Source organism: Ambystoma mexicanum, chromosome 6q, assembly GCF_040938575.1.
Source record: "Ambystoma mexicanum isolate Mex_15411 chromosome 6q, UKY_AmexF1_1, whole genome shotgun sequence".
Classification (NCBI taxonomy): domain Eukaryota; kingdom Metazoa; phylum Chordata; class Amphibia; order Caudata; family Ambystomatidae; genus Ambystoma; species Ambystoma mexicanum.
In genome coordinates this window covers 296,330,996-296,619,353 of record NC_090937.1, presented here as the reverse complement: position 1 = coordinate 296,619,353, position 288,358 = coordinate 296,330,996, and the positions used below count along the sequence as shown (strand labels likewise).

The following is a 288,358-nucleotide window of genomic DNA, read 5'->3' as shown; positions in this document are numbered from 1 at the left end:
GGACTCATCAACAAACGCAATGGGATGTGACGTCGCCAGAAATTAGCATATCAAGGTGAAATACCTTTCATTAAATTGGCTTTCCATAACACCCAAATTGCACAGGACGAATGGCATGTGCCTTTTATAAAAATCAACACACACACAAAACCAAGACAGGATATTTTCTATTAATACTGTTTTTGAAAATGTTAAAAGGCGTGCATGTTTTAAACTCCAAGAACCAATACAAATGTTTTCCCTGGGACTTGCAGTACCGAAACGGGATATTTCACCTTGAGTTTGTTATTTTTCATCAGGTTATATAGTGCAGTGGTGAAGTGTCTTTCTTGCAAACCTCACGACTGCGGATTGATCCCTGAGGTTGTGTTAAATTCATAAATTCAAAGAGGACATCCAATGTTTCTCTTTTAGCTGGGGGGGACTGAGTCCACTCTCTGAATAAAGTGGGTGGACTCCGTCCCCCTGCATGTACCCTCGACTTGAGACCTGCTCGCAGGGTCTAACCTCTCTCCCTGGCTGTTCAACCAATACCTGGCACTCCTTGCTGAAAGCTTTGCCGCTCTCTTCCCCAGCTTTCAGTGCTATGCAGATAACACTCAGCTAATTTTCAGGCTACTTCCGGCCACCTCTTCTCCGTCTCTGATATCTGACTGTCTATCTGCTATCCAGGAGTGGTGTGCCACCAATTACCTTTGCCTTAATGCCAGTAAGACTGAGATTCTCCTCATCGGCACACCCACTCCCTCCTTTCCTGTAGCCCTCTGGCTGGCCTTTCTTGGCCCTCTTCCTGCCCCCACCTGCAAGGCTAAAAACCTCGGGGTCCTCTTCGACTCCACACTCTCTTTTTCTCTCCACATCTCTGACGTCTCTAAGAAGTCACACTACTGGGGCCTCAATACCTTCAACTCTCTCTTCCTAAATATCTTCTATTTCGAGCTCTTCGCTCATCCGCCTCCCTCTGGAACAGCCTCCCTGCCTCCCTGAAACTTGAGGAGAACATCTTCGGTTCCAGAAGCACCTTAAAACCTTCCTCTTTGCTTCTGTTTTCTCTCCCCTCTCCTCTGCTGAAGTCCTGGCTGATACTGAGACTGCACTGGTTACCTGGCCACCCATCTGATCTCGGGCCCAAGTCCTGCCATTTGCACGCTTGCACTGCCTTCCTGGAAAACCCTGCACCTGGGGACCGTTTTCTGTATCCCTACAGTCCCCCACCAGCACTTATGTCTGCACTCACCCTGCACTTGCCACCAGCTAGCCGTTCTTCTATTTATCTTGTTATTGTATTATCCCATGAACTACACTTTACCCTCTCCCTCGCCCCCACACTTTTCTCTTTCCCCTTCCCCTGCACTTGCACGATCTGAATGACACCTGGCCTAGTAAGATCGCTGTCTGTCTTCCCTCTGTTCTCCCTCCCTTGCCTCGACGCGCCTTGAAACACTTGTCTATAGGCGCATTATAAATACCATATCATATATCATATCATATCATATATCAATCCAAACAATCTACGGAAGATTTGCCAGTGCACGAATCACAGCTAAATGATGAACAATCACCATTTACCCGGAAGTCACTGAAGAAATTGATGATGGACTTAAACATGAAAATAAAACTTGCACTTGTGCAAATTACAAGCCTCTGCTCCTTTATGTAAATGTGACGCTGGTTCTGGCAAAACATTCTTAATTAAAACTATCAGGAAATATCTAGAAGAAGTAACAAACAACCTTTCAGCTGTTGTAACATCCCCCACAGGTCTCGTTTCTTACAACATAGGAGGTGTAACTTTACATCGACTGCTTCTCCTCCAAGTAGAACACCAAAGCAAATTAGATTATTAAAAATTGTCACCAGAAGCAGCTACGACTTAAGTACGCAGAATTCTACGAAAAATTAAAGTCCTCCTAGTAGATTAAGTAATCATGGTTTCCAACCTCATGCTAGCTTTAATGAAGCTAAGAATGCAGGAAGTTCTGAAAATGTATTATGAGGAACTGTTTGGAGGAAAATATTTTATTGTTTTTGGAGACCTCCTACAGTTAACACCATTGAAAGCGAACCCATATTCCAAACATTAGGACACAAACAATGCCGTAATACACTCAGCAGCATTGGCAATGTCAATTTGTGGCCTTATTTTCACTACAGAGAACTGACACAAAATATGCGACAGTCTGCAGATCTAACATTTGCTCACATTTTAAAAAGCATTTGAACTGGTCAGCTCATTGAAGATGCAAAGTCCACTCTAGAAACTAGACTAATGCATGAGCTTTATGGAGAAAACACTGATGTCATGGAACAATTAACTCAACAAAATCTAAAATGCATGTGCTTAATGCCAAACCTGGCAAGCTGTGCCAATTCAATGAAACAATGTTGAAAAATGAAATGCAACCCATAGTACATATCAGCTCCACAGACAAACTAGAAATGCACGGTATGACAACAAGCAACAGCATGACTAAATAGGCTAGAAAAGACAATCTCCAACACAGGTGGATTAAAAAAGATGCAAGACTACGCAGGCGTTAACCCACACAGATCCAACGAAGGCTGATACAACAAGCGATCTGTCGCTGCCAGCAAAGCACAAACCGAGCTGAGCAGCAAAGGAATGCCGTAGAAAAATCTAGGAAACGTTGAACAGTGAGACAAGGGAGTAGGGAACAGCTCAAGTTTGTGTACAGAGATTCAACTTGTGTCTTAGACACGCCCCCTTTTGCCTACAGCCCCATACAAGCACCTTACAAGTGTCGCTAAGTGTGCTGTATGGCGTTGGCACCTCGCTCTGAACACAGTCTTTTTTTGCCTCTTTCACTCTGCCTAGCTGTGGACCCTGTATGCGTAAGAGGAAGCACCTACTTTAAATAACAGGCAAGACGCTGCTACTTCGATCTGTGGACTGCCTTTACCAGAGTAAAATTCTTGCAATTTATTTTCGAATCGTGCTTGAGAAGTGTTTGTGGGCGCGTTCCAGTGTCGGCTGGGCTTGCACAACTCACGTAGTGAGTTTGGGCTGGGTTTAGTGCTTGTTCCCTCCCCGCTTTGAGCTCCCGCCCCCTATTCTAACATACTCATGCTGCACGGAATTCTCCTTTCCTAATACGTTTCTTTTTTACAGTTCCAGATTCAACTTGTGTCTTAGACATTCCCCCTTTTGCCTCCAGCCCCCACAAGCACCTTAAAGCAGACACGCACGCGCATACTCCGTGCGCATCCATGGGCTGGCTGGTGGTATTGTAATCTTTCTTCCATATTATTTTTGGCATACTACTGCACTTAGATTTTATAGTAATATGACTAAATTTAACACAATCTGACTTAGCATAACATTATAGTCGAAGTGTTACTTAGTTACGATGGCCAACCATCTGCATAGTGGCTGCTTTAATGAAACAATGTTGTCTACCATTACCGCCAACAATATTGACTCGCCGATATGTGCTGGGAATTTATCCTACACAGATAGCGACATGACAATGTTATGATCCCGCTGGACGGTGTACCCTTGCACACGCAATTCGGAGACCCAAGTACAACTAATGGTCTCAAAGCGGTTGTTACTGTTAAATCTCATTGTTCTTTAAATCATGTCGCTTTAATACACAATTCTTACACTTCCGAACAGGTTACTCATGTTCAATCTACTTCTGATCGGACGTTATTCTCCCGAAGCCGATCAGCTGTCGGCAGAGCATTTAAAGAGTTGGATTGCAACGCAGTCACCTACAGCTAGTGCCGGTAATAATCACTCCGTTTTAGTTGGCCCTGAGGCAATTGCACCTCTTGAGAAACAAGTACGCCTTTCTATTGGCTTGCTTACGCCTTTAGTTCCACATGAGGAACGATTGGTCCCGTCTGCATTAAAAAACAGGAGAGGGGCAAAAGGACCTCTAAAGTTTACACTGAAACCTGATCCCTCCCCTATCAGCCAACAACCTTATAGCTGTAACAAGGGTAACAGAGACTACTTCTGCTTCTCACCTGAACAGTTCACTCATTTAGAAAAATTTGCTTTCAAATCCCCGCGCCCGCATTGTAACCTTTCACATAACTCTAGTGATGACAGACCCTCCACTTTCACAGTGATAATGCATATTCTAGATTTTTTAGAGAAGGCACATGATCTTACCCATCTTGAACTACGAGACATTAAGTCTACTCTGAAACGTGTTACATCACAAATGGACAGACTTGAAGGTTACTTGTTCGCATAGGACATCCACAAGGCGGCATGTTTACCTTCCAGCAACACCTATGACACTAAGTGTGAAAAATACTCAATATTCTCCCATTGAGGATAATCTGTTCCCTCCTGCTGAATATGAGAGTACTGCGAAAATTACCGCAGTTAATCAGAATGGAGCGCCTTCCAGGGACGTCATTTCACCAAAATGCCAGGGATAGAGGAAGAGACATCACACGACCCTTGACCTCCGATGACATCACAGGAACAGATGTCATTTGACCCCACCACGAAGTGACATCGCGGGAAGCGATGGAACAGGACCTTTCACTCCTTGACAAAACAGGAAGTGCATCACATAGCATTGTCCTAAGTACACTACGAAAGATATGGTTACGATATCACAGTAATGTGATGTACATTTCATACAAGAATGGATCACCATATGTAACATTAATGTTATTGTGTAGAGGCCCATATTACCAAAATACTGTGAGTGCAAGCAGACGTCCAAGGTCAAACTAGGATGTATTATTATATAGCACTCACCTTAAGATAGAACACATATAAATACAATATCAACCAACCTGTGTCATTTATCAACCTCAGAAGGATGAAAGTCTGAGTTGGTCTTGCCAGGATTTGAACCTGTGACCTGCAGATCCCACACACATGTTCAACCCCACTAAGCTATCTTACCAGTAAATGTTTTCAAATTCAGAAAGCATATTACACTCTGTAGTGGATACCATTAAACTGGTTGCTGAGATTAGGCTTAGCCTGCTAAGCCATTACAGAAGGGGAACGACCATATGCAAATCAGGCTTGGTCCTATCCAAAAAGGGACAGTCCAGCCTAACTACTAGGTCACAGCCCTTCTGTACGAGACCACAAGCATTCTCAGACATGTTCGGCCTTGTTGGGCCTCATCAGTGAGGAGTAGCTTGGTTCTCCAAGTTCAGCAGGTGCGGGACCCACGTCTGGGCATACCCGTCCCACTCACGGTGACTACGGTAAACACAAGAGGTGATAGCTGGAATGTTTAGAATTAATATTAACCTCTGGCATTGGTCCATTTAATATTTGTTCAGTAACACTGGCCAAAACTCCTCGATGCACAGTGAAGTAGCTCATCAAAGTGGCCTACTTGGACCAAAAAAACATGCCCACAATAGCTTTCTGGGCATTGCCCAGTAGGACAGTCTGAGTTTGCAGCAGAGGCCAGATTTAAAAAAATGCACGGGAGCATCCCGCCTATACCCGCAATAAAGTGTGCCCATCGCACAAGCACACCTTCCTTGCATGCACTGGCAAGATTAATCCTACTGGTACACTGACTTGGGCCCAAACTCCCTATACCCATTATTCAAGCATAAAGACAGGGGTAAGAATTTCAAGTGCAAAACTACTAGCCAGCCATCAAAGGTCACTCGCCACCTCAATTCCACACATGCACATGGCACAGTTGCCAAGAGTCAATTATCAGTAGCCAATAATGAATGCAGAGTGCACATTTTGCAACCTGATAAAGAGAAACATTCAATTTGTTGTGTGCACTAAATGAGTTAGTCAATATTGTTCTGTTTTTATCATGACAATAAAAATATAATTCAATTTCTTTTTCTAGGAGGATAGGGCAATGGAACAATTCACATTTTGGAGTTGACCAATTAACAACTCCAATACAATTGTATAAAAGAGTCACAGTACATTCCTAATTTTTCTAAAAGACCAAGAAAGTCCTATTATGGCTGTTAAGCAAAACCAGGAAACGTGAGGAAGTAATTTGCCCAGGATCACACAAATTGCCCAAATGAGCAAGCTGGGTTTTCAGCCCTGGTTTCTTGGCTCCATCTGTTGCATCTCAAACACTGGACCATATCGTGTAACGCAATATTTAGTTTTACACCAAAAGGCAATGCTTTCTGCACAGCCTAAACCAGTATAGTCTCTGTTAAATAAATCTGACTTGCACCTGCACAGGGCTCCATTGCAGTCTAGCTAGGTTTGTGCTTTATAAATTCAATACATATGTTAAAACAGCCTGGCAAGTAAGTAATATTCACTCTTAAATGGAACAAGATCTCACAATAGTTTTAATATCTGCAAATAAATGTGAAGCAACCCAGAAAACTGCACCTGCTCGAGTTAAAAATGAGCCATACTGTGCAGAAAGTTGCAACTTGTATTACAATACGAAGGACAGGAAAACGATGGATATGTCAAAGTGGCCTCCATTGTATTGCAATATACATATTCAATAGTATTTTCACAAGTTGACAAACACGGTCAGAGAATTCTTTCAAAGCAAGAGGCCACCACAATGAACATGTTTGCAAAGAACTTCTTTCCCGTTACCTGCTGCCGCCCTAATTAATTCATAGAAAACATCCACAGTACCTTAGTTCACAGGCCAATCCTCTACATGCTGTGGCCGTAAAGACAGAGCAATATGCTGACTTACAGACAGCATAATGAAACAGCAACTGCAAACTCGCTTCCCAGGACCATATTTCCATCTGTGACATCAATTCAAATGTTTCTGTGTAGGCCTAAGAGAAACTTGAGCACGCACGCCACGTTATAGTAAGTCCCTTTCTCTGTGGCTGGCTGCGGAGCTCGACGGAGGAGTTGGGGCGTCCGTAAAAGAAATTACACAGAGGTCGCAAGCTAATCACAGAGGTCGCAGGCACGGACACAGAGGTCACGGTTGCGACCTCTGGCGACCCCCAAATGACATCCCTGTTGAACACTAACACATTTTTGAACGAGGTCTCCAAAGCTGCTGAAAAGACTGTTGCTGAACATAATACAGTTCTTTTGGTGCAGCTATTTAACACCAATGAATTAATAGAGGAGCTCAGTAAAGCTGTGCAGACAGTAAACATTTTTACACCTACTGTGAACATTGAAGTTAGCCCTAACGTTCCTTTAATGAGGTCAGAATTGCCCGACAGCCCAACTCCGCTGGTTGATGCTATGCAGGTACTTGCAAGTGACCAAACTAATCAAGTCCCACTACAATATAAAGACACTTTTATGTCACGCTGCACCAAAAACAATTTCCAGTGTGTGCTGAAAAGAGCTGGGGAAAAAACAAGAAAAGGAGCTCCTCTGAATCTAAACGCGCTATTCCATTGGGCATAGCCAAGCGACCTAAGGAAATACTCCCTCCTTTTAAATCTAATGAAGCCGTTGGTGATTGCTGCACAAAAAATCTCATCAACGATGAAGCGCCGATTGATGTGTAGCCCAGCTTTCTGAAGAAAGTCAAGCAGCTCTTCTTCCCAAGATTAACTCTGCTGACTCTATCGACAAAGCTGTAAAACTTGATTATCCAATAGTTTCAGAACAACTAGATGCTAAATGCCCTAAATTGTCCCAACCAATTCAGGCTGTTTGCATGGATTCTAATATTTCCCATGTTGGCGCACAAACAAACTTAAAAAATGATTCTCACAGTGAAGGGAGGAAATGCATATCCACACAACTCAATATGACACCTGAACAATCTGTAAGCAGCAACACGGCACTGATACCCAAGGTGCCCTCCATTACTGCAACCGTAAACCGCAGATCCTGTGCTGTTGTCAGTGTACCAGGACTTTGCCCTTCAAATCACGTTTTACCTCCTGAAAAACAAAATGTTATCATCAAAAATTGAGCTAATAAGCATCGTTATCTTTCAGCCGATGCACCACCGATATTGCATAACCCTCTCTTCAAAAACAAACTACCTACAGAAACTGGTGGTTTAAGCAACAACCAAAAAAAGTCAATGGCCTGCCTCCAGCGCAGCCAAATTCTCGGCACATTGCACAATGCTCTTGATACTGGATTGATTACTCACAAGGTTATCCTTAAAGAAGCCTCCTTGACTAATTGTTTACCAATGATAACAGCTCAAGCGTCCATAGCTACTGATAGAACACCGACAGGATCTATCCTGAAAGGTGACTGAGCAATTAAACGTAGCAGCTACATTGGGGAACTGTGATCCCTCCCCATCAACAGATAATCAGTTTCTAAACCCAAATCACCTTGACCAAAAAATCCCAAACCCAAATAATACTGGAGCTAACTTAACTTTGCCCGGTTTTAACACCATAGGGTTGGTGGGCAATGTGGAGAAATTGGGTACCAAGAGGATAAACCAAGCCTTCTTCATTAACCTACTGTCAAATATTCCACAATTACGCAGTTTGACTCATAATGACTTAGAGAGATTTGCCTTAGACAGGGTGAATAACTATAGGATGATCTGTCCCCAGCGAACATTCTCAAACTTATCTGGGCTTATAGAAACAAGTTCCAGGACTTGGGTTTTGAGTTATACACCTTTGGAGATGAAAAAATTCACAGGAATTTGTACAATATTCGCTACCTGCGGTTACTAATATGTCCAACCAAATTCCAGATTCATCATCTAATGATCAGCTAGCATGCATTTCCAATCTGTTGGCACTAACTGGAAAAAATAAAGAAACATTGTGGGTTGAGCCACTCTTAAAAACTATTCTCAATAACACCAAATCTTCTGAAATGCATTAGCAATCCTCGCAATCGGCACTGAAACTCACCACTTGGAATTCTTGTGGCTTCAATAATCTCCAAGGGTGGCTATCTCTATCTCTCCCCGCTGATCTTCCTCACATATTGTTTATTCAAGAGACCATGCAGATCAATGAACTCTTACTTGATGGTTATTGTATGCATTCTGCTTTGGCTACTAGAGGAAATACAGGTCGTCCTTCTAGAGGGCTAGCTATTGCTATCAACACCAACATATCCCTCCAATCCATAATGATATGGAAATCACCCAATATTCTTGTTATCTCGCTTGTCATGCCCAAATCAATATACAAAACTTTATTACTGGTAAATTTATACTGGAATCCGTTAAAACCTACACTTGAACAAATGTTTGATGAAATTGACCAATGTTTTGAATTCATTCATACTGAGATGGATGACTTTGCAGTGATTGGAGGGGGTGACTTTAATTTGCTATGTTCTACAGCACTGATGAACCCCGCTAACATCTTATCACGTCCTGGCCCCTGTGCTTTCAAACATGGTAAGCGATGGATGATTGGGCTCTAATATTTCTTGAGTGCAATACTTTAGGCCAGCAGTACTCATGGAAAAGAGGTGATCAGGAATCTCTGATCGACTACTTCTTTCTCTCACGGGAACTAATATCTCTGGTCCATAGTGTTGACTTCCAACCAAAGCACCTTAGTGACCATACACCTCTGATGCTTAGCATTGACATTGGTTATTATCCTTTTAAATAAAGTTTCCATTTCAAAACTACCTGAAATTGACCGACCTAAAACTTCCTTGAGGTGGAACCCAGGTTTATGGGAGGTACTGGCGTCTCGTGTCTCAGTGGCATTGAACCAAAATGCATGGATCCGTGATACCACTCCTGCTTCCATAATACAATTCGAAGCACATGTATCGCAGATTGTTAAGGATGTGATTGCTGAAATTAGTGCAAAATATACAGTATATAACAAGAACTGCTTCCATCCGTTTGATCCAGAATGCAAATACCTGAAATGAGAAATATTGTAACCTAAGACATTTAAAAAATAAGCAACTTCCTAACGAAGCTTACCTAAAACAATGTAAATTGTTACTTCAAAGGTATAAAAATAGAACTAGGATGTTACTATCAACCAGATTAAATAACTTGAATTGCTCGCTGATAAAATCTATCTGTACCTATGATTCAAAAGCGATTTGGAAAATAATAAAACGGACTAGGATGCCGGAACCTATCGCTTCCAATATATTTGACAACAAAACATGGACTCAATATATATCTGCCAAATATACTATTCCAGATAACTTTAGGAATTGTAAATTCCAATTACTTTTCACTGCCATAAGGAGTGCCCTTAAGTGGTCTAAAGAGGATTTAGAATGGGCGATTAAAAAATTAAAATGTTCTCGATCAGCCGGACCTGACGCGATCCCGCCATGCATTTTCAAAACAGATCCGACCTTATGGGCTACTATCTTAAAAGCCAAATGTGATCTTATAACTACATCTGGCAACATTCCTCTTTCCTGGACAGCTTCAATTACTATCCCTATTTTTAAAAAGGGTGACCCGAAAAATCCGGCAAATTATCGTCCGATCTCTCTAATTGACACTGAGGCAAAAGTTTTTGCTATTCTCATTCTGTGTGACTTAGAAAAGCACATTGCAGAGTACTCACTATATTCTAAATTTCAAACTGGCTTTTGTAGGCAAATAAGTACTGCTTTGAATGCCACTGTGATGTCACATATGATTGCTGAATCTAAATATAAGGACTCATGTACTATATATATGGCTTTCATAGACATCTCATCGGCTTTCGACAATGTTATCAGGAATCTGCTCTGGCAAAAGCTATATGAAATGGGTATACCTGGACCATTAATCTATTGGATCATTCGTCTCCATACGGACACTTCTTACAGGATCAGGGTTAACAGTGAGGATGATACCACAGCAAATATAAACACCAAAATGAGTCTTAAACAAGGCTGTAATTTGGCTGCATGTCTCTTTAACCTTCATATGAGAGACTTGGACAGGACATGGCTTAACTCAAATCTTTTTGCTATAAAGTTAGGTCCTTTGCGAGTACAATGGTTGGCCTTCGCCGATACTCCAACATAAACTCCATCTCTTTGAACAATTTGCCAAGCAACATAATTTGACTCCAAATGCCACTAAAACTTGCATAATGGTTTTTAACAACGAACGGAAATTTAAACCTTATAAAGTCATTCCTTCTTTGAAGATTGTGCTGCCAATGTCAATTATTGCATGATCGAAGGTTAAACCTTGTGTCTTGTGAGAGCATAGGCAACAGAGAGAGAGAATTGTTCTCTGTGTGCATTGCATGCATGTCTTTAAAAAGAAGAAAACATGCTGTTGTGCTGGGGATATGTTTAGTTTCTGCAAGTTTTTCAAAGCGGATGTTGACAACTAGATACTGTTTTTATGTGCATATGTTTGGAAGCTAATAACCATACGAATTGCTCCATTGACTAAACGTTGTTCTACATCAAGGTGACATTTTAGTATTACTCTGCAGTCATACATAGAGTTTGCATCTTTGTTTTTATTATTTGTTTTTGGTTCGTTAAATAAACCTTTACAAATATCAAGGAATTCATTAGCATATGTACATAAAATTTTAACGCGAAATAAAAACAAATCCTTATAAAAGTAAAAATCAATCTACATAGTGTCAACAATTTTAAAATCACATTTTCCAAGTGTGTAACAAACAGAAATTCCACTATCAGAAAGTGGGAACTTCAAAGTGCAACACAAAGAGAGTAACAGTTCATTCTCAATGTATGTGAGCAATCTCACCAATGCAAAAATAAGTGGCCAATGGTACCCCGACATCATTCTGTCCCATATGAAAATAAGACATTCCTCATAATTGATAGTGACAAATTTCATTAGTAAATCCGTGCAGATTCTTTTAAAGTGGGGACATTCCAGAACAAGATGTTTCAGAGTTTCTTTCTTCTCAGTGCAAGGTGAGAATCGACAATTTGATACTTCGTTAGTTTTGTCGGCATTGGCAGCACAATCTTCAAAGAAGGAATGACTTACATAGCACTTTCACTTCTGTGTACACTCAATGGTCCATTCTTAATCAACGTTGATGCCACCAAAGTCAATGCTGACATTCCTTGAATCCAAGAATACAACAGGCTGCGGCATCTGGATATGTACCCTGTACCTAAAAAAGAATACCTTTAAAAAGATAACTAGAAAAAACAGAAGCCATAGCAGACCCCCTGCAATTCCACCCAAAAAGCAAAGAACAACTGCTGGCCCATCAGAGAATGCAGAGGCACATTTTTTAAATTCACAACATAATGAGTAAGGTGCTATGCAAATGTGGCAATCAATCTTCTCTTCCAATAGCCATCATTGTTGAGAAAATGTCCTTAAACGGACCAGACCAATTGTGTTTGCAAATGTTCATTCTTCACAAAAATGCCACAAATAATCCTGACAGCACCTACAGTGTTTCAGGTATAAGGCATGAATTGGATCACTGGATTGATTAAATTCACCATATACACACAGGAAGATAGACACAAATTCCTAATGTACTTACTACAAATACTAGAAACAAAGAACATCCCTTTAAATTAAACCTTCCAGATTTCATGCATGTGGAAAGATACATGCACTCTTTGTAACCATTTTTACCAAGAGCCCATCCATAATGAACGATTTGTGTTTGTATCCATGCCAAATTTTGAATCCATTCCATTTCAACAGATTCTGCAAAATGCAAGTCATGGCATATTATGCTCTTTTTGCAATTCAGACAATCGATCCAGCATGCAAATAGATTCACGTGGCCAATATGTGATACTAATGCTTTTAAGGTACAATGCAGGTGGTAGCAACAATGACTGTAAGTTCACGAGCTTTACACATGGCGAAGTATCTCTTGGCAATAAAAACTTCATAACAATAGGCATAATATACCACACTGGTGCAACAACCACTTCAAGCAACTGTACTGGATATCGAAAAAAGGAAATGGTTGGTTTGAATGTAACAACACTTACACTACACAAACAATAAATCACCACCAAATCTAATCAATGCCTATTTAATAGTCCTTAACCCCAAATTCAGTCATTAAAGTACACTGACAAATCTTAACGATTGCAATCGACAGTTAGAATATGCATACCCTTAATGACAATACACTTAAAACATGCCATCACACTTATAATTACATAATACATCCATAGTAGTACAAATGTATTTTGAAAATTCAATACTGTTAGAATACGCCAATGGGTAGCTAACTACTTTAAAAATACACATGGATTGTGTAACAGGTAAACTTTAAAACCATTTTAATGCCAGAAACTGTAACTGTATACAATGTTTTTTTTTCAATCTACCATGGATTTGTTTTCCAATGACCCCAAGATAACTACATGTTATTACAACTGCATAGCACACACAAATGTTGTATCAAACATAGTACATACAATGTAATACTTATGAGAGTAAACATTGGAAATATATGTGTACAACTGTAACTAATTACATTTTTCAAGGTATGTTCTATAACAAAGTATACTTCGTTTTATCTACAAAGAAACAGCCACAGGTTGCAGCCTTCTTACCATATTCAACTAAGTGTCCATGGCCAGTATTAATTACTGTGGGCATATTACTGTACTAAATATATGATTGGAAACTTGTTACCCCTCCCTTTACATTACACACAGTTTGTAGTTGCACTGCTTTATGCTTCACTTGCTTTCAGCATTTAGCCAAACAGAGGATTTTCTTATTCAAAATACAGATTTATTAATTTTGTACTAAATGTTTTTTTAAATGTATAATAACTTCCATGGTTTAAAACCTTTATGCAAGATAAACATGTGTAATACCAAATCATTTGAACAAGCCCCGACACTCTAAAAAATATTTGGGTCTAGGGGTTAGTAAGATGTGACTTTATCAATTGTGACACACCATATTTACAATACAATTTTGACATATTACATGGAAGTCACAACAGAGGACAACATGAGATGGCAAGTCTAGTTTATGCTCCCACCTTTGAGCACAAAACACAATTTTAGCCTATTCAAGATGTTACCTTAGGTTTTTTTACGACAGACCTAAAGTTATTATGGTACTGAGGCAGCAACATTTATGTGTCTTTTGTGGAAAGGAAATCGGCTAGCCACTCCAGCCATGTTCTTGTTGGCACGTTTTTCAGCCCCTATGCCGTGATATGCTTTTCCAAATGTTCTTTGTCAGTTGTTTAATGAGCCTTCATCAGGACGGGACTCTTATTTTATGTTCTAGTCAATCGGATATACTGCCAATTTTTTCAGAGCAGACACTCTTATTCTTTGCATGTGTAATGCAGGGCAGTATTTCAGGTGATTTTCTTCTATTTGAAGTACGACCAATGACTTTGTACCGCTTTCCTTGCGGAAGGAGGAAGCTTCAACGGGCTCTTATGCCCTTGATATGACTGTTTTTTTCTTTAGAATCTTTTCTTTTTTACTTTTTGTTATCTCTCATTTCTCGGTGTTCCATTACCCAAACTGCAAGCATCGATAGTATATGACCCGAAAGCTTGCCCTGCATCACACATGCTTAGACAGGCAGTCTAGCAGTTTTGGGTGAATTTTGCCCTCACTTGATTTTTTATCCTCATCATTGCTTTCCTTGATTGCTGAGAAATGCATTTCCAGTCTCATGACCTAAAGGCCCAGCATGGATCCAAACCTGAAGGAGCTTCATGAACTTCGAAGTTCCGGAGAGGGCCAGAAGTGGCTGAAAATGCCAGTGCACTCAGGTCTGTTGTGTGTGGTGGACAGTAATGGACTTATTGCCTGCTACAAGGGCTTTAAGTGGACCGGGATGAACATTCTGCTCAAGAGGGGGCCCTGCTAAGGCTCCCTATGGTTCCCTGGTAACATTCTGCTCAAGAGGGGGCCTTGCTAGGGCTCCCTATGGTTCCCTGGTAACCCCAACCCACTATAACCCAAGGCATTTTTCTTAAAGCCTGAAGCTCTCGTGTATAAGCGAGAGATGCAGGCTTTAGCACAAAGCATAGACTTTTCTGCCCGGCCTAGAGATCCAAGCTACTCCTCACTGATGATGCCCAACAAAGCTGAAACACGTCTGGGGATGCTTGTGGTTTCGTGCAGAAGGGATGTGACCTAGCAGTTCGGGCTGGACTGCCCCTTTTGGGGTAGGACCAAGCCTGATTTGCATATGGTTTTTCCTCTTCTGTAATGACTTGGCAGGCTGTAAAACAATGGTCTGGAGGGTTGCCCAGAGCTTTGCCCGTGGTTATGATTAATTAAAACCTTCCAGCCATCACCTTTCTGTTTTGCCAAAGTCACCACGAGTGGGACGGGTATGCCCAGACAAGGATCCCGAGTCTGCCGGGCCAAGCTACTCCTCACTGATGACTCCCAACAAGGCTGAAACATGTCTGGGGATGTTTGTGGTCTCGTGCAGAAGGGATGTGACCTCGCAGTTCGGGCTGGACTGCCCCTTTTGGGGTAGGACCAAGCCTGATTTGCATATGGTTTTTCCCCTTCTGTAATGGCTTGGCAGGCTGAAAAACGATGGTCTGGAGGGTTGCCCAGAGCTATGCCCGTGGTTATGATTAATTCAAAACCTTCCAGCCATCACCTCTTTGTTTTGCTCCATGTGCTGGACATGCATTCTCATTTGGTGGTTTGCTGGGGAGGGGTGAGCTAAAGCCAAACTCTCAATATTTTGAATGTGCAATGAGATGTCTCTGGTCTCCCCTGTATTTTGCAGTATAAAACAATTTAGCTGGAACAAGAGTTTACAAAGTAGCTATTGGAAAATTATGTTTTCTGTAGGGGCTTATTGATTTGCTCTTGACATGTGGGAGTAATCTGAATGTTTTTGCAATCCCACCAATTTCCAATCCAAGTAATATAATTAAGTGGATTACTGTAACTGCTGCAGAGATCCCAGGAAGTACCAAACCCTGAGTAAAATAGCTCAGGATGTAGTGTGCCTGCAGCAAAGAACTGTAGCCAGCCTGCAAGCCATAGTCATAAAGCATGTCACATGGGTCAGTGTGAAGTGTGCCTGTGACAAAGATGTGCTTGTAAGATTTATTTTTAGTTTATTGAGCATTTGCTAGGCGCTTTTACAACTGAATTGTATTTCAAAGTGCCTTGTGGCATTTGGACGTGCAATTGCAGTGAGGAGAAGTGCAGGAGATAGGGAGGGGGTGGCAGGAATGAGAAAGTGCTGGTGGAGGGCCTAGGTGGGAAGTGCTAAGGGGAGCCAGGGAGGAGAATCTGAGGTTAAGTGCTATTGCGGGTGGCTCCCAAGGGTGGGATACAGAGCCACCAAGCAGGGGCCCAAAGGGCAGTTCCGTTGAGGAGTGGGGGGTGCGTGTGACAGGGAAGAAGGGCCTGGGATCCTGTGGGATTCATGGGGATCTGGCCATCAGTCACAGCAGCAGTGGGATAATTAGCAGGGAAGGCAAAGAGGATGAGAACAGCAGACTTTTGAGCAGTTTCCAGAACTTGAGGAGGTCCGGCTCAAGTCTGAGAGGGTCATGGAGGCTGTTCCAAAGGGAGGCGCCAGTCGAGGAGAGAGACCTTCCCCCCCACTCTCTGCTTGGAGAAGCATTCGACACTCAAAGAGTTGGAGTTAGAGGAGCGTAGGCCTCTAGCAGGGGAGTATTTAGGGAGGGAAGGTTGGAGATAGCGTGGTCACATGCTCCAGAAAGCCTTGTGGATAATGCAGAGGGTCTTGAATTTGATCCTTGCAGCCACTGGGAGCCAGTGGAGAGCTTTTAGGGCTGGAGAGATGTGGGCCCTGGGATTGAGGCCAAGGATAAGTCATGCAGCCCTATTCTGGAGTTTTTAATGTACCCAGAGCTCAGTTGTGGCAAACATTGCTGAAGAGGGGGGTGCCTGCCCACTTGGTCTTGATAGTTTCCCAATTGTATTCATAAATACTGCAGTGGTGACATGGGGTTTGGTAGGGGAAACCACCCAGCACTTCGAGGTGGACAGGGGCGTGTGGCAAGGCTGTGTCCTTGACATGCTCCTGTTTTCCTTATACATTAATGACGTTATTTTGGAGTTGGTGGCAAGGTGTGCAGAGGGAAGGCTGGATCCCCTGTGGCTTGGTACTGACATATGCCCAGCATTATTTTTTGCTGTTGACGCAGAGCTAGTGGCTCTGATCCCTACGGGGATTGGGCTTTGCCTGGACTACTTTGCCACCAAATGCTCATAAATGGGTTTAATCCTTAATAGGAGCAAGACCAAGACAATGGAATTAAGAGCAAGGAGAGTGAAGTCGTGTGTATGTCCTTCGAAGATTAATGGAACCATCTTGGAACAAGTTGGCCATTATAATTACCTTGGTGTTCGGCTTTCATATATTGCGCTAGGAGCATCCCAGTTAGAAAAATCACAGCCTGTCATGGAAAGAAATAAAGGTGGACTTGAAATATATGTTGTGGCCCATGGAGAGAGGGCTGTATCGCCCGCTACCAATATCGACACTATTCAGACCACATTGACTGTGTTATATGGAGCTGAAGTATGGGGTCCCACTAACTGTTGGAATCTAGGTGTAGCTGAGACTACATTTCTAGAAATGCTCCTTAGATTACCAAGAAGTTCTCCTAGCGCCCCTTTATTGATGCAATGTGGCCTAGCACCTATTGCTTCTACATTAACTTGGAAACCAGTATTGTACTGGGTAAAACTTTGGGTGATCCCTGTGTTTGGGAAGTATTGGGATGCGTATGGTGATTTATTTAATCATCCCGGAGGCCGCTCTTTACATCGGGTGAATCAAGTTAGGGAAAAGTTAAACAATGTAGGTATGGGAGATATATGGCGTAACCCGCAGAATTTGACTAAAAATTCTAAAAATTAAGTAGGATTGGTTGCCAAACGTGATATCCAAGAACATTTTATAAGCTCCTGTTTGTCTTTGAAGATAGGGCCGGATTACCTGATTTTGCAAATCGACCAACGTGTCAAGAGTTCTCTCAACCTACCTACTCCAGCATATGCAAGATCCCTATTTCTGGAATGTAGGTCTAGTGTCCTTAAGGTTGTGTATTTTACCTCTGGCTGGAAAACTGTTCGCTCTGAAATGTGTCCTATGTGTGGTGTAGGTGTTGAGACAGTTACCCATTTTCCATTGTTCTGCACAAGTTCCATTGATTTGAGAAACTTGCAGTGAGAGGAGAGACTGGTCAGACCAAGAGAGGGGGGTGGTGACCGGAGTAGATATAAGGATGCCTGGCCTTGACATGGCAGCATAAAGGCCCTGATCCTTCCTGTCCAAGGAGCATTCCTGACTCGTTTAACAGGAGCCTGCTAAGTGGCTCTAAGGCTAGATTTAATAAGAACATTTTGAGTTCAACATTATTTTACAGTTCAGAAAAATAAATCACTGTTTTCAAAATGAATACACATAATTTGGCTTTTGGGGTATATCTTTGAATAGCAGTCAACATGGCACTCTCGCCAATGTAAGGCAATTAAAGGCTGGTTCGGGTTGTTCTTGGTCTGCCCTTTGCATGGCTTTCGAGAGAGAAAGTATTGTACAGGCAATTATTTCATGCGGAAAGAGGAGTGTTTGCTTAATGTCATCGCTCTTAGGAACAACCAGCTACCTATGCCATAATCTGGGCTGCACCGATACTGGTGCATATACATTTCCCTCTACACCCCTCCCCACCCCCCAACACCCTTTCCCCCAGCAAGGGGTTGGCTTATCTCAGACATTACCGCAGGCGCTCTTGTCAGCTACCCATTTCTAAATGTACCTGGATCTGGACTGTACTCTTTGGGGGGTTGGGAGACGAACCCTAACAATAATGATAACCATAAATCTCTTGGTAGCGCAGTTTTGAAGCACTCGCGCCTTTGCCTTTGAAGTGAAAAAGTGCATAACCCAATCTTTCTAGTAACAGTGCAAGACTGCAGCTTTGCAAATTGGGAGGTGGTGGGAGAATGTTATTGATAGCCTAAGAATAGACTCGAACGAGCCAAACCCTACTCTGGCTGGGCTTCAGTGCCTCTGTTAAGGGGAAACTCATGCTGAGTTAAGTTTCTTGCTATTGTTCCACTTTTGCCGGAGTCGGACGATTTGGCGCGGCCAGTTCGGCGCGGGGCGATTCGCTGCGACCGCTTCGGCGCAGGTGCCGGTTTGGCGCGGCACTGGCCGCACAGAAATGTCCTGCTCTGAAATGGGACCTCAGGGAGAGCGGCTATCAAGGGGCCGTGTGGGCAGGAACACGGGGGAAGGAGCTCGATGGAAGCGGCCGGGTACATAATCAGGAGCGACGGGGTATCGTGCAGCATACCAAAGCAGGGCGTATGAGCCCAGTGGGTGGCAAGGGGCAGAGTCGAAGGCAGAAGACCTAAGAAGGGGACGGGACCCGTGGGAGCAGAGATCAGAAGCAGACCCGCATCTCCAAGTGCGCACATGTGTGCACAGCGCTAGTGTGCAGGCAGCGTGGCTTGAAGACAGCCTTCAGTGCACACATGTGCGCGCTTCTGAGAGTTGACGGGAGAGGGGCCGCAGCAGGGCCTGTGTTGGGCCTAGAGACTAGCACATTGCAGTGGGAGCTATGGACTGGCCATGGCGAATCGGCCCGTGCTGAACCGGCGGCGCAGAAACGGGATTTACCGACTTTTGCGGAGCAGGACGATTTGGCGTGGCCAGTTCGGCGCGGGCCGATTCGCCGCAACCGCTTCGGCGCAGGAGCCGGTTCGGCGCGGCAGCCTTTGCGTTCACAGCAGCGTTAAGTAAAGCGACACTGCCCTCTAGTGAAAAATAAATGAACTGCATGTAGTATTCCACTTACCCAGAGTACTAGTAACGTTTTTATTTTATCAGGCATTGTATGTTGGTGCAAAAAACAAGAATTGGCAATGCCAACAGTTTGGGCTTTTGTGGGCATCTAATAGCAGTGCCTGCAAAATGCCTAACACTTTATACACATGGTCAATCAATGGGTGGGAAAATAACCGAATACCTTCAAGCTTTGTGTCATCTCCAACATACGGTAAGATATGAGATGATGTGGCATTCATCACGCACCGATACACAAATGTTTCGAGGCACACAATCTGAAGGAATGCAACAAAATGCACCAAAACGGAAGCACCCCCAAGTTCAAGTAATCCGTTCCGGGTTTTGGTTGGCTGCAAGATAAGCTAGCAACCAAGAGAGCATTTGCCACTACACCTGAAAGAAAAACATAGGTTTCAGCTCTGCGCTACTCAAAAGAAAAAAATATCCTGAAACGTAATTGTCCTAATTCTGGTCAGTCACAGAAGGATGAAATCCTGATTCCACCTCAATGGGATTCAAACATGTGACCTATAGATTGCATTATGTGCTCAGTCAGCAGCATTCACTCAACCCAGCCATCTATTCAAGCTAGCAAAGCTACAAAAGATTCCTTGCCTCTAACCTGCCTCTGTCCCTCACTTCCTCTGCCTGCACTCTAGCACTTCACCCATGATGGTCACATCCTAATCACAGCTGGTCTTACTGCCTACCTGTACTTAAAAATGTCCAATATTGGTTGTCCTTAATCTATGTATGTCCACTTGTCGGGGGTACAACCTTGGAGCAGCAGTGAGGGTGCAGAGATAGTGTGGAGAATTCCTGTCCTGGTGTTAAGTGGGTTGGACAGTAGCCTAAAATGCTGGCAAGCCTCCAGATTGGCAAGTGATGCCTGCTGTCTGGAACAAAAGCAACCCTGAGTGTTCTCTTGCCAAGAAGAAAACAAGATGCATGTAGCGCCTGCTTTAAGAGTGTCACTTCCGGGAAAGTGCTACACGAGAGACCACTGCTGCACAAGCAAGCCAATAAGAATACGATTTTGGGGGAGGAGGGCATTGGAGGAAGCGCAAGTCTCACTGCAGTTGGTTAGTACAGGTAACATATAGCCTAGCTTTATCACAGAATGGCCAGGTAACACCTTTGGTTGACCCAGAAGCCGAACCCACAAAACTTACTGCCATTCTTTTCTACTGTCCTGTGGAGGGTATTGGAGGAGAGCTCAAGTCTCCTGTGTCTTTATGTGAAGACACAACAAGAGTTAAACCTCCTGTCTCCATCAGGTTCTCAGAGTTACCTGGGAGAGGGAGGGGGGACACCTTGCTCAACGGGTGGCGATAGGAAGATGAAAATGTAAGCTCTATTATGTTTCAATCAAGGAGGTGGCTAATCAATGATACACCAAATCAAGCGTAACTTGCAAACATGTCCCGGAGGCTGCCCTGCCCTACCTGCAGTACTCACCAGCTACACCTTGCATCTCTGTTATGCAGTCTTTTCACTGCAGAACAGGTAAAAATCCTCCCTGCTTGCTTACTTAGAAAAGGGGAGCCACCCAGCAAGGTCAGAATTGGCCTAATCCAACAGAAATGCTTGCTTATCATTTCTCATGCAGGTGGAATGTTTGAATGACAGTTCCCAAACGTTCAAAAGACACTTCTACTGGCCGTTAATTAATTAATTCTGGACGCATTGACATTGTTTTTGCCATTTAAATGTTTTTTTCCAATCAGGCCCATAATGTTTACTAACCGATAGCATTACCACACAGTTTTTTGTTTGTGTGTCTTTATGACTTGACTGAAAAGCTGCATAATGCATAGAAGATCTCTTTAGGCTGACATTTTGCATTCATATACTTGGATTCTTCCATTCCAAATAGGGAAAACAAAGTTACTGTCATACTATTTTTGGTTCACATAAATATTTATATATTTGTCATTTCAGTTTCGAATGTGATTTGTGCACAAAGTCCTGTGAACACACAGGACAGTGCTCAGAATCTGTGAACACTGCCCTCTTTGTGTCGCAGGATTATGCTCACACTTTGGAATTCTAGCTCCCCGCTGCCGGCATGCGCCACGTTGCCGGCAGCGGGGAGCTTTAAAGCGGAAGTGTAAGTAAAATCCAGTGAAGCATAGCAGACATTGCGCACGTGAGCACTGTCCTCTGTGTGTTCGCAGGATTTTGCACGCACTTCTGATTTCTAGCTCCCCGCTCTCTGCAACGTGGTGCATGCCAGCAGTGGGGAGCTAAGAATCCTGAATGCAATCAAAATCCTGCAGACACACAGAGCACAGTGCTCATGTTGGAGAGGATGTTAGGAATAAATACCCTGAGATCCTCTCCGACGTGAGCACTGTGGGATTTCATGTCTTATTGCAAGTTTCTTATTTATAAACTTTACCGTTGCTTTAAAAGCAGCAGGGAAGGAAAACAACCGAAAGGGAATGCATCGAAGGACAAGAATAGAGGTGGGATGAGCTAGACAATTTATGTGTGAAGCAGAGCACAACCAGTTGGAGTGTGGGACCATGCGGGGCAGCATCTGAATGACCCTTCTCAACTAACAGAGGCAATTATTGAGCAAGTACGGCTTCCAGCACTACATGACATATATCACAACATTGCCGATTTTCTGTTGTAAGACATTGATAAATATTAAAACTGATTTAAAAAGAACGAGCAACAGCCCTAGCTATATTACAAAGAAAAAGGAAATGAAACGGAGAACAGACAGAAATTATTACTGCTGTCGAAAGTATTGTAAATTACCTTAACTATTTTAAAATGTATCATTTTATTTGGAAGATGATTGGTATATTTTCTGTTCAAAGACGGCCACTAATTTCAGCTTGTTTCCAGAGAGCTTTGTTAGAGACAGTCATTCAAGATAGCTGCCTCCATGGAAGAGCTCAAAGAGTTCTGAGATGGGCAGGAATGGGTGGGATTAGCCATAGTGTTTAGAATGGCTAGGGGCAGAGGTTGGGAGGGATTCAATAACCGAACAACTGTGTATACCTCCTCAAATGTCATCTCCATTGGAAAAGCATTACAGACCCTCATTCAAAGCCCTTATTTGAAGCTCTTATGTTAAAGCTCTTATTTTAATGAGAATAGTTTTGCTTAAAGGTAGCACTTTAGCGCCACCAAATAGCCCAACCCAAAAATGTAATGGGGGCATGTGTACGTGGAAACTTACAAACTTTTAAGCTGCATAACTAGATCACCTGGGCTCACAGCCAGGCTTCCCCACTTCACCAATCTCTACAAATTATGGGCAAATCAGTCTACTTAAATGGGGCTTATTGTACTTAGCTAAACAATAAAGGGGAACTCCCCAAGTGGCATTTGTAATACTTAAGTCAGTAAACCATTCGTCAATTGAGCAAAATTCCTGAGTTGTTATTTCACAAAAAAATATAAAATGTTTCTGTTTCATAATTCACAACGCATTAAAAACAAGCATTGGCAATGCCAACAGGATGAGCTTTCGGGGGAAGGGGGTTCCAATTTGGCTAGGCCCCATCCAGGGCAGGCTGAAAAATGAAAAAGATTGTGCGAAGGGTTGCCCTGAGCAATGCTAGAGGTTAGTATTATTCAATGAAAACCTTCCAGCCTGCCATCACCTTTCTGCTTTGTTAAGGAGCCGATTGGAATGAGTTGGTAAATATTTCTGTTTCAGGCACTTCTGTAGGCTTTGCCAATGCTTGTTTTTAACTAGTCTTCAGTGAAAGAGATGCATAGTGCTTATACATCGAGTTGCCGAAGGCATACCTGGTTAAGACATTTTTATTGCGCACATAGCGCATTTACAGCTCCAATTTAGTCAATTCCCAGCAGACTGCAGGCACTTCGAGCACACAGTTTGATGGTAAGGCTTCAAAAAGCTAGCTGTTGGCTGTTCAATAACCAATAAACTGGGATCTGAAATTAAATCCATCTGTTTTATGGACTCACAATAAGAATTCTTTGGGGATCTGCGCATTGAACTTACACTTCCATTACCTTTCTCATATTTACCTATACTGTTGTGTACTAGGGGACGCCAGTGGAAGTGTTTCATTGCTGCAGGCCAAACCACTTACCTATACCTGTGGTCTCGATTAGCACACGGTCTAAATCACGACTGTATTTGTGTTAATATTTGTTTTATGATGGTGCTGCTGACAACCACATTATCTCCAAATCAATAATGGCTGATTACTTACTTAATAGAGAACAAGATCGGGCTGCCCTTTTTGCACCTAGAGGTAGCACAGCAAATGCTTTTAAGAGTAAGCTGAGTTCAATAGAAACCCTTAGGCAAACATTTATTAAATTGGAACGTCTCTCAAAGAAAGAAATCAACAAGTATTGGGACCAAGCCTCCCTAACCAATTACTTGGAAAATGAGAAAACACCAAGAGGCTTACATATTCTCATATTTCCAAATTTTACTGATGAAGAAGATGCTGATTTAGCTAACAATTGGGAAGCCAATCTCACCCAAAGTTCTCAAACGATGATAGAATGACTTATTATGCATGCACAAAGGGAGCACACCAGAGTTCTATCAGCAATAGAAACGCTCAAAAAAGAAATTGCCGAATCCTGAAACTACCAAAACAAAAAATGTTGATATAATGAATGAAATTCTCAGAGTATCAGGACGAGATCAAACTTAGAACATTTCAAAAATATTTCAGAGATGACCAAGACTATAGACAAGACCGAGTGTACACTTTTCAAACCAAATATGACACTGTTCCATCAAGATCACGAGGGAGTACAGCCAATACCAGTCCCATGAGTTCAGATCCAGACTCAGATACTGATATTTCACCCTCCACTTCTGAAACTCCCAAATCAGATACTGTCACCACCAGTGGCAAAGGTTTTTTTAGAGCAAATCAGACGTTACAAAAAGGGCAGCCAGCCTACCAATTATACCAAACAAGTAAGATTTCGAAACCCTCCAGTGCAAAATATGCAAACACCTATTGCCATTCCAGGGGCAATAAAGGAGGCAAATGCAAACCAAGAATCCGGACGAACAGGAATACTAACAAGAGCAAACGCCAAGAAACAATTGAGCATGTGACTCAGACTAATTTAGTTGTTAACTTGTCCAACCATAACTTGACAGATGATCAGTGTCCTCAATAAGGGACTTTCATTTGCTCCATCTAAGCGCACTGATTATGTACAATTCCAAATTGATCATTTTAAGTTCACCAGGAAATTGAAATTAAAGACGTTTTTTGATATGCAGGTTAAAACATTTGTACCTAAGCCACAAGTACCTCCGCTCAGCCAACATACCATGATGGATATTGACCATATTGAAACATTGGTATCTCTTACCACAGATTCACCCCCTGTCAGAGAGCTACTTTTTTCAGACCTTCATGTCCAAGCCAGGCATTTAGACATTAAGGAGCTCAAACCCACATCTAAATTTACACCGACTTTTGGGAGTGACAACATTATTGACACTTTCCATAAGCCTTGACTATGGACTTACATACCCTTTTGGACAATCCACCAAATAGAGTATGGCACTGTAATTTAGACACACGTGAAATATTAGCCTTGAAACAACTAGAGGACGATTCCACCATTACCATCAAGGAAGCCGACAAAGGCAGTAACTGTTACGCTCACCTGGTTCCCACGGGGGCGACGACCGGAACTGGGCCGCTGTTATTTCCACCAGCGTGACGTGTAGCGCCGAGATGACTGACTGGCCTGGCCTGCTCAGCCTAGTTTGTCTGGCTCGCAAGAATATTCTTCTGCAAAGAAGAGAAATTAACCACCCGTGGAATTGAGTGTCAACCCACCTTCCCCACTCCCGTTGTCTTCCCACTGATCACTCTTGATGTCCCCTCCTTAGTCTCACCTGATGGTTTGGAAGGATGAGCTCTCCATCCTGCGTCGACCGCAGGGGCGCGTTGATGACCAGTTACTTCACTGGGGTAGAGGAATTGGTGAGTTCCAGTATTGACTCTAAAGTCCAATTGTTCATAAGAGTTCAAATGTCTGCTCTTCACTCTGTCCGATTCCTTGCAGGTTGCCGATTAATCCACTCGAGGATTTCCAAATGGCACCCGGTTAGATTCAGGTAAGTCTATTGTGTTTTTCCCCTTAGGGGCCGGGGTACGGCGATGAAGCAGAGTTGACTGTGCCGACCCGAGATGAGGTGAGACCCCCGTGGTAAATCAGGTAAGTTTTGTGGGGGGTAACTGGTATTGTCCTTGCTTTCTCCCCTTAGGGGCCGGGGTACGGCGATGAAGCAGAGTTGACTGCGCCGACCCGAAATGAGGTACCTCCCGTGGTAAATCAGGTAAGTCCTTGGGGGTAGATTGTATGGCCTTAGAGAGTCCCCTTGCTCACCTTGCTGTCTTTGTCTCCTTAGGTGTCGGAGGGCGGCCGCGAGATGGAGAGAGCGTGATGGAATGCTGAAGTACCGCCAAGCAGGTGAGTTCAGCGCGGCGCCGTAGGAATGCGAAGCGATGCTTCAAAGACTTCTGTCTTTCAGTTCCGTGGCGAAATGGATCAGGATTCAGGTAAGGATTAAAGTTAAAACTCCTGTTCTAACCTTTATCCTTTTGTCTTCTTGTTTCAGGAGTCCCAGGACTGAAGCGGGCGTGGCTGAAGACTGGAGCTGCTGAAAACACGGTGAGCGTTACGCTGCAGCAAGCAGAATAATGCGAAGCACGTGTGGCTGTCCGGGCGTGGTTTAAATAGCCTTGGAAGACGATCCAGGTAAGTATTCTTCCACAGCCCCACCCAAGTAACAAAATAGTCCCTTCAGTAAAATAGTCCCTCCTAAGCCTCATTTGGCTTGAGTCTTCATGCAGCATGGTCTGCCTCAGGTGAGTATGCAGCATGGTCTGCTCCAGGTGAGTTATCAATAATGAGCCTGGCGCTCATGGCGCCAAGACTGACTTTATCTTTATGAGCCTGGCGCCATAGGCGCCAGGACTGTACCCAAACAGCCCCTAACTGGGGCTTTTGGGCATGCTCCAAGTGGCATGATGCCTGCTTCCAGGGCTGCTGGGCCTGGTCTGGTCTTCCGGGGGCAGGCATCATGACAGTAACATTGTGATATTAAATACAGAGGACTATATTCAGATGGGATTGAAGCACTTACTGACACCAGGGTGTTATACTAAACTCAGTAAGAATCCCACCAAACAAATTGGTCAATCTCTGATTGACCAATGGTACACATCTGGATTTTTAACAGATGACGAGAAAATATTTCTCACCATTACTGACCCTACGATGCCTACTCTGTATTTTATGCCAAAAATTCATAAGCACTTTATTGATTTACCGGAAGTGAGGCCAATCATGAGCGGGATCGGATGGGTCACAGAAGCCATCTCTCAATACCTTGATGAGATTTTTCAGCCCTTCGTCATTGAAATGAGCACCTATATTAGAGATAGTACACAAGTATTACAATATCTACAAACTGTTGTATGGCAACCGTCTTTTCGCCTGACCACCCTTTATGTTACAGCTCTATATTCTAACATCAAACATGATTTAGCCATTCAGGCAATTGATTATGTTTTTCATAATACATCAGCATCTTCCCACTGTCACATAAAAATGGTAAAATCTTTTCTCAAATTTTAACTTTCGAATAATGTTTGTCTTTTCAATAATGTGTATTACTTGCAGTCAAAAGGTGTTGCCATGGGTGCTAAATTTGCACCATCTTTGGCAAATTTGTTCATGTCTCACTTTGAGGAAACCCATGTTCTGGATAAACTGGAATTTAGGAAGCAACTGGTATGTTGGAAAAGATACATAGACAATGGGCCTCATTACACGGATGGCGGAGAACCATGGCGCTATTAGCGCCATGGTTCATGCCGGTAAAATACCGGCACCGGCTTGGCGGAAAGAGGAATTACCGCCCCATTCCAAGGATGGCGGGGTTGTAATTCCCCATTCCACCATTGCCCTTCCCCATTCCCATTTTTGCCCCATAGGGCATAATGGGAATGGGGAAGGCGCTAATTACGGTACCGCAAATTGCGGTACCGTAATTAGCTCCCTGGGTCCCTTTGCGGGTTGGTTTTTAACGGCTGCAAAAAGCAGGCGTTAAATCCCCCAACCCGCAAAGGGACCTCGTAGTAAGGCGGTAAGGATTTACCGGTACCGGTATTTTACCGGTACCGGTAAATCCTTACCGCCATCCGTGTAATGAGGCCCAATGTTTTAATCATTTGGCAAGGCACTAATAGTACATTTGAAGACTTTGTTAAACATATCAATACTAATAACTTTGGAATTACTTTGTGTGGTTACTCAAGTCCAACCAAGATCACTTTTCTAGATTTAGATATCTTCATTGAGGATGGTATTCTACAAACCAGAACTTTTCGCAAGCCCACATCTGTTAATGCAATTCTACATGCGAAAAGCTGTCACCAAAGAGCTACTATACACAATATTCCCTGTGGTGAGTTTTACAGAGCAAGGAGAAACTGTTCAAAAGACAAAGATTTTCATACTGAATGTGCAAAGCTTACCACCCGTTTTAAGCAACGGGGTTATCCAGCCTCTTCACCATATAAAGCATCTCACAATTATCAACACACTAAACAGGCTGATTTGTTGAGTACCAAGCCTAAAATGAACACCAAACAAAGACCTGTCTCTCTAATTACGCAGTACACTAGTGATTCTTCAACTCTGTACAAACTAGCTTCTAAACATTGGCATTTGTTAAAGTTGGATTCAGACCTTGCACCATATGTTTCTGATAGACCTAATTTTATTCTTACTAAGGCAAACACTCTTCGCAACAGACTTAGTCCTTCTTTCCTTGATTTTCCCGGCACAGAAAGACAAGCAACATGGTTGACAAATACGAAAGGCTTTTTCAAATGTGGTAATTGCAACCAGTGTCAACATACTCATCCTAATTGTCAGACCTATGTAGATCAGAATGGGATACAAATTGAAATTAGAGATCTTATTAATTACAAAACAAAATTTGTGGTCTACGCAATTATATGTGTTTGTAAGAAACTATACATAGGAAGTACGATCAGACAGTTGAGGATTCGTACAAGGGAACATCTGTCTAGTCTTAATAAAACCGGCGCCAATTTACCACTAGCCTTGCATTGGCAAGCAGAACACCAACTAGCCAATAAATCAGACATACGTTTCTTGGGATTGGCCAGGGCATCCACCAACAAACGTGGTGGCAATCTCTGTATGAAACTCAGGAGATTGGAATGCAAACTTATCTGCCATTTTAGATGTACTACAGTTGGATTGAATTCTGACCATGAAATGCATGTCTTTCTATGATCAAGTATTAGAAGATACTGCCTATGATTAGCTTTGCCTTGCCAAATGACACTATGTGCTTTAATTTGTATTTATTATTGCTATGTTTGATTTGTATCATATCTGATGTGACACTATTGATGTAATATATATTTCTGGTTTGTTCATGTGCTGACAGGCTTTGAGCCCTTTATATTTTTAACAAAGGCTAAGTTTAGCTTTGTTGCAGTTCAACTGCCCATAGGTCATATCCTTAAAATAATTCGCTAATGGTTATTTTTTAGCCTTGTCCCTGAACAATATGCATGCCATGTCATTGCTTGATATTAGAACATAAGGACTAGGGAGTTATTCTTAGATAGACATGCCTCCCCAACGTCTACATGACTTGCTACATGATGTCTCACCAATAGCTATGACATAGAGAATCATCTCGTTTAACCCTAATGTGCTGTGGGAATCTGCACATCAAATCCGTAATGGCACAGCAAACTACAGTGCTCATGCAGCATGTACCTGATTGGTTATAACTTATTCTATATAGGTATACAAACCCTAATATATGTACTTATTAAGTGTCTATTGACACTCGTGCATTATTGCCAATACCCCTGCAGCGGCTTTTGAAAGAGTATCACTTCCTTGTTTACATTACATAATAATGGCCCATATTTTATGACGCGTACTGACGTCACTTACGTCCCGTGCGCGCGTGACGTCACCCGCAAAAGGTGCGTGTGACGTCACTCGCGCAGGCACATTGCGCCTTTTCTGGCGTTATACACAATATGTGCCTCCCGGCGCCAGTGTTAATTTGTTTGCTTACTACATGCATGGGGATTTGACCCCTTAACGGACACAAGCTATCCAGCTACAGGTATAGTGTATCCTCTGTATATTATGCTTTTTATAACACCTTAGGCTATGGAGCAGTATCTAATCCGTGCCATAACATTCTGCTTTCTAGACCGCCCATATCAACTTAAAGTTTAACACCCATTGGAGGGTAAGTCAGTTGAGTCTATTCTATACACTACTTTTGTGGACAAATGTTAGTAATAGCTATTACACTACTACTGTGTATGCTTTTCTAATAAATTCAACTAGCCATTTTCTTTGTAATTGAACATACCAGTAAGGGTTATTCCATTATAATTTCAGGACACTTTCAGATTGCTTCTTACAATTATCAGTACAATACTTACTTGGAATCACGGTATGTAGCAACTTCCCACAGCTCATTATTAACAACAGTGTTAAACTAATGATGCCTAAGCAGCTCGAATCAAATGCATAAAATCTTTTGTTTCATGTTTTGTTTTTTGTTGTTTTTCCCTTTTCCGTTATTGGCTACAACACTGTACTGAACATTGGTATGTTATTTTCTCCTTTTTTCTAATTTTTAATTTGTCTTTGTTTCCAATTGTGATTGGGGTGTATTACTCAACCTTTGAATATAATGTTGTATTTCAATACTTGATTACCTTATGGTTTGTCTAATGTACAGCCTTGAAAACGACCTGAAAGGTCGAAACACGTGTCGGCTGTTCAATAACCAATAAACTGGGATCTGTTTTATAGACTTGCAATAAGAATTTTATGGGGATCTGCACATTGAACTTACACTTCCATTACCTTTCTCAATCTGTAAGAATGCCACGTGTTATTACAGCGCTTAAAAGCAGGGGAAATCCAGCACGAGGTGCTACATAAAAATCTGATATTATTATTAATATTATGATTGCAACTTTTCGGTTACTGCTGTTTTGTTAAAAATATAATCCATCCCCAGGTGAAGGTCAACTTCAATTGAAACTAAGTTATCCAAACAGCAAAAAAGCAATGAGCTTCTTTTTTCTGGGCTCACTGGAGAGCAAAGTCAGGAACTTGTTCACTATTGGGTTGCGTGTGGGTCCCTGGCGAACTAATGTTAATGTTAAAGGATATTTGTATTGCACACTATCACCACCGGAGTGGTCCCCATGTGCTCTGGCAGATCTGAAACTGAAAAGGGGGTGGAGGGGCAAGTTAGTGGGAACCGGGATAAGTGCAAGAGAGCAGTGACCTGCTGTTGGCAGCTTCAGTTCAGTTAGCACCGTTCGCTGAGCTTGGGGGTGCTTTCCAGTCGGTAGCCGTCGTGTGCTGTTGTGCAAAGCTATGTGTGGTTTGTTTTGTTGTTGCGGTGTAGTGAAGTTTGTGCGGTTTGTTGTGCGTATAGGGTTGTGGTTATGTTTGATTAGAGTTTGAGAGGTGTATGCAGAGGGGTGAAATTGTTAGTGGGTTGGCTATTGGCTTCGCTACCCAGAAGTGATATGTGCTAAATGTCCACGTACTTTCTAAATCTGGTGAGCGAGTATCTCTCCATCTCTATCCAGATCCGGCGCTGGCCAACATTCACAATCCCATCCATCCACATGCGACGTACGTTAATATTCACAATCCTATATAGATGCAACTCAGGCTAATGTTCACAATTCTATCTAAATGTGGTGTTTGCTAACATATACAATTATAAGTGTGGCACTTGCTATGATTCACAATCTTATATAGATGCAATGTAGGCCAATGTTCACAATTCTATCCAAATTTGGTATTTGCCAACATTTACAATTCTAAGTGTGACACTTGCCATCATTCACAATCCTATCTAGATGCAACGCAGGCCAATGTTCACAATTCTATCCAAATATGGCAATTGCTAACATATACAATTCTAAGTGTTGCACTTGCTATGATTCACAATCTTATATATATATGCAATGCAGGCCAATGTTCACAATTCTATCCAAACTGGGTATTTGCCAACATTTACAATTCTAAGTGTGGCACTTGCTGTCATTCACAATCCTATCTAGATGCAACGCAGGCTAATGGTTTCAGAATATAATATAGTAGGTTTAGTTTTATAGTGGACACAGATGGTTTAATATACCTATACTTGAGAGTAAATGTATAATGTGCGATTACTAGTGTTGCATATTCCCTAATTAATGCAGGTGACATTCGCCTAGAAAGCTATGTTCTGAGGTAAGGTAATGTAGAATGGCAGGGCTTTCTGGAATAGAGTGATTGCTCTACTCCCCACCCATGCCACACTTACTTTTTTCGTTGCTGTGGTTGACGGCTGGTACTATCTTCACTGGCTTCCCCTGTTGACACCTGCAGACACACCTTGGAGCCGCCAATGTAGGAGCCGCCCTTTGTCTTGGGGCCCTTAGCCGCAGGGGCTGCCGGGCAGGCGGGCTTCCCAAAAGTGTCAGTTAGAAATTTCTCCTACGGGCAACGATGCCCTTGAAAGGCCTGTTTTATTCTTTAGAATCTCTTCTTTTTACTTCTTGTTTTTTCTTATTCTTTATGTGTGTGATGCAGGGCAGGCTGTCGGGTGATTTTCTTCTATTTGAAGTACTGTCAATGATTTTGTACTGCTTCACTTGCTAAAGAAGGAAACTTCTCCTACGGGCCCTGGTGCCCTTGATATGCCTGTTTCTTTCTATAGAATCTCTTCTTTTTTACTTCTTGTTATCTCTCATTTCTCTGTGTTCTGTTACCCGAACTTCAAGTGTTGATACTAAGTATATAATTTGATAGCCTGCCCTACATCACACATGCTTATACAGGCAGTCTAGCAGTCCTGGGACAATTTTGCCCTCATTTGATTTTTTTTACTTTTTTCGGCTTTCCTTGATTGCCGAGAAATACATCACCAGTCTTTTGACCCAAAGCCCCAGCAGTGATCCAGATCTGAAGGGGCTTCATGAATTTCAAAGTCCCAGGCAGGATCAGAATTGGCTGAAAATGCCAGTGCACTCAGGGCCGTTGTGTGCGGTGGACAGTAATTGAATGATTGACTGCTCTCAGGACTTTAAGTGGACTGTTCTGTTCAAGAGGGGGCCCTGCCAACGCCAGCTCACTATAAGCCAAGGCATTATTTTTTTAAAGCCTGAAGCTCTCGTGTATGTGCTAGAGATGTAGGCTTTAGAAAAAAGCATAGATTTGTCTTCCTTTCTGTCGACCCCCACCAAGCACCCCTTTAAATGGAGATGCAGGGATCATTACCTTGCACCCCAGAGCAAGGGTGATGATCAATACAAAGGGGTGCTTGGCAGGGGATTGGACCTGAAACTAAGCAGTCCAACACAATTGGAGAGCTGAGGGTTGCAGACCTCTGATTCAGAGCAAGAAACCAATTCAGTACAAACAGAAGATTTCTTATTTAACATGGAAAAATACAGTGTTGCGAAGGGCACTACAATTCCCAGGACACCATTGATTCCCATAATAGTAAGGGTTTGGAGTGGTCAAGCCACTGGTAATAGGTGACTTCATTGCAAAGCCTTGTTGGTCTTGCAGTCGGCAGTAGATCAAGGATGCTTGAGAAAATTAACCAGTTTTCTGAGCCTTCACATTGTCCTTCTGCAAAGTGGTCAGAGTATTTGGAACATGTGCTTCCACTGGAAACTATTTAAATTAAGTCTCCATTGAGGGTGTACCAATATTCGGCTTCAAGTAAGTATTTTTCTGAATTCTGGCTGAAAATTAGGTATTTGGCTTCAAAGTGGCTATTAGAAAGTATGTTTTCTTTAGAGGCTTATTGATTTGCTCTTGACATGTGTGAGTAATGTGAATGTGTTTGCAATCCCACCAATTTCCAATCCAAGTAATATAATTAAGTGGATTAATTTAACTTCTGCAGAGATCCCAGGAAGTACCAAACGCTGAGTAAAATAGCTCAGGAGGTAGTGTGCCTGCAGCAAAGAACTGTGTTCAGCCTGCACGCCATAGTCATAAAGCATGTCACATGGGTCAGTGTGATGTGTGCCTGGGACAAATATTTACTTGTAAGATTTATTTTTATTTATTTTATTGAGCATTTGTAAGACGCTTATACAACTCAATTGTGTTTCAAAGCGGCACAAGGCTAAATGGGAAGGGAACAGGGGAAAAATCAACAACGGCTAAAACAGTCAAATACAGTCATGGTCCTACTAGGCCTTGTGGCATTTGGACGTGCAAGTGCGGTGAGGAGAAGTGCAGGAGATAGGGAGGGGGGGCAGGAGTGGGAAAGTGCTGGTGGAGGTTCTGGGAGGAAGTGCTAAGGGCAGCCAGGTAGGAGAACCTGAGGTTAAGTGCTATTGCGGGTGGCTCCCAAGGGTGGGATACAGAGCCACCAAGCAGGGGCCCAAAGGGCAGTTCCATTGAGGAGTGGGGGGTGCGTGTGACAGGGAAGAAGGGCCTGGGATCCTGTGGGATTTATGAGGATCAGGCCATCAGTCACAACAGCAGTGGGGTAATTAGCAGGGAAGGGAAAGAGGATGAGAACAGCAGACATTTGAGCAGTTTCCGGAACTTCAGGAGGTCCGGCTCAAGTCTGAGAGGGTCAGGGAGGTTGTTTCAAAGGGAGGCACCAGTCAAGGAGAGAGACCTTCCCCCCCACTCTCTGCTTGGAGAAGCGTTTGACAGTCAAAGAGCTGGAGTTAGAGGAGCATAGGCTTCTAGCAGGGGAGTATTTAGGGAGGGCAGGTTGGAGATAGCGTGGTCACAGGCGCCAGAGGGCCTTGTGGATGATGCAGAGGGTCTTGATTTTGATCCTTGCAGCCACTGGGAGCCAGTGGAGAGATTTTAGGGCTGGAGAGATATGGTCCCTCGGCTTGAGGCCAAGGATAAGTCAAGCAGGCCTATTCTGGATTTTTATCGTGTAGCCAGAGCTCAGTTGTGGTGAACATTGCTGAAGAGGGGGGCGCCTGCCAACCTGGCCTTGATAGTTTCTCAATTGTGTTCTTTTATTCTAAAAATACTGCAGTTGTGAGATGGGGTTTGGTAGGAGAAACCACCCAGCAGTTTGAGGTGGACAGGAACGTGCAGCAAGGCTGTGTCCTTGCCCCGCTCCTGTTTTCCTTATACACTAATGAAGTTATTTTGGAGTTGGTGGCAAGGTGTCGGGAGGGAAGGCTCGATCCCCTGAGGCTTGGTACTGACATCTACCCGGCATTTTTGTGGCCCATGGAGAGAGGGCTGTATCACTCGCTACCAATATCTATACTATTCAGACCACATTGGCTGTATCATATGGAGCTGAAGTATGGGGTCGCACTAACTGTTAAAATCTAGGTATAGCTGAGACTACATTTTTAGAAATGCTTCTTAGATTACCTAGAAGCTTTCCTAGCACCCCTTTATTGATGCAATGTTGACTAGCAATAAGTGCTTCTACATTAACTTGGAAACCAGTATTGTACTGGGTAAAACGTTGGGTGATCCCTGTGTTTGGGAAGTATCGGGATGCGTATGGTCATTTATTTAATCATCCTGGAGGCCGCTCTTTACACTGGGTGAATCAAGTTAGGGAAAAGTTAAACAATGTGGGTCTGGGAGATATATGGCGTAAGCCGCAGAATTTGACTTTAAGTTCTAAAAATGAAGTAGGATTGGTTGCCAAACGCGATATCCAAGAACATTTTATAAGCTCCTGTTTGTCTTTACAGATAGGGCCGGATTACCTGATTTTGCAAATCGACCAACGTGTCAAGAGTTCTCTCAACCTACCTACTCCAGCATATGCAAGATCCCTATTTCTGGAATGTAGGTCTAGTGTCCTTAAGGTTGTGTCTTTTACCTCTGGCTGGAAAACTGTTCGCTCTGAAATGTGTCCTATGTGTGGTGTAGGTGTTGAGACAGTTACCCATTTTCTATTGTTCTGCACAAGTTCCATTGATTTGAGAAACGTGTACTTGCTCCCATTGTTTAAGAAAGCCTGTGTTTGCAATGTAGCAGAAGCTGTGATACTAAGTAGGTCCACGAGATCCACCAATGATATCTATTTTGTAGCAAAATGTATTCATCGTGCGTGGCTTCGAAGGAAACCTTTGTGCTGTAATTGAGCTTTTTTGTGGACCTTTTAGAATCTTTCTAACTTGTATACCACTTTTTATTCGTCCTGTGTACAACAGTGTTATTTTTATAATTGTATTGAATATTGATGTATAAGAATTGTGTGTGCCGACGGCATGAATGTCAAATAAAGCAATGTACAACAACCTATTCTGGATTAGCTGGAGGGGGAATAGGGGGGAAGGAGGGAGATTGAGAAGAAAGAGGCTGTTGCAGCGCAGTCCAGCTTGGAGAGGTCCAGAGCTCTATAAACATTGAGCATCTGGGTGATGGTGAGTAAAGGAAGAATGCCTCTGAGGAGGCGGCGCTGAAAGTGGGACTCCTTAGTAAGGTCCATAATGTGAGGTATGAAGGAGAGAGTGGAATCGAAGATGACCCTGAGGTTTTTGGCCTCACAGGATGGTGGGGGTAGAGAGCCCAAAGAAGGTGGCCAGAGGGTAGGAGGAAAAGAGGGCGCAGGTGGCCCAATCAGAAGGATCTCTGTCTAACTGGCATTAAGGCAGAGATCGCTAGCTGCACACCATGCCTGAATGGCAGACAGTCAGGGATCAGAGAGGAGGAAGAGGAGATAATAGTGGGAAGTTTGAAGGAAAGCTATGTGTCATCGGCATAACACTGGAAATGAGGAGAGAATGAGGAAATCATGTGGGCAAGAGGGGCAAGATAGATATTGAAGAGCCATGGTAATAGGGTAGAGCCCTGGGGGACGCCACAGGCAGAGAGTGGGGTGGTGGAGGAGAAAGGACACAATTGCAACTGGGAAGGGGTGGTTGTGAGAAAGGAGGTCTGCCAATACAGTTCCCGGTCAGTGATGCCAAGAGTATCACAGAGTCGTTTTATGAGGATGGAATGGTTGACTTTGCCAAAGGCAGAGGAGAGATCAAGGAGAATGAAAACAGCAGGAGAGTTAGAGTCGAGATTGGCAAGCATGGTTTCATGGGTGTTTAGGAGAGCAGTTTCTGTGCCCCTGGATGCCCAGAATCCAGATTGATGGTCACAAAGGCAACCAACTAGATCAGCATGGAGAGTCAATTGGGGGAGGACCAGCTTCTCCAAGAGTTTACCCAGGAAGGGGATGGTGGAAATAGGGCAATAGTTAGCCAGGCAGGAAGGGTCAGCAGAAGAGCTTTTTTAAGAGAGGGTGCACAAGGGGGTGCTTGAGGTATAGCAGGAAAGAGACAGTGTGTAACGCTCACCTGGCTCCCACGGAGGCGCTGGTCTGGTCTGGGTTGCTGTGGCCTCTTCAAGCGTGATGCGCAGAATTCGGACCACCGACTGAACAGGACGCCCAAATCTTGCTTGTCTGGCCCGTAGGAATATCCTTCTGCAGATGAGAAAGGGGATTAACTGTCTGCTGAATAGTGTGCTTGCTCCCCCCTTTCCCCCTTCGTTCTTCTCTGACTTCCTCCAAAACCCCCGGTTTAAGCTCACTTTATGGTTTGGAAGGATGAACTCTCCATCCTGCTTCTGGTGCAGGGGCGCGCGTTTGTCCAGTTACTTCACTGGTTTTCAGAATGGCGCTGGCAAATCCACTTGACTTTTCTGAGCGATACGCCGTAAGTATGAAGATGCAAAAGTTCAAGTGTGAGCCTCCTTTTATGTTGTTTTTTCTGTCCTTTATTTCAGGTGCAGAAACAAGGCGATGCGTTGAGGGGTTCAATTGCCGGTGGTAAAATCACGTGAGTTAGTGATGAGGGCGACCGCTCTAAATGTCTTTATAATTCTCCAATAATGTCTGTTGTCCTTTCCCCATAGGGGCCGGGGTGCGGTACCTGCCAGAGATGCGGCGCCGACCCGAGATGTGGAATGGTTCACCAAGAAAAGCCGGTAAGTAATATGGCTGAAAATTCAGCTTTCCTCTTGTGTTCACTTGCTCACCTTTTGTCTCTTCTTCTCTCCCCTAGGTGCAGAGATGTGGCGACCGGTGCTGAGAGCCGCGATGGAGCCGGGCGGCGTCTCGGGAACAGGTGAGTGAAGCGCGGCGCTGCAGCGAGCAACGCAGTGCTTTTAAATGGAAGTCCTCCTTCAGGAATGCTGGCGTGAAGATTCCGGATGCAGGTAAGAAGGTTGAATAAGTTCTTGGTTTTCACCTTTCTCTTCTCTTATTCCCTTACAGGTGTTCCAGGTTCGAGGCGGGCGTGGCTGGAGTCCAGGTGCAGGAGCAGACACGGTGAGCGTTCAGCTGCTGGGATGCAGAACAACGCGAAGCATGTGTGGCTGTCCGGGCGTGGCTTAAATAGCCTTGGAAGAAGTTCCAGGTGAGTATTCTTCCACAGCCCCACCCAAGTAACAAAATAGTTTCTTCAGAAAAATAGTCCCTCCTAAGCCTCCTTTGGCTTGGTTCTTCATGCAGCATGGTCTGCATCAGGTGAGTGTGCAGCATGGTCTGCTTCAGGTAAGTGCACCAAACACTTCCCCTTATGAACCTGGCGCCTATGGCACCAGGACTGATGTCCAACATGAGCCTGGCGCCAACGGCGCCAGGACAGAGTCCAAAGAGCCCCTATAAAGGGCCGATGGGCTTTTACCTGGGAGCGGGATGCCTGCTCCCGGAGGTGCTGGGCCTGGCCTGGTGCTCCGGGGGTAGGCATCATGACTGCACTCCCCCCCAAGGCCCCTCCCAAGGTCGTTTCCCCAGGAGGTTTCGGTTTGTTCGGGAAATTCCGATGGAACCTTTTTACTAGCCGAGGTGCATGTACATGGTCGCTGGGTTCCCAAGATCTTTCCTGAGGCCCGTACCCCTTCCAATCAATTAGATAGAAAAGTTTTGATTTTGAGATCTTAGAGTCCAAAATGTTCTTCACCTCGAATTCAGGCTCCCCATCTATCTGGATTGGTTCTGGTGGCTTTATTAATCTGGTTCCTGGTTGCACTGGTTTCAAAAGCGACACATGAAAAACGGGGTGAATCCGCATATTAGCTGGTAGATCTAGCTTGACTGCCACTGGGTTAATTATAGCTTTGACCGAGTAAGGGCCTAAATACCTTGGATTAAAAGTCTGAGGTCCCTTGAGCGATAAGTGTTTGGTAGCTAACCATACTTGATCCCCTATTTGGTATGGAGGCGCCTCCTTTCGATGCAGATCCGCATTCTTTTTGTATTTCCCTTTCGCATAATGTAAGTGTGCAGTACCATCCTTGAAGGCTTGAGTAATCGTAGAATGCAAATGGTCCACTGTGGGCATTTCGAGGCTCAAAGGTGAGTCCAAGTCTGAAGTGCGAGGGTGATGTCCATATAGGGTATAAAAGGGGCTCTGACCAGTTCCAGAGTGTATCGAGTTATTGTATGCATATTCAGCCACCCATAAAATATCCTTCCAATTACCCTCCGATTGGTGCAACATACATCGTAGATATTGTTCAAGGGTCTGGTTCGTTCTCTCCGTCTGACCATCGGTCTGTGGGTGGTGGCTGGTTGAGAGTCTTACGTCGATTTGTGCCAGTTGACAACACTTTTTCCAAAAATGAGAGATAAACTGGCTTCCCCGATCGGAGATTAGTATGGACGGGAATCCATGCAGACGGATGATATTTTCGAGGAATTCTTTGGCAAGAACAAAAGCTGAAGGTAATCCTTTCAACGGAATAAAATGGGCCATCTTGGAAAATAAATCCACCACAACCAGAATAGTTTTGTATCCATTACAAGAGGGCAGGTCCGTGATAAAATCTAGTGACAAGGTGTGCCAAGGTGCTGGTGGAATGTCTAAGGGTTGAAGAAGGCCGGCGGGTTTTGTTTTTTGACCTTTGTTTTGGGCGCAAACTCCACAGGACATCACGAAAGATTTAATATCCTTTCGCCAGGACGGCCACCAGAATTGTCGTTTAATCTTTTCCTCTGTTTTGGCAATGCCAGGATGTCCTTCCATCAGAGTATCGTGATGACGGGAAATAACCAGTTCTTGCAATTCCTTTTCTGGCAAAAATAAACGTCCTTGGAAGTAAGGTAAGCCATCGTTGATTGAAAAGGCAGACCCCCTTTTGATCCAATCCTGCAAGGCTGAAGAGTCTAGGAATAGTATTACGCGTGCTTCAATGTCTTCAAGGGTTTGTAAAGTGGTTATCCCCAAGATTCTTTGTTCGGGAATTATCGGCACAGGTTCTGAGTTTGTGTCCATTTTTCCCATTCCAATTCGAGATAGCGTGTCCGCTTTGCCATTCTTACAGCCGGGACGGTAAGTGATTACAAAATCGAACTCGGCAAAGAATAAAGCCCATCGGAGCTGTCGTGAAGACTGAGCCTTGGCAGTTTTTAAATATTGTAAATTTCGGTGATCAGTGATCATGGTGATGGTATGCCTGGCGCCAAGAAGATAATGCCGCCAGGCCTTAAAGGCGGACTTAATGGCTAATAATTCCTTATCGGTGATTGCATAATTTATCTCCGGCGGCGAGAACTTTCTGGACCAAAATGCTACGGGGTGCAGTTAGTTGGTTTCGGGGTCTCTCTGAGACAGGACAGCTCCCATGGCTAAGCTGGATGCGTCGGTTTCGACTATATATGGGAGATCAGGACGCGGGTGTTTCAAAATAGGTGCGGACGTAAATTTAGCTTTTAATTCCTGAAAGGCCTGTTCAGCTTCCTCGGTCCATTCAAAACGTTTATTCTTCCGCAAGAGTGCAGTGATGGGTTGCACCACCCGTGAAAATTACGGGATAAACCTGCGATAAAAATTGGCAAAACCAAGCATGCTTTGGACACCTTTCACCGAACTAGGTGATGGCCATTTGAGGATGGCATCCACTTTCCGTGAGTCCATTCGGACCCCTTTAGGTGTTAGGATGAATCCAAGAAACTCAACCTCGGTGGTATGGAAAACGCATTTTTCCAACTTTGCAAACAGTTTGTGCTGGCGCAATTTCTCAAGGACGGCCCTGACATGTTTTCTGTGATCTGATTCCGAAGAGGAGTACACCAGAATGTCATCGATATACACGACAACACAGACATCGAAGAGTTCCCGAAGGACATTGTTCATGAAGAATTGGAAGGCAGCAGGCGCGTTGCACAACCCGAAAGGCATCACCTGGTATTCGAATAGTCCATATTTTGTACGGAAGGCCGTTTTCCATTCGTCGCCTTCTTTTACTCGTACCAGATGATAAGTCCCCCGGAGATCTAACTTGGTGTATATGCAAGCGTCCTTCACCTGGTCAAGGAGTTCAGGGATCAACGGCAGAGGGTAACGATTTTTAACAGTTATCTGGTTCAATGCGCGGTAATCGATATAAGTTCTAAGGTCGCCTTCTTTTTTTGGCACGAAGAACAAAGCCGAGGATGCCGGAGACTTTGACGGGCGAATGAAACCATTGGCTAGGTATTGATCTAAATATTGTCTCAAATGCAGATTCTCCGGCTCAGTAAGGGCATAAATCCTGCTACAAGGGGGTTGTGCACCGGGCGCCAGATCGATTTGGCAGTTGTACGATCTGTGAGGAGGTAACGTGTTGGCCTGTTTCTTTTGGAAGACGTCCTGAAAGTCTTGGTATTCCGGAGGTAGTTGCATGGAGACAGAGGTTACTGATGCTAGACTGATCTTCAGATTTTCTGGGTAGCAGGTTCGTGCACACTCCGGAAAGGTTATTCTCTTCGCTCGCCAATCAATTCGAGGATTATGTGTCTCTAACCAAGGGATTCCGAGAATAACCTGAAACAGTGGAGCCTTGATTACATCAAACACAACTGCCTCCCGATGGCCGTCCGGACCTACAAGTGTCACCTCAGCTGTGGAATGTGTTACCGGTCCAGAGGCAATTTCGGTTCCATCAACTGTGGTGATGACATCTTTGCTGGTTTTAGGACGCAGGGGGAGATTAATCCTGGAGACCAATTCACGATCCACGTAGTTTCCTATAGCCCCACTATCGATGTATGCCTTTATTGCATGCAACCGCTTAGGCTGTTCCGGATCTACGAGGACCATTGGCACAGTGAAATGTGAGGTCTGAGAGTTCGTTTTCAAGCTCGGCAAGTGGACCCCTACGCTTGTCGGGTGGGGTCGTTTCCCGATACAGAGGTTTCATGGATTTTATCAGCGGCTCCTACCATCTTCCTGGGCGGCCTTGCCGGGCAATCTCGTAGAAAGTGTCCAGAGGATCCACAATAAAGACATAAGTGCATCTGCCGTCTTCTTTCACGTTCCTTTTGAGTTAAAGGTCCTTTAACTCCTCCGATTTGCATTGGCTCAGAGGCTTCAGCCCCCTTGAGATTAGCGTGGGTCTTGACTAACACCGGGGTCTCAAACTTGGACCGATCTGCTTTTCTGTTTTGCAGTCTGTGATCCAATTGGACCACTAAGTCTATTCTGAGCATTCTTGGGGCGGATTTACAACTTGGGCCAGGACATCTTTAAGTTCTCCGCGTAGACCTCGATAAAATAACGTGATTCTTTTATCCTCTGGCCACCCAGTTTCCACAATTAGTCTATTAAAGGTTGCAATGTAGGGAAGGAGGTCTTGATTGCTCTGTCGCAGAGATAGAAGTTCGTCATCTAGAGCCTGCCCCTGGGAGTGAAGAGCAAATAACCTTTCCATGCTTGCTTGAAATCGTTGAAAATCACGAAGAATCGGGTCATCTTGAGTTACCAGTGGAACTGACCAATCGGCAGCACTGCCGCTGAGATATGACAATACAACGGCTACCTTGGTCTGGTCATTAGGGAAGGCCCCAGGTCTGCACAGGAAATGCAAACGACACTGATTCATGAATACGGCGAATCGTTTGGGGTCCCCAGCAAAGCGTTCGGGTGGGGCCAGCGGCATGTTTCCAGGTAGATTAATCTGCACCGGGTTACTGGAAAGCACAGGAGCGGGGTTCCCTCCGGAACCGGGTAAAGGAGTTTGTCCAGCTTGACCTTGCAAAAGCTGTCTAGCCAGGTCATCAGCTCTTTCCTTTGTTACAATCACTTCCCTCCTGAGAGCATTAGTCTCTGGACGAGCGGTGTGTACTTCGGCCCGTAATTCCCCTTGTAGTTGGGCCAACTGGTCAGTCTCAGAAATTTCCATAGCGCCTGGGTGGGAATTTGTAGGAAGGCTACGCGTTCTATAACGCTCACCTGGCTCCCACGGAGGCGCTGGTCTGGTCTGGGTTGCTGTGGCCTCTTCAAGCGTGATGCGCATAATTCGGACCACCGACTGAACAGGACCCCCAAATCTTGCTTGTCTGGCCCGTAGGAATATCCTTCTGCAGATGAGAAAGGGGATTAACTGTCTGCTGAATAGTGTGCTTGCTCCCCCCTTTCCCCCTTCGTTCTTCTCTGACTTCCTCCAAAACCCCCGGTTTAAGCTCACCTTATGGTTTGGAAGGATGAACTCTCCATCCTGGTTCTGGTGCAGGGGCGCGCGTTCGTCCAGTTACTTCACTGGTTTTCAGAATGGCGCTGGCAAATCCACTTGACTTTTCTGAGCGATACGCCGTAAGTATGAAGATGCAAAAGTTCAAGTGTGAGCCTCCTTTTATGTTGTTTTTTCTGTCCTTTATTTCAGGTGCAGAAACAAGGCGATGCGTTGAGGGGTTCAATTGCCGGTGGTAAAATCAGGTGAGTTAGTGATGAGGGCGACCCCTCTAAATGTCTTTATAATTCTCCAATAATGTCTGTTGTCCTTTCCCCTTAGGGGCCGGGGTGCGGTACCTGCTAGAGATGCGGTGCCGACCTGAGATGTGGAATGGTTCACCAAGAAAAGCCGGTAAGTAATATGGCTGAAAATTCGGCTTTCCTCTTGTGTTCCCTTGCTCACCTTTTGTCTCTTCTTCTCTCCCCTAGGTGCAGAGATGTGGCGACCGGTGCTGAGAGCCGCGATAGAGCCGGGCGGCATCTCGGGAACAGGTGAGTGAAGCGCGGCACTGCAGCGAGCAACGCGGTGCTTTTAAATGGAAGTCCTCCTTCGGGAATGCTGGCGTGAAGATTCCGGATGCAGGTAAGAAGGTTGAATAAGTTCTTGGTTTTCACCTTTCTCTTCTCTTATTCCCTTACAGGTGTTCCAGGTTCGAGGCGGGCGTGGCTGGAGTCCAGGTGCAGGAGCAGAAATGGCGAGCGTTCAGCTGCTGGGATGCAGAACAACGCGAAGCACGTGTGGCTGTCCGGGCGTGGCTTAAATAGCCTTGGAAGAAGTTCCAGGTGAGTATTCTTCCACAGCGCCACCCAAGTAACAAAATAGTTCCTTCAGAAAAATAGTCCCTCCTAAGCCTCCTTTGGCTTGGTTCTTCATGCAGCATGGTCTGCATCAGGTGAGTGTGCAGCATGGTCTGCTTCAGGTAAGTGCACCAAACACTTCCCCTTATGAGCCGACTGATGTCCAACATGAGCCTGGCGCCAACGACGCCAGGACAGAGTCCAAAGAGCCCCTATAAAGGGCTGCTGGGCTTTTACCCGGGGGCGTGATGCCTGCTCCCGGGGGTGCTGGGCCTGGCCTGGTGCTCCGGGGGTAGGCATCATGACACAGTGGCGAAGGGGTGGTTACAGAAGTCAACAAGAGCCGGGGCGAGAGAGGAGATGCTGTCCTTAATATTTCTGGAGGAGTAGACAAACACCTGTTTGGAGGAGACCTGCATAAAGCGGACCACTTTAGAGACCTCATTCGGTGCTATGGGCCGGAGGAAGGAGAGTGAGGGGGTGGAAGGAGAGGAGCCAAGGTATGTGGGGGGACAGGTGTGGCAGTGGAGATGGGATTGGAAGAGAGTGAGGACACAATGTCCTGATGTTTTGATGTGAAATGGGAGGCCAAAGTGGTGCAGACAGCTTGGGGAGGGAGGCGAGAGGTGGAGACTGCTGCTGGATTGGCGAGTTCCTTGCAGATTTTGAAAAGTTTGGCCGTGTTGTTAGTGGCTCCGGAGATGCAGGCTTGGATGTGGGCCGCTTCTTGGAGCAGTTAGAGAAGCGATATTGCCTTTGGAGCAGGTCGGCATGCCAGATTGGCAGAGGGTATACCCAAGGTCTGCCACTTTCGTTCAGCAACTCTGCTCTTGCATTTCAGAGATGCTGGATCGGAGTCGTACCAGCTGTTCTTTTATCCAGGTTTTAGGCAGATCCGCATGACAGGGGCAAGGATGTCAAGCGGGTTAGTAAGGACAGTGTCAGTGGGAGAGTCAGAGGTGGGTGTGGGAATGGGGGATGAAGGTGAAAGCAGCGACTGACACTCGCCTCATAGGTCAGATGATGGCAAAGGAGGCTGGTAGTGCTGGGGTTGGCTCAGATGGAGGGCTAAGGTGTCCCAGGTGGGAGAAGAGGAGAGACTGGTCAGACCAAGAGAGGGGGATGATGACTGGATAAGAGATAAGGATTCCGGGCCTTGACATGGCAGCGTCAAGGCCCTAGATTTAATAAGAACGGTTTGCGTTCAACATTATTTTAGAGTTCAGAAAGTGTTTTCAAAAGGAATACACATCATTTGTCTTTTGGGGTGTATTTTTGAAAAGCAGTCAACATGGCACTCCTGCCAATGTAAGGCAATTAAAGGCTGGACGGGTTGTTCTTGGTCTGCCCTTTGCATGGCTTTCGAGAGAGAAAGTATTGTACAGGCAATTATTTCATGTGGAAAGAAGAGTGTTTGCTTAATGTCATCTCTCTTAGGAACAACCAGATACCTGTGCTATAATCTGGGCTGCACCACTAATGGTGCATATACATTTCCTTTACACCCCTCCCCACCCCCAATACCCCAGCAATGGGTGGGCTTTTCTCAGACATTAGCGCAGGCGCTCTTGTCAGCTACCCATTTCTAAATGTGCCGGGATCTGTACTCTTTGCGGGATTGGGAGACGAACCCTAACAATAATGATAATAAATCTTTTAGTAGCGCAGTTTTAAAACACTTGCGCCTTTGCCTTTGAAGTGAAAAGGTGCATAACCCAATCTTTCTAATAACAGTGCCTCTGTGAAGAGGAAATGCATACTGAGCCAAGTATCTTGTTATTGCTCAACTTTTGCGTTCACAGCAGCGTTAAGTAAAGCAACACTGCCACCCAGTGAACAATGAAAGAACTGCATGCACTATTCCACTTACCCAGAGTACTAGTTAAGTTTATATTTTATCAGGCATTGTATGTTGGTACAAAACAAACAAGCATTGGCAATGCCAACAGTTTAGGCTTTTGTGGGCATCTAATAGCAGTGCCTGCTAAATGCCTAATACTTTATACACATGGTCAATCAATGGGTGGGCAAATAACCAAACACCTACAAGCTTTGTGCCGTCTCCAACATACGGTACGCACACAATCTGAAGAGATGCAATAAAATGTACTATGACGGAAGCACCCGCAACTTCAAGTAATCAATTTTGGGCTCAGCTTGGCTGCAAGATAAGCTTGCAACCAAAAGAGCATTTGCCACTGCACCTTCAAGAAAGACATAGGTTTCAGCTCTGCGCTACTAAAAAGAAAAATAATATCCCGAAACGTGATTGTCCTAATTCTGGTCAATCACAGATGGATGAAATCCTGATTCCACCTCAATGGGATTCAAACATGTGACCTATAGATTGCATTATGTGCTCAGTCAGCAGCATTCCCTCAACCTAGCCATCTATTCTAGCTAGCAAAGTTAAAAAAAAATTCTCGCCTCTAACCTGCTTCTGTCCCTCACTTCCTCTGCCTGCACTCTAGCACTTCACCCATGATGGTCACATCCTAAGCGCAGCTGGCCTTACTGCCTACCTGCATTTGAAAATGTCTAATGTTGGTTGTCCTTAATCTATGTATGTCCACTTATCAGGGTGCAAACCTTAGAGCAGCAGTGAAGGTGCAGAGGTGGTGTGCGGCATTCCTGTCCTGGTGTTAAGTGGGTTGGACATTAGCCTAAAATGCTTCCAGATTGGCCAGTGAACAAAAGCAACCCTGAGATCCTGAGTGTTGTCTTGCCAAGGAGAAAACAAGATGCATGTAGCGCCTGCTTTAAGAGTGTCCCTTCCAAGAAAGCGCTACACCAGAGACCACTGATTTTGTATGGAGAGGAGGACTGAGGTACGAGCTTTGATGCTTTTGCATGCTGAGAGGTCCTTTCCTCTCTATTCAACTTTGGCAGAGCTGCAGACCCAGCCGTGGGATTGTGAGTCGGTGCTGTTACATCATAGTCTGCGAGGATACAGAGGGCTTTGCTGGAGGCTTTGCTGGAGGTCCAGCCCGTGCTGGAGGAGGCGCTTGAGACTAGTAAGTAGTGTTGACATTGCTCACCTACATTACATGAGCTTCGAGTTGTTCCTGCTATTTGTATAGTGGTGACCGCTGGGGTTCAACTTTACTTGGGAGAGCCTCAGAGAGCTTGGCTGAAGAGTTTATCGAAGAGTTTGTGCAAGTGACCTGCCGCTTGCCAACTGTTAATTGCTGTCTTCTTGCTCGTGGCTTTGTGCGGTTTTCTTTACTCCCAGTAAACAGCCATCACACTGGCGGGCGAATGCGCCGACCACAGAGGCAAATGGCGGACGCCGCCCCTTAGTGGGGGCTCCAACCCAGCCAACCCTTGAAGAAACAGTGAGGGCCAACTTGGGCTCAGAGTACGGGGGTGGTAGCACGTCACAAGGTAGCGACAAAGGGGGGGGGGGTGCGGGACCAAGAGAGTGACAGGCTATATAAAGCCTGGTCGCTCAAGGTTCAATCTCTCGGTTCCTGCCCCCTCCTCACTAGAGTGGAAATCGCTGAAGTTTTTGCAGAGGGAGTTCCAGCGTTTGTGTGGCAGTTCCTGTGTTCCAGAGAAGGGATTTTTGTTTCCAGTTGAGGAAGGAGAGTCTGTCGTGGTAGAGAGTTAGGAGAAAAGGTAACGCCGGACTAAGGGCAGCAGCACCAGTTGGCACAGCTTCGAGTGTCTGAGGGTCCTCCATTGGGAGGTCGGGTTTGGGGGATGCATTTGTGGTGTTGTGTGCTACTATTGTTTAATGTGGCTTCTCGTTTGGAGGTTTGTAAGGACCTACTAGGCCTGGTTAAAGAGGTTGCGTTATGCTTTGGCAGGCGGCCGCTGCAACACTCTTATTGCTGAAATGTTTGGATGGGCGCAGGGTTGGCCGCCGTGCAGCATGGGCTGTTGTACACTGGCCTCTGCACCGTACCATTTTGCCATTGACCCATACTTGCCTACATTTGAAAATCAAAATTCCTGAGATTTATGCCCCGCCCACAGACTCCGCCCATTTGCATATGGCTCCGCCCACACGCCCAACAGGTAAACACGGTTGTTGTAGGCTTCAGTTTGCTTACTATAGCATTGAAAATAATTAATTCAATGCTGTAGTAAGCAAAATGAAGGCAGTGCCACCGCCTTCATAATAGTGCTTTCAATCCATGTCATTGGATTGAAAGTACCATTTTTGCGGCGGCAGCTTCTGTTTGCTTACTATAGCACTGAAAATAATTCATTCAATGCTATAGTAAGCAAACTGAAGGCGCCGCCGAAATAATGCTGCTTTCAATCCATGTCACTGGATTGAAAGCAGCATTATTCCTGCTGCGGCGCCGCCTTCATTTTGCTTACTATAGCATTGAATGAATGATTTTGGTAAGCAAAATGAATGTGGCACCGCGCCGTAATAATACTGCTTTCAATCCAAGTATATGGATTGAAAGCACTATTACAGGGGTCGGGGGTCGCATTGAGCGCCGTTTCCGGTCCCGGCCACTTCTCCACCTGATTGGCTGCCGCCGGTAGCCAATCTAGTGGAGAATATGACGGGACCCGGAAAGAATCTCAAAATTCCTGAGATTCACGGGACTTTTCCGAAGACCCGGAGAAATGCTTAAAATTCCAGAGTCTCTGAAAAAATTCCGGAGGTTAGGCAGGTATGCATTGACCACGTGGTTTCAAAATGCCGATCGATAAACTGTTCCTTATACCCAGCGCCGCTTTAAACATTTTTTATCATGGGCATGAGTGATTACCACTTGGCACCAAGTATTGAGCCTCTGCATCCAATTGATGCAACACAGTTACATGAAGTGGCTTCGCTTGTTATTCTACGATGGCAGAGGTGGCTTTGTTTGTTAGGACAAGAATGAAGTTGGGGCTGGGGTGACTGACCGCCGTGCCGGGTGTTCGTTTCATGTTAGACCTTTTCAGTTTTATTTGATGCTCTGTATTGGTTGTTGTTTTGGACGTTAAGTTCCACGTTATACTAGCAACACTACAAGTCCCGGAATGCAGTTTAGTCCCGTCTTGGTTGTTTTAGATGTTTAGTCTCCCATTATACCTACAGGACAACAGGCCCCAGAATGCAGTTGAGTCAATTGCTGCAGGCATTTTACATAACGCACTTTCATGTATCTGCATAGCAATGGTCAATGTGCTCTCTGTTAGTTGTAATTTAGCAATGTTTATGTTTAACACTTATATAGCGCACCAGGTACCCGAGGGCTTAAGGGGGGTGGGTGGATTGGGTCATTGTAAGGGTGCGGGCGGGCGTGCGTTGGTTGTTGTTAGGTTGTTGTTGACCACCGTAATGTGCTCCATGCTAAAATTGTCAGAATGCATGCAATCCGTTGTAAGGCTGTTATTAGAAGGAAGTAAACAGCTTACCCACGGGGTCCGTTAAGGAGCAGTGGGTTGGGTTAATGTTGCAGCTGTTTTGCTTTGTAAGGGTGTAGCGGTGCGTTGTTGAGTTTTACGTAAGGGATACCTGCTGGTTAGGTGCGGCGATGTTACTGGTTGATGGTATCCCAGCTTGTGTGGGCTTTATGATGGAAGCTGCGTGTGTAGTTTCGTTGTTGCATGGAACTTTTACAGAGCTTGAGTCTGAGATTAACCCTGGTCCCAACATTTTCTGTTGCTGTTTCTTTATGGTTAACAAGGGTGGACTGGGAACTAAAAGAGGCCCAAGCCTTAGCGCCGACACTCTCAGTGGGGGTACGTCTGCATAAGCTGCTCACACACATACCCTGCTTACCCCTGTTCCTTACCCACTACCTTCCTCCCTTGGAGACCCCCCACACCCACCCTGCAGCCCAAATGAGCGGCATGACTAGTTGTAAAGACTGGAGGGAGGTGTCTGTACTTCTGCTCTCTATATGGTAGAGGAGAGGCACAGAGGACCCCAGCCAAGATTCTTCATTATTGGTATTGTGGTCGAGCAATCAAGGCCTATCTTCTCAGGAGGTGATGCAGGCTGGTTCTTAAGTACAGTGTAGTCCCCAAGCACCCGCAAAGGAATGTCCGCACACTGTATCGGTTAAAACACAGTCTTTATATAATTAATATTCAAGATTATGTACACTATCACAATAACTCACTTTGTGCTCAGAAAATCAACAATGGTAAATATATACAGTTCTACAGCGATACCACAAATATTATCAGATCTCATTAAAGTGCATCAGCTATACTGTCAAAATGTCACACAGATCAATAAAGAGGAAACCAGCAGTAGCGAGAGGAAAAAAAGCAAGACGGTTGAACAATTGGCAGAATACTGGTCGCTACTGTTAAACACAGCTCTGTGTGGGGATCCCCCCACCTGGGCAACCTGTAGAATAAAGATACAAGCCCAGTCCATATATTGTTCACAATAGACTTCCCAATAGTTCTGCAACCCCAAAGTACCTGGCGTTGTAGCATTCCTCGGCGGGGAATCGACGGCCCTTCTTGAGTGCCCTCCCTTTAAGGCAGGAGTCATGGGTCGTTGAACGTCCGACGGAGAACAGGATGAGCTACGACAGTGAAGTGGCAGCTTAATTGCTAGCGGTGCTCATTGACGGGGAGGCGTAAACGTCCTGCAAGGAAGAGGCGTGCGGGGCACCTCAGTGTCGATAGTTCTGGACCGCAAAGAGTTTGAAGAACTGTGGCCCAGCAAGGCCGTCGAGTCGTCGGCATCTCTGTGGTCTTTGGGTGGCGGGAAACCCACCGGCAGATGCTCCTCGGCACGTCGACGGTCAGGCCTTCTTCTGCAGGATACACCGGTGACAATGCGGATGAGAGCGTCCTTGGATCAAATGAACTTCTTAGGAAAACGGGAGCACGGCGGCTCCGGTCGGCGATGGCGCTCGTCGACAGTGGCGGACAACAGTCCGGGCACTTCTCCTTGGGATTCCGCAGCAGTCCCCGTCTCGGCAGCCTGTCGAAGGTCTGTCTACCAGGGAACTTTGTCAAAGATCAGCTGGTGCATGATGGTCCCTTGTAGCTCGGGAAGAGGGCGTCTTACCAGGTCTGCTCTGGGTCAGTCCTTGGAGACATAGCAGCTTTCAGATTGTGAAGGAGAGCAACAGCAGTTCTTCTCATCCAGCAGGGCTTCAAGGTTAAGCTTCAGTTACTCCAGTTACTCGTCGTAGTGGACTTCAGCTTCTGAACACTCCAGTTACTCTTCAGCTTCTGAACACGAATTCTAGCAGTGCGAGGCCCCCAGATATGCTAGTTGATCTCGCATTCATTCTACTGGGTCACACTCAGGCAACAAATCGGTCAGAAGGGCATTCATGCAGGCAGGCATCCAATCAGGTGCATAGTGCAATCAGGCAATTCACTCCTCTCCAGACACTCACAACAAGTTATGTGTATTGAGACAAGTACCCAGCCATTCAACACTCCACACTGCATTCATACCAGTTTCAGGCAGGGCTGTCTCAGTCATTGTCTCAAACACCAGATACTAGACACCCACAACACAGAATGCATATTTGTCACACACTCCATTCACCCAGGTCCCACCCACAGGGTGTACCAACAACATACAGTCACTGGGAAGGCTGCAGCCAGTCTGGCCTGGACTTCACAACAACACCATATATGGAACTTCCACCCAACAGCCGGTCAGGGGGAAGGGACAGAGTCAGGGCTTCCCAGGACTTTGGGAAAACAAGGTAACAGGCAATAGAAAGCAAGAGGCCACAGGGGCCATCTTGTTTCCTATCAGGAATCAACTGATTCCAATGGCAGGGCCTAGGTATCCCAAAATGGAGGATACTCAGAGCACCTGTCAAATTCAGTATGGAGCTGCCACCAGCCCATACCCTGCTGTGTGGGCCACACACAGGTGCCCAAAACATACACTAGGGGCACAGGGTTGTACCCCCATCCATTGGTGCCATAAGGGTATCCCATGGGTCTGTACACCAAACCAAAAGTGAGAGCTGCCCCGCCAGGAGTCCCATATGAATTCCTGCACGGAAAACACGACAGAACACACGATAAAATGCAGTAAATGACAAGGATACGGAGGCCCTGTCCCTCAGATGCATTTCCAGCATCACAGTCGCCCCCCCAGACTGAGGTTAGGGTGCCTAATCTCCCACGAGATAGACACCCTCATCCAGGCGGTCAACATACCTTCTGGAAAGGCCATCTGCGTTATTGTGACTCTTCCCTGGTCTATGCTCTATGGTGAAGTCTAGCCCTTGCAGGCTAATGGACCACCTGAGCAGTTTTGGGGTTTTACCCTTCATCTGCATAAGCCACTTCAGGGGCTTATGATCTGTTTGGACCTTGAAGGTAGACCCTGTAAGCTAGGGCCTAAAACGCCTGAGGCTCCAAACTGTGCTAAAACATTCCTTTTCAACAGTAGCCCACCTAAGCTCTCTACCCTTGAGTTGTCTACTGATGAATATGATAGGATGTTCCCTCTCTTTGTCATCTAACTGGGACAAGACAGATCCAATTCCGGTGTCGCAGGCATCCGTCTGAACGATAAAGGGTCAGCTGTAGTCAGGCGCACACAACACAGGTGCCCTACATAGACTTTCCTTCAAGCCATCAAAGGCCCTCTGACAGTCTTCAGTCCAATTAACCTTCCTAGGTTGTTTGGGTGAAGTCGGAGCTGTCAGGGGTGCAGCTATGGTTCCATAGTCTGCCATGAAATGCGATAGTACCCAGTGAGGCCCAAAAAGGCTCTCACCTGGGTTTGAGTAGTGGGAGTCTCCCAGTCATGTACATCCTGTACCTTACTGGGGAGAGGTTGGATTTGACCCCCTCCTACCTCATGACCAAGATATGTGACTTTCCCCTGAGCTATCTGGCACTTGGTCACCTTGATAGTGAGGTTAGCCCTTTTTGAGGCCTGCAACACCTTATCCCGGTGTGTCAAATGCTCTTCCCAGGTGGAACTGTAGACGGCAATGTCGTCTAGGTAGGCCACACAAAAGGCCTCCAGCCCACTGAGCGCATTATTGACCAATCTCTGGAAGGTGGCAGGGGCATTCTTCAACCCAAAAGGCATGACCCTAAACTGGTAGAGTCCCTCAGGTCTTGAGAACACCGTCTTTTCCTTGGCATGGTCCATCAGAGCTATTTGCCAATAGCCTGAGGTAAGGTCAAAGGTGCTCACGAATTTGGCAGCACCTATGGTGTCCACGAGCTCATCAGCCTGGGGCAATGGGTGCACGTCAGTTTTGATGACGGCATTGACTCCTCAGTACTCCACACAGAACCTCCAATCCTTGGCACCTGCCTGGGAACTTGCCTTGGTGACAAGGACCACAGGACTGGACCAGGGACTGGTTGAGAGTTCAATAACAGCCAGATCCAACATCTTGGTGACCTCAGCCTGGATGTGGTTCTTAACAGTATCTGACATACGGTAGCACCTGCTTTTGACAGGCACACTGTCACCAGTATCAATCTCGTGCCTACACCACGGTGTAAGGCCTGGAGTCAGTGAAAACAGAGAGGCATACTGCCGGAGTAAAGTCCCGCAGGCCATCTGCTGCTCTGTCGTCAGATCTGGAGAGAGATGTACTCCCTCCACTGAGCCATCCTGAGGGTTGCTATGCAGCAAATCAGGAAGGGGCTCACTCTCATCCTCTTCTTGCTCTGAAGCTAGCAAGAGACATGAGACTTCGGCTCCCCGGTGGAAAGGCTTGAGCCTGTTAACATGGAATACCTGAGGGGCTACCCCAGAGGCTCCCATGTCAACCAGATAATTGACCTCGCCCATCTTGGAGATTATCCTGAAGGGTCCAGTCCATTTATCTGCCAAAGCCTGAGGCTTTGTAGGCACTATCACGAGGACCTCCTGTCCCAGAGTCCAATCCACTTGCGATGCTTTAAGGTCATGCCAGTACTTGTTCAATTCCTGGCTGGCCTTGAGATTTGCTGTTGCCTGACCCATCATCTGTGTCATCCTCTGTCTGAGGCCTAACACATAGTTCCCCACTTGCTTGGCGGAACCTGGAGGGGTGGCCTCCAAACCCTCTCTGATCAAGGCAAACGGCCCCCTCAAGGGAGGTCCAAGGAGTAACTCAAAGGGGCTGAAACCAACGCCCTCTTGAGGTACCTCTCTGTAAGCAAACAGCAGGCATGGCAGGAGGAGATCCCATTCCCTCCTTAGGGGCTCTTCCAAAGCACCTAGCATGCCCTTGAGAGTTTTATTAAATCTCTCAACCAGACCATTGGTCTGGGGATGGTAAGATGTGGAGAACTTGTAGGTTACCCCGCACTCTTTCTACATGGTTTTCATATAACTAGACATGAAGTTGGATCCTCTGTCGGGGAAAACCTCCTTAGGGAATCCAACACGGGTGAAAATGCCCAGGAGAGCCCAGGCAACCACCTTGGCAGTTACAGTCCAAGGGGTATAGCCTCAGGGTACCTGGTGGCATGATCTACCAAGACCAGGATGAACCAATGTCCACCTGAAGGGTCAAGGGGACTGCCAATGTCGATGCCCACCCTCTCAAACGGTGTGCCAACCACTGGCAATGGCTGCAGTGGGGCAATGACACTGCCTCCAGTCTTGCCAGACAACTGACACGTTGGGCAGGTCCTGCAGTGGGACTCCACTTCTACTCCCATCCAAGGCCAGTAGAAATGGGCAGAGAGCCTCTGCTGAGTCTTCTTGGTACCAAGATGACCAGCTAAGGGCACCTCATGCGCCAACTGCAGCAGGAAGGGCCTGTAAACCTGGGGTACCACCAACCTGTTGAGGGCACCAGGTTCAGGCTTAGTGGGCTCACTAACGAGGAGCTCACCCTCCCAATAGATTCAGAATGTCCTAGGCACTTTTCCTTGTGCCTAGGACAGGGCCTGTTTCCTCAGTGGCACTCTCTCTGTCCCTTACAGAAGTCCGCCCGGGAGCGTCCCAATTCAGCTAACAAGCATTGAAGGTCGGGATGATCCTCCGGGTTGAGAGCCTCTCCCACAGGAGAGTCTTCTGGCTCTTCTCCCACAGGAGTTGAGACGGTGTTTACCACTGGATCCAGCCCGTCCGGAGCATGGATCCCAATGGGTGCTGTAGGAACAGCAGGAAGAGAAGGAGCCCCCTGCACATCGGTGGCCTTCTTGTTGTTCCTTCTTCTTGCCTTAGGCCTCGCCTTTGGCTCGGGTACCTGACTCACAGCCAGACCCTTCGTCACCTGTGACCTAGTGACTGCAGCAGCAGTCAGGGGAAGACCATCCAAGATCAACCCCAACTCTACTAGATCATTGCCTAACAGAATGTTAGCAGGGACATTGTCCTGAACCAGGACAGGAAGCTTTGCTGTCTTGTCTCCAATCATGAGTGTGACTAAGGCTACAGGCGATAATTTGGGAGGTCCACCAGCTAACCTGGTGGTTCTCAGAGTAGCACCTACATAGTCCTCTGGCTTGAGCAGGGTCCTGTCCACCACTGTCATGCTTGCCCCAGTGTCTCTCAAACCAGTAGAAGGCTGGCCATTTAAGAGGACACTCCTCAAAAACCTATGGGTGTTCTGTGGGATAGTCGCCAGTACTTCTGCGTACTGGTCCCAGGCCCCAAGGGACACTAAGGAAATCTCTACAGGAGCACCAAATGTGATTCCTGTGGAGGAGGGGAGGCCAGTGGCCTCCACCTCAGATGTGGGGAAAGGGTAGCTCAGGCTGACAGCCTGTACGCCCAGTGCCTTACCTTTACACTTGGAGTCACCCCTTCTGTGATCCAGAGCCCCACAATCCCAACAAGTGCCGGGAGTGCGGGGTACGGTACTGGAACCACTGGGAGCCTGCTTTGCAGCAGGTGGACCACTACTCTTATTCCCACCCACAGATGACTTATCCCTACTAGATTTTTGGGTCTTAGGAGAGGAAGGTTTTGGTTTACCCGACTGTGACTGCTTTTGGGACTCCTCAGCTTTCTGAGAGGTCCCCTTTTCTTTGTCCTTGTCTTTCCTACTGGAGTCCTTGGGGGACACCCGGTAGGAGACCCACTTGTCAGCCAACCCATTCAGCTTAAAGGGGTCCAAAATGTTCTGGTCAGCAACATACTGACGCAGCTCTGGTGAACAAGCTTAATGCTAAAAAAAACAAGAGGTGGGACAATTCAACAAACGTTTTCACTTTGTAACCATCAATCCACCCCATCATGTTCATGTGCGCAGCACTCACCCAGTCAATCCAAGACACATTCTCTCGTTTCTTAAATTCCCTGAACCGTTTAAGGTATTGGGTAGGCGTCCTGCCAAACATGGCAATTAAAGCAGACTTCATGCACTCATACTGACCCCTTTCTTCCACACTTAGCTTCAGAATACAGTCATATCCAGTTTGAGGCACTCTGCTTAACAAACACTTAGCCCAATCTCTCTTATCAACATCATGAATTGCACAAGCCATTTCAAACGCTTCAATCCATTGGAGGATATCAGAATCCTCTGCATACACACCAACCAAATCTTTCATAAACTTGGTTGCTGAGGACCTGACACTCTCAACTGGTTTAGCTGAAGTCTCCACTCGAGCTTTCTGTAACTGGATTCGCTGACATTCAGTGTCCTTGTCTTTGAGTTCAAGATCCCTATTTTTGAGTTCCACTTGCTGTGCCAACTCCTCTTTCTTAAGCTCAGCATCTATTTCCAACTTGCGATATTCAAAGGCCAATTTCATCCTTAATAACTCAAGCTCCAAGGAATTGCTGGGGTTTGGAACAGAGGCAGCAGGAATGGTGGCATTCCCAGAAACAGATTCTGCGACAAGCCCCGGGGTAGATTCCTCATCGGTTGCATCCCCCCCTTCAAGAGTTTCACAATCATCCTGGTAGTCCACCAGGGCAGCTATCAGCTCAGCCGTAGACTTATCCACAAAGTCTAACTCCCTGGCTTCACAAGCACTCTGGAGAGCCTCTAAGCTCATCCGAGTCAATTTACCATTCGCAATAGATTCCATTGCTTGTAAATGTAATGCAGTTATCTTGTACACAACTAAACCTCAAATTAATAAAGTACAGATATTTTGTAAGTGGCACGGTTATACACTGATTCTTAAAACCATAAGCATCCCACCGCTGCCACCAGTGTGAAGACTGGAGGGGGGTGTCTGTACTTCTGCTCTCTATATGGGAGAGGAGAGGCCCAGAGGACCCCAGCCAAGATTCTCTATTATTGGTATTGTGGTTGAGCAATCAAGGCCTAGCTTCTCAGGAGGTGATGCAGGCTGGTTCTTAAGTACAGTGTAGTCCCCAAGCACCCACAAAGGAATGTCTGCACACTGTATCGGTTAAAACAGTCTTTATATAATTAATATTCAAGGTCATGTACGCTATCACATTAACTCACTTTTGTGCTCAGAAAATCAACAATCGCACATATATACAGTTCTACAGTGATACCACAAATATTATCAGATCTCATTAAAGTGCATCAACTATACTGTCAAAATGTCACGCAGATCAATAAAGAGGAAAACAGCAGTAGAGAGAGGAAGGAAAGCAAGACAGTTGAACAATTGGCAGAATACTGGTCACTACCGTTAAACACAGCTCTGTGTGGGATCCCCTCACCTGGGCAACCTGTAGAATAAAGATACAAGCCCAGTGCATATATTGTTCACAATAGACTTCCCAATAGTTCTGCAACCCCAAAGTACCTGGCGTTGTAGCGTTCCTCGGCGGGGAATCGACGGCCCTTCTTGAGTGCCCTCCCTTTAAGGCAGGAGTCACGGGTCGTCGAACGTCCGACGGAGAACCGGGTGAGCTACGACAGTGAAGTGGCAGCTTCGTTCCTAGCGGTGCTCGTTGACGGGGAAGAGTAAACTTTTCTGCAAGGAAGAGGCATGCGGGGCACCTCGGTGTCGATAGTTCTGGACCGCAAAGAGTTTGAAGAACTGTGGCCCAGCAAGGGCATCGAGTCATCGGCGTCTCTGTGGTCATTGGGTGGCGGGAAACCCACTGGCGGATGCTCCTCGGCGCGTCGACGGTCAGGCCTTCTTCAGCAGGCTACATCTGCGATGATGCGGACGAGAGCGTCCTTGGATCAAATGAAGTTCTTAGGCAATCGGGAGCATGGCGGCTCCGGTCGGCGACGGCGGTCATCGACAGTGGCAGACAACAGTCCGGGCGCTTCTCCTTGGGATTCCGCAGCAGTCCCCGCCTCGGGTCGGCAGCCTGTCGAAGGTCTGTCTACCCGGGAGCTTTGTCAAAGATCAGCTGGTGCACGATGGTCCGTCGTAGCTCGGGAAGAGGGCACCTTATCAGGTCCTCTCTGGGTCAGTCCTTGGAGACACAGCAGCTTTCAGATTGTGAAGGAGAGCAACAGCAATTCTTCTTGTCGAGAAGGGCTTCAAGGTCATGCTTCAGTTACTCCAGTTAATCGTCGTAGTGGATTTCAGCTTCTGAACACTCCAGTTACTCTTCAGCTTCTGAACACAAATTCTAGCAGTGAGAGGCCCCCAGATATACTAGTTGATCTCCCAATCATTCTGGTGGGTCACACTCAGGCAACCAATCGGTCAGAAGGGCAGACATCCAATCAGGTGCATAGTGCATTCAGGCCTTTCACTCCTCTCCAGACACTCACAACAAGTTATGTGTATTGGGACAAGTACCCAGCCATTCAACACTCCACAATGCATTCATACAAGTTTCGGGCAGGGCTGTCTCGGTCATTGTCTCAAACACCAGATACTAGACACCCACAACACAGAATGCGTATTCGTCACACACTCCATTCACACAGGTCCCACCCACAGGGTGTACCCACAACATACCGTCACTGGGAAGGCTCCAGTCAGCCTGACCTGGACTTCACAACAACACCATATATGGCACTTCCACCCAAAAGCAAGTAAGGGGGAAGGGACAGAGTCAGGTCTTCCCAGGACTTTGGTAAAACAAGGTAACAGGCAATAGAAAGCAAGAGGCCACGGGGGCTATCTTGTTTCCTATCAGGAATCAACTGATTCCAATGGCAGGGCCTGGGTATCCCAAAATGGAGGATACTCAGAGCACCTGTCAATTTCAGCATGGAGCTGCCACCAGCCCATACCCTGCTCTGTGGGCCACACACAGGTGCCCAAAAACATACAGTAGGGTCACAGGGCTGTACCCCCACCCATGGTTGCCAAAAGGGTATCCCATGGGTTTGTACACCAAACCAAAAGTGAGAGCTGCACCGCCAGGAATCCCACATGAACTCCTGCGCGGAAAACACGACCGAACACACGATAAAAAGCATTAAAGGACAAGGATACGGAGGCCATGTCCCTCCAATGCATTTCCAGCATCACACCAGTTAACTGAGTTGAAGTGCAATTGCCACAGCAAACTTTATTAACATACAGAAAGTAAGGAGTTAATTTACAGGTGTTCCATTTCGCCGCTACCCTCAGGATTCTGCACTGAGCAATAGCATCCTCACCCCCCACCACTTCAGGTCCTTGCGGACCCGTCAAGGGCCATGTCACTCCTTATCCACCCCTCGCTACTCTTTGACCATTTTTATTTTCTTTTTTCATTTTTTCTTTTTTCCTTTTTCTTTTCATTCTCTTTTCCCATTTCTATTTAAGTGCATTTTCATTACCATTTCGTTGTCACTTGGTCTCTTTGTCTCCTTTCTTAGGATCCATCAACTTATCCTTATGCCCCATCCCGATTTCCTTTTCCCCTAAATTCCTTCTTCACCTCCTTCCCCTTGGTGGTCTCTTTTCCTTAACAATTTAGCTCCACCTACGTTCTTCCCTTACCCTGTCATGAATCCCCCCTTTCGTCGAAAAACCAGAGCTGCCCTAACTCCAATTGCCTTAGCTGTCCCACCCCCCTCAGGCCCCTCCTTCCCCTTTTCGCCCTCCTGTTCTCATGAGCCCCCCCCCATATAGCTACCTTCACCCCGGAGCCCAAAGACATTCCTTCCCCATCCTACTCCCCTTACCCATCGCTTAAAAGGTCATCCCCAGCTCTCCCCCCTGCTCCTCTTAGGCCTCTTCCCACCGCATGCCAAGGACCCCCCTCCCAGGTATTACCCTGTGTTTTCCCTAAGCTGTCAATTGAAAATGCCCCATTTTTCTTCCTACCGCCCCCTAGCCGATCCATCGTCCCAGGTTCCCCTGCCCCCCAACTTTTCCATCCTACTTGCCAGTGCCTGTTCACTCTAAATCCTTTCATTTCTTCCCCTCCCCTTTTTTCTTTTCCATCGATGCACTTCCCATTTTCCCCCTCCCATGTTTGGAGTTTGAAGGTCTTCCAAGCCCCCTAGCCCTCCGCATTATACATGGGCCTCCCCTGGGTCTAATACTCCTGGGCGCCGTTCATTCTAAGCTGATGGCTGTGCAATTCCCTTGTGGTATCCACCAAAACTTTCTACGGGAACACCATGTAACATCCGCTGGGCGTGTCGGAAAGATATCTATTAGCACGACCAGTGTCACCTCCATGACTCACTGTGGACAACTGGCAGCAGTGAGTCCTCCTCCAGCACCTGGTCGCCCGTGCTACACAAAAACCCCACTATACTGCAAACACTGTTCTTCTACCCCATTCCTTCCGTTCGCAACAGACAAGCTTGCCCTCTGGACTCCACCGGTGGCATGATGATTTGTGCTGGGGATCCCTGTACCCGACTGTCACCCTTGCGTGACAGCGTTCCTTGGAAACTCTGCTCCATTATGTCAGAGCTCTCTGACAGGAGGGCCAACTGTCAAGGCGGTGGCATGCTGGAGAGAGGTCTTCCCGTGACCGTGTGGTTCCTTTTGTAGGAGGCCCCCCCTCTGACGGGGGGTGCGTGTTGGGCCTTGCTCAACCATTGTGATCCCTTCCAGGAGGGCCCTCGCTTGTAAACAATGGCATATCTTCTTTTATTTTATTTTTTTAAACCTTTTTCCTTTTCCATTATTCCATCTACCATTATTTTCCCCTGCACTACGTCCCCCACCCCATCATCTGGGTGTTATTTCTGACCAAACTTATTCAGTGCCCCTGGACCCATTTCCCACCTGAGCCGGCATGCCCCTCATTCGGCCAGTAACTCTTTTTTTTTTGTTCCCCTGTTGCAACTTTGGTTCCCTACCTTCTCAACCTCTGACCTAACATGACCACTGCCACCCCGCAGGTGTCCTTTGCATACCCTGCGAGGTCCCTTTACAAAGCCTTTCCCTTAATTACTTTAATATTATATTGCACTTGCTCTCCACTTTACGTATCCCTTACCTTTTTTAACTGCTTCACCTTTACCTAATCTTGCTGGGAAGCCCTGCTTCATTCTATATCTCCCCCATTTGTTCCTCTTCCCCTCCACCACTGTCCTTTCCAGCCCAGTAACAATCTGCGCTGTTTCCTGCCCCTTCCTGGAACCCCCCCTTTCTCCCCTCCTTGTTAGGCCAGCCAGAGCACCCCTCCCCTGCAAGAGGGAGAGGGAGATCTGGCAGGCGCACCCTACCATAGCTCGCCCAGACCAATCCCGTTTTGTCGTTGCCTAATGTAGCAAACCTGCTTTCTGCCATATCTGTTTGTAAACCGCTGCAATACCAAAGCCTGATTTTGCCAAACAGCTCTACCCTTGCCAATACTTATTACATTTACCTACTAATGTTTACCCATTACTTTGAGTCTGGTTACACTTTGCTGTTGAAAGTACCTTACTGTTTACTTTGCGTTCCACCTCTCCTGCCTACCTTCCTAACCCATAGCCCATCCCACTTCCCTACTTCACTGTAACCTCCCTATATGGTAGTTGCTTTAGTGCGCTAATGTCGCGCTAGTTCCCAGAAGTTCTAAGCACAGACCCGCACATCGCGCCTGTGTTGCTCTGTGTCGTTTTGCTTCCAAGGCGGGCATGTTGCCCCTGAACTCAGTCCTAAAATGCTCTGTTATCTAATGCTAAGCATCCAGGAAACCTCCCTGGTGCCATTTGACACCTTTCCAACTCTCATAGAGGCATTTTGAAAGAGTACATTAGGAGCGTACCAGACTGCAGACTGTCCATCCAGGACTGATCACTTCATCTGAAAATAATTCCTGTGGTTGGTCTAGTATTGCAACATGGTATAGCAGTGAGGGAAAGTAAAGTGATGGGTGCCTTTAAACGTTAAGCTGGGATTAATACTCAGTTAATGCACATTACCATTATCAGATTGTGATTCTGGGCCCGGTTGGTTCGTCCATTATGTGGTATGGAGGAAAACGCTCACCGACCAGCAAATGAGATCAGAGTTGGTGGCACAGGGGGGCGAGGGGGAAGGGCCAGCTGACTCGGGCAATCAGAGGTTGCATGCACTATGGTTGCTGTAATACACTGTATGCGTGGGTTTTAGTTCAAACAGTTTTAAACCTGCAGGTTTACAAAAGCGAGACTTGATGTTTTCGTGTTTGCTGTGTCACAAAAGGAAGGGGCAAGGAGCGGTCTAAAGTAGAAAAGAAATGTTTATCCTTGGGCGCTTGCCTTGCCGCAGAGCTCCAGAAACCGGGTCATTTATAAGGGGTAAGGCTGAGTTTCCAGGAGGAGGGGTGCGGTCTGATGGGGCAAGCTGTGTGTTGGGTTTGCCAATTGGTATTTAGCTGTATTTAGGCATGCAGTGCAGTGCTGAGCTAAAAACTCAAACCTCTAAGTGTTCCCACCTTATCCATGATTGGACTGCATTGCCCATAATACTTCTCACTTCCTGTACTCCCTCTCCCCCCTGTTCTGCCCCTCAAAACACGTCTATTTGCAACCCACTCCCTCCAACGCATCCTTTAAACCTGCTAACCTTACCCCCGCCCCGACCTCAGACAAGTGCATTTTGTCAGCCCTGAGACCCAGGCCATTTTAAATCAAGTGTGCTCGTTCAAAAGAGAGAGAATCGTTTTATTAGTACAAAAGCAGGTGCCTCCCGGCCACTCACCCCATGTGGTTGAGCAGTGCTCCCACATGTGGCACCTTCATTCTTTACTGGCAATTTGGGGCACCATTTTCAATGTCATCGTTGAAGTTTCTGCAAAGGAAAAGGGGGGACGCCCAGGACCCTGACTGCCTATGCCCCCTCTCCCTCTGTACCCACTCAGATGTGTGCTTTAATTAACCCTTGACCCCCTGTCCCTGTGCCGTCTCTGTCTGGAACCCCCTCCTGCGGTCCAGTTTTGGTGCTGTAGACTGGGCGGACGGCCCCGGGCGCGTGTCCTCCCCCATTCGCCCTGGATTACTAGAGCCCCTTGCGAGTAGTGTATCTGCTGTCACCTGACCTGGGATCCTATGCATCCCCCACCTGTTTGTGTTCCCATTTCAAGCTGGGGTCACTCTACATTCTTCTCCGAAACCTTAGGTCGTTCAACAGCCAAACGGTGCCTCCCAGTGCTCCTCAACCACGCATTTTCTGTAGTGGTGTAGGACTGGCCCTTGCTCAGGCTCTTTCTGGACTATTATCTGCGCCATTATCCTGAATCCCGCCAGCCAGTTCCGCAGGTTCACCTCAGGTCTCACCCTCCTCCTTCCTATTTTCACGCCCCTGCCCCCACTGGCCTGCATAGTGTCATACCCTTTGGACTCATGCTCTAATAACTCACCCCCGAGCTACGACCTTTCGCTAGCGGTGTGCCAACCAATTTGTTCGGCCCTGCTTCCTAAGGCACCTCGTGGTTAGCGGCCGGGGGGGGACCTGATATGTTATACAGATCGCCTGGGGGCGATGTCGGTGCCTCATTGTCCTTTCCTTCCTCCACGGGGGCAGACGATGAGGCCAAGTCCGCCTCCAGTTGCTTCCTCGGCCTCCCTCCCTGGGGGCCACCGCTCAAATTTCCTTTACTTCAAGTGCCTATTGTCTCACCCACCCCTAATGACTGCGCATTGCTGGTGCAGGGGGAGGAGGAGATCAAAGCTTGTATTGTGATTGTCTTGACGGCTGGCTGCGGGTCCCCATCCTGAACATCGCCGCTTCCCATCATATAGTCCTGGCCAGCACTAAAAAGAACTGGCCCACGCCTCAGCATTCATTGTCTGTCCCTGAGGTGGCGAACCACCGATCTCCACCGCTGCTTGTCCTTCTTTTAACTGCGTGTCTGCCATCATCTCCAAGTCCGGGCTTCGTGGCAGGGGCATGGTGACCTGTAGGAAATACAACTGTGTTACCTATATGCCAGCCAAGCTATTAAACGACCCCCTAATGAGGTCTGCCTTCCCCCCACATCCCCCTCTAGCGTCCTTGTAGCCCCATTACCTTCTCTTCCTACTGCAAACGTTGGGTGTGTGCGGCTAACCCGACCTGGCAAAGTAAATGTGACGGCTCCTGTCCCTGCGTGGTACGTAATCTGTCCGGCGACCCTGAAGGATGAAAGAAAATGGTGAGCAAACGAAAGCCCTGGAGAAGTGCCCAAAATTCCCCTTGGCCCAATCCGTTTCTCCAAACTGGCTAAAGGTTAGCCCTTTGCATTCTGTGCCCCCAAGCAGGGCCGGCCTTAAGGGCAGCAGCGCCCTGGGTGAAATAGCGCCCCCCCTCGCCCACCGCGTGCCCCTGGTTAACAAGGGGTGAGGCGGAAGGGGGCGGGGCCAGGATGGACAACTTTTTTTTATTTTTTAACCTCCTCGCCTGGGCGAGGAGGTTAAATAGGGCGCGTTAGCACCTCATTGTCATTGAATGAGCCTGCCGCTGCGGGTGCATTCAATGACAATGAAGTGCCCGCCACCACACCAACTCGGGGGAGCCCTTGAAAGACTCCCCCCCCCCCCCCCCCGAGCTGGCGTGGTGGGGGGCTAATGGCGCCTTTTCTTATGAAAAGTGCCCGCAGCGGAGGGGCGCATTTAAATGCACCCACCGCCGCGGGCACATTTTACAGTAAAAGGCTGCCTCCCACCGCCTTCTCCCACAACTCCAGCTCGGGGATCCCTTGAAAGACTCCCCCGAGCTGGCGTGTCGGGGGCTAATGGCGCCGGGGGGGTGGGGGGGGGCGTGGAGCCCCGGGCGGTCGCCTGGCTCATCCCTGCTAAGGCCGGCTCTGCCCCCAAGCCACTGTCCCTAGACAGGCCCAACAGCGCTGCCCCCACCTGCATTCCTTAAAATCAATCTGGCTAGAGAATTACCATTCCAATTGCGCGCGCGCAGGCCACTGCGCGCCCTATCAGGCATGGCCCGACTTAACCCAAACCTGACCTGCTGTACTCATAACATGATCCCAAGCAAAAGGGATGGGCGTGTGTTGGGGAGAGGGACCCAAAATACATAGATGAGATCTGTATAACCCGTGGCAACTGTAAGCACACAGACGTATGCTGCCGACCCTTGACAGCCCCCGCCTGTAGCAGCAAGCCTGGATATGAAGTGCCATGATGTGTCCTTCCACTGCATAGCAACACGGGGACAACAAAGCATCCATGACAGTCACAATTGTTTCTTAAATGCATTAGCATGACACGGCCAATTACCGAGAGTCCTTCTCCAAGCCCCTCATGCCATGCGTTTCCATCCTGCCCGAAACATTCTCATTGGAGGAGTTGCAAGTGGGTGCGTCCAACGGTGCCAATTTCAGTTCCTTGCCCATCTGTGCATGCATCGCCGAAAAGTACCCTTCTTAACAGTACATTGCCTCAAAATTCATCTCCCCCGCCAGCTGTCCTGAAACGTGATGCCTGGAACGGGTATGCAATGAAACACGTGGAGCGGCCCCCTTCCCCAAAACACAAGATGCTTGGAAAACCACTACATTAATAGCGCCACTTGCCGTTGTCATCACAACCGGGGTGATCCATAGTGACCTTACATTAAATTGCAGAGCACTCACCTCGCAAAGCCCCTCACTCCCCATCAGAGGCGTTGCTGGGGGGGCTAAGGGGGCTGTAGCCCCTGGTCTTTTGATTGTAGCCCCGGATAGAATCTCAGGAGCTACAGCCAAAAGGCTAGCTAGCCCCCAGTCCCACAGTTCTGACATCAGCGTAGCCCCGGGTCTTTTCCAGACCTAGCAACACCCCTGCTCCCCATTAACCACATATTATGGCACCATGCCACCGCCAGTAACGGGAGTACGCTGTCGTGCTCAATGCCGCCAATTAAAACCCCTTCATAATTCGTCTTCTGAAATTTAGCAACAGTATGCCGCAATTTGTAGAGCCATGCACAGGATTACCTTGCGGATTCGGAGCCATATTTACACGCTGGTATTTAAATAACCGACAGGTAGGCTAGCGCTCAGATGCCTGAGGGTTTGTAGCGCTATATGAATCAAAATTATTATCCCCAGTTCTACGCAACACTGAAGGAAACATGACGCGCAGCAGCAATGGCGAATCAGCGATATTATCAAACGTAAGCAGGTTTTGAAATTCTCGCAAGAAACACCTCAAAGGAACCTCTGCAATAACTAAACAAGCCGCGCCGAGGCCTTGCTAAAACCTGTTGCGGGGGCCAGGGCATGGATAAACCAATCACGACAAAACACTCAAGCCAATGTGTACGCATCGCCAGGGACGTTGCTAGGGTGGGGCTAAGAGGGCTATAGCCCCTGATCGTTTGGTTGTAGCCCCGGATAGAATCTCAGGAGCTACAGCCAAAAGACTAGCTAGCCCCCAGTCCCAACAGTTCTGACATCAGCGTAGCCCCGGGTCTTTTCCAGACCTAGCAACTCCCCTGCGCATCGCTGTGTACCGCGGCTGCCATCTTCCATCGAGCCCATGTTTAATTTGTATTCCAGGGCACGGCCCTCGACTGTATCACCAACGGGCGGCTCTTCTAATATCTTGTGCTCTCTTAATGCGTGTCCATGGGGTGCGTGCAACCGAGTAACCAGACCCCCCCCGGACATTACCATCGGGACTCCTGTATTGCCCTCAACTTCCCTTGTCCCTTCGCACTGTGCCTACAGTAAACACAAACTTGCCCCAAGCGACCAAGATCACAGGTTCCGTCTTTATCTACTACATGCACATGTAATGCAGTCTCCACAACTTCGGGCGGTGGTCTGGTGGGCTTCTAGTCCATTTCCTCAATCCATCGGCGAGGTGTGTTCCAAGCCCTTTGCGGGCGTGCCTGATTCTGCCCTGGTGGTGGTCCGCCCTCAGCAACTTCTTTCTGTCACGTCTCCCAGTGTGCCCACTACTAGGCAACCCACTAGGCAACCCACGATCAGCCCGCATTTACTTGGCACATCTTTCGCTGCACATCGGGGCACAAGAACACAACCTTCTGCTCGACACTGGAGAAAGATGACTGGTTTTCCAGGTGTTTTCCGACCTTCATTGTCCTGGAAACTCTTGTATGCTTTGCAGCACCGCCGAGGAACACGGCGATTCACGCGTCACGTGAGGTGAACTGCTGCCAATCACGTTCATCCTCTGCCATCACGTGATTTTCCCACGCTGCCGCGTTTTTGCATCATGTGACTACAACTAACAGTCAAAAGCGCCGGAAACCACAGTGGCAGCGCTTCTCAGCTGCTTTTCGTAAGGACTGTTTGGCGTTATTGTTTTCATCAAGGATTCATCGGCTCTATGACCACGGACTGTTTTTTGGATACTCTACTTCTTCTTGGCTTCATCTGTTACCTTTGCCCAGGAACTCTTCTTGCTTGCTTCTAAAGATATTCGACCCTGCACCTCCTCCACGGATTGCTTAAACGGACTATCCCTTTGCTTGGACCTTGTGCTTTGAACTGGTTTTGACCCCATTACGTGTTTTTGGACTCCTCTTTGAACTCCTCTTGTGCCAACTTGCCCAGGTGTGGAACAAGAACATGTGGTCTAGGGCGGGAATGCCATGGTGGGCTGCAGTTGATGATATTAGCCGAACCTCAGGATACCTTGAGTACTCATCCATCACAGCCAGGACATATTTTCCTCCTTCGATTGGTCCAAAGAAGTCAGCCGCTACTGCCTCCCATATTCTCGGCGCGAGTTCTGACATGAGTAGTGGCTCTGGGTGACGATTAGGCATGATGAGACAGCACGGGGGCACGCTTTCAACGCTGCTTCTACTAAGGTGTCCATGTAAGGAAACCATACCTTTTGACGGAGCATGTGTTTGGTGGATACCATGCCCTTATGGGTCTCGTTCGCTAGTTCGATGACTTTGGCTCTCATGGCTTCAGGAATCACTAGCTTGCAGTCTTTTAGGAGTAGGTGATCTTCCGACACCGCAAGCTCGTCTTTCACTTGTAATAGTCTTTCTACATCCTCTCGCAACTTGCCTCCTGTGGCTCTCCCTCTTTCCTTTGCCCTTCGTCACAGTCCTGACAGCAGTCCTTCGCAGATGATGTGGCAGGCTAGGTCACTCTTGGTCTCTCTGGTGAGCGCCTCCGTGTTGATTCCTTCTGGTGTGGTCTGGTGGATGAGGTACCTTAGGTACCTGTCGGCCACTGACGGTTCTGGTACACTCTCCTCCCGTGGTCTCCTGGACAGGAAGTCTCACATTTCCCTGGCCTGTGGATGATATTGAAAACATAGTCCTGTAGTCGTAAACCCCATCGGGTGATTCGCGGGGGCATTTTGGCTTGGGGATTGCCAAACAGGAATAGTAGGGCCTGGTGGTCTGTGACAACCTGGAAAGGTTTTCCATATAGAAAAAGGTGGAAATGCTTGCACGCCCAGACAATGTTAAGCCCTTCCTTCTCTGCTTGAGAATATGCTTGTTCGGTGTGGACAGGCTGCGACTGGCGTAGGCCACTATGTGTTTTTGCAAGGGGGCCTTTGGGTCGAGTTGTGCCAGGATGGCTGCTAGACCCACAGGGCTGGTATCGACCGTTAGCTCGGTCTTCCTGCTGGGGTCATAGTACGACATGTTTTCTGCTTTTGCAACCCTCTCTCTTATCAGTTTGAATGCTTTCTGGCAGTCACTGGTCCACTCGAATTTCACATCCTGGTGCGTTAGTTGCCTTAGCGGTTCGCTGACAGACGCGAGGTCCCAGATGTATCAGTTACAATAACTGGCTAGACCCAGAAAATACCGAAGTTCTGACACATTGGTTGGGGCGGAGGTGTCATTCAGCGCCGCTACCTTGTCCGGGTCGGGAGTCATACCTGACTCTGAGAAGACATGTCCAAAGAATTTCAGAGTGTTTTTTCGGAATTCACACTTGTCCCTGTACAAGGTGAGATTGGCATTGTGCAGGGCTTTGCATACCTTCATTAGGGTCTCATCACGTTTGTTAACGTCGGTTCCGAATACCAATATGTCGTCCGAGTAGTTGAGGCAATTTGGGACGTGCTTAATAATGTTATGGACTTTGGCCTGGAACGTTTCCGCCGCCAAGGATACCCCAAAGCTCAGTCTTTTATATCTGAGAAGGCCGACGTGACTGACCAAGGTTGTTATGTTCCTGCTCTCGGGGTGTAGTACTAGCTGGTGGTATCCCTACTGCAGGTCAAGCTTGGAGAAGACCTTCGCCCCATTCAGTAGATGAATCATGTCCGTGATGCGTGGCGTGGGGTATCTCTCCCTTTTGATGGCTTGATTCGGGCGCTGCATGTCTACGCACAGTCTTATGGTCTCAGATCCCTTTTTGGGGACTGGGACGATCGGGGATACCCACGTGGTGGGTCCGCTGGCCCTTTCGATGATATCTTGTTCCAGTAGTTTCTGGAGCTCATCCTCAACTTTCTTTTGAATGTTGACCGGGATTCCACGGTATGGTTGGGCTACTGGGTGTATGGAATCATCCACGTGGAGCTTGATTTGCCTGTTTCGGAGTTTACCTATTCTTTTGAATATTTTGGGGTACAGGTTGTTTATCATTTCGACGGGGTCTATGTATTTGTGCACCATTATGTTGTAAAGAATGTGTATCAAGCCCATGTCGGCGGCCGCTTTAAAGCTTAGAACGCAGCCGCTGTCTGTCTCTGTGGCTAGGACATGTATCGGTATCTTCATTTCATGTCCTTTATAGCGGCAGAGCCCGCTGAATTGTCCCAGACATTTTAAGGGTGTTTTGGCTCCGTATGCATATATATCAACCGTTGCTGGATTTAGCTTGGGTTTCTGGGGAAGGTCGGTGTAGATTTTTTCACTTACCACGTTGACCGTGGCTCCTGTGTCTATGAGGAACTCCGTCGGTCTCTCTTGCAGTTTGATGATGAGTGTTGGACTGTGCACTGTCGCAGTGGGGTTGCCCAGAGCGGTTACGTACGCCTTTTTCTTTTGGTCACTCCCTGATGAGCTGGGGTCAGAGTCCATGGGAGACTGTTCCACTAGGTATCGCACGAGGCGTCTGGATCGGCGCTCAGGTCTTGCACGCATTACCAACCTTCTTCTTTCTCTCCTCCTCTGCCACTCCTCCCCTGAGTCTCCGTCTCGCTGGTCACCCGTGGGTTGATTCTGGGTGGTTGGAGTACTTGGGGCAGGGTTGCTATTTGATGATCCCCCATACCGGCCTCTCGAGCGAGAAGTGTTGTCTTTGGGGCGGTCTCTCCCTTGATCTCGGAACAGTCGGCATACCGCCTTAAAGTGTCCTTCCTCGCCACAGGAGGTGCACCGTTGTCTCACTGCAGGGCATGTCTCCTCGTGCGGGTATTCAAACCCACATTTGTAACAGAAGAGTTCTTCCGTTTTCTCCTCCAGTTGCAGTCTGTTTAGGTTTTCACCTGCGTTGGTGTTGCCGAAACTCTCTACTTGGGAGTCGATGGCCCTCTCAACTCTTGCCAACGCTAGGATTTCCTCCAGCGTGCATGATTTTTGAAGTAACTTCCTGCGCAATGCTTGGGATTCGCATCCTGAGATGATCTGTGACCTCAGGGCTTCGGTGTTTGAGTAGTTTGCAAAGTCACAGTGTTTTAGCTTGGTGCGTAATCGCATTACACATGCGCCCATGGTTTCCACTTTGGCCTGTTTGGTGCTGTGAAATAGGTGTCTTTCATAATCTACATTGGTATGTGGTGCAAAATATGCTGTCAGCGCATCTTTGAGGTCCTGGATCGAGTCTATGGAGTCCTGGGGCATTTTGTCGATTCTGTCATGCGTGGCTGATCCAACTGCCAATTTTAGAAGGCACACTTGCCTTGCGTCGGGAACCGACCCTGTGGCTCCCATGTACAGATCAAAGTCCCTGATCCACTTGGTCCACCTGGGACCCATGTTGCTCATGTCTGTTACATCAAATGCTCCCGGCATTTGGGCTGCCAGTGTGTCCGGTAGTTGGTATGGCACGTGATCCCGTGTTGGAGCCACTGGCGCTGGGGGGTGCATTCCCTTGAGCTTGTGCTCCTTGTCCATCATCTTGGCCCGACATTATGCTTGATAGTGGTCACTTACTACATGTTTGTGATGCTGGTTGCTCCTGTGGTTGGATGGCCGCCGCTGGGGCACAAGCACCATCCGTTGGGTATGATGAACACCTATGAGATGATCCTCGGTGCAGTCTCCTCCCCGCCCTCCAGGGAGTGGTTTCACCTCTTTGTTAGTGTTGGATGGCCACCAGATGTGGCACAAGGACCATCAACTTATCTGTGACCCCTTGTAGGGTTCCTTTGGCTCCTCGTGCTGTGGCCCTTTTGTCTAGGGCACCTGTTCCTGTCCATGTACCAGGCCTCCTTTGGCCTGCAGAGCGTGCGTGCTGTGCTGTTTCCCCTTCCTTTGCCGGCTTGCCAACACAAAGGTCTTTTCCCTCTGTGAAGCACGTGCCCCGTGTGGGCCACTCCCTCTTCCTCGTGGGTTCACACACGGGTATTCCCCATTCATGCAGAATACGCGTGAGCCGTGCGTAGACCGGCAGAACGCTGTGGGGAGACTTGCTCCAATCGTGGAGGGCACGTGCTGGTACGCCTACCTTCGCCGCCGCTGCCTCTTGGATTGTCACCACCGTGGCCCGGGCTGCGTATTGCAACGCGCCAGCCGGGCGGGCTTGCGCTCCCCAGCGCTCTGCGCCTCGATCACGGGGATGTTGTGGGCGGGCAGCAGGGCTCCCTTACGAGTGCTTCCCCGCCTGCGTCGCCATTGTTGTGGTTAGGCGCGGCATGAACAGCAGTGGCGCAGCAATTAAAAGGCGGACACGGAGCTCTGCATGAGCACGTCCTCTTTATTCCCCATACAATACAAACTCCCCGGTCCCGCCCCCCACGTCACTGCCCTTTCCTCCCTGGTTTCTCCCACCCCCCCATTGTCATGGAAACATCAACGTGACAGTTAACATTACACTCCTTGAGTTACTATGTCCCAGTAACAATCTTAGCTGATGCCCCGCTATGCAAGTTCACCCCACCCCCTTCAAACCTCGAGTTCGGCCCGCACATACTCAACTCAGCCGGTACCCACCCTGCACTTAACTTCTGGGACGCCGTCCATAAACCTGAAAAAAGGCACTGCTGCACTCCTGTTCTGCTACCCAGCTGCCGCCATAAACCGTCCCCCTATTTAATGACACATGCCTCTCACCTTGGCATTTTGGGAGTAGTCGTCCCCGGTCGCTGTATTTGGCTAAAACAAAAACCTCCGGACCAAACAGGCAATGGCCCCATAGGGACACCCCAATCACGACTGCAGTTACCACTCTCCAATGAACCTTTTAAAACGAACTTTGTCTGCTGCGTCAGGGTGGTATTGACCCTGATCCAAGTCCTCGTGTGGTGCGGCGGCCATCGCCTGCAAATTTACCGTTATCATCTCCCTTTTGTAATGTAATTCAAACCCAATGTTGTAACAGATTGCCTTTCCATTCAGGCCCGTTTTAATCTATTACTGGTGGTGCCTCCTTTTCAACTGCGCATTTTTGGCCTTGGTAAACAACTGCGTAAAAACTGCAAACGTAATGATTGCAATCATCACTTGACCACGTGTTGATCCATAGCACGCCTTGCAACAACAGTAGTGTGTGCACAGTGCAGTAACTTTGCTGAAAATGTTGGGGGGGGCAGGGGTGGGGTGGAGGGAGGGCAGATGGTGGCTCTAAGGGATACTTTTGGGCAAATTGTTCGAAAAATGTGGTCAAATGGTAGATTTGACTGAATTCGGTCACCACCATTAGTTCAAAGCCGAAGATTCCGAACAAGAAGAGCTGGGGTTGCGTGGGGTGTCCCCCGCTCCCCATGTTTGGTATTTTTGGCTTAAGTGTTTGCACGGGTGTCCCCTGCTTCCTCAGCATTGGTGGCAGGGGACCCAACAAAAAAAAAGAAAAAAGAGGGACCCTGCAGCGTCAGATCCGAACAACGTTAGATGGATGGATTTGACACTGCAGGGTACAGGAGAGGCAGTGGATGGAGAAAAGGTAAGTAGGGGTGTTTATGGGTGTCCTCGCAGTTTGGGGGGACATGGGTTAGGTTTTTTGCATTCACAGCGAAAATGATTACGGTCAATTCCGCAGTGATTTTGAACCTCGATCAAACAACCTAAATCCCTGAGGGATAACACTAGACTATTACACCACAAGAGTCCCATTTGGTTCCTTCTGTGCACCAGGAGCTAAAACTGCTTAACAAAAGTTCACCATGTTTGGAAGGCTTAGAGTACAAAAGTTTTGGGTCAAAGGTTTTTTCAGCTTGACTCTTTCCACTCTACTTAGGGAGGGCGCACCTTACGCCAACTTCATTTTGAAATTAGGATGGTGGTGCTTTAGTAGCATCTGAAAAGTGGCAAGACTAATTTTAGAGGCTCTGCAGAGCTGTGGCTTGCCACAGAGAATGCATCATTTGTTATTGTTACTGTGTCTTCATACCTGGGTACTTAATGTGTACTGTAAATTCTGGTCACATTGTCCAAATGTGACACACGCCCTCACTAGGGTCAGACCGTAGCCCAGCCCCCTAACAAACGTACACAAACACAATTAAAAATTATATTAAAAAAAAAAGTACCTCTGCTCTGCTTTCAAATGCCGCCCAGGCCACATCTCATGTTACACCGACCTAACCTCTTCGCACTCACGCACCTCCAGACAGAAACCAGCAAGCTGAATGAGCTTCCTAGTACCTGTCTGTGTGTCACACGAACACAAAGCTGGAAATCGATTCTTTGCGCCACGACCCCTGGAAGTGCTGTTGCTAGTGTGGTAGCAGAGGCGCCAGGCCCTGCAGCACCTAGTTCAGCACCCTGGCTGCTGACTTCGAGTCAGGCCAGTCAGGGTGAGGGACTGAGCCACGCAGGGCATCCCAGCCCTGAATGTGTTGCAGCGTGGCTGCCAGGCATGCCAACATTATGTAAGGAGACAGCGCAAGCCTTGCTGGTCACCCCAGCCTGGGTCGCGCTGTCCAATTACATAATTGATGATTGCAGCCCCCCCTCCCCTCGCTCCAAAAGATGGGGGGACAAAAAGGCTTGCCACAGAAGTTGGGGGGGACAAAACCCCCTGTCCCCCTATCATTACGCCCATGTGCGTGCATGGCCAAGTAGTGCTTAAGTTGGAAATATAATTGAAAGTAAAGATGATCATGAGCAGCCGACTCGGACGTGAATGGGTCTCTTTTCCAGGGATTTGCGAAGCCCCGCAGCTGCTGGATGTCTTACTCACATCTTCCCTATACATGAGCGACATTCAATTAATACGAACCCGCATTTCAATATGGTGTGTTCCCGCCTTCCAAGCCTGCCTTCGAATGTAAAACATTTTCTGCGCATTTACCGACGGTCCTACCTTACCTGCCCGCATGAGCCCTGCACCCTTAACTTAAACACGAACAGGTCCACTATACCACAATCCCTGCGCCCCATCAAAACCAATTCATTAATCACCTTCAACCCATACCTTCTCCTCTCCTTTTACGCAAAACGACCGTCCTTGCAACTGGAACTGAGAAACGTCTGACACAACATGACGCTGGAACCTCCACGAACCTCCTCGCCTGGACCCTGCAAACATGACCACCACTGGAACTTCCTCACCAAACACCAACAAAAACGGGTGCTGGGAAACAAGAGGCCAAACACACGTGCGGGAGCCCCTTTTATAGGGCTCCCAGGCTATTGATTGTGCCCCGTCGCACACTGGTGAGGTCATCAATCATTTGGGCGGTGCCATGCGTGACCGTGACCCACCCCTCACCCCCCACCCACCTCACCTGCCGTGCCCAATAAGAGCCAAGGGCACTAAGGGGGGCTCCCGCCAATGACCATTCTTCGAATGGCGCGGGAGCCCGGGGTCTCCTATGAGAACATAAAAAAAAGAAATGGGTTATCACACAAAAGAGGCATGTGATGCAGAGGCCCACCAGCTAATCTCCAGAGTTCTCTATAGGCCAGACCACCCCTGCTGGTTACTCGCTCTTGGATAATTGTTTACTGTAGTTCACTGCTGGTTTATTTTTGAGTCACAAGCGGGTAGATGGAGACTTCCTGGTGGCTGACACACTCATGATGCACGGTGGCATTGTTGCATTGTCTGATTATGATGGCTGCTTCGTTGGAAGTGTTTTTTTTTTATATTGCATTTTATTGAATTTAAACAACAACACAATCAACGAGAACCAAAAGAAAAACAAGATCAAAACATATGCATTTAAGGAACGAATCAGTAAGTGAAGGCATGGTAAGAGTCAATTGGTCTCCATTTGTCGCCCATTCCATCTACAATTTAGTCTTGTGTCTTATGAAGTTACTGAGATTCCCTCTCCACCCATTTGTCCCAGATCTTAGAAGCTTTGGTAGGGCAGCCTCTTGCTTTATAAACTCTCTGCTCTAACATTGCAAGTGTGTCCATATCGTCTGTCCATTGTTCCAATGTTGGGGACTCTGGGGCTCCCCATTTTTGTGAAATGTTCCGCTTCATCAGTCTGCGGCCGTGGATAGGAGCAGTCCTTCCCATTTATTAGTAGTGTTCTCGTCGGGAGAACCCAACAACAACAGCAGGTCCAGTGTTATATTGCGGCCTAGCGCCCTGGATAGTTCATTGCAACATTTCCCCAGAAAGTTTGGATCCGCGGACATTCCCAGAGGATGTGTATGAATGTACCAACCTCTCCCCCACATCGGAGGCAGTTCGGGTTTGGGGCTCGTTTCCAGCCGTGCATCATAGTTCTTGGGTAGTATATTCTGTGGAGGATTTTTAGTTGGACCAACCGGAGTCTGAAGGAGATAGCAATCTTTCTGGGATGCATTAGGATTTGGATCCAGGCTCCCACATCGTCCTCCCATTTGGATTTAAGACGAGGAAGTTCCGGAGTAGCAAAGGAGGACATGGCATTGTACAATATAGAAGTGACTCTAGAAGGGATATGTGTTAGAAGTATATTGCGTTCTATGGGTGTGTACTCTGGAATAGCGGGGTCCAACTTGATGTGTGTCCGTAGGGCGTGAGTCAATTGAGTATGGTGATAGCATTCGGTTGCTGGGAGCTGGAATTTCTACTGCAGTGCTGCAAAGGAGGCAATTTCCCCATCTATCAGGACATCCCCGATCTGTGTGATTCCAGCCTCCTCCCATTTGGGCCATGTACTGAGTTTCCCCAATTCGGCCAGGTTACTATTGTGCCACAGGGGTTGTGCCGTGGTGATCTTTTCTTTCTATCCCACATAGGCGGGGGCCCGTCTCCAGACCCTTGAGACATGCACTGCCATTGTTTGGGGTGGGGGTCTGTGGAGGGGCTGGTAGAGCAGGTGTAATGGGTCAGTGTCGTGGATGGCTGCAATTTCTGCCTTTATGTGCGGGAGGTCCCTGTCCCCGTGTAGTAGGTCGTTAACCACCACCAGCTGGGAGGCCCAGTAGTAAGCTCGGAGGCAGGGCACGCCGATACCCCCCTCCCAAACCGATCTCTGGAGTGTAGCCAGTGCAATACGAGGCTGTCCCTCTCCCCATATGAGTTCTCTAAGGAGGGAGTCAAGGCGGTCAAATTCAGCATCCTGAATCTCCAGTGGTGCGTTTTGTAGTACATAGAGGAATCTGGGCATGGTAATCATCTTAAAGAGGGCGGCTCTACCCATTAGTGTCAGGGGGAGAAGCCTCCAGTGGCGGACATTGTCTTTAAAACAGTCCATGATCGGCTGGAGGTTATGGGCTGCGTAGCGCGTCAGGTCCTCCGATATCCAAATCCCAAGATACCGGAAGCCGCTTGGTCCCACCTTGTATGGGCATTCCTGGGGGATGGCCTGTGTACCGCCCTTTACCGGGAAAAGGATAGATTTGTCCCAGTTGACTCTCAGCCCACTGAATTCACCGTATCGGATGAGCATTTGCGTTACTATGGGGCAGGTTCGTATCGGGTCACCCAAGTATACCAAGAGATCATCCGCATACAAAGACGCCCTGTCTTCGTGCCCCTCCGGCCACCTGAATCCCAACCAGTCCTTGCTCTGGCGGAGCCACAGGGGGAGTGTCTCTATCGTGAGGGCGAAGAGAAGGGGGGACAAGGGGCATCCCTGCCGTGTGCCCTTGCCCAGGGGGAAAAGCTCAGAGGGCCACCCATTCACCTTCACCTCTGCTTGTGGATCTGTGTAAAGAAGTTGTACCCATCCCAGGAAGTTGTCCCTGAATCCCATTCTTCGCATAGTTTCCCAGAGGCTGTCCCAACGAACCGAGTCAAACGCCTTCTCAAAATCTATGGCAAGTAGTGCAAGTGGTTTGTCTACGATGGGGGCCCTTTGCAGCAGTAGGTGGAGGCGCCGCAAATTCATACGTGTTGATTTATGTGGCATAAACCCTCATTGGTCCGGGTGGACCAGGGAGGTAATTACCGCTTGCAACCGGTTGGCCAGGATCTTGGCGAGGATTTTTGTTTCGCTATTGAGTAATGAGATAAGCCTATAGGAGGCACATTGCTCGAGTGGTTTACCTGGTTTGGGAATAACGACTATCGTGGCTTTGCGCAGGTCCGGAGGGAGAGCGCCCTGGTCGCGGGCCCCGAGGAACATTTTGTGAAGGTATGGTGCCAGTTTCTCCCCACCCAGTTTCTTCCAGGTCTCGACCGGGAACCCGTTGGGGCCCGGCGTTTTCCCCGACTGCAATTGAGCTACAGCCTCAGCAATCTCCGCTTTGGTGAGAGCCGAGTCCAGTTGTGCCCTCTGTTTTTCCGATAGGAATGGTAGGGTGATGTTGTCTAGTAGGGAGGGATCCAGAGGGGACACTGGGGTGGCATAGAGAGTAGCATAGAAGTCAGCGAAAGCCTGTGCTATATCCCTGTCTGAGTGGCATTTCCCATTCTGCGGGGTTATAATCTCTCTAACGTGGCGTTGACCCTCATCTCTTCTCTCGAGCCAGGCCAGCATTTTCCCAGCTTTGTCCCCGTGTTCATAGACCCTTGCCCTGGAGTCTTGATGGGCTTGCCTGGCGTCTAATTCGATATGTCGAAGGCGTTCTCTAGCACCCTTAAGGGATCTGAGAGTCTCCGGGCTTGGGTCACAAACATGTTTGGCTTCCCAATCGCCCACATCAGTTTCTGCCTCCAGCAACTTCCGAAGTCGCTCCCTCTTCTTATTCGCTACCCAGGAGATCGCCTCCCCCATCAGCACCATTTTGTATGCTTCCCATATCGTGACTGGGTCATCGACCGTAGAGGTATTAATTTCAAAATATTCATTAGTTATTTCCGTGAGGTGGTCGACAAGATCAGGGGAGCCCAGATAGTAGCTATTCAGTCTCCATGATCTGGGTGGGGTTTCACTTTGTATGCGCAGGACCGCCATGAGGGGTGAGTGGTCTGAGATGCCTCGGGAGAGTAGGTCTGCGGCGGTCGCCCTATGTATATCAGTGCCTGGGAGGAAGAGGTAGTTCAGTCTGGACATGGACCCGTGTGCTCCCGAGTGAAACGAGTAGGCCTCGTCTACAGGGTGGAGATGCCGCCACACATCCCGAAGGCCCAGGGCCGATGTAAATTTTGCTAGGAGTGTTCGGGTTGCGGTCCCTGATGTGAGTGCGATCCTTTACATTGCACATGACATCATTAAAATCGCCCCCCAAAATCCACGTATCAGGTTGGTGTTTTGCCATAAGGATGACCAACTCATCCAGGAGTTCCTCTCCCAGTCCTGGCGGGGAGTACACTGACGCAATGGCCAGTGTTTCTTGTCCCAGTGTTCCTATGACCACCACATAGCGACCTCGGGGGTTTTGTTCAACTGTTAGCAATGTGAATGGGATGCGTTTATGTATCAGGATCCCATTGTGTATCCCGCATGTAGGGCCAATCGGTAGTTGGTTCTGCGAAAGAAAGTGCAGCTGTTCAGCTTTCTGAAAGTGCAGAAAGAGTGTGTCTCATTTATCAGGGCGACGTCAGGAGAATGTCTGTTCAAGAATTGCAGAACAAGGCGTCGCTTAATTCCGCACCCCAACCCGTTCACGTTCTATGTAATTATTTTGAGAGATCTGGGGCGCTCAGAAGTTGGTGTGTGGGTCAGTGTAGTCGCCATTTATTGTGTACAGTACCATGTTTGCAGACATTATGGGTGGTTTCATGTAGTTGTTATGTGTCGGGTGTGTTGGGTGGTGTGATTCGTTAATTTCGTGAATGCGTAATAAACGTGTATTAATACTAAAACAAGAACAACATAAACTCGCCCATCCCCCCTCCCTATACTCCACCCCAACACGAAGTACCTGTCGCCCGAACATCGTTGACACTCGGAACTAGAGTGTCAGCTTAAACTTGGGGTCCTGGCTGGCAGGCGAGCAGAGGGGGTTCCCTTGGGTCCGCAGCTTCTACCGCCTTTGAACATTCCGTGGTTCTTAGGGTTCACGCATGACATTGGCCTCTCCTCGGCTCGGTATTCCGTCGCTTCTTAGTACTAGTTGGTTGTCCCCGCCTTAGTTGGCGGGGTTTGCCACCTGTTCCAGGATCGCTAGTTCCTGGGCATCCGGGAGCCCCCCCGGGAGGGGGGCGACCCGCCCCAGGCCGGGGTCTCCTCCCCGATCCGTCGGTCTTGCCGTCCAGTCCCCTTCAATGTGTGCTTCTGCCCATCTCCAGGCCTCCTTCGGATCCGTGAAATAAACTGTGGTTCCCTTGTGGTGGATCTTGAGTTGGACCGGAAACAGCAGTCCGTATCTTACTTTCATGTGGAATAGTTGCCTCTTCAGCAGTTCAAACGACTGTCTCACCCTCTGCACCTCCCGGGTGTAATCAGGGAAAAAGGCGATTCGGGAGCCGTTATGGGTGATTGTGCCCTTGGAGCGGGCCATTTGAAGGAGTGCAACTCTGTCCTGATCTCTGTCCCGATAGTTAAGGAATCTGGCTATGATCGTTCTGGGCGGTGCGCCTGGTATAGGCCTGCCCAATGGCATTCTGTGAGCTCTCTCCACCGAGAAGAACTTAGAGAAGGAGTGAGATGCATAGATGTCCACCAACCATTGTTCCAAGAAGAGCTCCATGCTGGGCCCTTCCTCCTCCTCCGGGAGGCCGAGGATGCGTATATTGTTGCGGCGCGATCTTCCTTCCCCCTCATCCACACGGGCCTCTAACATTTTCAGACGATTTAGTGTCTGTGAGAGTTGTTGATTGATGACTCTAATGTTATCTTCAGTTCCCGAGATGCGTTGTTCCGCCTCCCCCGTACGAGCGGAGAGTTTCTGCAAGTCATGGCGCAGAACGGAGACATCCGCCGCTATACTGTCAATTTTCATCTCCATCGAGGAGCGGGAGTTGGCAATGGCGGCCATCATGTCTCTCAGGGAGAGGGCGGTCTCATCCTCAGGGAGGGGGGGTGTCTGTGGCGTGTGGGTCTGCGAGGCCTGGGCTTGTGCCACCGCAAATTGGTCCATCTTGCTTTGCGTAGAGGCTTTTTTCAATTTGTCTTTGCCCATCCTTGGAGAGAGGTAGTTTTGCCGGTTTCGTGGTGGTATTTAGTCCCAGTGGCTGCGGGTTTTGCGGGATTGTGTGCACCCGGGAGGACCCGAGGCACGCTGTGGATCGGGTAGTTCAGCGTGTGCCACGGCAGTCCCGGTCAGATGAGTTCTCCATCCAAAGTCTCCCGCAGGTGTGGCTCGTAGAGGGGCTTCCACCTCGGGTTTACCGGTGTGTGGGTTCGGGCTGGTGCCTGGGGGCACTCACCAGGCTCGCTGGATGTCGCGGTAAGGGAGTCTTCCCGGCTCGGCAGTCGAGCCGCAGGGCCTCCGAGTGGCGGGGCCATGATCCCGCACGGGGTTGACTCCTCGTGGGCCAGCTCTCTACCCCGTCCCTGCTGTTACCACGGGGGCAGAGATGGTCTGGCGTTTTCCGTGAAGTCTGCTTGCAGTACCGTCGCTCCCCGCAGCCCGACAGGCCCCGAACTGCACTACGCGCTGGCGGCGGCCATCTTGGGAGCGCGGGTGCCCTCTCAGCTTCGCACTTCACTCGCCTCGGGTTCGCTCCTGGGGCTCCGGTTTTTCCTGAATTTTGCATCCGATGGTGCCCCAGTGCGTCAGCTATCGATGCAGGTATCATAAGTGTGTAGAACTCTCAGGAATCAGGCTATAAAGGACAGGATATTTGCAGCGGCCACGGAGCCGATCAAACTCACGTCTGCTCCATTGCGCTGCTAGCCACGCCCCCCCTCGTTGGAAGTGTTTAATCAGTGTGGATCGATGGTGAATGGACTTTCTTTGGTATTTTATCGCCGCTGGTTTGCGTGCACATAGTATACGCGAATCCACAAATTAACAATGGATCTTATTCCAATCTGCAGCATTTCAATTCATGTGGGGTATGCTATGGAAGTTGGTGCACTTTTGTTACCACTAATTGAGACTTTTGAAAAGAAAAGCAGCACAGGCTTAATTTGGTTTGATTTTAAGCATTCAATAAATATGTGAGGGATTGCCAATTGCCAATTGTCAGGGGAGAGGGGTGCTATGGCTGGCATGACTAAGGGGGGTAAGGAGCTGTTGGCCTCGGGAAGGGAGCTCAGGGGCAACATGCTCGATTTGGAAGCAAGACGACACGGAGCAACACAGGTTCGACCTCGGGTCTAAGAAACATCCTGGTACCAGCGCGCCATAAACAACCCATCTTTTCATATCTTAGCCAGGGTACCCCGCAAGGGGGTAATGGGTTGGGAAGGATAGAAGTTGAGAGAGTTAGGGAATAATAACGAAAGGAGGTCGCAAACAAGAGTTGGATGGAAACAAATGGGCAAAGAAACACTTGTGTTGGTAAAGGAAACAATTGAGTTTTGGGACTCAAGCACAGGGGTGGGATGTATGGACAGTATCGAACAGGGAGTACAGTGTCTCACACAAGTATGGTTTTTCATCGCTGTATCTTAGGAACTGAAAGGTGCCGATGTCACGCATGCCCCAAAAGTATGCAACATAAGGGCCACACGCAGTTCTGCCAGACATGCCCCATCACGCTTAGGTACTACCCCTAGTTTACACAACACGAGGTCCACACTCAGGAGTAAACGTCCCATTACCTCACAGGTACGGCATTTTCTGTACCCCAAGTGGTGTTTGCTATGGCACTTGGGTAGACATGGAGACCCTCCTATTTCACCAAGAAGACGTATCCTGCACTTACCGGCAGACAACATGGCCTTCCGATCTTCTGCCCCAGCCTGTCAGCAGTCACGTGACACGGCGTCACGTTTCACAATCCACCCATCGTCAGGCTCAATAGCCGTTCCTACTTCCGGGTCCCATGACATCCAACTCAGGATGCGGTGTGGGTCCTGAAGCCAACCAGGAAATACGGTAACTACACGTGATGCACGTGCATAGAGTCACGTGACGCGGGACCCATAGCGGGATGCTTAAAACAGCTGGGGTTCTGGTACTCTGTGCTTCTCAGCTGCTTCATTCAGCGTCTAGCATCCTGATTACCTCGGATCCTGTCTTTGTTATTCCAGACCTCAGATTTCGTTTCCCAGACTGCCTCTTGCCTCTTCCTATTCGGCTCAATGTTATCTTACTAGGCCTCCTGTTGACTACAGACTTCTTAACACGGACTGTTTGAATTACCCTTTTTGTTCAGTCGCTTGGTTTGGATCACGTTCTGCATCAGCCTCTGTATTCAAGTGCTCCAGGTATTCTTCACTCCGCTCTTGTTCAGTTGCTTCCAGCAGGTTCCACTAAATGGCCTCTTGATTTCGATTCTGCCAGTTGTTTTCTGAACCTTCTGAAGGAACAGGCTTTACGCCTGATACATCACCACACTTCAGTACTCCTCCTAGTTTACACAAACTGCATTATACCTTTCTGGTAGGTGTTCCTTTCTCTGTTTTGCTGACCCATTTTTTGTCTGTACTTACCTGGTCTTTCTCTGTATTTACCTAATGCAGCACCTTGTTTTACAGCAGCCATTTGGAGGACCTGGTGTTCCTGTTCCTGCCACCTGTTGCCCTAATCCTCGAACAGCAAGTATATTCATATCTTGCTGTTGGTTGCTTGGGGATGGAGTTATTCATACTCTTCGCAAGCCTCAAGTCTCGACAATCCTTGACAGCAGAGGCGTCCTTTTTTCCGCATTCGAACCTTCCAGCCAAGTGGACTGAACTGGCGAAGTTTGGGTCTGCTTGCGTTGGGGACCGGTGAGTACGACTTACCCCAACCGATGGCCCCTAGCGCAAGAGCCCATTTTTATGCATGAGTGGCCCCTGGGGGCCCACTCCTTTCCACAGGCCGCCTGCCATAGCTACCCTGATTGGTCTGGCTTGTCCAGAGGTTACCCTGTTCCAAGAAATTAGGCTGACCTTCTGAACCTCTGCCCCTCCAGGTCAGAGTTCAGAAATCCATCTTAACAAATTGGTGTACAGCGGTGGGATCGGACTGAAGGTATCAGTGTTGCATACCAGTGAAGGCATTTCAAGTTATTTCTACCAGGACCCATAGTGAATTGTTGTAGTATAACTGAAAAAGAACATAGTCCCAACTATCAATATGGAAACAAGTACCTTGTTAACTTTAAATGCTTCTAAATCTGAAACATTGAGAAAGATGTGTGCTGAGAGAGGTGTTTCTGTTCAAGGCACAAAAATGGAAATGATCCAAAGAAATATGGACTGGCAAGAAGCTCAGCTTAGTGCCATGGCTTCCGAGGACAGTGCAGAAGGAGGTGTGGCTGCTCCCACTACTGCACTGATTCATAGAGATTGTGAGGATTTGGAGGATGTAATGTCTAATGGTTCCTCTGCCAGGGCTGAAAGTGAGGCCATGCTTGAATTCAAGAAACAAGAACTACTGTTCAAGAAGAAGGAGCTTGAATTTAGCATGACCAAACTGAAGATAGAGCAGGCAGAGAAACAGAAAGACAGGGCTCACCAGTTGGAACTGGCCAAGATTCAGGTTGCCAATGGATCCAAGGGCCCTGGTCATGGGTCTGGGACCTCCTCTCATCCAAGGTTTCCTAAGGATGTGCTCAGTCTGTATGAGGAAAAGAATGACTTTATGGACTGGCTGAATACATTTGAGTATGCATGTGAAGTTCAACAAGTTGACAATGCTAATAAAATTGCCTGATTACTTAGCAGACGGCCCATTCTGTCTGCAGTGCCATTATGGAAATGTCAAAGGCTGAGAGAGCAGATTTTGCAATGTTGAAGCAAACTCTTATCTTAAAGTTTGGAAAGACTCCTGCCCAATACTCAGAGAGTACAAGAAAAAAGAAGGTGGTACTTGGGTATCTTATGTAACTGAATACTTAAAGAACTTGACTGGCTGGGTTGAAGGTTATAAGGTATCTACTTTTGAAGGTATGATATGTCTTTTCATGCCGGAACATATTTTTGCATCTTCTTCCCCCGAGCTTAAGCAGCATTTTGGCAGATTCAAAGGAGATAGATCCTAAGAAGCTTGCCATAGCAGCAGATTTGTGGGTGTCACATAGTGTCCCATAAGGACAAGACTCATCCTGGTAAGCAGGAGGAGGAGAAAACGTCCAAATATAAGGAGGGTGGGGACTCTGATAAAACGTCCTCCCATAATGGCCACAAAAGAAACAATAAGGGCAAGACATAAGAGAACTCACAGGGTAGTGGAGGTCAGCCTCCAAACCAGAACTCAGGTTATAGTAAGCCTCCCTATGTAAACAGACCCAGTGGATCTTGTTTTGCTTGTGGAGCAACTTACCACGTGAAGGGGGATCCCAGATGTAAGGTCAAAACCTTAGGGGTCCACTTTGCTAATCTGGCCTTCTCCAGGGGTATCCTTCTCCTTAGACTCTTTCCCCAGTGGGATAGAAGCTGAGGTAGTTTTAGTTTCCCTGGGTTCCTGGGAGCCTAAAGTCTCAGAGGCTTATGCTAGGATTCCAGACAATACCAGGCACTACTTTAAAGACAATGTGCTGATCAATGGAGTAGATACTCCACCTCTTAGGGATAGTGGGTGTAGTTGAACTGTAGTGGATTCTACCTTGGTAAACCCAGACGAAGTTGCCAGAGCTCTTCTTTTACCCACTAAATTGGCTGATGGCCCACCTCTCATGTTCCCAGTAATACCTGTAAATCTTACTATAAATGGTACAGCAATCAGAATTACAGTGAGCATACAGAGGAGTTTCCAGGAAAGGTCTTGCTGGGAAATGATCTCAGAGATTTAGGGCTTGTGGGAGATACAGCTGAAAGACCCCGCACAAGGTCTCAAACAAGGGCAGCACTGGCCAAGACCAATGCCACGCCCCAGCCAAAGACGAAACCCGAGGCTAAAGGAGTAAGAAAATCCAAAAGAGGGAAAGAAAACTTTTCCCCTAACTCAAGGTGGAGGTAGTTGGTCAATCACCAGGACTTGATGAGGAGGTGGTGATACCTGAAGTATTTGACCCAAATGACCATCCTGAACTAAAAGACTTATTAGTAGAAGGTGGTCCTGACAGGGAAGAATTTAGTAAGGGCCAACGTGAGTGCCCATCTCTAGAAGGCCTAAGGAGACAGGCCTGCTCCCAGCTTGAGGGTGAACCTCCTGGGAAGCACAGGATTTATTGGGAAGGTGGGCTCCTGTATAGTGAGCCTACAGAGTCTACAGAAGGAGACCATAGGAGGTTGGTGGTTGCCCTTGCTGTAAGACCCTTCCTCCTGCAGCTGGTGCATGCAGTGCCCCTTGCTGGTCACCTTGGAATCAAGAGAACCAAGCAAAGGTTATCCATGCACTTCTACTGGCCCAAGATGGGGGTGCAAGTAGAAAGTCACTGCAGGAGTTGTGCCTCCTGCCAGTTATCAGGTAAGAGTGGCTCAACAATCCAAGCTCCATTGCTACCACTCCCAGTTGTGGGGGTACCATTTGAGAGGGTAGGGATCGACATTGTTGGTCCCCTTTACCCCCAAACATCCTCAGGCAAAAGGTTTATCCTGGTGCTGGTCGACCATGCCACCAGGTATCCTGAGTTCATCCCATTGAAAACTGTGATTGCCAAGTCAGGCGCAAAAGCTTTGCTTGGCATATTTACTAGGGTTGGCTTCCCTAAAGAAGTTGTGTCTGACTGAGGCAGCAACTTTATGTCCAAGTATATGCAGGCCATGTGGAAGGAATGTGGTGTCAAATATAAGTTTTCATCCGCATAACACCCAGAGACCAATGGTCTGGTTGAAAGGCTTAACAGGACCTTGAAAAGCATGATTGGGGCTCTGGAAGAACCTCAAAGAAGAAAATGGGATATTCTGTTACCATGCTTACTGTTGCCTACAGAGAAGCACCACAAGAGGGTGTTGGCTTCAGCCGCTTTGAACTTCTGCTTGGTCACTGTAAAGACCGGAGGAGGGTGTCTGTACTTCTGCTCTCTATATGGTATAGGAGAGGCACAGAGGACCACATCCAAGATTCTCTATAAGGTAGCAATGGACGAGCAATCAAGGCCGAGCTTATCAGGAGGTGATGCAGGCTGGTTCTTAAGTACAGTGTAGTCCCCAAGCCCCCACAAAGGAATGTCCACACACTGTATTAGTTAAAGCACAGTCTTTATATAATTAATATTCAAGGTTAGGTACACTATCACAATGACTCATTTTGTACTCAGAAAATCTACAATGGAAAATATATACAGTTCTAAAGTGGTACCACAATTATTATCAGATCTGATTAAAGTGCATCAACTATACTCTGGTCATATGTCACACAGATCACTTAATAAAGGCAACCAACAATAGACATAGGAGGAAAGCAGTTGGTTAGAACAATTGGCAGAATACTGGCCCCTACCACTAGACACAGTTCTATGTGGAGATCCCCCTACCTGGGCAACCTGTAAAGTAAAGATATATAACAAGCCCAGTCCATATATTATTCTATGAGTCTTATTTCCTTCTATAATAGTTCTACTAACCCAATGTACCTGGAATAGCAGAGTTCGTCATTGGATCGTTGATGGATCCTTCTTGAGCGTCTCCCTTGAAGGCAGGAGCCACGGATCATCGAGATCCCACGAGGAAAAAAGGGTTGAACGACGACGGTGAGGTGGCAGCTTCGTTCCTAGTCGTGCTCGTCGACGATGGAGCATTGGTGTCCTGCAAGGAAGAGGCGTGTGGGGCACCTCAGTGAGGATAGTTCAGGACCGCAAAGAGATTGTGAAGAACTGTGGCCCAGCAAGGACGTCGAGTCGTCCGGCGTCTCTACGGTCATCAGGTGGTGGGAAACCGACCGCTGGATGCCCCTCGGCGCGTCGGCAGCCTCGACTTTCTCCGGCGGGACAAAGCGGTGCACGATGCAGGCAAGAGCGTCCTTGGATCAAATGTTACATAGGCAAAAAGAGCACGGCGGCTCCGGTCGGCGACGGCAGTCGTTGACGTTAATGGACAACAGTGTCTAGGTGCTCACCTTGTGATTCTGCGGCAGTCCCTGAGCCGGTCGGCAGCCTGTCGTAGGTCTGTCTACCAGGGAGCTTTGGCAAAGATCAACTGTGCACGATGGTCCATTGTAGCTCGGGAAGAGGGCGCCTTACCAGGTCCTCTCTGGGTCAGTCCTTGGAGATGCAGCAGCTTTCAGATCGACGAAGTAGAGCAGCAGCAAGACTTCTCTTCCAGCAGGACTTCAAGGTTAAGCTTCAGTTTCAACTCCAGTTTCTCTCCATCTTCCGAACACGAATTCTAGCAGTGAGAGGCCCCCAGATATACTAGTTGATCTCCCATTCATTCTACTGGGTCACACTCAGGCAACATTCATGCAGGCAGCCAGCCAATCAGGTGCATAGTCCATTCAGGCCATTCACTTCTCTCCAGACACTCACAACAAGTTATGTGTATTGGGACAAGTACCCAGCCATTCAACACTCCACACTGCATTCACACCAGTTTCGGGCAGGGCTGTCTCAGTCATTGTGTCAAACACCAGAAACTAGACATCCCCAGCAAGAAGTGAATATTCGTCACACACTCCATTCACCCAGGTCCCACCCACAGGGTGTACCCACAACATGCAGTCACTGGGAAAGCTCCGTCCAGTCTGGCCTGGACTTCACAACAACACCATATAAGGAACCGCCACCCAACAGCCAGCCAGGGGGAAGGGACAGTGTCAGGGCTTCCCAGGACTTTGGGAAAACAAGCTAACAGGCAATAGAAAGAAAGAGGCCACATGGGCCATCTTGTTTCCTATCAGGAATCAACTGATTCTAGTGCCAGGGCCTGGGTATCCCAAAATAGAGGATACTCAGAGCACCTGTCAAATTCAGCATGGAACTGCCACCAGCCCGTACCCTGCTCTGTGGGCCACACACAGGTGCCCAAAAACATACATTAGGGGCACCGGGGTGTACCCCCACCCATGGGTGCCATAATGGTATCCCACGGGTCTGTACACCAAACCAAAAGAGAGAGCTGCACCGCCAAGAGTCCCACATGAACTCCTGTGCAGAAAACATGACAGAACACAAGATACAAAGCAGTAAAGGACAAGGATAAGGAGGCCCTGTCCCTCCGATGCATTTCCAGCATCACAGTCACCCTGTAAGGGGACCCTTAGCCATAGTCAAGGAGGGATGGGAGATGCCCACTCCCCCCATTACTACCAACGTAGTGGACTATGTGCTAGGGCTCAGAAAAAGGATGGTACTCCTGATGGGTCTGGCTAGTGATAAATTGAAGACAGGACAAGCTCTGGTGAAACATTTGTATGACCACAAATCTTCCTTCATCAATTTCACACCTGGATCAGGAGATCACGAAGGCCTAGAGCTTTACGGGACAAGTGGTCAGGCCTTTACACAGTGGTGGAGTCACTGGGTGAAGTCAACTATTTACTGGTCCTTGGAAGGGCTGGTCAGGCTCCAAAAGTGTTCCATGTAAATAGGCTGCAGGCTTTCATCCCAACAGTTGAAATCGCTGCACTGCTACTGGCTTCAGATGTTGAGGAGGAGGAGTCAGAACCTCTTCCTGACCTGTTCCAAAGCAGTCCTTCAGACAGCTCCATTGAGGGTGTCCAAGTGGCCCTCACCTGACATCTGATCAACAGGCTGAGGTGAAAAGTTTGCTGAGCCAAATTTCCCCCTTGTTTTCACAGTCCCCTGGTTTGACACCTTGGTGCAAACATAACATTGACACAGGAGTCAGTGTACCTACCAAAAGTAGGGGATACAGAATGTCAGACAAAGTACAGTCTTACATTAAGACAGAGGTCAACAAAATGTTGAATCTTGGGGTGATTGAACACTCCAGTAGTCCTTGGTCCAGCCCTGTGGTTTTGGTTTCAAAGGCAGGTACTTCAGAATTGAGGTTATGTGTGGATTACAGGGCCCTGAAGGCTGTCACCAAGACAGATGCACACCCCTTGCCTAGAACAGATGAGCTGGTGGATACTTTGGGTGCCCCCAAGTACCTCACCACGTTTGACCTCACTGCAGGCTATTGGCAAATAGCCCTTGCAGAACATGCCAAGGAGAAGACAGCGTTCTCAACTCCAGAGGGTCTTTACAAGTTCAGGATAATGCCTTTTGAGTTGAAGAATGCCCCTGCCACTTTCCAGAGGCTTGTGAATCATGCATTGAATGGGTTGGATGAATTCTGTCTTGCATATCTGGATGATATAGAAGTTTTCAGTGCCACCTGGGAAGACCATGTGAAGCACCTTGGGATTGTGTTACAGGCTCTTCAGAAGGCCCACTTGACCATAAAGGCCAGTAAGTGCCAGATTGGACAAAGCTCAGTGGTCTACCTTGGACATGAAGTAGGTGGAGGGAGGATACAGCCTCTAACTATTAAAGTACAAGACTGGCTTACCCCCACTACACAGACCCAAGTGAGAGCCTTTTTGGGACTCACTGGGTACTACAGAAATTTCATGGCAGACTATGGTACCATAGCTGCCCCTCTGACAGCTCTCACTACTCCAAAGAAACCCAAGAAGCTAACTTGGTCTGAAGAGCGTGAGAAGGCCTTCAATGTCTTAAAAGACTCCTTGTGCCATGTCCCTGTTCTCAGGGCCCCTGATTACCAAAGACCTTTTATTGTGCAGACAGATGCCTTTGACACTGAGATAGGAGCTTTACTATCACAGGTAGATGAGAAGGGTAAGCAACACCCTATTGGATTCATTAGTCGCCAGCTTAAGGACAGAGAGCTCAGATGGTCCACAGTAGAGAACAAATGGTTCTCTGTTGTGTGGGCCCTAAGGAAGCTGAGGCCCTATCTCTATAGGACCCACTTCACTGTGCAAACTGATCATAAGCCCTTAAAGTGGCTAATTAACATGAAGGGAGAGAATCCAGAGTTGCTTAGGGGTGGTCCATAGGTCTGAAAGGCTTTGACTTCACTATTGAGCATAGGCCAGGTGTCCAACATAGCAATGCTGATGGGTTGCCCAGAATGTTTAACTGACCTGAACAAGAAACACATCCAGGGGTGGATTAGTTCCCCCTGTCCATAGTCTGGGAGTGGCAAAAGATTTCATAATTGTATGTCATTTTCCCTCCATGTGTCAACCCCCAAACTTTTTGCTGCTGTGTAAAACACCATTGACTGACTTTGACAGAGAAGCACAGCCTTCTGATGCACTCCTCTGTGCTTTCGCTCACTTTTTATGGGGAAACTGACATGCCCTTAAGACAGTCAGTACTGGGAGACTTTGTTTCCCTTAGTCCTTTCCTCATGTTGCAGCTTTTGTGCAACATGTAACAAGTGTGCAATGTATCTTACCATACAGCACACTTGGGTCTATAGTAATTTCCAAAGGCCCTAGATACTCTCGCTGGACTTTTTATGAACTGTGCTGATGTGTCATGGACAGGACTGGTGGCAGCTATCTTTTCGCATTCTTTGAAACCCATTCCTGCCATGTTAACTGTGTTAACCGTGTTCGGCACAAATAGGTGGCCTGGCTCCAAAATAGCCATGCCACAAGGTTCTTTGTCCTGTCCTTTGGCCATCTTGCCTCTTCACCTTCCCTAGGTCGAGCCGACCCGGGACAGTCCTTATTTGGTCATGCACTTTCCCGCGAATCCCAATGCTTTTGGGGGCTTCTGCATGCCTTGTGTGTGTGCCTTCAGGATGTGGACTGGAATGTCTGATTCCAATACACATCCTGGGTGCCAGCGAGTCTGGAGTGCCATGAATGCCTGTGACCACTGTGGTCCGTGATTGGTCCACTTATGGAGTGTGTGTTTGTGAGCATATTCCCCTGGGTCCTCTCCGTTTTGGCGCGAAGGAAACTTTGGATAATAGGAGGCTGAAAACACCACTACCATGTCGATCTCCTGAGTTCACACTGAACAAAGGATAGGATCCAAGTATCCTGCAACTACGAAGCTGAGTCGAGGAACCGCTGGTGACCCGCTGGTGACCCGCTGGAAGGTTTGGCACCCTGAGCCCGCTGTCGTCCCGTGGGACCCCTATGCATCTGGTCATCCTAGAAGGTCTGCAAAGATGCTTCAACCCATTGGAATAGTGGGACCAACTATTCTCGGCACCTTCATCAAGCCCTGCAAGTAAGCTTTCTCAGAAGTGTCCCTGGACCAACCAGTGGACTGACCTGCTTACCCAGTTGCTTTGCTCTGTCACCGCTGCCTTCGAAACTTGGTATACTGCTAGCTCTGTGTCCATGACACCCTCACACCGAATTTCGTACACTTGGCATTCCCAGGTCTGAAGTGAGACGAGTGCGCCAGGACCGGAGTAAACGCGGTTACTGTGTTGCCCTGCCGCGGCAACGATCTGTGCAAGTTCTCTGCATTTGTGACCCTCTTGCCCCTGAAGCCTGCTGCCGTGAAACTGGGACGATTCCTCCACCCGGAGCGGAGAAATCGCCACTGTCCCATTTGGGAGTCATTGCTGTATTTTAGGAACTGAAAGATGCAGAGACGTCCTTTTTGCCGCATTCGAACCTGCCAGCCAAGTGGACTGAACTGGTGAAGTCCGGGTCTGCTTGCGTCGGGGACCGGTGAGTGCTCCTTACCCCAACTGGTGGCCCCTACCACAAGAGCCCATTTTAACACACAAGTGGCCCCTGGGGGCCCCTCTCCTTTCCACAGCTATTGCGAAATAGCGACTCCATCCCGCACTCTCGAACTGCCTCTGCCTTCAAATGGAGGTCCTTCTTGAATAGTGGGAACCTGTTCTGCATCGCATCATCCCCTTCCTGAGCTGCTTGAGACCCTTGAAGAGACCCTATTCCGCACATTGGCACAAGTGCGTGCATGTACTATTGAGCATAAGGCTCCTCTCTTCGTAGGGCTTTTACTGCCTCTTATTTAGGTGAATTATTGATGTTGAACTGGGCCTAAAGATCAACTGCACTGCCTGTTTCCTTCCCATCTAGGTTGTCAACATATTTTGTGCATAACCCTTTAGACCCCATGGTCTTGCATATATATTGTATTGAGTGTGATGTATTGGTTTACTTAGTGTTACTGTGATTATTTTGCTATGTTCTATGTTACAAAGGCCTTGTAATAAATGTGCATATATTTTTGATATAACACCTGTCTGGAGTAATTTGTAAGTGTCCTTGCTCTGTGTGCTCATTGAGGTCCTTCAGTCACCCTCACCCCTCCTGAGACTTAGTCTTGACCGCCTGCCATAGCTACCCTAATTGGTCTGGCTTGTCCAGAGCTTACCCTGTTCCAAGAAATTAGGCTGGCCTTCTGAACCTCTGCCCCTCTAGGTCAGAGTTCAGAAATCCATTTGAACAGGGGTTTGGAGGGGGTTTGGGATGCATGGGATAACAGCAGTTGATCCTTTTGCTTTCCGCCAGGTCACCATGTTTCAACAAGAGAGGTCAGGAAGTCCAGGAAAGGAGATCGTGGAGGTCATGTTAGTAGAGGAAGGCCTAACGGAGGAGGAAATCTGGGGAATGTCTTTGACAGGCCGATTCATGGATGCCCAATCGTGGGTGGAATATGCAGCCCTAGCAAAAGTAATTGGCCGGGAAGCAGCGATGGCCAGAATGGCAGGCCCGTCAATAGGGAACAATGAGGATAGTACGAAACCCTCAATGTTGGGTCTTGTGGGGGACAGCGTTGTGAACGGTTCGAGGGAGCTTATATCTCCTTCACCCATCGTTAACAGGGACTCCCAGGTGTCAGCGGGGGTGCCGATCAAAACACTTGACGTGATTGACAAAAACGAGCGGTGGCTCCCGTCAAAAGAAAATGAAGAAAGACTTGGAGGAGGAATTGGCTGCAATAAAAGTGCACATGGGGGCGCCCGTGACAGTGTCTTCAGGGATGACAGCGGCGCAAACAACCCATGCCCCCCAAGCAATTCAAACTTCCAACTGGCCAGTGGTTAAAGACACAACTTTGAGCAGAGCGGGGGGGGGATGTCATTGTCAAAACCGCAAATGTGTATGGTGAGTTTGAACTAATGCAAAGAGTGGTAAAGATTATGTTGATACTGTAGGAGGAAAATGCAAAGCAAGGGTCTCAGGTGGCAAAGAAGGGAGGCATGGCAGCAGAAGGGGCAAGCAGGGTACGGTTGTATAAAGGGCTTAGGGAGAGGCAAAAGGAACAGGTTTGAGGGGTGGCAGTAGGAAACATGGGAAGGTGCCAGGGCAACTCAGTGCTGAACACAAGTATAGAAAAAAGGGCCAGCAAACTCCCAGCTATCACCGGGGATAATTATTTGAGCTGGCTTATCCCGGAGCATGTAAAGAACGAAATTTGGTTGAGAAAATTCATAGATATATTTTCATTACTTGAGCATGAAACAAAGGGCCAGGATACTGGCACATGGGGGCACATGGGGGGAGGGAGGCAGCGAAGGCCCAAAAGCGGGTGAGGCCCGAGGAAAATTTAGAGAACTGGCTGGCAGCCTTCAAGATAATAGCACTCATTATTTTACAAAAGGAACCTGACCAAGGGCGAGCACTGTTGAATTATCGCAGTTGTGTGATTGAGGAGCACCATGGGTTGTGGGGCACGGAGTGCTTACTGAGGGACCAGCATTTCCGCTTAAGGATGGAACATGATCCAGAGATTAAATGGGACCACAAACTAGTTGAGGAATGACTCGAGTCAACGAAAGGGGCCATCGAGAAACCGGACGGGAAAATCGGTCTAGTCGGAGGGCTCTCAAGTGTCTCATCTCAGTCGGGTGGTGGCGGTTTCGCTCAGTCAGGGGGAGGGCGGCTTCCCGCAAGACAATATCAGGATCAGAAACAAGGTAGTTGGGGAGAAGGCAGGGGGTCAGGAGCTAATTCGGGTGGTGGGGTGAGCAGCACCCAGCAAACAGGAGGAGTGATCAGTGGATCGATGGGGAATGCACTCGGCACCAGGCAACCACAGGGACCACCTCGAGGGGGCAGAGAGGGGCCTGGAAATTATTATAATGGGCGAACCCTGTTCACATGCAAATTTTATGAGGGCAAATGCAATTGGGAGCAAAATTGCAGATACCGGCACAATTGTGCCACGTGCGGGGCATTCGTCCACCCTGCAAGGAACTGCAGGGGCAGAGTGGGGGAGTAGGCAACGAGATGCAGAAATAGGGGAGCTTTTGGGTTGGGGTAATGGAAAATTGATACTGGGGTTGTATATGTTGTAAATGATTTATTTCATCAAGGTGACAGCATTTCTGGGGCAACTAGAAGAGATCCGCAAAGGGCTCACATGGCGGTCAAGGCGGCCGTGATAAGACAGAATGGTAATGATCCGACACCAGAAGGGGCGGCGAAGGTCGGGAGGGTCTAAGGGAACTCTGAAACAAGGGCCCCTCACCAATTAGGGTGGAAAAATTACTCCTGTGGCTATCTTGGTACCCCTTAGTTCAAGAGAGGGACCTTCTGGTGGGGGGTTTCATGATGGGTTTCCACATACCCTATATAGGTCCTCGGGGAGCAAGGACAGCAGAGAACATAGGGTCGGCTAAGGAGTGTCCCGAAGTAGTAAGCGAGAAAATCAACAAAGAGATCACCTTGAGGGTGGCAGGGGCTTATCAGACGTCACCATTGAGCGATTTAATAAAATCACCGTTGGGGGAAGTGCCCAGGAAGAAAAAGGGGAAATTTCACCTCATCCACAACCAGTCTCACCCCAAAGGGGAGTCAGTAAATGACTGACTGTTCAGTTTCATATGCATCATTTGATCAGGCAATCAGCCTGGCCAGGAAGGCCGGAAAGAGGGCATTATTGGCAAAAGTGGACGTCGAGGCGGCATTCAGGCTACTTCCTGTGCACCCGGGGAGTTACTACTTATTGAGTTTTCAGTTCAGGGGGGGAAATCTATGTCGACAAATGCATGCCAATGGGGTGCAGTATATCATGCGCATATTTTGAGGCGATTAGCTCCTTTTTAGAATGGGCCTTGAACAAGATGGAGAGTAGGGGGGGGGGGGACAAACTACTTGGACAACTTCTCATTTGTCGGGAAGCAAGGGATGGATGTGTGCAGCACCCTGCTTAACAAATTTAAAAGATTGACAGATGAACTGGGGGTGCCTCTGGCAGGGGAAAAAACTCAAGGTCCATGCACAAGGTTAACATACCTGGGCATTGAGATCGACACAATATTAGGAATCTGCCACCTTCCAAAGGAAAAGATTGTGGAATGCATTGCAGATATCAACAGAGTGCTGTTAGGCGGCAGAACAACTGTGAAAACTATTCAATCACTAGTGGGCAGGCTGGACTTTGCGGGTAAGGTCATCCCGGCAGGGAAGGTAATTTGTAAAACCCTTAGCAGTGGCAACCTGGTGAGCAACAAAAGGGTAGCACAAGATGCGGCTAAGCACAGGCATGAGGGAGGACCTGCGGGTATGGCTTGCATTTTTTAAGAACTTCAATGGGGTTTGCTTGTGGCAGAAGCCCTGGGTAGCGTGCTCACAACTACAGCTCTTTCCTGATACCGCAGGGTGGGGGGAGGGTTTGGTGCAATCCTGGGGAGGGAATGGTGCAGGGGAGACTGGCCAAATGCATGGATCAAAAAAGTGCTGAGCAAAAACATCAATGTCCTAGAGTTGTTCCCTGTAGTACTGGCTGTAAATGTATGGTCCAATGAATTGGCCAACAAGCGCCTGGTGGTATGGTCCAACAACATGGCGGCGGTACAAGTGGTCAACACCCATTCAGCCCGGTGCCCTGGGCCAAGACGGATCGCGACCAAAGGGCTTTACTGACAGAAGACGTGGTCATAAGGGGGGGAGTTTTGCATGTCAACATCAGGTTATCCAAAACGGATCAGTTGGCGAAAGGAAAGGCTGTGGTGTTGGAGAAATTGGGGCAGGATGCATTTTGCCCAGTAGTCGTCATGTCAACATTCTTGGGGGCAAAGGAGAGGGGTCAGCTTACCTGTTCACGCATTCGGACGGATCACCTCTTACGCAGTTCCAATTTCGGAGGGTTCTAACTGCAACACTAGAAAGACAGGTGTCGATCCAGCTTTGTATTCCCCACACTCATTTTGGATAGGGGCGGCCACAACAGCACACAGGGAAGGACTGGGGGATGACTTGATTAAAAGAATAGACAGATGGGATTCAGACAAATTTAAGCTTTACATCAGGTCGGATGATGGACCATCTGGGTCAAGGGTCTGAAGGGGCGTTGGGGGGGGAGATGGGACGGTGAGGCGGTGGGGTGGCCAATTAATGAGCAGTGCGAAGGGTAATTTGCATTCATCTCTTCACAGATGTTACCTCAGTATGGGTCGTTGGCCATTCGTTTGTGGCCAGAGCAGCAGAGAGAACGAGGAAGGCGAGTAGGGATGGCAACATGGGTTTTCAGCACACTCAAATTCATTGGATCGCAAAAGGAGGTTTACATTGGGACCAAGAATGGGGTGCATTGGAATGGGCTTCAGGGCAACAAAACCCACCTGACATCCTAGTGCTGCACATGGGGGGCAACAATTTGGTTGCGAGGGGGAGAAAGGACCTGACAGCCGCTATGCGAGCATCTTTACGCAGATGGGGAGGGAGTTTCAGGGCATAGAGGTAATTTGATCCGAAATGGAGAGGGGTCGACTTACCTGTTCACGCATTCGGACGGATCACCTCTTACGCAGTTCCAATTTCGGAGGGTTCTAACTGCAACACTAGAAAGACAGGTGTCGATCCAGCTTTGTATTCCCCACACTCATTTTGGATAGGGGCGGCCACAACAGCACACAGGGAAGGACTGGGGGATGACTTGATTAAATAAAATTGACCAAAATAATTACCAGATAAGAATGGCGCTGGGCATTGTGTCACAGGGCGATAGAAACCGCAAGAAGGAAGTTGAACTCCAGTATAGGGGCATATTTAAAAAGCAATACCAATAGGTTTGGAATCAGACCGGGTGTAAGAGCATTGAAGACGGGTAAAATAGCAAATAAACCACGGGGAATAGAATTAGAATGTGGAATAGTAGATAGAAGGGAAGTAGTAAACACTAAGCGCTAGAATTAGAATGGTAGACGGGTAGAACAAGGGAATAGGAATTAGAATGAAAGACGTTACGTGAAATGGGAACGGAAGTGAAGAGTAGAAGAGAATGTGTACTGTGATTAAAGCCACCGAAAAAAGTTGTTGTGTTTTATATTCGGTTGTAAAACACATTACGCGTGTAAATATATATATATGTTGGTTTTATTGGAGGAGCCCCCAGGAGGCCAACTTCCTTTACAGCAACATCTTCGTGTATGACCTCATCAACATTCTGGAGCCATACACGAAGATGTTGTCATAGTTAAATTTCACGTGCGTGTGACACAGAACCATGTACATGTGCTTATGACAATACGAACTGTACATTTAATTCTAACAATATCCTCACATCTCCCTTCCTAAATAAAATTCAATTTATAATAAATTTAAAATATAGAAAAATTCTAACGTAACATTTCTGCAATGCTTATATAGTATATAAATTGTTTAACTTTAAATTTTATCACAATAAAGGATACAGGGGATCTTCATGTTACAATGATGTGTAACATAATCCTGGAACCATGTCATCAGTACTCCAGTTTTTAATAGTACACATAGTCTTGTTTATAATTCCACACTCTTTTCCTGTGTCTTGATATTGGCTGATCATTGTACATTTTTTTTTCATGTGGATTTTCTTGTGTTTCTTTTCCCTGTGTTCTTTCTTTGCACATCATGCTTGACTCATCAAACTTATCTTTGATTGCCTTATCTTTAAATGTCTCTCCAAAAATGTCTCCTTCTCTTCCGTCTCTCATTACTTCCTCCTCCTTTGCCAAGACTATGTCATCACATGACCATTTTTTGCCATCCTCCAAAATCACCAATTTCTGTGAACATTCTATCACCCTTTGGGGGGAACGAAATCTTGACTCTCCTTTCATCATGCGTTTTGGTTCTCTCACTCTCACCCAATCACCTTTCACAAATCGACTCTCCCGAACATGTTTTTGCTTGTCATAATAACTTTTATACTCTTCTTGTTTTTTTTTCACCTTCTTGACAATCTCTTCCAGGTTTATCTCTTTGTTTCTTTTGTTCATCATCCAAGCAGGCCTAAGCCTATTTGCAGATATCCTTCCTCTCATCAATGTGAACGGAACTTCCTCAGTCACCGAATGTGGTGTAACTTTGTATGTGTTGAGAGCCTCCTTGAGTGTCTCTTTCCATGGTAGACCATTCACAACAGCCAACTGAATAATTCCCTTTATGAAACGATTCATCCTCTCCACTAAACCGTTCCCCATTGGATGGTACAAGGCTGTAGTGCTATGTTTAATGGCCCTATCCTTCAAAAACTTTTGAATTTCCAGGGACATGAATTGAGCTCCATTATCTGACACAAGCTCTTGCGGTTCTCCTTCTCTGTTAAAAATTTCCTCCAAAAACTTCACAACTTTGATAGCCGATACCGAGTCCTCAACAACACCACATTCCACCCATTTGGATGTGTAATCCACCAGTACTATTAAATAAATGTTTTGTGATCCCAATGTTTCATACGGTCTAGCTATATCAATGGCTAGTTTTGTCCATACTGTACTGGGAATATTTACTGGCTGTAACGGCTGTAACGGAGTGGCACGTGTCATTTTGCTCTTGTCACTTACTGCACATGCGGTACAATCTCTGACTAGAGTTTCCATTTCAACCCACATGTTAGGCCACCAATAGGCTTCCCTTACTCTTCTTTCTCAACATTCTACCCACGTGGCCTTCATGGGCAATGTCCATAATCCTTTTTCTCAAGTTTGCCGGAGGTATTATGCGTTCTCCTCGATAGACACATATCTTATCACTTGACAATTCATCTTTAAATCTTTCCCAGGACTTCAGATTGTCATCAGTACCTTTCCAATCATTTTCGATGGCTCTTCTTAACATTTCTTGTTCAGGGTCACATTCCCTGGCTTCAATCCATTCCTCTTTTGAGAAACTAGGATGTACTTGAGCTATGATGCAATCCATGTTTTGTTCTTCCGTTAAATCTCCTCTCTCCTCACAATCGGCCATGACACCCTCACATGGTAGGCGAGAAAAACAATCCGCTACCACATTGTTCCTTCCTGGAGTGTATTTTATGGTCACATTAAATTGCATGATAATCAGTGTCCATCTTCTTATGCGTGGAGACGTCATGTGAGGGTTTTTTGAGTTCAAAACATGAACAAGTGGTTTATGGTCTGTTCTAATGTCCACTGGAATGCCCCAAATGAGACTTTTGAAATGTTCTAATATCCACTTGACACCAAGGGCTTCCTTCTCTATTGTCGAATAGTTTCCCTCAGCACCCCGTAATGTTCTTGAGGCAAAAGCAATGGGAACAATTTCACCCCTTTGTACTTGTTCCAGAACACCTCCTAGTCCTATATTACTTGCATCAACTGATATTCTTGTCTTTGCACTCGAGTCAAACATCTTCAACGCTGGTGCCTTGTTGATTAAAATTTTGATTTGTTCAAATTCTCTCCTGCATTCTTCAGACCAATCGAATTTCATTCCTTTACACATTAAATTCCTCATTCTCTCAGTTCTATCCGAATAATGATCAATGAATTTGGAGTAGTATTCTGTCAACCCCATGAAACTCCGAAGTTGGTCTTTGTTTTTGGGCTCAGGAATTTTCAGAATGGTGTCCACCAACAATTCTTTTGGCTTTATTCCATCAGCGTTTATTCGATGACCCAACTATGTAACTTCTTCTTTCTTGATCTTGCATTTTTCAATTTTAAGTGTCATTCCTTTTTGTTGTAGAACTTGTAGTACACCTAACAACTTTGCATCATGTTCTTCTTCAGACATCCCTGACACCAAAATATCATCTTGGAAATAATGTACTCCTGGTAATCCTTCAAACAAATGATGCATCAACCTTTGGAACACAGCGGCTGCCGAAGCCAATCCAAAAGGCATTCTCTTGTATCTGAAAGCTCCCAACGGTGTTATAAAAGATGTCAAATGCCTAGATTCTTCTTCCAGCACAACTTGGTGGTATGCCGACGACAGATCTAACGTCGTAAAATACTTTGCTGGTTTCATAGTAGACAACATTTCCCCAATATTCGGCAAAGGATGCCGATCTATCCAAATATTGGCATTCAAGTCTCTTAAATCCACGCACATTCTGATGGATCCATCAGGTTTTTTTACAAGTACAATCGGTGATAACCACTCCGAACTTTCAATGGGTTCGATTATGTCTTGCATGCAGTCTTTCTAATTCAGTCTTCAATGCGTCTCTGGTGCCTATGGGTATGTTCCTCACTTTATGTACAACTAGCTTTGCATCCCTTCTGAGTATGATACGATGTTCGAACCCTTTAAGTAAACCAATTTTATCATTGAACACCCTAGGAAAAGACTTTGCCAAATTCTCTGCAGTGTCACAACTGTTCCCAGTGATACATAAAATGGGCACATCCTCACCTGGGTGAATTCTGATTTTCAATGATGCTTGCTCCCACCATCCTACTATTGAAAACCCATTCTCGGCCACATACAATCTGCAGTACGTCTTCCTTCCTTCAAAGTTTAGATGTACCCAAACAAAACCTATTATGTTGATAGGTGTCTTTCCATACCCTGTCGCTTTAACTTTTGTCATCTGTAACTCTTCCACATTTTGTTTTAATATATTTACGTACGTCTTTACATCAACCATAGTATATGGAGAACCAGTGTCAACCATGACTTGTACAGTTATACCATTTATTTCCATTGGAACCCAAGGTCCCACTCCATTTTCACCTGGTGTAATGGCAAGTATCTGTACCCCATCTTCAAATCGATCCGTGACTGTCAACAAGCTGCTTGGACCACCAATGCCTTTATGCTCGTCATTGTTGCACTCCTGGCCCTATTGTAACGACCAGTATTTCTCCCATACCGATTGTTAAATCTTCCTCTTCTGTTGCGACACATCTTCCCAAAATGACCTAAATGTCCACATCTGTAGCATTCTGCTGACACAGCTGGGCAGTCTCTTTCTGCATTTGCATGCTTATACCATCCACAATTTAGATATCTGCTATTCTGCCTGAACATGCCTCCTCTCTCCTGTCTGGATCCACCACTTGTGTCGGACTTAACTAACCTCTTAACCATGGCAATCAAATCCTCTTCCTGATTGCTATGTTGTCCATCTTCCATGTCATGAATAGATTTTATTTCAGCAATCTCCACTTTATTTTGGACCTCTTTCATGCATTTCTCGCTGTCATGATGACTACCTCCAAGGAGCCAGGTCCGACCCAGCAACCCCAGAGGCAGGCATCATTTCCCCCAGGGGAGTGCCAGCGGCCCAAGCTGGGGCCCTTAGGACGCAGTCCTGGCGCCTTAGGCGCCAGGCTCATGTTGGACCCCTGTCCTGGCGCCTTAGGCGCCAGGCTCATAAAGCTAGACATGTGTTCAAGTGTTTTAATGTGCAGTTACCTGATTCAGACCATGCTGCCACATCCAGGCCCTCTTGAGGCCTGAATGGAACTACTTGACCTGTGGGATTACTTTCCACCCGGGTGTGGTCGGGGAAGGATACATACCTGATTGGAGGAAGGATACACACTTGGAACTTCTTCCAAAGCTATTTAAACCACACCCGATCAGCAACTCACGCTTCGCGTTGTTCTGCTCCTCGCAGCTGGACGCTCACCGTGTCAGCTCCTGCATCTGGACCTCAGCCACGCCTGTCAGTATCCTGGGTCACCTGCAAAGGGAGACAAAAGACCTTACCTCCTAAATCAGCACCACAGAGGCATCACACCGACGATCCTGAAAAGGAAGACATCATTTTAAAAGCATTTCGCTACTATTGCTGCAGCGCTGCATTTCACTCACCTTTCCTGGACGCCACCATCTTCAGCAGCAATCATCCGGATCCACAGCCACTTCCCAGAACCTAGAGAGAAAGACAAGAACAAGGTGAGAGAAGGAAGGGAATAGGAAAAGCTCAGTTTCCTTCTAAGTCTTACCTGTTGGGTCATTCCCATTTCATTTCGGGTCTTGCCGCTTCCAGGCATCCGGACCCCGGCCCCTATGGGGAAAAAAAGACAAAGACATTGAATGAGCGAATGCAAAGACATTACCTGAGCGCGCATCCAGAACTTTCCTGTCATTTACTGGAACTGCACGTATCACTTCGGGTCGGCGCCATATCTCCGGCATTCCGAACCCCGGCCCCTAAGGGGAAAAAGACAATGAACATTATTATTAAGCTTGGACTTTTGAACTTGCAACAGAACTTTTACAGAGCCTTACCTGAATAGTCAAGCTTACCTGAACTCCCATAATCCTCAATCCAGTGAAGTAACTGGGTTTCAACACGCCCCTGCATCAGAAGCAGGATGGAGAGCTCATCCTTCCTGACCCTAAGGTGAGACTTCACGGGGAATCGTGGAAGCGTATCGTGGAGGGTTGGAAGAGAGTGGGAGGCTTGAGCATAATTCAGTCAGTAGGTAATACTCCCTTTTCACGCACAGGGGAATATTCCTGCGAGCCGGAGAAGCCGGAGTAGAGGGGCCCTTCCTGTCCATCTTCAGAGTCCTGCGCTTCACCATTGAAGAAGCATCAGCACTCAAAGCCAGACCTGCGCCTCCGTGGGAATCAGGTGAGCGTTACACTTGGCCAGTTCAATCGACCTGGCTATCTCAATTGTCTTCTCTGGTGTCGGATTCTTCGCTTGCCACAGACGTTGTTGAATGCGTGGGTCTGCTACATGTAGAACCATTTGATCTCTCAAATATTCATCTGCCACTCCTGTAAAAGCACAAGTAGCCATCAACCCTCTCAGTGCAGCCAAATATGAGTCTATACTTTCATCTTTACTTTGTTTCCTTGTGAAAAATCTGTATCTCTCTAATACAATGTTTGTTTTATTTCCAAAATGTTTATTCAGTTTGGCAAACGCCACGTCATATTTCCTAGTTGTACTCACGGATTCTCCCCAACTCTCCTCATCATGTTCCAAATCAGGTAATGTCCTGAAAATCCTGAGTGCCTCTGCTCCTATGCAATTTAGAAGTGTAGTTTCTTTTTGGTCATCATTGAACTTAGAGCCACCTATTGCCCTCAGATATACCTGAAAATTATCTTGCCATTGTTCCCAGGGACATGCTGCATTCCCTGGTAGTGGCAAAAATTTCACCGGAACAGTTATACTCTGCATGTTGTACTCAATCCAATTTTTCCTTATATATATATGAACAACTCCTGTGCGCTGCCTTATTTTTTTTTTTATATGACACATTTGTTGCTAAAATAATTTAACACACTCCACAGTCAATGCTCAATGCTCTCTGCATCCTCTTGAGAGCATGCAACTAATATACAGCAAATCAACATTAGATCCTTGCGTGCATGCGATTTCACTTAATCCGTGACGCTTTTACACATTGGCTTGTTTTCTTTCTTAGTAGTGACGTTATTACACGGCTTCCGTGTTATGAACGGCCGCGTAATGTTAATATTTCCAACGTTGCCCAGGAACACCCAAAATGCCGGCACGCACGGCACGCCCGTAGGTGCTTTCCTCTAATCACAATAGCAGTTGGCACTGCTCGCGAAACATTCGTAAGATGCTGCTTCCGTGAGTCATTATATCTAATTACTTCGTGATATAACGTTTCCCTTATGGTGCTCACCTCGATCCTTGTCGCCTACTTGCTGTCACCTCACAAAGCCAATTTCGATCCTTGTCGCCAGCACCCGCTTTCCTTTCACGATACAACTTGCGATGCTGGTGTGCGTTAGTTTTCTCACACCACCTCTGACTTTGCCCGGCGGCTCCCTCCTCTTAAGTAGATCCTCGTCGCCAATTGTTGTGTTTTATATTCGGTTGTAAAACACATTACGCGTGTAAATATATATATATATATGTTGGTTTTATTGGAGGAGCCCCCAGGAGGCCAACTTCCTTTACAGCAACATCTTCGTGCATGACCTCATCAACATTCTGGAGCCATACACGAAGATGTTGTCATAGTTACATTTCACGTGCGTGTGACACAGAACCATGTACATGTGCTTATGACAATACGAACTGTACATTTAATTCTAACAATATCCTCACAAAAGTGTCTGGGAATGTGTACTGTGAATAGAATAAAGGCACCGAAAAAGTGTCGGGAAAAAGTCTACTGTGAAAAGAAAACAAAGAAATGGCCATGGGTAGAGAGAGTAACGTGTAGGGAGGGACTGGCTCACACGGCAGGGTCCTCAGGACACTGATGATGGGGGGCAAGGGGTGTTCTTAAGAAGCCACACCCGGCATAGAATATCCTGGGGTATGGTGGAGAAAAGGATCACCTGTAAGATAACTCCTTGGCTTTATGCAATAAAGCTTGCTGTGGCATTGTGATTTCCACCTTGACAACTGGTCTTGCCTCTTTATTCCAGGGGAAACTCCTGGAGGTGTGGTTGGGGGGCTGGCGGGTATGAATGATGTAAGCGTGCCGGTGTGTTTGTGGGATGACCCCGCTATGTGTCTGCATGAGCTTCCTGCAGGATATTGTACATCTTGTAATCCGGATGACTTTGTGATCTGTGCACCCGGCTGCACTGTGAACTTTTTCTAGTGCTCCTGAGCGGCGTGCATTGTCTGCTTCGTAGGATCACCATGATACAGTAAAATCATACGGCGGTGGAGTTCGTGCCCTTGTGAATGGAATAAATGGTGGGGGAGTCCTACCGAAATGTATATTTCCCTGCTGCTAAATTGGCGTGCGTGCTGCCCTTTGCCAGTCATTAAAGATTGTCATGAAGAAAATAGCTGTCTGCCCATTGCGCTGTTATTTACTGTTCCCTGTGCCTGCTTTGTAGTGATATTGCAGTGAGTGTGAGCTGCTTGTGTTTGTCACGTAGCACCCATCGCAACAAGTGGGTGCCGCTGGTCAGCTGACTGCCTTGGGAGGAAACATTTAAACAAGAAAGCTGAGGTAAGTGGTACTGTGACGCAGTTTTTCCTAAGCTTCCTCTATCAGCTCTAAGTAATTCCCCTGGCTGATTCCTGTAAGAAACTGAAATGAATGAAAATTGACTGAACTTCCCACTGTCGCACTGCGACATTTCTGACATGGCATCAGCCTTATTGACCTGCTGGTGACTGCGGATATAAGTATCTTTGAACCAGCTTGTGAACGAGGGAATTCACCTTTATATGACTAAACTTAGCTACCATCTGTGTGATTAACCTGCTGGTGACTGCGGATATATATTTATCTTTGAACCAGCTGGCAAACGGTGGAACTCACCTCTTCCTCTGTGGAATAGTTGAACTATCATTGATATCAGATCCTGTCGGGGACTGCGGATATCTTTATTATTGAATTAGTAAATATTGGGCTTGAAGGGATATAACTGAAAATGAAACGACAGAGCAAACTGAAAGGTAATAAAAAGAAACAAGCGGTCCTGCAGAAGCAGACACAGTCGAAATAAGTACACAAACTAACTCTTCAAAAGAAAAGATTACGGATTTCTTTGGGGATCCTATAGTTGTGGCTGAAATCCATGCCGTACCTGAAGGCTCTGGATTACCTTTTAATGAGGTCGCTTGTACATCAGCAGAATTTGATAGCAATAATTCATTGCTAAACTTATGTTAAAGTCTGGAGGGTCAGAGTGCGGATATGGCGTGGAGAACTACTGAAGTGCAAAGTGTTGAAAATAAAAATACCTCTGTACCTTTAGAGGATGCTAATCTGACTCTTACTGATCCTTATGTACCTGCCTCAGATAGACTCTCTTGTTCTCCACGACTTACCAGTCTGGCAGATGGTTCCACTGACATGAATGTGGAGCCACAAGATACTGTTCCTCCAGGCACTGGGCATGAATGCGGCAATTGTAATCTTGAAGCTAAACGTAAAGAATTTGATGCGCATAACATGGCTACTAGCTGCCCCCTGAAAATCTTTTTGATGCTATGTTGCAATATTGCATGCCAAGTGAAAAGTAATGCTGAAACATTTAAAATAATTCAAAGGGTGAATACAGGGGTGGCTCCACATTTGGCGGGTATAACAAAAGAAGGGATCCCACTAAAACCTACTAGAGAGAATATTGGAATTGCCAATCTAGAATCCACATTGGTGGAGGTTATGGCTGGGAGTTATTGTGTGAGTACGGATGGATACCATTTGTCAAAAAGAGAGAAGAGAAGAAGGCAGAAACAACCTTCTGAATCTATTAAGCCCATAGTGATGTCTGAGGGTGTTAATGAGGAATAAAGTTAACCTATACTGGAAAAACTTCTATCTAAACGAGTCAGAAAGAGGGCAGCTGGAAAATCCAAGAGACTTGCCCTCAAAACGAGCAATCTGACAGCCTCACTGCTTGCATCCAAAACAATCAAAAGGACAAGAACAATACCCCAATGCATGAGGCGGTAAGTCTATCTGAAGAATCCAGCTCTACTGCTCTGGATACTACGGATATCACGCTTGATAGCAGTATTGACTCTGAAGAAACCCCAATGCATGAGGCGGTAAGTCTATCTGAAGAATCCAGCTCTAGTGCTCTGGATACTACGGATAGCACGCTTGATAGCAGTATTGACTCTGAAGAAACCCCAATGCATGAGGCGGTAAGTCTATCTGAAGAATCCAGCTCTAGTGCTCTGGATACTACGGATATCACGCTTGATAACAGTATTGACTCTGAAGAAACCCCAATGCATGAGGCGGTAAGTCTATCTGAAGAATCCAGCTCTAGTGCTCTGGATACTACAGATATCACGCTTGATAGCAGTATTGACTCTGAAGAAACCACAATGCATGAGGCGGTAAGTCTATCTGAAGAATCCAGCTCTAGTGCTCTGGATACTACGGATATCACGCTTGATAGCAGTATTGACTCTGAAGATGTCATGATCTCTGCTTCCAAAAGGTCAGGGTTTTCCCAACTCCCTTGGAAGCAGATCCATAACCCAGGTTCCGAGTGCCAACCAGTCCCAATTGGGACCTTTTGGACCCAGTCCTGGCGCCAGTGGCACCAGGCTCATAAATATGCCCAGTCCCAGCGCTGGAAGCGCCGGGCTCATAATGCTTGGGTGGACTTACCTGCAGCAGACCATGCTGCTTACTTGCCTGCCAGTTGAGCCTCTGATCCTCTTCTGTTTGGAACTACTTTTCCTGTTGGGTGGGGCAGGAGCCACTCCCTAGATTCAGAACACTGGAACTCTTCTGGAAAGCAGGAACTCTTTTCTTACCTAGGCGTGGCTGTGGAAGGAGACACCTAAGCACTACAGGAGGCTATTTAAACCACACCCGATGGATGAATCTTGCTTTGCGTTATTCTGCATCCTCTGCAGCAGAACGCTCATCGTGTCTTCTGCATCTGATCCTGGGCCTAAGGAAAAAGGCTTACCATCCTGAATCCAGTCTTCAGCAACACCTATAAAGACAAGAAAGAACAGGTTAGCATTACGGTCTTCAGTGACAGCTCTTCACTTACCTGGTCCATCGGCTGTCACCAACGCCTCGCGCTGCATTCCGGCATCTGAAAGACAAAAGCTTACCAACTCTTCGCACGCTCCGGAGGCCTTCGGCGCTGCATCCCGCATCTGAAAGACAAAACAAGGTGCGTTTAAAGACATTGGGGAACTTTATTACTCACGTGCCATTACTCCTTTCCACATCTAACCCAGTGGGTATTCCGGCACCCTGCAGCCGCTCCGAACTTGTACCTGCAAAATAAAAAGACAGTTAGAGCGCATCGTGAAGCAGGCAACAAGCGCTTACTTGCGTGCTTCCAGACGCTTCTATTCATCACACGGGCTCCATCTTCAACTCACTTCAGCCCGTCATCCGCCATCGCCGGAACCCTGCAAAACAAGAAACATCATTACTAAAGACTTTAAAGACATTAGAATTACTCGAAACTTACCGTTCGTGCAGTAAACGACGGACAGCAGTCCTCTGAAGTCAAGAGGCCTGCTCCCCTTATCCAGTGAAGAAACTGGTTACAGCACCCTGCCCCGAGGCAGATGGAGAGCACGGCGTTCACTTACCTAAGGTGAGAGCGTTAACCTTTGGGGTTCTACAGGAGAAGAGAAAGGGAAGAAGAGAGAGACATTCAATAACCCAGTTCCTTAATCCCATATTTTCTATCTGCAGACATCTTACCCTTCAAGTCAGACATACAGTGCACAGAGGTCCAGCCCAAAGAGCCAGCCGTGTGTTACACATCACCTTTGCAGATACGGTATACGCCCAGTCAAGACCGGCGCCTCTACGGGAATCAGGTGAGCGTTACAGAACGCAAAGCCTACCACAAAACTCCCGTCCAGGCGCTATGGAAACCTCGGATACCGACCAGCTAGCCCAGTTACTTGGGGAACTAAGGGCAGAAGTGCATGCAGCCCGTCAGGAAACAAACGCTCTAAGAAGGGAACTGATTATTTCCAAGGAGCGAACAGATGATCTCGCTAGACAATTGCTACAGTCACAAGCCGGACAGACCCCGTTACCCGCATCTGGGGGAAATCTTCCTTCTACATCCTCTATTAATCCAGTACAGATCAACCTACCTGGGAATGTACCTCTGGCTCCGCCCGAACGATTTTCTGGTGACCCAAAGAGGTTTGCAGTATTTATCAATCAGTGCCGGTTGCATTTCTTATGCCGGCCAGCAGCCTTTCCAACTGATCAAGCTAAAGTAGCTTTCGTGCTTTCGTACCTTAGTGGCAATGCGGCAGACTGGTCGATCCCTCTAGTAAATCAAGATGATCCGGTCCTCCATGATTTTCAAGCTTTTCAGCTCAGTATGGAAAAACTGTTCGCAAGACATTCACAGGGGCAGGCCTTGGACAATGAGCTTCTTTCGTTGCGACAAGGTAATCAAGACCTTTTGGCTTATATTGCGTCTTTCAACAGACTGATAGTGGAAACTCAATGGCCTGAGGACAAAAGGATTACGCTGTTTTATAGAGGTCTACGTGGAGAGCTCAAAGATGTGTTAGCCCAAGTAGTGAATCCCCCACAAGATTGTTCGGACTATATAGACTTAGTCGTTCAAATAGATCACAGACTGCAGAACAGGAAGGCCGATCGTTCCAAGTTTGATGCTCGAGTATTTTCCAAACCGCCAACTCCTTCCAAAGGAGTAGACTCCGGGGAACCCATGCAAATAGGGGCTCTGAAAGGTCCTCTAACACAAAAGGAGCGGGAAAGGAGAAAACAGTTGCAATTATGCCTCTATTGCGGAAACTCAGGGCACTTTCTTCAAGACTGTCCGGTGAAACCTGCCAAGAAGGCAGTAGGAGCTGCAGTTACCAAAGTTACAAACTCTGAGCAGGGAAACGACCTCGCCCGACAAGAATAGAGGTCCTCTTGCCGAGCGTGAAAACCAGTTCCGTGACCTCGCATTTCGTGATACCTATGGTCCTCATTAGCCCTGATAATCCGGATCGATTACATGCAATTGAAGCTTACGTCGACAGCGGTGCCATCGGCAATTATGTGGATCATGAAATGGTTTTGAGGATGAATCTAACTCTTTGTCCCAAGGCTGTAAAGGACGTCATTACTACGGTGGATGGTACGGAGATAGCCTCCGGGCCAGTAACGCATACCACTCAAGAGGTGACGCTAGTAAGTCAAGATGGACACCATGAGAAGATCGTGTTCGATGTGATCAAGGCCCCTCAGTTTCAGATTATTCTAGGAATACCTTGGTTAGAGAAACACAATCCTCTGATCGATTGGCGAGCAAGAACGGTCCAGTTTCCAGAATGTGTCTCTACTTGTCACCCTCCACCTGGTGTTGCACTGGCAGCAATTTCTTCAGAGACTCCCCAGTTACCTCCCGAATACCTAGAATACCAAGATGTTTTCCGGAAGGATCAGGCTAACTCTCTACCTCCTCATAGGTCTTATGACTGCCAGATAGACCTGATACCTGGATCTACTCCTCCTTGTAGTAGAATTTATGCCCTCACCGAGCCTGAGAACCTTCACCTTCGACAATACCTGGATCAATACCTGGCAAATGGGTTTATTCGTCCTTCCAAGTCCCCTGCTTCTTCAGCTTTGTTCTTCGTTCCAAAAAAGGAAGGAGACCTTAGAACTTGTATAGATTATCGCTCCCTGAACCAGATCACCGTTAAGAATAGATATCCGTTACCTTTGATCCCTGAACTCCTGGACCAAGTCAGAAAAGCATGCATATATACAAAGCTGGATCTTAGAGGAGCTTACCACTTGGTACGAGTAAAAGAGGGCCATGAATGGAAGGCGGCCTTCCGCACCAAGTATGGGCTATTTGAATATCAGGTCATGCCCTTCGGACTTTGCAATGCCCCGGCCTCCTTTCAATATTTTATGAACGATGTCCTCAGAGAGCTCTTAGATGTGTGTGTTGTTGTTTACATTGACGACATCCTCGTTTATTCTTCATCGGAATCTGAACATCGGAAACACGTGAAAATGGTCCTCGAAAGATTGCGTCAACACAAACTTTTCGCTAAGTTGGAAAAATGTGTTTTCAACGTGACTGAAGTTGATTTCTTGGGATTCATATTATCACCTGGCGGAGTGCGTATGGATTCAAAGAAGGTCGATGCAGTTCTCAAATGGCCATCACCATCCTCCGTAAAAGGTGTGCAAAGCATGTTAGGCTAGGCTAACTTTTACCGCAGGTTTATCCCCGAATTCTCTCGAATAGTCCAGCCCATCACTGCCTTGTTAAAGAAAAACAAACGTTTTGAATGGTCTACCGAGGCGGAACAAGCTTTCCAGGATTTGAAGACTAAATTTATCTCTGCACCAATCTTAAAACACCCTCGCCCCGAACTCCCCTACATCATGGAAACTGATGCTTCAAGCCTTGCCATGGGGGCAGTTCTATCACAAAAGGACCCGGTAACCAATCAGTTGCATCCCGTGGCATTTTGGTCCCACAAATTCTCGCCTCCTGAAATCAATTACACGATTACTGACAAGGAACTTCTGGCTATCAAGTCTGCCTTTAAGGCTTGGCGGCATTATCTGCTGGGGGCCCGACACACCGTTACTGTGATTACGGATCACCGAAACCTGCAATATTTGAAAACCGCAAAAGCCCAATCCTCTAGACAACTCCGTTGGGCATTATTCTTTGCCGAGTTTGACTTCATAATTACCTATTGACCTGGTACAAAGAACGGTAAAGCTGATGTCCTTTCTCGGATGGGAGTGGAAGAACACTTGATCAACCCTAAACCTGTACCAATCATTCCCGAACAAAGAATTCTGGGTGTAATCGCCACAGAATCCATAGAGGAAGTTAAGGATAAGGCCAGGCAACTTGTAACTCCAGCAGACATACAGAATTGGCATCTGCAGGGAAAGGACTTTGCAGTAAAGGACAACTTATTGTATTTCCAAGAACGATTATACCTACCCAGCACAGATTTACAGAAAAAAGTAATCTATTGTTATCACGATTCTTTAATGGAAGGACATCCCGGTATGGCCAAGACCTCAGAAAAGATCAAGCGCTACTTCTGGTGGCCGTCTTGGAAAAAAGATATCAGAGACTTTATAATGTCCTGTGGAGTATGCGCCCAAAACAAGAGTCAAAAGGAAAGACCAGCAGGCCTCTTACGCCCTATTGACATCCCACCTCGCCCTTGGCATACGCTTTCTATGGACTTCATCACCGATCTACCTCCATGCTCCGGATACAATACGATTCTAGTAATCGTGGACTTATTCTCCAAGATGGCGCATTTCATTCCGCTCAAAGGCTTGCCAACAGCAGCAACTCTGGCCCGAGAATTTCTCGAAAACATCGTCCGACTGCACGGTTTTCCTTCGGTTCTAATTTCGGATCGAGGTAGTCAATTTATTTCTCATTTTTGGCGAAGTTGCTGTCGGTCGGCTCAAATTGATGTGAGACTATCGACCAGTCACCACCCTCAGACCGATGGACAAAACGAGAGGACCAATCAAACTCTGGAACAGTATTTACGCTGCATGCTGCAACAAACTGAAAAAACTTGGAAAGACATCCTTTGGATAGCCGAATATGCCTACAATAACTCTGTCCATTCGGGAACTGGGAAAACCCCGTTTTTTCTTTTGTACGGCAGTCACCCTCGAACCTCGGAGTTGGATCCCCTCCAAGATCTTGAAACACCAGCAGTAGACTACCTGCATTCTACAATCACCCAAGCCTTTAAGGAAGCTGTTTCTCACCTTCAAAGGGCTAAAGAACAATACAAAAAAGGAGCAGATCAACATCGGAAGGAAGCCCCTCAATATCAAGTAGGGGATCAAGTCTGGTTATCCACCAAATATCTACCTCTAAAAGGGCCACGCACATTCAACCCAAGATACCTTGGTCCCTATTCCATCACTACCATAGTAAACCCAGTAGCGGTCAAGTTGGACTTGCCCCCGCACATGAAGATACATCCGGTCTTCCACGTCTCTCTATTAAAACCCGTGCAACCTCAAACCCGACTAACTAAATCTCCAAAACCTATCCTAGTTGATGGAGAACTCGAGTTTGAAGTCAAAAGCATTCTGGACTCCAAGATCTCCAAATCTAAGCTATTTTACCTAATTGACTGGAAAGGCTACGGCCCCCAAGAGAGATCCTGGGAACCTGCTGAATATGTCCACGCTCCTCGCCTAATCAAAAGATTTCACCGAACATTTCCTGACAAGCCAAAACCCCCGGAGAAGCCCGGTTTGGGAGGGGCCTTGAGGGGGGGTACTGTCATGATCTCTGCTTCCAAAAGGTCAGGGTTTTCCCAACTCCCTTGGAAGCAGATCCATAACCCAGGTTCCGAGTGCCAACCAGTCCCAATTGGGACCTTTTGGACCCAGTCCTGGCGCCAGTGGCACCAGGCTCATAAATATGCCCAGTCCCAGCGCTGGAAGCGCCGGGCTCATAATGCTTGGGTGGACTTACCTGCAGCAGACCATGCTGCTTACTTGCCTGCCAGTTGAGCCTCTGATCCTCTTCTGTTTGGAACTACTTTTCCTGTTGGGTGGGGCAGGAGCCACTCCCTAGATTCAGAACACTGGAACTCTTCTGGAAAGCAGGAACTCTTTTCTTACCTAGGCGTGGCTGTGGAAGGAGACACCTAAGCACTACAGGAGGCTATTTAAACCACACCCGATGGATGAATCTTGCTTTGCGTTATTCTGCATCCTCTGCAGCAGAACGCTCATCGTGTCTTCTGCATCTGATCCTGGGCCTAAGGAAAAAGGCTTACCATCCTGAATCCAGTCTTCAGCAACACCTACAAAGACAAGAAAGAACAGGTTAGCATTACGGTCTTCAGTGACAGCTCTTCACTTACCTGGTCCATCGGCTGTCACCAACGCCTCGCTCTGCATTCCGGCATCTGAAAGACAAAAGCTTACCAACTCTTCGCACGCTCCGGAGGCCTTCGGCGCTGCATCCCGCATCTGAAAGACAAAACAAGGTGCGTTTAAAGACATTGGGGAACTTTAATACTCACGTGCCATTACTCCTTTCCACATCTAACCCAGTGGGTATTCCGGCACCCTGCAGCCGCTCCGAACTTGTACCTGCAAAATAAAAAGACAGTTAGAGCGCATCGTGAAGCAGGCAACAACCGCTTACTTACGTGCTTCCAGGCGCTTCTATTCATCACACGGGCTCCATCTTCAACTCACTTCAGCCCGTCATCCGCCATCGCCGGAACCCTGCAAAACAAGAAACATCATTACTAAAGACTTTAAAGACATTAGAATTACTCGAAACTTACCGTTCGTGCAGTAAACGACGGACAGCAGTCCTCTGAAGTCAAGAGGCCTGCTCCCCTTATCCAGTGAAGAAACTGGTTACAGCACCCTGCCCCGAGGCAGATGGAGAGCACGGCGTTCACTTACCTAAGGTGAGAGCGTTAACCTTTGGGGTTCTACAGGAGAAGAGAAAGAGAAGAAGAGAGAGACATTCAATAACCCAGTTCCTTAATCCCATATTTTCTATCTGCAGACATCTTACCCTTCAAGTCAGACATACAGTGCACAGAGGTCCAGCCCAAAGAGCCAGCCGTGTGTTACACATCACCTTTGCAGATACGGTATACGCCCAGTCAAGACCGGCGCCTCTACGGGAATCAGGTGAGCGTTACAGAAGAAACCCCAGTGCATGAGGCGGTACGTCTATCTGAAGAATCCAGCTCTAGTGCTCTGGATACTATGGATAGCATGCTTGATAGCAGTATTGACTCTGAAGAAACCCCAATGCATGAGGTGGTAAGTCTATCTGAAGAATCCAGCTCTAGTGCTCTGGATACTATGGATAGCACGCTTGATAGCAGTATTGACTCTGAAGAAGTGCTGATACCTAAAAAGAAGTCCACTGTAAAGCTCAGATCTCCTAATTAGGAAACTCGTAAGACACCCTTAAATAGGGCAGAGAGAATGCTAAAGAGCAATAAATCTTGTGGGAAACAAAATGTATATCTGCCCAGTAGACAGTTTACCATATCAGCACTTGCCAGAAAAAATAGAAATCCCATTAACAGACGTAAGCTTCTGGAAATCCTCAGTTCACATTTGGCACTGAGGATTATGAAAAATGGGGACTTTAAGTTTGTTGAACAATGTCCTGAAAATACAACTAGGGTACATTGCTTTTCAGAAGCAGTCGTATGCCATCAGGGAATGCAGTGAGGAACGGAAAAGGAGTGGTTGTGTGCTGGATGCTGGTTGTATTACTGATGATGCTGTCAGGACCACCAAAAATCAAAATAAAGATGTTCTGAGGGACCTTGATAGGATATCTAGGGATAATGATGCAATGGTGAAATCACATATGGAATGGCTGTGTTCTTTCCTGCCACTGGTTTATAAAGGCAAGTGAGCTGAACTTACTATAATGTCATGGAATACCCAAGGCCATCGCCACCTCTTGGCGGAACCGGGTTCTTATGATATTTTTAATAAGGCTCAGATCGTCTTCCTACAGGAGACTTGGCTTATGCAAACAGTGGATTTTGATGGGTACCCTGCCTACCATAATCTTGCCAATAGAGGTGAAAAGGACATACCATATGAGTGGTTGTCTATTTTGATACTTAACACATTTGACTCTGCTGAATGTCTATTGGGGACGAGCAACCCTAATGTATTAATAGTTGAAGTCTGAGTGAACGAGAACAGTAAAATCATGTTGATTAACATATACGATCCCCCGGGCGACGCCCACACTGTTAGCATCCAACTGGACATATATGAGTGTCTTACTGAGAAGTTTACCTCGGAAGCTGAGATGAATATCATCATGGGTGGTGATCTAAACTCTAATATCATAGTGTCTGATAATATAAGGCAGAAAGATGGAAATCCTTTATTTGGGACATGGAGCTACTGGTGGTCAATGGTCATGGATCTGACATGTCAAGTGTAAGTCCCACATGGACTAACAGACTTTACACATTGACAATTGATTATCTATGTCTTAGTGAGAAGCTGTTTTCCCAGGTATCTTATTTCCAAATTATGACTAATCCCTTTAGTGATCATGCCCTGTTGGCCTGTACTATCATGTTGGATATAAAACTGCATTTTTGAACTGGGGAAGTAGATATATCCAGCAAAGGTAACACAATTGGATGATCAGATTCCAATCTTGAAAAGGCAAGAATATGGAGTCAAGGGTTACAGATTGAAGATTTGGCGACAAGATCAGCTGATGCTATTGTGGGGTGGATATCTCTATGTATGTATAATATGCTGCCTATTGGTGGGAAATTAGGACCATATAAACAGGGTCACAATAGTCTGAGGCCATACGATAAGATAATACGTAGTATGAAAATCCAGATGCATAGAGACCTCAGACTATGTGACCGAGGTGATCTCAGCCCGGAGTCTCTATGTATAGCTAAACGCCGGATCAGGAATAACCATGGAAATCGGATTAGGTGCTACCTGGACTCCAAAAAGAACATAAATTGGCAAAAAATGATCCGGCCGTGCTAGATGAAGACACTAAGAAATTCTGGGTCAGCTTTAAATCCATCATTAATGGCAGGAAACATGAGGTTGTGATTCCTATTGATGGCCCCACCTGGTCTAAGTTCCTGTCGGATACATTTAAAAGTATTGTAAATACTCTTGACAAAAAACGTATACCCAATATTACCATTTGTAGAGAGGAGATTATTACGATAATTAAAAATCTGAAATCATTGAGAGCCCTGGGGCCATATGGGCTCTGTAATATCGTAATTAAAGACAATCAAGAAATTTGGGCTGACATACACAACTATATACAACAAGGTGATTGATACTGGTACTATGCCTAACTCCTGGAAAATGTCTTATATCATCCCAGTTTACAAGAACGGCTTTTGCAGCTTACCAGAGAACTACCATCTTCTGGCACTCACAGATGTCCCCTAGTAAGATCTTTTGTACCTTAATCCTTAGCGAGATTAATAGATGGATAGACTGTGAGTTGATTCTGGATAAGGCACAAACTGAGTTTAGGAAAGGTTCGCTCGACCAACGACAACATATTTATAGTTAACACGCTAATCGAACAAGCTAATGGTGTTGATAAGCTAGCTCCTATATTTTGTTCGTAGATTTCTCCTCTGCGTTTGATAATGTCAGACATATTATATTATGGGAGAAATTGGTCTATTATGGTATGCCTGATCACCTGATATATATGTGTATGATGATCTATGAGGATAGCAAGGCCAGAATTAGACTAGGCCAGGAGACTGAAAGTGAAAGCCGGCAGCCGTCAGAAATACGTTGTTGTATTTGGAAATACTGCGGCATATGCAAATTCAACAATATTGCATTTCTGACTGCTGTGGCTTCAGCTTTGAGTCTCCTGGGCTCCCCAGGAAGGGGGAGCCCAGGAGACTGAAAGCTGAAGCCACAACAAACATGAATACAATGTTATAAATGCTGCAGTTTTCTTTCTAAGTTAGAAAGAAAACTGCAGCATTTATAAATACAACCACATTGCATTTATGTTTGCTGTGGCTTCAGCTTTGAGTATAATGGGCTCCCAGGATACTCCAAGCTGAAGCCACAGCAAACATAAATACAACATCATAAATGCTGCGGTTTTCTTTCTAAGTTAGAAAGAAAACAGCACCATTTATTTTGCAGTGCTTTGAAAAAAGAATGAAATTTAAAGCACTTACCAGCAGCAGCTTGTGTTAATCTCTGCTCTCTGGCAATGGCAATAATGAAGCAAAAGCCACCTGCTGGTAGATTTTGTTTATTACAGCTTGCTGGCTTTTGCTTTAAGTGTTACTTTCTGATTGATCTGCTTTGCTGTTCTATACTTTCTTTCTTTTTCTATGTGTGAATATATGTAAACGTTTATAACTGTATACACAATGAAAAGAAAATACAAAAAAAGAGACCACTGCTGCACAAGCAAGCCAAGGGGGTGGGGGGCGGCATTGGAAGAAGCGCAAGACTCACCGCAGTTTGTTAGTACAGGTAACTGGCATATAGCCTAGCTTCATCACAGAATGGGCAAAGTAACTACCTTTCGTTGACCCGGAAGCTGAACCTGCACACTTTCTGGCATTATGTTCTACTGTCCTGTGGAGGGTTTGGAGGAGAGCTCAAGTCTCCTGTGTCTTCAGGTGAAGGCACAAAAAGAGTTCAACCTCATGTCTTCGTCGGGTTCTCAGAGTTACCTTTGGTGGGGGACATTTTGCTCACCGGGTGGCGAGAGGAAGATAAACATTTAGCTTTATTATGTTTCAATTAAGGAGGTGGCTAATCAATGATGCACCAAATCAAGCGTAACTGGCAAACATGTAGCGGTGGCTGCCCTGCCCTACCTGCAATACTCACCAGCTATACCTTGCATCTCTGTTATGTGGTCTTTGCACTTCAGAACAGGTGAAAAGCCGTCCTACCCGACAGACGTGCTTGCTGAGAAAAGGGGAGCCACCCAGTAAGGACAACATTGCCATAATCCAAAAGAAATGCTTACTTACCATTTCTCAAGCAGGTGGAATGTTTAAATGACAGTTCCCAAATGTCCAGAAGACACTTCTATTAGCAGTTATTCTGGAAGCATTGACATTGATTTTCCCATTGAAAAACAATGTTTCCAATCAGGCCCATAGTGTTTACTAACAGATATCATTGCCACACAGTTTTGTTTTTGTGTGTCTTTTGCAGCTTGACTGAAAAGCTGCATAATGCCTGGAAGGTTTTTTTTTAAGCTGACATCATTTTGCATTCATATACTTGTATTCTTCCCTTCCAAATAGGGAAAACAAAGTTACTGTTATACCATTTTTGGTTCACATAAGTATTAATTATATTTGTCATTTCAGTTTGCAAGGTGATTTATGTACAAAACCCTGTGAACACACTGGACAGTGCTCAAAATCCGTGAGCACTGTCTTCTTTGTCTTGCAGGATTTTGCTCGCACTTCCAATTTTTAGCTCCCCCCTGCCGGCATGCGCCACATTGCCGGCAGAGGGGAGCTAGAAATCCGAAGTATGAGTAAAATCCCGTGAACACATAGCAGACATTGATCATGTGAGCACTGTCCTCTGTGTGTTTGCATGATTTTGCTTGCACTTCTGATGTCTAGCTCCCCGCTGTCGGCAATGCAGCGCATGCCGGCAGCAGGGAACTAGAAATCCTGAATGCCAGCAAAATACTGCGAACACAAGAGGACAGTGCTCACATGGGAGAGGATCACGGTCAAAAGACCCTGAGATCCTCTACGACGTGACTACTGTGGGGTGTATGTCTTATTGCAAGTTTCTTATCTGAACACTTTACAGTGGTTTAAAAGCAGCGGGGAAGGAAAACAACGGAAAGGGAATACATTGAAGGACAAAAAGAGTGGGGGGGTGAGCCATACAATTTATGCATGAAGCTGAGCACAACCAGTCGGATTGCAGGACGATGCGGGACAAGCATGTGAATGACCCTTCTCAACTAACAGAGGCAATTATTGAGCCAGCAACGGTTTGAGCACTACATGACATGTACCACAACATTGCTGATTTTGTGTAATAAGACATTGATACATATTAAAACTGATTTAAAAAAGGACGAGAAACAGTCCTAGCTATATTACAAAAAAAACAAGGAAATGAAATGCAGAAAGGACAGCTGTCAAAAGTATTATAAACTACTTTAACTATTTTAAAATGTATAATTTTATTTGGAAGATGCATGTTATCATTCCTATTGAAAGATGGCCACTAGTTTTGGCTTGTTTCCAGAGAGCTTACTTAGAGACAGTCATCCAAGATGGCTGCCTCCATGGAAGAGCTCAAAGAGTTCAGAGATGGGCAGGAATGGGTGGGATTAGCCATAGGGTTTACCATGGCTAGGGGCGGGGAACGGAAGGGGTTCCATGACCTAACAAATGTTTAACCCTCCTCAAATGTCATTTCCATTGGAAATACATTACAGACCATCATTCAAAACCCATATTTGAAGCTCTTATGTTAAAGCTTTTATTTTAATGACAATAGTTTTGGCTTAAAGGCAGTGCTTTCAGCGCCACCTAATAGCCCAAACTAAAAATGTAATGAGGGCATGTCTACGTGGAGACGTACAAACATTTAAGCAGCATAAAAAGATCACCTGGGCTCACAGCCAGGCTTCCCCACTTGACCAATCTCTACAAATTATGGGCAAATCAGTCTACTTAAATGGGGCTTATTGTACTTAGCTAAACAATAAAGGGGAACTCCCCAAGTGGCATTTATAATACTTTAGTCAGTAAACCATTCGTCAATTGAGCAAAATTCCTGAGTTGTTATTTCACACAAAAATATAAAATGTTTCCATTTCATAATTCACAAAGCATTGAAAACAAGCATTGGCAATGCCAACAATATGAGCTTTCGGGGGAGGGGGTTCCAATTTGGCTAGGCCCCATCCAGGGCAGGCTGAAAAATGAAAAAGATTGTGTGAAGGGCTGCCCTGAGCAATGCTAGAGGTTAGTATTATTCAATCAAAACCTTCCAGCCTGTCATCACCTTTCTGCTTTGTTAAGGAGCCGATGGGAGTGTGTTGGTAAATATTTCTGTTTCAGGCTCTTCCGTAGTGGTATTAACTGGCCATTGATGGCAGCAGGTGCAAAATGGTGCGAGTACCTGTGCATCTAATAGTAGTGCCTGGCAAATGCCTAATATTTATACACAAGCCAAATCTGTTGGCTTTGCCAATGCCTATTTTTAACTGGACTTCAGTGAAGGAGACGCATAATGCTTATACATTGAGTTGCTGAAGGCAAACCTGGTTAAGACATGTTTTTTGCACCAATAGCACATTTTACAGCTTTAATTTAGTCAATTTTCAGAAGTCTGCAGGCAATTTGAGCGCACAGTTTGATGGTAAGGCTTGATAAAGCTAAATCAAAGAGCTCCCAGGAGGCTGTGTTTTGGGCAGGAGTGGGAGGAGGTGAGTAGGAATGGCCATAGGGATTAGCATAGCCATGGGCAGCCAACGGGTGGGCAAATAACCAAACAATAACTACAAGCTGGTTCCATCCTATGCCTTTTGTTCCTTAGCTGCACTCGAATGCAATAGTTTCGCTTTTAAGCACCATTTAATAGCTAAAACTAATCAAAATCGTCGTATCTGCTGAAACCCCAGCCCCAATGAGCGACTGACTAGGCCTCACCAGTGCGGAATGGTTCTTAATACGATTTTGAGAAGACTCACCCAAATTGTTGTGCTTCAAGCTGTGCGCATGGCTCGGCAGGAAGAACCATTAGCCAGTAATACACTGAAGCGTGAATAAAAAAAAAAGGTTTTGTGTCCCTCCTCATATGCCATTTCCCCCTAGATGCACTCTAATGCAAAATTTGGCTAATAGGTGGTGATGCTAGCCAAAACTTAAAACAGGGCAGGACGTGCATCACCTGCAAGGAATCTGGCCATTTTGGCATGCATTATTCTCACACTGGAGCAGTAGTTTACTGCCCACTGGACTGAGAGGTGTGTCATCCTGGCTGAAAATAAAATGTCTCTTGTCCAATGCCTTTTCTGATTTATTTTCTACAGAAACGATATTCAAATGTAAGGTTTTGTTTGAACAAGAAATCTTCCAACGAAGACACGTCATAACATCATAGCGCTTCATGACACATACCTCACTTTTCTAAGTGCTTAAAAGAACAGGTGCAGTTATTACCCCATATATTGCCACTATCAAAACTAACTTCAAAAGGATGTACGGTTGAGTCATCTGCGCCAAGATTAGAACTTGCATATGATCCCCATATGTGAGGTGGGCACTTAACCCTCTGGGCTATCTACCCAGTCACCCACTTGAAATGAAGAGTTGTATTGTTTTCTTTTACTGTTTTCAAACGTGTCATATATGCAGGTGTTATGTCTGGTCTTGGTCCCTGTATGCATGTCCAGGTGAGTGGTGATGTCAGTGTGGAACCCTGTGTGTCTGAGAAGAGTGTTGTGTGGTTGGAGTTCTGATCCAGGCAGTTGATGAAGATGTGGCCTGGGTGGTGGGAGCCAGTGTGCTCTCCGTAAGATCTTCCTAGCTCGTTGGGTTGATTACTTGGCTGATTACCTGATGATTACCTGATGTAACCTGATGAGCAATAAACTGCATGAACTATCCTAGAGAGCAAGTGTATCATTTTGCAACCTGCATCTTAAGAGCAGGCCTCAAATTGAAAGCACACTTAAATAGAATTGATAAAATGGGACCCTCTGGTGAGGCCTGCTGCTGTATTATGGGGTGTGGGCAGGGTGGTAGGCAGCAGCAGAGCACCAACCCTTGTGGTGAAAAGCAGAGCTTGCACTGCCAGAAGAGAAAATGCATTGATTGGAATGTCGCTTTTTCGAGGGCATCTGAAGTGGACAATTGCACATGCAAAACATGTAGGGCGGGCAATAACTCCATTCAATCTGTAGTAATGCCACCTGCTATTACAGCGCTTAAAAGCATGAGAAATTCAGCACGAGGCGCTACTTAGAAATGTGATATTATTATTGATATTATTATTTCAACTTTTCGGTTACTGCTGTTTTGTTCTAAAATATAATCCATCCCCAGGTGAAAGTCAACTTAAATTGAAACTAAGCTATCCGAACAGCACAAAGCAATGAGCTTCTTGTTTCTGGGCAAACTGGAGTCCAAAGTCAGGAACTCTTCACTATCCGGTTCAGTCTGGGTCCTCGATGAACGAATACAAACAAAAACAAGCAAGGAAAATCCCCACTGACCGTGCCTCTCGCAGGACATGCTGCCGACTCCTCTCATCTCACAAGGAAAAACTAGCAGTTCCACAGACCCCGGGGGACGCTTCTGGCAAGCTGATATCAGTTCAAGGCTGGCTGCGGTTAAAGAAGCTGCAGTGACAATGAAATACAGACCAGCGTCAGCCTGAAGCAAAGGCTACATTGTAGCTCTCCGGCAATCTAATAAATCTGCCCTTCTCAGCCAAGACAAGCCCTAGTTAACATGTATCAGTTTTATTGTGAAATCGTATCATATATATATATATATATACATCACACGGCCCGCAGTAGCGGCCGTGTAGTTATGGTTAAATTGCTAAACCTATAGGAAGACCACTTTTTGGACGGCTTATAACTTTGCTCCCCCTGTAGGAATCCTCACCAAACTGTGCAAAAAAAAGTATATGGCCCGCTCTGAATTTTTTTGGCAAGTTTGGTGAGGTTTCGTGCAGGGAGGGGTAAAGTTATAGGGGAGGGTCCAAAAACATTTTTTTTCCATAAACTGAATGGGCAAAAATGTTGCGCACGGCTACAGCCCAAATGGCAATCCGACCAGTACTTTTGTTCCAAAGAACTGAAATGTACATCTCAGAAAATTAATGCTATCCGGCTCCGCTCTGCGGACCCATTTCCCTGTTTGCTCCACGGAGAAAAGTCTCATTGGCTTGCAGTATGCCGTGATGTCGGCTAACATGGGACGCGGCCGGTGGTTGGCTGGAGGGAAGCGTGCTGTGCGTCAAAGTTTTTGAGAAACGCTGCCATGGTGTATTGGAGGATAGTGTTGTGGTGTGTGTGTCAAGTTCGCTCCGCGGTCACATTTCCCTGTTCCATCCATGGTCAAAATTCTGATTGTACTGCAGTGTGCCTTGACTTGATGTGCGTTATAAGTTTTGGATAACGCTGGCATGTTGTATCCGAGGACAATGTGGCAGCGAAAGGGCCTGGAAAACATACTGGTGGTGGTAAGAAGGGATGGAAAGGGTGGGGGAGTGAGAAGTGGTTCATGTGATATATGTCATTAGAAGAAGACGGTGGTGTGCCAGTGGTATCCGTGCATACTACGCCAATTAGCGGGTACCTCAACAGGCAACAACCTTGTGTGGTGATTGAAGGCAGCCTTCGTTATGGCAGGACAGCTCCCGTGGTGACTTCTTTGTGTAATGAGTGATGGCAGGCTGAATTGCAGAAGGGAAGTGCATTCCGCATGACATGAACATTTAAACATAGTATGTATACTATGGTGTGTTGTGTGTGGTAAGTCTGTAGCCCCTTCGATGCATGACTGGAGCCCTTGCACAGAAAAAAGTATGTCCACTGGTTGAAATGTATGGCCATTGTTTGCAAGTAGGTTTGACATTGTTACTTTGTGTGTGTGGTTTGGCTGCATTGCATACATTGTTGGTTTCATGGGTGTGGTGATTGTTAGAACATCCTACAATTGTTGGTGCATGCGTGGAGATGCTGAAGTGAGCAGTACTGTAGAGTGTCTACTGGGTGCAGTGTTGGAATAGTGTCCATATAGAAGAGAGTACGGTCGAACTGGTTCTTACGTGTGCTTGGGTAGTCTGCAGTGTTGTACTGCACTATGCAGTATTGGTTCTATGCACTTTCTAGAGTTTTGGGAGCAGGACCAATGTTGTGAAGATGTTGTGGTTTGACTGGCAGTATTGCAATGCTATGTGAATGAAAGTGGGTAGGGGTGCCAAACACTGTGGTATGTTTGTGGATTATGGTAACAGGAACATGTTTGCCTGCATCGCTGTATTATGGTGCGGTGATTGGGTAGACGTGGCAGTTCCTATGTTGTCTTTGTGAATTCTGGTACCTGCCTACATGTTCCCCTGAATGGCTTTGTTATGTTGCGTGGGTGTGGACAAGGCGTATACTGTTGGGTACATGGCCAAAGGCTGTAGGCCGTAGACCATGCACCCAAAAACATAGGCCTTCACCACTGCTACCACAACATAATGCAGGCATGCAATTGTAACTCTGCATGTATTTGAAGTTGGTGACCTTTACACAATGGTTGTGGAGGACATTGTAGATTTGATAGAACAGAAGAAGTGAGCTGCTATGCGTACATTAGCATATGGTGTAGGTCACCCTTGCTTTAGGAAGTGCTTTAAGATATTGCGCCATGAAAGGAAGTACTCAGCATCAGACATGTAAAATATGGACAATGTACACAAGCATCTACATAACGTTCACCACACCCCTTTATAAGACCCTTCCTATGTTACGTTGGATGCATGGCAGGAGCACGTGCACCGAAAAGTATGTCCAGTGGTTGAAAAGTATGTCCACTGGTTGTAAGTAGGTTTGACATTGTTGCTTTGTGTGTGTGGTTTGGCTTCATTGCATATATTGTTGGTTCTATGGGTGTGGTGATTGTTAGAACATCCTACAGTTGTCAGTGCATGCCTGGAGATGCTGCAGTGAGCAGTCCTGCAGCGTGTCCAATGGGTGCAGTGTTGGAATACTGTCCGTATAGAAGCGGGTATGGTTGAACTGGATGTTATGTGTGCTTGGGTAGTCGGCATTGTGCAGATTAGTAAGTGTTGTACTGCACTATGCAGTATTGCTTGTATGCAGTTACTAGAGTGTTGGGAGCAGGACCAATGTTGTGAAGATTTTGTGGTTTGATTGGCAGTAATACAATGAATGCTATGTGAAAGGAAGTGGGTAGGGGTGTCATTAGCATATGGTGTAGATCATTGCACGTGTTGCACATTAGGGAGCCACATGGGACCATTTGTGTTTGGTATGGTTTGGCCCTTATAACACCCTTGCATACATTGTTGGTTCCATGGGTGTGTTGATTGTTAGTACATCCTACAGTTTTTGTCCATGCCTGGAGCTAATGGAGTGAACACTCCCGCAGTGTGTCCACTGGGTGCTGTGTTCAGGTAGTGTGTGCATAGAAGTGGTTAGGGATGAACTGGATATTTTATCTGCTTATGTAGTGTCCATTGCACAGATTACTGACTACTGTACTGCACTTGGAAGTATTTATTGTTTGCACTTAATACAGTGCTGGGAGCAGGGCCAATGTAGCGAGCAATTTGTGGTTCGGTTGTCAGTAACATCATAGTATGTGAAAGAAAGTGGGTAGGGGTGCCGGAAGCTGTGTTGTGTTTGTAGATTCTGCTAACTGTTACATGTTTCCATGCATAGTTGTATTACGGTGTGGAAGTTAGGTAGGAGTGCTGGTGGCTGTGGTATGTTTGTAGATTGTGGTCCCTGGTGACATGTTTGCATGCATGGCTACATTACCTTGGAGTGGGTGTGGGCAAGGCCTACATTCTTGGTTGCATGGCCAAAGGCTGTAGGCTGTACACAGCCACCTACATACCGTTCAACAAACCAAATGCAACTGTATGCAGCCATGCATGGAAACATGTGGCCTGGGTGAAAGGTGGCAGGCACAATTGCAGATGAGGAGTGCATTGCACATGACATGAGCATTTGAACATAAGATGTACTATGGCGTGTTGTGTACGGTGAGGGCCTAGCGCCTTGGATGCATGGCTGGAGTGGAAAGGGAAGAAGGATTGTCCCTGCTTTACTGGGGGCGGCTCTCGATGTAGCTGGGAAAGTGCACATGCCACATCCTGTCCTTTTAAGTATGGTGCGCATGGAAATGGAATTGTGGGGATTAGCCGATCAGGTGTCGAGGGTGTGGCTCACAGGAAGGGCTGGTACTATTATTCCCCATCAGTCTGTGTAGTGAAGGTGGCAGAGATGGAGAGATGCAGAGTGCTAATTGTGGGTGATACCTTTGTGCAAGATCTGTACAGGTATGCCGCGCAAAGAGGCATGACGGCAAATTTTGCACTGTAAGGACTGGAGGCTTTCTGGGGCACTGTTTATGAGGGCAGTTTTGGTGGTATGGTTGACTTTTGCAGATGTGTGGCCTCTGTCACTCTGTCAGTACTGTTGATGTTGTCGTGCTGCATTATGGAGCTCTACATTTGGGGTACATGTGTCGACATTTGCTCCATCGTCTAAAGAAGTTGATGGAAGAAGTGATGCAGATTTTTCCCACTCCTAAGGTGGTTTTCTGAAGCATAGCACCAAGAGGAGCATGGGACCATGCCGGTGTAATTTGTCCCCAGCCAGAGGTCGGAAGGTGTTTTATAAACAGAAGCATGTGTCAATTTATGTGCACTGCTGGGATGTTCTCCACCGACTATGACATCATTAATGAGCGCAATTCGCACTGGTTCCATGCAAATGGAATTTTCTTGACCGCCATTGGCAATGCTGTTTTGTTTTACACTGTGCAAAAAGCATTTAAGAGAATCCTGTAACAATGTAAGGAGGCAAACAAAACAGAAACTCAGACAAAGAGCAAAAACAAAAAAGGTTCTGTGTAAGCATGTAAAAAACAAAACAAATTAAAAATACAAAAAAGGCTCTTTTCCGAGCCACCGCTAAAGAAGAAATCCCCTACCCTGGTTGAAATGTATTCCCCCACTCGTGGCGATGTGCATGAATCTGGATGCAGAAGTCTTGGATAGTTTCACAGACCTTTCTACTGGAGGTGTTTGCGAATGACCCGAGACTTGCACTCTGAATGTTTAACTGTACATATGGAGTCTCATAAAGAACTGATAGTGTTAGATGAAAGGTTGTGCATGTGATTGGCAGAGGTGTGTGTGTGACTGTTTAACAGTACCCAATGAGGGAATGTTGGAAAAAAATAGTGCAAAAGGAAGAAGAACTGCTCCATCTTTACTGGGGCACGGCCCTTGCAATAGTTGAGGATTCGCGCGTGCCACATCCTGCCCTTCTTAGCATGCTGGGCATGGGAATGGGAATGTGGGAATTGTCTAACCAGGTGCTGAGGTTGTGCGTCACAGGAAAGGGTGGCAATATTTTTTTTCTTTATAACTCCTTGTAGTGAGGCTAGCAGATATGTAGAGATGCACAGTGTTCATTGTGGGTGATGCCTTTGTGGTAGATCTGCACAATTTTGCTGTGGAAAGATGCTTTCATGGCAATTTCGATTTGGAGGGAATGGAGGCTTTGTGGTGCAGTGTCGATGTGTGCAGTTTTGGCGTTCTGCTTGCACGTTGTCTAGAAGTGGCAACTTTTGCTACTGTACATGTTGTGGTGTTGCAGTATGGAGTTTTGCATTTGGGTTTCATGCCTTGTTTACGTGTGTTCCAGCAACTGAAGAAGGTGATGAAAGCAGTGAAGCACATTTTTACCACTGCTAAGGTGCTTTTCTCATGCATGCCAGCAAGAATAGTATGGGACTATTCCAATGAATGTTGTCACCAGCCAGAGGTCGGAAGGTGCCTTGTGAACAGAAGCATGTATGATTTTTTGAGTCGTGCTGGGGTGTTCTCATGTGAGAATGACATCATAGATCCTCGACATGTCCACCTTTTAAATGGCATTTCTTTGTCCACCAGTCGCAATGCTACTTTGTTTTACAATCTACAGGCTGCATTGAAGATGTTATTGTAATAATGTGAGGAGGACTACTAAACAATAAATCCTATAAACACCAACAAAAAAAGATATTTCTTTGCAAGCTCCTTAAAAAAAACATTGAAGAGAATCCTGTAACAATGTAAGGAGCCAAACAAAACAGAAACTCATATAAAGAGCAAACACAAAAAAAGTTTCTGTTAAAGCACGTAAAAAAAGGCTCTTTTCAGAGCCACCACTACAAACAAATTGCCCGTCCCGTGGTTGAAATATATGCACCCATACCCGTACACAGTACAAAAAGTTTGCGGACATCGCAATAGTTCCCGGATTGTACGTGTCACGTCTGTGGCTTTTGCGGATGCCGGGCATGTTAATGGGACTGTGGAGGCTATGGGAATGATCAATAAGGTTTCTGGGTGTTGTTTCAATGCACAGATTGTGGTACATGATGTATTTGTAGACAGAAATGCAGAAGGTACGGTTATGGCTGTGTGTTTCACAAGCCAGAGTGTGCGGTTTTTGGGGGAGTTCTGAAAACATTCATTGAAAGTGAATGCAAAATACTGTGCAGTGGCTGCTAATTTTGGATTCTATCATGTGGATGTGTACTCGTATGGAGTACCTGCAATGAAGTGGCTGACTTTGGTTCATCTTTGTCCCACTTTGATGACGCGTGATCATGCAGACATTATTATTCTTCATTGTAGAGGGAAAAGTTTACAACATGTTACTGGAATTTCTCTGCCGTTTGCGATGAAGGAGGCACTTGCCCAGGTCATACGTATGTTTCCGAACACTTGCATCCTTTTTTATCGCATTACATAGACACAGATGTGGCTGCGTTATTTGTAATTTGTCCGGCAAATGAAGAAAGCGAGGTACATTGTGAAGAAGTCTGTTTGTGCCTTTTTACAACATGTGGCCATATCGTAATTCCGAAATGGAAATATTACATTTCACAGCACGAACATTTCTTCCCACAAATGGTTCCTTCTTACTGATCCTGCCATTCTGATTTCTGTACAAAATATCCAAATTGTCTTGCTGTACTTCTTGGAAGTAGGTGTTGCGCACTTCAACGCTTCAAGACGCAAAGCAACACAAACATTTTTTTATTTTTACAGCCAGCCCTTTCTACACTATTCGACTGTAATGTTTTCCACAGAGGCACGCCTCCCATTATTTACAGCGCAATCTGTGGAGCGTATACGCTGCGAGGTGGCCTACATCCGTTCATTGACAATTCAATTTTTCAACTCTGAACTGATTTTTTTTTTACTTTTTCCTTTTTTCCATTGGCTTGTATTTATGTTCCTCTTCTAACCCACTACACAGAAGGGAAGGGTCGGTACGGAAGGGGCACCACCTACAGGGATAAGATAGGGCATGTGCAGAGAGAGGAACATGTTGGGTGGCCCTCCCTTAAGTAGGCAGAAGTCATTGTCATGCTCCCGGACCAACCCTTCCCAAGCACTTCGAAGTTGCTCCCCCCTGCAGAGTAGCGCATCACAGTACATGCACAATACAATGCCCTTTGCCAGGTAAGGGTCTGCAGCACAACATATGGCTGCAAGGATTTTTATGTGATCCGCTGCCTTACAGGAATGTCCCTGTTGTTGGCAGGAGCGGATGTGGAGAATTCTGTAGAGGAAACTAACCTACTGCATTGTTGGAAGGGCACTACCCAGCCCACTGGTGCCTTGTGTTTCAATTTCAGGTGTCGTTACATGGAGTACGGACACTTCATGGTACGGCATTAGCTGTAGGACCAGCATTCACAGATATGAGTACATTCTGCAATACAACAATGTTTTCAACAAGGAGAATGCAGCTTCATTACATGGAGCAAGAACATAATTATTCAGCCAGCCCCATGCGGCCACATTACTTTTTAAACCACCACTAATAATCTTTGCAATCCGAAGAATCTGCTGTTCACTTAGTTGTCTTTAAATTTACTTGTATGTGAGTAACTAAGCAGCACTAGCTTTGCCATTTTGTAGACTCACTAGAGACTGACACACCTGCAGTTACATCTTTTCTCTAACTCTACGACCCAAAGGTGAACCCTTGACACTTTCCATCACAGTGCTCAGTGCAGAGACAGTGAGTCTGTTTCACGGGTCATGGAAAGGTAAGCAGACCATCAATCAAATTAATGGGACATTTAGCATGCCCACCATACACTGGAGGATGGGGTTCCTTGTTTCCACTCAGAGCCAGCTGTCTGCAGCCATAAAAAGGTAGTTTTGCACAGCAAAATACGTAGGCGGTACAACTGCATGAAATGGGGTAGCCTACCGTGTGAATCCTTGGGGTGGCGACAAGGGGCGGTGTTACCAGCACACAGAAGATGCCCTACGCATGCCCATAGCTGTGGAACGGACAGATGTTCACTCCCACAACTAATCAAAAGTGCATGCGAAGATGCGGCCATGCGGCTAGTACTGGAGTCCTACGGATACCTGCATTGTGATTACACATAAGCCGGCCAAGTGCAGTCTGCCTAGGAAACCTCCATGTTGCTTACCTGCTGCCATCTCGGACAGTACTGTGTGCCACACACTCACCATGCAATTTTAACACAAAAAGAAAAACCACTCATACACTCACCAACACTTAACATGTACACCTTTAATTTCAATAAGATACACAGACACTATTAGGAAAGGGAAGGGGTAGCACAAATGGATACATACACAGAGCAATTTGGGCTTCCAACAAGTTTGTGATGAGGGCATCCAAGGATTCAGTGTAAAACGTTGTTAAAGTTCACATACCAAAAGTTTCAAGAGCCGTAAAAATTAAATTTGAAAAGTTATGATTACTATTCAAGTGGTATCCAACAGGATATCCTGATTATTCTAACTTGGAACAACCCAAGGTGACCATGAGAAGCATAGAGCAATATAATGTCACACTAAAAACATCTTTTATTTATGAATATTACTTATTTATTTCACAAAAAGTGGGTGTATTTTACAAGTACATAAAATTCATTCTTTTAAACAGAGACATACAATTAACAAATCAAGCAATTTTTCATTTTGAATTGATTTAAACAAAATATGAATGCATTTATAAAGGTCTGCCAATTGATTAGGCAGGATATAGGTACATTTGTACACGATGTGGAAACATTTATACAGGTCTGCCAACGTAAACTTTTCACATGATATGGTAGTTTATGAAAAGAAAAGAAAAGAAAGGGTCTCAGAGAGAGTAAATCTGTAACCAATTGGAAACAAAGATGGGTTCCAACAGACTAGGAGACCGCTTAGACGTTTTGGCGGGCCACCTGTAAGGCCACTGATGTTAGAAAACCACCTTCCTCGGGGCAAAATAAGTAGTAAAATTCCCTGCGGGGAAGCAGACAAAACACTCGGTCACATAACGAAATATGTAGTTTGTACAGAGAATAAGCTGTATTTAAACAAAAACACACTATAACTTGCTGTATACTTCTCAAATGAAAATCCTGGGCTGACAAGTTTTTTTTAAAAACCATAATTTATTTAAGGCAAAGCAGTAATTTAAGTAAAGACTACTAATTTAAGCTGCCTAGAAGGGGAACCTTACCCTAAGTGAATGAGGGGGAATACTTCAAAGGCAGGAGGTCAAAACGTCAAACAAGACCTCGGTACAGGGCATGAGCCGGACTGGCTGGAGAAAAAATACTGAAGTAAAGGAAAAATTTTAAAAAAAAAAAGGGTTTATACTTCAGTGAATCTGGAAAATACAGAATCTATAAAATATAGTAATAGCAAGGTGGAGAGAGAGAGGGCACAAAAGAAAAAATTACCTGAGTCTAGAAAATATAATGTGCTCCTCTCCAAATGCAGCATAGGGGTCTGTAATTAATGAGACCCAATGATCATAGAACATCTTCAGAATGGAAGAGTGGATACCCCTTAGTGAAACAATGGTGGTATCCGGTGGGTGTTGCGGTAAAAAATACCTGCCGGTGGAAAGAAAAGAACAGAATGAGAAAAGGAAAAGGAGAGAGAAAGAAACAGAAGAACAAGAGAAAGAGAAAGCTAGGCACGATTGATCCTATTGCAATCCGTTTAAAATGAAAGATGTTTCACTACAACTGTACATGGAGGTCATTAAAATGCACAATGCACAAGTCTTAAACCGGAGTGTTGTCCAAGATATAAAGCAGTGAATGAGGTTTCCTTGCAGAATTGGTGAAGAATTGAAAATAAAGCGAAAGTGTGCTTACCGGAATCCTGAGAGTGGATCTGGCGCAGCTCACGCTGATTGTGAAGTGGACGGTGTCAGCGAGGATCTGACAGCAGGGAAAGAGATACATTAGGGACTGGATAAGTAGCGGCCGACGTGATGACATGCGGTCCGGCTGCCGAATAGGAATCCTGATTCGGCTAGAGCGTCTGCGTGCCACAGCCCCCAACAGTGGAGGGATACGCGTGACGTATCCTGTCTCAGCGGTGCCAAGAGGCACATCTCCTGTATGGAGGAGAATGCGCGAAGGGGAGGGGAACTGACACACCTCCCCCATGATTGGTGCATGAGGCGTGTCCAATCATAGCGCGGCCCCTAGACACACACCCTGGGAAGGGAGGTGTATGAGAGCCGTTGGACGAGCGGAGCAAAGCCGCGCTCGAAGGGAGGCGCGAGTTGGTCATAAGGAACCGGCGCGAAACGGAGCCGCGCTCATATTGGGTGACTGCAACCTTGTGCCACTCGTAAGTCAGTCACAGGTACAGCTCCTGTGAGTCGCATGAGGAAAGCGACTAAATAAAGTGAAGGTATGCAACGCAGCCCAATGTTGGTTAGACCAAGATGCCTGACCCTTTAAAGTCAGTGCTGCATAAAAGAAAGGCTTCAGTAAATGTAGCCTGGTGTAAAGCCTCTAAGGAAAAAGAGGCTGTACAAAGGGGTGCATGAATGAGCACTTGAGGAAAGTGACTCAGTGTGAAAACATTTACAGTGGCAATATAAGGGAATTAAAGTGGTGGAATAAATTCCTCATTTAATCCATGGGTATGAGTGCCTAATCGGAAGATCCACCGAGCCTCTCTGTCTAACAAACATTTCTGTGTGTTGGTGGAGTTTTGAACTATTTCTAAGACCCACCATAGTATTTTGTTGGGTGAGTGTTTCAAAGTCAGATAGTGATTGACTAAAGGTGCCGTAGCAATTTTGCATCTTATGCGCGATCGATATTCAGCAATTCTAACATGTACTGCTCTGCTGGTTTGTCCAACATACCTTAGTCCGCAAGGACATTCAATGCAACAAACAACGTTCTTAGTTTTGCAATTGGTGAGATTTGACAAAGTCCATACTCGTTCATTTATTGTAAAATCTTTCATTTTTCTGGTGAACGTACATAAAACGTCGTTAAAGCCTGCTATGGTAAAGTTGTGTTCCTAAAAACCTATCAAATTCAGTAAAAAAACATTGTTAAAGGGACATTATGGTTAAGTTGCACTACTAAAACCCCAGCACTTTTACAGAAAAAACTATAGTAAAGGAACTTATGGTTAAAGTGCCCTACGAAAAACCTATGAAATTCACAAACAAAAAATATTGTTAAAGGGACATTATGGTTATGTCGTGCTACTAAAAACCTATCACCTTTACTGAAAAAACTGTGCTGAAGGAACATTATGGTTAAAGCGCCCTCCTAAACTCCTCTGAAATTCACTGACAAAAAACTTTGTTAAAGGGACGTTATGGTTAAGTTGCCCTAAGAAAAGCCTACCAAATTCAATGCAACAACTATTTCAAAGGGACATTATAGTTACTTTGCACTAGTAGCAACCTATCCATATTATGGTTACAAGTAAAACCAAAAATCCCCAGAAATTTGCCAGTTATGGTAAGCTAAGCAACCATAACTCGTGCCACCACTGTGCACTGCTAAGACTAACACCCATGACATGAAAGATGACATCATAAATGTAAATGAATATAATCAAAAATATAAATGGAAAAAATGCAGTAATCGCATGAAAATGTATCATTTTATTTGGAAGAAGTATGATATATTTCCCATTCAAAGATGGCTGCTAGTTTTGGCTTGTTTCCAGAGAGCTTCCTTAGAGACATTCATCCAAGATGGCTGCCTCCATGAAAGAGCTCAAAGAGCTCAAAGAGTTCCGAGATGGGCAGGAATGGGTAAGATTAACCATAGAATTTGCATGACTAGGGGCAGGGAATGGTAGGGATTCAATAACCTAACAGCTGTATCCATCCTCAAATGTCATCACCATTGGAAAAGCATTACAGAACCTAATTCAAAGCTGCCATTTAAAGCTCTTATTTTTTTTAAATTTATGTTTTTGGTTGACCAAATAAAACCTTTTACATATTCACTCATATTTACATCATCATTTCCTTCTCCACATTTCATATTATTAACAAAACAGTGAACCAATTCATAACAAAGAACAGACTAACCTATTACACTTCATTTCTTTGTAAATGTGTTATTCTTCCTCCTTTAAAACATATTCCACAAATTTAAACATACCATTGGGTGCCATTAATATGCACATTTGTTATCAAGGACACACAAGCCCCACAAGAACACACGCATGCATGCAACTAGGTCCACTACTGGATAGTGTGAGGACATACTAAGTATTTGGCCACCATGAAACTGGAAATATACTTTAAATGAACACCAATTCTTTCTCTACAAAAAATGTCACACAACAGTTTTGACGTGCTCCACGAACAGTAGTCTAAGCTAGGAAATAGCTTGAAGTGAAAATAGAACACGCAAATGCCAGCAGGTGTGGATCTTCCCCCCCTGGGTTTAGGCTCAGGATAGAGAAAGATAGAGAAAATTGCAAGTCAAGCCTACACCTGAATGTCTATTTGTATTTCTCTATAATAACTCCCTGAAACTTTCTGTTCACCCTGTCAGTGAAGTTAAATTTCAAAGACCCGGTGTTATTTTTGTGCTGCGCTAGCCTACCTGAAATAATGGTATTTAAGCATAGACCACTGTAAGTAAAAGCAGAGAGAGCTCTAGCAACACATGTCGCCTCTCTCTCCACTCAAGTGTTTGGTTTTGATGCCAATCATTGTATCTACATGACAGTCATTCTGTGAAGGCATCTCCATTTTGTTCATCTTCCAGGCAAGAGAACCTATGGGAGGGGTGTTTTTTTATGTTTTTGGATCCTGCTTGTACTACTTGATGTTTTTGTATTATGTGTTATGTATTGGCCCCTTTTGATATAATCAACATCTGTACCCTTTCGAATTTTGCCATAACATCTGTACCCTTTCCTAAGGTTACTATGGCAACTCTATCAGCATTATCATCATGAATTAAAGAGTAGAAATGTGTTTGTTAACCTTATGCATCATACACACAAGATGGTTCAACGTACCAATTGCTATGTATGTTTACAGTGTCCTGCTTTCATATAGGAAGGGCTCCCACTGCAACAGTTGCCTCTCCCATTCTCTGCTTCATGTTATGGTTTACACGTGGCTATATTACGTTATTTAAAGGAATAGCCCAGGGAACAGCTAATATCAGCTGAACCTCCCGTTCCTCTGCCTCCTCCTTGTATGCTCAGTTACAACAGCACGCGATGTGCAAAAGAGCCTGTGAATTTGTTACTCTCCCAAATGCTACTTTCCCTTCATCAGATGTGTTTACTCCTTTCTCCTCCTGTGCTGCCTAGTGACTGCAGCAACCACGGTTCTACCTACTACACAGCCATTAGATTATAACCTCCTATCATTTCCCATTCCTTCCCTGCATCTCCGGGCCTCCAACATAACAGGGGCCGTTTGCATTGAGAACAATGATTCTATGCAACACAACATTCACCATTCCTAGAGATGACACTCAAGTTCCCTTTTTGTTGGCGACTCAGTTTATTTCATTTGTGGGCTTAACGCTTACACTTGTCTACCTCCATATTGGACCATTGTCATTTAGGATTTGTTTCCAGCCATATCTATTAGACCCCCTGTTGTTTGCAACCCTACCAGGCATTGCAGAACTGTTATTCAGGACGATACTGTTGCACTTGTATTTGGAGATCACATTAAAGCAATCATCACCTAGTATGACCATGTCATAGACTCTAGGGATAGCCGTCGCCTGGCTAGATTGTTAGAAGTAACTATTAATGAAACCACTGAAATATGGAGTAATATTACTGTAGAATTACAGGCGATACACTTTGTGGCCTTGCAAAATATGTTGCTTTTAGATATGATACTTGCAGAAAAGGGAGCGGTATGCAAAATCCTAGGGATAAATTGCTGTGTTTATGTGCCTGATATTTCCACTTCTGTTCGAGAAACAATAAAGAAACTGCATGGTATTGCTGAACAAGCCCACATGTCGACTGGCACATGGGACCTTGCCAGCTCCTTTTGGTACATCATGAACTCTTTGGGCTGGAAAATTGGTGCTTTACTAATGATAGTTTTCTTATTTTTCTTAGGGGCCTGTCTTCTTCTACATTGTCTACTTGTTTGCTACCAGGCACTTGTCCGGTCGCTCGAACCTCCCGTTTCATCATTGTCAGTTAGTAATGCACTGATAATGCAAGGTGTAGCAATACGCGAAATAATGGCTATTGACATTAGTACTGAGTCTCCTTCCTCTTCCCAACCTGTATATCATTAACAACAGTAGTACTGATTTTCAAAGGGCCATTTGTGGAAATAAATTTTAAATGAACACCAGGTCTTTATCTACAAAAAATGTCACACAACAATGTTGCTGTGGTCCACGAACAGTAGTCTAAATGACTTCTGTCTGTGCTAAGTTACAAGTACAGTTCTCTAAGCTAGGAAATAGCTTGAAGTTAATATAGCATGCACAAATGCCAACAGGTGTTGATCTGTCCCCCCTGGGCTTAGGCTCAGGATATAGAAAAACACATGTCAAGTCTCCCCCTGCATGTCTATTTCTATTTCTCTTTAATTACTCACCAAAACTTTCCTTTCAAGGACCCAGTGTTATTTTCGTGCTGTGTTAGCACAGCTGAAACAATAGTATTTAAGCATAGACCATTGTAAATAAAAGCAAAGAGAGCCCTAGCAAGACATGTCGCCTCTCTCTCCACTTGAGTGTTTGGTTTTGATGCGAATAAATGTATCTAGATGACTGTCATTCTGTGAAGGCGTCTCAATTTTTGTTTATCTTCGAGGCGAGATAACCTATGGGAGGGGTTCACAAATGTATTCATAAGTGAATCTTTTTACAAAACGACACACTCAAAATATGCCAATGGAAGACAATGACCATATATATTGCATAATAGACATGGATCCCTTGCACAGAACTACCTCCAATGAGTGCATGGACACTTTCTGTATGTTTTAAAAACCTAATCTCCACCAGCACACCCTTTATTTAGCCCAGGCTTTGCTTAGGTAAGTGACTATTGTTGAATTTGTCTTTAAATCTGAGCTGCAATATCTTTTTTACATTGCGCTAAGCAGCAGAGCCCATAGAACAGGCCTGTGCATTAATCATTGGGCCTCATTACCAGTTTGCCCATCCGATAACAACGGTACCGGTAAGCTTGACTCACTTGCAAGCATTCACCTTAATGGGGGACTTTAATCATCAGTTTCATGTGCCCAAAAAACCCATGACTCAACCCCTAGTCGAGAGTCTAGAGGCACTCAACCGTACACAGCATACCACAGGACCCACCCACACTGCAGACCACACCCTCAATGCTATCTTCAGCTCCTCCAAACTCATCTTGACGTCCACCCCCAAACCTCTCGGGAACAGATCACTTAGCCTTACCTTTCAATCTCCCCCACCTCCAAGGCCTGTAACGTTGGTCCAGGTTATTTCTAATGCTGGCACAAGATCAACGTAATACTTGACCTGGCTGAAGCCCTGCTACGCACCCTTCCTGCACTCCTGGCCACAGTCAGACCTGTGCCCATCGAACCTTTGACTCCTGCCTTAATGACTCACTCCCTCTTTTCACGCCCTCCAACGCCGCTCCCTCATGCCAAGGACGATCCCCCAAGTGGATCCCCCCCAGCGGTAGGCGTTCAAAACCGCTCACTCAAGCGCAAATGGCAAGCCACGGAACCCCTCTAAACAAGTCAGTGTTCACCCACTATCACCGAAACTACAAATTAGAAATCCAAAATGACAAACAATAAAGCCTATTACAATAAAATAATCCTAAACTGCCGGGGCAGTAGCAAAGAGCTCCACAAAAGCATCACAGAATGTGTGAACCCTCGCTGCACCTCTGCCCCGACCACCACTCCCTCTCAGAACACTTCAGCCTTAGACCGAACGGCCACCCTTAATGCCAAACTTTCCAACCTCTCCCCCCGCTCCCTATCCAATCTTCAAAAAGGCACCATCCTGCGCCCCAGAAGCCCATCTTTCTGCTCTTTCAACCCCATTCCGACTGAGCAATTCATCAAATTACTATCTATCCAGCACCTGACCCTCTGGCTCCCCCCTTGACCCCTGTGTCGCCTCTGTCCTGTAAATAATCTTCACCTCCACTTACGCTGGAGAACTGGCAAGATCCATAATTAATGACTAGCTCACCTCCGGCATCTTCCCAGAACTCTTCAAAACCGCACAAGTCAGACCTCTTCTAAAGAAAGCATCCCTTGACCCCCTCCAACCAATCAACTATATGCCCATATCCAACACCCAATTTTTGGCAAAGCTCATAAACCTCGCTGAATACTCTCAGGTCAACTGTTTAGTTGAATCCAACAACCTCCTAGACCCCACGCAATCAGTCTTCCACCTGCGCCACGGAACAGAAACCACACTGATCTCGATCTGGGATGACCTCAAAGTCTCTGCAGACTGTGAAAGATGCGCAACACTTGTTCTTCTTGATCTCTCAGCAGCTTTTGACACCATTGTACTCAGGAGACCCCCAGCCGGCCCAATTAGCCGAGGTTTGCTCCAAGAGTACTTTAAGACGAGATAGCTGCACCTTGAGATGGATGAGGATGCAGATTTATTAGTCCAACACCAATCAATAAGGACAACTCAATGGTTTGGCAAAGGGAGTCCGTTTAATGACAAGTACAAAAAACGGGGAGTCATGGAAATCAGCAGTGATGTGATCGTCCTTCTCGCTTCAACTCCAATGAACTTCATAAAAAACACATCGTTTATACTGAAAATTCGTCATAAGTGACGTGTAACACTCAAAAGTTAATAAGCATTTCTATTGGTTATGTAAGAGGATTCAATTCAACACTACAGCTAAGTCAACGCCTAGTCTATAATACTGAATGAAAACCCTTATTGATATATCTTTAGGTCCAGTTCATGCGTTCTGGATGACTACCCCTATATAACACCCCTCTCTTGGAATCCCCCTGACCCCACTGAGCCAAGAAGTAGTTCTGTTTTGCAAGTTAAAAGGTTTATTTGATAATTTAAAATATATATATATCACACTTTATAATAAATTAATAATTGAATATCACACTTAATCTGATATGATAAAGATTAACAACGGAGAATCTGGCACTAACACGCTTCTCTATAATCAATAAGGAGTTGAGATGAAATGGATAAGGTAGCACACTGGTAAATAGGTACAGAAGTATACTGTGGTAGAAAATGCTTTATAGGGTTCAAGGAAATGCAAGGTTGAATGAATGAAATGCAGTATAGAAAATACTCAATATGATTTCAACAAAACAATGTAATCACTTTTCTCTGGCTATTCACTCCCCCCCTCTTTATGCAATGCAAGGGAATGGGAGGAAAGCACGCAGTTCTCAGAAATGCAATCAATGTAATCAGTTCAATCCCCCCCAAGCTTAGACAACAGAAGTTTAAAACACAGATAGGAGTTTTGGAAACACAGGCCCAAATGCTTTGATATGTGCTAGCAATGGATGAGAAATATGCTGGAAATGCTTTTTAATTCCCTTTCAGAGGTTCAGGGTGAGTGGTATCTAGTTAATATTAGTCCAGGCTCACACTAGCAATGAGGCCGGGATAGTTACCAGGTTACACGAAATTCTGGCAAATGGAAGGCAAGCAGCAGCAGTTTTTACATGTGAAGAAATTTGCAAATCGCGGTAAAATTCGCGGATGCGTGTTCCGCGATTGCGGTAAAACTATAAGGGGTAGGAATGCGGTTCTAGGTGCGATTCAAAGCTAAGATTCTAAGCCTTTAAATGAAAGTTATTGCAAGTCTCTAGCACAAACGGTTGCGGAGATATGAGCGATTTTGTGAAGGTCGTTTTTCAGATTTGAAATTTTAAAGTTCAAAAAAAACAAGTGCAGCTTGCGACTAGAAAATGACAAGTGACAGCTTTACAAAGGACAGGTGACAGTTAGGAGGCAGTTCTACTTAGATTAAATAGATTGAATTATATTATTTTAACTAAGAGATTGGTTCTGCACAGTTTTCTAGGTACTCACACTATATTCTTGAGTGAAATGGGCCTCGCCACGGATCTGGTCAGGGTTTTAGACTGGGCTCTGGTCACTCTCTCTGCTGGTCTGGGTCTCTCTGGGTACAGCACTGCTTTCTCTTTGGTCTGGTCTCTTAGTACAGCACTGCTTTCTCTCTGGTCTGGTCTCTTTGGAGGTTTGATGGAGGTAAAGTATGGATTTTTCCGGCAGAGCGTCCCGCTGCAGATGGATTTGGAAGTCTCTATCTGCCCTGTCTGTCTGCTTTTATGTGTTTAGAATGTGGGTGTGTTCTAGCATCACTGACCCTACCTCTCTCTCAGCTTCTAATTGGTCAAACTTCCATTTATCATTTGATTGGGGAATGAACTGTGAGTCAGAGGGATGTCATTTTATGGCTTGCAGATAGGACACTCCTCTGTCAGATTGCACACATTCTATATTTGATAATAAAAGACATATTTCAGAGTTACACAGTTGTTTGAAATTACATATACATGGTGTGGCTGAATTTAGCCATGTCTCTGTCCAAATCTGCTGTTTCTAAGAGCTTGCATTCAGAAATGGCAGATATTTCACTTTTTAACTGATTTTTCAATTTCTGACATTGACCCAACTTTACATACATGTGTGCAGGGAGTATGGACATTAACTGAAGAAGTTTCAGATTTTTAACATGCATACAGTTAGAGTAATATCCATTTTTCCGCTAAAACCCCCCTGAACATGCCACCGGGTCGAAAAACCTCTTAAAATGTGGGCAGAAAAATCACAAGAATTATGGTATCATTTATAAAATTTTCACATGTCCGCTCTATGAGTTATTCATCTTTTTAAAGTTATGTTCTGGCTCCAAAGGGGTGTGGTTTCCCAGGTCACATGGTATAGAAACCAGTCTTTCCAGTTTCTGCCAAGCCAGCTTGCTCTCACAGGCAGTGCTCCTCCCAGCTCCTGCCAAGAGGAAGCTACATTTTACGACTGCGGTAATAAAAACCTTTGCCTGAGTGAAGAGGGCTTTGTTCACTCTCCTGCAGAGCACCGGTAATTCAATTATCAGATAGAGGGCATATCCTTAGCTTGGGCAGCAAAAGGAAGGTTGGCCTGGGAACACAGTGGTGACTCAAGTTTCACTGCTGATGGGGGTAGTTGCCAGGCAGAATTCAGTTCCTTAAGCCGGGTTTCAGATAAAATGTCACTTTTTGTTCCCCAGTTTCTGCATTCAAATAAACTAAACATTTTCACATATGCAGCTAGAAGGCTGATTCTAAGTTTAAAACTATGACATTTGAACAATTGCAACCTATGTGACACTCAAAAGTAGGTCACTCAGTCAATTTAAACATTTTCGATTTTAGTGTCTTTAAATCCAGTGCAACTTAAACTGCTGACTCCATAGCTCAGCCAGTTTTGTTATAAGCATTGTTCTATGATCTTCATTTCCCAGATTTTGTAGGCACACAAAACTCCATTCTACCAAATGTCTGCTGGTGTTCAGTGAATATTTTGCACATATTGCAATGTTTGAAATAGGCACTTTGGCTTGCCTTCAGAGAAACACAGGGTGGTTTTAAACTGCCGGCTTTTGGATAGTGGTGAGTACTGGTACTGCACCCATTTTTGGGATTTAAGAAATGAATTCCCAACAATTATAGGTTGCATTTGGCAATCAGCATTGCCATTCCCAATGGTTTCAGACTACTGTGCGGGTAGTCCAATGGTGGTTTTAGGCAGTGTCCTTCTGTGCCCATAACATCGGCAAAAATGAGTGGCAGCCTATTCTTCATGCATTTCCCTGTGCATTTTCTGGGAAGCTCTGGCCATCATGATGTTTTCCATGTCAGTACTGCACAGTTTTGAGGTATGGCTCGGATGCATGGGTAAATACATCCCACAAGCCCCCCTCTTGCGATGGCCATTCTATTTCACGAATGGGACTCGCAAGACCTGGGATGTTTCCTCATCTTCTTCCAATAGATGGCACAGTTCAGCATCTTTTCCTCCATCCGGTCGGATCGATCGGTTCTCCTCGCCGGTCCTGATGGGAATATTGGGCGGTACCCCGAGCCCATTGCGTCTCTGCTCCCGGTCTCCGGATCGTCCTCCTTGGCCCGTCTCAAGGTTTTCTTTCTCCTAGGACGACAAAGGAAGAGCGGCAATACCTACTCATAGACGTTTTTCCACCACTGTTGAGATGGTGGGACAGCATATGCATTTCATCATGACGAAACATTACATTCTTATTTTGATAAAGAAAACAGTATAACTAAGAGACAGTTTCATGCAAATCACAATATTTTAGAGACTAGATGTGGTACGTTTTATGATTGGAACTGAATTAGTCTGATACAGTACCCGCTAGGATTCCAGAGGATTCCTCCAGTTGTTGCAGAGTGTGCCTGGGATGGCAACACTTCAACTGGTTTATGTGTACCCACTTGTCTTCCCCCTCTGCCGAACCGCCTTTGGGGATGCGGATCTTGTAGGCCACAGGGGAGATCTTATCGACGATCTCAAAGGGTCCCTTCCATGTAGGCAAAAATTTGCGCTGCTTGGCCTGGTTCCTCTGGAAGTTGTATAGATAGACCCGGTCTCCCACCTGATATTCCTTCCTGGAAGTTTTCAGGTCATAATGGGTCTTCATGCTATCAGCCGATCTTTCTAGATTCCGCTGAGCATAAGCAAAAGCATGTTGGAGGTGTTTCCTTAAATTCTCTACATACTCATGAGTAGTGGAGGCATTTATCAGTGTCTGCTCTTGGGTCCTATAGAGCAAATGCTGAGGAAGCACCATCTTGCGCCCAGTCATCAATTCAAATGGTGACATTTTGGTTGCAGATGAAGGGGTAGATCTGATAGCCATTAGGACCAGAGGTAATCGGATATCCCAACTTGGCCCAGAATCTGCCACAAACTTCTTTAATATGCTCACAATGGTTCGGTTATATCTCTCTACTGCCCCCGAAGAAGCTGGCCGATAAGCAATATGCAACTTCCTTTTGACCCCCAGTATCTCCCACATCTTTGTCATTACTTCACTGGTGAAGTGGCTACCTCTGTCTGACTCAATCCTTTGAGGTAGACCAAAACGGGAAAAGATGTGGTTAATCATCAAGGCAGCTGCAGTTTCTGCCTTGCAATTTGGGGCTGGGAGACATTCCACCCACTTGGTAAACAAGCATGTCACAGTCAACATGTACTTATTCCCCCTAGCCGAGCGAATCACAGGGCCTACAAAGTCGATTTGTAAATCTGACCATGGCAGTGTCATTCCCCTCTTTTGTAAAGGCGCCCGGTGTGTGAGGGATGTCGGCTGAAATTGTGCACACACAAGACAACCCTTCAAATATTGGTTGAGGTCCTGGCCCATGTGTGGCCAGTATGCAACCTCTCTTAAGATTTCCAATGTTGTGTGAAACCCCCTATGACCGGCGGTGGCCGCATCATGGGCGTGACTTAACATCAGGCTTCGGAATGAGGTAGGAACCACCCACTGATCGTGGCCAGCTTTGGATTTCCTTACCAGCAAACCGTCTTGGATCCGGAACATTTTTGGACATTTCATCAACACTCTTAGGTCCTCTTTCCCAATGTAATCGGTATCCGTCAGGGGAAAGTTCTCAGGGTCCTCAAGGTGCTGGTAAAATTTACCAATAATTGGATCCCCCTTCTGAGCAGTAATCAAATCAGCATCAGGGGTCTCCTTACTCCATTGTGCAATTGAGAGGTCGTTGTGAGCATTTGTCTGGGACCTAGTGATGGCAGTGACCTGGATTTCCCCCAACAGGGACTCAATCTCAATTAGATCCCCTTGGATGGCCCCGGTTTTGGCCAGCTGATCAGCTAAGTCATTTCCAGTTTTGTCTGGTCCCTCTACTTTGGAATGACCCTTGATCTTTTTCCAATAGATGGTCATCTCATTCGATGTGACCAGATCATCAATGTTTTGGATCAACTTCCCATGTTTCAAGGGTTTGTTGTTAGCACATAACATGCCTCTGGTTTTCCAATTAACCAGGTGCTCCACGAACCCGTTCCGTACATAATCCGAATCTGTGATTATGACCAGTTCGTGGAGTTGATGCTGGACAGCAGTGAGGATGGCCTGATGCACAGCCATCAATTCTGCCACCTGACTACTTCGGGGACCAATTTTGCATCCAGCGGAGGGTTCTGGGGACTCATTCACCCATGCATTCCCTACGCCGGCCACCAGTTCTTTCTCCCCGTTGTTGTCAACATGGTAAGAGCATCCATCCACATACACAGTGGGCATTCCCTCACAGTTGTCTTCTTCAAAGACTTTGTGTGGGGAATTAAGGTATGCCTCCATGTTGTCCTTTATTTTTAGACTTTCGTCCTCGAGACAGTTTTCTCTGGCACAATCATGCAAGTCAGCCAGACCTTGCGCGAGGGGACTCTTCTTGTTTTGGCCATATCTGACCTCCACAGGAAAGCCTTGCATTGACAGAATCCAGGAAGTAATTCGGGAATTACTCACATTTCCGGCCCGGATTCTGTCACTTTGGAGATATTGCAGAGGCTGGTGTGGAGTCTCCACTATGATGCGCTCCCCCTGGATAAACGGGCGGTAATTCTTCAATGCCCACACCGTCGCCAGGAGTGCCTTCTCACAATCGTTGAATTTTTCCTCCACAGAGGATAAAGTTTTGCTCGCATAGGAGATTTCTTTATTGACCTTGTCATGCTTTTGGTATAATACTGCCGTCAAGCACGTATTAGAGATCCCTGTCTCCAGGAAGAACTCCTTGTTTCTGACAGGGTAAGCTAGGCAAGGCGCTTGTGAGAGGCTTCTCTTGAGTTGTCTTACTGCCTCGGATTGTTCTGGACCCCATTCCCACTTGACCCCCCCCTTTAGGAGATGAATCAGGGGTCTGGTGATCTCTGCGTAGCCCTCAATGAACTTCCTGCTGTAATTAGTCAGTCCAAGGAGGCTCCTTAGTTCTCGCAGAGTTGTGGGGTCTTTCAGTTTCTGAAGTGCTTCCACTTTCTTTTCCTGGGGACAGAGGCCCTGAGGAGTAATCTCATGCCCCAAGAAATTAACACGGGTTCTACACCACTGTGCTTTCTGAAAGGAAAGTTTTGCTCCGGCGGCCCTCAACTGTGTCAGAACATAACGGATCTCCGCTATGTGTTCCTCCACAGATGAACTTTTGATGAGGACATCATCTACATAAGCCAGGTTACCCCTTGCACCCAAGTCGGGCATGGCCTTGTGTAGAAAAATGTTGAATTCATTGCCGGAGTTGAGGTATCCGAAGGGAGTCCGGGTCCATGTGTACTGCTGGCCCCCAAAGGTAAAAGCCAGTTTGTATTGGTCCTCCCTGCTGACAGGCACGGTCCAGTATCCATTGGTCAGGTCTATTGCAGTGAATACCTGTGACCCCTGAATCTGGGCCAGCCCTTGGTCAATGTAGGGAAGAGGCCATCGGGAAGTATGGACCCGTTTGTTGAGCTCCCTGAGGTCGGCGCAGAGTCTCCACTGGCCGTTTGGCTTCAATATTCCCAGCACCGGATTATTGAAGGTGCTGTGGACTGGACGGATTATTCCCCGGGACTCAAGGTTCTTAATTATTTCAGTAAGGGACTCCATTGATGCGAGAGGCAAGCGATATTGCTTCACAAACACAGGAGTCATGCCAGGGTCCGTAGGGATTGTTGTTGTGTGGATGTCAGTGCGACCACAGTCATATGAGTCTACCGCAAAGAGATCTTGGAAATCCAAGAAAACTTGTTTCAACTTTTGCTTTTGTTCCAGAGTCACACAGGCATCAGCTAGGTTGACTCTCTCTTCCACCATCTGCCTGAAGCCTGGAAAGACTTCTGGTTTGGCTATCTCCGCGGCCTCCTCCAGCTGGGTGGAGAAGTCCCTGGTCAGAGTGCTGATTTGGACCGGAGGCTTCAGGTGGGAAAGGCAGCATTCATGAACCTGGAAAATCACCTCATCCCTCCTGAAGTCACACGTCACATCTTCCTTACCATACGGGCAGGAAGTGTACACCAGGAAGTTCCCCCCATGCCGGGTAAAAATCCTGTCTGGTGTTGTATTGTCATCACTGTCACTGTCAAAACAGTCCTTGGGGATTGGTCCTAACAGTTCATTTCTAAGATCAATGGAGAAATGTCGGTCATCAACCGCCATTCCAATAATGGTGCCTGCGGCTAGAGTAATACTCTTTAAGTCGCTGTTATCCACCTCTATTGGAATGGTGTCATGTTCTATGTTGACTAATGGTGTTGGGTTTACCCCCAACCCTTGCTGTTGGAGAGAAGCATTTAGATGTATGTAAGCATCAGGGTTTTTCAACTCTTGTCCCCTTTTAACTTTCACTTCCAGGGAGAATTGTCGGGTCCTTTCTGGGATGGTGACTTCCTCTTTAACCTGAATTTCAACTGCATAAGGTAGCAATTGAGCTGACCTAAATGCTTTTTCTGGATCATCAAAGCCCATAGGATTATCCGCTAATCGGGACCAAGCTTTGAAGTTTATTAGGTCCAAACTAATGGCAAAGCGATTGAGAATGTCACTGCCTAAGTAAAAGGCGGCAGTGACGTCTCGCACGACCCAACAATTATGGACTATGCTCTTGTTGCCAATGGAGATTTTGAGCATACACCTGCTTGGCAGGAGATGTTTTGAATTGGGTGCTTCCAGGTCCATTTCCCATTTGTCTATCAGTTTGAAGGTGGGAATGGCTGGATCTTTTGGGAGTTGGCGAAACATGGCTTCGCTGATGAAGCTCTTACCATTGTTCACGCACACTCGAGCGAGAACAGAGTCCTTCCCATCATTTAACTGAACAGGGATGAACAACTGCTCTCCAATTTGCTGAATATCAGCCAGGCTTTGAGCTGATTTCACATCTTTCTGGACTATAGGAGTGGGAGTTTCAGATTGTGGATTAGTATAGAATTTCAGAGTGTTTCCTTCCAGCGTGGAATACCACTTTAGACTGGAAGGAAGGTTGATTTTCAGAAATAGAGAGGACCCCCCATCACCAGTCTGTTGTCCTACTGCTATTACTGTCACGTCTGGAATCTGGTTGTTCTGGAAGTGAAATTCTACTTGGTCAGATTTTTGTTCAACCATGTGGCAGGTGCCGTTTAAACTAACATGGTTGACACTCTGTTTTAATTTTATTGGTCGGCTAGTCTGGGTCCAGAGGACCTTGTTTACACAATCTATTAGGGGTGACAACCTTCTCAGGAGGTCATTCCCTAGTAAACAAGGGGTGCCCTCCGGGGTCACAACTATGACCGGGTGTTTCAGCTTGTGTCGCCCGATCTTAATGTCCAAGTCTGCAGTCCCCTCAACGGGAATTTCCTTCCCGTCAAAGTTCTGCAGTTGTCCAGGAAGAGAGGTGAGAGGAATTTGGTAATCCTCTCCCCTTCCTGCATTCAGTTCATCAAAGGCCCTTCTGGACAGAAGGGTAGCTTGAGATCCAGTGTCCACCAGTGCCGAGATTGTACCCTGCCCCTGTACTTGTACCGGGGCATAATATCTTCCCTCCTTCTCCTCAAGGGGGCACAGATAGTGTACATTTTTGGACAACTGGTGGGCTAATTTTCTGGTTTTGGACATCGCTAGCGAAGAGATTTGGGCAGAATTCTGTGGAGAGTCTTGGGAATCTGAAAGAAAAATTTGGCAACTGGAGATCAGAGCCATTGTGGGTTCCCCTGGTTCCAGTTCTGGTCCGCCCCCCCCTTTTTGGAGGCAGTCCCCAGTATGGGTTTGAACCCGGGGATTTTCTTGCTGTTGGTTCTGGGATGAGATGGTGGGCGGCGGTAGCTCAGTCTCCACATCTCCCCAGTCTGGATTTGCATTCCTAGGGACCCATTTTTCTTTGGGAGGAGTTCCCCCCTCTCTGAAGGAGAAGATCCTTTTCTCAGGATCCTCTGAGGATCCCTCTCCCACAAATTGGAAGATCTGTACCTCCTCCTCAAACTGAGTCTGTTTGGGTCTTTTGTTTCTCCTACCCCCCCTCTGCTCCTTAGGAGGCAGACTTTCAGGGGCAAGAGATTTTGTTTCCGGTTCCTGGGTTTCCAGGGGCTGTTTACAAGTGAGGAAGGAAGCTTCCTCCAAGGCTTTACACCCCCCTTCCCCTTGTGCCTCCTCCCTGGGAACCGGTGCGTTATCGGGGTGCTGCCCCCGTCATTGTTCTGGAGCACCAGGTCCAGAGTTGGGTGCGTTCTGCGCCGGCACGCCCATCTGAGGGTTCTGCTGAGCCCTCAGTATGTGACCCAGATCCCGCGCCATGTTTTGAACCTGGCGCTCTAACTGGGAAACCCGCTCAGGCTGATACGGGGCCCTGTTTTCTCCCCTGGGCTGATCCCGGGAAGGGTAGCTGTCCCTCCTCTGGTAATACCCCGGGTTGGGAAGATTTGGGTACCCCTCCACCCTTGGCCTCCCCTCTCCCGGATTCAGTGGTCTGGGCTCAGGGAATTGGGGAAAGAAGGATGGATGGTTTTGGGGCTGAAAGTCGGGAGGATATCTGGGGAAAAAGTTCTGCCCAGGGTTTGGTAAATTTCTGCCCTCCTGTGGGAAGTTTGGAGGGAAGTTCCCTGGGTTAGGTGCTTGGCTGGATCCCCCCCCTTGGGCTGGAGGAGTCCACACATAACCCAGGATGGGTCGATTTCCCTTGTAACGTGGACTTACATAGTCAGGAGAGCGAGGGACCCCATTTGTGGGGCTGCCTCCCTGGCTCCCTGTCTGTGACTGGCCCGAGGACCTTCTGGGCCTAGCATTATTAGGTGCAGGTAGGTTTTTAGGCCCCCCCATCTCCAGATCCAAAACGGGGGTGACCTTTACCTCTGCCACCTTGACAGCAGCAGGGGTGCTGTTGGCTTTGGGGTTTTTCTGGGCATTGCTTTTATTTTCTATGGGCTTCTGCACCTCATAGATCCGGGTAGCCTGTTCAATGACCCAGTCTAAAGATCTTTTCTCATGAAAATCTCTCACGAGCTGGGTCATTATATATTTGGGCAAGGCATGGAAAAATGTATTGACAAACTCTCTACTATCTGTGCGCACCCTTCTGGTGGTTTGCGCAAAAGCACGCTTTAACTCCTGCACAAATTCTCGTGGGGCCTGATCCTCCCCACATTGCAAATTGTAGGCCGCCTTGCGAGCCTCTTGAGGATTTCTGTGAACAGAAAAATGTTTCAGGATGGCCGCCTTATATGTGGACCATCTTAAATGATTTTGGTCCTCCAGCCCCGCAAAGAAACTGGAGTATTCCGGGGAGAATGTCCACTTTACATATTGAATACAGCTTTGGCTGTCCTTCAAATGGAAAGTCTCCATCATTTGTTCAAACAACTCTAAGTGCTCCCAAACAGAGTACTTAGCGTTCTTATGGTAAGGCGTGATGACGCTCCTGATCGCCTTAATCTGCTTTAAGGGGTCCTTAAGCAAGGCCCTTTTTGCCTTATTGGCCTTTTTGGTTCGGGTAACCCTTGTCCATTCTTCCTCGGACTCAGAGGCACTGCTCCCAGAGGTTCCCGTCTGTTCTTCCAGGTTTTCCCGGATTCTGCGAGCCTGGGAATGGCTGGCAGAATGTGGGGACCTGGTCTCCTGTGTCCTGCGCAGTTCAGAGGAGTCTTCAGATTCCTCCTTGCTGCCAGGATTTGATGGGTACCCCCTCCACTGACCTAACTGGGCAGAGGTTTTCAGGATGCCCTTAATGGGCCTACTCTCCTGGGGTTCCCCACTGAACTGTATTGTACTTGGGTGCCCATACCCGGATGCCCACCCCTCCATTCCTGGATGGTACTGGCCTATGAGCCCCATGCTTCTGGCTGGATAGTAATCTGCCATCCCTGTGGCCCTGTGCTCATGTGCGCCAGGGGACATGGGGGTGGCAGAGTCCAGGGACTGAGAGGTATGAGGGCCTCTGGTACTAGGGCTCCTGAGGTTATGCTCCGGAGTTTCCATTTCCCAGCGAACCTCATCTCTATCCGCCCCTGCTCCCTGTTGCAATGCAAGAGCCTGCATTTGTGCCTTCAGTTCCTCAGTTAAGGCCTTACTCGACTCTATCAGTCTCTCCTGCATCGCTACCTGCTGTTGGAGCCTATCATTGTGCTGGCAGAGAGCTTCATTCTCTCTCTGTGTTTCCTGATTGGTCCTGGAGAACTGGGCCAGTCTTTGCTGCAGGAGGGTTACCTCCTGGGCAATGTCCCTATTGGCCTGCTCCTTTCTTGCTAGAGCATCCTCCACCCTTCTGGTGTGCTCTACCAAGTTCTGGTTTTCTTTTTGGAGGTCACCCAGCCCCTGGTGGGCCAGGTGATTTTCTTCCATTTTTCTTTTTAAATGGCAGACTTCCTGGCCTAAGGCGTCTCTTTCCTGACTAAGAGCCTGCATTTGTGCCGCCAGGTCGTCCCTTTGCCTTTGGAAGGCACCAGCTTTCTGGCGCTCCTGATCAAACTCTGCCTGGGTATCCAGGTCTTTCAGAATCAGTTTATTGCTCTCCTCCTTCACTCTATCTAGGTGGCCTTGCAGGGTGACTACCTGCTCACCACATGCCCTATTGAAGTCTAGCTGTTGCTCCAGCTTTTTCTGGCTTTGCAGTAGGGAGTCCAAACCTTCTTGGTGTTCCTTCTGCAAGGCCAGAAATCTGGTATCCTGTTCTGACTTTTCCTTTTGCAGCACATCCATATCCTCCTTTATTTTAGTGATGTACTGTCTGGTCTCATTTTCTGACTCCTGGCTTCTGTGCAGCCTTTGCTCAGAAGAGTCCAGATCAGATTGGGCCTTCTCTAACGCCATCTGTTGCCTTTTTGCCAGATCATGGCCTTCAGCACATTTATTCTGTATGGCTCCCATGTATAAATATAAATATGCCGCTATCCTAACAATCTTGTCGTGCTCATCTTTGGCCTTAGGAGCCATATATAGTTCACTCAGGGCCACGTGTAATGGACCCTGATCTCTATATATATCTGACCCTGTTTCAGTGACCTGTTGCGTGATGGCCTGCAACCAGACTGTTTGGTCCTGGTGAGTCCATTCACCTCTCACAAATAGTTTGTGTAAGAAGTGCTCTCTTGCTATTTTCATATCTACCAAGGTCGTCATTCTAGAGATTGGTCTCTGTCCTGACTTACAGAAGTTAGTATTTTAGTTTTGCAGAACAGAACTTTTCTTGGAGTGTCCCTTTTGAGGAATGCTTCACAGCGTAATGCAGCGTGGTGATCCGACTGGATGTATGTATCCCGTCAGTTAGCACACTGTATTAAGCTGCACAAATGGTAAATCTAACCCAACGTCTCGGCTCGAGCCCCCACTTTGTAAGAGGATTCAATTCAACACTACAGCTAAGTCAACGCCTAGTCTATAATACTGAATGAAAACCCTTATTGATATATCTTTAGGTCCAGTTCATGCGTTCTGGATGACTACCCCTATATAACACCCCTCTCTTGGAATCCCCCTGACCCCACTGAGCCAAGAAGTAGTTCTGTTTTGCAAGTTAAAAGGTTTATTTGATAATTTAAAATATATATATATCACACTTTATAATAAATTAATAATTGAATATCACACTTAATCTGATATGATAAAGATTAACAACGGAGAATCTGGCACTAACACGCTTCTCTATAATCAATAAGGAGTTGAGATGAAATGGATAAGGTAGCACACTGGTAAATAGGTACAGAAGTATAATGTGGTAGAAAATGCTTTATAGGGTTCAAGGAAATGCAAGGTTGAATGAATGAAATGCAGTATAGAAAATACTCAATATGATTTCAACAAAACAATGTAATCACTTTTCTCTGGCTATTCACTCCCCCCCTCTTTATGCAATGCAAGGGAATGGGAGGAAAGCACGCAGTTCTCAGAAATGCAATCAATGTAATCAGTTCAATCCCCCCCAAGCTTAGACAACAGAAGTTTAAAACACAGATAGGAGTTTTGGAAACACAGGCCCAAATGCTTTGATATGTGCTAGCAATGGATGAGAAATATGCTGGAAATGCTTTTTAATTCCCTTTCAGAGGTTCAGGGTGAGTGGTATCTAGTTAATATTAGTCCAGGCTCACACTAGCAATGAGGCCGGGATAGTTACCAGGTTACACGAAATTCTGGCAAATGGAAGGCAAGCAGCAGCAGTTTTTACATGTGAAGAAATTTGCAAATCGCGGTAAAATTCGCGGATGCGTGTTCCGCGATTGCGGTAAAACTATAAGGGGTAGGAATGCGGTTCTAGGTGCGATTCAAAGCTAAGATTCTAAGCTTTCAAATGAAAGTTATTGCAAGTCTCTAGCACAAACGGTTGCGGAGATATGAGCGATTTTGTGAAGGTCGTTTTTCAGATTTGAAAACTTGCGACTAGAAAATGACAAGTGACAGCTTTACAAAGGACAGGTGACAGTTAGGAGGCAGTTCTACTTAGATTAAATAGATTGAATTATATTATTTTAACTAAGAGATTGGTTCTGCACAGTTTTCTAGGTACTCACACTATATTCTTGAGTGAAATGGGCCTCGCCACGGATCTGGTCAGGGTTTTAGACTGGGCTCTGGTCACTCTCTCTGCTGGTCTGGGTCTCTCTGGGTACAGCACTGCTTTCTCTTTGGTCTGGTCTCTTAGTACAGCACTGCTTTCTCTCTGGTCTGGTCTCTTTGGAGGTTTGATGGAGGTAAAGTATGGATTTTTCCGGCAGAGCGTCCCGCTGCAGATGGATTTGGAAGTCTCTATCTGTCCTGTCTGTCTGCTTTTATGTGTTTAGAATGTGGGTGTGTTCTAGCATCACTGACCCTACCTCTCTCTCAGCTTCTAATTGGTCAAACTTCCATTTATCATTTGATTGGGGAATGAACTGTGAGTCAGAGGGATGTCATTTTATGGCTTGCAGATAGGACACTCCTCTGTCAGATTGCACACATTCTATATTTGATCATAAAAGACATATTTCAGAGTTACACAGTTGTTTGAAATTACATATACATGGTGTGGCTGAATTTAGCCATGTCTCTGTCCAAATCTGCTGTTTCTAAGAGCTTGCATTCAGAAATGGCAGATATTTCACTTTTTAACTGATTTTTCAATTTCTGACATTGACCCAACTTTACATACATGTGTGCAGGGAGTATGGACATTAACTGAAGAAGTTTCAGATTTTTAACATGCATACAGTTAGAGTAATATCCATTTTTCCGCTAAAACCCCCCTGAACATGCCACCGGGTCGAAAAACCTCTTAAAATGTGGGCAGAAAAATCACAAGAATTATGGTATCATTTATAAAATTTTCACATGTCCGCTCTATGAGTTATTCATCTTTTTAAAGTTATGTTCTGGCTCCAAAGGGGTGTGGTTTCCCAGGTCACATGGTATAGAAACCAGTCTTTCCAGTTTCTGCCAAGCCAGCTTGCTCTCACAGGCAGTGCTCCTCCCAGCTCCTGCCAAGAGGAAGCTACATTTTACGACTGCGGTAATAAAAACCTTTGCCTGAGTGAAGAGGGCTTTGTTCACTCTCCTGCAGAGCACCTGTAATTCAATTATCAGATAGAGGGCATATCCTTAGCTTGGGCAGCAAAAGGAAGGTTGGCCTGGGAACATAGTGGTGACTCAAGTTTCACTGCTGATGGGGGTAGTTGCCAGGCAGAATTCAGTTCCTTAAGCCGGGTTTCAGATAAAATGTCACTTTTTGTTCCCCAGTTTCTGCATTCAAATAAACTAAACATTTTCACATATGCAGCTAGAAGGCTGATTCTAAGTTTAAAACTATGACATTTAAACAATTGCAACCTATGTGACACTCAAAAGTAGGTCACTCAGTCAATTTAAACATTTTCGATTTTAGTGTCTTTAAATCCAGTGCAACTTAAACTGCTGACTCCATAGCTCAGCCAGTTTTGTTATAAGCATTGTTCTATGATCTTCATTTCCCAGATTTTGTAGGCACACAAAACTCCATTCTACCAAATGTCTGCTGGTGTTCAGTGAATATTTTGCACATATTGCAATGTTTGAAATAGGCACTTTGGCTTGCCTTCAGAGAAACACAGGGTGGTTTTAAACTGCCGGCTTTTGGATAGTGGTGAGTACTGGTACTGCACCCATTTTTGGGATTTAAGAAATGAATTCCCAACAATTCTAGGTTGCATTTGGCAATCAGCATTGCCATTCCCAATGGTTTCAGACTACTGTGCGGGTAGTCCAATGGTGGTTTTAGGCAGTGTCCTTCTGTGCCCATAACATCGGCAAAAATGAGTGGCAGCCTATTCTTCATGCATTTCCCTGTGCATTTTCTGGGAAGCTCTGGCCATCATGATGTTTTCCATGTCAGTACTGCACAGTTTTGAGGTATGGCTCGGATGCATGGGTAAATACATCCCACAGTTAGGAAAAGGTAACTTTAATATAGGTGGTATATCTGTATATGGTAACAGAGTGAGGGGATTGGGTAGATACTGTCAGGTGGGCTTCTAAGCCCTTCCTTCAAAATGACTACTGTAAACGTCACCAAAAGTCACAACGTCCCATTGGTTCTACTAACTATAGGACCCTAGATTGTGTGGTCCATTGTGATTGGGTTGGCACCAACCCCATGCATAAATTTCCACTTTACTTAGCAGCATGCAGAATGGTCAGCCAAGTGTAGGGTGCCCCCTCAGCTACGCGGCCTTCCTGCAATTAAGGTTACAATCAATCATCACTTCAACAACAATGTGTCAATTATGTTACTGTGGTTGGCCTCGAAACTGCATCTTCTGCCTGAGAAAGTGCTGCTATCTTCTCCTGGGCGGATGCCACGGGTAGGTGTGAACTCGTGCTTCTCCTCGCTCGGATGGTCACGTGATGCAGACACTGTGAATTTGCCTACTTTCTCTCAATTTGTGTATTTAATTCTTATTCGGCTTGCCATCTGCCTACGCTTCCTTATCTTGACCTTTCAGAAGCATGATATTCTGTTCTTAAGTTTCAATTAAATGTAGCTACTGTTTGTTCCTTCTATTGGTATGACCTTGGCTCCTTTGGCATGAGTTGCATCTGTTGAGTTTCGATTCAGCCGTCTCTTCTCATTTTGCTAAAATATGAATCTTGTCTTGTTTGGCCTCTAGTAACCTGAGTTGATTCTGCTTTCCGTGTAAAGTAGAATTGCACTTATAATACTGTGCTTCGTTTTGAGGTAGATTATGTACAATGGTGCTTGCCACGCTATTATTCTACTTAGCATAGCAAGCCACACTGTTTTCTTAGCTTTCTTGCGGTTTCAAGCATATTTACAGGTGTTAGCTGGTGGATATCTTCATCCTGGTTACAGCTTAACTCTCTTATGCTTTGATAGTTTTCTATAACCTTAAGCTCACTATCTCTTTTCTCTGGTGTTTCGTCTCCTTGTTTCATTCTGGGTTCATCATTTGCTCTTTCTGTGAGTCCGTCTGGGCTCTTGTGACATCACCATTCATTTTCCATTAAGACCTTTTTGGTTACTTCCGGAACGGTACTTAGGCAATCTTCATTTCGTCTCATTTGTTGGTAGGGTTTTCTCAATGGATACCTTACTGCCCATGGTTGTCTGGTTATTGGTACTTCAATAGGTGTTGCTCTTCTGATGGCTACTGGGCAGAGCCCAACTGCGGCTCTCTGCTGGTTTATTTGCTCATCATATGTCACATACTTTGGTGTGAATGTTCCTGGTACTTCGAAATGGGCGATGGGAGTGCAGGCTTTGTTTGGGACCTACTCTACACTCCCCTCTCTGCGCGATTCATCGACCACTTTCACCTCCTCCTCTGGATGCAATTCACTTGATTCTTCTATATTTAACTTCACTCCATCACCTGGGTTCATTCCTTCTTCATCTTCTGGATCTATACATGATGGTTTGAAGAAGTGTCTCTTTGGAGTCCATATTTTTATTACTGCTTTCAGGCTTCCTGCTGGCCTTACATTTTCGACTTTATTCCATGTCATTAGTTGACATTGTCCATTTAGGCTACAGTAAGCCCATCTTCCCACATAGTTTCTGTGCTTCCTGGGATAGAGAAACTTTGCACCTTCTGGCGCGTTCCTGCTGGCCTTCACAAAGTCTCTTATTTCTTCATCAGTCAGGTCCTTGGGCTTCCATTCTGGCTTGACATCAATCATGATCTTCATCCCTATGGCTTTCTTCGCAGTTTTCTGGCATTGCGAGATTATTATCTTGATAACACTAAATCCTAGTAATATTATCACTAGCAGGGCTCCTAAAAACTTGAATATGTCTGCCATCCATTGTGGGACCCAAGAGAATAGTGATCCAAACCAGCTGTCATCCTCAACTTCGTCAGTTTCGTCGATCATCTGGTTCTGTAGCTTCGTTAGCATACCTATGGCTTCTGTTAAGTTTCCGTTTTCCTCATCGTGAGAAGATATAAATGTGCAACATGATTCTCCTATTTTTGCACAAACTCCTCCATCCATGGCTGTGATCATGTCAAGCACATATCGGTTCTGGAGAGTCATCGGTCGGATGGCTCTTAACTCTTGCTTTATTGCATTGAATCCTTTTATTGTTATGTTGATGGTCTGCAGTAACTCCCATCTGGTTGTCCGTAACCATTTAGTATTTGCTCCAACTTGGAATCTTGGCATGAAAATTGTTGCAAACACTGATGAGGTGAGGCTGAACAGCCTGTGTTCATGTGGGATTGCATGAAAAGCTTCTTCTGATTTAGCAGAGAAGTAATTCTCTCTCTTCATCTGAGTTATCAGTTCCACAGAACTCTTCTTCCTCAGGTGAGCCTCTGCTTTTGGGAAACTGTCAATATTCAGGTCAATTTTCGGGATCACCAATGCTGGAACGTGGACGTTCACTATCGTGCATATGCCTCCTCAGTCTCTTGGCAGTCTGATGTATGCTTTGGATCCACACGCCCAATAATGATCCATAATTACTGCAGTTCCATGTACCATTCGTGGAGCATCATAAACGTGTCCAAAGTTCTGATTCTCTTCCATCTTCCTTGTGCCGCTATTTCTGAAACAGAACTTTGGGCTTTCTAGTGGCACTATCTGCAAGGGTCCTCCTCTGTCTTCGACCCATGTGAGTAGTTTTGCAAGTTTTGGCCATAATGGCTTGCACATTTTTCACACTATGTTGATGGTTGGCTCATAGTGACCGAAGACATCCATGCTCGGCATATTACTACTCCTTTCTCCCATCCGTCTGGTGAAAGCACTGTTCCCCAAATTTGCGTTTGACCTCTATTCTTCCATCTTCAAGCTTCTTCTGGAGTTTTTCCTTGGACATTTAGCTTCTGATTTGCTTCTCTTCTGATCTCTGCTCCTTTGACTCCAGGCTTCTCATATCTGACCACAATGTGTTTCGTCTTTCCATTGTTTCTTGTCTTTATGTCCTGGACATAATTGTCTTCATTTGGATCAGTTGCTTCAGTTGCGCATTTCAGAGAGCCATCACTACCCATGAACTGGCCTCTGGTCTTGCACATTGCTACGTGTGACATACAGTGTGCTGTCTGGACATCAATTTCTACAGCTACGAAGATCTTCGAGTTCCAATGCTGTATGATAGGAGTGCACAAACAAAGCATTCTTCTTCTGAACTTCGTCTTCCAACTTCTTTCATGTGCTGGTACCAAATGTTGTTTCCCAGATGTGCTCTGCTGTCCAGGTAGTCGTTTAGTTCTTTGTCATCTCCAAGCATACTTCTCTTGATGCTTAATGTTTTCCTGTAGTTGGCTGTGACTACATCCCTGAATGCATCGGTATGACTTTTTCTTGCTGGAGGGGTCTCCGGTATCCTGGTCCACGGTGCAGGCCTTCTCATCTGCGCCATTTGAGTGTACAAGAGTCTGGCAGCTCTTTCCCTCTCTTCATGCATCTTTCTCTGTTGGGTTATAAATGTTCGTATCCATTCTGGCATTGGTCTAGTATATGGTTGTACCATGGAACTAGTACTTGTCCATTGCGTTGGAATGTATATGCTTGGTAATACAGTCTCTGCGATTTTGTTCTTCAGTTTCTCTTGTAGTTCCCTAGCTCGAGCTATGTGTGGAACTAAGGAGTCTACTATCAGTTGTGTCTGTACAGAGAGTTTCTCAGTGTTGGCTCTTGTTTTCTTAAGAGTTTCTGATATAACTGCTCCTGTTGGTTTTTGCTTTAATTCTTGTTTTCTCACAACATCTGCTGTGGAGTTTCTTGTGGCAGGCAGTCTCTTCTTTTCTGCTGCTTTGGTTTGTGGTTCTGCAGTCATTGACACTAGGCCTGTTTCGTGTGCATTCAGGGTTTGCGTGCGTGTAGTTGTCAGTGATGTTACTTCATTAATTTCTTGCCGATCCTGTCTCCGGCCTTTCTTTTCGTTCGTTACCACAAGTGTGCGTGTATCATTGCTAATCACATCCATTTCAAGTTCATTCACTCCACCATCAGATCTTCTTGGGACTGGAATGACTATATAAGGTCTGGGTGCTTTTGATGGTTTTATGCGTGCATCATTAGGTGGGTGCACTGAAATTGGGACCCTTTGTGCACCAATAAAGAATGCAGTTCTGATTGTTAATGACAGTAAAACAATAATGAATATGATGCATAGGTACATTATGCCCCTGTAGGTCAGGCGACAGCATTTTCTTCTGGTTGCCTCTCTTCTTGTGGGAGGACCAGATTGCTGTTCTGGACCCCCATCTCGATCATTTAATAAATGTCAGTGTTTATTGTCTCTATGTTTTAAGAGTGTCCGGTACTCCACAAGTGTCCCCCCTCTCACGAGTTACAGATTGTCTCTTTTGTCAGGATACAGGTCCTTTGCTAGACTATGGGAAAAATCAGAAATAAGATAACATTTTAGTGAGTCCCTTTAATGTGCATGTTCAAAATAGGTGAGCTACCAATCCACTCCTCGGATTTGCTTCAGTCCTGAAGACATAGTGTACATTGATCAGTATGAAGGATTAGGGATGAAAATAACAACAAATATGACACGTGGAGTTCTTGGCATCGCTTCTTTGATCTGTCCCTTGGCGGAAGGCTCTTAGAATATCCTCTGATGGTTAGAAAGTTCCACTTGGAGTATGATTCTGTGTAAGAACATTCCCATCTGTGCAATATTAGCTGCGTCTCTGATGAAAGTGAGGACGTCAACATCGATTGGCCTCGCCACTAGGTCTGGAAAGTCAGTGACTAGGCAAAAGAGAACATTATGGGCCAATCTGGTGACATCTGGTGACAGGGACATCCGTCCTGTCTTGCTGAGGTTCAGGATTATATATTTTCTCCTATTTGTGAACAATGTCTGCACTGTCCGGTTGCATGGAGTGCAACTAGAATGATGATTTTATTTAAAAGATGGCTTAAATGTTCTGTATTTGCTGGGTCTCTAAGGAATGTGAGCGTATCTGTTGTTCTCCCAACAAGAGTTGGACAGTCTTCGATTATGCGAAAGAACAGTGTGTTGATGAGCTCATCTATTTCCGCCTGTGTTGGGAACATTTGATTCTTTTTCACTATACTCAGGGAGTAGGATAAATTGTTCGGCAATGACAGTGAGGAGTTGTCTTATTGTCTTTTCATTTTCAGGATCTTGTAGAAAGTCAGTGACACTGGTGAGCCTCCCTACCAGTGATGGGTATGATCTTATCACTAGATCAAGGTAGGTTATTATGTCCTTTGTGATGTCTTTACTGTGGGACACCATAAGTGATTCCGAATAGTGACTCAGTATTAAACGAATCGGGATACTGTATTTGCTTCCAATGTAAGTGTCCTCAGTCAAAATTTGTCATATCCTTTTCTCAAAGCTTAAGCGTGCCTCAGTCCAAAGTTCGAAGTCATCAGACTGTGTTGTGGTTTATGCGTGTAATTTTCTTCTTCACCCTGCAACTAGGATGCACAGAGTGTCTGTTTATTATGTCCTTATCCCCTTTTTTGCTTAGAGGAAGTGTCCAATTTAAGCCACAATTTGCAAAAAGTTCTTTGTCTTTGTCTGGCTGGTCATGCGTCCTTCTTCCGCATCATGGATCTCGTCTGTACGTGCTGTGGTTCTTCCCCGTCGCTCATCGATTCTTGTCGTTGGTGTGCAGGTAGGGGGCCTTCTCCGATGTAGGGTTTTATATCGTCAAGAAAAATCCAAGCTCTCCTGCTTTGTAGTTTCACTGCGGATGGAGTGCAGTCTGCCACTGTAAAAGAACTGTTGAACCTAGGCTTGTCCCACTTTTTCTTTGTGTGATTCCTCACAAGGATGGCGTCTTCAGGGAAGACGGGTGGAACAAGTAAACCTTGAACTTGGTCTTTTGTAGTATCTCCTTCTGTGTTTTGTGCTGCACTGCACCTTTTTCGTCGTCGCTGCAGCTGGTCTGAAATTACAGTAAGGCAAGATGTCATGCAGTACAGATAGTTTTGCATTTCAGACCCTAAAATCTCTCCTGTTGACTGGGCATCACATCTAGTTCTATCTCGGGGTGTCAGAGAAGTTCTCATTCTTCTTCCTGTGGCTATCTCATGTAGGGTAAGAGGATGGTCGGACCCGGGGGTTGGTTCCAAAGTACATACAGTGCCAGTGGAAGGTAGTGCAACCATACCTTCTTTAGAATAAGCTTCAACTTGGCTATCCTTTCCTTTAACAAGCCGTTGAGCTTCTCACAGATTTCATTACCTTGTGGATGATACGCCGATGAAAACCTCTGCTTTATACCAAGCAGCAAGCTAATCTGCTCGAACACTGCATTGACCAAATGAGGGCCATTATCTGACCTCATGACTTCGCACATGCCCCACCTAGGGAACACTTCTCTTACTAAAAATTTGGCCGCACAGGTAGGGTCTGGGTGTGTACATGGACCTGCCTCAATCCATCTAAAGAATGGACACACCACAACAATTAAGTATCTGTACCCGTTACATACTTGAATCATGTCGACGTAATCGACATGCAAGTGTTGAAAAGGCCCATTTGGCATTGGGATGATTCCTCTCATTACTTTTAATTTGTGCCTCGCCGTAAATTGCTGGCAGATTATACAGTTTACCATAAAGAATGCAAGGTGCTCTGCTAAATTCGGTATGAACCAGTCTTTTGCAAGCGTTGCTGCTAGGTTCTCCTTTGTCATGTGCGCCAGGTAATGTAACTGCTCCAGCGTCATTTTTAATAGGGCTACAGGCATTACTGGTTTACCAGTGCTGTCTTTTCACCACAAGCTGTCAGAGGGGTTTAAAGAACACCCTCGACGTTTCCACAGGTTCTTCTCTTCCTGTGGTGCCTCCCCTTGGAGTTCCATTAGCTGTGTTTGCCCCAATTTACTGTAACTTTCAGGTGCAGTTCATGTAACCATCATTCGTTTGTTGGTATGGATAACTTCCACTTCCATAATCGTCTCACTTTTGGATGCCATACGCTTCCCTTCCGTGTCTGCTGCTTGATTCCTGCGTGAGATAAAATCTGGCCCCTTCGTGTGGGCGGCACATTTCACGACCGCTCTGCCCACTGGGAGCTGTAGTGCCTTGATCAGCCTGTCCAATAAGGCTGCGTGCTGCACTGGCGTGCCAACTGCTCAGAGGTAGCCCTTCCTTTTCCAGCGCGCTAAGCCTGCGTGCACTGTTCACGTCACATAGGCGGAGTCACTGTACACCATTACTTCCTGGTCTGCGTGATTCTCAATGGCAAGTATCAACGCCAATAATTCTACAGCCTGTTCTGAATAATGAGATGGTATTCGTGCAATAAGAAGCACTCGAAAGTCTCAATTCGTTGTGTGCTTCATCACAGCAACGCCTGTGTATCTTTGCCCATCATTTTGGTCGATCCTTGAAGACCTGTCAATAAAGACGATCTCCCCATCTACCAAGGCATTTTCTTTCACCCTGGGGATTTTATCATAGAATTCTTCATAATTTGCACAGTCATGCATGGGCTCTCCTTAAGTGACTGGCTCTGCTACGAACATAGCTGGATTCACTATCTTACATCAGACTATTTTAATCAATGGATTTGATATGATCACTTCATAAGCAGAAGCTCTCTAAGATGTCAATGTGCCCTTTGGTTTCTGTAGAATGGCAAATAGCGAGTGCTCGGCGTACAACGTCATTGAGCATCCCATTACAATGGTTGTAGCCTTCTCTATGGCGAACGCTGCGGCAGCTAAACTTTGTTCGCACAGGAAATGACCCCTCATAACTGGGTCCAAGTTCCCACTGTAATACGCCAGGGGCTTGTACCCCAATGTGGTTCTCTGTGTGAGTACTGCCATTTGTGTGTGAAAACAGGTAAAATTCCTCTGCATACCTGGGGATCCCTAAAACTGGTGCTCTGCAAATGGCTCTTTTGAGTTCAGAAAACCCTTTCTCCATGGTCTCAGACCATTCAATCTTTTTCTTCGTCACTTGGGCCTTTTTTAGGGCTTGAAGTAAAGGCTTGGTGTAAGAGCTGTAGTCGAAGACCCATGCCCTGACGTAATCGCATAGGCCTAAAAAGCTCTGCATCTGCTTAATCGTGTGTGGCTTAGCCATGTTAAGTATGGCTTCAGCCCTTTCTGGGATCACTTTCTTTCCCTCATGTGAGATCAGCTGGCTGGCCTATGTACAGCACTTCTTGTTGACAATATTGTAACTTTTCCTTGTCAACTTTATATCCCTTCTCAGCCAGTATAGTCAATAGCTGAACAGAATCTTGCCTGCATTGCTCTTCTTTGGTGCTGCAGATTAAGATGTCATCCACGTATTGCAGGACCACACTTTCTAGTGCAATATTGCTCAAGTCTATCTGCAGGACTCTGTTAAAAATAAAAGGAGACTCACGGTGCCCCTGTTGCAGCCTCGGGCTTTTCAGACTCATTTGTCTGAATGTGAATGATGTCAGATCTTGTGAGTCACGGTGCAATGGGATTGAGAAAAACGCATTTTTCAGGTCAATCACCGTGAAATATTTTGCCTCAACAGATATATTACATAGAATTATAGACAGGTTTGGGACTAGAGGGAACTCGGCCTCAACAATATTGTTTATTGGCCTTAGGTCTTGAATTAGCCTCCACGACCCCCCTTTACTTTCCTTTTTTTTACAGGGCACACTGACATATTACACGACGACTCTGACGTCACTAAGATGCCTTGCTCTATCATAGCAGAAATTGTCTTAGAAATCCCCTCATCTGCCTCTCTGGATGTGGGACATTGTCGGGCTCTTGGTAGGATTGCTCCTGGTTTCAGTTTAATCTTCACTTCTCCAACCCCCTTCAAGAGGCCTACTTCATAGGGGCCTGTAGTCCATACCGAGACAGGCACCTTGGCTATGTCGTCATCAAAATATTCAGGATGATTTAGTGCCAACATCCTTCTCTGAGGTACTTCACTTTTAATCATCTTTACCCAAAAGGTGAGACTCATTTCCACCATTGTCTCTCCCATATCAGCTTGTTCCTCAAACAGATCGTCATCGGTGACGTCAGTCAATCGATATCCTTCTTCAATGGCGATTACTGCACACCTTTGTCGGCCCTCGTTGTCATAACCATCATTCAAGGCCACTCTCCTTTTCACTGCAGCTGTGTGTATCATCAAGGGAAATACTTGTCCCTTCTCCTCATGCATTGGTATTCTGGGTCTGAATAAGAACTCATCAGGGGTTCTCATGATTTTGTCTGCAAGGCCAGGCAATCCTGCCATAAGCACACGCATACCATATGCAAAGATTTCTGGCTCTAATGGTATGGCCCTCATAGCTATGTGTCCTGAGTATGCTCTAATCATTTCGCATACATTTGAGTAGTGCATTCCTGGAGTGGAACATACTTTGCCCTTCTCTGTGAATGAAATTGTTATGTTTAACTTTGTCATTAAATCTCGACCCAAAATATTTACTGTGGTCTGCCGAGAATATAATAAAGGTACATTCATTTCACATTCTCCTATGGAGACTGCAAGTGCATTTGTGAAGGGAACACGACTGGTAGCTCCTGTAAAACCATGAGCATCTATGGCCTCGCCGGACAAGGAAAACTTGCCTTCACGTATGCATGAGCATGTTGCACCCGTGTCAACTAAGAAGAAATATTCTTTATCCCCTATAACGACATCCACCCTAGGTTCCATGTGAGGGTCTGGTGTCACTGATAGGATAGAACACATCAGGGTTCCCAGTGAGCTGTGCTAGTTTATATACCAATTTGGCCCACTGTGTGCCGGTGAATTTCCCCCATTCCCATTGTTACTCCCCATTCCAGGGTTTGTGGTCTGCCCTGTGCTCATCATCTGTGATAGTTGGAGCAGTGCCTGTTGGGATTGTGCTTGTGGAAAATTTCCCATGCTTTGTGGCTGCACACCTTGTTGCACTCCTGGTGCTTGTTGTTGCACCGTTTGATTCTGTGCACCACCCTGCTGTAAAGCTACAGGTGGATTTGCCATGCCTGCTCCTGTTCCTTGGCTGTTCTGCATCACGCCTTGATTTCTGCATGTGCGCGCCAAATGCCCCGTCATTCCACACAGCCAACATACTGGCGGTGGTCGAATCATTTGCCCATTTGACATGTCTTGGTTACCATTTTGCACATTTTGAAAACCTCCTTGATTATTTTGGAAACCTCCTGATTACTCTGCCATCCTCTTCCCCTAAATCCTCTTCCTCTCGGATAAAACCTCATATTGCCTTGATTATTTTGGTGTGGACTAACCACCTGCTGCATGCTTGATTCAGCTGTGCTAGTTATCATGGCTCCCTCAAGAGCATATTTTGACAGTTTCTTTTGTACCAGTTTTGCTTCCTCACCCTTTCGAGTTGCTTCCTTTTTGCGATTCTTTTCCTGCAGCAATCTACAATACTTTACGATGTTCAACTGTATTTCAGCCCAAGGCTTGGCTTCAATTCCGACCAGTTTCTTGAGTTGTTTCTGTATCGGCTCTGGCAGCCCTTGGCACAATTTATGGTAAAAAACAGGTATATATTTCGTCCAAGATTCATGAGTCTCGAGCACATTTGCGTCTTGAAAATTCTGTATGTAAATTAACGGATCTTCAGACTCCTTCATCTTCCGCGTCATTATTGCTCCCATATCAGACGTGTCTGAGTATAGTATTCGCAGCGCTTTCCATACTGCGCTCTACAATTGTTGAATGAAGCTCTGTCGTGCGCAGTATTAATTGTGGTTACGCCAGGGTAGCCTGCTCGTGCGCACACGTCGTCTGCTCTCTCACCAAGTATGGCGATTAGGAGACCTTTGATGTCCCCTGTGGCTAACATGTTTCCTCCTGTTATTTTTTCTGACTCATGTATCCACTTTCCGGCTCCGGATGTCAGCATTGGAAGCTTGTTTTTCAAATGTTCTCGATCCATGTGTGGCCATGGTATATATTGCAGTCTTACTCCCCCCCTTCTATAGCAACGGAAATTGGAATGTGTCTCTCTTCTCTCATTGTTATCCTGTCTATTGCAGGGGTAATATTCCTGCATCGCCATCTACCTGGCAATGCCCTTACTCTGTCCACATAGGGCGGCAAAGACACCCCCCTCTGACCGTGAGATACTTCTTCATATCGGTCGAGCTGCGTGGCGGACTCTGATGCTCGCGGTGCAGATTCACTATTGTCTGACCACCTTATTCCTTTTTCCCTCTGGAGTTGTCTTTTGCTCCTTCCCTCTTACTCATTTTCCTCGTGCTCCTCCCTTTCAGAGTCAGACATAGTCTGTCCCCAACTAGTGCGACTTCTTGTATCCTCTTTGTTTCTACTTATGTCTAATCTATCCAGGGATAGCTCTCTATTCCCACTACTTCGGGAGACATCCTCAGTGTCATACAGCTGAGTGCTCTCTAGGTGCTCGTCCTCCCCCTCCCCTTGGGGTATTTGTTCTAGCCCCATTACATCATATATTCTATCGATCGTTTCTCCAATTCTTCTGGTGTCGAAGTCATCGTCAATATTTGCCCTAGACGTGCCTGGTACTGAATCGTACTCAGGAAAGAATTCTTTGATGTCTTCCCAGTCTACAACTGGAGCAGGTTTTTTAACCTCTTTCCCTAGATATTCAAGATCGCATGCTCTCTGTCTTCGCTTACGTTTTACGTCGTCATCAAATTCTTTGCGTTTCCTTGCCTCTTCTCTGACCCTATCTTCTTCCTTTCTCTTTTCATTTCTACATTCTTCTGCCTTTCGGATTTCCTCATCTCTTCGTCTTTTTTATTCTTTTCTCACGTATCCTTTGCTCTTCCTCTAACCTTTGCTGTTTCTGTTTGTCTTGGTCATTGGCTGCTCTTTGGTTGCGATTGAGCTGTTTCTCTTGCTCTTCGCGATATAGCTGTTCTCGCCTTTGACTGTCTTTTCTTTCTTATCCTTTCGTCTCTTAACTCCTTCTCTACCCCTTTCTCCATGTTTCATCTAACTTCTCCTTTTGTTTCGCGTCGTCAATACCTTTGCCATCGAGTTTCAATAAAATGTGTCCTCCCATCCATTCGTCTTTTGCGAATGCTATCTCATCAGTTCTATCTTCGCTTCCCTTCCATCGCTTCCTTTCTCTATCTTTGTCGAGAGATGCGATTGTCTGTGCCTGATCGCTTCTTTCGTCATCACGTCTCTCCTTGTCCCTTGGGACTGTGGAGGTAATAGTCTTATCCTGATCTTTCCCTTGATTTTCATCATTACTAAATGTAGGTGACTCATATACGGGGTTGCTGCTTTGAGTTCTCTCAGTGGGTATAATCCCTCATTCTTACTTTCTTCAACTTTCATTTCGGGTGGGGCAGGTGGCTCGGTAGGCGTCTCACCCCCCCTGTGTGCATACATTAAGTATCAAATCTGTTGGTGGCTCTTCCTCCTTTCCCTGTTCATCCATTTTCCACAGCTCGAAAACAGCAAGGCGTTTTTCTAGCTTCTTGCCTGTATATGTAGCATGCAAATATGTCATCATATGTTGTAAGACAGCTTTAGATAAAGTCCCATTTTGCGGCCATGGCATAAACATCTTGTGGGCGGTACCTTTAACCCACTCTGTACTATATTTCTTTAGCTTGGGTGCGTGTTTTGGCAGCTGCTTGCATAAGTGTGACAATGGAGTCATGTCCTCCATGCTTAAATCTGTTCCCTTTTCTCTTATATAACACTTGTCAATGCTTTCGAGTGGCTTAAACAACTTCTAACAATATGAGCAATCACCAAACACTGCAAGCTCCAATCCAAATTTTCACAAAATTTTATACCTTCTGATTTATTCAAAAAACATCAATTCATATGCGATTTTATCTCAGCTATCAGATCGCATAAAATTTGAATCAGTTTCTCTAAGAATTGCTTTTACATATGACGTCACAACAAAAACATGTAAGACAGGCGCTTGACAGACTAGACAGACACCAGCTGGACACAGATATTCGTTTCTGCCTCTAAAGATTACCCCTTCATGGAGTGTAAATGTAACCCTTTCACGACGTCTTTAAACGTTGTGGTAGTCTATCTTTTCCCCATTATGGGGGACTCTGGGTACGCATTTCTTCTAGCCGATATATTAAAGCGTAGGTATAAGGCGAATCCTCTCAGGTGTCTGCCCCGGTAACCTCGCTCTTCTCGGGTGTCTGCCCCGTTAACCTTCTGTTTACTTTTATTACTCTCGAGTCATTATCCCTTTATATATATATACAGTCTTCTCTACTTCTAACTATATTTCATTTTTTCTCCCGCCTCCCTCCGTTATTTTTTCCGATTACTTCTTCTATATCATGCACTTTTGCCAGAACATTAGTCTTTCTCACTCACCGTTCGCATGGTTCTTCTCTGGACCCCGGGATCACCGCCTTTGTTACCGCCTTCTTCGGCTTTTTTGCCCGTTCAGCTGCCTGTAGGAATGGGAAGGGATGCGTGGGGAACACGGGTCAATTCAAGCCCTGACCGTGGTACCTTTTCCTGTTACCGTTACTTGTAGCATGCACTTTTGCCAGAACACTTTTTCACTCACTTTTCGCATGGTTCTTCTCTGGACCCTCGGGATCACAGCCTTTGTTGCCGCCTTCTTCTGCTTTCCTGCCCGTTCAGCTGCCCGTAGGAATGGGAAGGGATGCGTGGGGAACACGGGTCCCTTCAGGCCCTGCTCTTTTTGCTGCCATTGTCTACGGGGAGCTTCACGGTCTACTCAGTCGAATGGCAAAGGTCTTGTGATATTGCCGAAGACCTAAAGTTACTTTATGTCGACAGTCAATAGGTGTCTTATTCAAATCAATAATTGATAATCAATAACCATCAATCTCTGCTACCAAGTGTACTCAGGAGACCCCCGGCCGGCCCATATAGCTGAGGGATGCTCCAAGAGTACTTTAAGATGAGATAGCTGCACCTTGAGATGGATGGGGGTGCAGATTTATTACTCCAACACCAATCAATAAGAAAAACTCAATGGTTTGGCAAAGGGAGTCCGTTTAATGATAAGTACAAAAAACGGGAAGTCATGGAAATCAGCAGTGATGCAATCGTCCTTCTCGCTTCAACACCAATGAACTTCATAAAAAACACATTGTTATCCTGAAAATTCATCATAAGTGACGTGCAACAGTCAAACGTTAATAAGCATTTCTATTGGTTAGGAAAAGGTGACTTTAATATAGGTGCTATATCTGTATATGGTAACAGAGTGAGGGGATTGGGTAGATACTGTCAGGTGGGCGTCTAAGCCCTTCCTTCAAAATGACTACTGTAGACGTCACCAAAAGTACGACGTCCCATTGGTTCTACTAACTATGGACCACACAATCTAGGGTCCTATTGTGATTGGGTTGGCACCAACCCCATGCATAAATTTCCACTTTACTTAGCAGCACGCGGAATGGTCAGCCAGGTGCAGGATGCCCCCTCAGCTACCCGGCCTTCCTCCAATTAAGGTTACAATCAATCATCACTTCAACAACAATGTGTCAATTATGCTACTGTGGTTGGCCTCGAAACTGCATCTTCTGCCTGAGAAAGGCCTGCTATCTTCCCCTGGGCGGATGCCACGCATAGGTGTGAACTCGTGCTTCTCCTCGCTCGGATGGTCACGTGATGCAGACACTGTGAATTTTTCTACTTTCTCTCAATTTGTGTATTTAATTCTTATTCGGCTTGCCACCTGCCTACGCTTCCTTATCTTGACCTTTCAGAAGCATGATATTCTGTTCTTAAGTTTCAATTAAATGTAGCTACTGTTGGTTCCTTCTATTGGTATGACCTTGGCTCCTTTGGCATGAGTTGCATCTGTTGAGTTTCGATTCAGCCGTCTCTTCTCATTTTGCTAAAATATGGATCTTGTCTTGTTTGGCCTCTAGTAACCTGAGTTGATTCTGCTTTTCATGTAAAGTGGAATCGCACTTATAATACTGTGCTTCGTTTTGAGGTAGATTATGTACAATGGCACTTGCCGCGCTATTCTTCTACTTAGCATAGCAAGCCGCACTGTATTCTTAGCTTTCTTGCGGTTTCAAGCATACGTACAGGCGTTAGCTGGCTAGATATCTTCATCCTGCTTACAGCTTAACTCTCTTACGCTTTGATAGTTTTCTATAACCTTAAGCTCACAATCTCTTTTCTCATGGTGTTTCGTCTCCTTGTGTCATTCTGGGTTCGTCATTTGTTCTATCTGTGAGTCCGTCCGGGCTCTTGTGACGTCACCATTCGTCTTCCATTAAGACCTTTTTGGTTTCTTACGGGACTCTATTTAGGCAATCTTCATTTCATCTCATTTGTTGGTAGGGTTTTCTCAATGGATACCTTACTGCCCATGGCTGTCTGGTTATTGGTACTTCAATATGTGTTGCTCTACTCATGGGTACTGGGCAGAGCTCAACTGCGGCTCTCTGCTGGTTTATTTGCTCATCATACATCACATATTTTGGTGTGAATCCTGGTACTTCGAAATGGGCTATGGGAGTGCAGGCTTTATTTGGGACCTCCTCTATACCATCTACCACTCGATTCTCCTTGACAGACTACACTCTCTAGTAATCCAACTGGATTGCCTCCTTCCTCAATAACAGACAGCAAGTCACTCTACTTCCCCCTTTCGTCTCCTCAGCATGCCCAGTGAACACTGGAATACCTCAAGGTGCCTGCATCTCACCTCTTCTCTTCAATCTCTACCCCCTGTTTCACAATTTCACATTCTATAACTATCCAGATGACACACAAATTCCTAATTCGAGACCTGATACTCGCCTTGACCTAGCAACATGTCTCACAGAGATCATGGTGCGATGCAATGCAGCCCTAGTCCCACAACCTTTACCATGGCCACCTTCCTTTCGGCACTCCTCCTCCCACCCCCTGACCCTCAACTTTCACCTCGGTCAAAAATCTCATGTGCCCAATGGACGCAGACCTAACCCTGTCTAAACACATCAACAATGTATCCAAATCCTGCCACTTCCAGATTAGGCTTCTGAAGTGCATCTTCCCTTACCTCTGCTACCCCAACAGACAGGCTGCAATTATGTCCATTGTTATGTTCAGACTTGACTATGCAAACTCCACCTACCTAGGTGCGCCAGCCTACAAACTCCAAAGAGTCCAAAATGCGTCTGACAGTGGCATGCCTTTCTGTCCCCCTTATATTTTGGTGGGAGGGCCGGGGGGGTCGCATTGTGGACACTGCATTCATTGATCATGTAATTGGACATCCCAATCCTGGCTGAGGTGCCCATGCAGGCTTGTGCAGTCTCATTACATAATGTCAAACTGAGCTCAGCTGTATGTATGTGTTGGAGGGCTGGGCTGTGGGCTGACCCTAGTAAGGGGTCACTTTTGGAGAATCACATTTGGGGTCAGGGGAGTATTCAGCATTGCAAGAGTAGGGGTTAAGGTGAGCCACAAAATGCAGTGCGTGTAATAGTCTCATTCACACACCCAAACTGCCCACCCCTGCCCACAATCTACTTTTTTGTTAACATTAGTGGCAGATGGCATTTTTACACATAAGAACAACTGTAGGATCATTGCAGATGCAGCAAACTCATCTATTAGAGCTCTGTCCAGGTGCACTGGGGCAAAATACATGGAAACCTCATAATTTGCATATGGATTGCACCAACAGAAGTGACTTCACAAAAAAAGGACATTGCAAGGAGAATCATCAGTCTTTGATACGTGGAGGAACCATGGTAGTGACTTTAGAATAAGTTGCCATAAGAAACCAAGTGACAAATAGGTTTGTGGTGCAAAATACCTAAAATGCACTATTGTTATAAATGGAGCAACTCTATACTCATTAGGCTTTTTTATTATAATAACATGATATATTAACATGAGCTTTGAAGTGAATCAGAACCACGTACAGAGCATCAGATAAGACACAATGGGCCTCATTACGAGTCCGGCGGTAACATGCCGGTTTTTCCAGCTCGGTTACCGCCGGACTCGTATTACCATTCCGCCTCCGTGATTCCCGGAATTACCAGGGCATTACAAGGCCGGTGATCCGGGAATTCCGGAGGCGGAATTCGGTAAATACCCATTCCCATTGAGTCCTATAGGACTCAATGGGAATGGGGACCATGGAAACACCAGCACCATCTCGTGATGGTGCCTGTGTTTCCACGTCCGCCTGCAGGCGGGCGGTGTTAAACCCGCCAGGTCAGATCTGGCGGGAATGACACCTCCGCCTGCAGGACTCAAGATCACCCGGTATGGAAACAACGGTGGCGGCAGGTTTACCGCCACCTTTATTTCCATACTGGGTGACTCGCAATGAGGCCCATTGGGATAAAATGAATTGCTCTGGATCACACACTTTGGTTAAATGGTGAAACTGGGATGTGGATAATTTAAGCAACTGTGCACATCTTCCCAGGTTTAGTTGATATAGATATGTATTAAGGTTTTGCTTTACATTTCATGTGCTTAAATAATTATTTATAGCAGTGCCTTGGAAGTAAACCAGATTACATAATAAATTAGCCTTTCACAGTAAACTAATTGTACACTACATACATTGTCATAAACTATGTTGAGGAATGAAAGTATGGCTTTAGTTTTATTCTCCCCATCCTGCATGCAAAGTCACAATAGTATCATGCAGATTAACGTGAGCCTAACAAATCCTCCTTGGGTTTTAAAGCCATAGTCATTATTTCATAAAGCATGCAACATCATGCATCCTTCTCACTTCTGATCACTCCCTCCCATATACATTTCTAAAGGGACAAACATCTCTGCTAATAGTCGCCCCCTCCCTCCCATCAGTGCCTAATGGCTCACAGTTTAATGCTCTGTTGACACAGAGCAACGTGAGGACCCTCTGCTGCCCAGAGCTCCTTGGGAAATTGTCCTGGCAGTGGGTCACCTTTGCCGTTGGGCACCCTCTTTGAGGTACTGAATGTGAGTTTCGTCCCACTGGCAAATGTCCAGGTCTGGCCTCCCTCTCGATACACTAGTGCTAGGGGTCATTTGAACACAGGAAAAATATACCTTAATTTTAATGAGTCCGAATGTTGCAAGTAATTAATGAAATCAGAATAATCAACGTAATGTGCTGTTTTAAAATCTTGCAGGCACCCATTTTGTATTATGTCTATATGCTTGTTTGAGTCAGTGCCCTGGTGGCAATAATCAAACACCAACTCCCTTCAGCCTGCTTGCATGCCCTCTTTAGGTAGAGGAGGCGCAGGCTTTTTTAGTGTTGTCGATGCAGTGAATTCGAAAGACCAACTGTGGTGTTATAAGTTTCAGAAGACTGGCGTGTCTTTAGAATTGAATTTTAAAGATATGCCAACAGCCTTATGAAAGTTATAACAGAGCGTTGGCAATGTACTCTTGTGGTTTAGTAATTTAGTGTTATCCCTCAGAGCCACCTTTCGCCATTCCTCCACCCTGACCCTTTCTTTCAGTTGTAATGTCCCCCCCAACATTTTCAGCAAAGTTACTCCACTGTCTCTGCCTCCCCACATTTGATGCAGCCAAGACTACATGGCCTTCCGGAAAGCGCTCAAAACCTGGCTTTTCCCCTAAATCATATAAGAGACCACTCTGGGCCACTTAACCCACCAACAATGGCCTGAACTCGCTGGAACCCCTCAAAGACGGGGAGAAAAGAGCATTTGGGACTTGAAAGTTGGCTCGAGGGACCAGTCCATTCACAGCACCAGCACTCATAATCGAGCTCCTGAAACAGTTGGACTCTGTCCCACCCCCCGGAATGGTGAATAATGCAATGTAATTCCAGAAATTCAAACCAGAAACTAAGGCATGAATACCCAGCCACCGGCCGCAAACTATTACTCGGGACCTGGAAAATGGGAGCACCAGCACTTATAACCAAGCCTCTTATGTTCTAAACAACACCACTGGGCCTGCTTTTGCGATCCCTGTGTCAATCCCACTCATCTGGGAATTAATGCTTAGAATTACAATCTCCAGAACCAAACAGCACTCATGTTCAAACATTACGACTAGTACAGGTCATATCATGACCAAGCCAGTTTACCCTGATCTTGCCAGGAACTTCTCTCGAAGACTTGCAGCTCCATGAATGGACAATAATGTGATACAATTCGACAATTCAAACAACAAACTATGTCAGGAATACCCACCCACCGGCTGCAAACCACCGCCTGGAACCCTGAAAATGGGCCCACCAGCACTTATAACCGAGCTTCTGAAACAAATGTACTCTGTCCCATCCCCGGAAGGGTGAATAATACGATACAATTCGACAATTTGACCAGAAATTAAAGCAGGAATACCCAGGCACCGGCTGCAAACCATTACCCAGGACCCGGAAAATGGGCCCACCAGCACTTATAACCAAGTCTCTGAAACAGCCTGAGCTGGTCCCATCTCATGGGAATGAGACTCTGAAGCAGGCGATAAACCTGACAGAGAGAGTCCCGCAAAGAACCAATGCTACTCTAAGAAAAGGCACGGCCAGCACATCAAACAATGGAATGAAATTCAGAAACAGGGCTCTACAAACTATCTGCACAAACACTCAAACATACCAATATTCTCAATCTAACCTCTACATCAACAAACAATAGAATGCAGCTATACCCCGCGATCAATTTGGCCTAGCTGCATACATACCTTCTGACTTGCATGAACACAACTGCCTTTAGAATGCATCTATACCACATGAAAACAATCGGCCTAGCTGCACACATAATATCATACACAACCCCACCACCACCAGAATGCAGACCTGAGGTTTATTGGGCCTTGCTGTACACATTCTACTGACCTCACATGGCCACCGCACCAGAATACAGCTACACACTACACTGACTGGAACACATAACAAGTGCACCCAAGCACAGTATACTACTCTACTCTCTCCACTGACTTGGACTATGATCGCCGAGGGCGCTCAACCCAGTTCTGTTAAATAAGTTGGGCCAGACCATAAGCTATCTTCCAGGCAAGAAATAACGTTTGGGATTAAGGAGGTTATTAAGGAGGGTAACAGGTAGACAATGGTCGCCAATCAAGGCTTTCCTTTTATTTGAGCCATGGTAAAACCTTCTTAAGCCAAAGATTATCTGAGCAGCTCCACACTGGCTACCATAGACGGTGCCTTTGAATGCACGTACTGCACTATGAGAAGACACAATAATACACAACGCAATGAGATAACAATGGCAGTAAGGAAGACATCCAGGAAACATAACTATGGGCCTCATTATAAGTATGGCGGTAAGGCAACAACGGCACCAGTATCGCTACTGACACCGTTGCTACTGTACCGCCATACTACGAGTTGTGCTTGCGGGTCTCGCTCTACCCGCCAGGTCTGACCTGCCCGCCAGCAGAACTCGTGGATGCACCGGCACCGCTCTGAACGGTGCCGGTGCATCCGAGCTCCCCATTCCCATTCACCCCTATGGGGCCGAATGGGGATGAGGCCCTTATTGCTGGCACCCGTGAATGGGCAATTACCGGGTCCGCCGAACTCAGCATGACCCGGTGATTGGTCAATCGCGGTTGCTGGTAAAATCACGGGTTCGGCGGCAGCCGTGCTTTTGTTACAGGCACGGCTACCGCCAAACCCGTAATGAGGCCCAATGTGTTGAATGGAGGTGAGAGTGTGGAGCATTGCAGTGTGTTCCAAGGAGATGCATGCAGAGAGAGGCACCATGGTAATGTGGCATGGGTGCTATGCTGAATGGTATGGGATAACAAAGTGTTGGTAACTGGTGGGGGACTGCATGTTTGTTTCATGAATAGGTTGCCATGGATATGGGGATCCCCAAACTGTAGCTGTTGTGGTGGGGGCCTGTCACTTTTCCCTTCGACATTCCTGTATGTTCTACTTCTATCAGTATTTTTGGCCGATGTTCATAAGATGTGCAATGCACACTTCAATAGTTACAAGTCCCAGAATGAATAGTGCCATGGACATCAGAGGGGACATGACAAGTAGTTTCTCTGTAGGTGCTGCCATATGATCCTTTGTCTTGCATGTGTGAGGGTGCAATGTATGCTTCTCCAGTGACATCAACCTGTAATGATGGAGGAATCTGGCTCCTTTTTCTGAAGGTCAAGCTTGCTAGCAGTATCCTGGCTCATGCCCACTGCCAGCTGGGCTGACCCACAGTGCCTGCCATAAGAAGTGTGGTCTTCTAATGAGACAGCCACTGGTAGGAAGAATTCTGTTTACTGATTTCGGTCCTTTGTTTGAACCCTGTGCACGGAATGCAAAGTGATGACAGGTGCTGCGATATACTAGCTTGAAGGCATGTGTACCTTTTGGCAGAATGTTTGCATTGTCCCAGAAAGAGAAAGAAGCACTCAGGAAATATCTGGACGAGATCCTGTACAACTGCCTCATTAGACCCTCTAAATCACCTGCCAGAGCTCCGCTGCTTTTTATACCTAAGTGGGATTCTACAGAGCTCAGGCCATGCATAGACTATAGGGGCCTCAACAAGGTAACAGTGAAAGACCGTTATCCTATGCCCCTTATTCCAGACATACTGGAAGCTGTTCAGGGTGCTTCTATGTTCACTAAACTGGTCTTACGTAGTGCCTATCATTTACTCAGAATACTCTCTGGGGATGAATGAAAGACCGCATTCAGGACACTGTTCGGTCTATTCGAGTATCACGTGATGCCTTTCGGGCTTGTAAACGCCCCAGCGTTTTTTCAAAGGTTCATGGACCGCATCTTTCTGGATCTTCTGTTTCTCTCAGTAGTCGTATACCTCAACAATATTTTGATCTTTTCCCGGAACATTCAAGACCACCTGGTACACCTTACCCACGTATTGAATCATCTCAAGAAACACCATCTATTAGCAAAAAAGGAAAAGCACGTTTTTGGTGTCACCTCGGTACCTTATTTGGGGTTTGTCCTATCACCACAAGGAGTCCAGATGGACAAGAAGAAGATAGACACCATTCTCAAATGGCCTGCCTCTTCTTCAGTTAAAGAAGTCCAAAGATTTTTGGGACTGGCAAATTTCTACCGGCGCTTCATTTCCGTTTTTTCAGAAATAGCCCTGCCAATAACCAGCCTCCTAAAAAAATCGTCTATGCCTTTCACCTGGAGCCTACAAGCAGAGAACAGCTTTCAACGTTTCAAACAACAGTTTTGCAGTGCCCCTATTCTATGGCAACCTGACCAAAGTAAAAAATGTATCCTAGAGACCGCTGCTTCTGCCGCCGCTATAGGGGCAGTACTTTTGCAAGAATATCAGAACGAAGAACATCCCATTGCATATTTATCTAAAATGCTCACTGAAAGACAATGTAACTACTCTGTCATAGAAAGAGAGCTTCTGGCTATGAAGAAAGCATGTGAAGAGTGGAGGCATTTGTTGCAAGAAAGTAGCCACCCCTTCATCATAAGAACAGATCATAAAAACTTACAAGTACTGCAGTCCATGGATTGTATCAATTCAAGGCAAGCTCGTTGGGCGCATTTTTTTCCCAGTACGATTTCCAGATCACCTAAATCCCTGGTAGTCAGAATGCTCTGGCCGATGCTCTTTACAGAAAATCGTACGGCTCCGGCACACATCCCAGTACTCTGGAAAGACTGTTTCCGAGGAACAAGATCACCAGTAACGTCTCCTCTTTTTTACAACTAATAAGAGAGGCAGTCGCCAATCAACATGTTCCTATCCAGACCAAAGGTTTGACCAAGACCGATGGTTTACTTTTCAGGAAGAAACGGTTGTGGGTGCCTTCCAAAGTACTTCAGAGAAAGGTCCTGTCATGGTGTCACAATCACAAGACGGTTGGGCATAGAGGTCAAGCTGGGACAATAGACATGGTTAAAAGAGCATTCTATTGGTCAGGTTTTTTGAAGGATGTCAAACTCTACATAAGATCTTGCAGCGTTTGCAACCAGAGTAAATACAGTACAAAGAGACCAGTGGGTTTGTTGAAACAGAATGCAATCCCCAATCGCCCGTGGAGTCATGTCACCACAGACTTTATAGTGGATTTGCTGGTTTCACAAGGTTGTTCCTGTATTATGGTTACTATGGATTCCCTCATGAAAATGGCCCACTTTTCTCCTCTTCCTGGGTTGCCTACAGCAGAAGGAATGGCTCAAATATTTGTAAAGGACATTTTCCGACTCCATGGCCTGGTGACAAGGTGATCTCTGATTGTGGAAGCCAATACGTGTTTAAATTCTGGAAATCACTCTGTCATGACCTTGATATAGAATGAGCTTTGTCTTTGGGATATCATCCACAGACGAATGGACAAACGGAGTGACTAAACTCCACACTGGAACAATACCTACGTAGCTACAACAACCTGGAACAGGACAATTGGGTATCCCTGTTACCCACAGCAGAATTTGCATATAATAATGCAAGACATTCTGCCATTGCAATGACTCTGTTCTACTGCTCCTACGGGTTTCATCCTGGTTCCATCATCCCTCTCTCTCCAATACAATCCCCTCTCCCCGCTGTGGAGGAGATGCTATTCAGGATAAAAGAAGCCCATGAAACTGCCAAACTTAGCTAATCAGATAGCCTCAAATCATACAAAAACAGGCTGACAGGCATCGACAGGATATTCCTGACTGGAAAGTGGGTTCCAAGGTATGGCTTTCTACTAAATACCTGCCATGGTGGACTCGTCCATCTAAGCTTTCCCCACGGTTCATTGGTCCCTATCCTATCACCGCCAAGATAAACCCAGGTGAATTTCACCCGGTATTTCATGCCTCATTGTTGAGAAGTGCGGATCAATCACGTATTACTAGACCTGTTCCCTTACCGACCCGCACCTCCATGGATGAGGAATATGAGGTATTGCAGTTACGGGATTCCAGATACAGAAGAGGTCGGCTGGAATACCTTGTCCATTGGAAAGGGTATTCCAGTGCTGAGGATTCCTGGGAACCTCTTTCACATATCCAGTCCCCCATCCTCCTTCAGAGGTTTCACAGGGCTCATCCCGGCAAACCTGGGGGTTCTGTGCTTGGAGGGGGGCATACTGTCATGCGCTGTATTGGATCTTGGGGCATGTGGCCTTGGTTTCGTCTAAGACACTGTTGAAGTTCCATCACGTCTATTCCTCCATACATCCAGCGGTCTAGTTATTTTCCAATCGTGGATGTACGCACGAGCTCACAAGCCACGACACTTCCGCGCATTGCGTTGCAACCTTCTTGGTCAGCTACCCTCTTGCGCTGCCACTGTTGCATTAACGCTTGTGCTTATTTTACTTACTTGTTCCGTGCCCTTTATCAGAGCTTATTCTTCTCTTAGCTTTTTTTGTTGCTATCCTTCACAGCAGCTATTTTCCGTACAGAGCTCTCCCTGTTCGGATCCTCTCGCTCTTCCTTTTCCTCCCTGTTTATGTTCTTAGCTCGTCCCATCCTCCTCCTTCCTTTTACTGTTTTGCTTAATATTCTGCTTGCTTTGAGCATTCTTAGTTTTTTCACTGTATGTGGGGTCTGTTTCTGTGGCATTGCTTTTTGGGACACTGTATTAAAGACCTTATTGGACCTATTCTTCACAACGGAGCCCAGTTTCCAGAAGGACCCCTGTCACTGCCATTACAATTGGGATTTTTTACGCCTTACTCAGCTTTTTCCCCATATTTTGTCCCTTCCAGGAAGGAGGTCACGGTGGGCTGCTCTTTGCTAAGCCTTCATTGTTGCTTCCTCCCGTGCGAGACACAGAAACCAGATCAAGACAGAAAAGGATTACAGAGCCAGAAGAACGTTCAGCCTGGAAGACAAGGATTTCAACAGAACAGGTGAGGAGGAGGAGGAGGGAAGTTGGGACATTAAGGACACACAGAACACAGAGTCTGACAGAGGTGCTGTTCTCTCAATTGGGTGTCCGACCTGGTCAACAGGGTCTGTTCTTTAAAACCCAAGTGTTGCTAGATACCCTGCATCTCTCTCATTACCGCATACAACCGTGGGACCGGATAATTCTAAAAGTTCGGCTGTCTTTTCCTTCATCAGACCTAGTGCTCTGAATCCCCCTCCTCCGAACCCTTTTTTTACGGTACCCAGTCATTTTCTGTTGCGGGACCATCAGGTTTAAAGATCAATTTACTGCAGCCCATTACTTCGGCAGACTCAGAGTCGGAAAAGTCAGACGATTTTCAGACCTTATCCAACGGAATTGAGAGTTGCTTCCTTTCTGATTCCGAATAATCTACAGAAGGCACCCTTACCCCCCTGGAAACAATGGCTGACTTAGCCAATGTCATCACCCATTTAGCAGCCCATCAGATGCAGGCCGAGATTAGACTTCAAGAAAATTTTGCTAAGATAATTGAACTGCAAGCAAGACCCTTGCTACTACAGGGGGTGCTTCAACCATATCTTGAAGACGAAGATTTGGGAAATGTTTTTCTAAACTTCGAAAGCCTCGCTGAACAACAAAGTCCAGAAGAGAACCTCAAAGATGCTATTTATACCCTCTAGTGAAAGGCGAATTACAAACTTCCTATCAGCAACTTGATCTTGGACAGGGAGCCACCTTTCGATCCATCAAAGAAGGACTGTTAAAAAGAGTGGGGCAAACCTGCAATTTTTATCGGCTGAAATTGAGGACCATTAGATTGAACCTAGGAGAAACCCCCTTAGAAATGGCTTAACGTGTCAAAAACACTGTGGCCCTCTGGATTAGTGACAAATCCCTAGAAGAACTGACAGAGATGATCACCGTGGAACAATTCACTAACTTCTTACCCCCTATTTTGCAGAAGGCCGTTCTGCAGTTAAATCGACCTACCCTAGCCATAACCATAGAAACTGCACAAAACCATTCACATGCAGCTAAACATTTCCACTTGGTCCATCGTTGGGCGGAATGGAAGGATCATAAACCTGTGTACCGGCCTCAACCTCAGGGAATAGATAAATCAGGGGGGTTGTTCTGAAGTAAAGAAGGCTTGACACGAGAGAGAGTGGAAATCAGGAAGACTGATCCAAAAGCCAAAGATGAAAGTAGAAGGGAGGACATCAAAGGGGGCAGACCACCTCCTTAAGTCTGTTTTTCATGTGGAGAAACGGGACACTTAGCTAGACACTGTCCAAAGACTATGAAGGGTGAACCTATGGAAATAGGTTGTTTTAAGGCCGAAGAGTGGGAAGAACCAGAGGAAGAGCTAGAGACCTTTAGCATCTGTTTATGTCAAACTCCTACCGATTTTAGCTATGAAAAAGCTTAGATAAAGGGGATGCAAGTACGGGCCTTAATTGACTCAGAGAGTAAACAAACGGCTATTCTGGCCCATTTGGTTTCAACGAAAGACCTAGGTAATGCAGCCCTAGTCAGAGTTACATGTGTTCATGGAGACAATGAAGTGTACCCTAAAATACCTGTACACATTGAAATGCGGGGCAAATCCTGTGACGTGCCATCAGCCATAATTCCAGGACTCCCCGAAGAAGTTATCCTAGGGACGGGTTTCCCCACAGTCTGTACTCTTTTGCAGGAAACCCCACCTACATATGGAGATGTTATTCCCCAAAGGTTTTGGCAGGCGAACCACTACTCCCAAAACTCTCCAATATGGGACTGGGAAAATGCTGAACCCATGAAACCCAACATAGCCCTTAAACCCCAGTTCATAGGTTACTGTTGAAAGACCGGTAAAACCACTCCACCTTTACCTTCACTGACCAACACCAATCAGTGGAATATGCGAGAATTCCTGGACATCTCTCGTCCCTGTTCTCTTCCAGGTATTAACAACACAGGACCTGGACAAAGAACAGTCACATCCACCTCACATAGGTGAAGGGAGTTTAAGGTGTGGTGACAGGCCGAATAAAGCCCTCCCACATGTGTGCATCACAGCATCAGGAGAAGGGAGAACAATCTTGTGGCAAGCGAGGCAAGAGTGGGTGCAAACGCATCTGGACACAGGCACTGCGCACACACAGACGTTACTCTCCCCCCGTGGTATACCCAAGACAACTAACCCCAACAAAGCCTCCCATGTCAGATGAAGAGGATGGAGCACAGTTGAGTTTGTCGTATCTTGGGCCCCATCCAGCCTTGGGCCTTGGTGGACCTTGGTGGACCTCATGAGTTGAAAGACTCAAAATTAACTTTGAGTTTGTCCAAATAAATGAACGTGCTAAATGACCTACCATGCTGTACTCTGCGGGCCCGGCGTTCCACAAGCAGTTTAAGACACTTCGGCCCAGAGACAACGCCTACACTGCTGCCGTCAAGGTGCTCTAATGAATAGTTTACTCCCATGTTCATTCTTGACTACGAGCGCTTCTTGCTGAGGTCAGCGAAACAGAATGAGGGTGAGAGCATAGATGCATTTAACAGGAGATTTAGACATCTTGCATTGTCCTGTGCACTAGGAAATGAGGAGGCAGCAACAGATAATCTTTGCGTGCAACTCTGCCAAAATGAGGTGACAGATCCTTAGGGAGCCAGGCATAATGCTAGCAAGAATCCTGGAGGAGCTCAAAACTCTCCTCTTCAAGGAATGGCTCCTCCCTAACACCTAGACTTACACACCATCCACTCCCAATCTAACCTGAAACTGAGTGCTCTTCCCACCACTTTTCCTCCCCTGGTTCATTGTAGATCCCTTGCGGCCAAATTGACCGCCCTCCCCCTCCACTGTTTTTAGCTCCCCTCTCCCTTGTATCGCTGCTTCCCTCAACCATGCCCTTCCCCTTATGACATGTAAAACACTATTTTTCTTCCTAGTAGGTCCACACTTGAATAGACTAATAAAAATAATATTAACAGCACTTGTGCAGCCCGTTTGCCTTGATGTGTACCTGCTGCGTAAGAGTGATATGGCAGTGGGTCCGTTTGATGGAGTTAGATCTGGGTGTGCTGGTGGGCTAGTCCCTCTTTGGAGATGGGTGCGCCACGGGGTGTGTTCTGGCTTCTAGGGATGTCAGGGAGAGTGTATGTCAAATATAGTATGTGTGTACGGAGGTGTGTTCATGGCATTTAGTGTGTGTTTGTGGCAGTGAATGCTGATTTTTTGGCATATCACGAGTTATCAGCTATCTAGAGCTACAAAGTCCTCTTTTTAGGGGCTGTGTGGGTGAGGACAAAAATTACACAAAATATACAATATCCCACATAACAGCTTCCTTCCTTTCTGTCACTGGTGAGTTCTCAAATGCCTCTAGACATACCCCTTTACAACAAATGAGGGCAAGTTACCAGGGATTATCCAAAAATATATACATATTTTAATATTTATCAAAAATCACATCAATTGACAATACATATATTTAAAAACAATAACATGATCATAGTTCATCCTTACATTCATATACTTTTTTTATTTTTTTATTTGTTTATTTGTACATGGTTTATCATAAACCTTTACAAAATTATCACCAAACAAACCAAGAACATTAAAATCTTGGAGAGATAATACTCACAAAATGTAAACAGTTCATGATATAACATACACATAAAAAAAGTATGAACATTAAAATCGAGCAAAATAAAGAAACATCCTAACCCAATAATAGATTAACTTAATTCACAATTTATTTTAAAAAAAGAAATAACACGCATAATCAAACTGGGCGAATAACCATTTCTCATCTTATACCAAATGTATTTAGGGTCAGTACATAAAATATTATCAAAAAATTCTAAAAAGTATTCAGTACATTGATTGATCAACGAAGGACATCTTACCATGATGTGTTCTAAGGTCTCCTCAGTTTCCAGAACCATACAAAATCTACACCATTTTTTTATCATCCAGGATTTCTTATATTTAGTATAAAATGTGTATGCAAAACATTCAACCTGAACCTCATAAAGCTATTTCTGAAAGTTCTTGACGGATATTTTATCAGATAGTGCTCTATAAACGGCGAAAATTTCCAAAAGGAATGAACATGGTTATACAGTTTCGAAGAAAAAACTTTACTTTTAGTCAGTGACCAGTCCATTCCATAGATAATCTGTTTGCATCTATTAGGCTTGTTAATAGCGGTACACTTGGCAATCGCTATCTCTTCCATCATCTTATCCATTTCATTGTTTAAAGAAATCATAAAAGGGCATGTTAAATCAAGTCCTGTTTCAACATAAAAGTTAGAAATCCCAAGTGCTTTGCATTTTCTCCACAGCCTCAGTCTCTTTACTGCCACCACCGCGTGGAGAGATTGCAGCCCCAGTTCATACCTCAATACTTCAATAGGGATACAGTTGGGCAGAAAGAATAACAGCCCCCTCCATATAATACCTTCCAATGATTTCAAAAAATCCGAAATGTCAAATGGACAGATCTCTAAACCATAAGTTATCCTGGGCACCACTTTTCTTAAATAATACTCCCTTAAGGGAATCAAAGTGAAGCCTCCAAACTTCTTTTCAAGGATTCTCATCTGTCTAAGAGCAACTTCTGCTTTGGTCCTGAGTTGATTTTTAAATAATGTAACAGATTCAAAACCAATAAAGCAGTATCCCAAGTATTTCAAGGCTTTCTCAGACCTAATATGTTTGCCCTCACAGAACCGGGTAAATAAATCCTGCTTCTTGTTTGCATGTCCCATACGTATTATAATTGTCTTAGCCGGGTTGATTTTCAAGTATAAGTTACTTACAAACAGTTCAAAAGCCTTAATTAAACGCTGAAGCATCATCAGCATAGGCCAGCCAAGAGATGTCCCTTCGATTCAACTTAGGAGACACCAGACCCCCCTTCTGAAAAGCAAGATGAGCACCGCTAACATAGAGATTAAAAATCGTTGGGGCCAACATGCAGCCTTGACGTAGCCCATTAATGGTAGAAATCTGTGAAGAGAGATCACCCATTGAAGTCATACGTATGACTAAACTAGTGTCCGTATATAACTCAATCATAATATCCAGAAGGTGATTTGGGATATTTAAGGATTTTAATTTGTACCACAAAGTAGGTCTATCAACTAGGTCGAATGCATTACTAAGATCCATCGATGCCACAAAAGTGGATCGCGAGCCCCCATTCAGGGTTTTGCTTTGCAGGCATCTAAGGACTAATCCACCACATTCCGTACCACAATTTTTCCTAAAACCCAATTGGTTAATACTAAGGATCTGATTGTCCTCCATCCATTTCTGTACATCAAGCAATACCAGAGATGCAAAGATTTTAGACTCGGAGTCTGCAATGGCTATAGGTCGATAATTACAGGGCATTAATCTGGAGCCCTTTTTAAATACAGCAATCACTACCGACACCCTCCAGGATTGTGGGATAGTTTTGGAAATGCACACATCTTTAAATAGTATACATAGTATTTTTGCCCATGCGAGGGGGTTAGACTTTAATACCTTATTCGTGAGGTTATTAAGGCTAGGTGCACCCGTATTTCTGGATTTAATTATCAGACTTCTGATTAAATCTACCTCACAAGACAATGACCAGGAAGTGGAAGACTCGGCACAAGGTGAAGAGCATCGATGATTTAACTTGTAAACCTTAGCAAAATGACCGGCCCAGGATGCTTCAGGAATGGGATTTACCATATCGACGATTTGAGTCGAGTCCACATTATTGTTCAATAGCCAAAAATTTTTAGATGAGGCCCCTCTCATGGCCCCCAACATCCTTTCACCGTCGCGTTGAGCCATGATACCTCTATGGCTAATCAGCCAATTTTTAAAGGATTGCTTTAGTTGTCTAATTCTATCCCCAATACCAGATTCTAACGAACACAGTTTCCGCAATTTGCAGAGCTCTCTATTAAGCTCTCTTTTTCTCTCATAAACTTCCGTGTCCATAGAGTGCTTATAATAAGTTGATGGGGCAACTCTACCAGACCTTTTTTCCGAGAGATGCTTAATTTTAGATCTTATTGTGTTATCAAACTCTTTTACTGAGAACATACACAGGCGTTGTTCCAACTTGGTTTTTTCATATTCCGCAATCATGTTTAAAGTAAATTTCGTAGTTAAATTAAATGTCCAGTTTAATCTGCTCTTTGCAGTGTTTACCACCAGTTCTTTGTTGTACCTCTTAGGGGTCTTCACAGTGATTTTAAATTCCAACTCTACCATCAACATACAATGGTCACTTGTATTAGCGGTTTTCACTTCGAAATTTAAAATGGCGAAACTTAATTTGGCAGTTAAGAATATATAGTCTATAATAGACCCGCTCCCTCTTGCGTACCAGGTATGGTAATTGTTTGAGATCAATTTAAGCCCCCACAGATTGGCAAAACGAAGCCATAAAAAACCTCATAGCTTTGCGCTGCCGCTACTGCAGGTAGCTATCTTAAGGTACAGCATTTCTCCTGATAGCTTATCCACGCTACAATCGGCGTTTAGGTCACCAGCTATGATAATTTCCCCATCTTTATTCTCCATGCACCACTTATCAATAAGTTTTCCCAAGTCAATTAGCTCAATTTCCAACTCGTGGTCAGAGTATTCGTTAGCATTCCAGTAAACGTTTATCACCAATAGAGGGAAGCTCGGCTCAACATTTCCCACCATATAAGCAGCAATAAGGAACGATTGACCTTGTTTCCACTTATTTAGCATTAACAATCCCGAGGATTCTTTGGTGGCCGTGAGCAAACCCCCTTTGGGTCTACCCCTCGGTCCTTTAGTAGCGCATAGGTCTTCCACAACAAAGCCTTCCCAACCCATCCGCGCAGTTAACCATGTTTCCTGTAGTAAGATTAAATCAAAAGACTGTAACTCGTTGATAAGAGACTCGTTATTAAAAAGATTGAAATTACTGCGAGTATTCCAACATATCAACTTCAAATTGTGAGTGGTAACTATGCAGGTTTACCAAGTTCTTTTAGATTATTAATAGCATCTCTCAAGGACAAAGCCAGCCATCTCCAATCTTGTTTCTCTGACGTCTCTTCTGATCTGTGGAAAGAAGGAGGTATAACCTGCCCATTACTGTCCTGAGCTATTAACCCACCTCTCTCTGGTACATTTATCAAATTAGATTGATCTTTGAAGGCGAAAAGGTCAAGGCCCATATGTTAAAGTGATTCAACCTCCTTCAATAACATCGATCTAACCAGGGGCGATGGAATTACCAATCTTACAAAATCAAGCCTTTCCTTGTGTATAAAATCCACAAGGTGGATATCGGCCGAGGTGATAAGTTTTAGTTCAGGTATTGCAGAAAATAAAGATAAAATGTACGGTCTGTTCAAAGGCTGATTTCTTTCATCTTTAAATACGGAGCACAAAATCAGACCTGGTAGATTCGGAAACACTGGCGATCTGAGCTCATGTGCATATTTAGTATCATACAAAACATTTTCATTACACTCCTTTACCTCACCCCTAACATAGGCTCGGTAAACCAGTTCATTCATCTCATTGTCCAAAGTTCCTTTATCTTCTTTATGCCCCCTGACCAAACAATCTTTATTCCTTAGTTTTTTATTTTCTTCCAGCATCTCATTCACATTTCTCAATAATTCACCCACAAGACCATGTTCATTGACCTTCAATTCCTTGCCAGGATCCATTGAATCGTTAGGCAAGGTTATATCGTTCGTGGCCTTAGCCTTGAGAGTATCAGTACATACTCTTGTTCCTGTATCCTTTTTATTTTCTTCCAACGTCTCATTCACATTTCTCAATAATTCACCCACAAGACCATGTTCATTGACCTTCAAATACATGTCTGGATCCATTGAATCGTTAGGCAAGGTTACCTCGTCCGTGGCCTTAGCCTTGAAAGTGTCAGTAGATACTCTTATTCCTGTATCCTTGGTACCACAACTTTTATCAATTAGATCCGTTATTCTCTCTTTTTCTTTCAGCCTTATATTTTCATTCATCCATTCCTGCACATTTCTAAGAATATCCTCCACCTTAGCCTGAGATTCACTGGGTTTGGGGATATGTACACCATCTTTGCCCTCCTGTGACATAACGCACTTGTCATTATCCCTCCGGGTATCTCTGCTTACCATAAAATTACTAAATGGAAAGGTATTTCCAGTAAGTGGGTCTTTGTGGTATAGACCCGTATTTACAGATTGTACAATAGGTCTTGTACGTGGCTTAACAGAGCACCCCACGTCTTTTAGAGGAACGTGAGTTTTTTTCTTGCTCAATAACCATATCCTTTATGTCTTTAGTAAGAACCTCCTTTGTCACCTGAGGGACCAAAACCTGCACCGAATTCCCCACAGATCCTTTGAATATCTTAAAGATATAATTCAGACCCTTTTCCAGTACGCTTGAATTCTCTACAGCAGAAACCCCTTTTCTTTTCTTTTTCATAACCTCATACATTCCATTCGTCCCATCCTCATATTAATTCAAAGGCTCTTGCATAGCCGGGGCAATCTCATTTACTACAGCAATAGATTCCGAATCAATTTTTTCAGATGCCACATAGATCACAGCATCCAAGGCATCCTCCTCAATCATATGTTTCATATCCAAATCCCTCATGAATTTTCTGGATGTTTTATTTTTTGAGTCTATTTTCTTGGTTTTATTATTATTATTTTTTTTGCCAATTTATTTTTCGCTGCTCTGGATTGCGGCCTGGGCATCCCCAAACCATCAGCTGTACCGTTACCTTCCGGCAGCACATTCGGCTTAAGGTCACTAGAGACCTGCAGATCTTTTTTTGATGTATTGGCCACAATCTCCGAAAATTTGGGGATTAGCTTTTTATCTTTGGTTGTTGGTTCAATAACCGTGCTTGGAGAGATATCATTACTCATCCCAGCTCCATGCTTATCCGACTTACATAAGATTTTCAAATCCGCCCCCCACGCAGCCATATCCTCCCTAGCAGTTGGCATTATTATATCGGATACGCCTTTAGGCAGTGCCTCAATACATTTAATAACAGGTATAAGTGAAGCCGATAAAGCATTCGGAAAATTATCAACTGATTTTACAATTGTGGCTAAAAAAGTATTCTGTTTTCGTAGTTCTGTCAAAATAGCCCGATTGAAGATACCTAGCATCATTGACAGATCTTCACCTGGAGGGAAGTCATTTGGAATCCCCATATTGATGTCATAAATGGGGTCCGAAAGAAGATCCTCAGAAATAAAGATACCTGGCGTATTAGTAAGATCTTCCAATTCAGCCACAATATCCCCCTGAGATGAGTTATTATGAGGGGCTTCATTTGCATCATCTCCAAACATAGGTTGAGAAGGGTCTATATTATCGTCCATGTTCCTTAATTCTGCTGAGCAATCCTGCGCACATAGGAGCAGTTCCTCTTCGTCACCACAAGGAGGCGGAAAAGGAACCGCTGCCGCTCGTGCCAGGCTAGCTCTGCGTGTGCTGACAGCTGTGAAACAATCCGCCCTATGGTCTTTGCGAAGAGCTGAAAGCTTATTTTTCCCCATAATGTGATATTACACTCCTATTAGGCCAGCCGTATAGATGAACACCACACTGACTATGACCAACGGACTGACCTTGATGTTAAAGTAACCCTTGATGTTAATGTAACCCACCAATACATCAGCCTTTAAACAAACACAATATCCCTTCTCTTCAGATTCAGTGGTCAAAGCTTATTAGTAACACATAGCACGTACCAGGATCCACCACCCCCCCACAACCTCACAGCCAAACAGCTCAACAGCTTACTTAGAGCTTACTTCGTGTGCGCGCGCCGTGCGCAAGAAGCCCTGCTCTAGTAGCTAGTTTGCGTGCGGGTGCGAGGGCGGGGGGCGTGGCTCCAGGTCGCACAGCTTCTACAACAAAAAAGAAAAGACCCACTCAGGACCCCGTCGCTCAGTTCCTTCCAATAGCAATCACAGTAGATCCCAGGGACAGAGCCCAGCCCGACCCAGCCCACTCGAGTACAGCCCAGCCCACAAGAGAAAAGCAAGACACACAAACAGTAAAGTGACCCAAGCCAGAGAGACAACAACAACGGCTCTCCAAAATAAGTATGTTTACTCTGGTAATGGAAGTCCAATGTAAACAGTCCAGTCAGACGGGCGTTTCGCCGCCAATAAAGAATAGCGCTTCCTCTTGTCCTTACAAGCACCCAAAGAATGAACCGTGGTCCAAATGCGGTCTCCGGCAGCGTATCCAACAGCTCAAGAGCTTACTTAGAGCTTACTTCGTGCATGCGCGCCGTGCGCGAGAAGCCCTGCTCTAGTAGCTAGTTTGCACGCGGCTGCGAGGGCGGGGGGCGTGGCTCCAGGTCGCACAGCTTTCTGGTAATGGAAGTCCAATGTAAACAGTCCAGTCAGACGGGCGTTTCGCCGCCAATAAAGAATAGCGCTTCCTCTTGTCCTTACAAGCACCCAAAGAATGAACCGTGGTCCAAATGCGGTCTCCGGCAGCGTATCCAACAGCTCAACAGCTTACTTAGAGCTTACATTCATATACACATATACATGTGATTCATAGGACAAATAGAGAGGCACATCTAACTCAACCCCTTCTGTGCCTTAGCAGAGAGACACTTGATGTCTTTACTGGAACCCTGCCTAGTGGTACTCCCTTAATTTAAGAGGGCAAAACAATGTGCCTACACTTCAAACAATGTTTTTCTAGAACCAACAGTGATTTATGGAAAAAGGTATAAAAATGTATTCAAATTGCATTCCTTGTTGGTGCTGTCTTCAGGGCACTTATTATTTTTTTCATATGTGCATATTCATCGTATGACATCACAAGATTTAGCCATATTCCCAACATTCTACAAAAAACAAAACAAAAAGAAAGGTCTAAATACCATGGTCCCTGTAACTTGTGACATGTCAAAACTCTAGAGGCACCCATCACACCTTCACCTTTACACAATTTTAAACAGAAGGATCCATTTATTTCAGGTGTCATCAATACCTGTAGGTGAATGTTTCCCTTGAATTAATCTATTCAATAGTTTCAAAATTGGAGGCACACACTCTACCTCTCGTATTCTTTAATGTACCATTTTACTGATTGTAACTGTTTAATGTTATCACTTATATCAAGGTACTGTCATTCATCATTACCAATCTCAATCCTGCACTGGCCTGATGTTTCCTTTCCTTACGAATGCTCAATGGAAAACGTTTGATTCGTTCAACCAACTCATAGGAAAACACTGCAGAGGAAAAAGAACCGCCAATCATAATGTGTGAGAGTCAAAATAACTACTCCCAACTACATGACCACACTGGGTCAGCAGACAGATGCTTACCCGCTACAGTCGCTCATGCGGGGACTGTTTTTTTGGCAGTGAGGCGTGCAAATCGTTTAGTCGCATATCGCAGTCGGACGTCTGTGAGACACACGTCTTCTGGGAATCTTATCTTTGGAAAGCCGATGAGACATCGGTAAAATGGGGTTAAGCCTTGATATTTCAGACTCATAACGGCAAGAAAAAATTGCCTGCTTGCGCCTCACCTGTGAACGGCCGATTACTCCACTGGCAGTTCACTTCCTTGTGGCCACGTATCACCTGATTCCGAGAATCGCGGGATCTACTAAACTCCTCACGTGATGCTTCAAATAGCATGTTCTGTGAGGACGGACCATGCTGTGTTGTAGGTGCCTGTCTCTAACAACGCATTTGTGCCCACCATCTTGGAAAGGGTAGCAACTTAGCGTAATCCCAATAAGATGAAATTGGGCGTACGATCCATAAAGTATTAGATCCATTGAATGTAGATGCACGGGCATGTGTGTCAGGTATTTCAATATTTTATGAAGAAAAAACGGTGCCCGTACCGCCTTTATAAATATATATTTGCAGCGTGTGAACGTCCGCCATCTTGGAGCAGGGATAGGACCCTGCATGTATTGTATCTGACACATTAACCCTATCTTGAACAGAACAGATGGGTTCTCGATTATTTTTTATTTTTTATGATGGATGAACAGCGCCCATTCTATGGAGATAGTCAGACCTTCTTTAACAGTGTTTAAAGAATAAATCCATTTCTGTTCTGCCTGCCTCAGTTTTAGGTCCCTATTGCCCCCTCTGGGTTGGGGAAGAATCGTTTCAATAATGAACCAATAAATGTCATCTGAGCTATGATGGGCCGACTTCAAATGTGCTACTAGCGGTTTGTCCGCTACGCCATTCTTGACACAGCACCTGTGTTCGCAGATCCTCTGCCGAATAGGTCTCTTAGTTTTTCCAATGTACAGGAGACCGCATGGACATCTTATGGCGTACACAACCCATTTTGAATTACAGTTGGTGAAGCTTTTTAAGTTCCATATCCTGCCTTTCAGGTCAACGCTCTTCAAATTGGTTGTCAAATTACACACCAAGCATTTCCCACATTTAAAATGACCTACTACAGGTGGTAAATTCCAGAGCCTCAGTTGAGTATTGTCGCTCCCATCCTTTGGTGTTCTAAATATATGGACCAATTTATCTCTTAAATTAGGCATACGCCTAAATGCGAAGCATGGCTTGTTAATGGCAAAATCTTCTGTGTTAATCGTACTCCAATGTTTAAGTATACATCTGCGGATCTCGTTGTTGATAGGCAAGAAAGTGGAAAAGCATGTTATCTTATCTTCCTTCACTCATGGTTGTGTCACCAGACAGTCTTGTCTGTTGGTATTCCTTGCCCTTTTCATGGATCTGCGGATAATATGCCACGCTATTTAGAAAAGTGACAGACAAAAATACCTTATTACTCTTCGATAGTTTCCATCCGCAAAGTTTATGGCAAAATGTACCTTTCGGGCAGTTCTTACGTATTCGAAGGAACTGCAGCCGCAAAGAGGACTTTGACACAAATAGCAAAGATCTGTCTGCCAGATTAAAAGCTTGAGGCTATCCCTCGCATATTATCCGCAGATCCACTATCTCCACTCCGGTACAGATCACATTACCTGGAACAGTTCCCCTAGCACCACCAGAAGGTTCTCAGGCGACCCACGGAAGTATGCAGCATTCATTAATCAGTGTCGCCTTCATTTTCTTTGTAGGCCTGGAGGATTCCCAAACGACCAGGCTCGGGTAGCTTTTGTCTTATCATACCTGAGTGGTAGTGCAGCAGATTGGTTGGTGCCATTGGTGACCCATGACAATCTTCTATTACATGACTTTGGGGGGTTCCAGAGAGAAATGGAAAAACCTTTTGCTCGCCATACCCAGGAACAAGCAGTAGACAATGAACTCTTGTCCCTCCGACAGGGGAATCAGGACTTGTTCACGAACATTGCTACCTTCAACACACTGGTTGCCGAAGCTAGGTGGCCAGAAAACAAAAGAACCACGTTATTCCATCGAGGCTTACGAGGTGAATTAAAGGACGTCTTAGCCAGGTGGTTGATCCACCCAGAGACTGTGCCGAATTCATAAATCTGGTTGTGCAGCTAGACCACCGGTTGCAGGACCGAAAAGCAGACCGGTCTAAGATGGATCCTCGGACCATGTATGTTCGGCCAAGGGAAAACACACCCTGTGTACCTGAAAATGCTGTAGAACCCATGCAGATTGGAGGAATACAGCCTCCATTAACAAAACAAGAGCGGGACAAAAGAAGACAACAACTTTGTTTGTATTGTGGGAAAACAGGACATTTCCTGAAGGACTGTCCAGTAAAACCCCCAAGAAGAACAGTCGGGCCACAAAGAAGGATGAAGTCAAGGAATCAGAAAACTACCAAGCTTGACAAACGTAGAGGTCAGTTTGTCGAGTGAGAAGAAAGAGTTGCTGACCTCGCACTTTGCAATACCAGTAATCTTAATTAACCACCAACAGTCGTCTAGAATGCATGCCATTGAAGCATACATCGATAGCGGAGCAGTTGGAAATGATATTGATCAAGAACTGGCAGCAGAGGTGGGGCTTCCTTTGTGTTCTAAGCCAACTATGGACAAGGTAACCACCGTGGATGGGACAGAAATCGCTTCCGGACCAGTAACCCAGTGCACAGCCAGGGTAACCTTGCTGTGCCAGGACAGACATCGGGAGTCTATTTCATTTGATCTCATCAGGGCACCTCAGTTCAGGCTAATACTAGGGATGCCATAGTTGGTTGCTCACAACCCTTTGATAGACTGGCGGGCACGAAAATTAACCTTCCCCGGTGACTGCTCCCCTGCCTGCTATTACCAAGAGGAGAAACCCGACGTCTGTATCCCCATGACTCCCGGAGCGACAGTAGCAACCCTGGGGGCAACTAATACCTTGCCAAGTGAATACCATGATTTCCAGGATGTTTTCCGAAAGGACCAAGCCAATACATTGCCGCCGCACAGGCCCTATGACTGTCAGATCGACCTTGTTCCTGGTGCACAAATCCATTGCGGCCGGATCAACGCTCTCACAGAACCGGAAAACCTTCATTTGAAATCCCATTTAGACCAGTACCTTGCAAACGGATTTATCTGTCCTTCGAAGTCCCCCGCAACTAGTCCTTTGTTCTTCGTACTGAAAAAGGAAGGAGACTTGAGAACCTGTATTGACTACCGCGCATTGAACCAGATCACCGTGAAGAACCGCTACCCCTTGCCACTTATCCCTGAGATGCTAGACCAAGTTAAAGATGCCCAGATTTATACCGAATTGGATCTTCGAGGAGCGTACCACCTTGTCCGAGTCAGAAAAGGAGATGAATGGAAACCCGCCACCGTACTAAGTACGGCTTGCTTGAATATCAAGTCATGCCCTTCGGGTTATGCAACGCTCCTGTGGCATTCCAATATTTCATGAATGACGTCTTAAGGGAGTTCATTGATGTGTGCGCCTTAGTGTACATAGACGACATCTTAGTATACTCAGCTTCGAAACAAGATCATGTCAGGCACGTTTGTTCAGTCCTCACCAAGCTCCGTCAACATTGCTTGTTTGCAAAGCTTGAAAAATGCTTTTTTCACGTCACCGAAGTAGAGTTTCTTGGTTTTATCCTTACTCCAGGCGGCATCAGAATGGACATGCACAAGGTAGATGCCATTCTGAAAAGGCTTTCACTGACGTCTCTGAAAGGGGTACAAAGCATGCTGGGCTTTGCGAACATCTACCGCCGGTTCATCCCAGACTTCTCTCAGGTTGTGCACCCAATCACAGTACTATTATGAAAAAACAAGAAAAAGTTTGCTTGGACCGAAGAAGCAGAAGAAGCCTTTCAGGAACTTAAACAAAGGTTTACCTCTGCTCCAATCCTGTGACATCCTCGTCCAGACCTCCCTTATGTCTTTGAAACTGATTCGTCCAGTCTCGTAATGGGGGCTGTCCTTTCGCAGAGAGACCTGGAAACCGGCCAGCTACATCCTGTGGACTTCTGGTCGAAAAAGTTCTCACCTCCAGAGATGAATTATGCCATCACAGACAAGGAACTCCTGGCTATCAAATCCGCCTTTGAAGCCTGGAGGCACTACCTTCTGGGGGCCAGACACACCATTACAGTCATCACAGACCACCGAAACCTGTAATATCTCAAAACAGCCAAAGCCCAGTCCTCGCACCAATTACGGTGGGCCCTTTTCTTCGCCGAATATGATTATGTAATCACATTTCAACCAGGAGTCATAAACGGAAAGGCGGATGCCTTATCTTGCATGGGAAAAGATGAAATGATATATACAACTCCAGACCCAGTACCTATTATACCTGAAGACAAACTCTTGGGTATCACGACAGCCTTAACACAAGCAGAACTATGAAAAGAAATCCAACGGACAATGAATCCTGATGCCTTCCTCGCATGGCAAACTCAAGGAGAACAATATACCATCAAGGACCATCTACCCTTTTTTAGAAATCGCCTATACGTACCCAAGAAGGAATTACAACAGCATATTATTTCAAACTATCACGATTCACTGATCGAAGGGCATCCTGGGATCGCCAAAACCCTAGTTAAGGTGAAAGAGAACTTTTGGTGGCCTACCTGGCGTAAGGACATCATTCATTATGTTCACTCCTGCAGTGTCTGCGCACAAAATAAATCACAGAAACAAAAACCATCTGGTCTCCTACAACCATTGGACATTCCTCCAGTTCCATGGCACACTCTTTCACTTGACTTCATCACTGATCTACCTCCAAGCCAAGGGTTCAACACCATCCTTGTAGTTGTGGACTTATTCTCGAAGATGGCCCATTTTATTCCTCTCAAAGGCCTCCCAGACACAGCCACTTAAGCAAAAGTGTTCCTGGAGGGCGTGGTTAAACTGCATGGCTTCCCTTTGGTTCTGGTCTCTGATCGAGGCAGACAGTTTGTCTCTAACTTCTGGAAAAAATGTTGTGCAATGGCACAGATCAACGTTTGGCTATCTACCAGTCACCATCCCCAAAGGGACGGCCAAACCGAGAGAACCAATCAAACACTCGAGCAATATTTACGGTGCATGCTGCACCACGAACAAAGGAATTGGAAAGACCTACTATGGATAGCCAAATGTGCATATAACAATTCTTTGCATTCAAGCACGGGACAAACGCCCTTCTATACCCTTTATGGCAGACATCCACATACCTCTGAACTAGACCTTCCAGCCAGCTTGGAAATGCCAGTAGTAAAGACTCTACACACAATCATTACTCAGGCTTTCAAAAGGGCAAAGGAACATCTTATTCATGCCAAAGAAAAACAAAAGAGATTTGCTGACCAGCACTGGAATAAGGCCCCTGATTATCAAGTAGGAGACAAAGTTTGGTTAGCCGCTAAATTCATACCCATCAAGGGAACCCGGACCTTTCATCCCAGATTCTTAGGACCCTATACCATTAAGGCAATTATCAACCCAGTAGCCGTGAAACTGTATTTACCACCTAATCTACAAAGCCACCCGGTATTTCATGTGTCCCTCCTGAAACCAATGCAACCCGGCACACGGATTGGGACACCACCTAAACCCATACTTGTTGATGGAGAACCAGAATTCGAAGTCAAAGATATCTTGGACTCTAAATACTGTAGGACCAAGCTATATTATCTTGTCGATTGGAAAGGATTTGGACCACAAGATAGATCCTGGGAGCCCAGTGAGAATATCCACGCACCACATCAAATCAAGAAATTCCATCGGAACTTCCCTACCAAACCGTGGCCAGACAGAAGGAACACCATAGGAGGGGCCTTAAGGGGAGTGCTGTCACGTCCTTCGCCCAAAACCCCCTCTGGCAAACCCATTGGCCAGGTGGAGTCAGGACTCGTGCCTCTAGAGCCTGGCATCCTCTTCCAAAACCCTCTTTGGGGCCAGTCCTGGCGCCTATGGCGGCAGGCTCATACACCATGAGAAACAGTGCTTGGGATTTACTTATTGTGTTGTCAGCCAACATGGAGGCATCCACGTAGCTTGGTTCTTAGGAAACAAGCTATGCTGTCTAGTGTTTTGGGTGTGTTAGCCTAGGGAATACTTTACCTGGACTATTTTGTTGGGGCTATTTAAACCACACCCAAGCAAGACAACACGCTTTGCGTTACTTTGCAGCTTGCCACGTGACGCTCACCATTTCCAGCTATTCCATCAAACCTCGGAGAAGCAGAATCTGCAAGGAGACAAAAGGAACATCATGAGCAGCAGCATCTTACCTGCAGTCTTCATCTTTAGCCACTCGCAGCTACTGAGAACAGCTTCCTCGAATCTGCACACCTCCCGGACAGAACGACCTGAAAGAGGAAGATAGAGACAACATTAAAGAAAGCAGTAGAGACATTTGCAAATTACGAACTGCTCAAAAGGCTTACCTGGCTACTCGCCTCTTGGCTGGCACCACTCCGGACATTCCACTCGCGCTGAAGAACGCCGCGACCTACAAGGAAGAAAAACACAGGTTAGAAAAGGCAAGACTTTGCAGCGCTGCGCATAGCACTTACTTACAGTATCATAGCGCTCTTAATGCACCATCATTTATCAGCGGGGCTCAACCAAGCCAGTTCGCCGCGCTGAAGCTCTGCATACCTAAGGGAGAAAAAAAGAGACATTTTAAACAAAGAAAGGCATGCAGGATAGCAACAAAACTAAAGAACTGCAATAAGACCTACTGGACAATATCAAACGGGCCGGCGTCAGTGAAGTAACTGGACCACACACGCCCATGAAAGACAACGTGCCCCTGCAAAGAAGGCAGGACGGAGAGCACGCCTAACTCTACTACAAGGTGAGGAGAGGGCCCAAAGGGGCTGAAATCATACGGGGGTGGAGGGAGGATACTTACCCCGGTTGGTCAGACTTGAACATAGTCCTCCTGTATTTTCAGGCAGAACCCTCCCCGCAGACCACATCTGGGCAAGGCTGAGAAGCATACCAGTGAGTAACCTGGCTGGGTGGCCTCCCTGTGGATACCAGGTGAGCGTAACAGTGTGGTCATGTAGTTGGGAGTAGTGATTTTGACTCTCACACATTATGATTGGTGGTTCTTTTTCCTCTGCAGTATTTTCCTATGGGTTGGTTGAACGAATCAAGCATTTTCCATTGAGCATACTTAAGGAAAGGAAACATCAGGCCATTGCAGGATTGAGATTGGTAATGATGAATGACAGTACCTTGATATAAGTGATAACATTAAACAGTTACAATCAGTAAAATGGTACATTAAAGAATACACGAGGTAGAGTGTGTGCCTCTAATTTTGAAACTATTGAATAGATTAATTCAAGGGAAACATTCCCCTACGGGTATTGATGACACCTGAAATAAATGGATCCTTCTGTTTAAAATTGTGTAAAGGTGAAGGTGTGATGGGTGCCTCTAGAGTTTTGACATGTCACAAGTTACAGGAACCATGGTATTTAGACCTTTCTTTTTGTTTTGTTTTTGTAGAATGTTGGGAATATGGCTAAATCCTGTGATGTCATACGATGAACATGCCCTGAAGACAGCACCAACAAGGAATGCAATTTGAATTAATTTTGATATCTTTTTCCATAAATCACTGTTGGTTCTAGAAACACATTGGTTGAAGTGTAGGCACATTGTTTTGCCATCTTAAATTAAGGGGGTACCACTACGCAGGGTTCCAGTAGAGACATCAAGTGTCTCTCTGCTAAGGCACAGAAGGGGTTGGGTTAGATGTGCCTCTTTCTTTGTCGTATGAATCACATGTATATGTGTATATGAATGTAAGGATGAACTATGATCATGTTATTGTTTTTAAATATATGTATTGTCAATTGATGTGATTTTTGATAAATATTAAAATATGTATATATTTTTGGATAATCCCTGGTAACTTGCCCTCATTTGTGGTAAAGGGGTATATCTAGAGGCATTTGAGAACTCACCAGTGACAGAAAGGAAGGAAGCTGTTCTGTGGGATATTGTATATTATGTCACGAGTTATGTCATGACATAATGTGGTCTTAGGAGTCAGGTGCAAGTTGGCTGGTATTCTGTAAAGTTTCATGAGCTTGATTTAGGCATCTCAGGTGTTGTAAGTAACACCTGTAAATTGATGGTGTAAGTATAATGCAAGAAGTGTTTCAGGGCATCGTGTATTGCATTACCTACTTGAATGTGTGATGAGCATGTATGGGTGCCTGATAAAAGTGGTGTGCTAGATTGAGATATTTTTGGCCATTTGTGTGGTGAATTCTTTTTTCTGAGTTGATGGGCGAAGTCAGTCCTTACCGGTTTGGCTGTTAGAATGGTGGTTCTGAGTCATAAGACTCTTTAAATAGGGATGTTGTGCCTGGTGTGAATTACCCCTGGGCTAAGTACTTGCCTTAGTAAATTCTCTTTTGTCTTGTGAACTATACTATACTTATTTGTAAAGTCAAATGGTGTCATTTATTCTGATATATGGTGTAGTTATGAAATCTGGCCAAAGCACTTATGTAACTAATTCTTATTTTACAGTTCAAGATGTTTTTTCTTTCAAGACCTCTGTAATGAAATGATTAGGCAATTACGTCATATCAAAACGAAATCAAAGTAATGCTGGTTAAATGCTAATTGTTCCACTAAACATGCTATATACATTCAAAACAAGAACACGTGTTATAAAATTTTAGCATTAGCAGATGACACTGGTGCCATAGAATAACAAGCTATAATGAACTTTTTTTTTTTTGTTTGTTAACCTATTTAAGGTTTTTTACAAATCTGTGCTGTGGTGAACTGTGTTTGTGCTACTTCTAAGAAATTTGACCCAGAACTTACGACACCACTCTCGAATTTCCTTGAAGGTCTCTTGCTGCTGTTGCAGGCGATGAAGTAATGTCACTGGCTTTTGCCAGAGCTACTTCAAGAAATTTAGCTGCCGCTCTGGACCATCTAGTGGAATCGCCTGCAATTAACCGAAACCATATTGTCTCTTCGTCGAGTGTGAACGGGCACGTGATGAGTGGTGTCAAGTAAGTCCTTCTTTCGTGCGCCAATCCAGGACATGAGGTGAGTAGATGACGGACATTTATTTGAAAAAAACTAAAACAGAATATTGAAGAAATTACATAATTAAAGACAACATCATGGTTACCACTTCACAAACTAAAATGAGTACAATTCCTACAAATAACATACCAGATATTATTGATAAACAAGCAGACTGTCTAGTAGGTCCACCCGTGGCATCAACTAGCCCAGTTTAAAATGCCAAAAGTAAAAAGCACTTACCGATTATTGCAACAGTGACTGAGGTATATATAACACCAAAAAGTGAAAAACAATAACACCTTGTGGAATAAATGTATATAGATAACATTTGTATAGATTCTTTTCAAATTACCTTTTCCTCTACAAGTTCAAAACATCAGAAAAGTACTGATAAACAACTAATACTAAATATTAATATGGTTACCCTGCAAGGTGAAGTGGGTCAATTCAAGTTCACACTGGAGAGACGCTCCAAAATCTGAATTAAATGTTGAAGACTACCTTCAAAAACTCTTCTGAATGTCAGTGAATTTAACAGAGAAAATATGAATTTCAACTCATCCCAGAATACTTCCCGTACAAACAGCAATTTAACAATTACAACAAACTCCAAAAACAAAAACATAATAGTTTAATTAATCATAATACCTGAACTTTTATCAGCTATTTTTTATTTTTTTAACCCAATGGAAGCACCACCATAATACCTCCCAAAAGTAATTGCGAGTAAAGATGAGGAAAATAATAATTGAACATATACATATTAAATTGAAATAAAAGATCAACATCCTTGTCACATTTGTACTACCAGTCATTTAAAAACTTAGACCTATTGGCAATGCTGGTTTTCTCTACATTTTAAGCACTTTAAAAGCAGGATGGCTGCTGCTAATGGATAGGCACGTTCTATTTAACAACTTATTTAAATTAAACGAAGGAGAATGAGAAATTAACTGAAGCATTTCTTCACACTGTTCCCAGAGCTGCAACACCTACACAAACACATACTGCCCCAGCACTCCACACACACACACACCCTTCAGCATTGCACTGCACACAGCACCACAGTTCAACAGTGTGTTCACACCACTCTTAGCACTACACACACACACACACACACACACATACACACACACACACACACACACTTCCAGAACTGAAGTGCACATAAGCAACCCAGCAGAGTACTTTACACACAGCACGTGATGCCCCTGACACTGTACTGCAAACACACACCCCTTCCACGGCAATTAACATAAAGAGAGCCCCCACAATAAATACACACCCAAACACTGTCCCTAGCATTTCACTAAACACATACTACCTAAGTACACACCACCTAAAGGACTGAATATATACACCACCCCAGCACCGCAGTGCAACTCTACCATCCCTAGCACTGCACATAATGTCCCCAGCCCTGTACACACACACACACCAATCTCATGTCAACGCCATATACACACATACATCTTCAACCACCACACACACATAGCCCGATGAAATAAGGCTTTGCAGTGCTAACTGGGCAATCCGGAATATGGGCTTCTTATGCCTGATTGCCATCATGCTGTCTGGTTTCACTGCATTCACTAAGAATAATGGAGTGTGGCCTTTCTGCACTAACTGAGCATAATGCTCTGATAAGTGGGCATAAATGCATCTGGCCTTACTGTGCTTAGTGGGAATTATGTAACACGCATTGCTGTCCTAAATACACATAATGAACTCCGGCATCGCAATGCTGACTGAGTGCAATTGTTCATGAACCTTCTTTGCTAACTGGACCAAATAGAAGATGGCGTTGCTTTGTGAAGAGGGCTTTCAGCGTTCTGGCACTGCAGTGCCAACCGGTCATAGAGGAATGCGGCGCATATTCATGATAATAGTTTCAGTGCCTAGGTATTGGGCGGTGATGGGGATTGGACGATAGCAGTTCAATTGCCTGGGGTTATGATGGCACTACAAGGCCATGGTGTGAATATCTAGAATGTATTAAAAGCAAAACTTCAGGATACGCCATTGAAAGTGCTTTTAAATACATTGCTTAGCATTTGATACCAACGGCCATAATACTTTTTTTCATAGTTGGCATTTTAAACTTGTGCACTTTTGGTCAAGATTGACCAATTACATGCCTGCATATAGGTATGTGGGGATACGGGGGTGGGTGGGATTAAAGGGGTTTGGGGTGGGCTAGAGGAGAGAATGGGGGGATCCCCATTTAAAATAGTAAAATGATGTTTATGAAAACTCGTAGAGCCACCAATGACTGGCATATGTTGTGAATACCAGAGCATATCATGTGGCTACCTGACATATGATGGCACTCCCTGTGCGTATGACGGCAGTGGCTGGTGAATTGTGTGAGCACCTGGGGCTATGATGTCGAAGCCAATACATCAGTCAAAACTATATGGCTTTGCCAATTCTTCTTTAAGAAAATGTTGATGCCACAGAATGAGCAGATCACCGAGTCTTCAAACTACCCTACCCAAAACACACTGGGAGATAGGGCCTACCTTTATCAGTCCCTTCTGCATGTTTCTGTTTTATTATGGCTCCACTCTCCCTTGCCCCAGCCTGTTTTTCCTCTTTCTTTCTGATACGCATGTCTTGGACCCTTCCTACTCAGAAAGTATATTACACTGATCCTACTCCTTGCCGGTATCTTTTGCAGGGATTGCTGCCCGGCTTCTCTGCAGATCATGGTGAGAGCTAGGGCAGCAGGTGGAAGGAGGAGTCCCTACCCATGTCCCATTCCAGCAAGCTAGAGGTGAGGGGCTATGGGCACGGGCCCCATCGCCAAAGTACTCAGAGCAGAGCTGCTTTCCTTTCCCATGCCATGTAGTATAAGCGGATGGTTGCAAGCCCAGGCTCAACATGAAGGTGCACTGCGGCATCCTCCTGCGAGAGCATGGGAGGGCTGCCAGTCCACAAAATATGAACAGTTCCAGAGCCGCAGGCTGCCAGTGTATTGTGTTGTAACTAGAGCACTGTGGCAGGGCTCGTGCCAGGTCACATGATTGTGGTCCAAAGTGATCACAGCAAGTGACCTGCAGGGATGGATGTGATCACGTGTAAGTGCCCAATAAAATGGCCGAACGCTCTCCCATAGTTACTCATCCACTAATGGAGTCTGTGTGTTGTGTGTGTACGTCTTGATTAGCTCTGGGCCGCATCCGGTAACGCATTGGAGCTTGCACAGCCCAGTACACCAACAGAGAAGTGCCACAACACTGAGGCAGTTCCTCCTACTGCCCCTAAAGTCCCTTCCCAGGGGAAGTGCAGCAAGACCCTACCGCTGACCAACCTTACTGTGGAGGAAATACTTTGTCAACACTGAGTGAGCAGACACTCCTCCATCCTCATGCGAAGGAACACAGCCCACTGAACCCATGCAGCCCCCTGAGAAGAAGCCCAAAAACCTTAAGCAATAAAAACTGACAGAAGCACTGCAGCACATCAGCTAGGCGCTGCACTTTCCAGACTCCGATCCAACAGGCCAAGAAGAAGACAACCTGTTTGTGGTATATGTTACTGAAGACCCACAGAGAGTTCCTATTCACAGTGCACTGCAGTCACTTCACCTTAAGCATTGGAAGAAGATTGCTGAGATGGTCTTTCCCCCATTTTATAGTGAGATGATACCCTCTAATGGGATTTGAGACTGAATTTCCTCCATTGCCTTTAGCCCAATCTGATGAAGCCAAAGTGATTCCTTTTCCACATCAAACCTCTCAATCAGAACCAGACCTTATGCAGCCTACATCACTTAATCCCTTGTCAGACACTTTAGCCAGGTTTTTCTGCAGACTCAAGAGGGTCCAACTGGTCTGCTGTCCAGCACGGAACTTCAGTCAAAGTTGTTATCAGATGTGAAGTTTGATGGGTTGGGTTACTTGGCTATGTCTGCTGGGTTATCCTTTGCAATCCGTAGACATCTGTGGATGCGATCCTGGAAGATGAGTGCATCCCAGAAAGTGCTCCTCCTATTACGTGTCTTGGGCTTCAGGTTATTTGGCCAACAAATGGAGGAGCCCATGAAGTGGTCTGCAGAGGACCATAGCATCATCATTCACTTGCGTCCTACTCCTCGAAGGACATTTGTCAGGAGGCTGAGAGCTTCCATAAGTACACAGGGCAGGCATCCCATTTGAGGTAGGGTGCGTTGCGGGGGCAGGTGGGGTTCACAAAAGACAGAGCCTGGTCAACACAGTCTCTCCCTCAACATCTAAGCCCCTCAGAAGTCCTATCTATAAGGAACCTGAAGATCCGGCCAAAGTAGGGGGGCACCTGCACACATTCTCGAAGGCACACTGATGATCCACCGAGGTGATTGGTAGGCCTCTATTGATTTGAGGGATGCTTATCTATATGTGCCAGTCCAGGGAGCAGATCACAAGTACCTACGCTTTCTTTACCGAAGTCAACACTTCCAGTTCACGGTTATGCAATTTGTGGTCTCATCCTCTCCTAGGGTGTCCACAAAGATCGTAGCCCCAGTCCTAGGTTAATTACATATGTTCGGTATTAGTGTGTTCCCCTACTTGGACGTCTGGCTAACTTCCGCTCTTCTTTCTTTATAGCCGCCCTCGATGTGGTGATGGTGTGCACAAATCTCGAGTGGTTTGGGTTTCGCCTCAAATGGAAGAAGTGCCAGCATTTCCCATCGCAGAAACTATGTTGCATTAGATCCTATTTCAATTTATTTATTTATTTATTTATTACATTTATATAGCGCGCAGACAGCCCGGGGGCATTGTGGCACTGTTACTTGTAAGGAAAACTTAGTTACAATGGGTACAGGTTATGCCTTGGGTTAACAGTGAGGCAGTGACCTGTGATCAGATATAGGTGGTGTCATACCACGTAATGCATCATACATGAACATTCATGAAGGCTAGGCATATGTTTGTTAGGTGAACAGGGTCGTTTTCAAGGCTTTCCGAAAGGCGGCCAGTGAGGGTTCAGAGCGCAAGGAGCTAGGGAGGGTGTTCCAGTGTACGGCAGCGAGGTACGGGAAGCTAGAGCGCCCTGCTCTGGCTCTTTTTACCCTGGGTACTGAGAGCATGCTGGCATAGGGTGACCTGGTGGGTCTTGCGGAGGAGACCGGGAGGATCCTCTGGGAAAGGTACATTGGGGCGACGAGATGGACGCATTTGTGGGTGATGCTTAGAGCTTTGAATAAGATCCTTTCCTTTATGGGGAGCCAGTGGGATGCTTTTCTGGCAGCGGTGATGTGCTCTCTCTTGGCAATGCCTTGTGCAGCACGCAGGGCATTGTTCTGTATTACTTGGAGCTTTTCAAGGTTTTTGTTGGAGGTCCCTAGGAAGAGACTATTGCAATAATCAAGCTGTGAGCCAGTAATGGCCCTGGCTATGTTAGTGCATGTTTCTTTTGACAGATAAGGTCTGATTGCGTTAAGGAGTTTTGCATGGTAAGCAGCAGAGGAGGCAATGGCGTTTACTTGTCTGGTCATGGATAGGTCGGAGTCTAAGTAGACGCCTAGTGTTTTTACTGTGTCTAGTACTGGGATCCTGATTGAGTCAATAGTGAAGTGACTAAACTTTGCGTCGAGTTTTTTGATGGTGTCAGGGGAGCCTACGAGTAGGAGCTCAGTTTTGTCAGAGTTAAGGCAGAGGCCGTTGATAGCCATCCACATTTGGATTGTGTTGTAGATGTTGTTAAGGGTGGCAGAGTCCGTGTCATAGTCTCCTGTCAGGGTGAGAAGGATCTGTGTATCGTCGGCGTACTTGGTATAAGAGATGCCCATGGCGTCAAGGATGAGGAAGAGGGGGCGGGTGAAGATGTTATAGAGGGTGGGGGAGAGGCAGGAGCCTTGGGGGACCCCACATAGCATGATGGAGGGTGATGCCGTGGCTAGGTCAGAGAAGACCTGCATGGTCCTGTCTTGGAGGAAGGAGGTGATCCATGTGGTGGCTTCTTGAGAGAAGTTGGCTGTGGAGGAGAGGTGGTGGTAGAGGATGTCGTGGGATACAAGATCAAAGGCTGCCGACAGGTCCAGGAGAAGGAGCAAGACAAGTTTGCCTTGGTCCCTTGCGTCGTCCATTTGGTTTTTAAGGTCGAGTAGGGCAGTCTCTGTCCCGTGTCTGGGGCGAAAGCCGGATTGTCTCAGTCCAAGGAGGTTCTGTTCTTCAAGGAATTGCTGGACCTGCAGGTAGGCTGCTTTGTCTAGGATCTTGAGGAGGAAAGGGACAGTGGTGATGGGGCGGTACCTCAGGCGGTACCCAAAAGAAGGGGTGGGTGTTGCTCCAGACACAGCTTCAGCGCTTACTGGATATAGACTTTCCATCTGCTCAGGAATGGTTGGGAGTGCACGGGAGGAGTCGGAGGCAACTATGGTGGTCCCATAGGCACGTCTCCCATCTTCTAGATCATTGGCCTCCCTTCACTCTGAAATAAGAAATTCATATCCTGTGGTGATCTGCTGTAAGGGACATGCTTCAGTGGTGCCTAGCAAACTGGGAGTCTGAACAAGCATAGGGGTGGTGGTCCTGCGGAGAGGCAGCACATTCTCCAAAAGTGCGTGTGCTAAAGGAGGTACAGAGGGCCCTCTTATCATTCACCCCCCAGCTAAAACACCAAGCAATATTAGTATGCATTGACAATCAAGTCACACAGAGTATGCCTAAATTGGCGGGGGATTGGGGGACATAAGGTGCAAGGCATTAGCACAAATAGCTTCTGCGACCTGACAATGGGAAGAAGCCAAACTAGATAGTCTCTCAGCAGCTTATCTTCTTGGGAGCGTGTTGGGGCAGACATCCATTTTTTAAATTCTTTTGTCTAACTTGGAGGCCCCTCCACTCTTTGCTAGATTCCTTGGTACCCCAAAGGTGCCCATATTTTCCCAGAGGAGATATCCCTTTCTGGAAATGATGTGGCTAGCCTGGTTTTGGCTTTTCGCTCTTATAAAATGGTTCCGCATAGTGGAATCGATTTTGCATGGCTGGGTCCCTTTTGACCCCCTCTTCTATTCACCACATTTGAAGTGTGTTTGTTTGCCACAAAGACTGGGGGGTAATATGACTATTCCTTGTCCCCAGTGCTCCAGATAGGATTTTGAAGTGGGAGTATGTTGCTCCCAATTATTAAGTTGGGAGAAAAACAGTAAGTCTAATTCCTAATGGGAGTATTTTTATAAGTGAGTAAAAATGTTTTGATTGTAAAAACAGAAATGTTTTGTGATAAATATTTCTTTGCACCTAGTTATTCATGTACATACAAAGATACATGTTTAACTCTTCGACCAGACAGTAATAATAGTAGTTTCTTCCTGCGGCACTATGTGTACTACTGGTCCAAACACATCCATGCAGCTATGTGTGAAAGCAGGAGAAATGGCACCATATGGGTTGATTTTCTACCTATTGTTGGGATCATTTTTACTCCCTATTTTCCTTTTTGTGAGATTTTGCCTATTTTTAGGGAGTAAAAGGGGATGATAAACCCCTTATCCATAAGGCTGCTTGTCCCTCTTTGTGTGTGTAAGAGGAAGTTGCCATCTTGGGCCACTGGTTGCCTGTATTCCAGTACTAGGGTCTGGACTCACCCTGAAACCAGTTCTGATCGACATATACAAAGGCCTGTCTGGAATAGTGTGTCTTCAATGCTTTGTGTGGGAGACCTTTCCAGAATGTATGGTTGTGCTCGGAGGGATTACTTGACATTGGCAGACCACCCCCAGCTTGAATGATTCCTGGTGTGTTTGAGTGTTGTGTTCACTCACTACCTCTCGAGGGGGATGAAAGCAGACAAACGTATTTATTCACCTACACTCATAGAAGACTGGTGTTCGAGGAAGGACCAAAACTCTGCACCAGCATCATTTCATGCTTCGAAGTATCAGAAGGTAAACCTCTGTTTCTCCAGATGGCCAGAAGGAACCCTCTGCAGCGCTTCTTTCCCCTGATCTGGTGGAGACAATTATTATTTATTTATTTATTTTATTTATTTGCAATTGTTTACAACACACCTTTACAAAATCGAAATAAAAAAAACAAATCAATTCATCCTTCCCAAAATGCAAACATATTGAGCAAATTATTGTTAAACGTTTCAAACAGTGATTACATAAAAAATAAAAAAATGATCGAGATCCCCTTAGTACAGAAAAAGATGAAATTTAGAACATACACAATTATACAATAATTCATCATTAAAAACATACTATCATTTATTTTTTTAAAAACCTTTGAGAGCAAATGTTGTTAAAAGAACAACATAATCTTTACAAGAAAAACAATAAAAAATCCTGCCGGTAAAAAAAATAAAAATGAACACACACAGAGTTATACAATAGTTCCTCACCAAAAACAATCAATTAAATGATAAGAATTTCCATTCAGTAATTCATCAGAGAAGATTCACAAGCACCATCCAGAGTAAGTCGATAAAACTTCAAGAAACATTCCTCAATACAGTATAAAAGCAAAGGGGGATAAGCACAAAACTACCATCATGGTAGTACAAGTGGTATTACAAGAGAAGACTTCAGCAGTATGCGCCTAGATACCTAAGTTTTTGGTGCGCTATACAAATAAATAAACTAAACTAATTTAACAGACATGATTTGTTAGATTCAGGGCTTTAAGAAAACCTGCCACTGCCAAGCCCCCCCTGACAGAGTTGATATTTACACATCTGTTCCATATGGAATCGCAGTTAATCAACCACCAATAACTAGCTTGTCTCGTTGCATTGAAGAAATACTTCCACCTTATTGAATTTAAAGCTGCCCAGTCCAAAACCAGATGTCGGGCGGTCTCAAGCTGGTCTGATTTATAGAGTCTGCAATAAGTATCCATAGATGACAGCCTTCCCCTCCTTACCAAAATCTTCTTAGTCAAAAGAAGGTTCCATCTTAATGGCAACAAAGTATTACGATAAAATTTGTTTGGAAACTGCAGCTGAATCATTGTTGGGGCACCCTGCCTTCTATGGTCCAGTACCAGATTGTGCAACAAAGGGTATGAGCGAAGAGAGTCCGTAGTACAGACCCAATCATAATCAAAAAGGGCTTTCTTCACTCTCATTGGGTTGGATAACAAAGACGCACAATCCATCGACAAATTATACAAGATCCAAAGGGCTCTCTCCTCAAACTGAGAAAGGTAATTTGTTCTGTTCTTCAACCCCAATAATTGCTTTCCCGAGTAAATCATATAGAGATGCCGGGATTGGATCAATTAGTTTGGAAAATAGTGCAAGTACATTCCATTCCACACGTGCCCTCATTGAAACCAACCCCAACCAGAATCTAATAGCTGCAAGTGGTATTGCATTAGGTATACTCAACGTTTTGTGCCACATTTTTGCCTCAATGCCATCTAAAGCCTTAAGGATTGCGCAATCCACCAACTCCAGACCATAGATCAATTTTGGAACGATCTTACCTTCATAAAATGCAATGGCAGGTTTTTAAAGAGAAACGTCCATACTTCCTATCAATTTTAACAGCCCGGGTAGATAGGAAATTCTCTTTATTTAAGAGGGACTCTCTAACATTTCTAGCCCTTGGCTGCACACTAATTTGGAAACCTAAATAGACAAGTGTGTCCACCATTCCAATCACTTTATGTTCCAAAGACCAGACCCTTCCTTTCCTTTTTTTACCCTGTGAAATGGTTAAGACTTTGGTCTTGCTAGGATTAACTGTAAAACCATTATCAATAGCGAACGCAGAGAATGTGGTCAATAGATGCTTTTTTAGCCAGTCCATGAGTTATCAAATAATAAGAAATCGTCTGCGTAAGCTAACCATCTCACAGTCAATGAACAAATAGTTGGTGGAATCAGGCTCGCCCCCGTCAAGAAGTTTACAACATCTGATACGTACAGATTAAAGTGACAGGGAGCCAGGTTACAACCTTGTCTCAGGCCCCAAACACTGGTGGAGACAATTGGATCACAGATCCTGCTTGAAAGCCTCATCTCCAAGAAGCTCCTGACCATGCCTGCAACACCAGACTCAGAGGTGGGTACTCTATCACTGCCAGGACTCCACAGATTCTCTGTGTTTAACTGACCAGAGAATCTTTTACAAAGGGCACGAGGCAAGCACCCTGATTCCATCCCCTTTGGTTGGAAACCTCCAAGGGCCTGCCTTGCATCCGATCCTGCAGCTACACCACTGAAATCTCCTCCGAGTCCTGCTTCTTTGGTTGCATCCTCTCAGTTATGACTTCTTTAACCTTTGTTCAATATGTGTTCTTCCTTTGGGCCTCATCAAGTCAACCCCATCCTCAGATGCTGAATCCGATGCCCTAGGACAACATGGGAACTCTGCATCAACGACTACCACTGACCACAGCCGACTCACCTTTCCGCTCCTCTTAATCTGACACACAACCTGGGAATCACCACTTCAATAACTGTCCTTCCCAAGGGCCTTGGGGCGTCACTCCTGCACTGATGTATTGTCACTTGAACCGTCAGTTGTCTCCGAACAACACGCACAGCATCCACCTCTGAATACCTCCAAATGTCTGAGCAGAACTGCTTTTTCATTTCAAAGATAATGCTCTCTTGATTCTTTGGTGCTGTTGGATAGTCTTTTCTTCATGCATTTCTTCATCCCTGGCCCTCTTCTTCACTCCCAAAGGTGTTCTGTGGGACTCACTCCACCGGAACTCCAGGAATTGCACATTGGGGCACCTTTGCACCTTTGCGTCCTTTGCGTTGGAACTAAATCAAAAAATATGCAATATATTTTACAATTCATGTGAGAAACATAGTTGAAAAGTACATACATTGGCAACACAGTATGAATCCAAATTCAGTGATAAATCATTCAACCTCACACACATTACATCCAGACACACCATATACACCCAATCCCCTCAACAACATACTGCACATATGGACTAACTAAAACAAACAGGGTCTTGTGTAAGGAATCACAACCACAGTTTCCTAACTAAGCCAAATAACACATTAATATTAATACATGTAGCCAAGGAGAGAACCTAATGAATAAACTGTTACAGGTATTTTCCGGCTACTTACATAGCGCCGACCGGTGTCAACATGATCAATTCAATTACAAACACCTTCATCAGGGGAAAAAGACTAAGAAAGCACATATTGGGAGTGTATAAGTTGAAAAACTGAAACCAAGATGCGTTGTAGTAAAACAAAGTTATTAAAGCCATACTTACACATCAAGTGAGGTCATACAATTCAAAAGACCATATGAATGATCAGGAGACCTGCATTAATTAGGGATCCTGAACTAAAGTGGTGTCATAAAACACATGTGCACTCATCGATGGAACACCCGCTGGGCAAAATAAATTGAAGGAGGCAGGACGCTAGCCCAAATCAACAAAAAAGCGAGTTGAATGATTTATCAATGATTTTTTATTTATACAGTGTTGCCGTTGCATGTACCTTTGTACTATGTTTCTCACATGAATTGTAAAATAAATTGCATATTTTTGGAATTAGTATTCTATTGTTGGATTGCATTTTTTGTTCCAGATTGATATTTAAGCTTACTTTTTACTGTACCTATTGACCACCCCACTGTGCCTACTGCGAGGTGGCCCTTCGCTGCTCTGTCATGACTGCTTCTCAAAGAGCATGGTGAGCTCAAAACATACACCTTACAGCCCTGACCACAGGGCTTAAAGACAAATCTTCTCAACAGACGTCAGCAGAATATTTGGTTCCTCAGTCTCTCTCTGTTCCATGCCCCCAGTCTATGCTTTGGGTGTCCCGTAGTTCACCACTTTGCCTCCAATCAGTGCCAACGGGTACCAGTAGTTATGTCTCTGCATCCATCTCAGGAAAGCATGAAGAGGGGATGCACACTCCGTGCAATGGCTCAAGAAATAGCTTTATGTCTTTCCCCAATTCCATTGACTCCAAGGTTCCTCAAGAGAGTACACTCCAAGAGAGCACATCTTCTGGCAGTAGCTCCCCATTTGCCTTGGGGGCCATGGCATCCCCTCCTCCTCCAGTTGCAGACGATGACCCGTGGCATTTACCCTGCAACCCACTTCTCTCATGTTCCAGTTCTTCCTGGTCCACCATACAGAATGTTCACATAGTGTCATGGCTCTTGAGAGGATAGTTATAACGCCTTTGGTGCTCACAGCGGGTGGTCCTCTGTATATAAGCTTCCAGAAAGCTGGCTGCTCTTTTCACCTACCAGCAGAACTAAACGAATAATTCCACGTGGTGTGAAGATAGAGCCTGTCTTCCATGGGAGATGGAACTGTGCTGGATCTTGGATTTCTTCCAGGATACGTTCTGGCTCCACACTTCAATGTCAGTAGGCACCCATCTGGGCTTTCTCGACATCCTGGTCGGTTGTCCCAGATGTAGAGGCTCTGGTGGCAAAACTCTTCAAAAAGGCTTTGAATTGAGGCATCCAGTGACCAGGTTTATGGGACCCCCTCAGACCTACCGCTCGTTCTCTGGGGATTGTATGAGGTGTTGTTTGAGCCATTGAAAAATTGCTCTAAAGTTCCTCTATATGAAGGTGGACCTCTTGGCAGTGATAACTTCCGGAGATGGGTTGTGAATTTAGGGGTACTGCTCGGTCGCAAGGCCTAAATCCAGATGTTTTCCAATAGGTTAGTCCTCCATTTACCAGCCTCCTTTAGACCCACGGTGGTGTCTTCTTTCCATGAAACCTAGCAGAATCCCAGATTTCAGAGTCTCACTAGTAGACATTGTGATAGTACTCTGCACTTTCGTTATAGCTGGATCACGCTCTGTCCTTCTATCTGATGGATTCCTGATTTTTTGGTATATCCAAGCCGGGCACACGCCCCCCCTCCTGAGCATAGAGAAATTGGATGAAACTTGTGATATCCACCACACTTGCCTCTGTGGATGTACCGTTGCCCTCTCCGATCCCCAGTTGCTCTACTCATGGTCGCGGCTTCCTTGGCAGACTTCAGGGGAGTTTCCATGCGGGAGATTTGTCAGGCAGTGACCTCATTTACTAAGTCATGACCTATTGGTGAAGGAAAGGCATTCGGGTGACTTTGGGGCAGCAGTGTCCTCGTCCATAAATTACTGAAAGACTCTGAATAAATCACTTTGGAAGCAGGTTTATGGGCTGCTGCCTGGTTTTTACCCGACCTTGGGTGAAGCTTGGCACACCCTAGTGTGCACATGGACTGTAACGTAGAAGGTGGACAAGAGGGTATGAACTCTATCTCTGAGTGTGTTTTGGGAAGGGTAGTTTGGAGACTTTGTCTGGGGAGGGAGGCATCTTCCATGTAAGGACTGTGACGAGGAAGACAGGACTTGGTGCAATGAAGATTACTGATACGCATTCAGGACATTAGGGGAAATCCACAGGCTTCAAATTGCTACCTATATGAGGCAATATCTATCACAATGTCCAGCTGTTTAACCTGTAATAGTGGATGGTGCGGGGCTATCACTGTATGGACCGTGTTAATACTTGCTAACAGAGCACCAGCGGGGGATTTTAATATGAATTATAATTCATCACAGCAGGGGCAGGCATAAGCAAACAAAACACACCCAGAGGTCAAAGTGAGGGAAAACTAATGGGAACTCACTTCCACTACTTTTTATTTTTTCACCTCAATAGTTCTACTACGCTTTGCAACCATTTGTACAGTTCCACAGCTGTTCTTTTGACGGTCTAAGCATGCTTCTCCATTTTACTTCATGGGGTCTTAAAAGCTGATCTCGTGACTTCGGCTCCTGATAAACTGACAGGCAGGGAATGCGTGAAACCTTATTATGTGCGTGTTGGTGCCTTGTGCGACCTCCGTACGGACCTTAGCTTCAGCCTGCTCTGCTGAAAGGGGCACGTTCCCTGTGAGGTGTTCTGTACAAATGGAGCAGTGTATGTCCCTCAGATTACACATGTATGTTCCTCTTCTCAAAACCCGTGGCAGAACCTTGATGACCAAAAACAAATCGCTCATTCATGGCTCAATGTATGTCTTTCTTTGTTATTAATGTAAACTCCTTCCATTTTCTTTGAAACTCAACTTTTCTTTGAACAAAAGGTGAGCACCTGTATTGATAACATAAACACAACTGCTGCTGGACAGGTGAGGGTCATTAACATTCAATTCAGCAGGACCTCTCCTAGCCTAAACAGATGAAAAGTGGCAGATTTCACAAAAGTATTGTCAGGGACGTCATTTCACGAAAATGCCAGGGGTAGCAGAAGAGACATCACACGACCCTTGACCCAATGACATCACAAGAAGTGATGTCATTTGACCCTGCCCCGAAGTGATATCGCGGGTAGCGATGGAACACGACATTTCACCCGTTGACAAAACAGGAAGTGGCATCGTATAGCATTGTACACTACGAAAAATATAGTTATGATATCACTTTGTGATGTACATTTCATACAAGAATGGATCGCCATATGTATTGTGTTCAGATCAGTGTGTATAGGCCCATATTACCAAATTACTGTGATTGCAAGCAGACGGTCCATGACCAAATGATAATGATGTGTTATTATATAGCACTACGCCTAAGCGCTTTATTTAGAAATAATATACACCCAATATCACCCAACCTGTGTTGGCACTCATTTATCGACCTCAGACGGATGAAAGGCTGAGTGAGGCGTTTAAGAACAAACTAAATCAGTGACTCACCCCCTGAAGTGTGCCTGAAATAAACATTTAATTAGCCTAGCAGCTATTGTACAGAATTCCAGAAAGACACATTATTTGGTATTGCTATACTTTCTTATGTAGGGTCAGTGCTGAAAGTGTTAGACTTGTGGCCCTCATGTTCTTATTTTTCTTCTTTTTTCAAGGGGCCTGAACAAGAAAGCCAGCCACTCCAGAAGTAAAGAGCCACAGGCCAGGAGCTTGCATTACAAAAAAAAAAGGGGGGGGCGGCTGCAACAAGGGTGGGTGGCCTAAATGATGGGTGTGGCCGGAAATGTCCACGATGTGGCACAGTACAAAAAAGAGGCTTCCCTCGCTGTTTTTTTTTGTTATTGTCCAGTGCTGAGGTTTTAAACCTGAGCCCTGTTTCATTCAATATCCTGCTTGACACAGACTTTTGTGTCAAGCAGTCTATTGAACGATAGAAACGTATTAAAGACTATCCAAAGTGGCACAGATGGCTTGTCATTGGCAGGGCTTGTGTTTGAATCCCCATCACGGGACAGTAAAAAAAGAAAACATTTCCACGCTTTACTTTTACCGTCCACTGCTGGGGATTCAAACCCCTACCCTCCTGCTGACATGCCAGCATTGCATTGCGCTGTGCTGTAGCACAGGTACTGAACTGTTTTCCTTTCAATCAATAGGCTGCTTGACACATAGCCTGTTATGGGCTTCATGTGGCAAGCAGTCTTTAATTAAACAAAAGATACCCAGCAACTACGAAATGGCACTGTACTATTTCCCAGGCCCTAGAATATTTTTTGTTTATTTTGAAACATGAAGCCGTCACATCAAGCAGTCTATTGAATAAAACAAAAGAGGTCCCAGCAACTCTGAAATAGCACTGTGGCTGTGACACAGGCAGTCTCTTGGTTCTAATATGCAGACTGTGGTCGTTTGTTGCTGGTGGGGAGGGATCCCTGGCAGGGCCCTGGCTTGACCGAAGTTTTGGGAGACTGCCAGGGATCGCCCCGGCTAGCCCAGGCCCATTTAAAGCACCCCCCCCCACCCCACCGCCCTAAATTTCGCTTTTTTGGGAAACACAGAGGTCCAGGGGAGTTGCTAGGTCTGGAAAAGACCCGGGGCTATGCTGATGTCGGAACTGTTGGGACTGGGGGCTAGCTAGTCTTTTGGCTGTAGCTCCTGAGATTCTATCCGGGGCTACAACCAAAAGATCAGGGGCTATAGCCCCTTTAGCCCCCCCCTAGCAGCGCCCCTCCAGAGGTCACTGCATTTCTAATGCTCTTGCCACTTGAACTGCTAGGATTTGAAACGGTGTGGGACTGATGTACTGGAGTTTATAAAACTATCATCTCAGGGCTGTCAACCAAGACGAATCCAAGCAGTCATACTCCCTCATCTACTTCTAAAATTTGGAGGAGGAAAACTTGCCAAAGCCCACACAGCAGTTAAATAAATCACCCCTCCCCATCAAGAAAACTAAATGAAAAGCAAGCCAGTAGGACAACCTCCGTCCTAGCCCTGGCATCCCAGTCTTACCCCAGGGCTACAGTTCTACTACTTTTTAGTTTTGTCTATTAAGGGGTGCTTAAGAGATGTCTATAAACTGAAACTATTGCAGTAGAGTACAGCTAGTGCGGTGGTGACATGTAAGGAGGGGCACAACGATTGCGGGTGTTGTTTGGTTGTTTAGCCTCCTGTTGACTGCCCATGACCATCCTAATCCCCGTGACCATGACTGCCAAATATCTTCCCCCTTTGGTTTAAAATACATCCTCCTGGGATCTCTTGGAGCTAGCTTGATCAAGCAGAAATGCTAAACTTTAGCAAGCCAGTGTTAATCCAAAGCAGTCTGCTGAGAGTAAATGGCCTATTGGCAGCTGTAAATGTGCTGCGGGTGCAATAAAAATGTCTTGTTACTTTCACTGAAGTCGTGTTCAAAACAAGCATTGACAAAGCCAACGATTTAGCTTGTGCAGGGGTATTAGATAGACATTTGCCAGGATCTGCTATCATATGCCTTGGGAATCATACAATTTGTCATCGGTTGCCAATCTTCTGGCTAGGGGCAAATGCCTAACCCATGCCTACACAAAAGCCCAAACTGTTTGTTTTGTTACACTTCTACCGCTGAAGTCCAGAACACCACATAACAAGTTATCTCTGGCATATGTTTGACGCCAGCATATCTCAGACATATTCATTAACCTGCCTGGCGCGCCTCGCGGGTAAACAGTGACCCGGAAGCTGGCGACGTTCTGAAGGGAAGGGGCCGGCAGAAGGTATGCTTCCCAGGAGATAAGATAAGGGACTGCTCTTTGCTATAAACACTTCTGCCGACTGGCCCTGAGCATCATTTGCTCGATTAGTGCAAAGCCTGCGACTACTTCAGCGCGAACATGAAAGTCACAGCAGCTGCTCTTGCTGTTTTCTGCCTCGCTGCCTTCTTCGGTGAGTTGCAGTTGTGTGTTGTTTGAATTTGTTTGCGGATAGAAGGACATGCTAAGGACCCGAGGGAAAGGTGGCGGCTGCGACCCTTGGCATGGTGGGGAACGCGCCGTGAACACCAGGGCCGGCCTCGATACAGGAGCGAGTCAGGGCGGGATCCTTGACCTTACACCTCTGGTTTTGAAATGCGTGGAATGTTTTCCTCCCATGAACTTTTTGAATCAAATGGTGACAACATTTTTGTTACCACATTTTCCTGCGAATAAAGAACGCGTGACCACCGCATGCCATCCCACCCCACATCCCCCACCTTTCTAAATACCTAAACCCAGCCTCTCATGTACATTTTACGGTAAAATACTTGCGAGTAAATGGGCTTCGAGCAAACTGGCCTGCGAGGATATGGGATAGTTCCATAATCCGTGCATTTTGCAGCTCGGTTTTCCAAAGAAATCGAGCAAAACGGCGGGCGAATGCACCGCGGGACGCGGCATGGCAGGCGCCACCCCTTAGTGGGGGTTGCTGGGCCAGAGACTCCCCCCTCCCGTGCCTGGTCTTCCTGGCGGCCCACGGGGGCACGGGAGGAGGGGCTAACTCATGACCACGGGGGGGGGGAGTGGGCGGAGGGGGAGGGGGCCGCCCCGGAAGTGGCTGGGGTACCTGGGATTGGTTGGGGGGGGGCTGGGGGGAGCAGGAACCCGGGGGGTGGGGGGAGACCCTACAAAAGGGTAGGATCGTCTCACGAACGATCTCTTCCCCCGGTTTCCTGCCCCCGCCACGTGTGGTCCACGAAGAAGCATTAAGTCATGTGGTCGGAAATAATTCCCAGAATGGAATGGAGGGGGGCGGCATGACACGGGGCGATAGAGGAATCAAGGCGGAAGACCAACGGGAGGATGGGGGGATTTTTGAAAAGCAGGGGAATGGTCTGGGTAATGCACCCTTTGCTAACATTAAAGGTACCCGGGTACTTTGAATCCGACAGAACACACCTTTCGGATGTGGGGACAGCACTGATGTGCTTGGAATGGATAGAAGCGCTAAGGAAGGTGGGTTGCACCTAAGGGTTGGCCAAGGTGGAGGCACGGGTAATGAGGTGGGGAGGGGCATGGGGGGACGGTGGGGTTGAGCAGGAGATTAACAGGGGAGGGTAGGAGATGCGGGAAGGAAAGAATGGGGGAACTCTCTGCCGCCGGCAGCCCGCAGAGAGTCTTGCAGGAGTTACATTGCGATCCCTGTAGCAAAGCGCTGTCAGGCCCATAGGGGAATGCACAGCCAACAGATTAGATCTTACGGTGCCCCAGGAGTACTAGACTCAGGGGAGGCCCTGGGAAAAAGGGGAGGGAGATAGGGGTCTTGGAAACCATTCCAAACCCAAAGGAGAGGGGCGGGGGGGGATCAAAAGAACGAAGCTCAAAAATACAACAAAGGTATACAAGGGGAAGCCCTCCGGGGGGGGGAGGAATTTGGGGATGAGGGTCTCGAGTAGAGGCTGTGCTAGAGAAGAAGGTGGGACTGTGAGTCAAAATAGTATGGGACACTAGTACATATGGACATCGCAGGACGATGACTTTTTAGGCAGGGAGAAAGTGGTGGGTCGGCACCGGAGGTCGGGGCCGGCCCGGTGTATGTATGAGATGCATTGGGACACTGTCGGTGGTGTCTGTATAGGAATTTGCCAGTCGCACGGCGCCAAGGGGCGACCTGCGGTAGATAGAAGGGGACCTTGGGGACGCAGAGAGGGGAGGGGGCGGGCAGAGCTGCATTTGGGTCAATGGACCAAAGTTAAGAGGAGAACTAAACGATATTGATGGGGGCAAGTGGAATTCAACGACAGATGAACACGGGGTAGAGAGAAGATAGACAGGGCCGGGGTACCCCGGAGGCGTCCGCACAACGCCGACGGAGAGGGGGGGGGCGACCCTAGGTAACCTCACACGGAGTAGAAGAACCTGTGGTGTGGTGAATTACGGATCGTATGTAAGATAACTCCAAGACTTTATGCAAAATAAAGCTGCTGTGGCATTAACACTTCCAATCGTACAATTTGTCTCTGCCTATTATTGCTTGCTCAGGGAATGTGGAGGAGGGAAGGCCGGCATGGGAGAAAGGGTGGGGGGGAGCGGGGGGGGCAGGGGGGAGGTGCCGGCCTACACAACAGCTGGACTAAGGGTTGATTGGGTGGTGGGGGTGCAGTGGGGGGGAGGTGAATGGCGTTAGGATGCCCCCGCTACGGCGGGCGAATGCGCCGCGGGACGCGGCATGGCAGGCGCCGTCCCTTAGTGGGGGTTGCCGGGCCAGAGACTCCCCCCCTCCCGTGTCTGGTCTTCCTGGCGGCCCACGGGGGCACGGGAGGAGGGGCTAACTCATGACCACGGGGGGGGTGGGCGGAGGGGGAGGGGGCCGCCCCGGAAGTGGCTGGGGTACCTGGGATTGGTAGGGGGAGGGCTGGGGGGAGCAGGAAGCCGGGGGGGGGAAGACCCTACAAAAGGGTAGGATCGTCTCACGAACGATCTCTTCCCCCGGTTTCCTGCCCCCGCCACGTGTGGTCCACGAAGAAGCATTTTCCCACCCGCCCTCCCTTTATGAAGAAATTTGTTGTAATGAATTTTGCTTCCTTTTCAGGTCGCCCGGCGGAGTTACATTGCGATCCCTGTAGCAAAGCGCTGTCAGGCCCATAGGGGAATGCACAGCCAACAGATTAGATCTTACGGTGCCCCAGGAGTACTAGACTCAGGGGAGGCCCTGGGAAAAAGGGGAGGGAGATAGGGGTCTTGGAAACCATTCCAAACCCAAAGGAGAGGGGCGGGGGGGGATCAAAAGAACGAAGCTCAAAAATACAACAAAGGTATACAAGGGGAAGCCCTCCGGGGGGGAAGGAATTTGGGGATGAGGGTCTCGAGTAGAGGCTGTGCTAGAGAAGAAGGTGGGACTGTGAGTCAAAGTAGTATGGGACACTAGTACATATGGACATCGCAGGACGATGACTTTTTAGGCAGGGAGAAAGTGGTGGGTTGGCACAGGAGGTCGGGCCTGCCCGGTGTATGTATGAGATGCATTGGGACACTGTCGGTGGTGTCTGTATAGGAATTTGCCAGTCGCACGGCGCCAAGGGGCGACCTGCGGTAGATAGAAGGGGACCTTGGGGACGCAGAGAGGGGAGGGGGCGGGCAGAGCTGCATTTGGGTCAATGGACCAAAGTTAAGAGGAGAACTAAACGATATTGATGGGGGCAAGTGGAATTCAATGACAGATGAACACGGGGTAGAGAGAAGATAGACAGGGCCGGGGTACCCCGGAGGCGTCCGCACGACGCCGACGGAGAGGGGGGGGGGCGACCCTAGGTAACCTCACACGGAGTAGAAGAACCTGTGGTGTGGTGAATTACGGATCGTATGTAAGATAACTCCAAGACTTTATGCAAAATAAAGCTGCTGTGGCATTAACACTTCCAATCGTACAATTTGTCTCTGCCTATTATTGCTTGCTCAGGGAATGTGGAGGAGGGAAGGCCGGCATGAGAGAAAGGGTTGGGGGGTGAGCGGGGGGAGGGGCAGGGGGAGGTGCCGGCCTACACGACAGCTGGACTAAGGGTTGATTGGGTGGTGGGGGTGCAGTGGGGGGGAGGTGAATGGCGTTAGGATGCCCCCGCTAAGGCATGGGGGTAGTGATTGTAGTTGCAGTGGTAAAATATTCTGTATTTGTGAATGTCACCAGGGGCGGCGACGAGTACGAAGGTGCGCCCACTGCGCACCCCCCTCCCGCTCCCCCAGGAAAGCCCATCTGCGTGGAAGTCCCTATACTTACAATGTGACTTTTTTGTTGTTAACCCCCCGAGCACCCCCCCTCCCCCAACCCCCAATCATCAGCCACCTCTACAACCCAAAGCCCCCACTGGGAAAACCAAAACGTCTACGCCCCTGAATGCCACGTGTTTTGTTAGTGAGAGTTTAGTAACTCCGCCTTAATTACACCTGGAAAGATGAGGGGGAGGCCCCATTACCTCTGTGAGTGCAACAGTCTCTCTCTCCAGGGCACTTCGAAGTCGTCCCTGATAAATGTCTTCGTGAAGCAGCCCATAGAATGTGCAAAGAGTTCTGAAGAGAACCTCACAACATATCCCTTTACACGTGGACACAGCAGAACATCAGGTATGTGCCCGTCAGAAAACGGGGTGCCCCATGGCAGCACTGGGTTCACCGCAAAATACGTATGCTATGGGGAAAGCAGTGTTTATCTGATACAATGTGCCAAGGAAAAGCCCGCCCCTGCTATACAGCGATGGTGGCCGTACACATCCCTGCCTCGCGGGGACACCCGCAGAATATGGCTGCCCACTTAGACAGCTGGCACAGAGGGCAGGAGCCATTTGAACGCCTCCCCCAACCCCCCACCTGTGTTCAGAGCACAGCGGGGCATCATAGCAGCTGGCACAGAGATGGTAGCCTACCTATGCATAAACCCTCAATCAGACTGACCCAAAACGAGCAGACAACACCATTCACAGCATGAAGCTCTCTGGAGAAGCCAGTCACTCTGATCACCTAGCAAGCTCACCGCTGCACTCCACAACCTCTTGCTATGGCTATAGGGAGGATAGCTCAGGGGCAACGTGCTCGCCTTGGAAGCAAGACGACACGGAACGAAACCTCTGGGTATTAAGTGCATTATAAATAACCATCATATCATATTCCGGTACTCGCCTCACACACAGGTCTGCCAGCGCACCCCAATTCTCAGCCAGAACACGCCCTGGTGTTCGATTGCGGGGCATGCATGGCTCCCCCCAGCCCCCAAACTGCATCAGCTCCTGTTCTAGTAGGAGCCTAATACACTGCACTGTCCGTGCACCCCAACCCTATATTGCACCCACAGTTGTTTCTAGGGGCCGGGAACAGGTAGAAGAGAGGCGCGCTGTTAAATCTCCCACCTGGGGGAGGAGTGAGTATTTCAATAGTGGTCGGACCCAGGCAGGAGACAACAGCCCGCCCTGTCCAGATCCATGACCCCCCCACCCCCATGATGCAGCCAATGGCGTGATGCATTGCTCACTACCTTTTCAAGAATGCTCGCACCTCCCACATTAGCATCTCTTTGAGAAACGAAGCATTCTTAAGCTGCCACACAGCATGACAGGGTGAACATTGCTCCATAACACCCAAACACCAGCACGCTGGACTAAACAGTTTTTGTTTTTTGCGGGCTTAATCAAAAAGGCCAGAGACTGCCTGAAGGAAGAGGAGGTTTTGTGGGCAGGGTGGAAGACTGTGGTAAATGGCCAAAGGAAGGCTTCATAAATAAGGAAGGGCGATATTGTCCTTCATGAATGGTCTTGTAGAAGGTGACTAGGCACATTGTCTTGCTTGGGGTATAGTTTAAGGCAATCACATGAGTGAATCCATGTCCTCTGAACACCAGTGGGTTCGCTTATGAAAACAATTATTTTCTGGTATGCTAATAAGTTAAAGCAAACAAGACTGCAACTCCCAGAATCCATGTGTCTGTTACATGACAGCCCTGGACTGGCAAACACGTGTTCAGGTGACATGTGTATACTGTTTTCTGGGAGGCAAAAACAAAAGGTTTGAGTAACTGAGGTGGGGGGGACATATTGTTACCCATTTTGTTTGTTGCTGCCCTCAAAGTTTTATCAAAGGGGCCAAAAGTTGATAGAATTGAAGGTTTGGAGGATAAGGGGACAGCTTCCTTTGTTTGGTGCAGTATATGCCCAGGAGCAATTTCTCACGTGTGTGTATGTGTGTGTGTGTTATTTACTGTGAACACATTGGGCCACATTGGGCCTCATTATAAGCATGGCGGTCCGGGAACTGGCATGCCAGTACTGTAGTTCCCGGACCGCCATACTACGAGCAGTGCTTGCGGGCGCCTGTCAGCCTGCCAGGTCTGGCGTGGCGGGCAGAGCGGCACCCACGAGCGCAGCATGTCGGGTACACCGCCTGACAGGTACCAGCACCCAACCATGCAGGAATTACAGGGTCTGGCAATGTCGGGATTACTCAGTAATTCCTCATTGACGGTGCCGAAAAAAATGCAACTCCGGAGGCAGCTGTGCCTGTTTTACAGGCGCGGCTACCGCCAGGGTTATGATGAGGCTCATTGTATGTGCAAAGGTAGAAAGCAAGCATTAACAATTTGAGATGTGTATTTTTAAAATGCTTTCTTTGTTGCTACTGCAAAATCACGTGTACCCTCCTGATTTGCCCGCCGTTGCAATCGCATGTCCAGGTTACCGGCACTTGATGGGTTTTGCCAGGATATGTTAACACGCAACCTACTCTTTCTATTGAGAGGGGCAGTTTTGGAAGAACAGGTAATTCAGCATCAATAGACGCGTTTGCAGCAGCAACATCTAGGAGAGGCCCCTTCACTTAGACAATGTACATAAGCACGGCATCCTGAAAATGAATTTTGTTATTTGTTAATTTTAAGTCTACTTATTCGTTTTGAGTACAAGTCAATGAAAGGTTATTTCAAATGCAATGATCTAATGATTTTGAGAGGGAGTGCGGGGAGGAGTAGAGGAGCAATGTGGGGGGTGCGCATATTTCGGTGTGGCCCCAATATTGTCTAGAAACTACCCTGGTTGCCCCACCTCTTGCTAATCCATGAAGGGGCCCAGATACTGATTTCGCAGAGCACCTCTTTCCCTTCCTGCTGCTGCCCCCCATTTTATTAAAATACTTGAGCCACAGTTAGTTCAGCCAGTGTATCCTTAGCTGCAGTCCCCCCTCCCGCCCCCTGTTATCCCAACAGTGGGGGCTCAAAGACAGCTCTTGATGTGCTGCAAGCATCCGATGCTGCTTAGTACTGGCCAATGCACTGTAACTTATTTGGAGCAACCCCCCCCCCCCCCACACCTCTGCCCCACCCACCCTTCAATGGATGCGCCTTTTTCTTTTATCCAAACCTGTCCCACTTAGGTCACAAACACAGATCTCAGCAGAAGCCACATTGTTTTTAAAGTCTACATTAAAAAAGAATCTAATTAACGCCTTCCTAAAATGAACAACTCTAATAAGAGGCTTGGTCGAGGAGCAAGGAGTGTTTGTGGGGAAAAGAAAAAAGCTGTGTAAGGCGCTTAAGTAGTGAGCGCGCACAGCGCGCACAATCAGAGTCTGTGCCTTTTGAGTTATGGGTCTAGACATATGAATGAAGGACATGCAGTTTATCCTAGACCTAAAGAAAGGTTCACATTCCAAAAGCATTTGACCCGTAGGGAGCCGTGCAACAATGGCGCTGAGGAGCCTGGTCTCTCTCGCAGTCACTTGAGATGGCATCCTCATGGTGATAACGGGAACATGGCGGCGTTTCCATGGCTACCCTTGTCCCCCTGTGCAGTGGCGCCCCCAGAAATGTTTCATAGGGGTGGCCTGATGAGGCCAGAGGAAATCTTGGGGTGGCACACAGGGTGCAACACATGGGGGATCCAGCCTCAACATTTTGGCGGGGCTGGATGGCAGTTTTGAAAACTGTTAGTAAGACAGGACATTAAACCTATTGCGCTAGTGATTTCCCCCCAAAGCCACCCATCCTACTACCCCCTCCCCAAGCCCAGGAGGCTGCGTAGATACCACGCCTTCCTCTGGCCCATTAGATCCATCTTTCACCCCAACTCACCATAGGTGTAGCCATTATTCTGTAACAAGTGGAGCCTGAAGCTAATTTAGGATGGTTTACATTAAGAAGAGTCTGCGGAAGGAAGGGCACTTGTTTTGCCCCCAGCCAAATGCATAGGAGTGACAGAGAGTAGTGAGGGAGGGCGAACCAATCAAGGGCGGTTTGTCACCTTGAGAAAAGGTTTTAAATAATGGATTAAAATAGTGTATTTTACAGTACACTTTCTGTGATAATTTAGGTAAAAAGCCGCACAAATTATAATCAGTTTTGTAGGGTAAGACATAAAAAGTACACTAGATGCTAAGCCACCAACAATACGTAGGAGCATTTTTATTTTGTCCGCTATATGCCAGTACTCTGAAAGTGTAAAAAAACATTTTCATATTGATTGTGCTCACACATGTTCATTCTGGTACACCTATATATGCCACTATTCACGCATAGGAAAATACTCATGTTTGCTTTGTCCATAATGCCAGTAACCATACTATGACAAAGTATGTTTATGCTAGCTCTCCCAATACATGCCAGTACCTCCATGTAAGAACATACTTCTGTTGGCTTTGCCTTAATGCCAGTGAAAAAAAGGGAATACACGCATTTCATCGACCACTTTTTCATCGTGGGACTTTGCATCGCCGGATTTTACATCACCAAACCTCTTTTTTTTAAAAACATTTTTTGGGGGGGTTTATAGGGGTTGGGGTATGATTATTAAATTAGGGGGGGTTTGGGTGGGGAAACCCCCCTAAAAAAAAAACAAAAAAGAGTTTTTGGCGATGAAACATCCGGCGATGAAAAGTCCCACGATGAAAAAGTGGTCGATGAAATAACGTAGAACCAAAAAAAGCCATGCCACAGTAAGAAAATAGATCCTTGCTGGCTACACAAATCCCCCACTCCCCATATAAGAACACTCATGTTGTATTTGCTCCCTAACGGCAGCAAACATCTCACGCCACAGTAAAAAAAACAGCTTTGCAGGCAGCACGAATGTAAGAACACTCATGTTGCCGTTGGCCTTAACACCAGTAATAAACTGCAATGCCACAGAAAGAAGACATGCTCTTGCTGGCTAGCCAGTAAGATAGCTCAGTGGGCTGAGCGCATGCTCTTGTGATCTGAGTGTGATTTGCAGGTTCAAATCGCGGCAAGGCCAACTCAGCCTTTCATACATACTTCAGAGTGACCTCCCTGATCTCTACCCTCCTCTACGGACCTTGTACTATTATGTTGCTTTTGCACCTTGTTACCTCTCTCTTACTCTGTACTGTACTGTTTTCCCTGCTCAGCAAGTTGTATCACTGCTGTTATAGTTACGGGTTTGTCAATAAATGCAATAAATAAAGCTCATTAAATGAGTGCAAACTTTGGCTGGGTGATATATTAGATGTAAATATGTTCTCTGTAGATCGCTTTGGCGAAAGTACTATATAAATAGCATATCATCGCACAAATCCCCCCATGTAAATACAATTATGTTGCACGCATCATGTTATATGCCCCATATAAGAATATGTATGTTGCCTTTGACCTTAAACACCAGTAAAATAAATACCCAAGTCAAAATAAGGAAACATGCGCTCCCCATGTAAGAACACTCATCATATTGCCTTTTACCTTAATGTGAGTACAACGTTCTATGTGGGGTCAGCCCCACTGTAGTATTCTCCCCCCTCCGGCCCCCACTCCAACCCTACCATCACATAAAAACACTCACGTTGGCTTTCCTTTGCCCAGAAACAGCAGTAAAACATGCCATGCTCTTGTCAAAAAATGTCAGTGCTCCAAAGCCCCTCCTCAGATACACAGATATGGAGGCATTCAGACACATGCACCCACACAGCTGATCTGTCGTTCAAACGAGCACCCAGAACATTTAGACTGTGCACTCATTAGCACGCGCAGTCACGCCACCCACACTGCATTCATTCACAGGTGTGCACTTGCAGACAAGGCCTAGCATACACACATACATACAACCACCTACACACTCCCTTGCATGCATGCATACATTCATCCATGCATGCATGCATGCATACATACATACAATCCCCACATTCACACAAATGTACTTTTTGTTTATGGTAAGGTAATTATTGAAAGCATGGGCCATGTAAAAGCTGAGCCAGCAGTAAAGCCTTTAGCTGCAACATGGGGGTGGAGGGAGTCCTATCGATGGGCTGGCAGGCTTTTGTCCTCAGCCTCTAGCCTTCACTTCAATGCCTGTTTTCTTACCTTGGAGAGCAGTTTATTTGTTTAAGTAAATACACCCTGAGATGAGAAATGTGACAGTTTCGTGCCGCTGGGCCCAGGCTGGGCATAACAGCAGTGATGACTGCTGTGTCAAAGGGGGCAGGAGGTACTTTAGCCTTCCCAAACCCAGGGGCACAGGAGCACCCAAATAATCCATGCCATAGTGATATTAACTGCCCATTGATAGTAGCAGGTGCAAACGGTGTGACAGCCTGGGTATCTACTAGCAGTGCCTTGCAATGCCTAATATGTCTACCTACACAAGCCACAACTGTTGACTTTGCCAATACTTGTTTTTAACAGGACGTCAGCACTGGACACGCATAGAGTTTATAAATTGGGTGCTAGACCTGGTTAAGGCATTTCTATTACACCAGTAGCACGTTTACAGCACAAATGAAGTCATTAACACTCAGACGATAGCACTTGAAGGGCCTGCCAGTGTTTTTTTCAAAGGAAAGTTTGATGGCAAAGCTTGAACAAAGAGCTCAAAGGATTCCCATGAGGAGGTGCTTTGGCGGGGGTTGGGGATAGGGGGAGGGTACTTGGTTGGAGGGACCATAGGGATTAGCATAGCCATGGGCAGTCAATGGGTGGGTAAATAACCAAACAACACATTAAAGCTATGTTTCCCTCCTTATATGCCATCTCCCCCCATCTGTACTCCAAATGCAATGGTTTCAGCTTTTAGGTGGCTCTGCCACATAATAGCCCAAACTAAAAAGGGGCATTTAAAACAGGAACCTTGTAAGGCATACTCCAACTCATTGTAGGATTAGGGTGTGCCTTAGAGTGCTCTAATCTGCCTCTTTTTAGCCAAGTAAATATCAGATTTGGCAAAGAGGTCAACGGACAACACAGGATAGTGGGCCAGTCAGAGAGAAAAAGGCAAGTCTAGGAAATATGGCAGTAGTGGTACTGCATGGCATGCTCGCATGTGTCAGAAAGGGTTGGGGATACAGACCTATCAGGGAAAAGGGTCTTTCCACAACAAAATAGGATATTGTTCTCTGAGACCACCAAGAACAGAGTCAGAATGCATAGCTCTCAACTCACACGCTTTTGGCGGGTGTCACCTGCCTTGTAAACAGCTGACTCACCCGCCAAGCCTCCTGCACGCCCATTCGTTTCAATGGGCCTCTCATCCGCCAAAATTCAAATCGGGTTTTTTCACCCACCTTTGCGACACAAATGGCTGAGAGCTATGAGAATGGGATTCATTATTTATTGCGTGTCATGATTTCTAACCTAATAGGGATACTGGACACCCTTAGAGGCTTCTATTCCAGTACACATTTTCTAACTTATAGCCCACCTCTCCTCGAACATGCTTAGTTCAAGTCGAAGGTAGGGTTTGGGTTAAACACCTACAGGTTCAAGCGGCATTACGTATAATACAATAAAGAGTAAGATAACACGTCTTGTTTTACTTACATCCAACCCCCTTTACACAGGAACTCTATAAGGTTTTCCGGCATCACTAGTCCTGACAAAATGGACCGTCTGCTATGATTGATTAAAAAATGTGTATAACAAATTTTTATTCAAATAATTCGAACTGAATTTAAACATAAAACACTACCCTCACCTAACACAGTGTACTAAACACTAAAAAACAGTTACTAAAACATGAAATACAAAGTTCACTTATTTGCATGACACAAAAGATATCACATAACATAACACAAAAAAATCTCAATGTGTCTCTAAAACAACAACCATCCCAACATGTTTCTGTTCTTCACTGCCCAGTTCGGGCGAACATTCTTCAGGGGAAATTTTTTTAAAAAAAGCATCCACTAATCTCTTTAACACCGTGCTGAAAGGGTAGATTCAAACTTCTATACAGGCAAAGGAAGGAAAGAACCTCCGAGCCTGTAAGAGTAAAAGGAAAAACTAATGAGTTCCAAAAAGAGGGAAAGGAAGTACTACAAAATGTAGAAAAAGAACATGGCATAGAGGTTATGCCACACTCACACGGGTCCCAACAGGGCACCCACAAATTTACCTTTAAATGGTGAAACTTCAAAGCGCGTCACAGGATGACAAATTCGCTGGTTTCTCGCCAAATGAGAGACCACTACTTCACAAAAGCGTCATAGTCCGCTAAAGTATCGCCACACCTAAATGAGACAGAACCAATACACAGAGACCACATGCTCTGTTATATCCAGAAAGGGGCTTCAAAATGCAATTACACATGAAAACAGGGCTCCAAATATCATAAAATAAATTACCTTCACAGATGTAGGGATCAAGACTGTAACACGCAAAGCAGCAATCAACGTGTTTGCAAAGGAGAAATCCACACAGTCAAGCCGTAAAGTATCAATCTGGAAAACAATGGATGCATGGCAATGAACACCATATGTCTGGCATCACCCTTCAACATGTACCGATGGGAGTGCTTTTATTTCACCCTCGTGATTAAGACTAAGTGCCCGTACAATATATAGAATGCAGAAAAAACTTCCATGCTGTCCATCCTACACAACGTGGGGAACCCATGGCAAAAGATAACCAAACTACCCCACGCGTACAGGAAGGGAATGTAACGGCAGTGGGAAAATTATCACAAACAGAACCACAATGCTAATGACTCACCTGTACACTCAGAGGGATTAAATCACTCTAATGGCAGCTTCCAAACGCACACAGCCAACACTGAATTCAGTGAAACCAAAAACTGCTGCACACTAACAGTACGTCTATGGTCGTGCGGCAACACAAAGAAAGGACTACACTACTCAGTGTAGGAAGGAAAGTCCATCAAAAGGAAGGGCCATGTTGGAACGGACCCGGCAACATAGAAAAAGGACTACACTACTCAGTGTTGGAAAAAAAGTGTTGGAAAAAAAGTCCATCAAAGGGAAGGGCCATATTGGAACGGACCTGAAGCCTACTGGTGTAGAACAGATTAGTGGACACCACGAGCACTAAACAGGTGTTTTTTAAAACAATGATATGCTGGCACCAACACAATATGGTATATGCATCTCACACTGTCAAAAATCATACTTGGCTGACCAAATGCCAATCAATGCTTTCGTTGAGACCTAGCACATTACTCTGTAATTTAAAAATAATTTTTTGCTCTACATTCAATAATTTTCGATCCGTTTCAATTTTGGTATGTCCATGCACCTTTTTCAAAATCAGCCATGTGAAATCATTAAAACCATGTTTCTTTTCAATAAAGTGTTTGACAAGGGGAGCAGTAATCACCTGGTTTTTGAGACAGCTGCGATGTTCCACCATTCGAACTTTACATTGCCTATTCGTTTTTCCCACATAATGTAGGCCACACGGGCAAGTGATTAAATATACAACATTGGCTGTGTTACAATTTGTCATTTCACTGAAGACCCACTTTACATCAGGTAGAATTTGCAATACTCTAGTTTCTTTTGTTTGTCCACACATGCTGCAATTCCCACATGGAAAATGTCCTTTCACTTCAGGCATACCCCACAGTCTAGTTTGTCTAACCTGTGGAGTTCGCATTTCTGTCACATCATTTCTGATTAGAATATTCCGTAGATTCTGACTTTTTCTAAACGCCACTAAAGGAGGCAACACTTCTTTACCACAATAGACTTTCTTCCAAGTTTTCATCACAATGGTTTTGATTTTATAGGACAAATTCGAAAAAGTGTTAACAAAAACAGTGCCAATCTTTTTAGTAGTCTTGTTACTTTTCTCCAGCAATGCCTCGCGATTCTTATTGTAGGCTCTTTTTGAAGCATTTCTTATTACTCTAGACGGATAACCCTTGGCCAACAGTTTGTTGGTCAATACATCCGCACTTTGAGCAAAATCATCTTTTAGACTACTGTTACGCTTCAGCCTCAAAAATTGTCCGAATGGCAAATTATTCTTTAAATGTTTGGCATGATGGCTGTTGAAGTGTAATAAAGAGTTCCTATCAGTGGTCTTATTGTAGGGCTTCACTTTCAAAAAACCATTGTGATGAAAAATGGTAATGTCTAAAAAATGGGTCTCCAAATCACATATAGACCCAGTAAATTTCAAAAACCGGTTTTGTTGGTTGAGCCATGTCACAAAACTATCAGCCTCTTCTCTTGAGCCATCCCATACAATCAGTATATCATCTATATACCTCAGCCACTTCCTCAAATGATGGATAAAGGGGTTGGTGGCTGGGTATATCACTGTTTTTTCAAAATACTCGACGTAGAGATTAGCTAAATTAGGAGCCATGGCAGCACCCATAGCAGTACCCTCAATCTGTTGAAAAAAAGTACCTTGAAATTGAAAAAAGTTTTGGGTCAAGGCAAACTCCGTACACCACAAAATAAATGCATTGCTCACAGGATGACCATCCTCTCTATTCATCAACACTTCTTCAACCACCTCTAGTGTGGCTCTTTGGGGTATCACAGTGTACAAAGATTGAATATCCAAGCCTATCAGTAGAGAATGGCCCGGAATAAACTCTATGCTTTCTATTTTGTTAATAGCATCAGTGGTGTCTCTCAAATAACTTTTCATTTTCAAAACAGATGGTCTTAGATAAAAGTCTGCAAATTTGGACAAGGGTTCCAAAATTGAATTAACACCAGATACTATGGGTCTGCCAGGGGGATCAACAAGTCTCTTATGTACTTTGGGCAAGATGTAAAAAACAGGTACCCTTCCGTGATCCCTAATTAGAAATTCACATTCCTGCTTACTGATCATTTCAGCGTCAAACGCTGAAGTCACCTTTTCTTTGATAATTTTCATAAGTTTAGCAGAGTAATGTGCTAGGTCTCAACGAAAGCATTGATTGGCATTTGGTCAGCCAAGTATGATTTTTGACAGTGTGAGATGCATATACCATATTGTGTTGGTGCCAGCATATCATTGTTTTAAAAAACACCTTTTTAGTGCTCGTGGTGTCCACTAATCTGTTCTACACCAGTAGGCTTCAGGTCCGTTCCAGTATGGCCCTTCCCTTTGATGGACTTTTTTTCCAACACTTTTTTTCCAACACTGAGTAATGTAGTCCTTTTTCTATGTTGCCGGGTCCGTTCCAACATGGCCCTTCCTTTTGATGGACTTTCCTTCCTACACTGAGTAGTGTAGTCCTTTCTTTGTGTTGCCGCACGACCATAGACGTACTGTTAGTGTGCAGCAGTTTTTGGTTTCACTGAATTCAGTGTTGGCTGTGTGCGTTTGGAAGCTGCCATTAGAGTGATTTAATCCCTCTGAGTGTACAGGTGAGTCATTAGCATTGTGGTTCTGTGTGTGATAATTTTCCCACTGCCGTTACATTCCCTTCCTGTACGCGTGGGGTAGTTTGGTTATCTTTTGCCATGGGTTCCCCACGTTGTGTAGGATGGACAGCATGGAAGTTTTTTCTGCATTCTATATATTGTACGGGCACTTAGTCTTAATCACGAGGGTGAAATAAAAGCACTCCCATCGGTACATGTTGAAGGGTGATGCCAGACATATGGTGTTCATTGCCATGCATCCATTGTTTTCCAGATTGATACTTTACAGCTTGACTGTGTGGATTTCTCCTTTGCAAACACGTTGATTGCTGCTTTGCTTGTTACAGTCTTGATCCCTACATCTGTGAAGGTAATTTATTTTATGATATTTGGAGCCCTGTTTTCATGTGTAATTGCATTTTGAAGCCCCTTTCTGGATATAACAGAGCATGTGGTCTCTGTGTATTGGTTCTGTCTCATTTAGGTGTGGCGATACTTTAGCGGACTCTGACGCTTTTGTGAAGTAGTGGTCTCTCATTTGGCGAGAAACCAGCGAATTTGTCATCCTGTGACGCGCTTTGAAGTTTCACCATTTAAAGGTAAATTTGTGGGTGCCCTGTTGGGACCCGTGTGAGTGTGGCATAACCTCTATGCCATGTTCTTTTTCTACATTTTGTAGTACTTCCTTTCCCTCTTTTTGGAACTCATTAGTTTTTCCTTTTACTCTTACAGGCTCGGAGGTTCTTTCCTTCCTTTGCCTGTATAGAAGTTTGAATCTACCCTTTCAGCACGGTGTTGAAGAGATTAGTGGATGCTTTTTTTAAAAAAATTTCCCCTGAAGAATGTTCGCCCGAACTGGGCAGTGAAGAACAGAAACATGTTGGGATGGTTGTTGTTTTAGAGACACATTGAGATTTTTTTGTGTTATGTTATGTGATATCTTTTGTGTCATGCAAATAAGTGAACTTTGTATTTCATGTTTTAGTAACTGTTTTTTAGTGTTTAGTACACTGTGTTAGGTGAGGGTAGTGTTTTATGTTTAAATTCAGTTCGAATTATTTGAATAAAAATTTGTTATACACATTTTTTAATCAATCATAGCAGACGGTCCATTTTGTCAGGACTAGTGATGCCGGAAAACCTTATAGAGTTCCTGTGTAAAGGGGGTTGGATGTAAGTAAAACAAGACGTGTTATCTTACTCTTTATTGTATTATACATATTGATATCCCTGTCAGTAGAGTAGGATGTTATTATAGGGACTGTTTATACCTATTTGAACATACTTCAAGCGGCATTACATCAGAACTCATAAAGGTTAATTCCCTATGATAAATGTGGCAACCCCTGGAGAGACACATTTTGCTGACCATCCTAGCAATGACAACACTGATCTTTCCCAGGATTCCCAGATTCCTGAGTGGACTTGCCGCGCCACCCCACTGGTGCCACACGCATACCATCATCTGCTGGCTCTGAAGTGTTTGCCAGGAACCACTCGATCCCTCAGTCAGCGCCGCAGCCCAGGTCTCCTTTTCAGAGCCTAGAAGACAGCCTGGAAGCGTGAGCCAAAGCAGAAATGCGCGCGCTCAGGCTGTGTCTCCGGGTCCACTGAGCATGCGCAAATCGATCAATGGGGGGCAGGGCCACCATGTCTCTCTGATCTGACTACAGTCCATCCCCTGTTGCGGCAAAAAAGAAAGATTGTTTTTCGCACTGAACTGGGCATGTTATTGTTCATGCAAAGTTCAGTGCGAAAAAAAGTATATATTTTTTTCTTTTTTGATGGGTGCAGCATTTTTATAAGGGTGGCCACAGCCCTCCCTATCCACCCCTTGGTGGTGCCCCTGCTCCTGTGGCTCCTCTCCATGACCGTGTCCCCTTCCTCTTTGCAGGTTTTTAGTAGCTGGGGCAATCATTCCAGTACCACGAAGAGCCTATTTCAATAATAAAACCGACCCACCACTGCCACTGTACACCAACATGCCATGTGTTTACGGTTAAACCCTTGTGCATTTGTTCTTTCACCTCCTAGCCACACAGTCCATGGCCGTTAGACAGACAACAAAACAACCAGAGCATAGAAGTTACTCACAGCAAATCAAAGCACAGCATTGGTTTTCTTTAAATGTGAGTAACTTGATACCAGACCTTTCTCCATTGTAATGCTCATGATTGATGGGGCACAGCACTGCCTCCCTTCATGCACCAGCAGCTTTGTAAGAATGTTCCCAGAGAAAGAGCCACACCCTGCAATAAGTTACTGATTGTATAATTGCACAAGAAGGCACAGTGCACAATAGCCTTCTTTCTTTGAGCTACTTACAGAGACAGTATATCACTCAGTTATTACCTCCCGGTGACTGCAAGGATCAAATTCAAAACCTTCTGCATCATCCACAAGGCTGTCTGGGGCCTGGGATCTCTACAACCAGCTTTCCATTCCTCAATGCGTGGTTCCAGGCGACCTGTCCCCTAATGCTCTAACTCCCAGGCAAGAGAAGACATGGTTTTGAGCAATGCAACCCTCCTCAGGCAGGACCCGCATGGAGCTGGTAGCCATTCATTCTGTGGCATAGAATCTCATTGCAGTGACGTTATTCAAGAGTGAAGCGTGACCACCATGTACCACTTTGTGAATCCTACTTTCTTTTCTTTAAGATGATTTTGAAGTTGTTTATTAGTTACACACTTAAGGTAGGGTGTTTTAATCCTCTTCTTGTGACTGCTTTAAGGTCAAAGACTGCATGATGCCACTTCAAAACTTCACAGGCACACCCCCACCATGGATTATTTCAAATGAAAGTGCAAAGTCTTTAACAGATTTAAACTCACAGCCTGCCCAGCCCCCACAATCCATCATTTGACAAAGCTTGGCGAGTCTTCATCAGAAGGTGCGTTCCCTTCATTTCATTCTTGCCCAGGCTGCTCTCTGCCATCGCGATTGTTCCTTTATAACCCCCCTCGTATGGCTTTAATTTCAGGATGTATGATATGATATGATAGTTTATTTGTATAGCGCCTATAAACAATGTGTTTCAAAGTGCTTCAGGCAGGGAGGGAACAAGGGAAAATACAAACATTGAATATTCTTACATGTCCTTGAACAATGAGAATGTGAAATTAACTATCATATTCGGCCTGGCGACATTTCAGATAGTGCAAGAGCTCAAAGACATATAGGAAGGAAATGGGAACAGACAGGCAACTACCGTACTAGGCCTGACGACATTTCTGATAGAGCCGGAAGATTACAAGAGGAGAGGGTGAGGGTGAGGAGAAGGAAGGAGAGGGACAAAACAAGCAACTATCGAATTAAGCCTGACGACATTTCAGATAGTGCTGGAGAGGGAGGGGGAGGAAGAGAAACAAGAGGGAGAGGGAGGAGACAAACAATGTCGCTATCATGCTATGTCCGAGGACAATTCTGATAGAGTAAGTGCATAGAGTAAGAAAGGGAGTGGGGAGAAGAGAGAGGGAGAAGGAAGAAGGGAGAAAGGAGAGAACAAGAGTAAGTAGTGAAAAGAGTGGAGTATCAAGAGGGGAGAGGCAATACAGTTGAAGGAATCAGTAATACACATAGTATTGCAGGGAAACAGCAGAGGCAAGAAAGGATTCAGGAAGAAGATGGGAACAGCATGATACAAGATCACCATGAGTGTGTGATGCAGATGAAGTCCGGCATGAGAATAGAGACGGGAGAAGCATCAAGGGTCAAACGAGTCCATGAAGTCCAATTCAAGCATTTGCAACAACACAGTGATTGTAGAGCAATAGTGTATCAAGACAACTCCTGGAGTGGAATGATGAAGGGGGCAGAGGGAGAGGGCTAAAGGAATGTGAGGTAGGATAGACAGGAATAAGCAAGGCAGGAAACACGTGCATAGAAGAGGGGGTGGCAAGGGAAGGACATACAACACCACAGGCAACCATGGGGAGGCAAGGGAACGTCAGACAACACTACTGGCAACCTTGGGGGGGCAGGGTAATGACAGACACACAAGAGGCAACCATGGGGGGCAGGGGAACAGCAGACAACAACAGAGGCAACCATCGGGGGGGGGCAAGGGAAAGAGGAAGCATTTTGGTAGCAGATAGGGAGCAGATAGGGGCCCTCGTCGTGTGCCTTGGTCATCAGGGCCGGCTCCCGCCTCCCGTTTGCTGTGATTGGCCCATCTAGGCCAAGGAAACCAAAGGGAGGGGGAGTCGGGCCAGACAAAGGAAGAAGCAAGCCTGAAACATTGCGATCCGGCCATCTTGAAAGGTCAAACCACATGGGTGAACAAATAGGAAGATGTAGAAGGAGTTAAGAAAAATTGAGAATGAACCTCGAGTCCGAGACATAGAGGGCCTGATTCGTAAATAATTTGGAATTTCAGAAAAGGGCATAAATAGTACTTTTGTAAAATGTCCTATTCTGAGATATGTACAGGTCACCTAAATCAAAAAGCTAAGTTGTGCATTTCAGGAAACACTGGGCAGCCAAAACTTTCACTACACTGGGGTAATAGACCCTGTCCCTATACTAATATATTCGTTGACTCTCAACGTCCATGCGGGTCTTGGGAGCACAATTCTGCAGTATGGACATGAAAGTGCTGCTCATGCTATATTGAAACAACGGAGGCAAACACCCTTGCACCCACTAGAACGGGTCTGGAAAGATACACAGCACATCCGTGGCAGGAGCTGCAGGCATTGCAGAGAAGGCTCAAAAAGGATGGTTGTTTTTTTTGTTGTATATTTTGGTTTATAAACAGATTTGATTCTTGCTCCATCTTACACAAAATGGTAGGTGCAACCATTTAAATCATGACAATTTCCTATTATAAATGGGATTTAACAAAATCCCTAGTCCTGAATTAAAATATTATCCATAAAATGCATTGTGCAACATTTTTGACCTTTGAGATGCAACTCTCAATCCCCTTCTCATGGCTGAGGAGCTTCCAACAGGTTATGTCTGCCATGTTTGCTATGGATCCCCTCCTTCGAAATGTACAATTAAAACTCTTCTGTACACAAACCACTAATATAGTTTGCCTAATCACCCAAAGAACGCACACGACCCTTCTGTGAGTTGCATATTCTCCTGCACACGGCCTGGCCAGATGAAGGAACACGCAAGAACATTTTAATTCGTGTTGTTGTGCGTTCCTTTTGTGAGTGCGGGATGCAAAGAAAGATGTGAAATGCCCCCTCCCCGATCCCTGCAGCTCAGCTTTGTGTGACTCTGTAAAAGTGCCTCTGATTGTCTCCGTCCCTTTTCGCTTTGTGAACCCCCACATTTTTAGGTTGGGTTTATAAGGTGACGCTGAAGCGCCACTTATAAGCTAAAACTATTGTTTTGGAGTACATCTAGGAGGGAGAGGAAATGTGAGGACTGACACAGAGCTTGTGTGTGTTGTGTGGTTATCTATACACCCATTGACTGCCCATCATCTTCCAAATTCCTTTGGTCACTCCCACCCAGTACCCGCCCCTCCCTGCCCAAAATACATCCTCCTCGGATCTCTCTGAGACAGCTTTATCAAGCAGTAATATTAACCTTTGACCTGAAAGTTTTATTTCTAAGCTGTCTGCTGAGAGTGAATGGCTTAATTGCTTCTTTAAATGCGACACTAGCCTAATACAAATCTCTCAACCAAGTGTGCCCACAGCTGCTTGATTTCTATCTGTTCCTTGCACTGAAGTCCTGTTAAAAGCAGGCATTGACAAAAAAGAACGTTTTGGCTTGTGTATAGGTACTGAACAGGCATATCCTAGGCAATGCTATCCTATGCCCTGATAATCACACCCTTGTCCAGCTCTTGCCAGCTGATGGCCAGGTAAAACCATTATGCCAACTGCCTATGCCATGCCTACACAAAATCCAAAACTGTTGGCTGAATGCTTATTCGTTTGGGCAATACGGTGGTGCTGTCAGCACTGCATATACGCCAACACAGTTGTTATAGGAAGTGCAGATAGAATTCGAGGAGAGACACAGAGCCTGTGCGTGGCGTTTGGCATTTTACAAGTCAACTGATTTAGCTGTTCTATAGGAACTGCCAGAAATATGCCCAGGTACTAACAACATTTGCCAGCTGTTGCCATCTCATGGCCCAGGACTGAAAACTGGCAATCTCATGCCTACGGAATAGTAAACAATGTTGGCCTTGTCAATGCTTGTTTGTAGTGCTGGGGCGTCAATCATCACTGGAGGGAAGAGAAACACTTTGTGAAATGGACATGAAATTTACATTGGCAGCGCAACGCTTCGGCGTGTCCTTCAAAGCCACGTGAAACGCAGCCTTGCTTGAGGGCCTAACCGGGTGTGCGCTGCATGGGGGGTGCACACTGCATTACAGTGAAATAGCTTACATTGTCAAAACATCATTAAAGAAATATATTATTTGGAGTTTTAATATGCACGAGAAATAAATGTCTTTTAATAGCCAACACCTATATTCATGAGAGAATTGTAGCATTCCAGCGCCTGGAGACTGCCCCTGGTTGGTAGCAGTGCGTGGTATAAGTCAACATGACAAAATATTTCTACCTTCCGGGAACCATGGTGGCTTGGTAAACCTGCCTCACACTTTTAATGGCCACAATTCCTTCAGAGTTTTTTTGTCAAGTATCACATTCATTAAGTGCTTTTCCACAGTCCAATTTTCCTTCAGAAAGATTTTCATTTCTCAGGAGGATAGCTCAGCGGCAACGCTCGCCTTGGAAACAAGACGACACGAAGCAACACAGGTTCGATCCCCCGGTCCGCCTTTGAAACCTCGGGGTATTAAGTGCGTTATAACAGTGCCTTGATGCCCCCGGGCTGTGTGAGCGCTTTAAAAATACAAAGTAAATAAATAAAATAGTGTTATTTTTTTTTTCATAGAGGGCAATGATGGGTTATCAGGGGCAAGGGGTTCAGATTTAGGGACGAAGGGTAGAGGTGTAGAAGTGAATGGTTAAGGGCTAGAATGAAGGTAGGGCAGCGAGGGCTGAAGGGTTTGCATAAAGTGCTATGGGGGAGAAGGCTTAGGATGAGCGGTAGGATCCAGGGAGAAGGGTTTGCAGTGATTGGTGCAGGGTTTGGGCTGTAGCTATGGGTAAATGATTAGGGGTAAATTGATGGAAGTGAGCAGTGATTTGTTAAGCGTGAAAGGTTATGGATGATGAATTAGATAGGTTAGAGTTGCAGAGAGGGGAGCTGAAGTCAAGAGTCATGGGTTTACTTGCAGAGTTCACTCACGGATTCTGCTACATATGCATGCATGTCTCAAATGCAATGCAAACATGACAGCTCACCACTGGCTGCATGCTACTAGACATACATATACATTGCCTTCAGCATAATGTCCCAACGACATTATCATGCAAAAAACAAGTGTATGCAGGGAGCAAGAACAGGAAATGGCATAGTGCCACTTGCCAGTCCTCCCAACATGGCACTATTCCAATAGTACCATGAAAAAAGGTAGTGTTGAAGGGGTGTGAATGTGCCTGGTGCTTCAGTGGCAAGTGCGACATGGACAGTGACATCATCACAAAGGCATGCTTCCAATCCAGTGGATGGACCCACATCATCATCCAGAGGCTTCCAAGGGTCTGGTCCAGCGTGAACTGCTAATGACTGTGGGGACACAGATGACCCCTTCCCTAATGAGCCTGATATGATATGACATTTATAGCGCGCCTATACACAAGTGTTTCAAGGCACGACAAAGCAAGGGAGGGGAAAAAGGGGAAGACAAGATAATGATCTTACTAGGCCCAGTGACATTGAGATCGCGCAAGTGCAGGGGAGAGGCAAGGGGAAAAGTGCCTGGGGAAGGGGAGGAGCAGCGAGTGCAAGACATAGGTTCAAAACATCGAAAAACAAGAAGTGCGGCCAGCAGATGGCAGTGCAGGGGTTAAGTGAGGACAAGTGTTAGATAAATGCAGGTAGGGGGGACTGTAGGGTTGCAGATACAGCCCCAAGTGCAGGGTTGCAAGGAGACAGTGCAGGTTTACAAGTGGGAGAGCAGGGACCTGGGCCCATGGTTCAGAGGGTAGCCAGGTAACCAGTGCAATAACAGACAGGCGATCCTTGCAGCCACTGGGAACCAATGGAGAGATTTCAGTGCTGGAGACAGTGCTTAAAGTGGGCCGGGGCCTGCCGGGGCTGGGCCCCGGCAGTCTCCAAAAAGTGGGACAGAGCCGGGGCCCTGCCGGGGCCCCGTCCTACCGCAACATTGGCGGGATGCATTATCCCGTCGCGGCCGCAGCCGCGACAGGATGATGCGCCTGCAATGAAGTCAGGCAAGCTGACAGAAGTGGCAGCCAGCCACAGCGACGCTGTGACTGGCTGCCACTTCCGTCAGTCATAGTAACTGCATCTGGTGACCCCTCGCGCGAGAGGTCACCAGAGGCAGTTACTGTCCCTTTGTTTACCCAGGTCGCCGAGGCGTCTTTAACCCTCGGCGAACCTGGGGATTCCTCGACATATTTCGAGGTTTATAAAAGATGGCTTTGAAAGTACACATTTCAAGCCATCTTTTATAAAGCTTTGCCGATGGACAATTTTGTCCGTAGTCAAAGCTTTATAAAAGATGGCTTGAATTGTGTACTTTCAAAGCCATCTTTTATAAACCTGGAATGTTTAAAAAAGATGGCCTGAAAACTAGGCAAACCGTAGGGTATGCACACAAATATATATAAACGTTATATATTTGGGTGCGTACCTTTCTATGGTTTGTGTACTTTGCAAGCCATCTTTTATAAACGTAGAAATATGTAACATATTTCTACGTTTATAAAAGATGGCTTGCAAAGTACACAAACCATAGTAAGGTACGCACACAAATATATAACATTTATATATATTTGTGTGTATACCCTACGATTTGTGTACTTTTTAGGCCACGCCCCTCCCACAAGCCACACCCCCAAATGGGGGCCCCCCCTCGATTTCTTACCCCACTTAAAGCCCTGGCTGGAGACATACGATCCCTGGGCTTGAGTCCAAGTCTTGCAGTCCTGTTCTGGATGAGTTGCAGAGGGTGGAGAGTAGAGGCAGGCAGATTTAGATAGAGGCTGTTACAATAGTCAATCCTAGATAGAACAAGAGCTTTGGAGACAGTGAGGTTTTGGGGGAAGGAGAGGAAAGGAAGGATACCTCTGAGGAGATGCAGTTGGTAGTTTGACTTCTTAAAGATGTCAGAGATATAAGGAGAGAAGGAGAGTGTGGAGTGGAAAATAACCCTGATGTTCTTAGCCTCACAGGAGGGAGCAGGAAGAGGGCCAAGGGAGGCCGGCCAGAGAGTGGCAGGAAAGAGGGGTGCAGGTGAGCCGATGAGGAGGATCTCCGTCTTACTGGCATTCAGGCAGAGATCATTGGCGGCGCACCACTCCTGGATTGCAGACAGACAATACGGGATGAGAGAAGGAGAAGAGGCGACAAAGGGGAGCCTGAAAGCGAGGTGGGTGTCATCTGCATAGAACTGGAAGTTGGAGCAGAGAGCAGCGATGCGATGGGCGAGAGGTGCCAGGTATTGGTTGAACAACCACGCAGAAAGGTTAGACCCCTGGGGAACACCACAGGTGGAGAGAGAGATAGAGGAGAGGAAGGACCCAAGGTGGGCCTGAGAGGGTCGGTCAGAGAGGGTAGAAGTCAGCCAGGCCAGAGCCTGATCAATGATATGGGAGGATAGCATAGGGGCAACATGCTCGCTTTGAAAGCACGACGACACGGAGCAACAGAGGTCCGATCCCCGGGTCTGCGCTTAGAAACCTCTGGGTATTAAGCGTGTTATAAATACCCAATCATATCATTTCATATCATACCCAGGTTATCACAGCGCTGGTAGAGCAGGATGGCATGGTTGACCCTGTCAAAGGCAGAAGAGAGATCAAGTAGGGTGAGGACAGAGGGGAGATAAGAGCAGCAATGCGGTGGATGAGAGGTGCCATGTATTGGTTGAACAACCAGGGAGAAAGGTTAGACCCCTGGGGAACGCCACACGTGGAGAAAGAGATAGAGGAGAGGGAGGACCCAAGTTGGACCTGGGAGGGTGAGTCAGAGAGGCAAGAATCAGCCAAGACAGAGTCTGATCAGTGATACCCAGGTTATCATGGAGCTGGTTGCGCAGGATGGCATGGTTGACCATGTCAAAAGCAGAAGAGAGATTAAGTAGGATGAGGACAGAGGGGAGATTAGAATCAAGGTTAGAGAGCAGGTCTTCACAGATGTTTAGGAGAGCAGTTTCCGTGCTTCTGGCTGCTCTGAATCCAGACTGATGGTCATGGAGACAACCAACAGAGTGTACATAAAGCTGGGTGATAGCCAGCTTATCCAGGAGTTTGCCCAGGAAATGAGTGCTAGAGATCAGGCGACAATTAGCCTGAAGGGATGGGTCAGCTGAAGGTTTCTTGAGAAGAGGGTGCACAAGAGAGTGCTTCAAGGAGGAGGGGAAGGTTCCAGAGGTGAAAGAGTGGTTGTAGAAGTCAGCCATGGGTGAATCGAGGGTGTGAATGTGGTCCTTGATCGTTTTGGAAGAGCAGGGAAGAACCTGTTTTGATGAGGTTTTCATAGATCCGACTTGTCTAGAAACTTCGTCAGGGGAGAAGAGAGGAAAGGCAGAGAAGAGAGGGGGGTGGCCGCAGGGGGGCCGGAGGAAGAGGAGAGCGTGGAGGAAGAAGTAGGAAAAGCCGACAGGGTGGACCGGATGTTCTGGGTTTTAGAGATGAAGTGAGAAGCCAGGGCTGTACAGGAGGCTTGGGAAGGAACAGGAGAGGTAGAGACTGCGGCAGGATTGGCCAGCTCCTTGCAGATTTTAAAGAGTTCAGCTGCATTTTTAAATGCTGCCGAAACGCGGGCTTGGTTGTGAGCTGCAAGCTGAAGCACTGAAGTACTGCGAATGACTGTGGGGACACAGATGACCCCTTCCATAATGATGGTTTGGCAGTGGGCCAAGTGATATAGCCTTCCGTGGAGCCTGATATGTTGCTGAACCATGCCACAGTGTGCCATTCTACTGCTGCTGTAGGGGCTGCCTGAATTCAAGCCTCTCCTGTCTGCCATCCTCATGCAGGCCTTTCAATGAGCGTGTCAACTCTTCGATGACCCTTAACATCAACAGAACGCAGTGCTGCATGGGGACCTTTCTCCAGGAAGTGTGCCTTCCAAGGCCCAGTCCTTGTACACCCTTGTCCGCTACACATGCAAGGGACTCACTCGCCCCCTCTATGTATGATAGACTGCATGGTTGGTGCATTGTCAAATGGAACAGGGGAAAGAAGCACCAGTTTTAGGTGCAGAATGGGTGAGGTTTGATCCTCATACAAAGTACCGTGCAGGGAAACCTCATAAGGTAATGGGTGTGCTCCAAAGAAGTCTTGTGATGGACCACCAACCTGTGGGCCTTTATACAAAGCTGATAGCTACCATGCCACATCTGCCAACATCCGGTCATCCACTCGCCGGCCGTTGGGATGGCGTTGAGCGCATGAATCTAGCTGTTTCTGACTAAAAATGCCCTGCGGGACTAGTCAGTTCCCCCTTCGGCAGTGGTCAAACACCACTGCTGCAGGGCCATTATGGGTTAACATAGGCCTCTTTTCTGGATCCTGGAAGTTCTGCAGCGGGGACATGGGTGAACTTGCCTCAATGTGGCAAAACAGACGACTGAAAAATTGACTGCAGTGTATACTGCAAGCGCACTAACAATTTTGAAACGCGACTCCCTCTCTTGGGGCATGGTTTTGTTGTGTAGCTGCTTCAAGTTGCCATCCTTGTTAAATTGTCATCAAGCAAGAATATACAGACACTTTCTTGGGGTTGGCCACGGACAGTGTCATACACTTCCCTGTGCCAGCGGCGCAGCTTGTTACGGGGAGAGAGGTATGGTATCCAGTGAATAGCTGGCCGGGATCTTACCCACTCCTGACTGAAACCAGGCACAGGGTGCATTCGACAATGTCAGCTCCTGTTGGTAAACCCCCCCCAGAAATCTTAAAATAACCCAACACCCTAGAGTAGTAAGGTAGAGGGGGTGGGGGAAATTCTTCCTGGATGGCAAAGGGGGGAATTTTTACAGGTCGAAGGTCAGTGGCCTGTCACGCCATGGCCACATTCTCGTCTATTTGAACTTCACACTTGCCCCACCAAAAGGTTCTGGCCAAATTATTCCCCGTGCCAGTAAGGTTACAAATCTTAGTGTAACTTCGGAATCTCAGCTGAACCATAACTTGTAGCAGTAGTGAAAGGGACCCGTTTTCATATGTTTTCCATGGTGGTCACACCCCTTCATAGCACTAAGTTACGTCATGTGTTCTTGGTGGGCTCCTTCATTAACACCACTCTTTCAGATGTCAACGCCATCTGCACACAATAATACACAAACAGGGCCTTTCCTCAGTCTGAGCTCTCCTGGAGTTTAGATCATCAAAGATGGAGGCTGCAGGGAGCTTGACTCATAGGAACTCTGGCCAGGGCTCCAGAAGAGACGAATGGATGGGTGGATGTGTGTCACTCTCAGCCTCTGCAAAAATCTCTGTATCAATGAAAAGCCTTGTAATAATGACATCATCAAATACATTTGCAATTGCAGTCATTAATACTTCATGACTCAGTCGACACGTGTTTCGACCAGTGGTAGTCTTCCTCAGGTCTGATTCACAATAAGATTAGAAAGTGATGTACATAAACTAGTGAATTGGATTGAACAAAACATGTTTTTAGAAAGTTGCCCACGAATAAACATGTATGTGTATTTGTCATTCATCAACCAAAATAGGGAATCATCATCAATAAGACAAACAAAAGTAAGAATGGCAAGAATAAACCAAGGCAAGAGAAGAATTAAGAAAAACAGTAAGTATGAAGAGAGAAAAATAATTGATAGAACATTGAGCAAGAGAAAACAAGAAAAGAAAGAGAAATATGAATTAGAAGAATGAAGAATACATGACTACAATTTCAAAAATATTTGATCATGTCCTTATTGCAAGGCTTTTAATTGATACGCAGGTTGAGAGGAACACACATCCACCCATCCATCCGTCTCCACACATCTCACCAGTTTTTCAGTCACAACTTCTCAAGAAGTATGCCAAATGCAGCTCTATGTTTATCTTTGGCTTACACTATCAACCTCTGGGTTCTGGGTAACTTTATTCTTAAGCTTACTGGCTCGTTTAATGCCTTGGGTACCGGCCTCATCTCTGCCATGCTTGATTTGGCCCTTTCTCAATTGGTGACCAGTCCGACTCATAAGCTGGGTAACATCCTGGATCTCATCTTTGCATCTGAACCTTGCACTACCATTTTTGCCCCCTACGCAGCGATTTTGTCTGAGCATTTTTCATTCCATTTGCATGGACCCTCTCGGCGGCTGCTAACAGATCCAACACTCTCTCTGTAGCTAGTCGCAGGTGGCGTACTGTTCCCCCTGCCGAAATTGCGACTTCATTGATTGCCCATTGTGGTGCTCACTCCTCATTAGATCTGGACTGTGTCTCCAGGGCCTGTCTGGCCTTGGCTGAGTGCTTGGCCCTTCTTAAATGCTCTAGATTGAGAGCTCGTCGTTCAGAGCTCTGGTTCAACAACGCTCTTCTGGCACTTTGCCTTAAAAGGAGGCAAGCGGATCGTAATTGGCATCCCACCTATGCCCCTCAAGAGAAGTTGCTGCTGCACCTGGCCTCTTCTTTTTATGCTAACGCTGTCCGTGAAGCCAAGTGCATACATTTTTCCACTTTGATTGAAGGCTCTCTTAGCCGGGCGAGAGAGCTGTACAGTATTGTGCACTTTCTTTCTTCCATTCCCTCTGAGGCTGTTGCACCTTCCCAGACTATGTGTGATTCCCCTGCAAATTTATTTGTGCATTAAATCACTACTATCTGTAAACAAATCTGCCCTTCTGGGGTGCAGGTGGAGCAGACTGTTTCCACCCCGCAGATCTGGAAGACGGGTGACCTGTGGTCTTCTTTTCCAGTTTTCTCAGTGCAAGAGATTATGTCAGCTACGGCCAAGTTCTGGTATGCCTCTCCTAGTGATGCCATTCCTCTTTGTGTGATCAAGGTTATCATGCCCTCTATCGCTGCACCTACCACCCAAGCATTAACTTTTCTTTTACCATGGGCACCATTCCGGCTAGTCTTAAACCTGCGTTTGTTATTCCCCTTCAGAAAAGACCCACTTTGGACTCTTCTGTCTTTCGCTAATTTCCACGCCATTTCTCTTCTTCTGTTTTAACTATATGTCTTGAATCCTTTGTGGTCCCCTGTCTTAGCTTATTTCTGCAGAGCTCTTACTTCTTTGATGTTTATCAATCTGCTTTTCATGGCGGCCATGGGACTGAGGGAGTGCCTGTTGCCGTTGTAGATTACCTTTTGCGACTCCAGGACCAGGGCAGCATGGGAGCTTGTGTTTTACTGGACCACTCTGCCGCCTTTGATACTGTTAACTTTCTTGTCCTGCTAGAGCACTTTGCCCAAGCAGGTATTGCTGGTACTGTCCTGGCATGGTTCAGATCCTTTCTTTCTTACCACACCCAGTCTCTTTCTCGTCCCCCATATCGGTCCACTCCTGTTCTTCTCACTTGTGGGGTGCCCCAGGGGTCTGCCATCTCACCCATTTTGTTTAATGTGTACATTCAGCCCCTGGCCAAACTCATCTCCGCCCACGGCTTCCATTGCTATTCCTACGCCGATGATAAGCAAATCATTGCGCATTTGGATCTTGCCCTCTCGTTTCAGGGCCTGTGTGGAGGCCGTTGGGGAGAGCATTAGTATCAATTGGCTCAAGATGAATGGTAGCAAAACTGAGGTGTTGGTGGTAGGCCACCCTTCTGCCACTGCTCTCTGGGCCCTTCATTGTGCCCCTCTTCTCTTGGCCCTTTCACTGTCTCTGCTGTTTGGATTAAAGATCCTGCGGTTAAGATCTCTGCCTCCCTCTCTGCTGATAAATAGATTGGCTCGGTATGCCAACAAGGCCATCTGCGGCTGAACATTTTGAGGAAGGTTCTCCCCTATATCCCGCCATAGTTCAGGGCTCCTGTGGTAGCACTTTTGGTGCCCTCCGCCCTGGACTATTGTAATGCCCTGTACCTGAGGCAACCGGCTTACCTTATCAGGCGTCTAATGGTTCTTCAGAAGTTAGCAGCTAGGTTGGCCAATTCTGTTCCCCGTTTTTCCCATCTGACCCCCATTCTTTGTAGTCTGCAGTGGCTCCCGGTCCATAAGCGTATTTCGTTCAAGTCCATCTGTCTGGACCATCTGTCTGCTTCATTTACTATGGTACCAGCGCAGGGTATGTGCAGTAGAAGTTTGTCCACTATACCCCTGGCCGACTGCTGAGGTCCACTCACCTGTGCTTAGTTGATGTGCCTCTACCACGGTACACTCGGATTGGCGGTCCTTCTCTATTGTTGGGGCGAGAATGTGGAATTCCCTTCCATCATTTCTTCGCTCTTTTGAGGACTATCCTGCTTTCAGGAGAGCCCTGAAGACTTATCTGTTTTGATCGTCGCTGTGTTGTTTGCCTCCTAGTTCTGCTCCTAGCACCAAGATGCCCTTGGGCGAACGTTGCACTTAATAAATTCCGAATACATGAATACATACATACTAACATCTCCACGATTCTCTGTTTACATTGGCTGACAGTAACTTGGCAGGCTCCATTGAAGGCTCTCTGCCTCGCCTTTAGGTGGCTTCTTGTTCTGGTGCAGCCATACCTCGCTGCCAAGATTCGACCTTCTCAACCCAGGAAGTTGTTCCACTCGATTCATCATTGACGCAACTTCACAATTAAAAGCACAGAGGCGGCGGCAGAACTCTGCCCAGGCTCCTGGGTTGATGAATGGCTCTCAGGTCTGTTTGCAGTTCACCATCTTACTAGCTTTACAGAAAGCCTCGAAAACATACTTTTTCTGTAATTCTCTCCCCACGCCTTATGATTTTCTGATCTTTCCTTGCCATGCCTGGAGGAAAGTTAGTTTGAGGGCTTGCGTGATACAAGTAAAAAACAAACCGAATCAAATCGAGTCGAATACATCAGTTAACCACTGAAATCGAATCCATGGAATCGAAGAAGTGGAAACAATTGGTGACATGTTCATGTTTTATTATATGGCACCAACCATGCCTTTTTGTCAAGGAAAGAGGAACAGGTAATTTTCACAAATGGTGGTAAATGTGTTTGCCGCCATTTTTTGTGATCCACCTCACTGTGCTCAATTTGGATGGCGGAGTTATCGAGTGAGTTGAACATAACGTGTCCACCTTCATTTCCCGCTCCGCCATACAAATGCAGCTGCGTTAACGCCAGCATGGATTTTCTTGCGGTGTTACTACAATGGAATCCACCTACAATTACCACCTGGTAAAAACTGGTGGATTTTATAGCAATACATTCTAAAATCTGCCTGCAAAGCGTACTTAGCAGGCGGCATAAACACCTTTCCCTCCACATAGTGGAAAAGTGAAGGATAAAGGCAGAAATCGCCTTTGTTTATTCCTCACTACTCCACCACCTGGTGGAAAGGAGGAAAACTGCACGAATGAGATCTTCTGCACAAAAGTCCAAATGGCGGTGGCCCCTTCTGTGCAATTACAGACGGTCATCAAAAGGACCCACAGGGTTTGCATTGAAATAATTGCACGTTCGCTACCTAGAGTAATATGCAAAGTTGCCAACATGGGGATCAGAACCTTTGTAGTCCCTTGGAAGACAAAACATGTTATTAAAGTTGTATGTGTTTATGTATTAGAGCAAATTCGTTGTAATTGATACATTCCATGTCTTTCAGGTGGAATTCAAGGCACTGGAAACGTTCCAGAAGTGGTAAGAAATCGCCTCTACTGAATGTTGCATGCTTCTGCATTGCATGCTGCTTCCTTGACTCCCACTTATTATTCAGGGCACCACGAGGCCAAAGGAAGGGAGAGAGGAGGAATTAATAGAAAGCGTGGGGGTGGGCACTGTCTGAAACGAAACACAGTGCAACATTGTATCACTGCATATATATTTTGCTACATATATATATATATATATATATATATATATATATATATATATATATATATATATATATATATATATGTAGCAAAAGCAGTATAAATCATTTTACATTTGAAAAAGAAGGCCAGAGAGAGTGTGAAATGTTGAAATTGCAGGAGAGAAAAATACACACTTACCAGTTGTTGAGCCCTTGGTAGTTAACTGTATTCATCCAGCCTGCCGTTCAGAGCGAGGTCAGAGAATCACTTCAGCAGGGCCAGGGTACGATGAGCGCAGACACGATGAGCGCAGACAGAGCGCTCTTCCGAGGAAGCCTCTGAAGCCAAAAGGGTGATCTCGTCTGGAAGCAGGGGTGGGGTAGGTTCCTTCAGGATTCGGGTCGGCAGTGGGAAGCAATGCAGACAGGAGGATCCACTCCAGGCAGGCAGCACATCAGCGATCACAGAGGCAAATGCTTCATTTGCTGAGCGTGTGCTTACTGCCAAGTTCCTGCGACGCTGGCTCATTTAGTGAGGCTGCGCCTGTGCAGGAAGGCATCAGAGTCTCGCGGCTCCAAGATGAGACGTGGACGTAGTCTTGCAGTCGGAGAAGCGATTCATGTGGGTGAAACATAGGAGCTGGCGAGTGGGCAGTGTGTGGATCAGTTGAGAGCTATGGCACCTTGAGCTGAGCTCAATAGCAGCACCCTCTCTTTTTCCCCATGATATCTCTCCTTTTCCCCTTCTCTATGGTTAAAGCTTTTTAATTGCATTGGAATCGGTCAAATCCCCCTGAACTCTTTGTGTTTGTGTTGAATTGTTTTCAAATATTTTTATATTTAAATTAAATCTTCAGCTAAGTTAACCTGTTGCTTCTTTGTGTGCATGCATCTAACGGTATCGCGTCCTTTCGCTGACAGTAATCACTTTGTGGTACTTTACCACAGTGTAATTACTTCGAATGTTCATCAAATTATTTTGGGAATTGTGGTTTAATGGGTAAAAAGGGGGTGGGGAAAGGTTTGGGGTAGGGGAAGTGGGGACATGAGGGAACCCCCCCCAAAATGAAAAAAATTGTGATGAAAGAATTTGAAGTAGTTTCTTCCTGGTAAAGTATTACAAAGTTATTAATATTGGCAAGAGAACAAGGACCCCATCTAACATATTGTAACAAATGTCAATGGTATAAAAACAAATACCTATTATGTATGAGGGGAATAGTTTGAGAGACGTCATAAAAAACATTGGACCTCATTACAAGGTTGCCTCCAAAATCGTTCCGACTCCGGTCTGGTGGATGGAGCAATTACCGGTCCATTCCGAGGTCGGTGGGACCGGTAATTCCCCATTCACCAGAGCCATTCCCCATTCCCATTTGAGCCCCCATAGGGCTCAATGGGAAGGGGGAATGCGGCAATAACGGTACCACAAATTGCGGTACCGTTATTGACCCCGGTATCCCTTTGCGGGTCCCATCTTTAACACCTGGTAAAACCAGGCATTAAGGAAGGACCTGCAAAGAGAACTTGTAGTAGGGCGGTAAGGGATTATGGTAATCCCTTAACGCCCACCTCGTAACGAGGCCCCTTGTCTTTAGAATTGGGAGGGGCAGACTCACTCACACACCCACGTTTCTCTGTTCTGCAGGATTCCATGTTTTGCATTCTCCCTGCTTGTTTTTGTATACATCCACACACACTGCAGATGTAACTTAATGCATGTAGCTCCTAGCATTCTTCACATTCTAGCATGATTTAACACACCATCAACTGTATTTGCATTCAGATTGCGCCCTTGAATGTTCATCTATGGTGTTCTGTTTTACAGCCCCACTGTCCGTATGAGGCTGGTCTCTGCCCATTGAATTATGCTCCTGTGTGTGGTACTGACGGAACGACCTATGGCAATGAATGTGCCCTCTGCTCCGAAAGACTGTAAGATATCCTGCTTATAGAGATTGCGTAATTTGTCTCTCATGCTCTGCACCAATCCATTGTCATCAGGTTGCCATCATTGCTGGAGTTTTCTGTCCTGTGCACAGTAAGGCGTCCGACTCCTTACTCCTCCATTGTCCTTTTCACTCCTCAGTAATCCTCCTCGCTCCTCCTTTCCCCATCACATGCCGCTTCTTCCACTGTCCTCCTCATGCATCAAACACTGTGGCCCTGATTCCTGGAGTTATTTGCATGTAAAATGGAGATTTGCGTGCAGTTCTGGCATGGATATGCAGACACAATGTATTTTAAGGCATTTCCCTTCATTCTCCTTACACTTCCCAGCTTCCAGCAAATCCATGTCCTCACAAACAAGCCAACATCTTAACAAGGAGCGCTCACCTTCAAATTCACATACTGAAGACAACCATCCCCTTTCTAGGAATCAGTACCATGGTCGAGCTTAATCCGGCACCAGTAGTGACCAAAACCCTACCTGTCCACCCAGAACTGCCTCACTATTGCCAGAGCCATCATTGGGTCAAAACTGGACTACTGTAATGTCCTCTTCACTGGCACCTCCTGAAAAAACCTAATGAAACTACAAATCATCCAGAATAATGCACTCAGAGCCACCCTCAACATCCCCAAAAGAGACCATATGAGCGCAGCAAGGCGTAATGCCCACTGGCTCCTCATCAGAGAACGCATCCTTTTAAAAACGCTAGCCATCATTCACAAATGCCCCCCTTTACCTCGCCAACAAGGTAACTAAGACACGCTCCTCCAGACCCACCAGAACTCCCTTCTCCCATCGTCTCATGCTGCCTAAAGTTAAACATGCCAAAGCAGTTGGGCTAATTTCCCTTTTAATGCAGCTAGACATTGGAACTCCCTGTCAACTTCTCTCAGAGCAGAACCCTCTCACTATACATTCTGGAAAGCTCTCAAAACATGGTTGTTCACCCAAAAACATGTATAGGTCTTCCTCTCTCGCACCCACCTCTCATGTTCCCATGTAACTATGTATAATGAGTACCCGCAATTTTGCAAGCATTCTACTGTATTCTCAAGCATTCTTCTGTACTCTGTAACAGTGCCTCGATGCCCACGGGCTGTTGTGTGCTTTATGAATGAATAAAATAAAATAAAATACAAATAAAATAAACGAGAATATAGTAATAGGTTGATAGAAGGTGAACCAAACTACCTAAATAAACAGATGCAATTAGAGTAAAGTGGGGTGGAAAGACTTATATCCTGTACAAAGAAATAAGACAGTATTCCATCAGCACTGCTAACCCTAAAAATGCATACTAATAGCATAAACAATTCAAAGTAAATCTACTCTACCTACACCTGAAATTCCACTGCAATCAGACACCCAATTGCCCATCCAAATGCTCCTGCCACTGTCAACATCAACATCATCTGCAGATAAAAGATTGCAAACTGCTCAAGACTGCCAGCACCATAACACACAGTGCTTTGGAGCAAGCTACCACTGGAACTGTGACAAAAACACTCTAGCAAAATTAAAAATAGTACATTGTCTTCCTCTTACCTTGTTGTTCACTACCCTCCCTCTTCCAGCTGTTCTGTTTTTTCCATGTGTGTAGCAATGACGCAACCTGCTTGGCTGTGGCCCGTGCATACATAAATCACAATAAATACATTAACTTGACTTTTATTTTGAAAAGTCTGCAACCAGCCCACTATGAGGGTCAAGCATTTGAAAACATGTCCCTTGAGAAGAGAGCACCAGGGGTTGCCAACTTGAAGGGCTCCCAGGCAGCACTTCATTGCCTCCCGATGGCTGTGAATGAGTCCAGACCCATCACCTGCAATAGTTAGAGTGCGCCTTACAGGCTCTATCTGCTGCACGGGGACAAACATGAAGGTACTTGATTTTGGGAAGGCTTGTGCCACCAGGTGCCTTAAATGACACTGCCTGTCACCTGCGGGGTGCCTATAATTGTACACATTGCTGAGCCTCAGCTCATTTTCGGGGAGTCGATTGGGTAATCCGATGCAAATGCAACATTCTGGCAAGTAATTGGGGTTAGCAGCTTGTGGATGGATTTTTCAAAAGGGTGGTTCACACATGTTGATGTGCACACAAGCCTCGGTGCCGGGAGATCACTGCAGTGGAGACTGGCATAGTATAAATGACTATTGGACAAGCTTGAACTAGGAGAAATGAGCAGTATAGCCACAGAGCCATCTGCTGCTAGTGGTGGAGCACAGCAGGTATTCATGTGTTCAGATGTGTGGGTTTTGCCTACAGGGGGCTGTTCCTGGCCATTTTGACACTGTGGATAGAAAAACTGTGACCCCTCCATGGATTCCCCAGGATGTTCACTTTAATCTAATGTAGGCTCATGACAGCCCTTACTTGGTGCATGGATCCACCAGGGAAGGAATCACCAACGGATCACTTATTGAAGGTGGTTAGGAAACTATGCCAACACCCAGAATTGGTAGGACTGTAGCATTGATCTTGTCCTGGCCAAAGAGCTGTGTCAAGTTGTCAAGCCACCTTCATGCAGTACCATTTTAGAGACTAGGGAGCTCATGTTTCGTGAGAATGTAAGGTTAATTAATGACATAAAAGCCTTGCGCAATGCTTTTATGCCATTAATTCGTGTTAGGGTAGACTTTGTATGGTGCAGAGGGGGGTGGCATAACACAACTTGCATATCTGCCGCCTCCCTTCCTCTCCACCATACAAATGTTCCAGCATTTGCGCCGGCATGAATTTTCATGCCAATGCAAATGGTGGAGATCCCTATGAGGTCTGCCAGCTGCATGCACCATCAAAAAGGAGGCAGACCCGATGGGGATACATTTTACACGCTGTCTGACCTGCTTTCATGGCAGGCAGCATGTACAATTTGTTGTAATTGTGAACACTTCTTACCATGCTGCATGTTCAAAATGAAAATTAATCACTGCCCAACATGCTTGCAGTGTTTAATTTGAATTGTGAGCAGCGCTTACAATTAAAATTAAATGCTACCTGGCATGCAAGCCACGGCGGCGTGCCAAAGTGCAGGGCAAAAAACGGTGCACACATATGTATGCTGCCTTTCGCCCTACACGTTTGCACACTGTGCGCAAATTCGAAAATGCGTGTATGTCAATACGTAATGGATCTCCGCCATCCAATTACACAATCTGATGAAAATGGGTCCCTTGGTATTTGAAGATGGTTGCACGCAAACCTGTCAATGTAAAAATTGCACACTTTCACATTAGGTCAGAGTGTACAAAACGGATTTTCCATCAAATCTGTTCTACAATCATATGTTGTTATGGTAAGCACGAATTTGTGACTGGTTTGTTATGGACCCACCTATGCCTATCCCCGACTTGTCTACTTTTCATAAATTGAATTGTTTATACAATATTAGGTCTAGAGAGAGAGAGAGCTTTAGTTCTCTGCAAGAGATCTTGAAGATACAAAGTAAAGGCACTCTGGTGTTAATCAGCAACTCGGCAATGGGGAAGCCTCTGTTATAGAGGCCGCCATTTTGTAGAAGCAAGTGGAACTGTTTTGGTTTGGCAGAGACTTGTTTAATATTGCTTTTGAGAGCTTGTTTTCTTTGCTTAGTATGCGTCTTTCATTTTTGTGCCTCTAGTACACCTGTGTTTGATCCTCATATTGTGAGAGCAGGTAAATGTTGTCATGGAGAAGGCGTTCCCTACTTGTGTCCTGCATCAGGGATGCCACTGTGCACTCCGCCTGACACCACAGTCGTCCTCTGCAATGTCGCAGCCTGTGATGCTGTATTAGGTATGATGTGCACAAGTAGAGGGCACACGCGGCTGTTTGTTACTCATTTCCAGGCAGCTAAGCTTCTTTAATGTCATCTTTCATTGGTCTTCAGTTGCAGATTTCCACAGATAGATTTCCATAGGGCTGCATGAAGCTGTTGTGTACCACTGCATGAAACTACAGCAGATATGAAAATGAAGACAGGGTGGGCCTACCACGATGTGAGGTTTGTTTGAATGTCCACACGCAACACAGACTCAACTATGCACACCTGGAGCTCATGCGGCCTTGACGGGCAAGTGGTGCGAGACTTTCAGAGGCACCCTTCATTCTTCAGCGGCAAACCATGATCACGTGCCACGCACAGTTTTGCCTCCGTTCCCACGCAAGTACATACTGAATAGCCCCCACACCCAGATATAGTGGCATTATAAATCAAAGCTTTGTGACAATAAAAAAGAAATATTCTGGCGCCCACCTTCACATTTTGGGACGTGTGCTTAGTTAAAATAGTAAAAGGTAGCTACGAAAACCTCAATTCCATTGCTTAAGCTCCCCCTTATGCCTTAAAACATCCCTTTAAGAAGGGGTTCCTTTATTGAGAGTTGCATGCACAGTAAATGCATGAAATCAATACTGATGTGACAATAAGTGGGCGATGGGTAGAATAATGCATTATCTGCATTTGTAGAAGCATCTGAGAATCTTTCCAGCAAATTTCAAAATGGTGCATTTTGCGGTTTTTTGTCTCACGTGAACAATCTGTGACCTCTCTGAATCGGATGGTCTGATTGTGTGAATCTTCGAACATCGGGCCTCTTGATCGAGTGAACATTTTCAAAATTGTGTTTTCAGGGCTCGGAAATAAGATTGGATAAGCAGAAACTAAAAGCAGCTCCTGGGTATCCAGCATTAACACGTGACCAGGAGCTACCACTGAGGAACCAGGAGATAGTACAATGCATTACACAAATCTAACACATAAGACGCAATAAAACACGATTCCCATTATTTATGACCCCTTATACATTACATGTCACATGGATGTGTCCCAATGCTTATTTATAGATTGCCACATAGATTTGTTTTCCAGCATCCGTTGGCAGGGGGAGCCAAAAGTAGCTCCTGGTAGCTCCTGGTGTCAAGCTAACCAGGCTCTTCTAAGCTGCAAGTAGGAGCTGAATAGCTCCCAGCTCCCCTCAATTCTGAACCTTGTGTTTGCAACTTCATTACACACATCTCTTTACCCACCTGGAGTAATTCCGAGCCCTATAATAGATATCTAGGGACCTTTTTTTATCATCTTATTTTATTTTTTGCATTTCCCTTTACAGAAAGAAACGTGGTCCCAGTTGCAAGCTCAGTATTGCTTCATGTATTCTCGGCATAGTTGTGGTAATTGGTTGACTGTTTCATTTCTGCATGCAAATTTGTAACCTCTAAAGTGCTTTCTGGCAAGTGTGATGATTTCACACAAAGACATTCTGCATGTGTATGCTGGCAGGGCAATGTGTCTCATTGCTCTTCATATTAAAATAGGACTTTACAAATTCAAAAGCGCCACTGTGCTAACGAGCAGATATGCAAAGGACTCTCAAGCGCTTTTCCTCTTTGACACAATCTTCCGGGTCTCGCACAGCTGACTTGGCTAGATTACTGACCTAGGAAAATATGGGGCACCTTTTGAGGAAGCCACCCTCAGAAGCTTAGAGTCTCTGAGGGGGTGCAAAGGTAGGTTACCCATTCAGGACAAACGCAAAGATCAGGGAGCTCGTGCCAGAGACACAGAGCAGGACCTTTGCCCTATCACACACAGCCAAGTGCTGCAAAGGCCACTTGGAGGAGTGCCACCACCCTAAAGGGTTATGCTAATAGGTGGAAGGAGTGGTAGGGACTGTAATTGATGGGTTTTGGAAGGATGCACAAAGTGCGGAGCAGAAATATAGGTGCACATGAAAACTGTGAAAATGCTGATTGATTGAGGAGCTAAACTTCATTTGATACCATCATTGACAACCTGTGGAAGCTCTGCTGTGGCAACCTGCCCAAGATCACACAAAGGTGAAGCTCTGCTCAGGCAGCATGCCCAGGATCATATGAAGGTGAAGCTCTGCTCAGGCAGCTTGCCCAGGATCATATGAAGGTGAAGCTCTGCTCAGGCAGCATGCCCAGGATCATATGAAGGTGAAGCTCTGCTCAGGCAGCATGCCCAGTATCATATGAAGGTGAAGCTCTGCCCAGGCAGCATGCCCAGGATCATATGAAGCTCTGCTCAGGCAGCTTGCCCAGGATCATATGAAGGTGAAGCTCTGCTCAGGCAGCTTGCCCAGGATCATATGAAGGTGAAGCTCTGCTCAGGCAGCATGCCCAGGATCATATGAAGGTGAAGCTCTGCTCAGGCAGCATGCCCAGTATCATATGAAGGTGAAGCTCTGCCCAGGCAGCATGCCCAGGATCATATGAAGCTCTGCTCAGGCAGCTTGCCCAGGATCATATGAAGGTGAAGCTCTGCTCAGGCAGCATGCCCAGGATCATATGAAGGTGAAGCTCTGCTCAGGCAGCATGCCCAGTATCATATGAAGGTGAAGCTCTGCCCAGGCAGCATGCCCAGGATCATATGAAGCTCTGCTCAGGCAGCTTGCCCAGGATCATATGAAGGTGAAGCTCTGCTCAGGCAGCTTGCCCAGGATCATATGAAGGTGAAGCTCTGCTCAGGCAGCATGCCCAGGATCATATGAAGGTGAAGCTCTGCTCAGGCAGCATGCCCAGTATCATATGAAGGTGAAGCTCTGCCCAGGCAGCATGCCCAGGATCATATGAAGCTCTGCTCAGGCAGCTTGCCCAGGATCATATGAAGGTGAAGCTCTGCTCAGGCAGCATGCCCAGGATCATATGAAGGTGAAGCTCTGCTCAGGCAGCATGCCCAGTATCATATGAAGGTGAAGCTCTGCCCAGGCAGCATGCCCAGGATCATATGAAGCTCTGCTCAGGCAGCTTGCCCAGGATCATATGAAGGTGAAGCTCTGCTCAGGCAGCATGCCCAGGATCATATGAAGGTGAAGCTCTGCTCAGGCAGCATGCCCAGGATCATATGAAGCTCTGCTCAGGCAGCTTGCCCAGGATCATATGAAGGTGAAGCTCTGCTCAGGCAGCATGCCCAGGATCATATGAAGGTGAAGCTCTGCTCAGGCAGCATGCCCAAGATCACATGAAGGTGAAGCTCTGCTCAGGCAGCATGTCCAAGATCACAAGAGGGTGAATATCTGATCTTTGCAAACATCTCAAACTGACTGAAGGTCACTGTAAGCGCTGATCTCGCTCCTTGACCTTGCATGTAAAGCTGGGCTGAAAGCCTCACATACCACTGTGCTCCCAGAAGAGTCCTTGCTGCTTACCCTGCACAGCCTGCCATACTGACGCTGGAGCACTGGATGACAGAAGGAAAATGACAGATAAACCCATCAGACTACTGTTCCCACCTTTAAACTACAACCACAAAGAACTATGGGATTGCAAGAAGCCGCACAATGTCTGATCTATGTTGTTCAGCTAACATCTGCATTGCCTTTGTAATAGACATTGGGTTTCAGATACCGAAGAGTGGCATCTTGCCGCAGCATCAGATCACCTGCGTCTTAAACATAGGTACTTTTAAGTATCCCTGCCTGTGGGGGATTGTTGCTTTTCTTCAGTGGAATCAGCAATTGCTTAACTGCAGAGTGCTTTTGACAGCAGTGACCATTGACTTGCCTTGGCTAATCCTTTTGACTGCTCTCGGCTGCTTTCCTACAACTGCGAGCCTGTGCGTATTGCCATTACACTACTGCTCTATGTTTCATGTGAAAGGCAAAAACCGGGACTGCAGAGACCCGCCCAACCAGTCCCAGGACGGGGGTAATTACATTTTAAAAGTATTGGGACCCCGGGACGGAAGGGCCATTTCCCTGTACTGTCCCGGGAAAACCGGGATGTCTGGTCACCCTACTGGTAGGTATTTCCGGTGGAAAGTCTACTTTGGAGAAGTATGGTATTAACCCCTTGAGGATGTTATGTGTGATATTGTTGTGCAAGGGAAAGGCTTTGGAATAATGGATACCCACCCCTCAGGCCAAGCCAACTCCAGCACTGCCACCTACATTCTCGGTTATCCGACCCATGAAGCGTGTGTCAGTTGAGGCTTTTGCCTTCACCTTCTCACCCCTCATGCCCCTTTGGCTGACTCACACCCTGACACAGCCCTCTCCATGCTCCACTATGCTATCTCTGATACTCTTGATGTTCTTGCCCCTGTCATGAGGATCTGCTTGAAGCCCAAAACCAAGTGCAACTCCTGGTACGACTCAGGCCTTGCCACCCTTAAACGCAAGTGCAGGGTGCCTGAGAGGAAATGGCGTGCTTCTGGTACAACCTCTGACAAACTGGCCTGCCGCTTGCACCAAAGGCAATACCGGCTCTCTGTCTGCACCAAGAAGAGAGTCTGCATCCAAGTCCATGTCTCTGCGGCATCTAACGACTCGGCCGAACTCTTTCAAATCTGCAAGCAACTGGCAAATCCTGCTGCAGTCTCTACCTCTCCTGTCTCGTCGCAGGCCCTCTGCACGTCCCTGGCTTCTCATTTAATCTCTAAAACTCAGGACATCCATTCCTCTCTCTCTTCCTCTCCCCCTCCTCCCTCTACTCTCTGCTCTTCCTCTGGCCCTTCTTCGGCCACCTCTCCTCTGCCTTTCCCCTGTTCTCCCGGACAAGGTTTCTAGACAGGTTCGATCTATGAAAGTCTCGTCAAAACAGGTTCACCCCTGTTCCTCCAAAACCATCAAGGACCACATTGACACCTTGGCCCTTGCTCTGGCTGATGTCTGCAATCACTCCTTTGCCACTGGAGTCCTCCCTTCCCCCCTGAAGCACTCCCCTGTGCACCCTCTTCTTAAGAAACCCTCTGCCGACCCGTCCTGCCTGGCTAACTATTGCCCAATCTCCATCACTCCGTTCCTGGAAAAGCTGGCTATCTCCCAGCTTAATCTTCACACTGAATCTGTTTGTTGCCTCCATGACCATCAGTTTGGCTTCAGAGCTGCTAAATGCATGGAAACGTCTCTCCTGAACATCATGAAGACCTGCTCTCCAACCTCGATTCCAACACCCACTGTGTCCTCATCCTACTTGATCTCTCTTCTGCCTTTGACACGGTCAACCATGGGTATCACAGATCAGGCCCTGGCTTGGTTGACCTCTTTCCTCTCTGATCGACCCTCCCAGGTCCAACTTGGGTCCTTCCTCTCCTCTATCTCTATCTCTACCTGAGGTGTTCCCCATGGGTGTAACCTCTCTCCTTGGATGTTCAACCAATACCTGGCACTACCGCATTGCTGCTCTCTACCACAATTTTAAGTGCTATGTGGATGACACTCAACTCATTTCCAGGCTCCCTTCTGCCACATCTTCTCCTTCTCTCATGTCTGCTATCCAGCAGTGGCATGCTGCCAATGATCTCTGCCTTGATGCCAGTAAGACTGAGATTCTCTTCATTGGCACACCTGCTCCCTCCTTTCCTGTTACTCTGTGGCCGGCCTCTCTTGGCCCTCTTCCTGCTCCCACCTGTGAGGCTAAAAACCTCAGGGTCATCTTCGACTCCACTCTCTCCTTCTCTCCTCACATCTCTGATGTCTCTAAGAAGTCACACTATCAGCTGCACCTCCTCAGACGTGTTCTTCCTTTCCTCTCCTTCCCCCAGAACCTCACTGTCTCCGGAGCTCTGGTTCTCTCTAGGCTGGAATACAGAAACATTGCTTGCTTCTCTGCTAGCTTCAGTAGCTCTGCGTGCATAAGCCCTTTCTCTATTTGCCTCCCGGCTAGAGGACGGGGTGTTTGACTTTGCGCTAGGATCTCTATAAATTCTATGCGCATGCCTCTTGCCGTCTGCAGAACCCAGGCATCGCTGGAAAGCATGCGCCAATTTTCCCAGAATATGGCTGTCCTCCCCCCAAGTGGTGGGTACGTGAAAGCTCTCACCTGTGGGGAAGTTGTGTCCTCTTCCCTGTCCTCTGCTTTGCCTTCCTCTAGGGAAGCGCCCTCTTGGTGGTAAGAATGAGTCTGGCTGTCTGTTCTCCCTGTAGCTATTTCTGTTGCCTTGAGGCCTTCTGAACGCTTGATAGCGATCGGTCGTTCGGCCTCTGGACCGACCGGTCCCGCCAAAAACTCTCCCGGGGAAGATTTTCTTCATTGACGCTTGGGCCTTTTCTAGGGAGGTATAGGTTCCCACAAATCTCCCAATTTCTTTGCCAAAAGTTTCGCTGAACAAAAGACCTTGTGCTGCCTCGTCAGCCTCATATGACGACAAATCTCCTAGCTTGTTGTCGATCTTAAGTAGGAGCCCTCTCCTGCGCTCGGATGAGATTGCGCAGATCGAATTGCCTAAGAGGCATACAGCTCTTTGCGCCCAGTTTGCTAGGACTCCTGGATCCATTTCCTCTCCAGTGTCCTTCACCCGGTCTGCTAGGTCCATAATTTTTGCTAGCGGCCCAGCTAAGTTGAGGACCTTGTCTTTGCAGCTTTTCCATGAGCGGTCTACCTTTCCTGGGGTCTCTGTTAGACTTAGAGATGAAAGATAGCATCTTTGGGTCAAGTTCGGGGCTTCTGCCACTTTGCCCGGTAAATCAGGTCTCGGACATTCTGCTCCCATCCTCTGCCTGACTTCCTTCTCTAGCGCCTTTCTTAGCCTTCGTGTCATATATTTTGCGACCCTTGTTGAGGGAACCCATACGGATGATCTAGGATTTCTGATTTCTTCAGGTTGGACCATATCAGAGGTTTCTTCCCCTTCTAAATTGTTTATCTTTCTCAACTTTTTCTTCGGCGGAGGTTGACTTTCCTCGTCCCCTTCATTATCTGCTTCCTCTTGTTAAGAGGTCGGGGATTCCGGAGGTTCCTCTTCGGGGAAACCTTCTTCTATGTTACCCATATTATCGTCCCCTGGGTAGGGGGTCTCGAGGCTCGGCACCTGTGATTTTTTCATGAACGTTTCCCTTAGTTTGCTGAAAGTGTCAGTAGCCTCTGGGGCCATTGTACCTGCCCCTTCCATTTGGCCCGGGGGTCAGAAGAGTATTTGCTCTTCCGGTCCTTGATACACCCCTTCGGGCCCTTTGTTATGACCCTAGTGGACGTGCTTTCCTCTGTGCACTTTTCTTTCTGGCTCAAGAATAGCTCGATGGTATGGAGTCTCTCCTGTAGGGGTTTAACTCCCTGAGCTACTGCTTCTGTGAGTGAATCACCTAGCACTTCTTTAAAACTATAGGCTAAGTCTTCTTGATAGACTGCCTCCTCCTCCTCACTCCACTCAAAATTAGACATGATAGTGCTGGCAGGTGCCTGATAATACCTTTGCAGGTGTAGTGGCACGTCCACTGATCCACTCCTGTGAGGCTGCACCTATCCTGCACCAAGTAGATGATGTGCAGTGTCTCCAGAGACTCTTCAGGTCTCCCTCGTGTAAAGATACACTTCAAATTGGCTTTATAATGCTTATTTCTTTAAGCGTATGATTGCAAAAAACCACAGTATGAGAGCTTACACTTGCTCCGTGGTATTGCGTTGTGTGTCTGCTTCTGGGTCGCAAAGCTTCCCCGGAGCCTTCCTCTATAGGCTGCGCCCGCCTAAGGGTGGGGGCTCTACTTAATTAGCGTTTCGCTCCCCTTCTTCTGTGTACATTACGAGGGAATCCCTCTGAATGGAGCCGCGCTAGCATGCCGTGACTTCTCCCCCACAGGGGTGCGGGCTATCGCTCTGCGAGTATGCGGCTGCAACCCGAAGCTTCCTGCTCACGTCGCGCTCCTCCCCTCTGATGGAGGGGCTTTCCTTAGCTATGCGATCGGGAAAGGGAATTCCTGCTCATGCTTGACTCCTCCCTCGTGAGGGTGGGGGCAGGCCACTCCCAGGTGCGATCGCAGCGTCACTGGCCTCACGCCTGCTTTGAGGAGTTCTGTGAGCCCCTGACATGCCAGATAGTGCGGCACGGGGCCACAGACTCCTCACACTTGAATAAATATGTTAAAATCTGTTGCTGCGCCACGCGCGCGCCTCTGGAGCTAACAAATCATGCCTTAGTAACAACATATCTCTAAATCACTGAGAAATCATCACTAAATATAAAATATTACGCAGCTTGAGTAAAAAGGGTACTTATCTCTGGAGAGCAGGAAAAGAAGAGGAAGGACAGAGGAACAGGAAGGACTAGGTCACATGGCCAGAGGCTAAAGGACTTCAGGAATGATGGGACTTGAAGTTTCTTTAAAAAAAAAAAAGTTAATTTTGAAAAAGAAAAGCTTACAAAGTTACTATTTGTTGAAACTGCTGGAGAGAGAAAAAGATGAAGCTTAATGCTCGTCACCGTCTTGACATAGAATGTTCAAGTACTACTTCTGTGTCCTGGTGAACCTTTACAGCAGGTTCCAGACGGCCATGAAAACTTTATTCTATCTCCCAACATGTTATTACTACTATGCTGAACCTTCACTCCAGGCTCCATAATGCATGGCTGGGTTATTTCCTGCTCACAATATTCAATTTATATTGCATCACATTTGTTGACCTTCACTTGAGGCTCTAAAATGCTCTGTGGGCTTCACTCTTTCACACAGTGTTCAACAACTACAAGTGCGCACTGGTGAACCTTCCATCTAGGGTCCAGAAGGCAGTAAGGACTTCTTTCCTTTGCACAGTGCTCATAGGTGGTTCTCACACACTTGGTAATCTCCACTTCATGTTCCAGGATGCAGCACGGTCGCTCTCACCCCCAAAATGCTTAGTTTGCTTGGAAACATTCACTTAAGGCCCCAGGGAATGGCACTGTTGTTCTTCTACTCACACGCTGTTTCCTGGAGGTTTTTACATGCTAGTCAAACTTTACTTCAATCAATCACTTTTATTCAGAAAATTCACACATTTCCATAAAAAAGGAAATAAAAAAATACATTAATATAATATAACATGTAAAAATAGATAACAGTTCAAATAGCTTTATATCACGATTCTATAAATGGTAATTCACACATCTATATCTAAAAAAACAGGTTTAACTAAAATAATCGGCAACAGCAATCACCTGTGCGGGGATATCAGTTATTTTTAAAAATTTTAAAGCCTCAATAGAAGTTCTTATTCCTGCATTTATTAAAATTGGGAGAATATTTTAGCACGGGCATAAGCAGGACATAGTAAAAGAAAGAGCACCTCAGTTTCTATTGGGGCATTGCAAAATTGTCAGCTAGTGCTGCTACCAGTCTGCCACTTGCAGGCACGTGAGCCTACATTTAAAAAACAGCCAATGCGTTTACGGATGGCTAATTCACAAAGGGACTCCTATCTTTCAGCAGAAGATGTTTCACTGTGCAATTACTAAATGACGCTGTTGTCAACAAATGGCCCATAGACCATAAATTATAGGATTTCCTGATGTTAGATGTAGCATTCCGACTGGTCTGTCCATCAATATGCCAAAGGTGCTCATACCCAGCTGTGAAGAGCAACTGTGTTTTATCCAAGCAACTGTGTTTCATCCACCTCTATCTACACCTGCGGTGTCCCCCAGGACTCCAACCTTTCCCCCTAGTTGTTTAACAACTACCTTTCTCTGCTTGCGCACCTCATTTCCACCTTCTCTCCAAGCTTCCAGTGTCATGCAGATGACACATAACCCTTATTCAAACTTCCCTCTGATCCTTTACTTACTGCCTCCATCATTCCTGACTGCCTATATCCCATCCAGTCCTGGGGTACTTCCAATGAACTCAGCCTCAGCAAAACTGAGATCCTTCCTATTGGGACTCCTGCTCCCTCTTTCTGTCCCTCACTCTGGCCATCTTTTATGGGCTCTTCCCCTTCTCCTTCATCTGAAGCCAGCAACCTTAGAGTCATCTTTGACTCCTCTCGTTCCTTCATCCCTCACATTCAGGACCTTGCTAAGAAGTCCCACTTCCAAGTCCACCTCCTCAAAGTAATTCTTCCTTTCCTCACCTTAGCCCAGAAGCTCATGTCTTTTGAGCTCTGGTTCTCTCTAGGCTAGACTACTGCACTAGCCTTTTCCTTAATCTACCCTCTTCATCTCTACGACCCCTGCAGCTAATCCAGAATAGGGCTGCAAGACATATCCGTGGCCTCAAGCCCAGTGGCTGCATCTCTCCAGCCCTAATAACTCCCCACTGGCTCCCGGTTGCTGCAGGGATCACATTAAAATCCCTCTGCATCAGCCACAAGGCTGTCTGGGGGCCAGGGATCATGCTACCTCCAACTTGTTCTCACTAAATACTCTCCCTCCAGATCTTTACATTCCTCTGGCACCAACTCTCTGTGTGTTGAGCGCTTGGCTAAACAGCAAGCTGGTGGCTGATCTCTTTCATCAGCAGGCTCCCTCCTATGGAATAGCCTCCTCCTTCCTCTTCATCTTGGCCGGATCTCCTCAAATTCCAGAAACTCCTCAGGACTTTTCTTTTCACCTCCTCCTTCCCTTCCTCCCTCCTCCTTTAAATCCCACAGTTGCTGAGATTGGTGACCAGGGCCGCTATGTGTCCTTCCGAGTCCTGGCCGTCAACGCCCAGTCGCATATAGACTCCACCCCTCTCAGCACTTTGCCATGGCACCCACTTGGCCTATGTCACCGCAGGCCTGCATTATTTATTTTGGAGGCTGGCCACTCCACCTATGCACTTACAGCTGCTCACTCCCTAGCACTTCCCTCTTGATACACCTAGCACTTAACGCCCCATTCCCTCATCCCTTCTCTCGCTCTGCACTTGCCAGTTCTAAATGCTCACAAGGCCTAGTCGGTCTGCTTCTATCTTTCATTTTTGTATTTGTTCTTCATTCCCATGTCCCCTCCCTGTTGCCCTGTGGGTGCTTTGAAACACAATTTACTTGTTGTATAATCGCCTTAAAAAAAACAATAAAATAAATAAATACATCTCAAATATGGCCTTCCTGGTTTATTGTCATATGCCAAACAATTTTCCTTAATAACGTAAGATCACCGAACTGTGGATACGCAGCCAGAATATGACCGGTCTAAGCTGGGATTCATAATATACTGGGCGAAGGCCCAATTCCCAACAAGTAGGTAAGATCGGAGCATTTTTTGGCAAAAATAGTAATCTTTTTAAAAAGCTTCTTTCAGTAGAATGTAAAGCCTGAAATATATGATGCACCCATAATTCAGCCCCAAATAGGGTTACGGATCGTGCTTGTGCTCTATAGGTTTCCAATACGGCTAAAATACGGCAAACGATGTTAAAGTGCCAATTCTTTGTACATAAGAAACTTTACAGTGCTCAAAATGTTGGCACCAGGAACCGTTCTGATTTAGCCCAAATAGTCAAAAAGAGGCACTTGCTGGATATAATCATTACAAAGTTAAAAACTACATTTCAAAGATTTTGTTTTACAACACATCATAGAGATTAATTTAGTAGTGTTTACCCTGAGAAAGACATCTCTACTAAACTGCTCTGAAGTATTCCCAGATGTTTTCTTATCCCAATAGGAGTCTTGGAGATAAGGGATTGGTATGATTTGACTGTGACAAAATTTTTCCCTGCACCCTCCCCTGTATACGTGGAATGATAGGAGTGACAGACATGGAATGCTGTGTGTGAGAATGTTATGTTCTGAATGGTTCTGCCAATGTCATTTGAAAAGATGGGTTGGTTGAAAGAGAATGCTGGTGCATGTTCTGTCCAAGAAACTTACCTTATGTGGCCTAAATGTATTCCTGTACCCTGTACTCAGAGCTGGCACTCGGTAAAGATGTTTCCTGTTCCTACCACAGTGTCAGTGTCTTGCCATAATTCAGTTTATCGCTCTACTCATGATACTAATATAAACCAAAAGCATACCACAATATAGTCTGAGTCCCTCTCGTGATATTTCAATGTCAATACCTTATAATGTGCCACATGTATCCTATTAAATACACTATCGATTACTAGCTATGTCTTGCCAAGTCTGAGTACTTGCTGACCAATTCTGGATTAGAAGGCATCACCCCTAGAGGAAGCTTTAATTTAACTTTCACATTGATGGGGAGGCAGGGCAGCCTGAAAAGACACTTGTACATCTGGCACCCACTCGCAGACTTGCTTTGATTTTTTTCGCATAACAAAGGCTATGTGATATGATATGATATGGCATTTATAACGCGCCTATACACCAGTGTTTCAAGGGTTTCATTATGCACCCTGTCTCACAATTCCCCTTGCCCATAAAGCATTATGCTAACACTGTTCCTTAATTCCCAATTGGGGTATCAAAAATGTCATACATTTACATAGTTATTTAAAGGCACTGATATTATCTTTTGTTTACTTCCAGGAGAACAAAGACGGATCTCCGGATCGTGAAGAAGGGAGCTTGTTGAAAATACCCTTATCTGATGGGTCAACGTGTAAAGATGAGCTTCACCCAGCTGATTGTTGCTTGCTCATTTCAATAACAATACAAAATAAAAGCATTGATTGAAAATGTTTCTATAGCGGCTTTCACTTCCTTTAATGCCATGTCCTTTGCATTGTCTGATGACCAAAAGATTTTGTTTGCACTATTTGGAATTGCGGTTCTTGTGATACACCTAACATAATATAGTGGTGCTATTTGGCGCATTTGTACATTCACTGGGGGGTCTTTATGATTTGGCAAAAAGAGCTACCATGATCTGGGTATAGGAGTTAGGGCGGTGAACCTATGCATGATAAAATATATAGTTTGAAGTTCACTCCTATTACTCTCCGATGTCTGTAGAGATCATTCATTGTCTGTGAAATATATTTTTCATTATTTTTAATGACTTGTCTTAACATCTCAATGTCTGTTCATCTATTTTGCCTAAAACTGATAAATACCACTCTTCAGTCAGCACGAATGTATAAACTGGGTATTTATTTAAGTATAATTGTATAAATAAGGACCTCTAGCCAAATAGCTGCTTCCATATAAATCTGACTCCAGCAACGAACAAACTTAGAATCCAATGTGAACATAAACAAACACATCATAATGACATAGAATGTTGCCTCATGAGCAGTACAAATGCATCCCTGAACTAAGCTAATGTGCACTGCACTTATGACCTGCTATGATAACAATGCACTGATACCATAAATTAACTATAAAGAACATAGTTGTGTAACTTCTAAAGCTTCAACTATATAACACATCTCCCTCCTTTCTTCTTTTATTCCATTTACTATTTAAACCTCTTCACAATTGCAACACAATTCAGATTCCATACTTGTCCTCCAGTTACCCGAATCGCACCAGGTAAAACTAAAATCACTCTCACAGGATCAGAATATAGCGTTCTCCCTTCTTCTTTAAAACTCCTTTCTTTATTCTGACTAAATCCCCACATTTAACACTTAACGACTTCTTTCCACTCCTCGCTTTCACCAGTTTCACCCATTTCTCCTTCTTTTCTTTCATTTCTCTTCTTACACTCTCCACTAGAAAATCACTCTCTCTGCTTCTAGCCAGCCACGGTGGGCTAACCATCATATTGGGCTTACATCCTCTCATGAGTTCAAAAGGGGATATGCCTGTAACAGAATGGGGTGACATACAAAGCCCGAATATCCTGTCTTGAATGGCAACCTTCTTATCACCACTTGTCTCACTCGCCATCCAAATGCTCTCCATAATACACCTATTCATTCTTTCTACACAACCATTCGATTCTGGGTGATGTAAAGATGTCCTTTTGTGATTGATACCACACTCCCTCATATATCTCTTGAAAATTTCACTGGTAAATTGGGGTCCGTTATCAGTCAACACGCTTTCCGGAACTCCTTCCCTTGAAACCATCTTCTGCAAAAATGTCACCATAGCTTCCCCCGACGTGTCTCTAAGCACATCGAATCCACACCACCGTGAAAACAAATCTATGATTACCACAACAAACTTTCCACGTCCCAAATCGACCGGACCCAGAATATCCATGGCAATATCCCTCCATACTCCATTGGGAACTTTAACTTCCACCATTGGTTGTTGCTTTGCAATTTCACCCTTTACAACATCTTTGCACATAACACATTCCGCAAGCCTCCTCTCAATATCTTTATCAAACCCTGGCCACCAATAATCACTTCTTAAGACTCCCTTTGTTTTGGTTATGCCTATGTGTCCTACATGGGCTAGATCCACAACCCTATTACGCAAGGATTTCGGTACAACTGCTCGCTCCCACCGAAATAATATACCATCCACCACACTGAGTTCATTCTTCACTTCCCAAAATGGTTCCATACCAAATCCCAACTCCGTTTTTCTGGGCCACACACCTGAATGAACATATGTCTTTACCAATGTTAAATCTTCATCCTTGCACAGCTCATCCATCCATTCCTCCCTAGCAATTATGCCCTCTATGTTGACAAACACCATTCCCATTTCATTGCTCTCCAAACCCGAGTCTATTCCCTCTTCACTTCTCAATCTCGAAAGACAGTCTGCCAACACATTTTCCTTTCCACTTATTACCTTGACTGAAAATTCATGACCCTGCATTTGGGTAATCCAACCCGTAACTCTTCTGGAAACTTTGTCCAAACCCTTGTTTTCTAGGATTTCTTTTAATGGTTTATGATCAGTACACAATATAAAATGCGTACCCCAAATCAAATTCTTACATTTCTCTAAAGCCCAATGGCATGCCAACGCCTCCTTTTCCAATACAGAATAATGATATTCTGCCCCTCGCAAACCTCACGACGCATGAGCTATGATGTGATCCTCCCCACCATCATCTACTTGGGATAAAACTGCACCAATTTCTGTTTCAGATGCATCCACTGTGAGTTTACTCTGATGACATGTGTTAAATTGTCCTAATGGTTGGGCTAAGTTTATTTCCATCTTCACATTCACAAATTCCTTCTCAGACTCAGGACTCCAAAAAAATTCACAACCTTTCTTTAGTAGTTTTCTTAGCTCAATCACCTTGTCAGAATAATTCCGTACAAATTTCTGATAAAATTTGGTCATGCCCAGAAATGACCTTAATTGGGCTTTATTCTCTGGACTCTTGATCTTTCTTATGGCATCCACAAGACTATCTTTTGGTCTCACCCCTTCGGGTGTTATTTCATGTCCTACATATTCAACTTTCTCAACCCCAAACTTACACTTCTCCTCTCCCAATACCATTTGATTCTTTTCAAACGCCTTAAGTACTCTTCCTAATATGCAGTCATGCTCCTCGATATCCTTTCCACATATTAACACACCATCCTGGAAACAGTACACACCAGTAATGTGACCCAAAAGCCTATCCATTATCTTTTGAAAAACAGCCGAAGCAGACACTATACCAAATGGCATGCGTCTAAATTGGAAAACACCTTCAATGGGACACAAATGCTGTCAATTTGCGGCATCGCTCCTCTAGTTCCACCTGGTGATATGCAGACGCCATATCCAATTTTGAAAAAACTTTGCCCTGGCCAATCCTTGACAACATTTCTGCCATGTTTGGTAAAGGATGACGATCCACCATCACACACTTGTTTAGCTGACGTAAATCCACACATAATCGAAGATCCCCTGAACTCTTTTTCACAATCACTAATGGCGATACCCAATCAACACCACCTGCTTTCTCAATAACACCATCAGACAATAACTTGGAAAGTTTCTCCTTAACCCTTTCCCTTATTGCTAGTGGTACAGGCCTTAACTTTGGCGCAACAGGTATGCTTCCTTTTCGCAACACAATTTCATGCTGTATACCTCTAATTTTTCCAATCCCTTTCCTGAAGACCTTGGGATGTCTGCTTACGATAGTCACCAATTTGCAAAACTTGTTCACTTGCATTGGGGTCAAGCTTGATTTTAAGCTTTTTCTGTTCCCTCCACCCCAGCAAAGTGAGACCTTTCTTGGTAACGTATATTTTCCCTTCACACATTTGATTCTTAAATTCGAACTTATTTGTGCTATAACCCAACAGCTCAATGGGTTCTTGATTATAACCACCTGGACAAATATCAGGCTTGTTCAGCCTGCGAATGTCACCCTTCACCTCTTTTTCATAAACATCCTTTGACATTAATGTTATCTTTGACCCCGAATCAGCCAACATACGCACTTGCCTTCCGTTCACCCTAATATCAGCATACGGGCGTTCACATTCGCTGTCAATATTACCATCATCACCCACTACATTCGTCATAGTATTCACAATGACATTTTCTACATAACATTAATTTTCATCATCCGAAGACCTCCTTCCTTCCTCTTCATTCACATATAGAACACATTTTTGGCCACTGTGGTAATTTTTGCAGCAATTCGCAAAATGTCCATGTCTTTCACATATAGAACACATTTTTGGCCACTGTGGTAATTTTTGCAGCAATTCGCAAAATGTCCATGTCTTTTGCATTTATTACAGACCGCTCTCCTCCCAGGACACACCACAGATGCTGCGAAGTGAGAATTGCTCGCACATCGATAACATAAACGTTCCTCCTTTTCTACCTTCTCTTTTTTTATCTTCACTCTTCTGTTTCCATGACTTGTTATCTCCGCCGTAACTACGACCTATCTTTTCTTTCTCCTTCCCTTTTTTCTTTTTCTTATGTTCATTTACATTCACCACTTCCGACTTTGTATCAGCTACTTCCTTTTTAGACAATTTAGCAATGCATGCCAAAGAATGTTCCACCCTACGAGCAATGACCAACACCTCATCCAAACTAGGCTTGTCCTTTAGCCATAGTTCTTCACGTATGTGATCAGCGCTGCAGTGTGTCATAAATTGATCACGCAGATGTTCATCATGTGATCCTTGAAATTTGCATGTAGCAGCTAATTGTCAAAGAGATGTAATATTCTTCCACTGATTCACCTGGCTCCTGAATTCTCATACGAAAATTATATCTCTCCAAGACAGTACTGGTTTTTGGATTAAAATGAAGATCCAATCTTGCCAAGGCACTTTCCAATTCAGACATTTCGTCTCCTTCACACCCACTAGGTAATTGTGGAAGAGTTTAAAAAATTCTCTGCCCTTCAGAGCCCAAATGGTGCATCAACACAGCAAGTTTCCTGTCAGAGGAAAATGAATTTCCCTAAACCGCCTTCATGTAGTGTAGGAATCTTTTTTGCACTGAGCCCATTTTATTTTTGCCGGGCCTGGGCTTGCCATGAACATGGGAGGGCCACTGAGGTTTGCCATAGCCATCTTGCACAACTACAATGTTCACAGTATCAGCAAACCTTAGGAATTACACTGTAACACTATCCTCTTGATGTCTTCACTGTTGCATGGAATTATGCACCTTTCCAGCCTTACATGCCTGCTTTGCCTGCTCGCTTCTTTGCAGCTTTAAATCATATGTTGTGCTCTTACTGCCGAAACAATTCCAAATGTCACTCTGCGCTCTGCCTGCTCCCTTCTTTTCAGCTTTATGTGACTCCTTTGCCTGCCCCTTCCTTTGCACCTCTAAATCATATGTCGCGCTCTAACAGCCCAAATATGCTTCCAAATGCCGCTTTGTACCTCCCTCGTTTGCAGATTATGGCTTCTCGCACTCTGGTGATCTTCACCCCTCTCCCATACGCTTGGATCTCACTTTACAGTTAAACACAGTAAGTATCAACGTGCGTGCGTGCCAAAGTATACAAGGTATCCTTCTTCAGTTCAGCATGCGTGTGTATGCCAGTGTATACGGTACAGTCTACCAAGCCGGCAGCAGAGACGCTGTTCGCAGGGAAAAGAGGGGACTTCGACTTTGACGAGAGGAGGGGTACGGAGCGTGCAGATCCGACGTCGGACAGGTGAAAAAGAGGGAGAGCACACAGTACAGAGCGCGATGAACAGGCAAGATCAGGACTTACTTCCCGGCCGCTACTACGTTCCGCAGAACGGAGCGGCCTCTACCGGCACAGGTGATCGCTGGATGTTCTTCGCAGTGTAGAGCATCGTCGCCAATGATAAATACCACTCTTTAGCCAGCACGGATGTATAAACTGGGTATTTAAGTATAATTATATAATTCCATATAAATCTGACTCCAGCAACGAACAAACTTAGAATCCAATGTGAACATAAAAAAACGCATCATAATGACATAGAATGTTGCCTCATAGCAGTAGAAATGCATCCCTGAACTAACTAAGCTAATGTGCACTGCACTTATGACCTGCTATGATAACAATGCACTGATACCATAAATTAACTATAAAGAACATAGTTGTGTAACTTCTAAAGCTTCAACTATGTAACAAAAACGCTTGCATCTTTTACCTGTTTTTTATGGCCTGTGGGATTCAGAATCTCCCACGCCCCCAAAAAAACCTATACCACTTTCCTTCCAGCTCACTCACCTGAGTCTTCCCAGCCATTCCCCATAGTCTTTGCAGATGTAACACTAAACCATCTGGGTCATGCCATTCTGAGGTACTATTCGATGACTACATCCCATGTGCAATTAACTTTTCCTCTAAATATTGCACTAGGTCTGAGAATGTGGTTTCCCTTTGAGACATTCTGAAATTCGTTTTTAGTGACACACTGCTATTATGAAATGGGTTCCCTTTAATGTACGATGGCAGTGTGAGACACACTTGCCACGCCCACTAGGTGCTCTATGATCACTTTCCCGGCCTGCAACGCACCATAAATATGTAGGGTATTTTGTGTAGATTTGGAGCCTAGCGGTATTTTCTTACCACCAAAAATAAAAGTAATTTAGCAATAATCACTCCTTGGATTCAGATTGGGTTTGGTATTATAGTGGTATCGTGGCTATGCATTATTTCAGTACACAGATACATTTAGTTGCTATGCATTTTGTTGTGGTATAGTGATGAGCATAATTTCTTTGTTTTATTTGTGGCCCCAACATACAAAACCCCTTTCTTTTGTTTCGACTGTTCTTGTGATCTCTAGAGGCCTCAGGCTTCTACATTATTCAATAATACCACATTTTCATATGGAGTGCCACTTATGGCTGTTATCACTGATTTATCTACACCAGTGAGCTATGCTTCCATAAAGTATTCACAATAACATGTGGTATAATCACTAATTTATTTACATTAGTGAAACTATTTTCAGAGGCCTCTCTCTCTGCTGACTCATGTACGTCCAGCAGACTATCAGATTGTGTTCCACTCAGAAGTCACACACACATATACACTGAGTGGAACCACACACACAGCTATTTATAATTACTCATAACATAACTTTTTCCACATGGGATGCTTGGCATATATTACCTAATAACCTCCCCTTTTATCAGATGATATGGGCTAACTGCACCAGAGAAAAACAGAAGCAAATAGAAGCCTTTACACAGATTGTGATTTACATCAGTTTCATTTAAAAAATCATACATTACTAGTTTTGCGAGGCAGTCTTTTCTAGAATAAACATAAGAGAAACAATTGTAAAATACATGGCATTTCATTAGATTCTTTGCAACAATAAAAAGAACAGTGCATCAGTTGACTTGCATTTCTGAATGGCAACATTAGAATGCAGCTATCGCTACGCTACCTGACTGAAATAGATTTCATTCACACACCGCACTCTCACTTTGTGTAAGATAATTACCAGCAAATTGTAGCTGTTCAGCACGCAAACTCTCTGGGTCTCTCTCTCTTTCTTTAAATGGCTCAGGGCTTCCTTTTAGAGCACCCGGTGAGGACATGCAGTTCCAATCTGCACTCTTTGGTCCTCAAGCCGGTGCTAATTGACTGGAATCTCCAGCCTGTGAAGGTCAGCAGTGCACTGGAACGACGCCCCTCAATCAGGCAACCCCACAGCAACTCCCGCCAAGTCCTCACCGAAGATGTGAAAAATGTCCACTGCCTTTCTTCCTCCCCGAGATGCACCAAGAGACCTCTGTTACAGCCCCTAACGTGACGTGCATCCAATAAAAGTCTATCATGTCATACCCTCCTTCTTCAAACAATAGCTCACTTTTCAGTAAGAAACTGTATCCACTAATTTCCTGCTTATTCGAGTTTTGTTTCATTAGCAATGACCGTGAAAAGCACAGAGAAAGCAAAAGAAAATTCTGAATGTCCGTTTAAAATGCGTTTCAGCTTGCCTCATCTTGCACTTGCAGAACACATTATGATATTAATAAATTAGAATCATGTTAGTACTGTTAATTATATTAGTTCATTAATCCTCTAATGTGTCTCCTGCAACAGAAGCATTTCAGGTGAGAAAAAAAATGGTGCGTTTTTAAATGTGAAAAAAATGATGTGTTTTTGACTGAGTAGCCTGTCTTCATTTACATATCCATATACTACACCAGAAACACATGGCTTGCAGTACCGCATTATAGCAATACATTGATCCCATACAGTGGCGCTGCACTCCAAAAACACGCTAAATATTCCTACATATCCCCTCCTTTTTCTGAGAATTTTGGACATGGTCCAAGCCACAATTGGAAGAATCCAACTTGTCCCCTTTCTTCTTTTAACATGTAGCAATCCAACAAAATCAATACTCCTATGTGAAGAAATGAAACTGAAAAGTCACTGTTCAATCATCATAATATCAAAATTCATCTTTGAGTCCATCAGTTCTTATAAAATATTTTACATTTTTCTTCCCAATGGAAGTGTCCATAGTCCAGTGTTTTAATTTTATACTTGAAGTTAATCACAAAACAATAAAATAAAACAAATAGTTAAAATAAATAATTAACATAACAGATCAAAATAATTAATTAAAATAATAAATACGTGGAACTCCATACTCCAGGACACTTGTCTGCCTCTGATATGTCCCGACCAGCGATGTCACATCATTTGGTTCATTTGGGTGCTCTTCCATCTTGGCACTCTTGGATCCTTTTTCCATAGAAGTCATCTTTTCTTTGGCATTCCGGTTATTTTGCCTTCACCTCCACCCGGAGGCAGGCATCATTTGATCTTCTTCCAGGGGACTCCAAGACTCCATTGTCTCCCGTGTCCTCTGGTCCCGTGTCCTCCAAGTACAAATATGTTAATATTCTAAATCAAATAGAAAAGAAACAAATTAAGTATATAGCACAATATTAACTTCACCCTTTTGCCAAAAATAAAACATGCTTTGTAAAACATTTCGCCCCTTTTTCTCTCGCCTTCTGGAATTAAGCACAGGTTAGAGAAAACAAACATACATGAAACAACATTCAACATATAATACATTTTCATTTTGTACAGCAACTTCATAAATTTCAGCTTCGATTTTTTGAAAAATATATATATTTACATATATTACAGTGTTTATGTGCCATTATCATAATCAACCATCTTTATTTAACTTCTCTGTCACTACCTTCTGACTAGACCCATTTACTTTACTTTTTTATGTTCATGGGACTTTATCTGTTTCTACATGCTCAAGTTGTTTAATCTCATGTCTGGGGTGGCATGGTTTAATTTGATTCACATGAACAAACTGTTCCGTTGCTGTTTCACCTTCAGTTCTTCAACATTTTATAGACCACAGGAGAGACCTTATCTATAATTCGAAATGGCCCCTGCCAGGCTGCTAGAAATTTGGAATTTTTCTGTTTACCTTTTCCAAAATGAAATTTATACACCTGATCGCCCACACAATATTCCTTTACTGACGTCTTTTTATCATAATATGACTTTGCACTGTCAGCAGCTCTTTCTAAATTTTTCTGTACAAAAGCAAATGCATGTTGTAAATGCTTCCTCAGTTCATCAATGTATTCATGAACTGTGGATGCGCTCACAAGTGTTTGCTCATGTGTCCTGTATAGAAGGTGTTGTGGTAACACCATTTTCCTACCTGTTAAAACTTCATGAGGGCTAATACATGTTGTTTTGGCAGGAGTTGATCTGATTGCCATCAAAACCAAAGGTAAGCGTAAATCCCAGCTGGAACCTGCTTCTGCCACGAATTTCTTTAAAATGTCCACAACAGACCTATTGCTACATTCAATTCCACCAGAAGAAGCCGCCCGATATGCGATATGTAGCTTTCTCTTCACACCCAGTATTTACCATACCTTACACATTAGAGCACTTGTAAAATTACTTCCTCTGTCTGATTCTATTCTTTGTGGCAACCCAAACCTTGAAAACACATGATTCACCAGCAATGTGGCTGCAGTTTGCGCACTACAATCTGGTGCAGGAATACACTCAATCCACTTCGACATCAAACACACCACACTTAAAATATAACGGTTCCCCTTGCTCGACCTCTTTACAGGCCCTACATAGTCTATTTGCAAATCTGACCATGGAAGAGTTAGGCCTCTTTTCATTAATGGAGCTCTATGCATTGGTGAAGCAACTTTAAATTGGGCACATACTAGACATCCTCTAGTATATAATTCTACATCTTGGGACATATGTGGCCAATAAGCATAATCTTTTAGTATTTCCATTGTTTTCTGTGAGCCTCTGTGGCCTGCAGTTATAGCATCATGTGCATGGTGTAGCATTAACCCTCTGAATGAAAGGGGTACCACCCACTGTATCTGTCCTGTTATGGACTCTCTAATCATGAGTCCATCTTGTAGTTTTATTCGTTTTTTATTCTTTAATAGCACCCTCAACTCTTCTTTTCCCATACAATCATTTTCTGTTAAAGGGTTTTGTTCAGGATCTATCAAATGATTATAATAGATTCCCAAAATTCGATCATTCTTTTGTGCCTCAATCAGATCTTGGTCTGGTGTATCATAACTCCACTGTACCACTGGTTGATCTGTCTCCTTTGGTGCTTTAGAACGTGTTACTGCATCAATTTGTATTTCACCCAATAAATGTTCAATAGGTAGCAATTCTCCCATCAGAGCCCCAATTTTAGCCAGGTGATCTGCCTTATCATTTCCCTCCTTATCCTCTCCTGGAGTTTTTAAATGCCCACGAATTTTCCTCCAGTATATTGTTAAATCATTTTCTGACACCTATTTGTCTATGGCTTGTATCATTTTTCCATGTTTAAGTGGCTTTTTGTTGTATGTAATCATGCCTCTTGCTTTCCAGCCAGATAAATATTCCACAAAGCTATTTCGTGCGTAATCAGAATAAGTCACCAGGACAATTTCACTGAATTTATTATCAACTGCAGTAGCAATTGCTTTATAAATGGCTGCCAATTCCGCTACCTGACTGCTCCTAGCACCAATTCTCATCCCTATACTCGGGATACCTTCACACTTCAACCAGACATTTCCTATTCCTGACACTAATTGTTTATCACTGTCATTTTCAATGTGAAAAGCACAACCATCAATATATACAGTTGGCAAGTCCTTGCATGGTTTTTCATCAAAAGCTTTGTGTGGTGATTGTTCAAATTCCTGCAAATTAGGTTCCACTTCTATTTCATTTGATAGTGGTTCAGCTGCACAGTCATATAAATCTGCTAAACCTTGAGCAATTCGGCTTTTTTAATTTTGGCCATATCTCACTTCTACAAGAAAACCCTGTAATGCTAGCGTCCATGAAGTGATTCTGGACTGCGCTAAATTTCCTGACCTAATTCTTTTACTCTCTAAAAATTGCAAAGGTTGATGATTTGTCTCAATAATCACCTTTTCTCCCTGAACAATGTGGCGGAAGTGTTGTAGCGCCCACACAGTGGTTAATAGGGCCTTTTCACATTCATTGAATTTAATTTCAACTTGGGAAAATGCCTTGCTTGCATATGCAATGGTTTTGCGATTCCAATCATGTTTTTGTGATAACACTGCTGACATACAATGTTCAGAGAAACCTATTTCTATAAAGAAATCTCTATCCTTTATGGGGTATGCTAAACAATGTGCCTTTACAAGACATTCCTTTAATTTAGCCACTGCCTCAGACTGCTCTTTTTCCCATTTCTAGGGTGTATTCAGTTTTAGAAGTTTAGTCAATGGTTGAGTGATTTCAGCATAATTTTCAATGAACTTTCTGTTATAGGCTGTCATTCCTAATAAACTTTTTACCCCTTTCACATTTTTAGGATCTTTTAGTTTCTGCATGGCCTCTATTTTCTTCTTTTGTGGATTTAGCCCATGTTCAGTCACTTCATGGCCTAGAAAATTCACCTTTTTCTTGCACCATTGTGCTTTTTGTAAAGATACTTTGGCGCCTGCTTTCTGCAATTGGCCAAGAACATGTCTTATTTCATCAAAATGGCTTTTCAAGCTATAATTTTTTATCAGGACATCATCCACATAAATTATGGTTCCTCTTTCTGCTGCATCAGGCATAGCCTTCCTCAACAATATGCCAAATTCACTCCCACTATTGACGTACCCAAATGGAGTTCTAACCCATGAGTATTGAGTCTTATCAAATGAAAAGGAAAATAAATTCTGTATCTCCTCTGCCAATGGCACACACCAATATCCAGAGGTGAGATTTAATGTGGTGAACACTTTTGAACCATGTACCTGAGCTAATCCCTGATCAATGAATGGCAGTGACCATCTGGATACTGGCACGCTTTTATTTAACTCTCTCAAATCTGCACACAGTCGCCATTGACCGTTTGGTTTTAACACACCTAAAATAGGTGTATTGGATGTGCTATGAATGGGCCTGATGATTCCCCGCGACTCCAAATTTTTAATAATCTCTGCCAATGATTCTAAACATGCCAGCGGTAGTCTATACTGGCGTACAAATACTGGGCTTCTGCTACACCTTTCCGGAAGTGTGGCCACATGTAAATTAGTTAGCCCGCAATCATAAGCATCTTTTGCAAATACATCTTTAAACTCCATAAATATCTTCCTCAATTCATTTCTATTCTCCTCGTTGTCACATGCATCCGCTAATAAAATCTGCTCCTCTACCATTTTGGAGAATTCTGGAAAATGTTCTGGCATGGGAATCTCGGCGCTTTCCTCTAATTGTGTGGCTGTGTCTCTTTGTAAAGCTGCCAATTTTAAATGTTTTGGCATATCAGCTTCCACTTCAATGGGCTGATTTTCTGTTTCATTTTCATTTAAGTTAAACGTTATGTAATCCTCTTGATGACAGCACACTGTCTCGCTTGAATCCTAAGGGTACACAGAATGAATTTTAAACATTCCTTTGAACTGCTAGTCCAGGTATTCTGGCAACTCACCCTTGGCATCTACATACTTTTCAGGGATATTTCCAATCACCATGTTATTTAGATCTGCTGTGTAATGTGATTTTTGTATGGCCATTCCTACTGGGGAGTTTTCCTCTAAATGAATATTCTGACAACCTTTATTATTCACCATAATTTTTACAGACCCTTCACCCACATCTACCAATGGAATGTATTCATAATCCAGGCCTTGCTGTTTTATGGATTCATTCAGACACCCAAATGCATCAGAATCTTTCATCTGCTGTCCATTTTTGCATTTCAGTGTTATTGCAAACTGCTTTGTGAATGCAAGGATAACAATATCTTTCCTCATTTGTAATTCAATTGCATAAGGGACCAGCTGTGCGCAATGATAAGCCCTTCTTTTGTCTTCAAATTCAGGTGCCGGCCCACCTATGCGTGACCATACCTTTTGATTAAGGAAATCTAGCACCATACACATTCGGTGCATGATGTCATTGCCCATGTAAAAGTCATTTTGTGTTCCACACACTATCCAAACATTATGGTAAATTGTTTTTTGTCCAATGCTAATTTTCAGCATGCATCTACCTGCAATTCGGTTTTCAAAGTCTGGACCATCCAAACCAGTGACATACTGGTTTTTAATCCTAAATTTCGGGATCTCCTCCCTTTCCATTATTTTTTGCAACAATTTCTCATTAATGAAGCTCCTTTCCTGTTCAAGCGCTAAAGTCGCTTTATTGTTTTAGAATAGTCATTTATCCCTACATGAACCCATGGTTGTTCATCTTCCATGTGTATTTCAGCAAGAGTGGTAATGTGTTTTTCTGAACCTGCTCTAGCAGCAGTATTCTGTTTGCATGTCTTCTCTTTTAAATAAAAACGTAAGGTGTGCTCATCTATGGCAGTTTGCCATTCTTTCCTCGGGTCTAAGTATATTTGTACAGGTAATTTTTCATTTTCACTCTGTATTTTGTCTTGACACATTAATATAACAGTGACGCTAGGTATGCAACTATTCTGGAGATACACCTCCACTGCATCATTTGTCTTTGCAACGGTGTGACATTCATTTATATTGCTGTTTTGTGATTTTAGTTTCTTAGGTCTCAATGTTTTTTTGGTTAAGGACCACAGTACGCCATTTACCCCATCTATGAGCAGAGATAATCTTTTCAGGCAATCTGTTCCCATCAGAAATGGAATATCACAAATGGATGTGACCAATACCTCCTGTTTCATTCTGTGTTTACCTATCTTTATGTCAACCTCGGTGACGACTATAATAGGCACCTCCTCCCCATTAAAATTATGCACTGGACCTTGATTTTCCTTCACTGTGATCTGATTCTGCGGGGATCTCTCTTCATTGATACTCTTTACCAGTTCTTTAGACATAATTGTGGCCTGTGCGTCAGTATCAATCATTGCAAATGTTTGGCATTTTTCTTCTACAGTGATGGGAGCATAATACCTGTCTTCAACTTCCTCTAACACACATAAGAAGTGTGAATTCTTACTGATTTCGGGGCTCACCTTTCTCAGGCCTTCTTCACTTTTGGCTAAGCACATTGGTAAATGGAAAGACATTTTTCCCTCCTTTTTGCTCATTCTTGTGTGAGAGACTTTATTCATTTCCCCAAGTTCAGAGGTTTTTTGGAGTGTGGCCACCGTTCGCCCATCCATCCAGGTATCATCAGAGGTCACACTACAACCCTCCAACTGAACATGTGTAACAACATCACTTGGCAATTTGTCATTGGCCCTCATTACGACCCTGGCGGAATTCGCGGTGCAAAATGCACCGCGGAGCATGGCGGAAAGCCGCCGATAGCGCCATGGGGGTTGGCGGATTTACCACCCCATGCCGACCTTGGCGGAGCGGTAAATCCCCAATCCCCATTTTACCCTTCCCCATTCCCATTCTTGCCCCATAGGGTATAATGGGAGTGGGGAAGGAGTTAATTACGCCGCCGTAAAGTACGGCGGCGTAATTAACAACGAGGTCCCTTAGCGCCATGGTTTTCTCCGCCCGGTAAAACCAGGCGGAGAAAACCTCCATGGCGCTAAGGGAACTCGTAGTAGGGCGGACGGGTCCGCCGCGATTACCGCTGGCGGTATCCCACTCCGCCAGGGTCGTAATGAGGCCCATTGTCTAATTCTGTGCATTTGTGATTATTCAGTACGATACCAGACCGTTTAACCTCTTCAAAAATATGTGGTTCAAAGAATTCTTCAGGTGATTGACCTGTACCCTCCTTTTGAGCATTTCTTTTTCCTGCCTGTGTTTGGTCATTGCTTTGATTGCCCAGGGAAGGAGTTATAGCATCGCCACTTACTCCCGGTTCACTGGTATTCCCCATGCATGAGTCATTTTTCTTAAACCTGTCTGTTTGTTCTTTTGGATTTTCAGGTTTTCCTATTTCATTTGTACATATCGCCAATGTTTGATTTAGTTCTAGGTTAAACCGTACCTCTCTTTTAGAAGTATTTACATTTTCTGTTACATGTTCATGTACTGGTATTTTCACTTTTAAATCATTAGGCATCTCAGAGTCATTATGCAGAATTACATCAGAGCAAACTGTCTTTTTGGCGCTGCAGGTATCATAAGTACTTAGTCACTTTTCAGAAGCTCTCCGATCATTGCTATGGCCTTCTGCCCCCTCCTTTGATGACTGTTTTTGTGTTGTACAGAGCTTTCCTATTTGCTCAGCCAACATTTTCACTTGGGCCTCGAGGCACTGGAATCTTTCCATCTCTCTAGAATCCTCTCTCTGTGGCCTAGATCGATATTGGTTGTTTTCTCCCGGATTGGATCTATTCTGATACCTCTCAGGAGAATGATTTCTATTGGGATGGTTCCTGAATTCTTGATTAATTTGCGGAGGGGAGCGGCGTGCACCCATCCTTTGGTTGTAGTCCCCTGGTGGGGAATCATTGTACTGACGTGAGATGTAGTTCATATTCTGTCTCATGTCCTGTCTCTCATGTGATGGGTACTGGCCCCTATGTTGATTCCCATTATCAGCAAATCGATCCACATATCAGGGTCTATCCTGATTACCATATATCATGGTATTGGGATCAAATCTGCTTTGTGTTCCCAATGTCTGATAAGGACCATCATTTCTTTGATCCTGATTTTGTCTCTGGTTATTGTTCATACCTGACATATCAGGTCGATAGCCTGCCCGGGGCCTATCTCCTAAGTACCTGGGGCTGATGTAGCTCTCCCTATTACTAGGATCATGTGATTGGAACATTGGTGCAGTGTGTGATGACCTTTGTTGATTACCCCTCTGTTCAGGTGCCAAATTATTTTTACTTGGATTTTGAGCAGAGTAAAGGGACATTTTGGCTTACCGGATTTCCATCACTGTTGCTGAGGGTTCTTTAGATTTAGGTCTAGCATCTTTCATTTGATCACTTTCTCTACCCTGACAATAGAGTACCTCATATAGTTTTGTGCTTTGGTGTACAATCCATTCCAGGGACTTGTTGTCATGATGCCTACCTCCAAGGAGCCAGGTCCGACCCAGCAACCCCAGACGCAGGCATCATTCCCCCCAGGGAAGTGCCAGCGGGCCCAAGCTGGGGCCCTTTGGACACAGTCCTGGCGCCTTAGGCGCCAGGCTCATGTTAGACCCCTGTCCTGGCGCCTTAGGCGCCAGGCTCATAAAGCTAGACATGTGTTCAAGTGTTTTAATGTGCACTTACCTGATGCAGACCATGCTGCTACATCCAGGCCCTCTTGAGGCCTGAATGGAACTACTTTACCTGTGGGACTACTTTCCACCTGGGTGTGGTCAGGGAAGGATGCATACCTGATCGGTGGAAGGATACATATCTTGAACTTCTTCCAAAGCTATTTAAACCACGCCCGATCAGCAACTCACGCTTCGCGTTGTTCTGCTCCTCGCAGCTGGACGCTCACCGTGTCAGCTCCTGCATCTGGACTTCAGCCACGCCTGTCAGCATCCTGGGTCGCCTGCAAGGGGAGATAAGAGAGAATTGGCGAGAAAGAAGACATTACCTGCTAAAGCTGCATCACGGAGACATCACACCGACGATCCTGAAAGGGAAGACATAATTTTAAAAGCATTTCGCTTCGATCGCTGCAGCGCTGCATTTCACTCACCTTTCCTGGGCGCCTCCATCTTCAGCAGCGATCATCCGGATCCGCACCCACTTCCCAGAGCCTAGAGAGAAAAAGACAAGAAAACAAGGTGAGAGAAGGAAGGGAATAGGAAAGGCTCAGTTTCCTTCTAAGACTTACTTGTTGGGTCATTCCCATTTCATTTCGGGTCCTGCCGCTTCCTGGCATTCCGGACCCCGGCCCCTATGGGGAAAAAAGACAAAGACATTGAATGAGCGAATGCAAAGACATTACCTGAACGCTCATCCAGAAATTACCTGTCATTTACTGGAACTGCACGTTTCACTTCGGGTCGGCGCCATATCTCCGGCATTCCGAACCCCGGCCCCTAAGGGGAAAAAGACATAAGCATTAGCGCTTGCTGCAAAAAGACAATGAACATTATTATTAAGCTTGAACTTTTGAACTTGCAACAGAACTCTTACAACGCCTCACCGGAATAGTCAAGCTTATTTTGAACTCCCATCAAACCTCAATCCAGTGAAGTAACTGGGTTTCAACGCACCCCTGCATCAGAAGCAGGATGGAGAGCTCATCCTTCCAGACCCTAAGGTGAGACTTCACGGGGAATCGTGGAAGGGTATCGTGGAGGGTTGGAAGGGAGTGGGAGGCTTGAGCATTATTCCGTCAGTAGGTAATACTCCCCTTTAACGCACAGGGGAATATTCCTGCGAGCCAGGAAAGCCAGAGTAGAGGGGCCCTTCCTGTCCATCTTCAGAGTCCTGCGCTTCACCATTGAAGAAGCATCAGCACTCGAAGCCAGACCTGCGCCTCCGTGGGAATCAGGTGAGCGTGACAGAACGCGAAGCCTACCCACAATTTCCCACCCGGGCGCTATGGAGACTTCCGAGACAGATCAGCTGGCCCAGCTTTTGGGGGAATTACGGGCAGAAGTGCACTCAGCCCGCCAGGAGACTAACGCTCTCAAAAGAGAACTGATCCTATCAAAGGAAAGAACAGATGACCTGGCCAAAAGGTTATTGCAGGCCCAGGCAGGGCACACTCCTTTACCTAATTCCGGAGGTACTTCCACATCTATGGGTTTGAATAACCCGGTACAAATCAATCTACCTGGACACATGCCTTTGGCCCCGCCTGAACGTTTTGCGGGGGATCCCAAGAAATATGCCGTCTTTATGAACCAATGTCGTTTACACTTTCTATGCAGACCCGGGGCCTTCCCTAATGACCAGACCAAGGTAGCCTTTATACTATCTTACCTCAGTGGCAGTGCTGCCGATTGGTCTATTCCATTGGTAAATCAGGATGATCCCATTCTCCAGAATTTTCAGGGTTTCCAGGCCAGCATGGAAAGATTGTTTGCTCGACACTCTCGAGGACAGGCCCTTGATAACGAACTGCTATCCTTACGACAAGGTAATCAGGATCTCCTGTCCTATGTTGCCACCTTTAATAGACTGGTTGTGGAAACTGGATGGCCGGAAAACAAAAGGATCACATTGTTTCATCGAGGCCTGCGCGGAGAGCTTAAGGATGTTCTAGCTCAGATAGTAGATCCACCCCAGGTCTGCGCAGACTACATAGACTTGGTGGTTCAACTTGATCACAGACTTCAAAATAGAAAAGCAGATCGGTTCAAGTACGAAACGCGAGTACCGATCAAAACCCACGCTAACTCCAAGAGTACCGACGTCTCCGAACCTATGCAAATCGGCAGTGTTAAAGGACCATTAACGCAGAAGGAACGAGAGAGAAGGCGGCAAATGCAACTTTGTCTGTATTGCGGGACTTCCGGTCACTTTCTTCGAAATTGTCCGGTTAAACCACCTAAGAAGGTGGTTGGAGCCACTGATAACGATTTATTGACACCTGATTCGGGAAACGACCTAGCCCGACAAGCGTAGGGGTCTGCTTGCCGAGCTTGAAAACAGACTCTTTGACCTCGCATTTTGTCATGCCAATGGTGCTAGTGGACCCAAAACAGCCTCAGCAGTTGCATGCTATAAAAGCATACATCGACAGTGGAGCTATTGGAAATTACATAGACCGTGAATTGGTTTCCAGGATTAAGCTCCCTCTCCGCCCGAAAGTAACCCAAGATGTCATTACTACAGTAGATGGAACCGAAATAGCCTCAGGGCCTGTAACGCATTCCACTGTTGAAATGACCCTGGTGGGTCAGGATGGACATCGGGAAGCAATCGTGTTTGATGTGATCAAGGCCCCTCAATTTCAAGTAATTCTTGGAATTCCTTGGTTAGAAACACATAATCCCAGAATTGACTGGTGAGCAAAGAAGATAAGTTTTCCTGATTGTAAACCAACTTGTTATCCAAGAAATACAGTTATGGGTCTAGCCTCAGCAACTTCCACCCCTGTACAGCTACCGTCAGAATACCAAGAATTCCAAGACGTTTTTCAGAAGGAACAGGCTAACACGTTACCTCCCCATCAGTCTTATTATTGCCAAATCGATCTGGTACCCAATGCTCAACTACCTTGTATTAGGATTTATGCTCTCACGGAACCTGAGAACCTGCATTTGCGTCAGTATTTAGATCAGTACCTAGCCAATGGTTTTATTCGCCCGTCCAAGTCTCCAGTCTCCTCAGCTCTGTTCTTCGTGCCGAAAAAAGAGGGTGACCTTAGAACATGTATAGATTATCGCGCCCTAAATCAAATAACGATTAAGAATCGTTATCCTCTGCCCCTGATCCCTGAGCTTATCGACCAGGTGAAAGACGCTTGTGTGTACACCAAGTTAGATCTCCGAGGAGCTTATCATCTGGTGCGTATAAAAGAAGGCGACGAATGGAAGACTGCATTCCGCACCAAATTTGGGCTCTTCGAATATCAGGTGATGCCCTTCGGTTTGTGCAATGCACCTGCCGCCTTTCAGTACTTTATGAATGATGTTCTTCGGGAACTTATCGATGTCTGTGTCATTGTTTATATTGACGACATCCTGGTGTACTCTTCTTCAGAATCCGATCACAGAAAACATGTTAGGGCAGTTCTTGAGAAATTGCGCCAGCACAGACTATTTGCAAAGCTCGAAAAATGCGTTTTTCATACCACAGAAGTTGAGTTTCTCGGATTCATCCTGACACCGCAAGGAGTCCGAATGGACTCGAGAAAGGTGGACGCCATCCTCAAATGGCCATCTCCTAGCTCGGTGAAGGGAGTTCAGAGCATGCTCGGCTTCGCCAATTTCTATCGAAGATTCATCCCGGAATTTTCCCGAACAGTCCAACCCATCACAGCTCTCCTAAAGAAAAACAAATGCTTTGAATGGACTCTTGAGGCCGAACAAGCCTTTCAGGACCTGAAAACCAAATTCACCTCTGCGCCTGTATTGAAGCACCCGCACCCAGATCTCCCTTACATTGTGGAAACCGACGCATCCAGTTCGGCCATGGGAGCTGTCCTGTCGCAAAGAGACCCAGAAACTAACCAACTACACCCTGTGGCCTTTTGGTCCAGGACATTTTCTCCTCCTGAAATCAACTACGCAATTACCGACAAAGAGTTACTGGCTATTAAATCTGCTTTCAAGGCTTGGCGTCACTACCTTCTCGGGGCAAGACACACCATCACCGTAATTACGGACCACAGAAATTTACAGTATTTAAAGACGGCCAAAGCTCAATCTTCACGACAACTCCGATGGGCTCTATTCTTTGCGGAATTTGATTTTGTAATTACCTATCGCCCTGGCTGCAAGAATGGTAAAGCGGACGCCTTATCCCGGATTGGCATGGAAGAACCCAATTCGAGTTTAGAACCTGTGCCAATCATACCTGAACAAAGAATCTTAGGCCTAACTTCATTGCAAACTATTGAGGACATCCAAACGCAAGTAAAACAACTTCTAGACTCTTCAGCCTTACTGGAATGGAGTCGAAAGGGTCCTCATTACACCGTTAAGGATGATTTACCCTACTTCCAGGAGCGTTTGTTTCTGCCAAGTAAAGAATTGCAAGAACTTGTTATTGCCCATCATCATGAATCATTAATGGAAGGACACCCTGGTATCGCTAAAACGGAGGAAAAAATCAAACGCCACTTCTGGTGGCCTTCTTGGAGAAAAGACATCAAGTCTTTTGTGTTGTCTTGCGGAATTTGCGCCCAAAACAAGGGTCAAAAGAAAAGGCCAGCCGGCCTACTTCAACCCTTGGATATTCCACCGGCACCTTGGCACACCTTGTCAATGGACTTTATAACTGACCTGCCTCCTTGTGCTGGTTACAACACTATCCTTGTAATTGTGGATCTATTCTCCAAAATGGCCCACTTTATCCCTTTAAAAGGCTTGCCTTCAGCTTCCACCTTGGCCAAGGAATTTCTGGAGA

General features: G+C 45.7%; 1 protein-coding gene across 3 annotated transcripts; it reads left to right on the top strand.

Annotated features, from left to right (window-relative positions):
• The first annotated feature begins 48,446 nt into the window (after positions 1 to 48,446).
• Positions 48,447 to 267,325, top strand: LOC138515503 (PI-actitoxin-Avd5a-like). Of its 3 annotated transcripts, none has more exons than XM_069630312.1 (4): positions 48,447 to 48,552; positions 199,781 to 199,948; positions 248,918 to 248,952; positions 250,935 to 251,012. In XM_069630312.1, exons 1-4 carry the CDS (start codon positions 48,506 to 48,508, stop codon positions 250,949 to 250,951), a joined length of 267 nt encoding a protein of 88 aa, XP_069486413.1. In that variant the 5' UTR covers positions 48,447 to 48,505; the 3' UTR covers positions 250,952 to 251,012. The 3 variants fall into 3 exon arrangements, with proteins under 3 accessions (XP_069486413.1, XP_069486414.1, XP_069486415.1); XM_069630313.1 differs by lacking the exons at positions 48,447 to 48,552; positions 199,781 to 199,948 and adding exons at positions 216,851 to 217,039; positions 267,174 to 267,325 and having other exon boundaries at positions 250,935 to 251,041; XM_069630314.1 differs by lacking the exons at positions 48,447 to 48,552; positions 199,781 to 199,948 and adding exons at positions 244,912 to 244,983; positions 267,174 to 267,325 and having other exon boundaries at positions 250,935 to 251,041.
• Positions 267,326 to 288,358: the final 21,033 nt, after the last annotated feature.

Bases quoted from the DNA above. Each gene is read 5' to 3' on its own strand.
- LOC138515503 (XM_069630312.1), top strand. From the start codon at position 48,506: ATGCTTAAAATTCCAGAGTCTCTGAAAAAATTCCGGAGGTTAGGCAG. The intron at 48,553-199,780 runs GTATGCATTGAC...ATTTCCTTGAAG, and splicing joins AAATTCCGGAGGTTAGGCAG to GTCTCTTGCTGCTGTTGCAG. The intron at 199,949-248,917 runs GTAAGTCCTTCT...CATGTCTTTCAG, and splicing joins CACGTGATGAGTGGTGTCAA to GTGGAATTCAAGGCACTGGA.